The following is a 288,358-nucleotide window of genomic DNA, read 5'->3' on the forward strand; positions in this document are numbered from 1 at the left end:
GCAAAGCCAAGCAAAGCAGGCAGCAGAATTGCTCCACAAAGCATGTACATGAAATCTAGCCTTGAACTCTGCTCATACCTGGTGCTGTTGCTTTGGCAGGATTTCTAAGACTTCTGACCTCTCTTTTTTGTACAATAATAGATCAAGCCAGGAACACTTTTATAAGCCTAACCAAAACTTCCAAAATGGAGAGAAAAAAGGCTGGCATGGGGTGTATATTCAAAGCCTTTGAAATCAAAGGGTTATGCATCTAGCTGCTGACAAACCTCGGCAAACTGTTTTATGGTACAGCTATTAAAGCTTCATAGAAAGAAAAGACAAATCTGACGTGCTAAGATTTAAGACTTTGTTACCCTAACAGATTATATTTAAAGAAGAGCTTTAAAATTTTTAGGTAAATCTTTGATAGATTTATGGAGAGTTTCATGGAACATTAGTGTTTATAAGTGACCAGGAAAGGTAAATGACACATTCTTCTTGGTGCCACTGTCAGAAGCAACTGGCAGTGCTCCAAGTTCATTAGATGCTTGACATGTTAGTTGACAATGGATGTCCCTGGAGCCACACTAAAGCAGAAATTCATATTTTCATAAGGTGAGCACAGGTTTTTACTTTTTCTGATTAAATTATATTTCCACTTATAATGGAAAATTCAACTAAGTATTAAATGTGGTTCTCTGTTTAAATGTAAATATATTAACTAAACAGAAATTTTATCATAGTTCTTTCCTCTTAATTATCGACTGTTCTGACAATAGCTCACACCTACCTTTTAAATTCCTGAGGAATAGCCACCATAATCCATCACCCCCTCCTATCTCCTCCTCTTCTGTGTCTATCACCTCACCTGTCCATCCCACTCCTCTTTCCTCAATTCCTTTTATTTGGTATTAAAACCACAATTTCTCAGTTGTTTCAGAGCAGATATTTTTTCTTTGACTTTCTTTTTTGGTCTGATGCTATTTATCTTTATCTTGCGCCCTGCCAGTATTAGGGACAGAATATAAAAACTTTAAATTTCACCATTCCTTGGGAGACTTTTTCCTTGATTGCTGAGGTAGCTTTTTCTTGGAGAACAGTTTTCAGTGACTTTAGTTACTGATTTAACAGACTTGCCTTGTAGGTTACTCTGGCAACAAACTAAAAATATTGGTTTATGATGTTAGAAAATGCAAATTTTATAAAAACACAGAAAGTGAACCAACAACTTTCTTAATAGCAAATTAAAGAGAAAAATCAAGGACAATGTGAAACGAATAATATACAAACTTTTATTCAAAGTTAATTCAAGAAAGACATGTTTTGGTCATTTTTAAAGTGAGATTAATTGAAGATCTCAGAAAAATTGTATCTGATCAACACACATGGCTACTCACAGAAAGTTCTCTCTTCTGTTAATAGCAGCTAAATTTATACACACAGAAAAAATTCTTAAGACCATGCAAATTCAGTTGAATTCCATACATTCATTAAATTCATCAAAAACCTGCAGTAATGTTCATGCCAAAGTGTTACTTTAAGAAAAAAAATTAGAAATACACACCAAAACATGACCAAGATTAAACCAAGGAAAATAATAAATAAGCATAATTTATACTTTATTTTAAAAAGTTTGGCATCACACATTTATTCAAGTGTGTTACACCATGTTCATTCCTCAGAAGTGGCATTTTAAAGTGTTAAGCAATGTTAAATATCAAAAAATACAACTCTGTTTTACAATGTAGTACTGGCATAATTCAAAGTACTGTGCCAATTATAAATAGTATAATCAAGTTTCAAACATCTTTTCAAACATATTTAAAGGAAAGCATATAGACACACATTTATATGCACACAATTTATTATACTCATGTAATCAAACATATTTTATAAAAGCAGTTTTATCCCTCGACTAGTTTGTATACTTACATAGATTTTAATGCCTGTTCAAAGATTTTCAGTTCCTGTGTATACAGATTTTCAAGAGAAGGAATAAAGATGAAATTTAATTTTACAAGAACACATATTACTTTATCTCCCTTCACAAAATAACCCATGGTCACTCAAGGTTGGTAACTAGTCTTTATGGAAGCAACTGTTGTCCAGAAACCACAGAATAATACTGCAGTCCAAGTTTCTTATTAAAATTCAGTCAGCTGCTGCTCGTTGCAGAAAAAGCCTACACGGTGCATCTACCAAAAATAATCTTCAGTATGTGAGGCCTATAAAGGCAGATGATCTTATCTTCTGCTGAGACTTAAAGTGCAGCTACAAGTGGAGAAGTGCTAGACTCTCGGCAACTTCAGAAGTACTTGTTGAAGCCTGCTTCTCATGTGGAAATGTGCCGAAAATGTCCTTTAGGCTCATAATGGTTTATCAATAACTGTGACCCCTGAACAAAGAAAAGAAGAAATAAAACATAGTCCTGGGAAGCATTCTATATCTCTGAGAAAATACCGAGTCTTAAAGTAGTTTATTATTTAAGTAACAGGGACTAACAGATCATGATGTTTCAAAATCTCTTTCTTAGCAACTTCAGGACTACCATCATTTTAATCTAAATGACAATGAAATCTCTGTTCAAAAATTTGGACCAAAACTACATCTACTACTTGATACAGAACTAGTCTTATGCTCTTCACAGTTACAATTAAGGGGAAAAATTTTTACTCAGGGAATACTAAGATCCGCCTAATACTGAAAGGGGCACAAAGAAACTTTTGAGAGTGATGAATATTTGCATTATCTTGATTATGATGATCCTTTCATGATTATATACCTATGTCAAAACAAATAAAACTGTATACTTTAAATATATGATATTTATTCTATGTCAATTATAGCTCAATGAAGCTGTCTGCAACAAAGTTCACATAATTTTGAGGAACACTATCCTAGGATCCTACTGTATAGAGTTTTCTTAGGTGTTGTTCTGTATGACACATAAACAACAGTCATGGTTAATTAGTATAAAATTTTTTCCTCTATTGGATCAATATTAGGATATTGCTGAAATGTTCTAATGTTTAAAGCAATATAAATATCATCAGAATAATTAATATGCAACATATATAGTTTTAAAGGCTCATCTTTATATTTATTAAAGAGTATTACTATTTCTTTTACTAAGAGAATGGACCAAAATGGCATTTTATAATTCAATCAGTACTGTGCTTAAGTGAGAAAATTACTCTGTAGCCTCACTATAAAACTACCACATGGAGCCCTGCCAAGGGAGATGCTGCAGGGGGGTTCTATCTTTTGGATATCTGAGTAATTAAACCCTTGCCACAGTCATCAGATGACTGATGACACTGCATACAGGTGTTAGCCATATTAAATTTTATTGTATGATTCCACAGTGGAAAGATTTATAATTTTTTTTGTCTGTGTCTTTTCTGTCTTTTTAGGGCTGCACCTGCAGCATATGGAGGTTCCCAGGCTAGGGGTCTAATTGGAGCTACAGCTGCTGGCCTACACCACAGCCACAGCAACTCGGGATCTGAGCCGGGTCTGTGACCTACACCACAGCTCACGGCAATGCTGCTGTATCCTGAGCAGGGCCAGGGATCAAACCTGCGTCCTCATGGATGCTAGTCAGATTTGTTTCTGCTGAGCCATAATGGAAACTCCAAGATTTTGTAATTTTGAATTACAAATCAAATGACTACAGAATGACCAAAGAATACCAGTGCTTTATTTCAGAACGTACATATCCAATATGAATTATTTTGAGAGTAAGAAATAAAATATACTTTGAGAGAAGACTTTCTTCTTATATAGGAGAAAAACATTCCTTATGTAAAAACTGTAAGAAAAATGAACAATTATTACCTGCATAACTTCTTCCTGTGCTCATACAAGATGACACGACTGTCCATTTATCAGTTGTTGGATTATAATATTCTACTGATGCCAAATTACAGGAACCATCATCCCCTCCAACTACGTATAACAGACCGTTAACTGCACAAACACCTTTTAAAAAATTACACAAGATAAAACAATTATTTTAAAAAACTGGATGAATACAAGTACCTTTAACCTGTCTGGTGAGGTGATCCAGAGACATACTTCCTTGAAAGAGGCAAAAGGAGAAGATGCGGAGCCTAGAAAGAATTTCTTTATGTGAGACTAATACCGACTATAAGCTCCTACTCACGTTACTCATACAGCAGTTGCTTTATTATATGCATTGTTTCACTTAACCTTCACAATAACCTTAACTTCCAGGTTAGAAACTATTTTAATCCTTGTTTTTATTAGAAACAATAGAAAATTTAGAGTTAAAGAAATTTAGTAACTCTCCCAAAGTCAGCTTCTAAGGGAATCATAAGGAAAAAGAATATATATATATATATATATAAATAAAAGGTAAAAATGATTCTGAATTTCAATTATTATACTGACTGGCTAATTATCTCCAAAATGGGAGAATAGTATAATTTAATTTTATTATTAGGATAACATGGGTTTTTTTTGTGTGTGTGTGAAAATTCAAAACATCTAGAAAATTATGAAGAAAAAAAGACCATCACTAATCCTATACCACTTAGAATCCTGATCACTAAAATTATCATTATTATCTTTTGTCATTTTCGGGCTGCACCCATGGCATATGGAGGTTCCTGGGCTAGGGGTCGAATCAGAGCTGCTGCTGCTGGCCTATACCACAGCCACGGCAATGCCAGATCCAAGCCGTGTCTGTAACCTACACCACAGCTCACAGCAATGCCGGATCCTTAACCCAGTGAGCGAGGCCAGGGGCTGAACCTGTGTCCTCATGGTTCCTGGTCGGATTTGTTAACCACTGTGCCACGACGGGAACTCTACCCTCAGCTTTCTTAAACTTGTTGTTTTGGTGTTTCCATTTTCTAGAAATCCTGATCTGTATTAAACTGGAATTGCCATCTTTACGCTTCCCCTCCAGATTCGAATAAACAACTAGCTTTTTAATCTGGTATAAATATTTACTCAACCAGAGTAAATTCCCTGAGAACTGGACTCTAGAACATGATACACAGTAGGCAATCGAAAGTGTCTGTGGTAAGAATGGATGAATTCAAGTATTAGTTAAAGAGGGTTCTTCCTATAAAATAGTCTCTATATTTATTACCAAAAAGTAGCCTCTAATTGAAATATACATTAACAGAAGGATCACATTAACCTGCTATATTCCAGACACCATGCTAGGTATTTACTATATTGGATTATTAAAAAAGTTTCTGCTTTAAAGAGAAAGTCTATTAGGAACCCATATCAGTAAAAGAACAATGGAAATATACAGTTAAGCTAGTAAAACTATGAACACAATTCAATGTAAATTTCATAATCATAAACCAGACAGATACCTGCATTTCTTCTGCACATGTTCATATCTGCAACCTGTCTCCAAGTGTTGCTGGCAGGATCATACACTTCAACACTTTTTCGTACTAAAGGGCCATCATGACCTCCTACAGCATACAATAAGTTGTTTAACACACCAACACCTGTAAAACACAAAGAACCAAACTACAGTAGAGTAAAAGAGACAAGAAATCCGTAACATATTAGAGCAAGTCAATATTAAAGTATACAATCTAAGAGATGGAAATGAATACAATTATAAATGAGAATCTCAATAAGATCTATTGCTCTAAAAAAGCACACCAAATACAATAAAAATATGTAGGTAAAACACAGAGAGGGAAGTCCTTTAACACAATCCTTCTGGAAACACTTTCACAATAAAAGCAAATCAGTAGTAAAACACAAAATTTGTAACGAATGGATATGAAGAGAGTTGATTCTCCAATAAGCACTAAAAACAAAAACCTTAAAGTAATGCCAAACAATATAATTAAATGAAACAGAGAAGACGCCTTTAATACAGCACTTTAGGGATTTTACAAAGTGAAATTTAAGTGCAGCTACCTATCATTTTACCTACATAATTCAACACACATTTTAACAGTGTCACTAGAATCAGTATATATTTTCTGCTAATATAAAGAGGTGTCATCATTTCACTTGTTTAATTTTTTTCCATCCTTTTCGTGCTTCAATTGTGGAATGAGGTTCCTAGTCACCTGCTCCACTTCGCCTGGTGCTCATTTCCGCTATATAGGTCCACTCATTCGCTGTAGCATTGTAGCATTCTACTGTGCTGAGACACTGGCGTGAAGCTCCATCATAACCCCCTACAGCGTAGAGCAGACCTAAACATGGAATCACAAAGAGAACCGAATTCATAAAGTGCTATTTTTCAAGTCAGAAAATAATAAATTTTCCTCCATGGTAGCAGAGTTTCCCTTTAAAACATAAAGCAGGGCTTCCCTTTAAAGCATTACTGATTTTTATGAGTTTTACGAACTATTAAAATCTAATGGTGACAATGGGTGGAGTTACAAATCCTACTATAAAGATCTGCAGGATATATATGATCTTAATTTAACACTTTCATCAATAATCTGACTGACAGAACAGAAAGTACACTAATTATACCTTTGGATAACACTACTTCTTAGGTCAACAACATCCCGGAAAACCAAATTAAATATCAGTTGTCTTGGTAAATTGAAAAAAAAGTTAAATCAAGAGTTAGTACTAGTACACAATGGAATATGATTTGGCAATAAAAAGAAATTAGGTACTGGCAGATGGTACAACATGAGTGAACCTTGAAAACATTATACCAAGTCAAAGAAGCCAGTCACAAAGGACCACATACTGAGTGGTTTCATTAATATGAAATGTCCATAAGTGGAAAATTTATGTAGAGACAGAAAAGTGGAGTAGTGTTTGTCAAGGGCTGCAAGGATGGGGGTGATGGCTAGGAGAGTAGGGCTGCTTTCTGGTGTAATAAAAATGTCCTAAAATGAATTGTTGTGATACATGCACACTTTGAATGAGTGAATTGTATGATGTGTGAATTCCATCTCAATAAAGCTGTTTAAAAAAGCGCAGAGGATTATACCCACCATGGGGAAGGCAGTGGGAACCCAGAAATTTTCTCAAATAAGAAAAAAAAAAAAATCATACTTACAGCCTTCCTTAAACTCTGTTGGGGGACAAAGTAGGATATAAATAAATAACTATGGAAACTCATCCCTTAAATGTTAAACAACTGCTTCTCTACATGTAAAATTTCATGTTCATGCCATCTGGTTTGTTCCCCATAGGGCTGTATTAAGATCTGTTAATAGAGATGAAGGGCCGGAGGAAGGAGGAGAGAGGGAGAGAGGAGGGGGAGAAAGGGAGAGGGAGAGACAGAGGGGAAAGAGAGGGAGAGAGAGGGAGGGAGAGAGAGAGAGAGGGAGAGAAGGAGGTGGAAGAGAGAAAGAGAGGGAGGGAGAGGAAGAGAGGTGGGGAGAAGGAGGGAGGAGAGGAAGAAAGAGAGAGGCATGCCAGAGGGCAGGTGTTCCTTATATAGGTTAGTTTATATAGACAAACTGATTTTTTTTAAAAAAGGATAACTAACATTTTACGATAACCACTGTTTTCCCTTTTTAAATGATCATTTGCTTGCCCATTTAGAACACTGGTGTGTAGGTTACTGGAAGAACCATTCCTGGCCACCAGGAAGCCATGCGCACCTCCAACCACGCCAACACCCACGCTGCTCCTCCTTGTGTTCATGGGGGCCACGTGGAACCACTCGTTAGACTTGATGTTGTATGCTTCCACGGAGGACAGCCCTGTAAGGAAAAAGGCACAATGGGCTCCACCTCCTCCTCAGGCTCCTTATATGTATTATTAGGAGAAATACTTCAGCTACATTCAATTGGGCTAAAAATCCAACTGCCTGATAAAGAGGAAGAGCTCCTACCCTGGCTGCTGACATTTATTGGCTTTTTAAACTTGGGAAGATGACTGATACTGAAGCATGAGAGAAAATGTACATACTCAGCACTCTTAATGTCATTTAAAGGAATTCTGGATGGGAATTTTAAACTTATCTTCATAATGCCTGCTAGAATGCTCACACGTCTCCTAATTTTTACCATAAACATGATTGCTGTGCTTGTCCTCACAGTAGTGTAGAAAAGATAAAAGGAAATTGCCTGTACTCCCGTCGAAGCCTCCCACAGCATATAACAGTCCATTCAACACAGCGGCCCCCAGAGTGCTTCTTCGGTCCCGCATGTTAGCAACGCTGGTCCACTGATCTTTCACAGGGTCATAGGAATCCACAGTGCGGACCCTCAAGGAACCGTTAAAGCCACCAACAGCAAAAACAAGTCCAGCCATATAGACCATCCCTGAAAAGTAAATACAACCGTTAATGATGCATATGCAACCAACCACTACCACCTTCTCAAGACTGCACTCCAGTAAGTCTACAGCTGTTGCCAGAATATAAGTTCCCCTTGGGAGAAGCCAGGCTGAACAGGTCCTAAGTAATGCTATTAATTAGCAAGAATATATAATGACTAAACTGTGCTTTCTACTACTGAAAAATGCAGAGGCATGGGCTGAAGTACTATTTTGACTCTTGGCTTTTTCAAATACTTATTTACAGACTTAAACAAGAAGCCAGTATTTTCCAACTACCTGAACCTCTACATATCTCCCATGGCTTTCAATTCTGGACCTTCTACTCCATATGTTTATACTTAATTTGCATAATGTGCTCCCAGTTTATCATGTTAGTGGGCTAAATCAGGGGCTGGTAAGTTATAGCCTGCAGGCTATTTTCGTAGAACCTCATTGAGTTAAGAATGGTTTTTACACTTTTAAATGGTTGAAAAGCAATCAAGAGAAAAAGAATATTTCATGACACATAAAATTAAAATTTCAGTGTCCATAAATAGAAAGTTTTATTGGAACACAGTCCAAGCCATTCATAGTGTCTACAGCAGCTTTTGACTATAGCAGCCCTTGAGTAGTTGCGACAGAGACCACATATAACTTCCAAAGCCACAAATACTCTCTGGACCTTTAAGAAAAAGTCTGGTGGTCTCTATGCTAATAGATGCTAGGGGATCCCTGGACAGAGAAACTAGACTGCAGACTCTGGGTTTCTACCACCTTTTCACTTTCCTGAGCTTTTTCATGCTGCTGTCCTGCTGAGAAGCTCCTCTTAGAGTTGCAAGCCCCAGAGAAAATTCCACCTTCTTTATGAGCTTCCCAGAACCACTAATCCTGAAAGGATTACTGTTAACTTATGAACCCCTAAAGCAAATAACACCTATTTTAAGGTTAATAAATCTTATACAGTTTATAATATCATTGCTCTAAATTGTTTGCATTTTGTTGTTCTTCAGTTCTGTAATGTTGATGTCACTGCCCCAGCTGGAGGGCAGGTCCTGTGCCTCAGTTCTTTGAATCCCACTACGAGAACAGGAATTAACAGCTCTAAGTATTTGACTAGCTCAAATTTCATATGATGCTTTAAGGTAATTAAGTATGCACCACTACTCCCTAATGTCTTACCCTCTTTACCTCCCCCCACCCTGCCCTAGCCCCCCCAGAAACACATGGATGTGCAGTTCTCCACATGGCATGGAGATTGCAGTTCAAATGAAGTGGCCTGTGCTGGCAGCTCCCTGTCAGAGAGGAAGGATTTTTCAGCCCCTGGTTCAATCAGGACCTGAATATTCAAGTTACATCCTGGAAAACCCAGAGTATGCTAAGAGAACTGTGAGCAATGGGCAATTTAAGTGTGAACTAGCAAACGATTCAGGGTATCCATTAGATTTTCTGAGAACCCAAAACAGGAAGGAATGTGGCAGATCTCCTGGGAGGGCCTGGGGGCCAGTGAGCAGTGACACAGCAGGCAGCACAAGGAAGCACAGAAGAAAATGTTAGAAATCTACTGAAGGATATAAAAGAAGACATGAGTCCTATCAGTAGGAATAGTAATTAAAACTGTTCTGTTTTGATGCAGGAGGCAAAATAAATCAAGGGACCAGAACAGAAAATTTAGGATAAAACCCAGTAAATTTAGAAATTTACTATATGTTAAGGCAACATTTAAAATGATGGGAGAGGAGTTCCCATCGTGGTGCAGTGGTTAACGAATCTGACTAGGAATAAGGAGATTGCAGGTTCGACCCCTGACCTTGATCAGTGGGTTAAGGATCCGGCATTGCCGTGAGCTGTGGTGTAGGTCGAAGATGTGGCTCAGATCCTGCATTGCTGTTGCTCTGGTGTAGGCTTGTGGCTATGGCTCCAAATCGACCCCCTAGCCTGGGAACCTCCATGTGCCATGGGAGCGGCCCTAGAAAAGGCAAAAAGACAAAAAAAAATAATAATAATAATAATAATAATAATAATAAAAATAAAATGAGGGGAGAGAAGTTCCCGTTGTGGCTCAATGGAAATAAATCTGACTAGCATCCATGAAGACTTGAGTTCAATCCCTGGCCTCGCTCAGTGGATTAAGGATCTGGCATTGCCATGAGCTGTGGTATAGGTCGCAGACGTGGCTCGGATCTGACATTGCTGTGGCTGTGGTGTAGGCCAATGGCTACAGCTCTGATTGGACCCCTAGCCTGGGAACCTCCATATGCCATGGGGGCAGACCGAAAAGGCAGAATAAGTAAATAAGTAAAGTAAAATAAAATAAAATAAAACAAAATGAGGGGAGACAAGAGTTCCGGTGGTGGCTCAGTGGTAATGAATCCGACTAGGATCCATGAGGATGTGGGTTTAATTCCTGGCCTCATTCAGTGGGTTAATGATCCGGCATTGCCATGAGCTGTGGTGTAGGTTGCAGATGCAGCCTGGACCCCCTGTTGCTGTGACTGTGGTGTAGGCTGGCAGCTACAGCTCCAATTCAACCTCTAGCCTGGGAACTTCCATATGCTGTAGGTACAGCCTTAAAAGACCGAAAAAAAAAAAAAAAAAGGAAAGAAAAAAGAAAGAAAAACAAAAAACCCAGAAAAGAAAAATGAGGGGAGACAGATAGATTAGACAATAGAAGATGTTGGGACAATTGGCTAATCATTAAAAACAAAATTGACATCTTATTTCCTATATCAAAATGAAGTCCAGATGATTTTTTATATAAATATAAAAAATAAAAATGCAAAGTACTAAAAATGTCATATTATTAAAACCTAATTATTTTATAGGGGAGAAACCTAGCAGACACTACCTTAATCAAGTTACTAAGGTTAAAATCACCAGAAACAATCATAATTACACCAATCTAATCATGATGAAACATTAAACCCAAACTGAGAAACATTCTTCAAAATACCTGATCAAGTGCTCTTCAAAACAATCAAAGGCATGAAAAAAAGGAAAGACTATGGAACTGTCACAGAGCAGAAGAGACTAAGAAAACATGATCAGGATGGTAGAGTAGGGGACACGGCGCTCACCTTCCCCACAAATCCATCAGAAACACATTCACATGCAGAACAATTCTCACAGAAGACTAACCAGAAACTGGTAAAAGACCTCCTTACAGCCAAAGCTGCAACAAAGATCTCCACGTAATCAAGTAGGATGGGAAAAGAAAAGGCATTCAGGACGGGACCAGAGCCCCTGGGGGGGGATCTGTGAAGGAGAGACATGGGCAGGCCCTCACCCTGGGGAGCCCCTTGCCAGCTGGGAGGTCAGTTGGGACAGACAGAGGGGCTGGAGGTGTTACAAACCTGGGTTTTGGACTCTTTAGTTGAGAGAAAATGACAAGAGGCCAGATGAGGAATTCAGGCAAAGCTTTACTGGGACACCTGTGCACAAAGGAGTGAAAAAAAGTAACTGGTTCCCTTGCTTGCTCTCTGAGGAAGGGAGAGGTGGTCCCTTAAATGAAGCGAGTTCATGTGGGTTGGGCTTAAGGGGTGGCTCAGGTGGTGTGCCCATCCTCTTGGTGGTACTATGTGCAGGGATCATGTGCTTTTGCTCCAATCATCCCAGAAGCAGCAGTTGGGTTTGGGCCTTTTTGTATCCTATTGTTCATAACAGCCCATGTGTATAGTTATTTTTTGTCCATTACAGTTTCTTTGTATTCTGAGATGTTTGCCCACATGCAAGCACTCCAGTAGAGGGTCCCAGGTCCCAGCCTGTTTCAGAGGTGTCTAGACTCTATTCACAATGAGTATGCAGGTGCTCGCTTGCTAGCAATCAGGGCAAAGACTGACTGGAGTTGATGGCTGCAACCCTGCCACACTTCCCAGTCCAAAACGCATGCTGGGCTGGGATGCTAGTACGCACACAAACAGCTAGATGCTGAATCTTGGGCAGGTCAGCCCTAGGAGGGGACTTGATCTAGCTGCATGGAGACAGCTTGTAGGACCTGGTGTGGGGTCCTGGCTGAACCCTGGAGCCCACTATCAGGGTTCACACGCCAGGGGCAGGTCTGGCTGCTGCAGACTTTGTGGGCATGCACAGTGAGGGGAGGTCTGGTCTAGGAGCTCACTAGCAGCTCTGGCACCTCAGGGGCAAGTCAAGCCCCAGCTGACACTGTCAGCATACACACTCGGTACTGCCACAGAAATGTATGTCTTGTGGGGACAGTCTTTAGGGAGGAGTACACAGGGTTCCTCTTCCAGCTGGAGGGCTCTGGCTCTGCCCACCCCACAATGAAGCTTAGAGCCATATCGGATACAGATAGGTCCTGGGAGAGGAGTGCAGCAGGGGAAGCCCAGGTCCCGGGTGGCAGCACAACGACCTTGATTCCTACAGCCTCAGTGCCCCAGACCTCAGCATCAGCCCACTCCACATCACACATCAGAATCCAGCACTAGGTCTGGGATGAGCACAATGGAGGAAGGGACACAACCTTGGGCCACTTTTGGGCAAAACCATAGATGTCTGCCTGGGTAGCACATAGGTTCACCATGACCACATGGGCCTCCTTCATTTTAGTAGTCATCTCCTTTGGGATACAGCAAGGGCAATGAGGACATAACAAACCTGATCCTCAGTGCTTCTACTCCAAGAACTGGGGAGCAGACTCCACTCAGCAGGGCCATGACAATCACCAAGCAAAGAGGAGGTTTCCACCCACATCCAGTGTAGGCTCTGAACAATATACCAATCACCCCCTCTTAGCAAGGGGATAAGCGGGTAGCACAGTCTGAGGAAAGACGTGGCTGGCAACAAGACCAAAAACAGCCCTAGCACAAAAAATACTGGACTCATACAGTCTAAAGAAGGACAACTCCACATAAAAACAAACACTCCTTTAAGACCACATAGATAACTTAGGTCCTAAATTTACATAGAGTCAGAGAAAGTCAAGTAAAATGAGAAACCAAAGGAACTACAGTCAATTAAAATAACAAGAGAAATCCTCTGAGAGAACAATGAAGCAGACCTGAACAATGTACCAGACCCTGACTTGAAAAAGGAAATTAATATAAATGCTGAATTGAGAGATTGATAGAAATGCAGATCACTCTAACAAGGAAGAATTTACAAAGATAAAAACCAAGCAAAACTAAACAACTCAACTGCAGAGACAAAAAACAATCCAGGATAGCACACTAAATAATGAAGAAGAATGAATAAGTGATCTAGAAGACAGGATGATGGAAATCATCCACTCAGAACAAAAGACAGAAAAATTAAAGAAAAAAAAAAGAAACTTATAAGATCTACAGGATAATATAAAGCATGCTAACCAACACATAATAGAGGTTCCAGAAGGAGAAAAGAGAGAAGGGGATTGAAAAATGAATAAGATATGGCTGAAAACCTCCCAAATTTAAGAAAGAAATAGATATCCAGGTACAGGAAGGACAGAGGATCCCAAACAATATGAAATTAATCAGACACACACTAAGATATTTCATAATCAACATACTTGAAAACCAGTGTACCCACAAATAAAAAACATACAAAAGATTCTCAAAATCCAAACAGAAAGGAACTCAAGTATAATACAAAAGAAAATCAGCAAACCACAAAAGGAGAAACAAAAAGAAGAAATTAGAAAAGAAAGGAAGGAAGGAGAAATGAAAACCAATACCACAGAATTAAAAAAAAAAAAAATACCATAAATTGTTGTACGGCAACAAACTGGAAAACCTAAAAAAACAAAAAACAAAACAGATGTTTCTAGAAACATATAGCTAGCTAAAACTTAATCAAGAAGAAACAGATTATTTGAACAGACTGATCACTTAAAGTGAAATAGAATCTATAGTTTAAAACAAAACAAACTCCCTGCAAACAAAATGTCAGGATAGGCTTACCTGTACTTCTCAAAGTATTTCAAAAAATTGAAGAGCATTCCCAAATTTATCTCACAAGGCCACCATTACCCTGATACCAAAACTAGACAAAGACACTACAAAAAGAGAAAAGTATAGGCCAGTATCTCTGATAAATATAGATGCAAAATCCTCAACAAAGTATTAGCAAATCAAATTCAATAATACATAGGAAGGATCATACACTATGATCAAGCTAGATTCATTTTGGGGTCACAAGGATGGTGCAACCCATCAATAGGCAAATCCATCAATAAGCTATAACCACCACATTAACAAAAGGAAAGACAAAAACCACATGATCACCTCAATAGATGGAGAAAAGCTTTTTGTTTTGTTTTGTTTTTAGGGCCATACCCATGGCATATGGTGGTTCCCAGGCTAGGGGTCAAATCGGAGCTGTAGCTGCCAGCCTACACCACAGCCACAGCAACTTGGGATCCGAGCTGAATCTGCAACCTACACCACAGCTCATGGAAACACTGGATCCTTAACCCATTGAGCGAAGGCAGGGATCAAACCCGTATCTTTATGGATACTAGTTGAATTCATTTCTGCTGCACCACAACAGGAACTCTTAGAAAAAGCATTTGATAAAATCTAACATCCGTTCAAGACAAAAACTCTCACCAATGTGGGTCTATAGGAAACATATTTTAACGTAATTAAAACTTATGACAAACCCACAGCCAACATAATACTCAACAGTGAAAAGCTGAAAGTTTTCCCGCTAAAATTCTGGAACAGGGCAAGGATGCCCACTCTCGCCACTTCTACTCAACACTGTATTGGAAGTCCTAGCCACAGCAATCAGACAAGAAAAATAAATAAAACGTATCTAGATTGGAAGCAAAGAGGTAAAACTGTCTTTATCTGCAGATGACATGATATTGTATATAGAAAACCCTAAAGACTACATGAAAACTATTAGAACTAACCAAATTCAGCAAGGCAGCAGGATACAAGATTAATATAAAAGAAATATGTCCCATTTCTTTGCACAAACAATGAAAGAGAAAGTTAAAAAAAAAAAAAATCCCACTTAAAACTGCATCAGGGAGTTCCCATTATACTGCAGTGGAAATCAATCCGACTAGGAACCATGAGGTTTCGGGTTCAATCCCTGGCCTTGCTTAGTGGGTTAAGGATCCTGTGTTGCCATGAGCTCAGCAACACATAGGTCACCAATGTGGCTTGGATCTGGTATTGCTGTGGCTGTGGCATACACTGGGAGCCGTAGCTCCAATTCAACCCCTATCCTGGGAACCTCCATATGCAGTGAGTGTGGCCCTGAAAAGACAAAAGACAAAAAAAAAAAAAAAAAAAAAATTGTATCAGGAGTCCCACTATGGCTCACTGGTAATGAAGCTGACTAGTATCCATGAAAACACAGGTTCAATCCCTGGCCCACTCAACAGGTTAAGGATCTGGCATTGCCAAGAGATGTGGTATAGGTCGCAGACACAGCTCAGATTTGGCGTTGCTGTAGCTCTGGCTCTAATTTAACCCCTAGCCCAGGAACTTCCATATGCCACAGGCACAGTCCTAAAAAGACTAAATCCGTAAATAATAGTATTAAAGCCCTTCCCCAAACAAAAACAGAAACAACAAAACTAGGAATAAACTAAGGAGGTGAATGACTTATAGGCTGAAAACCATAAAACATGATAAAGGAAAATGAATATGATTCAAAGCAATGTAAAGATATCCCATGTTCTTGGAATGGAAGACTCAATATTGTTAAAATGGTCATAAGTCTACAGATTTAAAGCAATCCTTATCAGAACTCCCATGATATTTTTTCACAGAACTAGAACAAATAATACTAAAATTTATATAGAACTACAAAAGACTCAGAATTGCCAAAGTATGGGGGAAGGGGGAGGAAAGCTGAAGGCATAACTCTTCCAAACTTCAAACAATACTACGAAGCTATGGTAATCAAAACAGCATGATATCAAACAAAATCAGATATGCAGATCAATGGAAACAGAACAAAGTACCCAGAAATAAACCTACACAACTACGGTTGATTAATCTGTGACAAAGAAGGCAAGATAACACAATGAGGAAAAGACAGTCTCTTCAACAAGTGGTGTTGGGAAAGCTGGACAGCCACATATAAATCAATGAAATTAGAACACTCCCCCATACCATATACAAAAATAAACTCAAAATGGTTTAAAGACATAAATGTAAGACATGACACCATAAAACTCCTAAAAGAGAACATAAGCAAAACATTCTCAGACATAAACTGTAGCAGTATTTTGTAAGATCAATTGCCCAAGGGAAAAAAAAGCAAAAATAAACAAACGGAATCTAATCAAACTTATTAAAAGCTTTTTTGCACAGCTAAGGAAACTGTAAATAAAACAAAACAAAACCTACAGAATGGGAAAAAATATTTGCAATGGATGTGACTGACTAGATGTTAATATCCAAAATATACAAACAGCTCCCTTAATTCAGTATCAAAAAAAAAAAAAACCCTATCAAAAAATGAGCAGAAGACCTAAATAGACATTTCTCCAAAGATATACAGATGGCCAAAAAGGGCATGAAAAAATGTTCAACATTGTTAATTATTAGAGAAATGTAAAGCAAAACCACAATGAGATATCACATCAGTCAGAATGGCCATCATCAAAAAGTTTACAAACAATAAATGCTGGAAAGGGTGTGGAGAAAAGGGAACCCTCCCATAAAGTTGGTAGGAATGTAAATTGGTGGAGCTACTATGGACACCAGTATGAAGGGTTCCATAAAAAAGCTAAAAATATGGAGTTCCCATTGCGGCTCAGTAGGTTAAGAACCCTAATTTCTTAATTTTGCTAACGGCATAGCAGTTATATATGATATTAATATTAGGGAATTACACACACAAATATTATTATACACACAAATAATTTTTTTTTTTATGTCTTTTTGCCATTTCTTGGGCCGCTCCCGTGGCACATGAAGGTTCCCAAGCTAGGGGTCCAATCGGAGCTGTAGCTGTCAGCCTACGCCAGAGCCACGGCAACGCAGGATCTGAGCCGCGTCTGCGACCTACACCACAGCTCATGGCAACGCCGGATCCTTAACCCACTGAGCAAGGGCAGGGATCAAACCCGCAACCTCATGGTTCTCAGTCGGATTCGTTAACCACTGCGCCACGATGGGAACTCCACACAAATAATTTTTGAGTAAGGCATTTCTATACAAGAAACAAATTCTTAAATCCAAAGACAAAATTTGAGATAGAGAATTAATATTGTCACATGGCAAAAATTACACAAAAATAACACAAGTCAAAAAATAAAAAAATTAATACAAAGAAAACTTCACAGCACATGACAGACAAAAAAGCTACTTTCCATAACATATCAAATCAACAAAACAGTATAAAAAATGGCACAAAGCATGAACTGACAATTCAGAAACGTGTTTAATTTTCCTCAGAATACAAGTACAAAGTGGCTGAGACAGCATTTTTCACTCGCCAGATTGTAAAATTCTAAACATTTAATTACAAGGCATTGCAGGGTATGTTCTTCGTATTTTACTGTTAGTGGAAGTCATAATTGGTATATCCTCTGGTACCGTTTGAGTCATTAATTCCAGTTCTAGAGTCTTATCCCACTAAAATATACTAGCATGTCTACATAATGATGTATGAGGAATTCACTGTAGCACTGTTTATAAGATTAAAAACCATTTTAATGTTGAATTCAAAACTAGTAAAAATTATACTACATCCAGACCCCCCCTTCAAAATCCTACACAGCTCTAAGAGAATGAGGTAACTCTATGCTATTATGAAACAATCTCAAAGATATAGTGTTAAAATACTATCATGATAGAAATGTTCCATTAGTTACACAGAACTCATTTTGCCATGGGAACTATGAATTACAGATCCGTCCAGGGCTGAGTCCCAGGAAGAGTCCTTAGAGTGTGAAACTGCCTTTTCTGACTGCAGTTTTGGCTAAATAAGGTCTATTTCAATAAATGTTGAAAGAAGACAACATGGCTTGGAAGAAGGTAATATAGCTTGTTGCTAAGTCAGGAATCTCTTATAACTAAGGGTCTCAAGCTAAAGAATCCTTTTTCAACACTTCAGCAAAGGTAACTAGGAAGACATCTAGCAAATTACTAGCTACTCCACCTTATACTAGAGAATCAGAAAAATATGTGAAGTTGAAGACAGAGTAGCTCTCCCCATCAACGTCTCGTGAGTTATCAAGGTTCTCGAATCACTGTTTACCCATATAGCTACTTTAATCAAAGATTTTTGGAGTTCCCCTTGTGGCTCAGCAGAAACAAACCCAACTAATATTTATGAAGATAGGAGTTCGATCCCTGGCCCTGCTCAGTGGGTTAAGGATCCAGCACTGCCTTGAGCTGCGGTGTAGGTGCAGTTTGGATCCCAAGTTGCTGTGTCTGTGGTGTAGGCCAGCAGCTGTAGCTCCAATTCAACCCCTAGTCTAGGAGCTTCCATATGCTGCACTTTCAGCCCTTAACAAAAAAAAAAAAAAAAAAAAAAAAAAGCTTTTCTAATAAAGATTCTTCAAATTAATAAAATAACGCTTGAGAGAGAAGCTCCCAATGAATGACCCAGTGGTAGGGAAATGATCACAATGCCTCACGCTTACCTGCCCTACATCTTCTGGAAGGCAATTCTGCTACTTGGTGCCATCGCTCTTCTTTGAAGTCATAACATTCCACACTTCGGATAGCCTTTGGTGCTTGTCCCCCAACCACCACCATCAACTGGAAGGGCAGAAGTATAAGCACTTGAACAAACAACTATTGCATATTCAGGGATTTAAATTGTCTTACAAAGACAGTGATGTGAAGAGTGTTAGGATGAAAATGGCAGGCTAAGCTGGGGGAAAACAACCACCTAGTCGACATTTAATAAACATCAACAAAGGGGGCATAGGTTAGAACTACAATTCTAATATCTAGCACATTTAGTCAAAAATAAGGATATCAGAAACTAAAATAAGTTTCTGATCCTTCAAGCAAAAGCAGTATTTAAGCCAAAAACAGCAGGCAGTCGGCACTGGCAAGGCTGCATATGTCACAGGGCTTGCTGTAAACTAGATCCCAGCTTCTTAATGACCAGGGATTAGATCTCCACTGTCTAGGAGAGCAGACAGAAGTGAAATTGATGTTAGTGGGTAGGTGAGGTGGAAAGGACAGTAAGGCATTAAAAGAAAGATGAAAGAAGGAAAAACAAAAAACCTATTGAAAAAGGAGGACTAATTGAATTGGCTTTCACAAGAGAGCAGATTCCTGATCTCAAGTAAAGAGACCTCCCTGGATGCCCCACAAATACAACAACCAAGAGGACAGACAATGAGATACTAGAAGTCATGATGAATGAATGCACACTAGTCTAGTGCTAAGAATAAGTGAGGTCTATAAATTTCTTCAATTCAACTCAATCCAACAACTATTTATTAAGTGCTTACCATTTGTATTTGATCAGAATTATGCTAAGCTGTTCTATAGAGGAGCTGTAAGACACAGCCTCTACCCTCAAAAGCTCATCCATATCACAAAGGAGATAAGACTCTAAGGTAATTCAAGAACAATATACAATTACAAATGATCAGAAAGCTATGTGATTAGTTATAGACACTAACTGCTATTCCTGATCAGAAAATGAAACGTAGTCCTAATTTAGTGACAGCTTCCTGGAGAGGGTGGCATCTTGAGATAGATGGAATTTAGCAATGTATTTATTCATCTTTTAATGAGAACAAATGGCACACTGGGCACTCTGTGGCAACACTGAAAACACAGCTATCAATGCAGAATAACATAAAAGTTAATGATGTCATATATGGAACACGGTAAATAACGGCAAGCACCTTTCAAGAGAAAGGTGAGATGATAGGAAAAACAGATGTTCAAAAGAAACCAACAAAAAAACCCAAAACAAACAGAAGATGGTATGACTCATACACATAAAACAGGGAGGTTTGCAACCTTGACTGAGTAATCATCTGACTACGTGTACTTAAAACTACAGAAAGATGGGCACACAGAAATCAGAGTAAATCCTATTTCCACAAAGAAGCCAATTTTAGTAATTTATTAACTGGAGAGTAGAGTTTTAAAGGTCTTAAAAAGATGACTGAATATAAACCAATTACATGATTTTTTTCAGACCTGCATCTACTAGTGTTGAATGCAAATAAATAAAAGGTAGAAGTAATAAAGAAAACCTGCAATACCCCCTTCCCTCCCCAGAGGACAAAAGCGGAAGGGCAAAGTTGTGAAATCATAGAGGTGCAACAGACTGAAAGTCAAGGTGTATCTAGGGATCCATAGAAGATCTACCTGTGTATAAACTTTAAGATTCTGCCCACCAGGAAGACAATAGTTGAAAGAGGCTTGGTTAACACTGCTGATCAAGGCCAGTTAATAAAACTCTCTGAGGGGAATACTTTTCAAAAAATACTTGAGAAACAATATTGGTTTACTAGATTTCATGATTCTCAACTATGAATCTCATGATTTCCACATAATATTTGGCTTTTATATAAAGAGGGAAGTGAGGTGGAAGCAAAAATGTGCTACTGAATCTGTCCTTTACTCACCTAAGAGAGGTAAAATGGGGAGAGGATTTGGGATTCCAGGAATCCAAGATAATGGGAACAAGGAAGAATTATAATGGGAAGACAAGAATAGGGATATTTGCATGAGCTCAAAAGACAGAGCTAAAAACTACTGCTACTACTATAAAGAGGTACAATGACTCTGATATACCAATTATTTGTAAAAGACCCCTATCTCATTTGGGAAACAAGACACTAGTCATGCTAATGTAAGGAAGAGAAAACTGAGAAGATATTTGCATGGAAAAATTAAATGTGACATATTTAAAGAAGGCAAGGGGCAGGGAGTTAACCAAATTCAAGTGACAATCCTCAAATGTAAGTCAATAAAACTTTTGCTCTTTCATTTTCTTCACCTTTTAAATAGCAGTTTAAAATTTCCCTTTGAAATACCAAGTTTCATAATTTTCCAACTGGAAATCTCAATAGGTATCCTGGTATAGTAAAGAAAAATATACACATAGAAATCATATGATAGCATTTGTACAAATACAGTGCCCCACACAATCCCAAGATGGTTTATTGGAGACTAATGCTTGAGATATAAAAAGACCATTCGTGCAAGTTATTATGAGTCCATAGAATCAGAGCTACGGAGTCACTGTTGAAGTAGAAATATTATTATTCCAGCATTGCTACCATTTTTGGTCTGGTGTGTCTTATCATGACTGTGATAAAATACATTACTATGAAATATGTCAGCATGAGAAATTAATCTCTGCCTTATTCTTATCTAGAGTTAATCTTGACTATAACCACTCTAAAATAACAAATACTGCTGTTGAAAAAGCATCCAACACAAGTGCTTTTTCAAAACACATGCAGATAAATAAACTTTGAGGAGAGGCTACGCAAATGCAAAATCAACAGCAGTACAGCTCCCTACTACCTGCCAGGTATGCCAGCCTCCTCCCTGCCCACCCTGTGGGGATCAGCATGCCAGCCACATGGGTCAGCATGCCTGTCACTAAAGAACCGAGAAATCCAAAGTTTAATAGTTGGAAGAGTCATTCCAAAGCCACAGAGAAGCCCAGAAACAGTGTCAACTGATCACAACTCTACCACAGAGAAAATACTTGATAGGATCCTACCAAGAACTCTTAAAATGTTTTCAAAAGTGACATGCTTATTCCAGAATTAGAAGAGAATTAGCTTTCACTCTAAAGGTAAAGGCAGAGCTAAAGATAGCAAAGCTGAAGATGCTAGAAAGAGGGAATACATAAGTTGAGATCTTTTACAAATATGAAATATTTTAAAAATATTAAAGATAAAGCAAACTATTTAGAAGGAAGTTAAAAGACTAGCATAAAAGAATAATTCAAATGAACTAAGTCTATGAACAACTTTTATAAATTGATTTTTTTTGTAAGAACAAAAACTGACACCAAAATAATATGGACAAAGATGAAGTAATGAAGACTTATACAGATGGCTACTTATAAAAGGAGGTAAAAGGGTATTTGGAAAATGTAAACACTTAAAAATCAGCAGACCCAGATGGCATGCATACTAAGGTGTTAAGGGAACTAGCTAGTGTACTTACTGAGCCACTTACAATTATTTTTGAAAAATCTTGGAGAACTGAGGAGAGATCAGAAAATTTAAAAAAGGCAAATACCAATTTTCAAAATAGGGTAGGAAGTGAATGCCTTGTAAATGCTTTTTAAGTAATAATAAATCTCAGTAAAAATTTAGAATATTTTGAGAAAAGCATTCGAATTTCTAGGAGCCTTACGACATGATGATAACACGCAGAGGGATGTTAAAAAAATCATGCCAAATGTGAATCTATGTGATCCTGAATCTCATCAGATGTTATATGCCAAATTATTTATTTTTGGCTTAGATAATAAACAATCATGGACTATGTCAGTAAGTGGGTATTTCTAATGAGGTATCACCAGGGAGAATGCTGAAGTCCACTCTAAATTAAAATATTTACTAATGACCTAGAAAAAGGAGGGAGTAGCACACTGGCAAAATAAACAGTTAGTTCTAAACTGAGAACTCCTTTTAACAATGGGGCAAAGCAGAAAACACTACTAATATGGATATGAAGCAATTAAAAATGTAGATTCAAAAAATGCTTCAAAAAACATTAAAGTGAAAGAACATAAAAGATATAATTTAATGAAAAGAGAAGTTAACTAAAGATGATATAAGAAAAAAGTAGATAACAGATTAATTCTTATTTCTTAATCCATTGTCCCAAACACACATGAAGGCTTAAAATCAAACAATTAATCAATCAATCAAAGCACCACATTATGGATCACTCAGATTAGACCATATACAAAATGGTGCTTAAAGCGCTGGTCTCCTGGTACCATAAAGATGCAAACAGAGCAGAAGGAATTGCAAACAGAGACAAATGAATGGTGATTTGTAAGGAAAATTAAATCAGTAAAACATGAATGGCTTCAACTAAAAAGTAAAGAGGTAGAATATGACCTTTCACACAGGAACTACATGAAAACTGGAGATCTGGAAGGACAAATGGGAAGCCTACACTGAAATGGCTACATATGATGTGCGAGTGAACTATCAAACAGTACACAGCAGAGAACTGGAAGGAACGAACGGAACAAGTCAGCATCCTTAGTTCTTAGCAATTCTGTGAAACTACTTGATTTTCAATTATTGCATAAACATGTAGCTTATAAAGAAATCTTTCTACTTAGTCTGATTTTCCTTTCTGCTACAACTGGAGCTAAAAAACTTCAGAAGGGACAAACACCAGTGGCCTCTGTTCCAAAAGGAGTGACATTATAGAGTTTATAAGATCAAATGAATCAAACTCAACAGAGAAGTTGATCACACTACAGTGAATATACACTACAGTGAATTCCTGTGTACACGGAAATTCAGGTGAGTAAAAATATTAGCAGCCTCACTATGGCTCTTTCAGATGAGATAGTAACAAGAAGGAACAGCAAATCCTACTTTGGGAAGGTTCATGGGTGTCCTCAGACGGGTTCGGACACTCTTCATCAGTATTCGCTGCTCTGTTGGTAGTAGGTGATACTTCATAGCTTCAATGAGGTAATCTTTGCAAGCACTGCTGTTCTTGACCAGCGCTTCCTCCTCAACCCTCTGGAAGAAGAAATCAATGAGGGGATAGCTACTTCATGATAAAACTGCCAAACAACTGAAGAAGAAGATAACTGGTTCAGTCTAAAAGTTAAGGAGGAAAGTTAATAAGTATCACTAAGAGAGAAGTAAATAATGCCAAAAAATGCTCAAGTATCTGGTCTGCAGAGGGAAAAAAAAGATGTAAAAAAGAATTGCAATGAAAATTATATACTTCAATGTCAGCTACAGAATAATCTTTAGATAATATGATGTTCATCTATTTCCTAACTTTTTTTTTTTTGTCTTTTTAGGGCTGCACCTGCAGCATATAGAGGTTCCCAGACTAGGGATCGAATCAGAACTACAGCTGCTGGCCTACGCCACAACCACAGCCACACCAGATCTGAGCCGCATCTTTGACCTACAACACAGCTCACGGCAACAACCGGATCCTTAACCCACTGAGCGAGGCCAGGGATCAAACCTGCGTCCTCATGGATGCTAGTCAGATTCGTTTCCGCTGAGCCATGACAGGAACTTCATATTTCTTAACTTTAAAATCAAGCCAGGAGTTCCCGTCGTGGCGCAGTGGTTAACGAATCCGACTAGGAACCATGAGGTTGCGGGTTCGGTCCCTGCCCTTGCTCAGTGGGTTAACGATCCGGCGTTGCCGTGAGCTGTGGTGTAGGTTGCAGACGCGGCTCGGATCCCACGTTGCTGTGGCTCTGGCGTAGGCCGGTGGCTACAGCTCCGATTCAACCCCTAGCCTGGGAACCTCCATATGCCGCGGGAGCGGCCCAAGAAATAGCAACAACAACAACAATAATGCCGAGGGAGCGGCCCAAGAAATAGCAACAACAATAACAACAACAACAAAAGACAAAAAAAATAAAAAAAATAAAAAAAAAAAAAAAAAAAAAATAAAATAAAATAAAAAAAATAAAATCAAGCCAAATGATAAGAAAAATTAGAAAATTTAGGAGTTCTTGTTGTGGCTCAACAGCAGCGAACCCGACTAGTATCCAAGCGGACGTGGGTTCAATCCCTGGCCTTTCTTAGTGGGTTAAGGATCCAGTGTTGCCATGAGCTGTGGCGTAGGTTGCAGACATGGCTTGGATCTCATGTTGCTGTGGCTGTGGTGTAGACTGGCAGCTACAGCTCCAATTTGACCCCTAGCCTGAGAACTTCCATATGCCATGGGTGCAGCCCTAAAAAAAAAGAAAAGAAAATTTAGATAATGAATCCTTCAGATGAGGAAGGCAATATTTATAAATTAAAGACATCTTTAAAAAAAAAACAAATAAAAATCTATTTTGAAAAGGGATTCAAAACACTTAATAAAATGTGCGTACCCCACAAATAAATCTTGTCCTTGCTATCCTTGACCTCAAGTGCAGAACAGGTTTTTTCTGTTCATTTCCTTAAAGGCAGAGTACCAGTGATCATAGAGATTACAACAAACAATGAGGCTTTAAGAAATTATAAAATGCTCAGATCTAATCTCTCATAAATAAATATTTCATTAAATGGTTTTAATCATATACAAAAATGTTGAAATGTTTCTAGTAGAATGCTAATAATAAAGAGTAAATTTAAAATTGTTCAGAAGTTCCCGTTGTGGCTCAGTGGGTTAAGAACCCAACTAATATCCATGAGGATGTGGGTTCAATGCCTGGCCTTGCTCAGTGGGTTAAGGATTCAGTGTTTCTGCAAGCTGTGGTGTAGGTCACAGATGCAGCTTGGACCCCGCATTGCTGTGGCTGTGGTGTAGGCTGGCAGCTGTAGCTCCAATCTGACCCCTAGCTGGGGAAATTTCATATGCTGCAAATGTGACCCTAAAAAGAAAAAAGAAAAAACAAAAAAGAAAAAACAAAACACAGTAACATTGTTCATCGCCTACATAAGATCCATTTATTATTAATTTCAAACAACCTGGTTTTCCTGAGCTTAGAAATGAAGATCATGGGTCTGTATCTTGCAGCTCCTACCACATCGTGTCATGGGAACCTACATGCTGGCAGACCAGTGACATGGTGCCAGGCGTATTCATGTGTTCTGCAAGTGCTTTTACCTGAACTAAATATTCCCGAGGAAGCAAAGGTAACCGTACATGTTCCATCAGCCGAGCCATAAATTCTTGCCTTACATCCTTGTCATGATTCACCCAAGCTATAACTGCTTCAAATACCTTGCAGAAAACATGGGGAAAAGAAGAATAGGCAATGAGTTATGTACCAAGGCATATGAATAAAATAGGATGAGGTAACATTTTATATACAACTCTTCCTTGCTAAGACATTCAAGTTTAATCCATGGCTCAAATTTTTCAAACGACTTGCAATATACTTAAAAAGCCATCCATTCCATTTCTTTCTTTGTCTCTTTCTAAAAATTTGGCACTTAGTAAGTACTTTATTTTCTTCCAGTTTTATTAAGATATAATTGAGAAGCAACACTGTCAGTTTAAAGTGGAAAAACATACTGATTTGATATACTTACATATTGCAAAATGAGGACCACCGTATCTTCAGCTAACACCTCCATTATGTCACATAATTATCATTTCTTTTTTGAGTTGAAAACATTTAAGAGATACTCTAAGTAACTTTCAAGTATATAACAGTATTGTTAATTACAGTCACCATGATATACATTAGGTCTCTAAAGTTATTCATATTATAACTAGAAGTTTGTACCCTTGGACCAACATCTCCCCAATTCCCCTACTCCCAGCCCTTGGTAACCACCACTCAATTCTTTCTATGAGTTCAACTTATTTAGAGCCTGTACACAGCTGAGATCATACAGTATTTCTTTGCCTGACTTATTCACTTAGCATAATGCCCTCAAGATCCATCCACATTGTCACGAAAGGCAAGATTTCCTCATTTTTGTGATTGAATAATATTCCATTGTGTGTATACACCACTTCTCTGACCCCTCATCCACGGATGGACACACAGGCTGATTCCGTATCTTGGTTACTGTGGAAAATGCTGCAGCCAACATGACAGGTATCTCCTCAAGATGCTTTTTATTTCCTTTGGATAAATAGCCAAAAGTGGGATTGCTGGATCACAGGACAGATCTACTTTTAATTTAGTAGGTACTTTCAAAAGGACTTTTAGTTCTTTTATATATTTAGTGAGTACTTTTTCCTTGGTATTTCCTAAGTATCTCTCCAAGTGCCTTATTTAATTTTCTTGAACTTGAGTGGTAGCAGAGATAATTTGATAATATATGACCTAAATCACTGCTGACACCTTTCCAAATTGGATCTGGTTCTACTTAGATTTAAATCTCAAGTCCCATTTGAATAAAGCTCCCCAAATAATAAAGCAGTGATGTCTGGAATGAAAATCATGTACTCTTATCAGCAATTCATTTTTTGGCTTTTTCTTCTGGTTTACAAACAAATGTTGGACCATATACTTCTAAATCAAGGATCTTCAAAATAGACTGACTCTTTTGTCATAATAGTAGAATATACTTTTAATTAAGAAAATTAAAATAATAAAGGCATTACAACATATACCTATGAGAAAGCTAATAAGCTAATCTGAAGACAATATTTGACTATAGAATTTCCTTCCAGACTGATGAATATATTATAACCCAATTATTTTTAAAGGCTTGTAGAAAATGTCTGATGACTGGGAGTAAAAATAGGTTATTTTGATGTGGGAATAGGAGAAACTAAAAATAATCTACATTATAATTAACATGCCTCTTTAATTCATTCAGTCAACAAGTACCTCTTCGTGCTAGAAACTAGACATAAAGACCATGCTGTCAATTCTATCTGCTAACTAGTTCTCAGCTCTGCCCTCTCTTCTCCACCCGTTTCTACCATCTTATGTCACTTCTATTGCTCACTGGTAACTTCGACACCCTCTTATCTGACTCTCACCCCACTTTTTGTCTATTCTGCACAGCATCACTTGAGAGCTAGTCTCCAAAAATGGTCCCTATAAACCACTTCTCCAGTAACCACACTTTATGTGGTAACCACCCACAGTCATCCGAGTTGGCCTGTATAACCAGGAGAAGGTTGTGGAGGCAGCCTGCAGGGCTTCTGAAGCTGGGTCATAAGACACCTTCAGTTTCTGCTCTAATCTCTTGAAATATTCATTTGGAGGAAGTCTGACTACTGGACAGAGTATGTTATGAGAGACCCAAGCTGGTTACAGAGAGGAAAGTGAGAGGGGAGGGAGAGAAGAGATACCAATCATCTCATAGCCCAGGAGCCAGACAGGTGAGTAAGGAACCATCCTGGGTGTTTGGACCCACTAAATGCCATGAGCAGAAGGAATGAAGCCTCAGGTATATGGCTCCAGCAGGACCATGCCATCTGTCAAGCCAACCCCGTGAAGCCCCAGCCCTGCAGAGCAGAAACAAGCTGTCCCTATGTGCCCCACAGGAATTCTGCCCACAGAGTGTGAGCATAACAAAATGGTAATAGTTTTGCATCACTGTATTTTGGGGTGGTTGTTATGCAGCCATAGAAAACCAGAATAGCCTCTGTGACATTTCTACAGGGAAGGCATTATCAGGACATTCTTCTAGTGTTTACAACATTTCAGAGGCTCTTCATCACTAGGATAAAGTCAATTTTTTTCTTTAATATGGCTAAGAAGGTATTTTGAGTCATCTCCACATCTTATCTCCTACACTCTGCTAAATACACTTTAAACTCTAATTGTACTGAACCAAATGAATGCAATCATTCTTTCACACCTCTTGGCACTTATAACATCTCTTCCCTCTACCTGGACTGCTCTTCCCATTCCAACCCATCCCTATTTCCCTGGCAAACTCATACTCACTTTTAAAAATTTGGATCATACATCTGAGCCATGCTGAACTCCCATCTTTATGTAAAGAATGAACAGGTGTCCTGCTGGACCCTCTAAAGCATTATGTGTTCATTTACTATTCCACTGGTTGTCCCTCTAGCCATGGGTTAAGAATTTTATTTTCTCAACCTTATCTTTTCTAGGATCCCATGGCAGTCCCTGTTATCTAGCATGCACTCAACACATGTCTATTAAACATGAATAGTAGTGTCTTCTTCCTCTATATTTCTGGGGTACTAAGATTATACATCTCACAATTACTTTCACATATTTTTTCATATAATAAATATTACAGAAAATGAATCTTTTTGTCCCCAACCAGGATGAATATCCTTGAGGAAGAGAAATAAAGTTTAAACAACTTTAAATGCAAAGCGCACAGGAGTTCCATTGTGGCTGAGAGATTAAGAACCCAACTAGTATCCATGAGGATGCGAGTTTGATCCCTGGCCTTGCTCAGTGGGTTAAGGATCTGGTGTTGCCGTGAGCTGTAGTGCAGGCCTGCAGCTGCAGCTCTGATTCAACCTCTAGCCTGGGAACTTCCATATGCTGCAGGTGTGGACCTAAAAAACAAAATAAATAAATTAAAGCACACAAAGGAAAAGCTCAAGATTCACTTCCTCCAAATGCAGCATGTTCATAAGAGTTTGTGCCTTGATTCCCATGAGCTGAAAAATCCACCCAAAGAATAAAACCTTCTCCCTCCAGTAATATGTCAAGTGGCTGACACAGGCAACCCTAAATGTAGAGATGGAGGCTAGACACAGCTGCACAAGGCTCTGGAAGGGAACTAGGAAGCACGGGGAGGGTGTGGTAGGAGCTGCAGGGGCCAATCTAAAGGAAGAGGTTCAGTCTGGAACTAGCTAAACTTTGCCACCTGGGTGACTTCTTCCAACTCACGTGGTGGTGAAATTACTTTGGACTGAGAAAACTGTGTTTAGATCACAGTTCTTCCAGGTATCTAGAAGTGGGAAGAAACCCATTTCCCAAAAGGCCCTTTGTTTCAGATTGTTTAATATGTGCAAGTTCATACTCACAGGGTCAAGTACAAAATTCTGGTGTCTAACAATTTAGGAAAGCTTCTAAGGAGAGAGGATACAAAGTCACTTACACAATTAATAAGTGGACTAACTGAGTTTAACTTCCAGACCAAAGATCACTGGCTGTCACTACACACATAGGATCCCAAAGTTACAAAAACAAAGCAAAAGAAAGGAAAGAATACTGTATCACTATACACTGAGAAAAAGAAAATACACTTACTTTCTCTTCTGAGGAAATGGTGAGTTTGTCACTTGAGATTAAGCTGCACACCTGTTCAATGCCAAGGTTGAGAAATTCTTCACTAAGTACAACATCGGCAAAATGTTGCTCTGTTTGGAGGTCACAAAGAAAATCCATTAAGGCCAACATTCCATTATCACAGTTTCAAACTACTTCTAAAAGACGTTTTTCTTAGTTTAACCTATGCATGAGAAAATCAAGTGAGCTTCCTCATGGCAAGAACAAGACAAACCCAAGTAAATTCACCTGCAAAGTGAGGACTAGGCAGAAGCAAGGGTAGGAAGGTGACCTTAGTGTACACTCAGGTGAATCGCTTCTGTTTTATAAGGTGGTAATATTCAACTTCTACCTATTCCTTATCTGGTAAGACTATCGGCACTGAAATTCATAAAACCTTTTGATTACATAAATCAGATAAAGTACATTCACATACTTGAATGTATCACATAAAACATTAGAGGGCTTTAGAACGGAATGGGGTAAGGAGAAGAAGGGGCTTTATTTGAAAATTAAAGACCAAAGAAATCTTAGATGTTGGTCAGTCTGAATATATGACCACCATTTAAAAAAATTGTTTTATTATATAAATAAGTCTGAAGTCTATGAAAGCAGTTGACTTGGGGACTACCAGTGAAATTAGTAATTCTTAAAACACTTAAAGAAAGAAACCCTTTCTGTGATTTCACAAATATATCCACTCTCCCAAGGGGGTGGGACTATTAGTGTAATCAGTGACTTTAAAACTTAAAAAAAAAAACAAACAAACAACTTAATCATTCACCAAGTATCCTTTCTTCCAAATCCACCTCTCATTTCAAAGTGTGAGCTCATGAGGAAATGTGGCAGTCAAATCCCAGCTCTGTGTAAAACCTTGGGCAAGTTTGTAATTTCTCCAAGCCTTGGTTTCCTCATCTATAAAATGGGGATAATAAAAATACCTTATCTGACAAGATTGCTGTGAGGATTAAATCAATTAATGGTTTGTAAGCACCTAGAACCGTGTTTGGTAAAGAGTAAGGATTCAACAATTTAGCATTTATTGTATTGTGAGTCCTGTGTTCTAAAGTAAAAATCTGGCAGGAATCCTAGGTATTTTCTAGGTCTTTACACTTAACTGTATTCTAACAGTAATTTTTTTTTGGAAAAGGCTTTTCTATGGTGAAATAAGATTCATTTCAAATACGTGTTTCAATGTACCATAAAAAGGATTTGTTTGCTTCCCTTTGAGAGAACACAGGGCAATCAATGCTGCCAAGATTGAAGAGATCAACAGGACAAGCCAGGAGGCTGCAGCTTATTCAAGCCAAGCCTTACAAGTGGAACCAGTGCTAGGATAATAAAATCTCAGAGTAAGCGACTCTGAGAATTAAAAACCCCAGGGGGACCCAGTCACAGAGAGATCCCCACAATATCATGAGATTTACCTCCAGGAGCTGACCAGTTTCCACAGGAAATATCTGAGATAACGCCCCTCTGGCTTCTGGTGTGGGAAGGAAAAGTGAAATAATCTAAAACTCCTAAAGTAACCTGTTCTTAACCAGGCCTGTCCTCAGGAGAAACTGGTTAAGCAGAGCCTCATCAACCCTGAGGAAGGAGCACATCCAACCCTACCCTGCTCCAACCATCTTGTCCCATCTGAGGAAGGAGAAGGAAGCCGAGAAGCACTCATGAAGTTCCCATGCAGAGCCAGAGGATCATGAATACACTCAGCCCTACCCAAGCACTGGACAAGGCTTCTCTCCTCGCATCTCACCACCACGTCACCAGAGGCCTGTTCGCAATAGTTTCTTTCACTGGTACATTACGCCTGATTATCAGGAAGAAATTATAAGGCATTCCAAAAGGCCAAAAAGACAACCTGAAGAGACAGAGCAAGTGCCAGAACTGGATGTGGTAGCAATGTTAGGTTTATCAGACTGGAAGTTTAAAACCACTATGAGAAACACACTAAAGGTTCTAACAGGATGAAGCAGACAGCATGCAAAAGCAGATGATCAGTGTGAACAGAAGGAAATTCTGAGAAAAAAGCAAAAGGAAATGCTAGAGACTGAAGACACTCTAAGAAAAATCAAGAATCCCTTTGATGGCTTATTAGTACACTGGACACAGGTGAGGAAAGGGCTTCTGATCTTGAAGATAATGGTGGATACAGGTCATAATACACCGGTCAAAACCCATAGAATACACAGCCTAAACAAACTCTAACATATACTATGGTCTTCAGTTAATAATGTATCAGGAGTTCCCGTTGTGGCAAAGTGGAAACGAATCCGACTAGGAACCATGAGATTGTGGGTTTGATTCCTGACCTCGCTCAGTGGTTAAGGATCTGGCATTGCCGTGAGCTGTGGTGCAGGCCACAGATGCAGCTCAGATCTGGCAGTGCTGTGGTTGTGGTGTAGGCTGGTAGCTATAGCTCTGATTGGGCCCCTAGCCTGGGAACCTCCTTATGCCACGGGTGCGGCCCTAAAAAGCAAAACAACAACAACAACAACAAAAGGTATCAATATTGGCTGACTATCTGTAACAAATGTACCACACACCAATGCGAGATGCTAACAGCAGAAACCGTATGGAAAGGGAGGATACAGGAGGAACTCTCTGCACTGTCCACTCAATTTGCCTATAAACCTGCAGCTGCTCTAACAAATAAAGATTACTAGAAAAGAATGCACTAATAAAGAACAATATGAATGATTAACTTGTAATGAATCAAAAGTCAAACTGGAAAAACTGGTTTTGAAAAACTATAAACTGAGGATTAAAATTAAATACCCATTTCTAAGAAGTATCTAATCCTCATAACACAGTATTACTTCACAATAGTACTTCAAAACCTAGTGGGGGATTCTTTGATAAGGTTACAGATTTTTTTAATTGGTTTTTCATTTTTTAAATTTTATTATTGTTAATTTATAATATTCTGTCAATTTCTGCTGTATAGCAAATTGACCCAGCTATACATTTATATACATTCTTTATCTCATAAGATCTTCCATCATGTTCCATCACAAGTGACTGGATATAGTTCCCTGTGCTATACAGCAGGACTTCATTGCCTATTCACTCCAAATACAACAGTTTATATCTACTAACCCCAAACTCACTGTCCATTCCACTCCCCCCCCGCCACTTGGCAACCACAAGTCTGACTACCCTCCATGTCCATGAGTTTGTTTCTGTTCCGTAGATAGGTTCTTTTGTGCCATACTTTAGATTCCACATATAAGTGATACCACATGGTATTTTTCATTCTCTTTCAGACTTACTTCACTTAGTATGAGAATCTCTAGTTCCATCCATGTTACTGCAAATGACACTATTTTGTTCTTTTTATGGTTGAGCGGTATTCCATTGTGTATATATACCACATCTTCCTAATCTAATCATCTGTTGATGGACATTTGGGTTGTTTCCATGTCTTGGCTATTGTGAATAGTGCTACTATGAACATTGGCGTGCATGTATCTTTTTGAAGGAAAGTTTTATCCGGATATATGCCCAAGAATGGGATTGCTGGATAATATGGTAGGTTCTACATTTAGTTTTCTGAGGTACCTCCATACTGTTTTCCAGTAAATTGTAAATTTACATTCCCACCAACAGTGTAAGAGGGTTCCCTTTTCTCCACCCCCTCTCCAGCATTTGTTATTTGTAGACTTACTAATGATGGCCATTCTGACTGGTTTTAGGTGGTACCTCATTGTAGTTTTGATTTGCATTTCTCTAATAATTAGTGATGTAGAACATTTTTTCATGTGCCTGTTGGCCATCTATATGTCTTCTTTGGGGTTATAGATTTTAATAAACCATCATGATTAATTATAAAGGTCCCTTCCTTTCTACATCTGAAATATGATCCTACTATTTCCTGACCTCACAAGAAGTTTACATTAAAAATTATTTCAAAACTTTTTATACATAAGAAATAAGGCAAAATTTTTTCCAATTGTTGGACCTGCTTTTTATAGAATGAACATAAGAAAAGCATATATTCTTTGTATTTTAAGTTCCAAAATAGAGAAATAAATTCAATTTAGTGAAAATCTGGCAAACAGCATATAAATGTAAGGATATTTATGACAGTAACTTGGAAATTCAAATATAAGTACATAGTAGCTACTGAATAAAAGACATCAGTATAAACTTATTTTTTCTAGTCATAAAATAGTTTCACTTCCAAACATATGTCTCTAAGGGTTTTATACCATGTTTCTTTTATTTAAAACCTGAATCAAAGAAAGAGATTGCTGGCCTCCGTATACTTTCCATGGGGGAGAAAATCTCTAGTGATAAACACAACAGAGACAACATAACTTTTCTATATCATGACTATGCAAATTACCCAAGTCTCTGCATCATCAATTGGAAAAATGGACTTGCTAAAGATAGGGTCTTTTAAAAAATAATTACATAAATTTAGAAGTAATGGCATTAGTGAAGTCTATGCAAAGTCAAGTTTGGGTTCTAAATTCATTGTGTACTCTTTACTAGTGATCAAAGGAGGTTAAGAGAGCAAGGAAAGTGTTAACTACTACAACTGTATGGCTGGCTCTCCCATATCCTAGGCTGCAAAACCTGTGTTCATCATATGGCATGTTATACAGGGGACTGGAGCATAGAGGGATGTTAGTATCATCAGGGCTCCTGGAACCGGTCCCCCAAGGACACACAGGGATGACTCTATTGCCAAAACCACAGCATAGCTATTATTCAAACAAATGAACCCCACTCCCATCACTAAGCACCAAAACACTACCCTCAAACAAAAAGTAGAGAAAGAACATTTCCATATTTTTAAAGGGTTCCAACTTTCACACACATCTACTTTCTACCTGAATAACCTCTCCTTAGTAAAATCTCTTGGTATTGGTATCTAATGTTCACCCCTCCATATTTAGTTTTCTTTGGAAAGGGTTTGGAACTATGTGAGCATTACTGAACGTGGAGGGCAGTGGTGGGCAACATCAGGAGTAAATTATTTCACTGTAAAACCTGCCCTTCCTCTCTATATCAACAGTATGGATCTTCAAATATTCTGCTATATTAACAGACAAGCAGTTCAGTAAGACTTGCTCTAACAGACACCCAGATATCCCAGATGTCTGGCTCAGTCACTGGAAGACACTATCAGGCACCAATGACACTTTGAAATGCTTTGGTTACACAAGTTTGTCCTGTGAATAATATTCTTGATTTAATACCATCTAACTTGATTGAGCACTTACTGATCCTTCCCATGAAACCTGAAGATTTTACCCACTTACCTTAAACAACTCATACAATTTATGTGGCTTGACTTCATCCCACAGGTCAGCAAGGCTCATGAATATCCCAGGGCTACAATCCCTGGCCCAACTCTAATTCCAGAATGGCTTACACTCAACATTGCCCACTGTCTGCTATTTTGTATGTTCTGATGCCTCCACCTACAGTTCCTATTGCTTCTCATCAGCCCATGCTTGCTCTGCATGATCCTACCAACCTTAACGTTTTAACCAACTCACTCAGTATCACACTAAAAACATTCAAAGTAGCATCCATTCTTTTTGATGAGATGGAAAATGGGATTGCTTTCTTAATTATTCTTTCTGATACTTGGTTGTCAGTATACAGAAACAAAAGATTTCTCTGCATTAATTTTGTATTCTGCAACTTTACCAAGTTCATCCATGAGCTTGGGGTCTTAAGGATTTTCTATGTATAGTATTATGTCATCTGCAAACAGAGACATTTTTACCACTTTCTTTCCAATTTAGATTCCTTTTTATCTTTTTCTTCTCTGACTGATGTAAGCTAGGACTTCTAAAACTACGTTGAATAAAAGTGGTGTGTGTACATCCTTGTTCCTGATATTAGAGGAAATGTTTTCCAGCTTTTCAGTACTCAGTATAACATTATCTGTAGGTTTATCATATAGGGCCTTTATTACGTTGAGGTATGTTCCCGCTTTGCCCACATTTAGAGAGTTTTTATCACCAATGGATCTTAAACTTTATCAAAAGCTTTTTTTGCATCTATTGAGATGATCATATTGTTTTTATCCTTCAGTTTGTTAATGTGGTGTATCACATTAATTGCTTTGTGGATACTGAAAAATCCTTGGGATAAATCCTACTTGATCATGAACTATGATCCTTTTACTATATTATTGTATCTGACTTGCCAGTATTTTGTAAAGGATTTCTGCATCTATGTTCATCACTTACATAGGCCGATAATTTTCATTTCTGTGATATCTTTGGTTTTGGTATTAGGTGATGGTACTGGCCTCATAATCAGTTTGGAAGCATTCCTTCTTTTGCAGTTTTTTTGGGAACAGTTTTAGAAGGACAGGTGTTTGATGTAATTGACCTGTGAAGCCATCTGGACCTGGACTTTTTTTGGGGTGGGGGTTAAATTATCTGATTCAGTTTTATTATTGGTAATTAGTCTGTTAATATTTTCTATTTCTTTCTGGTTCAGTATTGGAGATACTACTTTCTAAGAACTTGTCCATTTCTTCTAGGTTGTCCATTTTATTGGTGTATAGTTGATCATGGTGTAATAGTTGCTCTTATGACCCTATGTATTTCTGTGGTGGTGATTTTAACTTTTTACATTCCTGATTTTATTGATTTGGGCCCTCTCTCTTTTTTTCTTGATGAGTCTGACTAAAGTTGTTTATCTTCACAAAGAACCAGCTTTTAGTTTCAAAGACCTTTCTTTTCCATTTTTTTTTAAAGCTTCAATTTCACTTCTACTTTGATATTTATCATTTCTTTCCTTCCACTAACTTTGGGTTTTGTTTCTTCTTCTTTATCTAGTTCCTTTAGGTGTAAGGTTAGGTTGTCTATTTGAGATTTTTCTTATTTGCTGAGGTAGGCTTGTATCACTATAAACTTCCCTCTTAGAGCAGCTTTTACTATGTCCCACAGGTTTTGGATTGTCATGTTTGCGTTTTCATTTGTCTCAAGGTATTTCTTGAGTTCCTCTTTGATTCCTTCAGTGATCCACTGATTGTCTGGTTTAATATTGTTTAGCCTCCAAATTTGTGTTTTTTTGCAATTTTCTTCTCGTAGATTTCTGGTCTTATAATATTATGTTTGGAAAAGACAAGGAGGTAAAAGACCTTGTACTTGGAAAAATGTAAGACACTGATGAAAAACATGAAAGATGATACAAATGGATGGAAAGATGTATCATGTTCTTGGATTGGAAGAATCTTTTTTTAATGTTTTACTCAAGTATAGTTGATTCAGAATGTTGTGTTAAGAGTCAATATTTCTTTAAGTGACCATATTACCTAAGGCAATCTACAGATTCAATGCAATCCCTGTCAAAATACCAAGGAAATTTTTCACACAACTAGAACAAATAATTTTAAAATTTATATGGAAACACAAAAGATCCTGAATAGCCAAAGCAGTGTGGAGAAAGAAGAACAGAGCTGGAGAAATCACTCTCCCTGACTTCAGACTATGCTATAAAGCTACAGTAATCAAAACAGCATGGTAGTGGCACAAAAACAGAAATAAAGATCAATGGAACAGGACAGAGAACCCAGAAGTAAACCCATGCACCCATGGTTAATTAATCTATGACAACAAATGCAAGAATAGGATTTTAAAATTATTTGTTCTAGTTGTGTGAAAAATCCCCTAAGTATTTTGATAGGGATTGCACTGAATCTGTAGATTGTCTTGGGTAGTATGGTCACTTAAAAGAAATACTGACTCAACACTTTTCTTTCTCACTGGGGACAGAAACTACTTAGGCTTATTTAGTTTGGGGATGTTTTGTTAATTTCTTTGTTTTAAAATTTTCAATTGCTAATGTTTTAACATGGTTAAAAACATGTTTTGGTCATGGGCCTAAGACATCTTGCATTCTTGCCTTCCCTCCTAATGCCACAAATATTCTCTATCCCTCCACAAATGAAAAGTGACTTTGTGGGAGCGGTGGGGTCCAGGAGCATACCCCAAAGGGGCCTAGAAGGTCTGTGTGTTCACATCAAGGCTTAGTTCCTGGATCTACAACCTTCTCTTCATCTTTACTACCCTAGTTTTCACTGTTACTAACTTCACCTACTCTTCCAGTCCTCTACCCCACATGCTGACAGATTACACTGTTTATACCACACAGCTTGCACTGTGGCATTAGTGATTTACCTCTACTGCTTTACTGTGCCACTGAGTAAATGGCATATTCATGACATAGTCCACACTACTGGGAATCATGCCCCATTGCAGTTATGGGGTTAGTTCAGAGAGAAAGAACAGATTATCAAGTGCTGGTGTAATTAGATTGGCTCTACTCAGGGAGTTAATGCATTTTATCATCTTGACTTCAGCAAACAAACATCTGCTATCCTCCCAAACTTGGGCCACTGCCCTACCTTGCTGGCCTTCATACCAAAGTTCTTTAGGGCAGATCTTAATACTCCACACAAATTGATGTACTCACATCACAGCCTCTGGCCCACTTTTAAACAGATTCGACCCCAACCCATGTACCAGCAACACATACCAGCAGTCCTCTAAAACTCACATTGGTTACTTACTTTGGCCTGTTCTGAGTTTTGTGGCTTGACTTTTCAATCATCATGCATCTTTTCATTGATGAGTTTGGTTCATCTCTTGGTCTGATGCTCAACAAAGATTCTCTGGCTGAGTCTGCTGATTAGCTCCTCAAAAAAATCAACATCTTCTGCTGGCTAAGCTGTCTTTAGCCACTGCTTAAATTTTGCCCGGTCTGAGATACTCTAAATTAGTACTGCACTCCACTGGTAGTCATCTCTTGAGCAATCAAGACTAATACCACCTACACCTTCCTCCTGGCACCTGCCTTACCTCCTGTGTTTCTTCTGGGCCTTTTTTTTTTTTTTCTTTTGTCTTTTTGCCTTTTCTAGAGCTGCTCCCGTGGCATATGGAGGTTCCCAGGCTAGGGGTCTAATTGGAGCTGTAGCTGCTGGCCTACGCCAGAGCCACAGCAACGCAGGATCTGAGCCGCGTCTGCAGCCTATACCACAGCTCATGGCAATGCCGGATCGTTAACCCACTGAGCAAGGCCAGGGATCGAACCCGCAACCTCATGGTTCCTAGTCAGATTCGTTAACCACTGAGCCATGATGGGAACTCATTTCTTCTGGGTCTTAATGGCTCTATTATCCACACTGACCCCAAGGCTAAATAAATTCTCAGTCACAGTTGATTCCTCACCCCCCCACACCTTTTTTTTTATTGTGGTAAAAACATAAAAAAATTTACCAATATAACCATTTTTAAGTATACAGTTCAGCAGTGTTAAGTATACTTACACTGTAAAATCTAAAACTTTATACTGAATAACAACTTCCCTTTTCCTCCTCCTCCTCTTTAACTCCTAAATTTAACTGTTTCCAAAATCCTCAGAATTGTTCTCAGTAGTGACACCGGAAATCATAAGATTTAACGGTGTAAGGCATCTGAAATGTAATTTGGCCACAACTTTTATATAGAAGAGTCACCTGGAGGTTCCTATTCAGTGGATACCTGGCTATGGTTTGCACACATCAGCAGAGAGCAAAGCAGACACATCATCCTTGAGTACTTACTGTAAGTGAAGGTTCTTCTCCATGCTGCACTAAAATCTTTCTCCTTATTTTGTTACACTGACGCTACTTATGCCCACCACAGAACACAATTAATCTCTTCCTCCCATGAAATTCCTTTACAGAGAGCATTATATTCTCCCAAATTTGCCTCCCATGGTTTATAAATTCCCACATCTTTCTCTATACTCCATATAGTGAAGAATTGCATCTGAGAAGTGAGGTTAAGTGCATGGATTAAAAACAGTATTTTAGATCCAAATACAGCTTACCTCTGAGAGGCAAAGTATTTGGGGGGGGAATATAAAGGTATCTCTACTCTTCATTTTCTTAATTAATAAAATGAAAGTGTTAGACTAGATAACTGCTAAGCTTCCCAACTAGTGCTAATACTTTGAATCTTTCATCTTGAATATTATTAGTCTCCAGGGAAAAAAAAATTCCCTGAAAACAGCTAATTTATCTCAGCTAGAAAAACTGTCAAACAAAGCAGAACAGAGAGACTGCACACAGTTTACCAGAACAAAAGTGAGGACCACAATGAGTGTAAGAATACAAAAATGACTAATTCTTTTAAGTGTCAGTTAAGTCAGCATGAATTCAATCAAGAAGTGGTGTACATCAAATACTTTCATTGTTCTCCACAAGATCTTCCATATCAGTAAATTAACATCACAATAGACACTTGAATAATCAGCATATATTATTCAGTATGCACAAAGTCAAGGTTGGTGATACCACCATTAAAACCACTGTCTCCAGTTTCTTTCAGGAGGTCAGCTTTCAAAATCATGATCTTATTTTATTTTGACAGATGTTTACCCCAAGCAGTGATTTCTAGCTAAAATTATAGAAGGGTGGGTAAATGATTGAAGTAAACTGAACGCAGAAGAAAATGTTATGGAACCAGCTTTCAGAGAATAAGGCGTAATCTCGATATACTAAGTCTGGGTTGAGTGGACGGACTATTATTGGTCTATAAGCTCCTTGTAAGCAAGGGTTAATCCATATTGAGCCTATAATCACCCACAGCAGTTTGGGCAATACCAAGCACATAAAGAGAATGGCTTTGCAAGGATTTATCACTGGGTTTAACCTAGGCAGCCAAGAGATGACTGGGAGAACTGGGACCAGACAGCACAGATTTACAAGGAAGTATAGGAGCACACAAAGGCATGAATATTGGTCAGTACAAAGGGTGAACCTTAACAGTTCCAAATACCAACAAGGTTCAGCAGTTGTGTTCTAAGGTAGCAAATGGGTTTACGGAGGGAAGAGAGTGGTCATAAGGAGGTAGGAAGAAGGAGTCTCAAGGGAGCCAACAGTATAGACTTTGAAGTTGCTGATAGCAAGAGAAACAAAGCACAGAGGGAAAAGGCAATCTAAGTGTCAGACGAATGCCTGGAGGCCTAGAGAGAGAATGGGCTGCAGAGAGAATACTTAAGACCGACAAGCAGCCAGGGCACAACAGCCTGGAAGTCAATCCTTCTACCCACCTCCCGGGTGAGTCAGGGGAAGTGTCCCTTAAAAAAGTTTGTCCCCAACATGCAAGTAAAGGAAAAGGCAAAGTTTCATTAATGACAAAGGGAGAGGGGACACACGTGAAAACAGCTGGGCATGTGAAAATGTTTGATCACTGTACAAACATACTGGAAAGGCTAAAAAAAGGGAAGGATGGGGTGACTGGATAGGCTAGGATGTATAAACCAATAGGGTTCAGAGCAAGAAGAGAATGGAAAATAAACAGAAAGCATGTCAGTGACTGAAGCAGAGGACTTCTTCATAGGCAGCCTGTTACTGAGGAATGCCAGGAGTTTACCAAGCCCAGAGCTTCAGCTAGCATACAGGCTTGAAAATGATATTAAGAATTTCCCCAAAGGTCAGTCAGAACCCATATTAAGTAGCTTCTCAAATTTTCAGTGTGGGGAGTGATGAAATGTAGGAATCACTAAGAATCTGAAACTTAAAATCTGTTGGCAATTCTTACAATCCAACCACTGGCAACTTTTGTTTATCAACAAGGAAGGTTAAATAAAATTCACATTTCCAGTTAAAATTAAAATCTAATGTCCAGAAGAATCTTTAACTGGGATTATAAAAACGCATCTAAATTGTTAAGTTCAGTTTTTATATCCTATCTTAGGTCCAGCAAAAATGCTCAAGACAAAGGCCTTAATGATTTGGGAAATGAGTATAGTATGGACACCACTCAAAACACATAAGAAATAGAGTCCACAAAACAGCCTTCTCCAAACAAGTCTGTACACTTGGAGTAGGTGTGAACATTTTCATTTTTATGTATAACACAAAAATAATTTCATACAGCTTTTTAGCTAAGAAAATAATCATTCCAGAGAATAACAAAGGCTGACTACAGTGCAGAACACCAGGCCTCAATACACAGGTCATTGTACCTGGCTGGACTGGTGGCCCTCTGCTGTCCACAGTTTGAGGCTGCTCACGACAAACCCAAGAGAAGCTGCGTGGGCTGGGGGACGGGCTGTGACTGAAGCCACAGGTGGGGGCACCAGGATGGGCAGCATGGACTCTGTGCCCCCTTGCTCAGACCTACCATCCCCACTTGGCTTCCCACATTTTTACTTTTTCTGAAGATGCTGATATTATGAAAAATAAACATGAGTTCATAGAAGAGATTTCTATGGAACATCTTAATTCTTTCATTACACTAATCCTAAAGAGCTCATTTCTAATCAGTAAGAGAAAGGAAAAAAGCAGATCTTATGCCTAGAATTTCTGGTGAATTTTTAGAGGATAAGGAGTGCTCTAGTCTCTGAAGCGCATTCACACAGTTGGATCAGAGTTTATGCAACTTTCTTCCCTTTCCATTCTCTCCCTTCCTCAGCCCCTCTTCTTCTGCTTCCTTCCCTGTACCTATGTCCCATGTCCCTGTGTATGTGTATTGTTCCTTATTTCCTCCTTTCCTTCTTCCTTGCCTAGACAGGCCTGTCACAGACCCTACTTAGCCCACTACCTAGGACAGGGGGGAAAAGTAAGATATTTACTTCCTCTACTGCCACTGTTCTGGGAACACTTTTACTCTACTAGGTCTATTCACATGCTCTAACTTGAACTTGAAAGTAACTTGGGAGTTTGGGTAGGGCTTCCAAACACATGAAGTGCTTGAAATGTAAAAATAAAGGAGGGAGGGACTGACAAGCAATTTGACTCCCCACCTTCTATTTCCTTAAGTTAGTTTAAGTTAGTTTCCTTAAGTTAGCCCCCCTCCTCCTGTTTCCTTAAGTTTTTGTTGTTTGGGTTTTTGTGTTTTTTTCCTGTCTTTTAGGGCCACACCCACAGCATATATAAATTCCCAAGTTTCCAGGCTAGGGATCAAATTGGAGCTGCAGTTGTCAGGCTACACCACAGCCACAGCAATGCCAGATCTAAGACGTCTGTGACCTACAACACAGCTCATGGCAACAAAGGATCCTTAACCCACCAAGCAAGGCCAGGGATCAAACCTGAGTCCTCACAGATACTAGTTGGGTTTGTCACCACTGAGCCACAATGGGAACTCTCCTGTTTCCTTGAGTTATAAACAACAATCTGATGTTTTCACTATGAAGAAGAGCTATTTTAGTTTAGTTTTATATTGGATTATTTATTTTAGAAAGTTTGTTGAGGAGTTCCCGTTGTGGCGCAGTGGTTAACGAATCCGACTAGGAACCACGAGGTTGCGGGTTCGGTCCCTGCCCTTGCTCAGTGGGTTAACGATCCGGCGTTGCCGTGAGCTGTGGTGCAGGTTGCAGACGCGGCTCGGATCCCGCGTTGCTGTGGCTCTGGCGTAGGCCGGTGGCTATAGCTCCGATTCAACCCCTAGCCTGGGAACCTCCATATGCCGCGGGAGTGGCCCAAGAAATAGCAACAACAACAGACAAAAAGACAAAAAGACAAAAAAAAAAAAAAAAAAAAAGAAAGTTTGTTGAAACTAATTATCAATACAACAAAATTATGGAAATAGCTTGATTATATGAAGTTGGTCACTGTAATATTTTATATTTAAAATTATAAAGATGAAATATGTAGCTGAAATAATAAAACTGAATTGCTTCAAAATAATACAAGAGGATACAAAAATTCATCAAGCTGTAGACTCAGGATGTGCATACTTTTTATATGTTCACAGACTTCACTAAACAGTTTACACATAAAAAATAATAACAGAAGAGGGAGATGTTAAGAGGGGATAGTTGAAACAAGATTATCCATGAATTGACAATTCTTGAAGTTGGGGGATGAGTACTATTTTCTTTTTATATATGTTGCAACTTTTCACAATGAAAGATGCTATAAAATGTTACTTATAAACTTAAGAAACTTGAGCAATTTTTTTTCTTTTTTAGCTGCACCCGTGGCATAGGGAAATTCCCTAGGCCAGGGATAGTATCTGAGCCAGAGTGGTCACGTACATCACATAAACGTTAGCAATTTTAAGATTCAGATGTATGGTATAAAAGCAGTACATTTTTAAAAACAAGATTCTGATTTAAAATGTACTGCATTGGGAGTTCCTGTTGTGGCTCAGTGGTAACAAACCCGACTAGTATCCATAAGGTCGCAGGTTCAATTCTTGGCCTCGCTCAGTGGGTTAAGGATCCGGCGTTGCCGTGAGCTGTGGTATAGGCTGCAGACGTGGCTCGGATCTGGTGTTGCTATGGCTGTGGTGTAGGCCAGCAGCTATAGCTCCAATTCAACCCCTAGTCTGGGAACTTCCATATGTCATACCTGCAGCCCTAAAAAGTAAATAAATAAAATATACTGCATTAAAAATGAAAAGCCAATTTTCTTTGTAATTCTGTTCAAAGTGACAAATTTTCCACAAAAAATTCTTGGCATAATTAAGAAGAAAGAAGACTCTGTAAACTAAGATGTAGAGGTGTTCTAATTCTGGTGGAAAATTGTTGACATTTTGTAGTATTTGACAATAAATTTAATATTATAAATATGAGAAAGAAATAATAAAATCTAATTCTCTCCTAAAAATAGTAAATGAGCTGGTTCTGATATGAGTAAAACTAAGAGTTCTAGTGTATCATGTGAACTACCTATGGACATCTTTCGCACCAATTCTGCTTTATTTCTTCTCTTCCCAGCCCCTCTTCCGTCTCTTTAAGATTTAGTTACATTTATGAGTACCATGAGACAACTAGAAGCCCGAGAAAAATATACTAAATAGTGATTGTCTTATGCAGAAAAAATTATGCAAAAAAATAAACGGGCCACCATGATTTTCCTTATATAAATCAGTTATAACAGGTGCATCATGTCTAGCAATGGATTTTACGCATTTAGAAGGAATATTTTCCATTTGGCTGAAGAACAAATTGGTTGCACTGGAACACATCAATGAATCCAAATTTGTCTTTGGTTTTTCTTAAAATACCTCATCCCACTCAAAAGGACTATGTGAATATCATTACATATTATAGGCATTCTCCAACTTAAAGAAGGGTTATGTTACTAAAGTTCATCTGTAAATAAGCATTCTGGAATTCAGACCGCCTTTTCCCACTGAAACAATTTTATAAAGGATAATGTAGCCAACCAGGCAGCCCCACAGAAATCTACAAAGCTCAAACTTATTGGACAGACCATGTTTTACTATAGCACCGTGTCTTTCTTTGCCCCAACTAATCACCTTGGACAACTATTTCTTTGATAAAGGCAATAGGGATTCCAGACACCCTTCTCCTGTTAGATGTCTGTGCACACATATATGCCCGTGCGTGCATACACACACACACATACACCCACACCCCGTACCTGCGTCTATGTGCCAAAATCTTCCTTCATCATCAGAGAAAGCACAGTGGAGCACATTTAGATGAGGGACTCTTGTACTGGAAGGCTGTAAGAAGTTGGGGTCCTACAGCTTATGAAGGGGCACTGGTCTTGGAAGGTTCTAAGTAACTGTTCATACTGGGCCTCACAGCTATGGGGCAGAGATGGCAGATTATAACTTCCACCAGGTTTTTCTTCTAGAAAAATGGTTTTAAAAAATTAGAAACTTCCTAATAAGCAATTTTTGGCCACACCCATTTTCCTGGGCCGTGGATAAAACTTGCGCCCTAGCAGCGACAGGAGCTACTGCATTGACCATGCCTTATCCTTACTTGACCTGCTGTGCCACAAGAAAACTCTAATCACTTTTAATATGAATTTTTAACTTTCATTACTATTTTTTTCTTTTTAGGGTCTCACCTACAGCACATGGAAGTTCCTGAGCTAGGGGCTGAACTGGAGCTGTAGCTGGCAGTCTACACCGCAGCTTGCAGCAACATCAGATCCTTAACACACTGAGCAAGGCCAGGGATCAAACACACATCATTATGGATACTATGTTGGGTTCTTAACCTGCTGAGCCACAACAGGAACTCCCTAATATGAATTTTTTAAATTCTTAAATACTCAGAGCAAAATAAATCATAGGTTACTTTTTTTGTACTTCAGCTACATCCAAATCTTTAACAAGAACCTCTTCTCCCCAAATGGATAGCCATAGCCCTCTGTTCACCACAGGGAGAAGATGCCAGCAGGAGGTCCCGGAAACCACTGTTTAATGCAAGGAGAGGCGCCTATATTTGCAATCAACTTTTCTACCCCACCCAAAGGCAGCGAGATTTCACTCCTTTGAAGATTTTAAAGCCACAAGATTGTATTCACGGACACAGGGTATAAATAGCCACAGAGATAAAATGACTGACTATCACATGCAAACACTTTCTCACATGTCTATTAATTTGACAATTTGAAAGAAAAATAGATAGGGATTCAGTATTTGCATGAAACTAGCTAACTATTATTTAGGCCTAATAACAGCTATAGTTTTTTTTTTCTTTTTAAATTTGGAATTCTATGAGCATGCTTCAATTACGTAGTACTATAAATTTAAATGCATTTTTATAAAGTCCAGATCCAGAAACCTGACACAACTTTCCAGGAATCACTACAGAATCATATCAGAACTCAGTATGATATGAGTTTCCCTCTTTCAAATTCAGCAGAGGTCTAGTCCACTTGCCTGCATAGGTGTTGGCCTTGTTGAGGAGATCCGTACATGCGTGCATATCAGCAAAAGCTCGGATCCCTAAGCAGTTGACAGGATGAAGCTGAGATTCCAAAAATTCACAGCAAGTCTTCTTCACATCCTGTAACTGTAACAGACCAGCTGCCGGGAGAAGTACCTGTTAACACGTAAGTAAGCATGGTTAGGCAACTGGCTAGAAAAAGTGGCACTGTTCACTGTGGTTAGGGGTCCAGCCACAGCTCAAAATTTGCATCCAGACCCCAGCATGCCACAGAAAAGTAATGTAATAATTATTTGCAAAAAGGATGACGTCTCCTTCCATTCCCCATAATTTCTATGGAATCTTTCAAAGGTTTCTTCTTAGTCACAAAAATATAGAGATAGTAGATCATATTAGATTATGATTTTTTTGAAAAGCATAAACAAAATGTTCCTTTGAATTTTAAAAACATAAATTATTAGGATGCTAGGGGGTGCTATGGTTCAGTGAAAATGGTTTTGTTCCCTTGGTTCCAGTAGTTACAAAAGCTTCAGTGATTTGTGGGGAAGGGGTGAGCACAGAGTGACATATGTCACAACAAAGCCTCAGCTTGTTTTTCCATTGTCTGAAAAACACCACAAACTGCTTTCCTTAGGAGGCTAGAACAATTTTAAACTCAACAGTCTCTAACTACAAGCAGACATTTTCTCTGAAATATAATATATGTACTAAAAAGGAAAACATAAAAATTGTCTAATAATAACTTTTTAATTTGTATTTTTAGTTTAAGAACACTGAGTTTTTTCATTTTTAAAAATTTTTATTGAAGTATAGTTAATTTACAATGTGATAATTTTTACAGTATAGCAAAGTGATTCAGTAATACATGTACACATATGTATAACTATTCTATTCAGATTATTTTTCAGATTCTTTCCCCATATAGATTATCACAGAATATTGGGTAGAGTTCTCTGTGCAGATCCTCGCTAGCCAGTCATTCCATATATCATAGTGTGTGTAAGAGATTTTGTATTAATTAGGATACTCTTTGAGATTTAACCAGTACCTTCACCATAAACACTATATCCAACATTACAATTGCTTTTCTAACAAGTCAATGATGGAAACATTTTTCCTTCTAAATTAATTTGTATGGTGCTATGTTATTTGAAATTCAAATTGGAAAACTTCGTAAAAAAGTAGTAGTCAAGTCCTTCTGTATAAGTCAAAAAGAAAAAAAACCTCTCAATTATCAGAACAACAGAACAATAGTCAATCTTAGAAAAGGTCATATTGGTATATTAGCATGAAAAATAAATAAGATATAAGTTCCTTCAGGAAATGATTTTCACCAAGCTGCAGCCCAAAGAGAAAAAGATAAAATAGTAGTTTTGAATATCCTTTACCATTTTCCTCAATGTACGTAGTTAAGCCCTAAATGTGGAAGGGAAAGAGTACATCTGCATTTTTCTGTAATATAAACTACTCTATTTTCTTAAAGAAAACACAACAGCTTTAACTCTCAGATCTGAAGGTTCTGTTTGTGCCCACACATACACAATCAAATAAATCGTCATGAAGCACAGACTAAGAGGACAACTTTTTGTGTTTTGAGTCCAATTTTACCAATACTAGTTTTCCACGAAAATATCAGAACAGTCTGATAATGCCTTTTCTTTATGAATTTAAGAAAAATGAAGTACAGAGTTCCCGTTGTGGCTCTGAGGGTTAAGAATGTGACTAATATCCATGAGGACAGGTATTCAATCACTGGCTTTGCTCAGTGGGTTACGGATCCAGTGTCGCCACAAGTTGTAGCTCCCTAGCCTGGGAACTTCTGTGTGCTGCAGCCGTGGCCCTGAAAAGACGAAAAAAAAAAAAAAAAAAAAGAGTGCAAATAATTCTGTTTATAGCCAAATCTTTTATATAATATGTACAGTGTTTCATTATCTTATAGGAATGAATCTCCATGGAAGGCTTTAGTTGCTGATAATTTTCAAATTGGAGTTTTTCTACACTGGTATAATTGTGCTCTGAAGTAACGTAGAGTACATTCTAAGATGCTTAACTGTGAAGCCATTTAATTCAGCAAATACACAGAGTTAACAAAGTGGTCTTTGGCGTAAGATTCAATCTCTGTGAAATCTGCACAAATAGTAAGGCTCACCCATCTAATTAGCATTTTTCCAAAGACAGCCAGAGTAGTATAATAGCATTCAAATTGCTTGGTAATGAAGACAGGGATCCTCTGCGGAAGAGGCGGGGAGAGGTCAAGTAGATGCAGGCTCACCCACTCATTGCTGGTTGGTGGATACCCTGGTTCAACCTCCATGAAGAGCAATTGGTCTATTTACAAATGCATACATCCAAAACTACAAATGCAAATATCCTCCAACCCAGTAATTTAACCTATAGGTATACTAACACATGCACAAATCTCATATGCCCAAGACATTCATTAGAGCGTTATTGTGGGTAATAGCAGCAATTAGAAAAAGGCCTAAATGTCCACCATAAGTAGACCGGTTAAACCCTGATAATCATCCATTTGATGGAACACTGTACAGCTATTCAAAACAATAAGGAGATTATATCAATGGGACAATTTCTGAGATATATTCTCAAGTGAAAAAAAAAATCAATGATCGGCTCATACCACCCTAACATATACACACACATCGGCATTTACATACACAAACAACTAAAGAAGCAGCTGTAACAAACTTTCAAAAAATTTTATTTTGCTTCCTTGATTTCAACTTCATCACTACAAAGTCTAGATCTACCTTATTAGGAGACCGAAATTCGGAAAATTATAGGATCTCAGATCTGGAAAGGATACCTATCACGTAGGCCAGGGATAAAAAGTTTATTTCAAATGTAGGCTATGTGGCTAAAATTCACAAAAATTCTTTTATTGATAGCAATAATAAGTCAAGTGGTTCCATCCTTATTTAGCAATTAAATACACCTTAAATGTTAGTAAAATTTATAAAAAGAATTTATTTATATTTTCCTTTTTTCAGTAAAATCCTTCAAAATCTTCAGTTTTATGACATAATCTTACTAGGGCTAAAGTTCAATAGCTCATAATTATTAATTATATACATACTTCAAAGACAATTAATAATTGGCCCAGGATTACTAACATGACCCCTGCTGACCATCAATCACTCATGATGAAAAAATAAATGGGGCCATACCAACTGTTCAGATTACCTGTGTTTATTAGAGTAAAAAAGCTAAAAAACCCAATCAAACAAAATATGCTCCACACTTCAGATGTACCATATTCTACAATCAGAACCAAAATGGCAGTCTATGAGCTGGATGTCTTGGGATCAAGCAAAATCAAACCTTCTAATTTGCCTGATGAAGAAACCAAATCCTACAGAGGCCAAAAGATCTGACCAAGTTACACAGCCTAGTAGAGAGCTAAGGATATAATCAAATTTGCTAACCCTTTGGGCTACCATTCTTTCCACTACCTGGAACCCTATCTATAGAGGCAGAAAGGAAGTACTTATCTAATTTCCAAATCTGCAGTATTGCTCTGTTGTCAGCAAAAGCAATAAAGACGACAATCATCCCAACAATGCATTCTTGCAGTTGCTTCCTTCTACTGATTACTATGTCAAGCACAGTGCTAAGCATTTGGCAGGCAACAACTGCTCATCACCCCATTAGACACAATGAATTCAGAGGCTGGGAGAAGCTGGTAACTTGCAGAAGGTCAGACACTTGGATGGGACAGGTCGAGTCTGCTAGGAGACTGCTATTAACCAAAGTGGGTATTACACTTTTAGAGGGTACAGATAAGCATTCTCATTTTAATAGTCAGGAATATGATTTTAAAGTTACTGTCTATTTATTTCAATAATATAAACTTTTAAGTAAACTCATGTAAGCAAAAATAGAGTCATACAGAGAAAAACATTAAGTATTTAATACTTTAAAACATTAACTACAGAATATAGCAAATCATGAAGATGGCACTGATTTGGGAGATCAGATTTAGTACTCTACCCTTTTAATCAATATCTGATTATCATTATGATTTCTGTGGTTTTTACATATCACTGAAAAGGAAGAATGTTCTTTTTAATCTGGGGCTGTCATAATCCCATGTCTTATTTTTTACCTGTACAGTTAGTAACAGATGTGGGAAACACCTATATTATAAAGAGATAGTTTCTTAATGTGCTATTCACGTCACAAAAATATCTGGGCATTGAAATTAAGAGGTCTGAAGAATAAATTTATGTTTTTTAAACTAAGTTTTCTGAGCTCTCAAGATTAAAGGAGCAACTGAATAGTGCTGCTTCTTACATGAAGTGGAAGTATATTGATACAATAAACCTCCAGCCACAAAGCACTATGATATCATGGAAACTTTTCATTTGCTTAATTCTCCATATGCTTCACTAATATTAACCCTAAAATTGATTTAAAATTGATTAAAAAAAAAAACCCAGGCACTCTAAGATCCTGAAGTGTATTCTAAATCATTAAAGAAAAAGCAATTATATTTGCAATATATTCTGAATGCTAATGATATATTCTAAGAATCTAAAAGTAATTAATTCCTATACAGTGTATATATTGAGGGAAGGCCACATTCCAAAAGCCAAACCATCTCTCTCAGGCACAAAAAATATAAAGTAGGCAGTGTGTCATGGGGCCGGCGCTCACTTCTCCTTTCTGCCGCCTCCTCGCTACGTGCCTCCCCATTAGCACTACTCCATCAATCCTGAGTCTCTCCACTCACTCTGGTGCTCTCACCAAAGTCTCAGTCCCTTCAGTTCACTACTAACAGCATCACTCTGCTTCATTTGCTCTGTTACAGTTAGTGCTGTCAGAGTCAATCTTACACATTTGCCTCCACATTTACTCTCTCTCTCTTCCTGCAAAAGCAAAAGAACATACACTGTAAGTTGGTAGAGTCACATTGGTTTTACCCCATTGTATGCTCAGGAGTGGCAGAATATGCAGATGCCTAATAAATAAATCAACCTGGATATAAATTAATTTGTTATTCTGGTATTGTTTTTTAAAAGGGATACTATTTTTGGAGTTCCCTTCATGGCTCAGTGGTCAATGAATCTGACTAGGATCCATGAGGATGTGGGTTCGATTTCTGGCCTCACTCAGTGGGTTAAGGATCCGGCATTGCCATAAGCTGTGGTGTAGGTCGCAGACGTGGCTTGGATCCCGCACTGCTGTGGCTGTGGTGTAGGCTGGTGGCTGTAGCTCCGAGTTGACCCTTAGCCTGGGAACCTCCATATGCCGTGGGTGCAGCCCTAAAATAGCAAATAAATAAATAAAAGAGATACAGTTTTTGATGTGCTTTGACCCAAGAATACAAATTCTATTTCTAAAATGTATGTGGGACACTTGTGTGGTATTGCAAATCTTCTCTGTCCTACCTCTTGCTCAAGCCACAACTAAAGCAACCAAGTCCAGGTGGGACTTGATTACCTTTGTAAAGATGTACCGTCGTAGTGCCTTATCCCAATGCCCACTGTACCTCTCACTAGCTGCCTACTGCAGGGTGCACTAAGGACCCACAGCTGCACAATCTGGAAGTATAGGGGAAATGATGCTTGTGCACAAGTCAGAAAGAGAAAGACAAATACCATGTGATACCACTTATATGTGGAATCTAAAATACGACACAAAGGAATTCTCGTCGTGGTGCAGTGGTTAACGAATCCGACTAGGAACCATGAGGTTGCAGGTTCGATCCCTGGCCTTGCTCAGTGGGCTAAGGATCTGACGTTGCCGTGAGCTGTGGTGTAGGTCGCAGATGCGGCTTAGATCCCACGTTGCTGTGGCTGTGGTGTAGGTCTGATTAGACCCCTAGCCTGGGAACTCCATATGTCCATATCCTGTGAGAACAACCCTAGAAAAGGCAAAAAGACAAAAAATAAAAAATAAATAAAATTAAAAAATAAAAAAATAAAATACGACACAAATGAACATCCTACAAAACAGACACTGACTCACGGTGACAGAGAACAGATTTGTGGTTGCCAATGCGGTGGGGGTGCGGAGGGAAGGAGATGAAGTTTGGAATTAGCAGAGATAAACTAGTATATATAGAATGGATAGACAACAAGGTCCTACTGCATAGCTCAGGGAACTATATTCAATAGCCTGTGATAAATTAACAGAAAAGAATATGAAAAAGAATGTATATATACACAGAACTGAATCATTTTGCTATAGAGCAGAAATAAACACAATATTGCTATTCAACTACATTTACAAAAAAAAAAAAGAAAGAAAAAGTCGGGGAGAAACAAGTAAAGAAATGACTCCTGGGGAGTTCCCATCGTGGCTCAGCAGAAATAAACCCGACTAGTATCCATGAGGACCCATGTTCAATCCCTGGCCTTGCTCAGTGGATTAAGGATCTGGCATTGCCGTGAGCTGTGGTGTAGGTCACAGATGTGACTTGGACCTAGCATTGTTGTTTCTGTGGTGTAGGCTGGCAGCTACAGCTCCAATTTGATCCCTAGCATGCGAGCTGCCATATGCTACAGGTATCCCCTACCCTCCCAACAAAAAGAAAGAAAAACAGAAAGACAGACAGATAGACATCCTGGACCTCTAGAATTCTAGCCAATATAGCAATGGTAAAGGCAGCTGTTTATTTAATGACTACCACCCACCACTCACCAGGGACTGCCTCAGTGTAGCCTGTCCCCTGAACACTGTGAGGCTGAAAGGCCTTTGTCATAAAGCCAGTGCTTCATAGAACACTGCATAGGTTCTACTCATTATCCATCTTGTTTATGTGAATAGCAATATCTTAAGTGCTCAGAGAAACATGAATTAAAAGAACATACCATCTGATTAAATAATTTCAAAGGCTATCATCCTGTTAAACAGAAAAAAATAAACTTCATTTAGATATGTTGATTTCCAAAATATGGAGACAAATAAAGCCTAAACATTTTGTACTGTGGAGATATTTTCTGCAATGAGCAAAGAGGTGGGGGGAAAGCTGCTCCTGATTCCTGAAGACAAGCAGAACACTAGACATGGAAGACACCCAAGCCAAACAACGAGCACCCAAAGACACTCTTAACCAGCTGCACATTTTAAAGGAAGATGCTTTCATCCTATTTCATGTTGTCTGACAAGCCAAATTACACAGAAGATGTTTCGTTTAGACAAGTACACTCCTTCTGCTTGGCTATCAGGATCTGTAGTTTATTTTCAGCTTGGGCACTTACTCCACAGGGGGAAACAATTTATGTAGTAAATCTTTTATTTTTATTTATTTATTGTCTTTTTGCTATTTCTTGGACGGCTTCCGCGGCATATGGAGTTTCCCAGGCTAGGGGTCTAATCGGAGCTGTAGCCACCGGCCTACGGCAGAGCCAGAGCAACGTGGGATCCAAGCCTTGTCTGCGACCTACACCACAGCTCACGGCAACGTCAGATCCTTACCCCACCGAGCAAGGCCAGGGACCGAACCCGCAACCTCATGGTTTTAGTCGGATTCGTTAACCACTGCGCCACAACGGGAACTCCGTAAATCTTTTAAATCCTGAACCATTAGCAGTGTGTTTATTAGAATACACTACCAAGAGATCTGATTATTCCATAGACGTAAGATTTCCAGATGTCTAGGAAAACATGCAAAGACGATGCTTACAGTTCAGTCACTGTTAATATTACAGTCAGTGTACACCTAAAAAGCAGATTTTTATTCATTTACCAGCCATTTTATATTTGTATCAGAAGCGCTTGTTTATTTAAAGTGCCAGGAATGACATAAAAACAAACAAGGAAACAGCTGTCCAAAGGGCATGAGCGGAGGGTAGAAATAACCCCCAAACTTAAAGTAGCTATACATTGTTCAGACTAAAAATGTCTCATTATGAAACTTAACCTGTAACTTTCATTAGCACACATCTTCTAAAATCTACATTTGGGAGTTCCCTGGTGGCTCAGTGGCTAAGAGGCCAGCATTGTCACTGCAGTGGCTCGAAATACTGCTGTGGCACAGGTTTGATCCCTGGCCTGGGAACTTCTGTGTGCCATGGGCACGGCCAAAACAAATAAATTTTTAAAAAACCAATCTACATTTAAGTCCCCAATTTACAAATAAATCATGTTCCACAGTTTATTTTTTCAACTGGCTGCATGACACCCACTGCACATTTACTCATAGAGATGGTATTAAAAATATTAATAAGCCACAAAAGCAATGAACACAATAATACTACTTGACTGCTTAACTTCAGGGGGCAGTGGGTACAGGGAAGGAAGAAGAGCGTTTCCTTCCTCTTTCTGGGATGCAGGCCTGACCGGAGACAGAATTTTGACATAGGAAGTGTTTGTAACTGGCATCCTGCCCTCTCTCTGCTGTGCACCCAGCTGTGATTCTCCACCCAGATCTGCCTTTCCGGCTAAGTGATTCATCATCTAAATACATCTACTCCCCTCCTCCTTCCAACACACTCCAACTCAAGCTCCACCCCTCAAGATAGGTACTGCCAGCAGGGTCAAAAGGAAAGCCATCTCGGGAGTTCCATTTGTGGCTTATCAGGTTAAGAACCTGACTAGGATCCATGAGGATTCAGGTTTGATACCTGGCCTTGCTCAGTGGGTTACAGGATCCAGCATCACACAGTGTAGGTTGCAGATGTGGCTTGGAACTGGTGTGGTTATGGCATAGGACCGCAGCTGCAGCTCTGATTTGACCACTAGCCTAGGAATTTCCATATACTGCAAGTTCAACCGCCCAAAAAAACCCATCTTATTAATTCATATTAATAATTAATAACACAACACTTATCCAGGACAAATCCCTTCCAGAAGTATTTAAAGTTTTAAGAAAGGCTTTTAAGCAGAATACATCTGTAACTGATGTCATTTCCAATGATATATAAATGCAGGGGAAAGGCGAAGGTGTCATGGAAAGAAGAAAATGAGGGTGTATGGTCTTCAGGCATACCTCCCCCATACCACCCTTTTTTACAGCTGTTTCTTCCATTATTTTTAACCCAAGATTTCTCTAAAATCTCCAACTCTGGATAGATGTCCAGGAGTGGGATTGCTGGATCAAATGGTCACTCTATTTTCAGTTTTCTGAGGAATCTCTATACTGTTTTCCACAGTGTTTGCACCAAGTTACATTCCCACCAACAGTGTAATAGGGTTCCCTCTTCACACCCTCTCTATGATTTACTGTTCACAGACTTTTTGATGATGGCCATTCTGGCTGGTGTAAGGTGGTAACTCAGAGTGGTTTTTATTTGCATTTCTCTAATGATTAGTGATGCTGAACATCTTTTCATGTGTTTTTTGGCCATCTGTATGTTCTTTGGAGATCTTCTGCCCATTTTTTTGATGGGGTTGTTTTTTTTGGTATTGAGCTGCAGGAGGTGTTTATAAATTTTGGAGATTAACCATGTGTCAGTCACTTCATTTGCAAATATTTTCTCCCATTCTGTGGGTTGTCTTTTTGTTTTGTTTAGGGTTTCCTCTGCTGTGTAGAAACTTTTAAGTTTAATTAAGTCCCATTTGTTTATTTTTGGTTTTATTGTCATTACTCAAGGAGGTAGATCTGAGAAGACATTGCTGTGGTTCATGTTGGAGAGTGTTTGGCCTACGTTTTCCTCTAAGAGTTTTATAGTATCTATCTGGTCTTATATTTAGGTCTTTAATCAATTTTGAGTTTATTTTTGTGTATGGTGTTAGGAAGTGTTCTAATTTCAGTCTTTTACATGTGGCTGTCCAGTTTTCCCAGCATCCAGCAATCCCACTCCTGGGCATCTATCCAGAGAAAACCATGACTCAAAAAGATATGTGTACTCTGATGTTCATTGCAGCACTATACACAATAGCCAAGACATGGAAACAACCGAAATGTCCATTGACAGAGGAATGGATAAAGAAGATGTGGTACATATATACAATGGGATATTACTTAGCCATAAAAAAGAATGAAATAATGGCATTTGCAGCAACATGGATAGACCTAGAAATTATTACGCTAAGTGAAGTTAATCAGAGAGTGAGACACCAACATCATATGTTATAACTTACATGGAATTTAAAAGAAGGATAGGAGTTCTGTCGTGGTTTAGCGGAAACAAATCTGACTAGCATCCATGAGGACGCAGGTCTGATCCCTGGCCTCGCTCGCTGGGTTAAGGATCCGGCATTGCCGTGAACTTTGGTGTAGGTTGCAGATGCGGCCTGGATCCCGCATTGCTGTGGCTGTGGTGAAGGCCAGAAGCTATAGCTCTGCTTTGACCCCTAGTCTGGGAACCTCCATATGCTGCTGGTACGGGCCTAAAAAGACAATCAATCAATTAATCAATAAAGGATACAATGAACTTCTTTGCAGAACAGATACTGACTCACCGACTGTGAAAAACTTATGATTTCCAAAGGAGATAGGTTGAGGGGTGGAGGGATGGGCTGAGGGTTTGGGATGGAAACGCTGTAATATTGGGCTGTGATGATCATTATATAACTATAAATGTAATAAAATTCATTAAGTAATTTAAAAAAATCTCCAACTCAGTCAACAGTGACTCAAATGTATCATGAGGATAGCACCTACCTTACAGAGTTATTGAAAAAATTAAATAAGTTCGTCAACCATTCAACACACAAGACCAGAGTAGCAATATTAGCTGAAATTCAAGGTCTTTTTTCTTAGTTTGAACATTCAATCCCACTACAATGAAACGCCCGGACTTCCTTTCTTCCTCACAAAATGATGTTCTATGCCAGATGATTCACAAGCAGCATAAAGTTGCCTCCTTTTTGCAGCAAATATTCCAGAAGTAAAAGATATAACCAGGGGCAATTTGGAAAAGAACAAACATGACATACAAAACTGGAAAATATATTTGATACTTCACTAGTCACCAAATAAATATAAATTAAAATGAGAGTATTTTGTGACTATTGATAAAAAAAAATTATCATACATTCAGGTCAAGGTATAGTAAGCCCTGGACCATAGCACATTTTTGCTGTCACTGGAAACTAGACAGTTCTCTCAGAAAGGAAACAGGCAACATTCTTCAAGATCCACCCAAAAATATAGAAGTTTAAAGCCTTTGACCCTGAAAGTATGTTCTGGGAATCTACCTAGAGAAGACAGTTCAAATAATGAAATAGGCTACATCCATGAACTCTATCCTAGCATTACTTAAAAGAGCAGGGAGGAGTTCCCACTGTGGCTCAGTGGTTTAAGGACCTGATGTTGTCTCTGTGAGGATGTGGGTTTGATCCCTGGCCTCGCTCAGTGGGTTAAAGATTTGGCACTGCCACAAGCTATGGTCTTGATGGCAAATGAAACTTGAATCTGGGGTGGCTGTAGTGTAGGCTGTAGCTGCAGCTACAATTCAACCCCCCTGGCTTGGGAACTTCATATGCTGCAAAGTGCGGCTGAAAAAAGAAAAAAAAAGAAGGGAAAAAAACAGAAACAACTCAAGATTTAAATATGACAAATAAATATGTTAAACTCACATAATAAAATACTATAATCAATGACAAAAAAGAACAATAATGGTTGAAAAAATAATATTTCTAAAATATTTGCAGTAATATAGCAGCATTATAAAATCAAATCTTTTTCCAAAAGAGTATTTTATTCTATTTCTCCTACTATTTATCTGAATTAATCCACTTTAATCTTCTCTCCTCTACTTCCTCCTGTCTAAAATCAGTACAAATCAAAAAACATGATTGCTGGTCTCAACATACCGAACATGTATTTTATTCCTAGGGGTCAACATTCCCTTCTGTATCTCCATCAGATCCTCAAAGATTCTTCCTTTCTACAAATTCAGAATTTCATAACTAAGGAACTGACCGTCAATGACTCCACATCCACCTTCCAAAACCGGAATATAAGCTGGTTAGATCAAGGTTGTGAGACTGAGGCATCTAACCACTGTCGAGAGAAGAAAACAAGGACTAACAAGAGCCATCAGTAGGCCTCAAAAATATTTTTAAAAAACTAAAATAAAAACAAGCACATTTAAGGGAACAAGATTATCAGTTAACTCAAAGAAGTAAGATATGTCTCTCAGACTCTGAATAGGGGATGAAGAACAGGGGATGAAGGACACCTCCGACTTTTCAAAGGTACTGTGTGGATATATTCACAACTGCAGACCATCACCAAATTAACTGCCATATAGACTTGTCAAAATAGTTCATATTTATTGCCTTTTTGTGTCAATCACTGGGTCTATGTACAAATAATCTTTCAAACCATTATGAATATAGGATTGGATTAAACTTTCATTTAAACATGTAGGGAAAACCAGAAATTTTTTAATGGAGGAAAAAAAATTCAATTTGAGACATCCTTTAGCAAGGGATTATTATTCTACCAACAAATAGCTCTTCCTTACTCCAAAATCTGTAATGTTGATAAAAATGGGAGGGTCTTTATCCAATCACCATTGTTCACTAGGTATCATAGAATAGTTAATGGGGAACAACTTCACATGTGTAATGAAATGAATAAGGCCTTAAGCAAGAGCTCTAGTTTTAAAAAAACCTGGGTCCTATGGGGGCACGATGTGACTCAGTGACACACGACACCCTTCTCTTCCTCTTCTGGTTCTGTCTTCTCCTCATCCTTACCCTCTTGTTCTTTTGTCCTTGAGTGCTCCTTTTCCATCTTCTTTCTGAATGGATTTATATTATTCAGAGGTCCCCACAAACTATCAAATTTATTCCAATGGGATATTTCATGGCTGAAGAGATTGCTAAATAATTTTTAAAGTGTTATTGTTTTTCTGTAACTGTAATGTTAAATCAAAACACAGACGTGTGCATGTGCATACTGCACATTCTCTCACACACAGACACACACACACACGTAACACACTTAGTCCACAGACAAATAGCTCTTTTCAGGTACGTGCTATTTTTTATCAGAAATTATTCTATATTCTCTCTTCTCAACCCTGTCTGCAATCAATATTCATAAATTATCTTTCAACTTAGTTCCTCAAAGCCCATGCCTAACATGAAAAAGACATTTTAATATAAAATCAAATTACTTCCAGAGAATGGAAAGTGAGTAAATACATGATAAGAAAGCACATGTTAAGCAAAAAAGAAAAAAATGAAATCATATTTAATAGGCAATTAAATAACCTCATCCATCTTATAAGTAGCCTCTTCCTGACCCCAACGAGAGCTTAATTCTAGAGTGTGTGTTACTCTTAATACTCCTCATTAAAGTGCTTTTAGTGTTATTCATAACTGCCAAAAACTTTAAACACATGTTCATCAACATGCTAAACTGCAGTAAATCCATACAGTGGAATACTTAACATATTTACAAAGACAAACAAACTACTGGAACATGCTAATATAGATAAACCTCACAAATGCTTAAGTGGTACCAAAAAAAGTCAGCCCCAAAAGAATACATTCTGTGTGATTCTATTTACCTGAAATCATATAGGTGGTTGCCTAGAGTCAGAGTGAGGGATTTATTAGGAAGAGCCTGAAGTTATAAATGTTCATTATCTTGATTTGGGTGGGGTTAATGAGTTTCCATATTTGTTAAAACTTAGTTAAAATTAATGGTATGGAAACTATAGCTCATGGGGAGATGGGGGGAAAGTAGAATGATTAAGCTCATACTGAGATTAACCAGAGGTCATTAGAAGGCATTTATAAATTACGAAACAAATGTCTTTTTTTTTTTAGGGCCGCACCCACGGTATATGGAGGTTCCTAGGCTAGGGGTCGAATCAGAGCTATAGCTGCTGGCCTATGCTACAGCCACAGCCACGACAGATCTGAGCCACATCTGCAACCTATATCATAGCTCATGGCAATGCCAGACCCTTAACCCACTGAGTGAGGCCAGGGATCAAACCTGCGTCTTCATGGATACTAGTCAGATTCGTTTACGCTGAGCCATGATGAGAACTCCCTGAAACAAATTTTTTAATGAAAAATAATCCTATCTGATGGAATCCGAAAAGAAAGGTAACCCCTCCAAAAAATCAAATATATTCACATGATGAAATTTCTACACTAGTAGTCATAAAGTTAATTTACAAAAGCAGCTATGAATACATGTTAGTGATATATCTATATTTTCATAAAAAGTAAAGTTTTCATAAATTATATGTCCTGGGAAAAGACATAAGTACATTTACACCAGATGATCAGAAGAACACTAATTTTACTAGACTGACAATGGGATTAAGACATTAAGGTCCAAAAGGTAATAATTTTAAAAACTGTATGTCAATAATGCTAGGGTTTATAAAATCCTTGGCTTATGCCAAACCACAGATAAATTTAACAATTCAAGACTCTCACCACCTAAAATGGTTTGGAGAGAGAGATGTTAACACTGGCCACATGCCTGATGCAAACGTGCTATCCCCCACATTGGTTCCACACCTAAGCATGAGGCAAAGACCAAAGATCAAGAAGAAAAAAAAAAAAATCCACCTGATAAGGACTTTGATTTTTTTCTAACTTTTTTCATCCCCAATCAAATTATTTCAATATTGCTTAAGATGCTAAGTCATAATCAGGACAAAATGATTTTTTGTTCATCAAGATAAATACCTTATACATAGCACATGAAGTCCCTTAAAATATGAACTACAAAATGATTCAACCATCTGGACATCTTCAACGATTATATATTTTTAATGACATGAAGCCACAAAAAATAACATAATTACTAATGCCTCTGGAGTAACTAGCTTTTCTCCAAATAAGAACTTGAAAAATGGAGTTCCCATTGTGGCTCAGCAATAACAAACCCAACTAGTATCCATGAGGACACGGGTTTGATTCCCTGGCCCTGCTCAGTGGGTTAAGGATCTGGCACTGCCATGAGCTGTGATCTAGGTTGCAGATGTGGCCTGATCCCCCATTGTTGTAGCTGTGGCATAGTCCAGCAGCTGCAGCTCCTATTCGACCCCTAGCCTGGGAACTTTCACATGCTATAGGTGTGGCCCTAAATAGACCACAAAAAAAAAAGAACTTTAAAAACCACTTCAAGAGTTCCCCTGTGGCTCAGCGGGTTAAAGATCTGGCATTGTCACTGCTGTCGCTCTTGCTACAGCTGATGCTCAGTTCAGTCCCTGGCCCAGGAATTTCTACATGTTTCAGGCATGGCAAAAAACAAAAAACAAAAAAACAAAATCAAAAGCAACCATTTCAAATGTGATGTCCTTCTAGTTCTATTAGATGGTCTTACAATAAAGCTTCTAGATTTTCTCAAACTAGCTGACCTCAACGGCTTCTTTCATATTCAGATTTAAACAGGTTTTTCTTCTGTTATGTACTCTTAATTTATATAGAGTAAAATATGATTTAACTGGCAAGACTGAAAACTGGATGTTCTATGTGGTCAAATATTTTGGTTAAAAATTATAAGTATTACCAAATTTCAACTTACAGCATAATAAAATACAATTAAGATCAACAAAATTCAAGGGGAGTTCCCATTGTGGCCCAGTGAAAACAAATCTAATATCCATGAGGATGCAGGTTCTCTCAGTGGATAAGAATCCAGCATTTGCTCTGAGCTGTGGTATAGGCCGGCAGCATTGCTCCAATTCGACCCCTAGCCTGGGAACTTGCATATGCCATGGATGCAGTCCTAAAAAGACAAAAAAAAAAAAAAAAAAGATCAAAACTCAATTGCAAATACTTTTAAATTTTATGATAATTATTAATATAAAAAACATCATTTTGTGCCTCTGGATGATAATAATAATAAACTAAAATTATCACTACTCTGGTAAAGTGATAAAATTTTAATAAATACCCAGATTTCTGGGTATTATATTATCAGATAAATTCATTCCCATGATAGGACTTCCATTGCTATACCATTAACAACCACTAATCCTGAAGGTTTGACTCAAGACTTCAAGACATTTTTTTTTCTAAGTTTTAACCCGTGTATTGCAAGCACATCAACTGCCAAAACCCTTACAGACACAAAGAACTTAATCTCTATCTCCTTAGAGAAGCAGAACTCAAAGAGAAAATAGTAATAAGCCTTCTGCAGACTCTGCTAGGAGAAATACCTCTGGCCACCACACATTAAACCAACAGAAAAGCCTGTGATATGTTACAGGTAGAAAACTAATGCATCACCCCAGAATGCTGTCTCCACACTAATTCTAATATTAAGGCTTGGTGAGTGGAGAGAAAATTCAGCAAATTAAGAATCTTTTTTTTTTTTTTTGTCACAAATATACATTCTGGTTATGAAGAGTGAGAGTATGAAGAGCAAGGAAAGACTACATGAGCACTTTTTTTACCCAGTGATCCCAAACAATGTCAAATGAGTTCTTCTTCCTCATGGCCTCATGTTTTTTATTGCTGCCCCATTTCTTATTTCTAACATTCATAGAACACTTTAATATTTTTAGAAGCTTTAACTGGTATATTTCACAGCATCTCTATGAGGTGTCAAGGAATTATTAGCTCATTTAATAGCTGTAAAAGAGACAGAAAGGTTAATGTCTTACTCAAAGCCATTCCAGAAGTCAATGGTAAATTCAAGATTTGAGCTCTGAATTCTAATAGGACAACAAGCCAGAGTCCACTGGTCCATGAAGTTTTCTAGCAGAGAGCCAACTTAAGACTCCTTATTATGTTCTGAGCTGTTCATTGATAATTTATTTATTCATTTATTTATTTGGTCTTTTTATCTTTTTAGGGCTGTACTGGTGGCATATGGAGGTTCCCAGGCTAGGGGTCCAATCAGAGCTGTAGCCGCTGGCCTACACCACAGCCACAGCAAGACGGGATCCAAGCTGCATCTGTGACCTACACCGAAGCTCATGTCAACACCGGGTCCTTAACCTACTGAGCAAGGCCAGAGATTGAACCCACATCCTCATGGATGCTAGTTGGGTTCGATAACTGCTGAGCCATGACGGGAACTCCTGTTCACTTACAATTTAAATATGCAGTATTATTCACTCACGTAATTTTATGCTAAGATGCCACTGTAAACATTTGTAAAACTGCTCAGTAGGTGTTTTCATCTTCACCTTGAAGATGAACCTTCTTCCTTACTGAACTTCTTCGGTACTTAGGCAACTTCTAAATGTGTGGCTGAGGTTGGAAAATGGTCGTCAATTCAAGATAATTAAAGGGCAAATCTAGAATATGACTATAACCAAGCTTAAACCATAATCAACTGTATAGTCACAATCTCTGTCAGAAGAAATTATTTTTAACGCAAAGTGCAAAACGGTCCTTGTTATTCAATTTCCATGTGAAGACAGAAGGGAGTTCAAAACTACTACAGTCCTCTGCCCTCTAGTTGGAATTCTGGCCTCATTAAGCCACTGTGGTTGGTAGACTGTCACATCCTCAAGTGCCTGAGGGGAGAAAAGACACCTACCAGAATATAAAATGTTCATAAATGGGTTATCTGAAGAACAGTTATTTGTCAGAGTTTTTCTGGGCACCACACAGGGTGGAGAGATATCGGACTTGAGGGCACTCAGTCAATATTCTAGTCACTAGAAGTGTGTGTTTGACAGAGGGATTAGAGCCCTCCCTTACCCATTTGAAGTAAACCCTCCCTCTCCATGATTCCAGCTAACCACAAATCCTTTGATTGATAAATCTATCACTTAGGTACCTAGACCCTTAGGTACCTAGACCCTAGGAATGATGCACACTGAATAATGTAACCTCTATACAGTCAGTAGAAACACCAATTATTTGTAAAGTAATAGGCTGTAAAGGTTCTCAGGACAGGGGCCTTGTCTGTCTTGCTTGATACTGCATTGCCAATGGCATTGTCTGGCATAAAAAAGATGTTCCATAAGTTTTTAGTGAACTATTATTGAAAACTGGAATTTATCTGGATCAATAGCTGCAGTTAAAAAAAAAAGGGGGGGAAAGCTAAATAGCTTAGAAGTATGAAAATGAAAGAATGAACCATGTATAAAAAGCAGAAAAATGGTTATTAATCTTTATCTGAACTTGCTTGGTATAGCTGTACACCTTAAAAGCCTTCGATCTTCAAGTTCAGAACTATTTAGTCCTAAACTAATCCTGATTGGAAAGTTTATTAGAAGGCTAATCAGTGATTATGGTCATTAATCTTGCTGCCACATAAACCAGTTACCTAATCATGACATCCCAAAAGCTCTTACATAAGAAAGTACAGAATCATCCCCGTTTTTTAGACAAGAAAATCAGGCTCTGAGAAGTTAAGAAATTTGGACGAGGTCACATGGCATTTAAATAACAAAGGCAAGATTTAAATCTAGTTTAAGTCTATACTCTATTCATTATATTTTGTTTCTTGTTCATTTTTTGGAGCATCAAGACCATCAGGCCAGGCCTGAATACTCAGCAGATATTCTGTCAGTGTCTGTCTAACTGATAACTGTCTTCAACATCTATTTTAAAAATAAATAGCTATCAACGGGAATCTCATTTCAATGTCTATCTACACAATGCAGAAATACAGCAAAAGCATCTCTCACCAACCTCCGCTTAACCTACTCATCTGACTAACCACGTCTCCCAGGCCCCCTGTACACTTTAAAGATTGCACCTCTCCAGCTGAGTTGCAACTTACCAACCCACACATGTTAGATTTGCTCCCAAATCTGTTTATGACACTTGTACTTGTTACTGAGATTACATAATTTAAATAAATATATGTTATCCAATGAGATGTGAGTATAAAGAGTTTTTTCTAGGAAAACTAAGTTGATTGCTTCAGAATGATTTGTTCAATGTGTTACCACAAAAAAGTTTTTTAAATCAAATTACACGTGTGAGGAATGACAGGAAAAGGATATAGTCCAAAGACAGCTCTGCACGGAGATTTCTTTTCAAGAGTCTCAGTCAGTTCTTGTCACATTTTAGAAACACTGGGAGATTACGACTGATGCATCATTATGATGTGGCACATGCAAGAACAAATGTTGGCTCTCCAAGCAGCTGGCCATACTGTTTTACAACAAAACACTGGCTTACAATTGTACATTATGTGTTTTGGGTTAAAATAAAATATTTAGGGCATACAAGTACTCTTTTAATGGTTCCTCCACTTCAACAGCCTTTTTAAAAATTTATTATTTTTAAAATTTTATTGAATTATAGTTGACCTACAATGTTGTGTTAATTACTACCCTACAGCAAAGTGATTCAGTTATACATACATATACATTCCTTTTCATAATTTTTTCCATTATGGTTTATCACAGGGTATTAAATATGGTTCCTTGTGCTGTACAGTAGGACTTTGTTGTTTATTCATCCTACACATAATAGTTTATAGCTACTAAACCCAAATGCTCTCTCTATACCTCCCCACATCTTCCTCCCCCACCTGCCAGCAATCACAAGTCTGTTCTCTGAGTCTCAACAGTCTTTTCTTGATTAAGTGATTAACATCAACAGGGCTCCTCCTGTGGAAGCCTCTCCTGGGATGCACTCCTATCAGGGGCCCTTATGGGTAAAAGCTTCACGATAACACACCCTGGCACTTTCGCTCTCAAACAACAAACACCCTGCCCTATACCACCATGGAAATGGACACACTACACTGAATGGTCTACTGGACTGAGGGTATGTTAAACATTCTGGTGTGTTATTATCAATCATTAATTTCAACCGTCTCTTCAAAGACTCTCGTTTAAATTCTGTTCCTTTTTTAAAGGGATGAGATTTTTATCTCAAAGCCATCCCTTCAAAATTATCAGATGCTTCTTAAAATCTGCTGAGGTGATGAAAGTTCTAATGTAGACACAACTTGTAGATGAATTCTCATAATATTACTTTGGGAATAACATCATTTACTTACATTGGCACTGTCTACTAACAGCCTTACCTTAGTTTTTCACATACATCAAGTGAAAAACACTCATCTACATTTAGCAATCTAAAATAAATAGCAAAAAGTTGAAAAGTAAAAATGTATGTATCAAAACCACAAATTTAGCAATAGTAATTATTTTTAAAAATTCAAGATCCTTTAGGAGTCTCCAAAATGTTAATCAACACATCAAATGAAGAATAATAAGCCTTCAATAATATCTGGATACTGAAGTTTTTTTTTTCAGTCATAAATGTATTTTAATTTTTGTATTTACAAATTCTCTTTTTAAGCAAACTAGTAGTTAAGGACAACTTAAGTGTTCCTATATGATGCTGAACTTATTACTTAACCTTCCTGAGCTTCCTCATTTTCAAAATTGAGTAACACCTATCTAATATGCTGGTGAGTATCAACTGAGACACATGGAAAATGCCTAGCACACAACCGAAAGTAGACCCAGGTGAAAACTCTTCACACACACATGAAACCCAGATATATATATATATAAATATATATGTGTGTTTATTAAAAGCATTAAGAGTACATGACCTGTCTGAAAGTATACACAAAATTTCATGCTTACATGCTTTTTGTGCACTTTATTTGGAAAAGGCTCCAGAGTTTTTCATTAGCGTCTCAAACGAGTCCATGTCCCCAAAGAAGTTTAAAAGCCTACTTTTATAGTAGCCTTTGGCTTTATTTCCTCTATTCCCAGATTTATAAAGTTTATTAAATTTGACTGGAAAATGTGGACAAGTAATTTAAATTTTTCAACAGCAGAAATAGCAAAAAAGTAGAATTAAAAGTGTAGTAATGGCAAGGTATGTATTCTCCTTTAATTTTTCTTAAAAAAGAAAACAAATTCATTTGGCTCTCCAACTATTCCCCAACTTTCCCATAATTAAAAGCAAATATCTAGAAGAAAACTGGATTAAGATGGTGGAGTAGGGCTGGAGTTCACCTTCTCTCATGAAAACAACAAAATTACAACAAACTGCTGGAGTCATCAACAAAACAGACTGGAAACTACCAAAAAAGATACCCTACACCAAAAGACAATGGTAGGAAGGGTGATTACACAATATCGGCAACCCCATACCTGCTGGGTTGGCGGGCCACAGACTGGAAGGTAGCTATATCAAAGAGGCTCACCTACAGGAGTGAGAGATCCAAGGCCCATAACAGGCTCCCAGGCCTGGGGGTCTGGCATTGGGAGGAGGAGCCCCCAGAGCATTTGGCATTGAGAGCCAGCAGGGCTTGTGCACAGGAGCTCCAAGGGATAGGGGGAAATGAAGATCCCATTCTTGAAAAGTGCACACAGGCTTTCATGTACACTGAGTCTGAGAGCAAAGAGACTCCATAGGAATCTGGGTCAGACCTGACTGTGGATTTTGGAAGATCTCCTGGGAAAACGGGATGACTGTGAGTCCTTGTGGGGGAAGGATACTGGAGGCAAAGGTCTCCGGAATAATCATCAGCATGTGCTCCCCTACAGGTGGCCCCATTTTGGAAAAATCTGGCCTCAGCCATTAGGGCTGAGAAGCTCCAGGCCAAACAACAAACCAGGTAGGAACACAGCCCCACCCATCAGCAAACAGGCTGCCAAAGACAACCCAGCCACACAGCCCACAGCTACCTCTAATCACACCCAGAGACAAAGTGCACCCACCAGAGGGATGAGAATCAGCTCCACCTATTAGTGGGCAGGCAGCAGTCCCTCCCATCAGGAAGCCTACAGTAAGCCCCCATAGCAACATCATCCACAAGGGGGGCGAATATCAGAAGCAAGAGAGGCTACAACCCTACTGTATGCAAAAAGGAGACCACATTAAAACTATATATGAAAGGAAAAGGCAGAGAATTATGACTCGAATAAGGTAACAGAAAAACCTCCAGAAAAACAGCTAAGTGATCTGGAGATTACCAGTCTCCACAGAAAAAGATTTTAAATTAATGCTAGTAATCTTGTAACTAATGAAGCAATCTTATTAAGATAATAATCTTATTAAGATCTTAGATTCAAGATCTTAGATATAAACTGATGTCAAAGACTGATAAATTTACAAGACAGTGAACAAAGGATAAAAGATTTAAAGCTGAGGCAAGAAGAGATACAAAATACAATAACTGAAATTAAAAAATTCACTAGAAGCAACCAAAAACAGATTACACGGGGCAGAAGAATGAATAAGCGAAGTCAAAGAGAGATGTGGAAATCATTGATGCAGAAGAGAAAAGAGACTGAAAACAAATGAAGACAGCCTAAGAAAACTCTGGGACAATGTTAAACACACCAACATCCATATTATAGAAGTGCCAGAGGAGAAGAGAGAGAGAAAGGGCCAGAGAAAATAATCTGAAGAGATAAGAGCCGAAAAATTTCCTAACATGGGAGAGGAATCACTCACTCAGATGCAGGAAGCACAACAAATAACATCTGAGGAGCAACACCTTAAGACATATATTAACCAAACTGACCAAAATTAAACACAAAGAGAAAATACTGAAAGCTGCTAGGGGAAAGAAACAAATAACATACAAGGAAACCCCAACAAGATCACTGGCTGATTTTTCACCAGAAACTCTTCAGGACAGAAGGGAGTGGCACAACATACTTAAGAGTGATGAAAGGAAAAAAATGTGCAACCTAGATTACTCTACCCAGCAAGGCTCTCATTCAGATTTGAATGAGATTTATAGACAAGCAAAAGCTAAGAGAATTCAGCACCACTAAACCAGTTTTACAACAAACACTGAAGGAAATTTTCCTAGGTCGAAAACTACAGGCCACAACCAGAAACAAAAATATTACAAATGACAGGGCTCACCAGTAAAGGCAGGAAATCATCCACAATCAAATATGATACCAAAAGCATAAATTGTGAGAAGAGGAGGGTACAAGTGCAGGATACTGGAGATGCATTTGCAATTCAGAGACCAACAATTTAAAACAATCATGTATATAGACTCCTATATCAAAACTTTATACTAACCGCAAACCAAAAATCTACAATAGATACACATAAGAAAAAGCAATCCCGAAAGGGTGGGGGAAAAAACTGTAACTGCAATGTATACATCTAAGGATAACCTGACCCCCTTGCTGTACAGTGGGAAAATAAAAAAATAAATAAATAAATTAAAAAAAAAAAAAAAGCAATCCAAACATAACAATAAAGATAGTCATCAAACTGCAAGAGAAGAGAACAAGAGAAGGGAAGGAAAAAGACCATCAGAAACAGAGAGCTCCCATTGTGGCTCAGCAGAAACGAATCTGACTAGTATCCATGATGAAGGGGTTTGATCCCTGGATTTTCTCAGTGCGATAAGGATCTGGCATTGCTGTAAGCTATGTGTGGTGTTAAGTCACAGACATGGCACAGATCTGGCATTGCTGTGGCTCCAATTTGACCCTTAGCCTAGGAACTTCCAATATGCAGTGGGTGTGTCCTTAAAAAAAAAAAAAAAAAGGACCAACAAAAACAAATCCAGAACAATTAGTAAAATGGCAATAAGAACATACATATCAATAATTACCTTAAAAGTAAATGGATTAAATGCCCCAACCAAAAGGCACAGACTGGCTGGATGGATACAAAAACAAGATCCATATATATGCTGTCTTTTGTTTTGTTTTGTTTTGTTTTGCTTATTAGGGCTGCACTCACGGCGTATGGAGATTCCTGGGCTGGGGTCGAATCAGAGCAGTAGTGGCCAGCCACAGCCACAGCAACACAGGATCCAAGATGTGTCTGCAACCTACACCACAGCTCTTGGCAATGCTGGATCCTTAGCCCACTGAGCAAGGCCAGGGATTGAACCTGCTTCCTCAGGGATGCTAGTCAGATTTGTTAACTGCTGAGCTATGACAGGAACTCCTAAATGCTGTCTTCAAGAGACCCACTTCAGTTCTAGGGACACATACAAATTGAAAGTGAGAGTATGGAAGAAAATATTCCATGCAAATGAGAATCAAAAGAAAGCTAGCATAGCAATACTCATATCAGACAAAATAGATCTTAAGGAATATTGTAAAAGACAAAGAAGACATTACATAATGATCAAAGGCTCAATCCAAGAAGATATAACAATGGTAAATATATATATGCACCCAACACCAGATAACCTCAATATGTAAGGAAAATGCTAACAGCCATAAAAGGAGAAATTGACAATAAACAATTAAGAGTGGGGGACTTTGACACACTATTTACAGCAATAGACAGATCATCCAGACAGAAAGTCAACAAGGCCTTAATGATGCATTAAACCAGATGGACTTAGTAGATATTTATAGAAGACTCCATTCAAAAGCAGCAGAATACACATTCTTCTCACACAAGAACATTCTTTAGGACCAATCACATTCTGGGCCATCATGTATCAAGCCTTGGTAAATTTAAGAAAACTGAAATCATATTAAGCATCTTTTCTGACCACAATGCTGTAAGACTAGAAATCAATGACAAGAAAAAAGACTGCAAAAAAAAACCACTAACACGTGGAGACTAAACAAGATGCTACTAAACAAACTAGAAACCAAAGAGGAAATTAAAAAATACCTAGAAACAGATGACAACAAAGACAGAACACTCCAAAACCTATGGGATGTAGCAAAAGCAGTTCTAAGAGGGAAGTTAACAGCAATACAAGCCTACCTCAGGAAACAAGAAAAAGCTCAAATAAACAACCTAACTTTACACCTAAAGCAACCAGATAAAGAAGAACAGACAAAACCCAAAGTTGGCAGAAGGAAAGAAATTATAAAGATCATAGCAGAAATCAATGAACTAGAAAACCAAGAAAACCACAGAAAAGTTCAATGAAAGTAAAAGCTGATTCTTTGAAAAGATCAACAAAATTGATAAGCCCTCAACCAGACTCATCAAGAAAAAAGAGAGGACTCAAATCAATAAAATTATAAATGAAAAAGGATAAGTTATAACTCACATCACAGAAACACAAAGGATCATAAGAGACCACTACAAGCAACTATATGCCAATAAAACAGAAAACTTAGAGGAAATGGACAAAGTCTTAGAAAAGTACAGTCTTCCAAGACTAAACAACGAAGAAATCGAAAAGATGAATGGACCAATCACAAGTACTGAAACTGAAACTGTGATTACAAAACTTCCAACACACAAAAGTTCAGGACCAGATGGCTTCACAGGTGATTCTATCAAACATTTAGAGAAGAGCTAACACCAATCCTTCTGAAACTATTCCAGAAAATTGCAGAAGGAGAAACATTCCCAAACTCATCTTATGAAGCCACCATCACCCTGACAAAACCAGACAAAGATACAACAAAAAAAGAAAATTATAGGCCAATATCACTGATGAACATAGAGTCAAAAATCCAAAACAAAATACTAGCAAACTGAATCCAGCAATACATTAAAAGAATCCCCCATGCATCACAGGGATGCATGGATTCTTCAATATCCGCAAATCAATCAGTGTGATCCACCACATTAACAAACTAAAGACTAAAAATCATATGATCCCTCTCAATACAGAAAAAGCTTTTGACAAAATCCAATACTCATTTTGGGTACCAACCCTTCAGAAAGTGGGCATTGAGGGAATCTACCTCAACATAATAAAGGCCAAAAACAACAAACCCACAGCTAACAACATTCTCAATGGTGAAAACCTGAAAGAATTCCTGTTAACATTAGAAATGAGACAAGGATATCCACTCTCACCACTACTATTCAACATAGTTGTGGAAGTCCTAGCCATGGCAATCAGAATAAAAAGAAATAAAAGGAATCTAAATTGGAAAGGAAGAAGTAAAATTATCATTGTTTGCAGAGGACATGATATAATACCTAGAAAATCCTAAAGACACTACCATCAATGAATTTGGTAAAGTTGCAGGATGCAAAAGTAATACACAGAAATCAATTGCATTTCTATACATTAACAATGAAAGATCAGAAAGAGAAATTAGGGAAATAATCCCATTTACCATCACATCAAAAAGAATAAAATACCTAGGAATAAATCTACCTAAAGAGACAAAAGATCTGTACTCTGAAAACTCTAATAAGACACTGATGAAAGAAATCAAGATGATACAAACAGATTGAAAAGGTATACAATTCTCATGGATCAGCAGAATCAATATCATCAAAATGACTATAGCTACCCAAGGCAATCTATAGATTCAATGCAATCTCTACCAAATTACCAATGGCATTTTTCACAGAACTAGAACAACATACTTTAAAGTTTGTTTAGAAGCACAAAAGACCCAAAATAGGCAAAGCAATCCTGAGAAAGAAAAATGGAGCTGGAGGAATCAGACTCCCTGACTTCACAGTATACTGCAAAGCTAGAGTCCTCAAAACAGTATGGTACTGGCACAAAAACACATATCAGTGGAACAGGATAGAAAGCCCAGAATTAAATCCACACACCTACGGTCAACTAATACATGATAAAGGAGGCAAGAAAAGACAGTGGAGAAAAGACAGTCCCTTCAATAAGTGGTGCTAGGAAAACTGGAGAGCTAAATGTAAAAGAATGAAATTAGAACACTTCCCAATACCATAGACAAAAATAAATTCAAAATGGATTAAAGACCTAGATATAAGACCAGACACTACAAAACTCTTAGAGGAAAACATAGGCCAAACTCTGACATAAACCAGAACATTTTCTCTGATCCACCTCCTAGAGTAATGACAATAAAAACAAAAGGGACCTAATTAAACTGAAAAGTTTCTGCACAGCAAAGGAAACCCTAAACAAAATGAAAAGACAACCCACAGAATGGGAGAAAATCTTTGCAAATGAAGCTAATAAGAGATTAATCACCAAAATATACAAACACCTCCTGCAGCTCAATTTCAAGAAAACAAACAACTGCATCAAAAAATGAGCATTAGATCTAAACAGACATTTCTGCAAAGAAGACATACAGATGGCCAAAAAACACATGAAAAGATGTTCAACATCACTCATTATTAAGAGAAATGCAAATCAAAACAACAATGAGGCACCACCTTATACCAGACAGAGTGGCCATCATCGAAATGTCTATGAACAATAAATGCCAGAGAGGGTGTGGAGAAAATGGCACCCTCTTACAGTGTTGATGGGAATGTAAACTGTTGCAACCACTATGGACAACAGTATGAAGGTTCCTCAAAAAACTAAAGGTAGAATTACCTTATGATCCATCAATCCCACTGCTGGGCATCTATCCAGAGAAAACCATGACTCAAAAAGATACATGTACCCCTATGTTCATTGCAGCACTATATATGATAGCCAAGACATGAAAGCAACCTAAATGTCCATCGACAGAGGAGTAGATAAAGATGTTGTGTATATATACACAATGGAATATTACTCAGCCACAAAAAGGAATGAAATAATGCCATTTGCAGCAGCATGGATGGACCTAGAAATTACCATGCTAAGTGAAGTTAGTCAGACAGGGAGACACAAACATCATATTCTATTACTTATAGGTGGAATTTTAAAAAGGGATACAATGATCTCATTTGCAGAAAAGAAACAGAAACAGACTCACAGACCTTGAAATTCTTATGGTTACTACAGGAAACACGTTGGTGGCGGGAAGGTTGGAATGGGAGTTTGGGATGGAAATGTTCTAAAATTAGGTTGTGACAGTGACATCAGTCAGACAATGAGACACTAACATCAAATGCTATCACTTACATGTGGAATCTAAAAAAAAAAAAGACACAATGAACTTCTTTGCAGAACAGATACTGACTCACAGACTTTGAAAAACTTATGGTTTCCAAATGAGACAGGGTGGGGGATGGGGGAATGTCAGGAGACATGTTTCTACAATATTTTCTTAGCCTCTTTGCTTCTATTTTCTATGCTGAAAACTCCATCTTGTCCTGCTTTACTTTACCCGATATTCCTGCTTGAAAAACAGTCCCAGTGCTGGTAAATGCCTTAAGCTTAAGAACAAAGACCTAAAGGCCTAAGTTATTCATGTGGTCAGCTGAATGAGGACATAATGCGTTGGTCTAGGCACGCCGGACCTGTGCAGATTGGCACACTGTTTGCACAGCAAGATATGTCCTGTTAAAATAAGAGAAAGAAACCTCATGACCCCAAGTGGTTTATGAGCAGTCGTTAGCAGAATATGCATCAGCAGAGAGAACCGATGGTACAAACCTAGGCACACCAGGTTGCCACAGATAGGCTTGCCATTTGCAAAAGCACAATGATGGTTCTCTAGATGCTATGCATAGATAGCTGATGCCAAGCTTCCTCAATGCTAATGACTGTTAAATGCCTAAAGGTCAGAGTAAAAGCTTAACCATCTACTAGCTATGTGACTTTTAAAATAATAAAAGAACTTTTTAAATAATAAAAAAAAAACTATATCCTGCACCTGCAACCCCCTCCTCACTTGACCTAATCTTAAAGAGCACAATAAAAGCAGTGTGGTATCTTGAGGTGGGGCTCTTGGTCCCTGAGACCTTGAGTCCCCTGGTTCCCACCTTTAATTAAGATAAATGTCTCTGTGTCTTGCTTTATGTTAACTTTTTCCATAAGTTTCACAGCACCCGTTCTCCAGCCCTCACCTGCTGAGCTGGTCTCAGCAGGGGGATGCACTGAGGGTTTGGGATGGAAATGCTATAAAATTTGGTTGTGATGATTGTTGCACACCTATGAATGTAATAAAATTCATTAAGTGATTAAAAAAATAAACTGTATCATAAAGTAATCTAAAAAAAGATAAAATTAGGTTGGGATGATGCTTATACAACTATAAATATAATGTTCATCGCAGCACTATGCACAATATCCAAGACATGGAAACAACCTAAATGTGGATTAACAAGATGTGGTACGTATACACAATGGAATACTACTCAGCCATAACAAAGAACAGAATAATGTCATTTGTGGCAATATGGATGGAACTAGAGATTCTCACAGTAAGTGAAGTAAGTCAGAAAGAGAATGACAAGTACCATATAATATCATTTATATGTGGAATCTAAAATATGGCCACAGATGATACTATCTACAAAACAGAAACATGGACATGGAGAGCAGAAGTGTGGTTGCCAGGGGAGGGAGTGGGATGGTAGGGGATTTGGGGGCTGGTGGATAAAAACTAATATTCGGAATGGATGGGCAATGGGCTTCCCCTGTACAGCACAGGGAACTACGTGTGACTGGGTCATTCTGCTGTACAACAAAAATTGAAGAAACATTGTAAATCAACTATTCTTTAATAAAATAATAATAATAAAATTCATTGAATTAACAAAAAAGAAAATATCTAAACTTAAAATCAAAGTTTGAAAACCCTGAACAAAAAAATAACAGCAACACCAAAGGGGGTAAAAATATCAGGAAACCCTAAACAGCCAAGAATTAAAGCCCTATTACTTACACAATACAGTGACAACTGTTCCCTATTTAGAGTTAATCTTTCAAATTACTTCATTCCCCATTCAGACTCAAAGTTAACAAGCCTCACCTCAAACAGCTATTATATGTATTTTAAATCTATGTAATAAGGAGATTGCAGAGTATCACAGAAGGAACCAAAAACTAGCAATCAAGGAAACCAGGGTTATAGTTCTGTTACCAATGTCCTCTCAGACAGCTGGACCTCAGCATTCTATGGTACTGTGATTCTACACAAAAACATGCAATCTCAAAGTAGACAACTAAGATACCAGCTATCCTAAGATTATACTTGATTAATAAAATGGAAGAATACAAAATCGAGATTACCTGACAAGAGATCTGATTCTAGATCTAATGAGAAAATCCACCCACATTGATAAACTTCTGATTCAGAGAAAGTTATGCCCCCACTGTCCACATTCTCCCAGCAGATAGACTCAGAGCAGGGCTTCTAGCTGGGGCTATTTAAAACTTCAGCTTCACATTAATAAGAATACCAGATACCTCCCCCAAAGATACCCCCCCTTTCCTAAGGTGAACAGCACTTAGAAGAAAGTTTTAATGAAGTACAAAGAAAAAAAAAAAAAAAAAAAGACAAAGTACAGAAAACAAAAAATAAGAGAGGAAGAAAAGAGCAGTTTGGTGTATCTTGATAGGTAAACCCTTGTATTTCATTAAAAAATACTTGTTATGGAAAAGGTAGCTGATTTCAATCAATTTTATTTCCAAACTGACTTTTCCAAAACAAGTATTTTTCAATGGAGTATAAAATAAGGCTTTACACACCAAGACATTCCTATGCTGAAGAAACACCCCTCTTCCAAAAAACTACAAAAAACCCCAATGTGACTGTTAAACATTTAATGAGTCTGCCAAATACAACTCCTTGAATGTATTTCCTATAAGAGCTAGCAATATACACAAAAGGCAAATTAGCAGGGAGGTTTCCTGAGGGTTGTGATGACTAACACCTCAAGATTGGAACGTGATAGTTATTAAAAGATACATGAGAGGCGTTATCCCAGCTCCTCATAGGCCAATATCTCCGCCCCCAAGAACTACTACAAACAGCGTTCAGGGCTGAATTCACAGTCTAGTCTCTCAGGCCTAAACCACTTTTTGCAATTTTCTCCCATGTGATGCATTATGTTAGTCAAAGAAACCAAATTAATAATTCATTTACTAAAGGTCAGATAACAGCACAATGAGACTCATGCACTCAAATGAATAAAAAGAAGGAAAAGAAACCCAAGATAAGGGTCTTGTTGAAAACAATGCCCCCGAATCCAGCAAATAGCATAACTGTACAGAAAAGACCAGAATGAGATGACATATACCAAATATTTTATTCCGTGATAAAAATATGTTCACCTAGCATCTGATTCATACCTTTGAACCACAACTTCAGTATCAAACAAGATCTTTCAAATGCTTTACCCCATGAATAGCACTTCCAAGCAGAGGCTAATTGAGGCCATTGAGGACAAATCTCCAGGAGGCCTTACCACTGCCAAGATTTAAGATTTAATAACAGCATGTCCTAACAAGTTAAAATACAATGATTTCCATCTTCAAACACAAATATTCTGTAGAATAGTTCAACTAATCACAAGGGACAAAAAATTAACTCACAATGTCCTATTTGTGCAAATAGAATTTAGAGATTATTTAAGAAGTTAGTCCTAGTTCGTTCTGCTATCCTCCAAACAGTCTACCTATTCAAAAGAGCAGAAATAAATACTATCTTTTAGATGCTAATTTGGTATAATGATCAAAAGTTAAAAAAGGCATGTACCTTTTGACCTACCAATTACATTTTGAGAAATCTATCCCATGAAATTTTTGAATGCAAATTTTTATGTTCATTCACTGCAACATTTTTGTAAAGGTGAAAAATTATGTATGCTGATTAACATATAGGACACTATACAAAAGAATGAACTGACTCACATTACTGACTTGTAAAGAACTCCAAGACACTTTGTTCAGTGAAAAAAGCAAGTTATAGAACAAGCACAGTAAAATTATATTTATGTCCAGCAAATGGCACGAGTGTGTGTGTGTGTGTGTGTGTGTGTGTGTACGCATCACCATATAGAAAATGGTCTGAAAAGATTAACACCAAACAGATAACATGCTACGCACTGGGGAAAGAGAGTAGATCACTGGGTGAGATGGGTGGGCGGGAAGAGAAGAACACTTTTAAAGAGGGACTTTCAACTCACCTGTATTATTTAAACATTTAACATCATATATAAAAAACATCAGTTCTCTTAGAAGAGAGATGCAATGTCAAACTGTAGCTAAAATCTAGAATCACTAACAGAGGATGCTGAGACAGTCAAAGAAGTAAAGGCTGTCAGCCACCAAAAACACCCTCTACAGACTTAACCTATCAAGGAATAAAGGAAAATGTGGGCAGCACTGACCAGTAGTTAAAAATGAACATGACCATGTAAGAACAAGCATCATTCACAGAACTAAAGGTTCCGTATCTTAGAACTTTAAGAATATAAGAAATACCGAAATCAGGAACATTATTAAAAAGGTATACTAATTTTATTTTATTTTTAATTTTTTTTTTATTTTTTTGGCAAGGTATACTAATTTTAAATATGTCTTAGAAATACAGTTTGAACAACAAAGTCTATCACCTTGGTATAAAGTGTCTATGTATGGGTGTGCTCTTTTGCATTAGAACACCGGCATATGTAAACAACCATGTGGTATGAGGTGTCACCTTTACCTGCACATTCTCTTCCGTCACCTGAATCTCCGCCGTGTAAACATAGTCAATCAGCATCCTCAGGGTCCAGCCGTCCACCTCCTTGATTCGCACCCTCTTTGCTCGGCTCTCACTCATCTCACCTGAAACACAAGGAGCAAGGCTGACACTGCAGCAGACACCCAGTGGGAAGACCATGGACTAGCAGAGGTTTACTTTATTCAGTCAGCAACATGGTCAGCTGCTTCAGCAGACCTGTACATTCCCACACCTCTCCTAGCTCACCTGAACAAACCATACAAGGTACTTCTGCTACCTTGTATGGTAATCACTATGCCTAGAAATCACATCATGATGATGAATGGCCACGTGTCCAACTGCTTAACACCCAGGACCTTACACTGTCCATGCCTTTTTTTGATCCATGCTGTGGACAAAGGTCACCTGCCACATGAGTAAACAAACAATATTGCAGCCATCAAGCAATCAGCTACTACGGACAACCAGAACTGTGCACTATGAGGGAATTCAGGATGGGGAAAAAAAGAAAAAGAAAAAGAAAAAAAAAAACCAGACTACTGACTCTAGACAGTTAAGATGCACATCAAAAGAATGATTTCAATGAGTCTAGACTCTTGCACCTCCCCATAATAGAAAAGCACCAAATTTAGGAGTTCCTGCCATGGCTAAGTGGTTAAAGAACAAAATGAGTATCCATGAAGATGCGGGTTGGATCCCTGGCCTCGCTCAGTGGGTAAGGATCCAGCGTTGCCATGAACTGTGGTGTAGGACACAGATGCGGCTCAGATTTGGCATTGCTGTGGCTGTGGTGTAGGCTATCAGCTACAGCTCTGATTCAACCCCTAGCCTGGGAACTTCCATATGACAAGGGATAATAACATAACATAACATAAACATAACATAACATAATATAACATAACATAACATAAATTAAATTAAATTAAATTAAAATTTTAAAAAAGCACTACATTTATTCACTTGAGATACCGATTTTTTTCTTTAACAGTCATCTTCTGATGTTTCAACTTTGTTTTCGTTTTCGCAAAAACTCCAAAACATCTTAGCTCCTTTCCTAACCTCTTCCAAGAAGTCCCTCAGAACTATCTGTGAGGCTGTCTCCTGGGCTTAAGTCCTTAGCAACTCCACCAAATAAAACATAATTCCCAACTTTGGAGTTATGCATTTTTTCAGTGGTCAGTGCTTTTGGGCAGTTTATTTTCCTTTTGGATTTTTACTCAAGACTAGAATGCAGGGTTACCCACTTCAGCTGACAGCAAGGAGCACATGCTGAGGAGAAGAGCCAGGTTCGAAGCACATACTCAAAAGCAGGCCAGTGCTCACTCCTGCCCTTGGGGTGGACACACCTTTCAGGCAGGAAACATCAGAACACAATTACAGAAGACACAGAGGGACTTTAAGTCAAAAGATGGATCATAAAGAGGTGAGTCAATGGCCAAGACAAATGGCAATGAGCCTTCTAGACCGAGTTCTGCCTCTGTTTGTCATTTCTATGGCAACTTCATCATGAAGTCATCTCCATACCAGCATTTATTACTAAAGCCAGATGCCCTTCTACATCACTGCCTGCTACTAAGTGCTATATGACCTCCCTCCTAATCCCCACTGAACTAGTTAAGGATCACAAAGACGATCCTCTCCTGTGGAAACAAACAGGGAAGCAGAAAAGAGAAAGGATGGCCCCTGAACTCAGGGGATTTGGGGAGTAAGAAGGTTTGGATACACCGGTGCAGACAACATGAAATGATCCAAAAATAGGGAGATATAAGCAGCAACTGATCAGGAAAGAAAACTTCAGCTGGAAACAAGACAGTCTAAAAATAATGTTGAGCCCTAGGTGACACCTTAGCAAAAGGTTTGGTTTCTACATTCATCAGGTTTCAAAGATAAAAGCAGCAGCATGAAAAACAATGCAGCTGTATCACCTCACCTTCACCTCCATCAGCATTTCCTGTTAGAAAAACAATATAAAGGCCTCAAAGATTTCTTGAAAGCTCAATTCCTTTTCAGGTACTTGACCATAAACTATCAGAAAAGCCTAGATGAATCCATAATTACACAGAATTCCTTTGCAAACACAAACCCTGGGAAGAGAGAAATAATAGGGATAAGATATACTTAATTCCCTGCCTTCCTGGAGATTGTCTCTGAAAGGATCTCAGAAAAAATGCTGCTCCCCTGGAGTTCCCGTCGTGGCGCAGTGGATAACCAATCCAACTAGGAGCCATGAGGTTGCGGGTTTGATCCCTGCCCTTGCTCAGTGGGTTAACGATCCGACGTTGCCGTGAGCTGTGGTGTAGGTTGCAGACTCGGCTTGGATCCAGCGTTGCTGTGGCTGTGATGTAAGCCGGTGGCTACAGCTCCGACTGGACCCCTAGCCTGGGAACCTCCATATGCCGCTGGAGCGGCCCAAGAAATAGCAAAAAAAAGACAAAAAAAAAAAAAAAGCTGCTCCCCTAAGAGCTAAAATAACCTAAAAAACTTCCCAGGTGGAACATCCCCAGTACTACAGGGGAAGAGCAGAAGTTCATGATACAGTCCTACTATAAGCCTATACAGCAGAAAGACAAGGGGTTGAGTTATGCGTCTGCTACCTCAGCTCATTTCTTTTTTCCTTTTCAAGAAAAGGGGAAAGCCCATTTTCCCCCTTAAAGAAACGGGAAAAAAGCAGGATGGAGGAATATAGAAAGATAATTCTTCATCTGAATCTAAGGCATCTTTCTCTGCCCTCCTCTCACTAGATCTTGTAGTTGATGGAACTTGCGTCCCCTGAAAGTTCTTCTGTGCCTAAAATAAAGGAACCTTGGTAATTTCCACCTGGATTTAGCTAAGGACCACTCTAACTCATCTCTAGGGCTCTAGTGATGTGCAAAGCCCCATAGGGCCTGGGACCACACAAGTGTAAAACCACATAATTAGTTTTCAAGGAATACTTGATGGTGGAGCTCCTGCTGTGGCACAATGGGATTGTCCATCTCTGCAGCACCAGGATGCATGTTTGAAGGCCTGGCATAGTGGGTTAAGGATCCAGCATTGCCCCAGCTGTGGCATAGGTGACAACTGTGGCTCAGATCTGATCCCTGGCCTAGGAACTTCATATGCTGTGGGGCAGCCAAAAAAAAAAAGGCCTGATTTTAACTTACCTATATGACTGAAAAATTATCAGTCCTTCGTTAAGCAGTTTTTGATATTATAGTTTTAAGGTATTGCCATATGATGCATTGTGTTGATTCAGACATTCCTTGTGTATTATTTTTAATAATTACCTCTCTCTGAAAAACAGTTATCTACTTTCAACAAATTCAATCTCTAACACATATGCTTTAGAAATGTTCTCATCTTTATTTTCCATATTAATTTACAAAAAGTTATAAAAACAAATAGCATGCCACAGACTGTGTTAATAGTTTAAACATTCCAGTAACTACTAAGAATCAAAACACATACTAGAATTGTAAAAGCTATTTAGAGCTAATTCTAGTTGTTACATATTACTTACTGCCTTTTACCTGTTTATAGAGGACATTTATTTTTGATTATGAATGTCTTAAAAGATACCCACCAATAGGGTAAAGAGTTTGTGTTTAAAACACTTAAAATTAGTCTTGATTGTGGGTATTCTAGCTCTGAAGGATTTCAGTCAACAAACGTTTCCTGAACATTCACTACACAGGCTGAGCTAAATAGTGAACACTGAACCATCTCTACTTTTTTAGGGAAAAGAGATAAAAGTCCTCCAAACTGTAAAACTTTATGGACATATATGTATGGAAACATTTCCATCTCAAGGATTCCTGAAGCCCAGAACAAACTGCTAACTATTTACCCATCCTGAAGTTCTAAGTGACTAAGTTTAAGAGGGCAAACCGTAAGATCCATTTCAATAATAGGCTCATATGATTCTAATTTTAGTTACTGTTTAGCACATAAAAACATCTGAAAAATAATAAAAGCTTAACAAAGTAGACTCTATACTAGCTGAAACCCTAAGAAATGAATGATAAATTTAAAGCCACATTTCATAAATAAATTTTATTCTATCACTCTTCAGGTTCCACTTGTCACCTACTCTAATCACTATAGCACTTTTGTTCGTTATTAGTCTTAGGTTACAAAGATACCGAGACACTGGTGTCTTCATTCCGGCAAGTTGACCCTAATGCCCCAGCCAGCCACTGGCTAATAGTGGCATGGTACACAGTCTCCCAATTCCACAACTAATACAAAGCGAACGTGGTAATCGCATTACCCTGCCAATTTGAGTAACTTCTGGAAGAAGTCTCCTAGCTCCTAAAAGAAAACAAGAAAGAGACAATCCCTGTCCTTCATGGAGATTTTGAATCCACTCTGGGAGGCATATTGCACTCAGGAGGGGAAGTAAGCACAGGATATAACTTGTATTGGGGACAGCAGGGTGGGTGGCAAGACAGAAGGAAGTGGATCCCTGATGATCCGACCACGCCTGGTGCCTATTTGCCAGTTCGGAGAGAATATATTTCCTTGCTATTTAAACGAGTTTAAGGAGATTCTTCTGTTATATTCAGACTTATGCATTCTAACTTAGGCACCTTATGGGCGACACCCTATTTAATATTCTTCACAGTAGTCAGTGATGTGAGAAACTATCTTTCTCCAGGTTTCCTCTGTCTAACCTTTCCTTCTCTCCCCAAACCCTAGGATAATGCCTATCACACAGACGCTGCTCAATAACTACTCCTTGATGAATGGAAGCATGAATCTTAGAGAAATACAACATTAACACAACTTCAAAAAAAAAAAAACTCACATCTTAATCATTCAAATGATAATTTATCTTCTTCTATTCTAATTTACCTTATACTAAATCATGTTCAATAAAAAGAAATAATCAAAAAGCCTCCTCAAAAAAAAAAAAGAGTAAAAATAAAAATTCAACATTTCCCACTAGATTTCAGATATGTTAGCCTGTGGCAACAAAGAAGCCTCAGATACACTTGTTAAGGAAAAAGCCATTTTCAATGCCACATTTGTAAACAAACAAGTAATTTAAAAACACAAGAACCAATCTGATATATTCTTTCTCAAGTAACAGTTAAACAACTTGATCGTGATTTAAATAGGCCCCTACTTCACAAAGGAAAAGCTTGTGACTAAATCACAGAATTACTTCTCACCTCCCTTCTCTACCCAAATACTTGGAACAACAATGAGTAAAAGAATTCTTTTTTTAGGTGATAATCTGAATGAAAAATTCACCTACAGTTTATGAGAGATAAAAAACAAGGGCCAAAAAGGACATGTGTAGTGTCCCCATTTCCTAACAGGTGAGTCCCAAGGAATAAGAAGGATGCAGGGGAGCAGGCTGAGCCACTGCAAGCACCTCCACTTACTGCTCATCACTGAGCCAGAGAACACATCACCATGGGTCACGGACGGTAACCATGCCAAGGTCTACTTGTGGGCCTCACCTTACTGTTCATGACAAATATAAATATAACAGGGCTTCAAATCGGGAAAACAGATAAACAATGGGCTCATAGTCTAGCAAATCTTTTTTTTTTTGTCTTTTTTTTGTTGTTGTTGTTGCTATTTCTTGGGCCGCTCCCGCGGCATATGGAGGTTCCCAGGCTAGGGGTTGAATCGGAGCTGTAGCCACCGGCCTACGCCAGAGCCACAGCAACGCGGGATCCGAGCCGCGTCTGCAACCTACACCACAGCTCACGGCAACGCCGGATCGTTAACCCACTGAGCAAGGGCAGGGACCGAACCCGCAACCTCATGGTTCCTAGTCGGATTCGTTAACCACTGCGCCACGACGGGAACTCCAAGTCTAGCAAATCTTAAATATACATATGTACACTAAACAACCTAGACCAAACCTTAATAACCTAATCTCTGCTGAACTGTTGACTATTTAGTGGATTCAAAAGAAGAAAATGAACAGTGATTGCCAGAAAGATAAAGAACATCTAATGCTGAAGAACCATAAGTCTAGCCTAACGAGCACAGGAAAAGACGCTCAACTACATTAGTTATTAGGGAAATGCAAAGTAATACTTTATAAGAGAAGCAATTTCACACCCATTAGAATGACTACAATTGAAAAAAAAAAAAAAAGAGTAACAAGTGTTGGCAAGGATGGGGATAAATGGGAACACTCATACATCACTGTAGAAATGTAAAATAATCCATGCTTGGGAAAAAAGCATATCAAGTTTTTTACGTTAAATATAAATTCATCACATGACCCAGCAATTCCACTCGTAGGTATCTACCACCAAGAGAAATAAAAATATTTGTCCACACAAAGAACTGCAAATGAATGTTCATAGCAACATTATTCATAATAGCCAAAAATTGGAAAACAACCCAACTGCTGGTATATGGATTGTCCAAATGTGCCATTTTCATACAATGAAATCAATTTAGCAATAAAAAGGAACAAACTGATGATACATATTATGACGTGGATGAACCTCAAAAATACTATGTGGGAATAAAAATGTTCTAAAGTTGATTTATGGTGATGGCAGTACTACGCAGGAAATTTACTAAAAATCACTGAATTCTACAATGGGTAGAGTTTATGTAAAATCTGCCTCAATAAAATTGTAAAAAAAAGTCATAATCGAAGTACTTAATTCACATTTTTTAATGTTTCAGAAATTAACACAGTATCCCTATTTTGCATCTACCTCAGAATAGAGCAATCTAAGATCTGACCAGGAATTCTCAGGCAGAAACAGGCTGAACTGCAAGAAGTACCCATCCACCAGGCAACTAAGATACATTAAGAGTACCTAGAGTCAAAATGTCTTCAGGGCCTCATTCCCATCATTAGGCAAAGCTCACTTATCCATAAATTGCATGTCAGCTAAAACACAAAGAGGTAAGAGCCACTGCGCCCCCAAGAAAGCTGGGGGAGAAGCTGAAATATAGTTTAATTATAAAGTAAACAGAGAAGAAAAACAGAGACCTAATAATACCTCCCTTCTCTGGCATCCATGACTCTGGATGTCTAAGGCTCAGGGAGTCTGGGACTTCAAGTGCCACCCTTTGAAGGGAAATGAAACTAAACTTCATCTTGTAATTTTAGGTTAATCATGACATTCTATAACTGGAAGGTAAAATATTATCAAAAAAAAAAATTCTAGTTTAAAGACGTTTCAATCTCTTATTCTTATAAAGACATTTAGGAATTGGGGGTAAAAATAATAATGATGATCACAATTATTGCCATCATTAATTGAACATTTTCTATGTGCCAAATAAAAAGGTAAAAATGTACATATATGATCTCATTTAAACTTTACAAAGATCCTAGGAAGTAATATTATCATCTTCATTTCCAAGATGGGGAAACTGAAGCGCAGGCTGATGAGTGATAAACAATCCAAAGAGGAAGTAGCCATAACAGTGTCACCTGAAGGAACTCCATCACGAGGACAGCACTTTACTCAGGAACTCCTATGTTAGGCCAACACAGTCCAGATCAAACACTCCTTTTTGCAAACCTAGAGATTCTGTTTAGAAAAGTGTTCAGGAATAATAAAGATGGTACGAACCAAGAGACTGAAGTAACCCAGGACATAAAAATCCCACTTCATTCATACTGACTCTTCAAACCAGCCGCAGCTAAAGGCACCCTGCCCAAACCATTTGCCCAACTTGGCTCACGGCTTACAGACCCTCTATTTTTTCCCTACATTCTTGACTATTTCAGTTCAGGAACAGTGAGACAGCAACAGGGTGAAAAGTGAGGTGTCCTCCAGACTCCTCTCTACTCCCAAAACACTGAGCTTACTCTCTCCACATTGCCTTCTGCACTTTTCTTCACCTGTGTAAACACTTTATATCCCTTATGTTTCAGGAAACGTCAGATCCCCTTTTCTCAATGCCACCCATCACATTCCTCGCCATCTGTATTACTGCTTCGGGCACACAGATCTTCTGCCCACTATTCTGTACTTAAAGTGTGCACATCTCATTTCCTCAATGACATAATAGACTACTGAGTCAGGAAGTACACTAATATTGTTTTATATTCCTTGAAGTAAAACAAAATATAAGTCACAGGAAATATTTAATAGTTTCTAGAGTATGAACAGATTGTACTTGTGCTTTTTTCTGTCGATATATATGTTTATGAGAATTTTGTTTGTGCAACTGTTAGGTAGCTAGTCGGACAGAATCGAGTCCTGTCCCATCCATCCCTGATGGAGTCATCCTCCTCCCCCTCACTGGGACACTGACCAAAACATGCCCAGAGATTTTCCCTTTTGTGATTAAGGACCACCAAGTTCCCAGCCTTATCAGGCCCAAGTATAAGGTTAAAAACACAGCTGGGCTTTCCAAACTGCTAACACTACCTGGCACATGAGTGTCAAGACCTAAGAGGTGAACCAAAATGACCTAGGTTCATTACACCATATTTATAAAATATAATAAAGTGGTATTCTGGGTTTTGCCTCCTACCCATGGGTTTTGCTTGGGTGCTTATAGGTAGGTGCCTGTGCACAAAAAGAAAAGTTAGATAACCTAAAGCTGTCAATCACCTTGTCAATCAAATGATGCAGGACACAGGGAGGGACCCCCCCCTCACTGTGGGGCTGCTTCTGTTTTCCAGCCAGATAGCCCAGTCTATTCTTTTCAGGAGTGTACTTTAACTTGCTTTGTTTGATAAAACTCTGGCTGCTTGAAGCTGCTCTGTCTCTTGTTTGAATTCTTTCCTTCGGGGGACAAAAGGACCAAGGAATTGCAACACTACCAATAATCTAAGACTATAAGCTCATTCTTGGAATAGATAATAACTGTACAGTATGCTTAAATTTTGTCTTTTTAAGAATAAGATTAAGGGAGGGTGTGGCCAGGTGGCGGAGTAGAAATATCCTGAGTTCATCCCTTCCTACAGACACAGCAAAATTACAACTACTCACAGAGCAACTATATGAGAATGTCCCAAACACTCTCAGATAAGATTTTACACATCTAAAGACATAGAGAAGGAACCACAGTTAAGATGGGTAGAACGGGAAATGACATGACCTAGTCAAGACCCACTCACTCAAGTCAGTGACCCACAAATAGGAGGATAATCACAACTGAAGAGCTTCTCCCCAAGAAGTGAGGAGTTCAAGCCCCATGCCAGGATCCCCAGCCCAGGGGTCCTACACCAAGAAACCCTTAAATATCTGGCTCTGAAGGCCAGAAGGGTTTGGGTACAGGAGAGTTAAGAGGGCTGCAGGAAACAGAGACTCAACTGGGAAGAGTGTGTGCAAAAGCTCACACACTCTGAGATCCAGGGCAGAGGCCACAGTTTGAAAGTAGCCTGGATCAGACCTATTTTCTGATCTTGGAGAGGCTCCCAGAGAGACAGGAAAGCTGGCCCTGGGGACACAGGTGCTGGTGGCAGCAATCTGGGGGAGCTCACTCTACCACAAGGACAATGGTGCTGGCAAGCATCATTTTGGTCTACCCTCTAGATTATTAGCGCCAAGGGCTTACCTGCCAACCAGTGGCCCAGCAGCAGCCCTGTGCTCCACCTGGGCCACACAGACAGCCATGTGGGAAACCTATCCCAACCTCCAGCCCGACCACAGCCCCTGTGCAAGGCACAGCTATTCAGCCAAACAGGCCAGGAGCCAGCCCTGCCTACCAGACTGCCTACAGTTCTCTGGCCACCACAACAGACAGGGGTCACAGCCCATATTGGGGCTATATGGGCCCACTGAGCATATAGCTGTGATAACAGGAGTGGAGTGAACTACTGGGCCCCATAGGATGTCAACTGCATAAAGCCACTTCTCCAAGATCCAGAAACATAACCAACCTACGTTAAATACATAGAACTAACTACAGAAAATTGAGCAAAATCAGGAAACAAAGAAATATGTTCCAAACAAAACAAGACAAAATACCTCAGAAAAGAACTAAATGAAGTGCAAATTAAGCTACCCGATAAAGAGTTCAAGGTAATGATCATTAAGATTCTCAACAAGCTTGGGAGAAAAATTAGCTGAACATTGTGAGAATTTTAACAAAGAGTTAAACAAACCATAAACAAACAAACAAAAGACAGTGAACCAGGCAAGGCAAACAAAAGCAAAAATTAATAAATGGGATACATCAACTAAAAAGCTTTTACACAGTGAAGGACACCATCAACAAAGGAGGCCTACCAAGTGGGGGAAGGTATTTGCAAATGAACTACCCAGTGAAGGGCTAATATGTAAAATATACAAAGAACTCACACAACTCAACATCAAAAAAACCAAATGACTCCATTAAAAAAGTGGGCAGAGTACCTGTACAGACATTGTTTCAAAGTCATACAGATGGTCAACGGATACATGAAAAGATACTCAAAATCACTAATCATCAGGGAAATGCAAATCAAAACCACAATGAGCGACTACCTCATATCTGTCAGAACAGCTATTTTCAAAAAGATAACAAATAGGGAGTTCCTAATAGGCTCAGGGGTTAACGAATCCGACTAGGAACCATGAGGTTGAGGGTTCAATCCCTGCCCTTGCTCAGTGGGTTAAGGATCCGGCGTTGCAGTGAGCTGTGGTGTAGGTTGCAGATGTGGCTCAGATCCCGCATTGCTGTGGCTCTGGCGTAGGCCGGCGGCTACAGCTCTGATTAGACCCCTAGCCTGGGAACCTCCATATGCCGCAGGAGTAGCCCTACAAAAGGCAAAAAAAAAAAAAAAGATAACAAATAAATACTGATGAGGATGTAAAGAAAGGAAACCCTTGTGTACTGTTTCTGGGATTGTAAACTGGGTGCAACCACTATGGAAAACAGTATGGAGACGCCTCCAAAAATTAAAAATAGAACTACCGTGTGATCCAGCAATTCCACTTTGAGGTATTCACCTGAAGAAAACAAAAATAGTAAGTAACTGGAAAGATATATATGCACCCTTATGTTCACTGCAGCATTATTTACAACAACCAACATATGGAAGAAACCTGTGTCCACCAATAGATGAATAGATAAAGAAGATGTGGTGTGTATATATATATATATATGTACACACAATGGAACATTACTAGGCATAAAAAAGAATGAAATCTTGCCATTTGCAACAACATAGATGGACCTAGAGGGTATCATGCTAACTAAAACAAGTTAGAGAATACAAATACCATATGATTCATATGTAAAATCCAAAGAAACAAAACAAAATGAAAACAGAGATACACAGAACAAACAGGAGGTTGACAGGGGGGTAAGGGGTGAAGATGGACAAATCAGGTGAATAGTTAAGTGGTACAAATCTCTAGTTAAAATAAATAAGCCATGGGGATATAACATACAGCACAAAGCCAATATTGTAGTAAGTTTGTATGGAGACAGGCGGTTAAAGGACTTTTTGTGGTATTCATTTTATAAAGAATGCAAACCTCAAACCATTACACAGAGCTCCTGAAACATAATACTATACATCAACTATATTTCAATTAAAAAGGGAGAGAAGTGAATTTAAAAGTTTCCAGTGTGGCACGCATAAATTACGGTTTTATCAGAAATACTAAAATCATTCCATGTATTTTTACAGTTGCCTAAATATCCACTCTACTTTCTTATATTTCTGAATCAAAAGGCATTAAATAAACATTTCTTTGTTCACAATAAACACTGGATGAGGCAAAAGTGAAAATAACTTGAAAAAATGTAAAATAATAAAAATATTTTCTTTTGGTAAAATAAGAAAAGTGTCAAAAGCTATTATAACTGGCAAGAAGGTAAACTTAGCCAACACATGTAAGTATAAATGTAAAGGAGGGAAACTGAGCATAAAATTGTATTTTTATGTAATAGACACATATACACAACATGATCACAATAATGAAAAACAAAGATGACTAATTTGAAATAAAGCAAGAGTATTTTCTTCTATAATAATGCTCAATTTCATTTCAGTAAAATGTTAGTAAGAAAATATGGAAAGAATAGCCCAGATCTGCATACATTTTTAAAAACCTCCCTACCGGAGTTCCCACTGTGGCTCAGTGGTAATGAACCTGACTAGAATCCACGAGGACATGGGTTCAATGCCTGGCCCCACTCAGTGGGTTAAGGGTCCGCCAGCATTGCTGTGAGCTGTGGTGTAAGTCACAGATGCGGTGCAGATCCCATGCTGCCGTTGTTGTGGCTGCAGCTCCAATTTGACCTCTAGCCTGGGAACTTCCATATGCCACAGGTGAGCCCTAAAAACACAAAAAGCCTCCATACCTAAATTAACATACCTGTAAACATGGCGTGAAAGTAAGGACTACAGGCAGCCAGCACCACTCTATGAGCAGAGATTTCCATGTCTTCAGCTACAATTGTGACATCACACAGCAAATTCTGACTGTTTACAAGACAAAGAGAAAAAATTTTAATAACAGTAAATGTATTGAACATCTTGAACATCCTATGCAAAAATTTTACAATTTTTGCCCAATTTTCCAAAGTTGAAACTAACTAAAAGCTGCCATTCTTTTTTTTTTTTCCTTTCGCCATGCTTATGCATGCAGATGTTCCTGGGATCAAACCCAAGCCATAGCAGTGACAATGTTGAGTTCTTTCTTAACCACTACATCACCAAGGAACTCCCAAAACTGCCATTCTTAAGAATGGCATGAAGCACATGGTAAGGAGTTTTGACATAAGCCAGGATGCCTTGGCCCTCACTAGAATCTTGCCTTTGTTTAAGAGAAATCTTTCCAAACTTGATTTCTGATTTCTCAATCTAATGAAAATTACTGACAAAACCATCAATGGAGTGTAAGAGCAGAAGTTGTTTGCATCAGCAGAAAGGGCAGATGGCAGTAGATGCTAACACAAAGACAAAATAAAATATATGTAGAAAACTAAACTGAGTCAAAGTGTCCAAAATACATGCACACAGAAAATACCCTAAGTCACCAAAGATAAAATTACATTCAATTACAATTGCTGCTTAAAAGGCACTTGAGCACTTGAAGTATAACTTAGAACATTTTTCCAGTGTAAAATATCTAATTCATCAGAGCCAAAAATACTACCATATATAAAATTTAAAAGCATTGTGTTACCTGAAAACAATTATTTAGCAAACATAATTATACCTCCAGTTCTAAAATATCCATTTTAATCCATTAAAAACATGCAGTGAATACTTTTCTCATGCTATATAAGCTGCTAGATGACTCTCCAGCTAAATAAGAATGTCACAGTGTATCTTTTTTGGTGAAAAAGGTTGCTGATGCTAATTCCAGAAACAAGAAGGGGCTGGTTTGAAATCCTAACTCCAGCCTTACTTACCATTAATCACGTCATTAAAGACTGAAAAAGGTGTGATGAACCCAAGGGCCTTTCCAACCTACAAAGTCTTTGCACTGAATGTGTACAGTGTACACAGGTCTTGATGGACCTCCTCCTCCACCATTCTGCCTATTTCCTAAAATGGTGCCTGCTGGCTTCCGTAACTTCTAGAAGCTTCTGAGCAACATTTTCGCATTTAACCCAGTCCTTGAGTGTTTCACTGTTCACAAACTTATTTCTGTGGAGTTCATACCAAAACTTCTGTTGATCCTATTGGTACTACTGTCCCTCCAGTCTAGGAGAAACTGTGAGAAAAGGGGCCAGCTCAGCCCTGGTGATGAGCTCACTGTGCTCTGCAAATTGAAGCACGGGTCACAATTGCCATATGAGACATCAACCAGGTCATGTAGACTTTCTGAGTAGACTCGTAAGGAGGCGGCACATCACTCATCTGTAATTCCTCCAGATCAGTGGGGAAAACTGACAAAGTCCATCGTCTACTCTGAGCATATCCAACCACTCTGTAATTCTATGACTTCCACAGGTTGATAAATAACTCAGGGGAGTCAGCAGTATTTTCAGGAAGGTGTTATGCAGGAGCTCCACTAGCATATATTATTTCACTTAGACCCTGCCAAATTCTTATGAAGTACATGTTCTTGTGATTTTCACCCTTAAAATTTATAGCTGGGAAACCAGGGGATAGACGAATGAGCAGTCTGATGTCACAACTAGTGGCAATGTCAGGATTCAAATCCGTGGAGGCTAGCTCCAGAGCCTCTTACACTACACAAGACAACCTAAAGCTGTGCCTTTTAAGACCTGTTAAAACCTGAACAAATCAGGGAATAGAAAGTATAAATAATAAACATCACCCATTCATTATTTGACATATTGTATACTGAAACTACTTTTTAAAGTTCTGTATATAGTTTATAGAAGGCCCAGTTTTAGTGGGTTTTTAGCACTCCCTCTACGAGAACAGATATCAAATTCAATAAAGCCTGCAAGATTACCTCTGCCCTTAAGGAGACTAGCAGAAAGGACTGCCAATGCAAGGATTATGGGACAAAGTGGAAAGTGCCAGAGTAAAGATGCTAGGGGAACAGGAGAGTATCTAAACCAGACTAGGGGTCAGAAAAGGCTTCCTGCAGCTACTGACCTTAGTTGAGTTCTGAACACAAGCGTTAGCTGGATGGAGAAGGAGCAAGAGGAGCCCACACAGAGAGAGCAGCTAGTGCTGCTGGGAAGAGACCTGAAGCAGCAAAGCATGATTGGGCCTGTGGACCAGGAAGCATGTGCAAGAAGGAGAGAGGAGTGCTGGGGTCAGTAGGGCCATCCATGTGTCCCATGGTGACCAGGGTATTGAGACACAGCTCAAACATGAGACAAGTGCATCTTTATGTCCATTTTCCTTTTGTCAGTAATCTTTCCTAGTTTCAAGATGGAACTTGAGTGGAATTACACTTAACATCTCAAAATTACAGAATTACATTCAGCTTCAATTACAATTACTCATTGACCCAAACCTCCTATCAGAAAACCTGCTGGCTGTCACACACTTACTTTGGCCTTACTGGCATATTAGTTGTTGTCTGTTATGAGTAAGGTAAAAACACTGCCAAACCGGTTTTCAGCCACACCCAATGGTTTGGTTACATGGAGCCCAAAGGCATGCAAGCCGCCTCACAGATCAAGGACATAGTTTCAGTGTTCAATTTGTTATCTCTTTGTCTCCAGCAATAACATATTTTTAAAACAGATCCCCTTACAGATGGGAGAGATCTGACCAAACTTCTTATCTGTCAGCCAGTGTGTTTATGTGCCGACCTTGGCCCTTACCTCGTCTTTCCAAGTACGCATGCTCACAAGGTGAGTGACTCTAGGTGAGAAGAGGGCCACAAATAAAATCCAGCAGTTAAAATAACAAATTTCTTTGAGCAGCCCATACCCAAAGTCTACATATGTCCTTACTATGTAAAAATCTAATGAGGGAATGGACTACAGAAGGAAAAGGCTTTCAAAATAATAGAATAAAGTTGTTAGCAAAATCTGCATTTATTCACTGAAACATCTAAAGTGCCTACTGGGCACCAAAGACTCTGTCAGCTTACCAAAACAAACAAGATAAAGTCTGTGATAACACAGAGTTTACAGTGGAGCCAGGGAGAGAGGCAAGCTAAGGAGTGCTTAGGAAATGAACCGACGACTATTAGGGCAAGCCCAACCTTACAGGAAAGGTCTGTAAAGGAAACTGCTCCTAAGAGGGGAATGGGAGTTACATGGGTTTTGGGTAAAACTCAGACGGTGAAGAAAAAAAAGATAGGCACTTGTCTCTTGAGTGAAATGTCATGAAAACTTGTCCTTATCAGGAAAAAAAAAAATGCCTGAAAATGAATCATGCCTAAGTACACCAAGGTATTCTTTGGTTTTCTGCTGTCAAATGTGTGTGAATTCCTAAGACTAGAAAACCCTATCACTGCTGTATATACAGAAGTTTCCCTTGTCCACAGGGATGGGTTCCAAGACCTCCATGGATCCCTGAAAACCACAGAAACAAACAGGTACTGTGTTATTTCCTATACAAACACACCCACAATGAAGTTTGATTTACAAATTAGGCACAGTAAGAGATTAACTGTAACTAATAACACAACAGAACAATTACAACTATACTGTAGTAAAAGTTAGGTGAATGTGGCCGTGCTCTCTCTCAAAATCTCTTATTTTACAAATCTAATTCCTTTTTCACCTTAACCAGGCAATTATCGTGCCCTGTGGATGTAACTTTCACAGTTTGAGGTGTGACAGTAGAACTAGCGCAATTTTTTTTTCCGTTTTCACAATTTTACAGAGAGAAGAATCGCTTTTACTGAAAATCTTAGCAACCTCAATATAACAATTTTTTTTTCTCTTTTACTAAGTCAAGAACATTCACCCTTTTCACTTGAAGGAAGCACTTTACAGCTTCTTTTTGGTATGTCTGAATTGTAAGCATTATTTCTGAGCACTGATGAAGTAAAATAAGGGTCACTTGAATATCAGCAACTGTGATACTACAAGAGCTGACCTGATACTGGAGAAGGCTACTCAGGGACTAAGGGCCAGGACATGCTGGACAGGTGATTCACATCCCAAGCAGGACAGAGCAGGACGGTGGGATTTCATCACACTACTCAAAATGGTGCTTAATTTAAAACTTGTGAATTGCTTTATTTCTGGAATTTTCCATTTAATATCTTCAGACCGTGGTTGACCACAGTAACTGAAACCTCAGATAAGGGGGAACTAATGTAAGTATACCTTCTTAAAGTAAAATGTACCATCAGGCTCTGAAATATCAAAAATAATTGGTAGTTCATGAAACAAAAATTTACTTTCTGGAGTTCCCACTGTGGCACAGTAGGTCAAGGATCCAATTGCAGAGGCTCAGGATTTTGTTTGTTTGTTTGTTTTGTTTTTTTAGGGCCACACCCATGGCATATGGAGGTTCCCAGGCTAGGGGTCGAATCGGAGCTATTGCTGCCGGCCTACACCAGAGCCACAGCAACACCAGATCCAAGCCGTGTCTGCAACCTACACCACAGCTCACAGCAACGCCGGATCCCCAACCCTCTGAGCGAGGCCAGGGATCCAACCTGCAACCTCATGGTTTCTAGTCAGATTCGCTTCTGCTGTGCCACGATGGGAACTCCCAGAGGCTCAGGTTTGATCCCTGACTTGGGAATATCCATATGCCACAGGTGCAGCTAAAAAAATAAGAAAGGATTTACTTTCTACTGATGTGGGGGTGGTGGAAAGATACACAGCATCTGTCCATCTTTGTCCCTCAGTGCCAGGCTGAGATCTGGACACACTCCTGCCACACGGAGCAGAGTCTGAATAATAGCCAAGGTGCCAGGCTGGTGAGATGCACTCCAGCCAGAGACCACAGGGCAAACACATGCCACAGCCTAGGAATGTGCCCAAAGGCATCTTTGGGATAGCATCAGGTGTTAGGATAAAGAAACAAGAGTGGGTAGAGGGAGTAGGATGGACAGAGAGTTTGGGGTTTGTAGATGCAAACTATTACATTTAGAATGGATAGGCAATGAGGTCCTACTGTACAGCACAGGGAACTATGTCCAGTCTCTTGGGATGAAGCATGATGGAGGATGGTACGAAAGAATGTGTATATTCATATGACTGGGTCACTGTGCTGTGTAACAGGGAGTGGCACAGCACTATAAATCAACTATAATTTTTAAAAAATGTTAAGTAGCAGCACACAAAAAAACTGACGTGTGGTTGGTTTACAGCATTGTGCCAATTTTGGCTGTGCGGCAGTGAACCAGCCACACGTATACATGCATTCTTTCTCTCATGTTATCTTGAGTCTTGTTCTGTCCAGGAGGTTGGCTATGGGTCCCCTGTACAGTGGGACCTCATTGCTTATCCGTTTCATACTTTTAATAGAAGTGAAAAGTTGGCATTCAGTCCTTTATTTGAAAAAACATATGGTAATTATAAAAGATGCATTTAGATATTTTAATGTACCATGGGCTGAATTTAGACACTTAAATGCATTGTCCCATTTTCTTTTTTTTTTGCAGAAGTTCATCCTATAAGGTCTGTACAATTATAAGACACATTTTTATTTTTTAATTTGAAAATTTTTTTATTAAAGTATAGTTGATTTACAAAAAATAAAAAGGAAAAAAGAAACAAAAGGAAGTTCCTATTGCGGCACAGCAGAAAATGAATTCAACTAGTATCCATGAGGATGCAGGTTTGATCCCTGGCCTCGCTCAGTGGGTTGGGGATCCAGCATTGCCATGAGCTGTGGTGTAGGTCAGACATGGCTCCGAGCTCCCATTGCTGTGGCTGTGGTGTAGGCCGGCAGGTGTAGCTGCTATTCAACCCCTAGCCTGGCAACTTCCATATGCCACGGATGAGGCCCTAAAAAGCAAAATAAATAAATAAATAGATAGATAGATAGATAGATAAAAGAGTGAGACATAAAAAGAAGTTAGGCGAAAGGTTAGAAGCCAAGGAAGTTGAAAACTAGTGAGGAAGCAGACGGGGAGGCAGATACAGAGTTGTGTGCAGCTGCTTCATGGGGTGCTGGCTGCTGGCATGAAGGGAGGTGAGGGACAAGCTGTTTTAACGGCAAAAGGCTTCCTGACTGCTGATTTCAATCAGTCATATTTAACCAAATCTCCTATAACTGATAATGTCATTTAACAGACAAGGGAGATGAAACTTAGTTAAAAATGTCAATAACCTTGAAGAGCAACACAACTCCATGACAAATGCCACAACTGTCTTTCTTTTCTTCTTAAAACTATGATGGTTTGAATTTGAATTTCTGTGGCAGTTAAGCACTGGGAAAACCTAGCATCTGGGTTTACTAATAAGTAATAAGTAATAACACCTGAGAGGAGATGAAAAGAATAAATAGAAATAAAGCAAAAGAAGATATTAGCAACAAGGAAAAGATGACAGGGAGGAGGTAAAGTGGAGAGATGAGGATTTCAGAGAAGGAAGAAAACAGTAATAGCAGTGAGTTTCTGAAGGTGTGACAAAGGCTTGACTACATGGAGAAAATGTAGAGTATGTACAAAGAAAACTTCCTCATTAAAAGTTATTAAAAAAAAAAAACTTGGTGAAACAAAATATGAGCTAGATACTCTTAGCTACAATAATTTAAAATAAAAGCAGCAAAGCACCCTGAACAGGCTAGGCACCCAGCAACCCAGGCAAAGTGAAAAAACTGAAACAAATTCATTCACTGCTATCCACTCCTCACATCTTTGAAATGTTTAATAATGCTATCCAAACTCAATAAACATTCTAATAAGAAATATACCACGAGTGCTTAAGATACACTACAAAAGATTACCAGTTAAACTGAGACTGTGAGCTTCAAAATGTCTCAAATGTTCTTAAATAAACAGGCTTGCTTGATTTGAGGACTCTTCCCAACTGCTCTGTCCTTCAAGGAATATTTTATATTCTACTTTAGTACAACACAAAAACAAAATAAATACATTTTATTTCTATAACATATGTAATGTATATTATACATATGTGATTAAAAAAATTCACACCCTGTGTAGATTCCTAACATCGATTTTAAAAACCGTGATAAAGCTATGGAGAAAAAGGCAGTCTCACTTCAGTTAGTTGTTTAATTCTCTTGCCACCTAAACAATGAAGTACAAATAACCAAAGAAGAGCCACAGCTCAAAGTTTTCATAGATGCAGAATCCTAGCAGTGATCTGAGGCCACAGTACCTCAAAGTCCTGGGGGAAAAATACAGTAAGCATTTCCTTGAGACAGATCTTCAGGCTCTTTCTTTAGACTATCTTCTGGAATGTAAGAACTGCTGTTATAACTGAACTTAATATTTACAACTTCTGTAGGATATATAGGCAAACATTCTAATCACTTCACAGGATTTATCCTTACTAACAACTTTCAACTCCTAAATGTAACTTAAGGATCAAACTTGTCTTCCTTGTAAACAAATAATACTCTACCCCCACTGATGCTTATTGAAGTTTTTAAAACTCAGGTCTGGTCTTATCCCATATGCTAGAAAACAGATGTCTTGCGGTTTTTGGTGTTTCTTTTTTTTTTTGGTCTTTTGTCTGTTTCAGGGCCGCTCCCATGGCATATGGAAGTTCCCAGGCTACGGGTCTAATTTGAGCTGTAGCCACCAGCCTACACCAGAGCCACAGCAACGCCAGTTCCGAGACGCATCTGCGACCTACACCACAGCTCACGGCAACGCCAGATCCTTAATCCACTGAGCGAGGCCAGGGATCAAACCTGCAACCTCATGGTTTCTAGTTGGATTCATTTCCGCTGCGCCACAACAGGGAACTCCAGGTTTTTTTGTTGTTTTTTTTTTTTAATTTATTTTAAAGGCAAAATGTTATATTTGACAGTTCCTTTTTGGTCATCTCAAAAAGCTCACTGTGTAATGTCCTCAAGCAAATGTGTGTCAGGGAACAGCCTACTTCTGTCTCCTCCACAGGCTCAATACAGTGTGCTGCACATAATGAGCACTCTGTAAAGGCCTGGTTTTGAAAATGTTAGTTTGCTAGTGCTTTAAAACCTTCTTCCCCTGCCGAGCCATGCCTAAGAAATGTAAAGAGTTGAATCCCTGCCAGAGCTGTGCTGCTGCACTAGACTCGCCTCTCATTACACTGCTGGCTGCTCTTCTGACATCATTAGTCTTAAATGCTACTCCCTTTCTCAAAAACCTTTGCTGATTCCCACTGCCCATGGAGTTATCACACTGTTTTAGCCTGCTGGAATTCTGACCTTTTCTACAGACTCCTCAGTGTGAACTCTTGATTCACTTGACCAATAAGTTACATTTCTCCTGTTCCTCGCTTGTGCAATTATCCAGCCCAGAAACTGCCTTTCCTTTCTAGCCTTTTTTTGTTTCTTTTTGTCTTTTAGGGCTGCAACCTAAAGCATATGGAAGTTCCCAGGCTACAGGCCGGCCTACACCACAGCCACAGTAAGGCAGGATCTGAGCCATGTCTGCCACCTACACCATAGCTCACGGCAATGCCAGATCCTTAACCCACTGAGCAAGGCCAGTAATTGAACCTGCATCCGTGCTTATGGACATTAGTCTGGTTCGTTACCACTGAGCCACGATGGTACCTCCCTCTCCAGTCCTTTGTGTGAACCCTACTCCACCCCTATCGGGCCCTCCTGGAACCACCTCTGTGAATCCTCCTGTGAGAATTCCTTCAGCCCCCAGTTTGCACGCAAGCTCCACCACTTCATCCTCTTCTCTGCACTTCTGTGCAATCGGTCACTCGAAGGGAAGGGGCCAAGTCAGCACCAGTTCTGGCTCCTAACCAGCCTTCTGGGCATCCTAGCTGACTTCAAAGGAGAAACAGGTCCTTACAAATACTTAATGGATACACTGTTTAGAAGTGACTGCTGGAGTTCCCGTCGTGGCGCAGTGGTTAACGAATCCGACTAGGAACCATGAGGTTGCAGGTTCGGTCCCTGGCCTTGCTCAGTGGGTTAAGGATCTGGCGTTGCCGTGAGCTGTGGTGTAGGTTACAGACGCGGCTCGGATCCTGCGTTGCTGTGGCTCTGGCGTAGGCCAGTGGCTGCAGCTCCAATTGGACCCCTAGCCTGGGAACCTCCATATGCCGCGGGAGCGGCCCAAGAAATAGCAAAAAGGCAAAAAAAAAAAAAAAAAAAAAAAAAAAAGAAGTGCCTGCGGGGGTTTTTAAACCAAATAATTTCAAGTTATTCATGCTCATATTGGGCTGGGACATAGAGCTACACCTCGGTCTCCTGTTTGAAAGAAATAAAAAACTAGTTTAAAGAAAATGCCACATTTCTTTTCTATAAACCAAACCAACTCTAAAACTTAAATTTTAAGAAACTGTTGTCCTCCTAGTCCCACAATCACAACTTACACTAACTATACTGGAAGAAGAATGACTTTTACTCCTAAAATTTCACTTTCATCAGCCAAAAATTCTTAAAAACACTCTCCGTGTGTACAGCTGTTATTCTACCTACTAGAGGTGCAGCCCAAGAGCAGAATGGACATGACCAGGATGTTCTCCCTTCCCCGAAGTCAGGAAACCACTCTCAGCTACCCATTTCTGGCAGCAGGAAGCTGATGCAAGGACAGGAAATAATAAAGAACTTTCAGTTGTACAAGAGGTAGGCCTCCTCAGAGAGGTCTTTTTTTTTAAAGAATTATTCAAATTATCAATAAGGGGTAAAAGAGAATGACATCAAACACAAACAAAAAAGGAATCCTAATGAGCCCCAAAGAGAGTTCATCTTTTTAAAAGCACTGGTAGTCAGTAACTTTATTAGAACAATTCTTGTGGACTTGGCAGACAACACTGTCAGCTCTTCAAAGGTCATCCTTCATCAACTATTGGCCGGGTTACACATGCTTGCTACTAAAACGGTGCAACACAAACAACAAAAACATACTGTTTGACAGCCTTACAGTTCACCCCCAAAAATGGGACAAACTGTTGAATGAAGGATAAAGCTAAGTAATCTGAGGATGAGACAAGGGCACCACGTGACCTGCAGGTGCGCAGGAAAGCCTGCACAGATTAAGAGAAAGCCAGGGCAGCCATGAACCTTACTATGCATTCTGTTCATGCCCTTCATTTTATAGTTAAGGCTCAAAAAGGAAAATGACTGGCCCAAAGCCAAAGACTTTGTCCTAAACTTTAGGTCATTCACCCCAGGGGAAGAAGAGCTAGCTAGGTGTGGCCTTCCAGGCAATTAGTGAGTCAGGCCTGGGCCAACAGGGGCCCGCTCAGCGGAAGGCATGGCTACCAGCACCACAGGAGTGGGGGAAAAGGCAACAAGAAGAGACCTATTAAAAGTCAGTCTTTCTAGACTTTTCAAAAAAAAAGTAAACCATTAAAGATTTCAGTCTCAAAATAACCAGACTATTTTTCTTACCTTTCTCTCAGTGTCACTTAACAATCACTGCATTTTATATCCTAATAAATACTTTTGCAATGAGATTAACAAACTGAAACAGCATAACAGGACTTGCTGTATTTCACAGCTACATTTTCTCCCCCAAAATAAATGAAAACATTCTTACTAAAAATGTTGTCAGAGAGGCACCAAGAAACAAATTAAATATCCACTATTAAGTTTAACATTTTCTTTTTTGTGTGAGCCTTTATTTTACTTTATATAACACTTAAGTATGTAAAGATGTAAAGCCGTCCACCCTACTGCCCCATACCTCACCCCACACCTCATACCCCAACACCTGCTTCCCACCATCTGATCCCAATCCCACCCCTTCTAGTTAATACCCTGTTTGCTAAATGTCTTTTCAGACTTTTTTTTTCTTATTCAAATATAAATCTATAATACACACAGCATACATATACACTTACAGAACCTTTGGAGGTTTTGTTTCAAAAAAACACAACTGGCTACCATATTTTTTTTTCATTGAACAGTCTTCACCAGATACCAGTAGCATACCCTACCCTAAAAGACTGTGACAACCACAAATGTCTTTACGCATTGCCACATGTCCACTGGGTGACAAATATGCCCCTGGTTGGGAACCATGGAGGCAGTGAGGTACTTAGGAGTAGTCAGAACAAGGGTAAGAGAGTTGCAAGTTTAATATTTTCTTGTTTCTCTCTCTCCAGTCCACTCTCCACACAGCAGCCAGAGTGTTCTTTTCAAAACACAAATTTAATCAAGCCAGCTCCCACTGGCTTCTCCCATGGCAACTCCCGATGAAGACCAAAACGTAGAAGGCCCTAAGAATGCTGGCTCTCACCCAGCCACTCAGCCTCCTCTTGCCATGACCCTCTGGCCACCACTCAGCTCCTCCAGGAGGCTAGCTCCTACCCACCACAAGACTTAGGCACTGCCATTTCCTATGATTCACTTCACTTCCTTATTTCTGTTTTCCTTTTGATCTCAGCACAATTATCCTTCTCAGGGAAGCTTTCCCTCACCATTGTTTTATTTTTCTTTGTGTTTGTTTTGGCCACGCCCATAGCAAGTGGGAACTCCCAAGCCATGGATCAAAGCCATGCCACAGGAGCAACCCAAGCCATTGCAGTGACAAAGTCAGATCCTAAACCTACTGCACTCTAAGGTAACTCCTCCCTGACCACTGTTATCAATCTCCACAGCCTCTATGTGGCAGTTACTCCCATTAAAATTTACAGTAAATTATCTGTGTGATTCTTTGATTAATACCTGCTTCTTGTAAGCAACCATAAGCCCCGTGAGGGCAGCAACCATGTCCTTTTTGGCTCACTACTGTATCTCCAGCACCTAGCCTATAAACACTTATTGAATCTTTAATTAAAGAAGAAACAAACAAACAATGGAACAAAAAAGGGGACATAGCACAAAAAATTTAATCCATTCCTTTCATAGTTTTAAATTCATGTACTTTCACAAAAGTAATGATGGGAAAATATGTCTTACAACAAGTGCTAAGAAAGCAAAATCATGAATGTTAATACATACGGTTTTTTAATTTAAAAAAGCTACCCATGGAGTTCTCATTGTGGCTCAGTGGAAATGAATCTGACTAGCATCTGTGAGGATGCAGGTTGGATCACTGGCCTCACTCAGTGGGTTAAGGACCTAGCATTGCTGTGAGCTGTGGTATAGGTTGCAGATGTGGCTCGGATCCAGTGTTGCTGTGGCTGGGGTGTAGGTAAGCAGATACAGCTCCAATTAGACCCCTGGCCTGGGAACCTCCATATGCCGCAAGTGCAGCCCTAAAAAGACAAAATAAATAAATAAACAAATAAATAAGCTGCCCAGATGGGATTTAAGATGGCAGAACAGAAGGACTGGAATTCGCTTTCTCTCATAAAAGCAACAAAATTACAATCAACTGCTGAACAACTTTCAACTAAATAGACTGAAAACATTCAAAAAAGTTATCCTACTCCAGAAGACAAAGAGAAGGCCACAATGAAATGGTAAGAAGGGTGATTACACGATATAAGCAACCACATGCACACCGGGTGGGCAGCCCATAGACTGGAAAATAATCACACCTACAGGAGTGAGAGTTCTGAGCCCCATGTCAGGTCCCCATGCCTGGGGATCTGGCACTGAGAAGAGGAATGCTGGAGCATTTGGGGTTGAGGGTAAGCAAGGCTTGTGCACAGGAGCTCCACAGGACTGGGGGAAATGGAGACTCCACTCTCAAAAGGCACACACAGGCTATCACGTGCACTGGGTCCCAGAGCAAAGAGGAGACTCCGTAAGAATCTGGGTCAGACCTGCCATGGTTCTTGAAGGGTCTCCTGGGAAAACAGGAGGAGACTGTGGCTTGTTGTGGGGGGAAACATTGGAGGCAAAGGTCTCAGGAATAATCATCAGTGTGAACTCCTCCAGAGGTGGCCATTTTGGAAAACTCTGGGCCCATCCATCAGGGCTGAAAAGCTCCAGGCCAAACGATAATCCTGATGGGACCATAGCCCTACCCATCACAAAACAGGCTGCCTAAAGACCCCCTAGCACAGAGCCACCTCTATTCTTACCCAGAGACAAAGCCCCACCCACAAGAGTGATAAGAATCAGCTTCACCTACCAATGGGCAGGCACCAGTCCCTCCCATCAGGAAGCCTACAGCAAGCCCCTGTACCAACACCAGCCACAAGGGGGGCCAACATCAGAAGCAAGAGAGGCTACAAAACTATTGTCTGAAAAAAAGAGATCACACAAAAAATCTATACAAAAGGAAAAGGCAGAGAATTAAGATTCAAATAGGAAACAAGAAAAAATCTCCAGAAAAATAGCTAAGTGATCTGGAGACTATCAACCTCCATGAAAAAGACTTTAGACTGGTGATAGCAAAGATGATTCAAGATCTTGGAAATAAACTGAAGGCAAAAGATTGACAAATTATAAGAAATACTGAGCAAAGAAAAAGATTTAAACTTCAAGCAAGCAGAGATGCAAAATACAATCATTGAAATAAAAAAATTCACTAGAAGCAACCAACAACAGAATACAGGAGGTAGAAGAACAAATAAGTGAGGAGGAAATCACTGATTTGGAAAAGAGAAGAGAAAAAAGATTGAAAAGAAATGAAGAGTCCAAGAGAACTCTGGGACAATGTTAAACTAACCAACATCCATATTATAGGAGGGCCAGGAGGAGAAGAGAGAGAGAAAGGGCCAGAGAAAATAGTTGATGAGGTATTAGCCAAAAACTTCTGTAACATGGGGAAGGAATCACTCACTCAAATCCAGGAAGCACAAGTACCATATAAAATAAACCCAAGGAGGAACGCCTCGAGACACATATTAATCAAAGTGAACAAAATTAAAGACAAAGAGAAAACACTGAAAAGCAGCTATGGAAAAGAAACAAATAATATACAAGGGAACCCCAATATGGTCATCAGCTGATTTTTCAGCAGAAATTCTGCAGGCCAGAAGGGAATGGCATGATATCCTTAAAGTCATAATAAGAAAAATCCTCCAACCAAGATTACTCTACAAAGAAAGGCTCTCATTCAGATTTGAAGGAGAAATCAAAGGCTTTGCAGACAAAAAAAAGCTAAGAGAATTCATCACCACTAAACCAGCTTTACAACAAATACTAAAGGAACTTCTTTAAATGGAAAAGAAAGGCCACAACTAGGAACAAAAATATCAAAAATGAAAAGGCCCATCAGTAAAGGCATACATATAGCAAAGGTAGGAAATCATCCACACACAAATATGATACCAAAATCAGATATCGTGAGAAGAGGGTACAAATACAGGATACTGGCGATGCATTTAATGAGAGAAGGGAAGAAAAAAGACCAACAAAAACAAATCCAAAACAATTAACAAAATGGCAGTAAGAACATACATATCGATAATTACGTTAAATGTAAATGGACTAAATGCCCCAACCAAAAGAAACAGACTGGCTGAAAAGATGCAAAAACAAGACCCATATATATGCTATCTTCAAGAGACCCACTCCAGTTCTAGGAACGCAAAAAAATTGAAAATGAGAGGATGGAAGAAAATATTCCATGCAAATGGAAATCAAAAGAAAGCTGGAGTAGCAATACTCAGAGCAGACAAAATAGACCTTGAAATAAAGATGCTATAAAATAAAGAATATTGTAAGAGAGACTCTGTAACATAAACCAAAGTAACATCTCAAATCCACATCCTAGAGTAATGACAATAAAAACAAAAATAAACAAATTGGGAGCTAATTAAACTTCAGTTTCTGCACAGCAAAGGAAACCCTAAACAAAACAAAAAGACAACCCACAGAATAAGAGAAAATATTTGCAAATGAAGTGACTGACAAGAGAGAAAGCTCCAAAATATATAAACACCTCCTACAGCTCAATACCAAAAAACAACCCCATTAAAAAAATGGGCAGTAGATCTAAACAGACAACTCTCCAAAGGAGATAAACACATGGACAAAAAACACATGAAAGAAGTTCAACAACACTAATTATTAGAGAAATGCAAATCAAAACTACTATGAGGTATCACCTTACACAGGCCAGCATGGCCATCATCAAAAAGTCTACAAACAATAAATGCTGGAAAGGGTGTGGAGAAAAGAGTACCCTCTTATACTATTGGTGGGAATGTACATTGGTGCAACCACTAAGGAAAACACTATGGAGATTCCTCAAAAAACTAAAAATAGAATTATCATTTGATCTAGCAATCCCACTCCTGGGCATCTATGCAGGAAAAACCATGACTCAAAAAGATACATGTACCTCAATGTTCACTGCAGCACTATATACAATAGCCAAGACATGAAAGCAACCTAAATATCCATCGACAGAGGAGTGGCTAAAGAAGATGTGGTACATATGCTCAATGGAATATTATTTAGCCATAAAAAGGAATGAAATAATGGCATTTGCAGCAACATGAATGGACTTAGAAATTATCTTGCTAAGCGAAGTCAATGAGAGAGCAAGACACAAATGACCTAATCTATCACTTATGGGTGGAATCTAAAAAAAGGATACAATGAACTTCTTTTTCAAACCCACAGACTTTGAAAAACTTATAGTTATCAAAGGACACAGGTTGTGGGGGGAGGGTTGGGCTGGAGGTTTGGGATGGAAATGTTGTAAAATTGGGTTGTGATGATGGTTGTACAACTATAAATATAATAAAACTCACTGAGTTTAAAAACACAAAAAAAATAAGTAAATAAAAATAAAAAGGTGGATTTCCCCTCATGACCCTGACCAGTATCCATGAGGACAAGAGTTCAATCCCTGGCCTCAGTGGGTTAAGGATCTGGTATTGCCATGAGCTATGGTGTAGGATGCAGATGTGGCTTGAATCAAGCATTGCTGTGGCTGTGGTAAGCCAGCAGCTGCAGCTCTGATTCGATCCCTAGCCTGGGAATCTCCACATGCTGTGGGAGTGGCCCTAAAAAAAAAAAAAAAAAAAGAATAAAAAAGCTACCCATTTTTCAATCAAATTTTAAAATCGCTCTTTTCATTTCAGTGACTCTTAACATATTTGAGAACTGTGGGCAGGTCACTACTTCCCCAAATAATTAATACTACCACTACCACTACCAAAGACAGAGTTAGATTTTTCTCTAAAAGTTTTCTTATATTTCACACAAATGGAAATGACAAGAAAGCAACAGCAGCAATACTCATCAGACAAGATAGATTTTAAAACAAAATCTATGACAAAAGACAAAGAAGGGCATTATATAATAACGAAGGGAACAATACAAGGGGATGTAATGCTCATTAACATACATATGCCTAATATAGGAACACCTAAATATATAAAGGAAAAGGAAACATTAACAGACATAAAGGGAAATACTGACAATAATACAATAATAACAGACTTTAACACCCCACTGACATCAATGGAAAGATTATCCAGACCAAAAAAATAAATAAATAAGGAAATAGTGGCCTTAAGTGGCACAATGGACCAATTGGACTTACTAGATATCCACAGGACAGTCAATCTAAAACAGCAGAATACACATTCTTTTCAAGTGCATAAAGAACATTCACCAGGACAGATCAAATGCTGGGCCACAAAACAAAGTCTCAACAAATTTGAGAAGATATGGATTACATCACTTTTCCAACTATAACTGTATGAAATAAGAAATCAAATACAAAAAGAAAAATGGGAAAAGTACAAACATATGGAGACTAAACAACATACCAATGGGTCAATGAAAAAACAAATGAAGAACTCAGAAAATATCTCAGGACAAAGGAAAATGGGAACACAACTTCCAAAATCCATGGAATGTTGCAAAAGCAGTTCTAAGAGGGAAGTTAAGAGCAATACATGACTTCTTTCAGAAAAAAGAAAAACATCAAATAAAAAACCTAATCTACATCTAAAAAGGAATTAGAAAAAGAACACAACAAAAAAAAAAAAAAAAAAAAAAAAAGGGAGTTCCCGTCGTGGCACAGTGGTTAACAAATCCGACTAGGAACCATGAGGTTGCGGGTTCAGTCCCTGCCCTTGCTCAGTGGGTTAATGATCCGGCGTTGCTGTGAGCTGTGGTGTAGGTTGCAGACGCGGCTGGGATCCCACGTTGCTGTGGCTCTGGCGTAGGCCAGTGGCTACAGCTCCGATTCAACCCCTAGCCTGGGAACCTCCATATGCCGCGGGAGCGGCCCAAGAAATAGCAAAAGGACAAAAAAAATAAATAAATAAAATAAAAAATAAAAATAGGGGGAAGACCTGAATAGACATCTTTCCAAAGAAGACAGGTGGCCAACAGGCACATGAAAAAATGCTCAACATTGGTAACTTTCATAGAAAAGCAAATCAAAACCATAAGATTATCACCTCGCATCTGTCAGAATGGCTATCATCAAAAAGTCTACAAATAACAAATGTTTGCAAAGATGTGGAGAAAAGGAACATTCCTACACTATGTACAGAATGGATGGATTTCAGGGATATATTGTACAGCACAGGGAAATACAGCCATTATTTTATGGTGACTTTAAATGGAGTATAATCTATAAAAATGTTGAGTCTCTTTATTGCATACCTGAAACTATTATGATATTGTAAATCAACTACCCAATTAAAAAAAAACTTTTAGGAGTTCCCATCATGGCTCAGCAGTAAAATGAACTCGACTAGTATCTGCTCAGTGGGTTAAGGATCTGGTGTTGCCATGAGCTGTTGCATAGGACACAGATGCAGCTCGGATCCCATGTTGCTGTGGCTGTGGCATAAGCCAGCAGCTAACGCTCCAATTGTACCCCTAGCCTGAGAACTTCCAAAAAAAAAAAAATGTAATAAGTTTTCTTTTCCTATTCCTTGCAATAAGTTAGAAACCCTAAAACAGCCAGTCCAACAGAAATACAATGCAAATCAGAATTTTTTAGTAATCCCATTTAGAAATAAAAAGAAACAAGTGAAATTAACTTCAGTGATAATTTTATTTGCCCTAAAATATCCAATATTATAAATGTATTTCAAAATGTAATTAATATTTTTAAAACCTATTAATAAATATTTTACCTTTTTTTTGTACTAAGTCTTGAAAACCTATTACGTATTTTCCAATTAAGATCAGCCACACGTGGCCAGTGGCTATGGTGTTGGACAGAGCAGCATTACAGCAGTCACACGTCTGAAAAATTATCTGTTCTCTTCCTTCTTTTAAAAAAGAAGAAAAAAGCATGCAGAAAAAAGCTTTACATGTTCTCTGTGTCAAACAAAGCAACAATGAGGGGTGCGGAATATATTCATTATAAACAACTTAGAAATAAAGGAAGGAGACCCATGGTTATATGTATTTAATGTAAAGATACCTTCTTAATTCATTCATGACTTTAAAAGCTTTCTTCATATGCCAAGGATTCACTGTCACTGGGCAGTGTTTTTCGGTATTATCATCTTTTGAATCGAGAGGCTTCTGATGACCCTGTTTTGTGCATCTGTACATGAAAGAAAATAACAAAACACAGAAAAAGACCTTATTAAAGACAGTTTAGTTAAGACTTAACAGGCTACAAGAGATACAATGAATGCTCATCTCTCAAACTTACTTACAAAGTCTCACAGTATATCCCAACATAAGACTAAAACACCATTCAGAACACTTTCTGATGGTCACTGTGATTTTAACCAAAAAAGTAGATAATTAGCCCCCTGGTGTCAAAGCTCTCTCAAAGATGAGCACTAAAAATTCAGTACAAATGGTTTAACAGATACCTTCAAAAGAAATGCTGAGAAATTATCTTCTCTGTTGGAAGTTAACCTCTTACATTCTGCAACAGACATACATATTTACAAACCAAGGCAGGAACTGGCTATTTTAGACGTACTTCAGAAACTTAGAACCTGATTGTGAATTTTGCTGCAAGGTTATTTACCCCATATATTTTGGACCTACTCTGTCTATTGAATATTAGCTATGAGGCAGCCACTGCAGTAAATTTTCTTTCATTGTTTGTTTAACCCTCACAACAACTCTGTGAGCTAATTACTATTATTATCCTTATATAACAGATAAAGAGATTGAGGCAGAAAATAATTTGAGTAACTTGTTGAATGGCAGAGCTGGATAACAGTGGAGCCAGTCTGACTCTCAAGCCCATTCTTTTCGCTAATGTTCAATCCATTTCCTACATTAAGCAATGGATAATTTCACATTTAAATGTGTAATTTTTAAAAGTACAAAGCTATATTAGTATTGCATAAATTTTTCTTCCAAGACCCGGGAGACAAAAAATTAATAAAATTAGGGTGCCATTGTGAAGAAGGTTAACTGTAAATGGATGGATACAGGAATTTTTTGAGATGGTTACATTATTCTAGAAATTTACGAAAATCACTGACTTGCACAAATATAATGGGTGATTTTTATGGCATGGAAATTATACCTTATTAAAGGCATTAAATTTAAAAAATCAGGATAACAAATTAAGCCTAAAAAATCATATCTGTATATATATCATGCAAAGAACAGGTAAACACCATTATTTATTGCACATTTCTCTTCACGCCTCTTCCTTTCTTGACCCATTTCTGAAAGGATGATTCGTTTTCAAAATATTTTTATTAATTCATTCATCAAATAATTTTTGAGTGTCAACTTGTACCAAGCACTATTCTAGGTATTTAGACTATATAAATAAACAAAATAAAAACTCCTGTCCTCATTGAGCTTGGAGTCTAGTTGGGAGAAGGAGGAGACAATACACACACAGAGAAATAAGGTAGGAAATAAGAACTACATTAGAAAAAAAGAACTACAAGGGAGTTCCCTGGTGACCTACTGGGTTAAGTATCCAGAATTGTCACTGCTGTGGCTCAGGTCGCTGCTATGGCATGGATTTGATCCCTGGCCAGGGAACTTACATATGTTGCGGGCATGGCCAAAAGGAAAAAGAGAAAAGAACTAGGGAAAAAAGAAAAGGTAAAGAGAATCAGCAGTATGCGGTGAAGGTGCTGGAGTGATGGGACCTACAGTGTTAACAGGGTGATCAGGGCAGGCCAAATTGAGAACTGAGAGGAGATACTAGGCCAGGAGGTGAGAGAAGGCCCAGAAGGAAGGAAAAACTACAATCAAGGCCAGTATGCGCCTCATGTGTTTCAGGACACAAGAGCAGGGCTTCAGGGAGAGGGGAGTGCAGCTCCCGCAGGGCCATGATGGACACTAACACTGACCCTGAATGAAATGGGGCGCTACTGCAGGAGAGCAACACAATCCAACTTAACGTTTTCAAAGGATTTCTCTGGCTGCTGGTTGAGACTGATATATATTGGTCAAAGATGAAAGGAGGTAAGCTACTGAGCAGAAAAATGCAGGAGGGGACGACAATAGCTTAGAGCAGGGCAGCAGCAGTGTAGGTGGGGGCAGTGATGAGAAGTGGCTGAGTTCTGGATATACTTTAAAGGCAGTGCTAACAAGATTTGTTGACAGAATATATGTGGCATGTTAGTGAATGTCCAAATATCTCCAAGGTTTCTGGCCATTAACTAAATGGGGGAGGCTGCAGATAGAACCAGTTTGGAGGCAGGAAGACCAAGAGTTCAGTTTTCACACATGTTGGTTTTAAGATATCAGACTTGTAAGTGAATATGTCATCAAACTGGCAGATGACTATAAGAGTCCAGAGGTGGAGAGAAAAAAATCTAGCTGGAGAAAGAAACATAAATGAAGCTATGAAATTTGGGCACTCACTCACTCAGATAACCCAGCATTAACCACAGCAGTTATCCTTGCTCATTCCCCCATCCCCCAGAATCGGCCCTCACTGAGACACCTGATCTGAGGGCTTGCGCAGCAGAAGTGGACATCAACCCTACTTCCCCACCTCTTGAGTTTTTAAGGGGCACTTAGAAATAAATTAGGGCAAGATACTACCTCCAGTGGACGAGTCCCTGTGGCCTTGTGTGTGTGTTTGTGTGTGTCCATGCACCCACACACACATGTGCACAGAGGGGTGAGCTACACCTGGCCTAACTAAGAAAAAGAGTTAGTGAAGTCTAGAAGCCAAAGCTGAAAGAACATTTTGTTCTGGCAGAGGGAGCCAGGGAAACACTTTACAGCAAAAGATATATTCTCATAATGCCATTTCCCTCCACCCTTTCATAAAGAAAACAATGGGAAAAGGGGAAATTATATAGATATATGCAACCTACATAAATTTTCTGATCATGTAACACTGAATATCCACATTTGCAAGTTAATGATATTTACATCTGCTTTAAGTCTAATAACTTTAAGTTTACAACAAGGGGAAAATATAATATTGAGGACCGGCAAAACTATCACACAAGGCCTTTCAATGCTCAGAATGGAAGCAAAAGCAACTCTGCCTTACAAGGAATATCATCAAGAATCAAGTGTGTTTGCATTTGCTTAACAAAATAGAAATGAAAACCTCCTGCTTTAAAGAATTAACTTTAAGACAGATACCAAACAACAACAAACGTCTATATTGGTGCTTTCTTAAAGCTATTTTTAGCTCCTGCTTTTCTGATGTACTCCAGAAACTTTGCAAAGAAAAGATTCTATTCAAAGGCTAAAAGGAAAAAATAAGAAATAACACTGCATTCTTTTAAGTGTTTTTTGTACTGAGAGCCACTTACAAATGCAGCACTGCCACAGGTCTACATTTTTAACACTAAAATCCTTTCCACAGTTTTCCAGTTCCCATGTGGTTATGTCAGAAGCAGAACTGAGGAATAGAAAATATCTAAAATTACAGATGTGGAAGATCTAGAAAGCAGCCAAGTGGCAGGGAAAGGTTTACCTTTCAAGTCACACCCTAAGTGCAGTTAACCTTCCCCCTGCTTGCCTTGTGAAGCAAAGAGCTAGCCTTTTCCAGAAAAGCTCTTCATTCTAAGAACTATCACTTTTAACATATCTGGAGAAGAGGAGTTCCCACTGTGGTGCAGTGGAAACAAATCTGACTAGGAACCATGAGGTTGCAGGTTCGATCCCTAGCCTCATCAGTGGGTTAAGGATCTGGCGTTGCCGTGAGCTGTGGTGTAGGTTGCAGACATGGCTCGGATCCTGCATTGCTGTGGTTGTGGTGTAGGCTGGCAGCTATAGCTCCAATTCGACCCCTAGCCTGGGAACCTCCATATGCCATGGATGTGGCCCTAACAAAAAAAAAAATGGGGGGAGAGATACTTTTCAAATTCTCTCACTTTTAAGTCTTTCCCCAACTCTACATCCCATTATCAGTTTTAAAATTAATCAACAGCCTTTTGTTACAAAACATACTAACAGCTGAGGTTTCCCAGGGTTTGGATCCCAGAACACTGGTAACAGATAAATCCTACCTTCCTCCTGTGACAGATTCTCCTACAAATTCCCAGCAGTGGGCAAGTCAGTTTCTTAGACCAGGTAACTTTCTAACTCTGCCTCAGAACACACTACTGCCAATAACTAAATTCTCAGAGAGGAAGCAAATGAATAAAGACTCTATTAAGGGCTGTCTTCAAATAGTTAAGATTCTATAACTAAGCAAAGGTTTAAACCTACTACAAAAATGCTGAGGATATCTTAAGAGTTCCCGTTGCCACACTGGAAATGAATCTGACAAGCATCCAGTGGATGAAGGTTGGATCACTGGTCTTGCTGAGTGGATTAAAGATACAGCATTGTGGTGAGCTGTGGTGTAGGTCGAAGATGAGGCTCAAATCCTGAGTTGCTCTAACTGTGGTGTAGGCCGACAGCTGCAGCTCCTAGCCTGCAGAATTCAACCCCTAGCCTGGGAACTGCCATATGCCTCTAGTGTGGCCCTAAAGAGCAAAAAAAAAAAAAAAAACAAAAACAAAAAACTCTGAGTATATATTAGAAATAACATACAGTTTCTTTAGATGCGTATTATTTGCTCTGGAATAGTGATTTCCAGTAGAGAGGACAGAAGGACCATGTGACCCAAGCAATTTTTTGAAACTATACATACCTATCCCTCTTCATGTGAAGACTCGGGCAAGCCCTTTTTACAGGTCTGGGTATATCAGAATGACAGCATCTCCAGGAGGAGGGGTGAAAGCCGGCTGTGTATACTTTTTCTTAAAGGGGGGGTGATATAATATGCCCCACTACCCACTTGCCTCCCACCACAGTATGATCATCTCAGATGGAAAACAAACACCTTAGGAAATAGAAATAGAGGTTTTCTTTTCAAGGCTTTCTGGTAGAAACAATGTTGTAAGTCATGTGAAAAATGCAGCTGCAAAACTTAACAGGGGACCAGACATTTTCATATTTAGGACAAAAACTCCAGCCCCTGGGTGGCCACCATCTCTGCTTTCCCCTTTGCCTGTTCACCTCAAAAGCTGCAAGACTCCCCTGCTTGCAATGAGTCACTAGCCATTACAAATTTCTGCCAAGTTCACATCAGCAGCTGTTGTTTTCAAAGTCACCATCCATGCTGTACTGCTCTGAAGTTTTCCCTTTACATTTCTATTCTCTCTGCTGTCTCCCTAGCTAAACTTGTATTCAGAAGCTCATTACCATATTAACATTGCTCCCACAACAAAATCCAAATCCAAGATGTCAGAAGCAGAAATTCAACCATAACTTTTTTTTTTTTTTTGCTTTTTAGGGCCAAACCCGAGGCATACGGCAGTTGCCAGACTAGGGGTTGAATTGGAGCTGCAGCTGCCAGCCTACACCACAGCTCACCGAAAAGCCAGATCCTAAACCCACTGAGCGAGGCTAGGGATCGAATCCGCATCCTTATGGATCCTAGTCGGGATCATTAACCACTGAGCCACGAAGACAACTCCCCATAACTAATACTTTAAACTAGTATCTGTTACGCCACTCTAGTTTCCCAACAAGATGCTCTCATGCTTCATCTCACCCAAACAACCGCCAAGTAACTTGGAGGTTGTAAAAGCAGAGGGCTTTCTCCATTGGAAACATTTTGGTTTGTGGTAAGAGTTGTGCTTTCAGTTTTTGCAATTAGCTACAGGCAGACATATTTTGTAATTTTTTTCTTCCAGCGTTTGGAATTTAAACTTTTATTAGGTACGGAGCCAGTGGACCAACTGTAATCTATGAATATATGGTCATATTACCAAATAATGTTAATGTCTCCCCTACGGACATACAAGAACTTGAATTAGACTTTCAGTATACAGACCTCCAGGATTGAATATGAAGCATCTTATGAGATAAAAAAAACTTCCTAGCCAGTCACAGAACACCTTACAGATATAACAATGCCAGTGAATACATTTGTATAGCACATGTATTGCTAAAAGTTATGCTTCTGATTTCCCAGAACCGGAAAGAAAAAGTCTAGAAAAGATGGAAATGCCCAATTTTACTAAACCAGCTTAGCAGTTAAAGCAGAGTGCTGAGGGATGGAGTGGGGCATTACACACAGCCCTGTCCTCCCCCAGGACAAGGCGTGTGGGGATGGACTACAGGAGGAGGTGGCTAGGACTCTGAGGTGGAACAGTGCTGGAAGCCGTAAAGTATTGTGCTCAGATCACAGAACAATAGAGCTGTAAAAAGCTCTGCTTCAGTTCAACCCCCTCCCTCTCCTGCTTTCCCTCCCACCTACGTGACAGAGCACAATCAGGCACTTTTTGTCCCTGACAGTGACTACTAACAGGAAAGCGACCAGGGTAAAAGCATGTCTTATGCAAGATCAGTCTTATTTTAAAGAATATGTTATAAACAATTAACACAGCACTGTCAGAGTGGGAAATGTGTGAGGTGCTAAAGGAGGAGGAGGCTGATGATCCATTGCCAACATTTCCGTGTCTTTTATCACTTCTATTTCTGACCTGTCTTTTGCCCCTTTTCCGAATATTGCCATCACCTGGCTAGTAAGGGGGCAGCAAAATGACTTAGCAATTCAGTGGAGGGGGCTACATTTTCCCACACTTGAATGAAAAGGCGCTAGAAGAGGAGCAAAATCAGCTGGAAGATGTGAACTGGAATCCCGGCTTGTGCCAAAATGCTAACCAAGTGATCTTGGATTAGTCACTTAGCCTCTCTGGGCTTCAGACTGTGTATTTACAAAATAAGGTTTTGTTATTCTACAAATAATGTCTAATATGAAATATAACACGAAAGTCAAAGATAGTAACACCTCACATACCTCAGGGAGCTGTACAAGCACTGAACACTACGTGAATGTAAACACAGAGCTAAGAAAAATGCTGAGGTCAGGGAACTATACTGAACATGGAGAGATATTTTTATGGGTTTTCTTAGCCTTCCTCATTTTTTTTTTTTTTTTTTATGGCCACACCTGCAGCATATGGAAGTTCCCAGGCTAAGGACTGAATTGGAGCTGCAGCTGAGGCCTACACCACAGCCACAGCAACACCAAATCCAAGCCACAACTGCGAACTACACCATAGCTTGAGGTAACTCCAGATCCTTAACCACCTGAGAGAGGCCAGGGATCAAACTCACACCCTCATGGACACTATGTCCCACTGAGCCACAATGGGAACTCCAAGCCTTCCTCTTTTTTTTTTTTTTTTTTTTTTTGTCTTTTTGGCATTTCTTGGGCTGCTCCCGTGGCACATGGGAGGTTCCCATGCTAGTGGTCTAATCGGAGCTGTAGCTGCCAGCCTACGCCAGAGCCACAGCAACTTGGGATCCGAGCCGCGTCTGCAACCTACACCACAGCTCACGGCATCGCCGATCGTGAACCCACTGAGCAAGGGCAGGGACCGAACCCGCAACCTCATGGTTCCTAGTTGGATTTGTTAACCACTGCACCACGACAGGAACTCCCACCTTCCTCATTTTTAACTGCAACACTGAACTAAAGTTACAAGCAATATTCCACCACCACTGTTAATAAAAAAAGTAAATAAATCCACAGTGCCTAGATATCCAGTGCTGTCCTCTACTAAGCAGGTGAGGGATATAAAGGATGCTGAGCATAGGAGCCTTCTCCAGTTACCAGCTAAGTGAGGAGGCACATCAGAATCAACTGGAGAACGGCACAAAGTCAGGACACAAATTCAAGGTTCTGAGCTACCAGTTATAAATAGTATAGGAATACAAAGAGGAGCTAAATGAACTGGAGTAAGGGGAAGACTTTGTGAAGGAGATGGGGCTCCAATGGGGGCATTGGAGGAATTCTAAGTTGTTTTAACTGCAGACAGGATATGAAAAGGCTGGAGACTTCTGGCCCGTGATAAGATGGAGTTTACCCTAGGAGGTTAAGGCCTTATAATTTTGATTTTGAACATATAAGACCAAAATGATAGAGGGCTAAGACCTCCTGGCTGAGATATCTGGTTTTGGTAATTCTTTGACTTGACTCTAGATGTTGGGGAAGTCAAAACAGTAGGTAGACTGAAAGGTGAGGAGAGAATACCTAAGAGTTCAAAAGGAGAAAAAAATTCAGGTTATCAAGGGAGGAAACTTATCCATAGGAGCAGCAGCAATCAGAACAGACTCCTGAAACCAAGAATGGATGGTTCCTGGGAACTGATAAAATGTGGCAGATGATGAAAGAGAGAGAAACCAAAGGCCATTTCAAGGATGTGTGTACCCAGGACCAGAAGAATGATTACTCCATTGAGCAAGTACAGATGTTATAAAAGGGAAGTCAGCTTGAGAACAAAGATCACGAACTCAGCTTTAGACAAGCTGAATCTGATGTGAGTAGGTGTTCTGTAAGAACCTAAAAATTCAAAACTGAAGCACAGGTCTAGAGCCCAGGCCTAAGATACAGATGGAGGCACAACCTAATGATTAATAGTTGATTGAAAAGAACTGGCCAAGGCCTGCATCTATCTGCGAGAAAACAGCTACTGCCCACAAACAGAAGTCATGTAAGCCAAAAAAGTGATCAACAGAGAGAGATTAGAGTCCCAATTTCTCCTCTATTTAATAAGCTTGGGAATGTAACTTAACCTCTGAAAACTGGTAACAATAAGAGACCTGAACAAGATCTGTTGAACCTACTGAATAAGGTAGGTTGTTGACAAAATTAAATGAGATAAAGTAATAAAATTAACAAAGTAAATCACACCTAACAACCTAAACACTAGAGAAGGAAACGGAAAAAAAAAAAAAAAAAAGTGTCATAGAAGCAAGGGCTTATTTTTCAAGGAAAGATCAGTGAAAAGAAATGGTCAAAAAAAATACTTTAGCAAATGCCCATAGCCTGAAATGTGAGAGAGAAAAGCACATAACACAGAGTACATAGATCCACTCACTAAAGTAACTATATCATATATTTGTTTACTGTCAGTTTCAACCATGAGGAAAAGGACTTTGTTTTGTTTTCTGAGATACTCTCAAAGCCTGGTCACAGCAGGCACCCAATATCAATAGAAAACCTAAATTCTCTTATTATAAACAGTAAATACATTTGGAATTTGGTAGAATTCCATAGAAGAGCATCTGAAAGGCAATTTTCAATCTCTGTATCAACTTGAAAGAAACTTCCACCTGATCTGAAGAAAGAAACTCACTTATTTTCATGAACACTCCTGGTACAGTTCAGTAAGAGCCACAGCTGAGTGAACTGACAGTCACCTTCACAAATGCACATTCACTAATATTCACTGCAAGCCTACTATCTGCATGAGAAAATGTACATTAGGAAAAAGAGTTTAGGACTATATGGTGGGAGGGGAAGGAGTGATTTCCCAGCATCAGAAAGTTTTAAGACTGTAACACAAATGCTACCTATTTTCAGAATCCACTTCTCACCCAAATGCATCTCAAAATTTTCCTTACACATGGCACTTGTTCAACACATGTTCGTCCATGTGTCTTCTTTTAACATTACCTTATGGGTCATTATTATCCCTAAATATTTTAAACATCTCTGTTTATCATTAAGGAAACTGGTCTATAATCTGAGAGATGCCCAATTTACACTGATGACTAGTTAAAACAGGAATACATTCCAATGGGCTATAAAAGACAAACATATGAATATTGGGGTAACTCGTGGCAAGATTCCATATTCATGGTCATTAAATCTTAGAGTGAACATGAAGGTCATCTGCTCCAGTAGACTGCAGATGTCTGTCTTCAATGAACTTTTTATTCATATTTCAAAATGAGGACAATGTAGTATATTTTCATAAAACTAAATGTATTCAATTTAAGAAATATCCTTTAGCGGGGGATTATGTCCTTCTTTGTATTTGGGGAGGGGCACTAAGATGTCCTTTCTTTTACAAAAAGATGATAGTTGATAAGTATTATTTTATCTTTTTGTTAAAACTTGGCAAAACAAAAAACCTAGAAATTCTATGTTGGACTTCAATTTTTGTTTGTTTGTTTTTTAATTTTACAGTCAGTGAAACCCAAAAATATAAGAATGTCTACTCTAATTCAACTATTTTTCTGCTGCCTAAATCCCTTAGAACATGGTCAACAAGATATGTGTCTGCCTATGCTGAATATCTCTAATGTTCAAGAGCTTCCAGTGATGTGAAATCGACTGAAAAAAGACATGGCTGTATATCTGAGGCATGAGTGCTTAGTTTCATGAAGAGCAAAAAAAGCAAGGCCTGTAGGGAGCAAGCCAACTTGTAAAAGAGGGCCAACAGGAAAACAAAAGCCAAGAAAACTCTTCAGAGACGGGACATCAAAGGGATGCACTCTGTCCTACACTCATAGCTTTCCCTCAACTTAGTAATTATGAAAATCCTTTACAAAAATAACTGTAAAAGCTAGAATGTATAAAACAATCCTGAGGTCAGCATTGATCAGTTCGCATTTCCTTGCATACAACAAGTACCTGAGATTCCTCCTTTACTAACCTAGAAATAATTTTAGTTGCATACCTTTTTTCTTTCTTTCTTTCTTTTTTTTTTTTTTAAAGGGCTGCACTTGCGGTATATGGAAGTTCCCAGGCTAGGGACTGAATCAGAGCTATAGCTGCCGGCCTCACCACAACCACAGCAACAAAGAATCTGAGCCATGTCAACGACCTACATCACATCTCATAGCAACAGCGGATCCTTAACCCACTGAGTGAAGTCAGGGATAGAAACTGCATCTTCACGCATACTAGTCAGGTTCCTTAACTCTGAGCCACCACAGGAACTCCCTAGTTGAATACTTTTCAGATTCAATCTGGCAAATGTCCCAGGATCTTAAAATCACCCAGACCCCAAAATGCAACAGAATCTAAAAGCCACATAGACTCAAGGATGCAAAAAAACAATAAACAGATATAAAGCCCATGACAATCAACCTGAGAACCAAAAGGGATGAGAACTTGAAGAGCATCTGAAGTAGTTAAGCAATGAGATCCTGCTGTATAGCACAGAGAAGTATATCCAATCACTTGTGATGGAACATGATGGAGGATAATGTGAGAGGAAGAGTATATATATATGTATGTGTAGCTGGGTCACTTTGCTGTACAGCAGAAATTGACAGAACATTATAAATCAACTATAATAAAAAATAATTTTTTTAAAAAAGAGAGAAGCACTTGAAGGAAAGCAGTAGAAAGAGCAGATGAGATCAAAGTACCTAATCTCAACATGGCCATCTGAAGGAACTAAGGATACTGGGCAACGTCACCTCTATCCCTCCAAGACAGTTTAACAGGCTGAAAGGGAGCAAGGTGGGACTTGAAAATGATGCAAAACTGGCTGTTAAAAGAGAAGCAGGAGCAGAAGTATCACACTCAGGGCCAGGAAGAGACAGGCATTCAAATATTTGCAGGACAAATGAATTAATGAACCAACATTCACACAGAGAGGATTTGATTCTGTGCTTCCAACATCATCCAAGGCACTTGAAGTCCACGTCAAACAACTTTTGTTGCCTTAAAGCTCAGGCTAAAAATCTAACCTTATGAAAAGCTGAGCCGTCCCAATAAACTTCACTGGCCTCTGTCCTGGCCCAGTTCTAGCACAGTGAGGCCTGACAAAGCTCCTTCCCCAAGAGCTCTCGTTTCTCAAATCTAGCACCCAGCATTCAGTGTGGAAGGAAAAAACAAGTTATTGAGAGTGGAGGCACACAGGCCAAGGGGTGGGAAGAATAATTATTTCTGATATACAGAATAGAAAAAATACTACAGTTCTGAAATTAGGGCTATTCCAAACAGAGCAAACGAAAACAAAACTTTCGTATTTATTATTAAATGAACAGAAACAAAAGTCTCACCAACTTGAGCCACCCATGACTGAAAGGAGTGTTTGGTTTTTGTTTTTATATTTTAAACCGATCTTTCATCCCTTATGGCATTCAGGCTTTCCATTATATCTCAGCCTCTCACTGTTCCAGCACCACTGATGAAGTCTCAATAGCAAAGAATGGCGCTGGACACCAAAATTATGATTAGTTTATCTGTCTTTGATTCAGTGTATCAACACTTGCATTTATTTCATTTTTCATCATTTCTATTTAAATCATTTTTTTGTCTCTATCTCCCTTCAGAGCCTGCTTTCCCCACCCTTTTCTTACCTGCACTCTAAGGTCCCTATTCTCTTTCCTTTAGTTCCCTGGTTCCAGAATCAAAAAGAGACTGCAGGGAACTGAGATAAAGGGGGCAGGTCTACAAAAGCTAACATACTATGTGGGATATTCTCTATATTACCTGTTGTCTATAGACAGGTAGCATTTCCTGCCTTGCCTACCTCGGAGCCTGGACAGAACACACATGATTGTGCATTCATGATGCTGATGCTAACAATCCCGCATCATGTTTCCTAGAAGTTCAGGAGCCTTCCTGAACCCACTGAAGAGCACGACCAGATCACAAAGCCCTTGAAGCCACTGCCACCAGGAAGCAACTGATCTCTTGTTCCTACCAACCCAGGAGGAATTCAAGAGAGGAATGTATTCCCTAGATCCCGCATGACTTGTTCCACTCAAGCTAAAATTTCTGTAAGGTACTTTTAAGAAACTGTAGTTCCAGAATCCTATCAGCTCTCCTAAAAGGGCTAAACACCAAAAAATTATTCAGTCCAAATCAAATATTTCTATTCTGGTTGGCATTCTGCCAAATAACCACCAAAGGCTGGAGTGGTACAACCGCCTTGGAGGGAAGCTAGCCAAATCTAAATGAAAAATGATAAAGCTCCAAAAACAAGCTGTCATGAAAAGGTACACGATTCTTCAAAATAAGATCTGCTTGCGCTTGAAAAGTCAGATTCAAAAGGCTCTTGTTCTTTCATAAAGGTTAAACTAAGACAGCAAATCAAAATTGAAGTGTTCAAAATTCCTGGGGATTTATAGTTCACTTTTAACAAAATGTTCAGAAAAATCTTGTACTGAATAATGCAGTATCTTCTATGTCTACCACATTAATTGTTCGGCTGTTATTTCTGGAAGCAATTCTGTTGCAGGTGGTCTTGACTGTACTTGGGTACCAAGGAAAAAGACACCTGTGCCTGGCAGGTCGCACACTACTCATTCGCACAGGGTGCCAGGCAAACAGAAGATGCTGTGATTTCTGGATACGATTTTCTGCAGTACCAGGTAAAAGAGGTCACATGCCCTTAACAGCCGCGGCTCGGCTCGCACAGAGTGATGTGCAACCTCCTCAGAGAGAATTTTGCTAGAAATTGGGAGAATAAGGCGAGCTGAGGGGAATTCCTCGCCGCACCGGCATCGATACTTTACAGCTTCCCTTTCCGACGGCCTCGCGCGCATACAGGGTCTACATCCCGCGTAGGCTCGGCCTCCCGGGGCTCCCGCACGCCGCGGAGGACCCTCCCCATACCCCGCGCGGCGACGCCCCGCCCGCGGGCCAGGCTGGGTTCCGCCCGCCGCCCGGCCCGCCGCCCGGCCCGGCCCGGCCCCGCCCGCTGCCCGTCCGCTCACTCACGCGGGAGGCCGCGGCGGCGTCTCCATGGCGGCTCCTCTCGGGCTTCAGCTCGCGGGCGCCCGCCGCCGCCTGCACCATTCCAGCTGCGGACGCCGGCCCCGCCCGCCCGCCGAGCCGCGTCCCATCCGCCCGGGCGCCCGCCCGCCGCCGCCGCCCGCCGCCGCCGCCGCCCCACGCCCGCGCCCGCACCCGCACCCGCTGCGGCCCCACTCGGCGGCCCCAGTCGGCGGGCGCGCTCCGCCTGCCAGCGCTGCTGGGGGCGGGGCAGAGGGCGGGCACTTCCGGGTGTGACGCGCCCGCGAGGCTCCGCCCCGCCCCTTCCTGCAGCCGCCGGCCGCTTCCCCGGTGGGTCCTCCAGCCCCTACGCTGGAGGTGGAGGGGTGAGGGCGCGGTCCGACCGGAAAGCGCGGCACCCCGGCGCTCGGCGCTCACTGACTGCCCAACTCCACGGAGGCGCTTGCTCTATTCTCTCCCCACCTGCGCCCGGGACCTGGGAGGGATGGGCGTGGCCGACCTTTCCTGTATGGACGGTGAAAAGGCCAGAAGTGACTCTCCTGTCCAGGGTCTCAAGCTGGAACTGGATCCTCCCTGCTCAGGCTGCGATCCGCTCGTCGCATCTGCTGGGCAAGGTCTCGGCGCTGGGATGGGACGCAGAGCAAAACCAGGTCTCCGTGGCCACGCACCTGTCCATGTGGACGTGACAAGGGAAACTGAGCCAACGAACGGTGCCCACCGTGAGGATACCAAATAATCAGGGCGAGGAGACCGGATGCTAAATGATGGTCAAGGAAGGCCTGTCAAAACATGTCCTTTGAACAGAGATGGAAGAAAGCGAATCTTGAGTAATGCAAAGAGTGCTCAGGGCAGAGGGAAGAGCAGTTCAGAGACTCCTGGCATAGAGGGCTGGGAAGAATACAACTACAGTGTAGCTGATGGTTCTGGATGTATGCATTTTGGGGTGGGGGGTGGTTAGAAATGCGAGTTCTCCAGGCCCACTTCAGATCTACTGAATCAGAATCAAGGGGTGAGGCCCAGCAGTCTGTGCCTAACAAGCCCTCCAGAGGATGCTGATTCCCTCTAGGGTTTAGGAACCACTCTAGTAACTGAAGCATGAAGACTGGAGAGAGTGAGAGAAGATGGTGTGTGTGTTGCAGGGGGAGGGTGGGGGGTGGGTAGTGACAGATCTCATAAGCCTGTTAGACCATCAAAAAGGATTTGAATTTTACTGAGAAAAGAAACAAGAAAAACTTGTGAGCAAGTTGATCTGGTCGTTAAAGGGATGACTTTGCTGGAATTTGTTTTAAAATCCTCCGCCAAAAAAGGGAGGGTAGGTAATAAAAGAAAGAAGATGAGCAAGATGTTAGTTGTTGATGCTGAGTGATGAGTGCATGAGAGTAGTCATGTATGTGTATTTATGTTCATGTTTTAAAAGGTTCGTAATAAAAACTGAAATTTTTAAAAAGATGAGTGGTTGCTATATGAGCCATGGGTGTAGAGAAGCAAGAATGCAAGCAAAGAAGCTACCTGACTGGGATTCCCAGAGTGATGGAGAATATGGTCAGGCACTGATTTTACTGAGAAGATAAAGCAGAAGGGTATTGCCAATAGCTTAGATATAAGAGAGCAGAGTGGAAGATGATCCCAAGGGTTTTGGTCTGGACTCTTAGGGGAGTGGAGTTGATATTTACTCAGATTGGGAAAATAGAGAAGAAACGAATTTGTGGGTTGCTGGGGGGAGTATTTGTAAACTCTGATTTATACATGCTAAGTCTGAGGTATTTGTTAAACATCTATATGAAGACAGGTGTAAACATCTATGTGAAGACAGGTATCTGGTGCGGACATAAATGTGGAGGTTGTCAGCACAGGGATGATGTTTGAAGACTTGTTGAGGAGTTCCCATTGTGGCTCACTGGGTTACAAACCTGACTAGTATCCATGAGGATGCAGGTTTGATCCCTGGCCTTTCTCAGTGGGTTAAGGATCCAGCATTGCTGAGAGCTGTGGAGTAGGTTGCAGATCAGCTCAGATCCTGCACTGCTGTGGCTGTAGCGTGGGCCGGCAGCTGCTGCTTCAACTCAGTTCCTAGCCTGGTAATTTCCATATGCTGCAAGTGCAGCCCTAAAAAAAATTAATTTTAAAAATAAAGACTTGTTGAGATTAACTAGAAAATGTAACTAGAGAAAGCAAAGGACAAAGAAGTAAACTCCGGGGCACTCCAACACTAAGAAAGATAAGGAGGACTCAGCAAAGGAGAGAGAGAAGGAGTGAGGTAGGAGAAATGTCTTGGTAGCCTACTGAACATGTTCCAGGAAAGGGCTGTATCTAGTATGCCTTAGCATGAGCTCACCCCTCTATAACCTGGTGGTGTTTACTGACCCACCATGAGGAGGGCATACACGATGGATTATTTCTCCAGTGTTAGTGATGATTGTGTTCAGGCCAAAATAAAACTTCCTAAAATAAAAATAAAACTTCCTTGAGTTCCTGTTGTGGCTCAGTGGGTTAAGAACCCAACTAGTATCCATGAGGACACAGGTTCCATCCCTGGCCTCGCTCAGTGGGTTAAGGCTCTGGCGTTGCCATAAGCTGCACCCTTAAGTGACAGATGCAGCTGGGATCTGGCATGACTGTGGTGTAGGCTGGTACCTGCAGCTCTGATTCACACCTTAGCCTGAGAACTTCCTATGCTGCAGGTGTGGCCCTAAAAATAAAAAATAAAATAAAAAATATAAGTAAATAAAACTTCCTCGTTGTGTTAATTGAATAAAATAATCTTTTTAAGGCATATAGCACCAAGAGTATAATGGAAACACTTGATAAATGTTCACTGCTATTATTATTTCTGCACATTTCATGACCATGAGTTATACTTGGCTCAGCTAGGGATTGAGGTTAAGGGCTAGACCTGAGACATACACACTAACTTAGGTTTGATCAAACTTTTGGCCTGACTTCCTTATGCATGCAAGCAGAGTGAACAGGACTATTTGACCAGCCACTTCAGGAGCTTTTTCAGGACAAAAAAAAATTCTTCCAATGCTTTTGTATCTTCCCACCCCAAATGTTATGGGTAAAAGTAAATGCTGCAAAGTGAGGAATGTCTATCTGACAAGGAGGCACACATCTTCAAACTATAGCCCATTTCACAGCCTCCCCTGTATTAATTTTGTTTGTTACACTTCTCTGCTTCTTAAGGGATCCAGGGCAGCCAGCATGCTAAGTGTCTACACAAACCTTTTCTTTTTCACACCATCCTTAAATGTGTAGGCCTAGGAATGAGCGCTTTGCTACCCTCAAACTTGCTAAGAGTTCAATGATAGCCCACAAGCTCGAGTGTCCCTAGATGACCACCAGGTAGATCTCAAGACAGTCTATGTTCCTAATCCACTTCTCTGTTCTGATCACACTCCCTGCAGAAAGCAGGAAGAACTGGGTCCATAGCTCAACATATCTGTGAATCTTGAAGCAATTTGAAAATGAAATTTTGAAAGTCCACATTGAAACTTTGTTGTTTTCAAATGTAAGCAGACCTTTGGCTTTCAGACCTGCTTAAGAGCAGCAGCGATTTATGAGGCCAAAGTTTCCATTTTCATGTTTTTTTGGGCCAAGTAACGCTACAAAACTGGTCCTTGGCCAGACTTAACCATGTATCACCAAACGCAAGAAAAATAAAGAAAAATCCTTGACAGGATGAACACAAATCCATGTGTAGGGAAAAAACTTTTAATATGTCTTCCTTTGTAAGTCAGTTTCATTATTTTTTTCAAATGAAGGATTAGGAGTAGCTATCCAAGGCCACCACGGAGGTCCCATTTCCATTTCCTTTGGCACAAGAAACGAACTGAACGTCCTAAGTCTTTTGACCTCTCCCCGCTCAGATTATTAGCTCTGACCACCTGCCAATTATACTTGAGATGAGTCTTTCACTCCCCTCAGAAGGATAAGATCTTATGAAGTCCACTCATTTGTTATACAGTTGAAATATAACAAGTCCTTAGCTATATTGGTAACCATAACCTAAAGTTAATGTAATTAACCAGAATATATCACTGGTAAAGAAGATGGTCCAGCAATCCCACCCCCAGGCATCTATCTCAAGAAAACCATAATTGGAAAAGATACATGCACCCCAATGTTCATTGCAGCACTATTTACAATAGCCAAAATATGGAAGCAACCTAAATGTCCATTGACAGAAGAATGGATCAAGAAGATGTGGCACATTATATACAATGAAATATTAGCCATAAAAAGAATAAAAATACATCATTTGCAGCAACATGGATGGATCAAGAAATGATCATACTAAGTAAGGTTAGACAGTGAAAGACAAACATCATATGCTATCTCCTATATGCGGAATCTTTAAAAAAGATACAAATGAACTTATTTGCAGAACAGAAACTGACTCACAGACTTTGAAAAACTTATAGTTACCAAAGGGGACAGATGGGGTAAGGGGAGGGATGGACTGGGGGTTTGGGACTGGCATATGCACACTGAGGTATATGGAATGAATGGCCAACAGGGACCTGCTGTATAGCACAGAGAACTCTGCCCAATATTCTGTGATATTCTATGTGGGTAAAGAATCTGAAAGAGAATGGAGGTATGTACATGTATAACTGAATCACTTTGTTGTACAGCAGAAATTATCACAACTTTGTAAATCAAATCTACTTCAATAAAACTTAAAAAAAAAGCGGATGGAACCATGCAGAGGAACAAGTCTGGGAGAGTAGCTGGTAGTAAAAATTACTTAGATTGAATTGAAATCGGGGGTGCAGTGGAACAAATGACATGACATGGCAGATGCAAACACATCGTGTAGCAAGAATCTGAGAACTGAGAATTTCTCCCATAAAGAAAAGACTTAATTTCACCAAAGAATGTATAACTATAAGATTCTGTTTCTGTGATTCCTTCCAATATAAAGGTAACAACAATAAAAGGCCTCACTTGTTCAAAAATGGGGTATTAAAGAAGATGGAGACCTTCAAAAACTCTTATTTCCTATCCTGAAGGGTTACTCTAAAATGCATTTGTTGGGAGTTCCCTGGTGGTCTAGTGCTTAGGACTTGGCAATTTTACCCTTTCACCGCTGTCGTCCACGTTCAATCCCTGGCCTAGGAACTGAGATTCCACATCAAGCCACTGCGTGCAGAACCCTCCCACCCCCCAAAAAAGTAAAATACAATGAAATGCACTACTTGAGTTGTTTTACTAATTTTAAATTAGGGTTTTTTCTTTTATTATTTTGATTTGGGAGCAGTTTTAGTGTACATAATGTATTTCGAAGCATTTCAGATTATTCTTGTGGAGACCGCTATTTAGCAAACAGATTCGTCAATAGTAAAGGTATTTATTATAGGCTTCATGGTGTTAAATGGGGTGATGTGGGTCTTCTGCTTCAGGCCAATAGAAAATGTTAAATTGAAAGAATCCTTCATTTCTATGAGTCCAGTTTATTCTACAAATGTTTTTCTTGTTTTCATAGTCTTGAAAACGCAAACCTGCTTCCAGCACAATGCACCTGCCCATCATCCTATATCCTGTATCAGAGGTTCCTGGAGAAATGAAAGCAAATTGTTTACTGCAAAGTTTAATTGGAAATCTATTGGAATTGATACAGGAAATACCCAAAAATAGACTTCTCATTAATGTATAACAGGTAAGCAGTTTCTCTGTGCTTTTTAAAGAAAAGGACATTTACATAATCTATTTTTACTTGTATATAGCTATATGGTATCTATTTATGTAGTCTGGTGAGGTAATACCTCATTATAGAATTATCTAGGACTAAACATCTTTCTACACAGGCAATAATGCTAGGAGAAAAAATAGCAGGTAAAAATTCTTGATAAATTATGGGGATTATTATGAGCTTGGTGTCATTTATCTCAGGTTACACACACACACACACACACACACACACACACACACACACTTCTACCCACAGTTTCTGTTTGTCTATCAACAATGACTGTTAATAGCATAGACTCTAAGCTAAATTGTGAAATAGGGCTCTTTTTTTTGCCATTCATTCTCCTTTTTACCAGTGTTCTCTTTTTTCCTTTCAGTGTCTGTATATCTATGACCTCTGAGCCTCACCATCGGTAGGAATCCACTGTCCTCTCTTCATCCCTAATCAAACTTAGAAATTACCTAATATCAGCATGCTTTGTAGATTATACTATAATATAATGGGGCATTTTCATATTGGTATTATATTCCCCAAATGATATCCTCATACCCTATCCCCATTCTCCTTCCTCCTGGAATGCATTCCAATCCCTTCTATATTTTTTCAACTACACATTTTTTGCCTTTTTTTTTTTTAAGGGCCACACCCAAGGCATATAGAAGTTCCCAGGCGAGGAGTTGAATCAGAGCTACAGCTGACAGCCTATACCACAGCCACAGCAATGCCAGATCTGAACTGTATCTGCGACCTACACCACAGCTCCTGGCAACTCCAGATCCCCAACTCACTGAACAAGGCCAGGGATGGAACCCACATCCTCATGGATACAGGTTGGATTCGTTTCTGCTGAGCCACGATGGGAACTCCCCAATCACATTTTTTACCACAAAATATGATGTTGAGATGTGTCTTTTTCCATATCCACCCGCATGTTCATTGCAGCACTATTCCCAATAGCTGAGACATGGAAACAACCTAATTGCCCATCAACAGACAATTGGGTTAAGAAGATGTGGTATATATACACAATGGAATACTACTCATCCATAAAAAAGAACAAAATAATGCCGTTTGCAGCAACACGGATGGAACTAGAGACTCTCATATCAAGTGAAGTAAATCAGAAAGAGAAAGACAAATACCATATGATTTCACTTATATCTGGAATCTAATATAGGGCACAAATGAACTTTTCCACAGAAAAGAAAATCATGGACATGGAGAACAGACTTGTGGTTGCCAAGAGGGAGGGGAAGGGAGTAGGTGGGACTGGGAATTTAGGGTTAATAGATGCAAACTATAGCCTTTGGAATGGATAAGCAATGGGATCCTGCTGTATAGCCCTGGGAACTATGTCTGGTCACTTGTGATGGAGCATGATGATGTGAGAAAAAAGAATGTATATGTATGTGTGACTGGGTAACCTTGCTGTGCAGCAGAAAATTGATAGAGCACTGTAAATCAGCTATAATGGAAAAAATAAAAATCATTACAAAAAATGTGTCTTTTTAATTAATAGAGGTATGTCTGTATAACACTGTCAAAGGAATACTTTAATAAAGGTCCATGCTGAGATCGACGAAAAATATTTTTCTTAAGCTCTAGACCTTTTAAGACCAAACCTCTTAAGAGTTTGTATTATTTGTTCAAATTGTTCACATGGTAATGTGAAAAGATAAGTCTTGAATGTTCCACATAAATCCTAAAATTTGAGCTCAGCCCAAGTCTTGGAATTATTTTTGTGAGTAGGGGGTCCTTTGCCAAGAAATCCTTTCTCGTTCTTAATCTGGTACTAGTCAGCTTCTGAATGCAGAGAAGCACGTTTAATGCAGGATATAAGTGGTTAGTCAATTCTTGAGGCATCCATACTTCTTCATTTTCCTTGTTAAGATCTTGGTAATAATCCAGCCCAAAAAATAGAATTGAATCCCAGCTGCATATGTATGAGAACTATTCTTCATTGAACTAAAAATGAAAGTAAGCTGCCATTTTGAAGTCCTTGTTAAAAGCTAAAATTAAATCATAAGAAAAATATTCATAGTCATATTTTCTGAGGCAAGCTGACAAGCCATTCTTAATTATATTACACTTAGATTGGGGGGGTTGTTTGGTTTTGGTTTTGGTTATGGTTTTTTAGGCCTACACCTGTGACATGTGGAAGTTAGAGGTCAAATCGGAGCTACAGCTGTGGCCTACGCCACAGCCATGGTAACATCAGATCCAAAACGCATCTGTGACCTGTGCTGCAGCTTGCGGCAACACCGGAGCCTTAACCCACTGAGCAAGGCCAGGAAATAAACCCTCATCCTCAGGGAAACAATGTTGGGTCCTTAACCCAATATTCCACAACAGGAACTCCTGTACTTAAGTTTTAGAGCAACTTTTTTCCCATGCAAGATGGGGAAAATACTGATAGCCCTATTTTAAGTTGCAGCTACCCTCTGCACCCTCAGCACTCCCTCAACTCCTTTCCTGATATATGTTTCTCTGAAACTCTTATCACAATTTGACAAACTACGTGTTTTACTTATATTTTCATTTATTGTCTATCTTCTCCCTTGGGATGTGAGCTTTATGACAGCACGGATTTTGTCTCTTTAGTCATCACTATACCCTCAAGGCTTAGAAAGGTACTGTGAATAATAAGCCCTCAGAAATACTGTTGGATGAACAACCTGCGTGATTCACTATGTACCAACCAAAATGTTTAACCCCAGAAATATACATTTTAACTCAAGTTGATAAAATGTGCATTTTAATAGCAAAACTACATCTACATATTAATTTCCATTCTTTTTAACTTTGGGGAGTATAAAATCAATGTTCCCCATAAATAAGGAAGGCACAGAGAAACTATCTTTGATTTCAGGTAGTCAACTTTTATTTTATTTCGTTTTATTTTGCTTTTTTTTTTTTAGGGCCACACCAGTAGCATATGGAAGGGGTTAAATTGAAGCTACAGCTGCTGGCCTACATCACAGCCATAGCAACGCCAGATCTGATCTACATCTGCAACCTACACCACAGCTTGCAGCAATGCCAGATCCTCAACCCACTGAACGAGGCCAGGGATTGAACCCTCATCCTCATGGATTGAGCCCACATCCTCATTGATCAAAGCTACATCCTCATGGATGCTAGTTGGATTTGTTTCTGCTCTGCCACAATGGGAATTCCCGATGTTATTTTTAAAAATGTAAACAAGACTACATTATTCTCAGCTTAAAATCATCCAGGGAATTCCTATATTAAAAAAAAGAAGAAGAAAGAAAGAGAAAAGCACTTAGTGGGAAAAGAGAACATGTTCAGTGGACAGTAAAGGGGATTTTTAAGACAAACTATTCCAAGGTAATAAGAAAAACCTGAGATGTTAATGTTAAGGTAAGCTCCTAAGTCTAATTGGATAGAGAGGTTAGGCTTTATGTGGAGTAAGAGTCAAGTATTGGAGGAGTATGTCTGCGTGTGTGTGTGGAGCGGGGGGGTAGTGTGGTGAAGGAGAATAAACAAACTCTGCTGTTAAGACTTCTAATCCGGCATTAAATTTGAAAAATTAATGATGGGTGAAAGAAATTAGTTGGAAAACTATTGTAAGGGTTCATATGTGAGATGCTAGAACTTGAAGTAGCATGCTATAAATCAAAAATAAAGGCCAAATGGAGGAGTTCCTGTTGTGGCTCAGTGGTAATGAACCCAACTAGTGTCTATGAGGATGCGAGTTCAATCCCTGGCCCTGCTCAGTGGGTTAAGGATCTGGCATTGCTGTGGCTGTGGTGTAGGCCGGCAGCTGCAGCTCTGTTTGTACCCCTAGCCTGGGAACTTCCAAATGCCATGGATGTGGCCCTAAAATAAAATAAATAAAGGCCAAAGGGCAAAGATGAACTAAGCATGACTTGATGAACTAATTTGATATGGGGGTAATTTGATTTTCAGCCTAAGACCATGGAGATAGAATTGATAAAAAGAAGAAAGCCACATGAGCTAGATGATGATGTGCGTGGTTTTAGGCCCACCAAGCTTTCAGTAATAGCAAGATAGCCAAGCAAAATGTACAGCAGGAAATTGTAGTTAAGCAAGGACAAGGACCCTTGGTACAAAGACAGAATCACTCATAAAATTACTGGACCCTAAAGAAACTGGTAATGCAACTTTCTGTGGAGAGGTACTTTGTTACAAGACATATATTAAAAAGAAAAAAGATAGATGTAAACTCTCTGGTATTCTCCACATTTCTCTCTGCAAAGGCTGGCATCTCAGTGTTGCTCTCTTAATTTTCCAAGTTCTAAAACTGTGCAGCTAATACCTGATTACATTCTTACAGTGAAAATTCAAATCATAAGGTGAAGGTTTCCACTGACCTCCAACCCCCTCTGTTGGAGGGGGGGGTTAATGGTTTCATGTGTGTCTTTTCAAACATTTTTCTACACAATTACATACATGTGTGATACATGTAGAAATACACAGGGTTTTTGTTTGTTTTACATAAAGGGGATCATGCTGTGTGGTACCATCAGTCCATTAGCAGCTGCTAAAGAAACCGTACTGCCAATTTGCTGTAGCTATGGGGACCCAGGCGGGAGGAGCTGAGCTGCCAGCTGCCAGTGCATCCAGGACGTTAACAGATACTAATTTCAGGGAAGATTCTGAACATCGGAAGGTTGGCTGATGCATTAGGTAAATAGAACCCTGCCAGATAAATACTCCATTGAATCCTAGTACCAAGATAGTCCCCCCACCCTCACCAAAACACACATACTCTTTTGGAAATCTCGTTTTCACACTAATCCTTAGGGAACAAGATTCAAAGTCACTACTATCCCAGTAAAAATTCGTTTTTTTTAAATTGGATTTATATTTCCAGAAATCTTAGTACTTCTAGATTCTCTATTCCTGTTTTTTCTTATCATTTTTTTAAATCTGTACTTTTTCTTTCCATAATTTTTCATTCCAGTTACTTTATCTAAGAAGAAGTCTTTCTCTTTTTTTAATTTTTAATTTTTATTTTTTATTTTTTGCCTTTTAGGGCCGCACTCATGGCTTATGGAGATTCCCAGACCAGGGGTCAAATCAGAGCTGAAGTATCCTCATGGATACTAGTCAGATTCATTACCACTGAGCCACAATGAGAACTCTTAAATATATTTCTTTCTTTCTTTCTTTCTTTCATTATTATTATTATTATTATTATTATTATTATTTTGCTTTTTAGGGTGCAGCATATGGAGATTCGCAGGGTAGGGTCTAGGGTCTAATTGGAGCTATGGCTGCCAGCTTATACCACAGCCACAGCAACAGGGGATCCTTAACCCATTGAGCGAGGCTAGGATTCAAAGCTGCAACCTTGTGGTTCCTAGTCGGATTCCTTTCCACTGAGCCACGATGGGAACTCCAAGAAGGCTTTCTCTTTAAAACTCAGGGTATGAAGAAGATCTTGAAGAGCTGAGTTATGGTGGATGTCTGTTCATTTTACGTTGGTCAAGAGCTGCTAAAATTTTATTCTTTCGTGTTTTAGTTTTTTATTAAACTTTCGTAAAACTGTAGTAATTACATGCCTACTTATAATGATTTACTTTAAAGCATGTTTAAATATTGCAGTAATATGCATTTTATTTAGTACAATCCACTTTTAAAGTTCCAACTGTGAGAAGCTATATATGTTCATAATTACAGTTTATTTGAATGTGTAGTATTTTTGGAACAGTGAAGTACCATACTTTAGGGGGGTGGAATGAAAATAATTTATGTATTTTTAAATGAACTCATGTTTTTTTTTTTTTTTTAGTGTTCAGCGTCTAGTGTATTTTTAAAATGCATTGGTTCTATTTTATATCAGAATCTATGAATAAAAACATCTTTACACAATGGAATCTCACTAATGTAGTTTTCAAAATCCATGTCATATGGCTACCACTAACTACTTTGTAATTGTGGTGATTAAATCATCTTTGAGAGATTTTTTTTTCTCTGATACTGAATTTCATACCAAATAATTTTTGCAAGTAAGTGGAAGTGTCTTTCAAATGATAAGCTAAAAATTATTGATGTTTCATTAACAACTTATTTATAGTCATGTTATTAGAAAAGGATAGCTGAAAGCCACTTTGAAAACTCATCTGGTTTATTCACCCAGTTTCACTGGGAGTATGGTTATTCCAAAGTCATCCAGGGAGTATTTCAGAAATTTCTCCAGTAACTCATTCCACACTTTTACAGTCTTTTTTTAAGATTCAGCACCTAGGAAGTTCCTGTTGTGGCTCAGTGGAAACGAATCTGACTAGTATCCATGAGGATGTGGGTTCGATTCCTGGCCTCGTTCAGGGGGGTTAAGGATCCAGTGTTGCCGTGAGCTGTGGTGTAGATTGCAGACTCAGCTTTGATCCCACGTAACTGTGGGGTAGGCTGGCAGCTGTAGCTCTGATTCGACCCCTAGCCTGGGAACTTTCATATGTCTCAAATGCGGCCCTAAAAAACCAAAAAAAAAAAAAAAATCAGCACCCAGATCTGCATTTGCTTTGGAGACAGATTAAAAAATAACCTGCCCTGAGGAAATGAGATATACATACCTAAAATCATAGGAGAATATGGCTCATGAGTGAAAAGATAATTTGGGATCAGATTATCCCAGAAACACTTTCTGGAAGAGGTATAATTTGATCTGGGCTTTGGGAGACATATAGGATTTAGATTAATGGAGAAGAAAGGGAGCAGTTATGTCACACAGGGAAGAAAATAACAAATGGTTGACCTGGCAGAAATTATAGGTCTGTCCTAATTGGAGTTGAAAAGTGGTAGCTGAAGTTGGACAGGTATGGCAAGGTGTTTTCCCAGGAGACTCCCAAAACCTGAGTGAAGGGTGGTTTGAAATTGATCTGCTGAGCTAGAAGACACTGAGGCTCTTTAACAAGGGATTCAAATACACAAGTGTTACTTTAGCAAAATTTATCTGGTGAAGGGGACTGACTGGCTGGGAGTTTTTGGAAGGAAGGGCATTGCCTGAGGAGACATTACACGTGCATCAAAAGTTTAAACAGTAGATGTGTCCTGTGACAGCAATTCCACTTCCAGGAATTTATAAAGTAACCATAGATGCACATAATAAGTCAGCTACCAGCTTATTAAATCAGTACACTCATACAATAATAAATTGGAAATTTAAATTAATGAAAAGGCGACTGGCCAAACATTATACAATACAGTGGACTATTATGGGACTATTAAATTTTGTACATGAGGGAGTTTCTGTTGTGGCACAGTGGAAACAAATCCTACTGGTATCCATGAGGATATGGGTTCGATCCCTGGCCTTGCTCAGTGGGTCAGGGATCTCGCATTGCCATGAGCTGTGGTGTGGGTTGCAGATGTGGCTCAGATCCTGTTTTGCTGTGGCTACCTATGGTGTAGGCCAGCAACTGGAGCTCGCATTGGACCCCTAACCTGCGAACTTCTATATGCCACAGGTGCAGCCCTAAAAAAAAAAAAAAAAAAAAAAATTGATAGATGATGACTACTCAATGTCATAAAAATGACGCTTCCTTTTTGAAAGGGAAAAAGTTAGTCACAAAATATTCTATATAGTATGATCCTAAGCCTGTATGAGAAGAAAAGTGTGTGTGTGTGTGTGTTTGTGTGTGTGTATGCATCTGTGAGTATAATGGATAAAAGTTGAACAAATATGACACAGTTTAATTGCATGGAAAATGCACTTTTTGTTCTTTGCAACATACATCCATTGATGTTCTCTTTTCCTGCCCTAGGATGAAATGACAAACAGACCCTTAGATACAGGCCCTTAGAACAGGCTCTTAGATAATTAAAAAGTCCTTCAGCCAATTATAGTTCTAAAAAGCCAGAACTCAGTCTTAAATAATAATCAAAATTCCAAACTTTGTGTTAATTTTGCTCCCCTACTCAATCTTGAGGTAGTTAGTTACAGTCTGAAGTCTTGTAGGGAAGAAAGTTGAGGAGGTAAGAGCTCTGTAATACTCTTCAGACTTAAGATAACTTGGCAGGAAATTTGACTTCTAGAACCACCTCTACAGCCCAGGCTGGTAAATTAACCTCTCCAATTTTTTATTACTTCTGGTGAAAAATTAATTGAATAATACTTGGCTTACCTACCTCTTAGCTTTATTATGAATATCAAATTATATCATGAAAGCTGAATTATTTTGCAGAGTTAAACAGTGCGTTGGTTGTTTATTATCAAATATACCCCACTAATCTAGGGATCCAAAACCCAAATGCCCACAGGTGACCAGGAAGGCAATCTAAATGATGAGATCAAGCCAGGTGTAAGATGACAGATAGTAACTGGCATCTGACCTTGAGGTTGGGAAGACTGACATGGGTAGGGAAGACTGGAAACTGGATACAGAGCATTCATGCCCAGTGAGTGGCTCCCTCCTTGAATCTGAGTGGCTAGTGCCACGTAGAAATGTAGGCCATGGTGCTAGACCTTCCTATATTTCAAGGGAAACCAAAAATTCTGATACTTAGGTGAAATCTTCTGATTTTCCAACGTTAACAACTGATTTAAATATCAAATACCACATGGACCAACAAGGGAGGTGTTGAACCAGTAATGTTCCAGGATATCACTTCATCTTTCTGGGCTAGGCCATAAACACCTGGAAGGCAGAGACCTTGACTTTCCTCTCTGTGGTCTCAATATTTTATACAATGTCTGACATATTTGGTGCTCGATAAATGCTGGTAAAACTATGGATGCATGGTGTTCACTTGAAATACTATTTCTGCAGGTAAAGCTGTCCACCAACTCAACACTACCTTTGGCTTTGTGCCTAGGGTTCTTTATATATGCACATTTTTTTTTTTTTTTTTGGTCTTCTTAGGGCTGCACCTACAGCATATGGAATTCCCAGGCAAGGGGTCCAATTGGAGCTGTAGCTGCCAGCCTACATCACAGCCACAGCAACATGGGATCCAAGCCTCGTGTGTGACCTACACCACAGCTCACAGCAACGCTGGATCCTTAACCCACTGAGTGAGGCCAGGGATCGAATCCAAGTCCTCATGGATACTAGTCCAGTTTGTTACCACTGAGCCAGGATGGGAACTCTTATATATGTACATATAATTGTAACAATTCTACCTTTTATTTTTCCCAGCCCATCAAGGGGAAAGAAGTAGAAGAAAGCTAAAGGAATAGATGCAAAATAAGAGACAAATGTGAGCAAAACAATAAATTAAAAAAATAAAATCAGGAGTTCCTGCTGTAGTGCAATAGGTTAAGGATCCAGCATTGCTGCAGCTGTGGCATGGCTCGAAGCTGTGGCTTGGATTCGATCCCTGGCCTGGGAATGTCCATAGGCCACAGTATGGCCAAAATAAATGAATGAATGAATAAATAAATAAAATCACAAGATATTTTGTTGCTTCTGGTGCTCTATCCCGTAAGGAAGTTAGATCAGTCTGATTGAAGTGGGTGGGTTTAACTAACTAGGTAATGAGAAGAGCATCACCTAATTTAGGGAATGTGGGTACTTCTTGCAGGACAGTGATGTTATTTCATTCAACGAGTACCTATTGAATGTTTACTATGGAATACATCAACAAGCAAAATAAAGAACCTTGATCTTCATGGAACTTATATTTTAGTAGAGGAGACAAATCAGAAAATTATATCAAGTGTTAGAAGGTTATAGTTTAGTTTGTTTTTGTTTTTATTAGGGTTCCCATGGAATATGTAAGTTCCCAGGCTAGGGGTTGATCCGGAGCTACAGCTGCCAGCCTACGCCACAGCTTTCGGCCTACGCCACAGCTCATGACAATGCGGGATCCTTAATCCACTGAGCGAGGCCAGGGTATAGTCCTTGGTTATACAATCAAACACTTATCCAGGTGTTGCTGTGAACATTATCTAGATAATCTGGGTTGACCTGATTCCATCAATTGAAAGACCATGGGAACAGAACTGAGGTTTTCCAAAGAACAAGAAATTCCCCTATGGACTGCAGTTTTGACTCATGCAGACAGGTTCTAGCCTGCCCTGTGGATTTTGGACCTGCCTAGCCCATCCCATAGTTGCGGCAGCCACCTATCTAGGTATACATGTTGTTCTGGTTCTGTTTCTCCAGTGGATCCCTGACTGATACAGAAGGCGATAGGTTATAGGAGGCATGGGAGTGTAACATAACAGAAAGGAGCAAGTTGCAGTATTAAGTGGGAGAGTCAGCTTAGGTTTCATTGGGAAAGTGAGATTTGAGTAGACTTGGCAGAGGTGAGAAAGTGAGGCAAGTCTATCTCTGGGGTTGTCGTTCCAGGCAGAAAGACCTGCTAGAACAAAGTCCGTAAGGTAGGAGGCAATGAAGAAGACAGTCAGTTTGGCTATTGCAGAGTGTGTGAAGGGAGAGCAAAGGAGAGGAGATCAGAGAGGAGGGATGGGAACAGACGCCTCAGTCCACTGTAAGGCTCTTAGATTATACTTCGAGTGAAACTGAGAACAACTGCACAGTTTTAAGAGAGGGATACATAATTCGACTTAAGTTTTTCAAGGATCATTTACATTGAAAAAATCACTATGTTGAGAACAAATTATGGGATGGAGGACATAAGAGCAGAAGCAGGGAATTCTGATAATGATAATTCAGGCAGCATGATGCTTGAACTGAGTCTCACAGACAGCCTTGACATTCAGGTGGTTCACATTGGATTGCTTGCTGCCCATGCCATACCAGCTGGTAAACATTTTTAATATCTCCCTTCTCAAGGCACAAGTAGGAGGTAGGCAGTCAATGAATGCTGACATGAATGTTTTAGTCATGTTCAAAGGCATAGGAGTATAAGAGGGCTTTGTGTATTCACTAGTATCCAGGGTCACCAGTATGGCTGGAACAATTGATAAAGAATAATAACTGCTGACACGAGTGTATGCCTTGTGCCAGACATTGTTCTAAATACTTCTCACATACCACAGAAGAACTCATTTGTCTTTGTATCAGCTAACTATTGCTACATAACAAATCCTTCCAAAATTTAATGACACCATTATCACTTAATTACTCAAAGTTCTGTGGGTTGGCTATTTGGGTTTGATTGGTAAGGTTCATCTCTGTTCTGTGTAGTGTCAACTGGAATCATTCCTGTGTTTGCAATCACTTGTGTTGGCTAGTTCCAAATGACTTCATTCACATGTCTAGTGGTTGGGGGGGGGATCCAGATGGACAGCTGTCACTCATCATTTAACAGGCCAATGAAGGCTTCTTCAGGTTGTGGCTGGATTCCAAAAAGTAGCAAGTATAAGAGTCTAAAAAGCTATATTAAAGAATATACATACACCTCATTTCATAGCACTATTTACAATAGCTGATACATGGAAACAACTTAAATGTCCATCAATAGATAAGGAAGAGATAAAGATGTGGTGTGTGTGTGTGTGTGTTCTATACACACAGATACATAATATAATATTACTCAACCATAAAAAAAGAACAAAATGACACCATTTGCAGCAACATGGATGGACCTAGACATTATCATACTAAGCAAAGTAAGTCAGAAAGACAAAGATAATTACCATATGATATCACTTACATCTGGAATCTAAAATACAAAACAAATGAACACACCTATGAAAGAGAAATAGACTTGTATACGAAGAGAACACACTTGTGGTTGCCAAGGGGGAGGGAGCTGAGGGAAGGAAGGATTGGGAATTTGGGAATAGCAGATATAAACCAGTATACATAGAATGGATAAACAACAAGGTCCTACTGTATAACACAGGGAACTCTTTTCAATGTCCTGTGATAAACCATAATGGAAAAGAATATATATATGATTTATGTGTAAAACTGATCACTTTTCTGTGCAGTAGAAATGAATGCAACATTGTAAATCAACTATAATTCAATAAAAATTAAAAAAAACCCTCAGTACTCATGCACTGATCAAGTCTCTGCTTCCGCCATTGGCCCAAGCAGACCACGTAGCCAAACCAAAGATCAGTGTTGGAGGGGATCTCCCCAGGGCTTGGCTTCAAGGAGGCATGACTCACTGGGTTTGCCATGACCTCAGCAATCAACCACAGTCTTTATAAAACCATCGAGAGGAAGGTCTTGTTAATATCCCACTTTTTAGATGAGGAAAGAGAGGCTGACAGGGGTTGAGGAGCTCTTGACCAGCAAGGCCTAGGTCTGGTCCGAGCCTGGCTCCAGAGACTGAGCAGAAGCTGGGCAGAGGGTCCAGAGGTGAGAAGAGGCAGAGGAAAATGGGCCTGTTCAGGTCAGTGTGGACTGTGATGGCAGGTCTGGGGCAGCGGGGTAGCAGGGCAGAAGACTTGTGGATGGGATTCCTAGGGGAAAGGAGAGAATAAAGCTTTAGCCAAGAAATGGAGTCAGCATCACGGGCGGGGAGAAAAATACCCTGAACCAAACCACAGAGGCAGGTGGAGGCATAAACAGAAGCCAGCACTGAAGAAGGAGGGAGCAGAGTGAAAACAGAATGCTCTCTACGGGGCTGCAGACCCACGAGGTATACTTAAAAACAATATCTGGTTTTATAGCACTTTGTCTTGAATCCTGGTCATCACAGCAGAAATAAAATTCTGTTTCACTCCTTTTTGTGAGGGTGCTGGTGTATGTAAAAACAGGGAAGAGTGAGTGTGCTGAAATACCAGTGAGCGGCTCTGAGCAGCTCTGAGTGTATTTATAGATGTCAAGCACACGAAGCACGCCCACACCATACACCCGCGCCCGGGAGCCCGGAAGGTGGGGTGATGAGCACAAGGTATACATGGGCAGGCTCTACCCCACATGGGGTGAGCTGGGCATCATCTTAAAAAGCCTCCAGGGTTTCCAGCCAGGGTTTAGCAAAGTTGGAAGGCTTATAGACAGCATTATTATTGTTATTGTTATTTTTAGGGCCACACCTGTGGCATATGTAATTTCCCAGGCTAAGGGTCAAATAGGAGCTTTAGCTGCCGCTGCCGGCCTACACCACAGCGCTAGCAGTGCGGGAACAGAGTCATGTCTGCAAACTACACCGCAGCTCATGGCAATGCCAGATCCTCAACCTACTGAGCAAGGCCAGGAATTGAACCTGCATCCTCATGGATACTTGTCAGGTTTGTTACCACTGAGCCATGACAGGAACTCCTAGACAGCATTCAAACACAGGCCATGACATAATCTGTCTGAATCTCTCAGGGTCAAGATCTTGTGATCTCAGGCCAGTGGATTGATGAGAGGATGGCAAAGGGTTGGAACGCTTTCTTTTTAATCCACGCAGTTCTCTGCCATCACTTTTAACAATAAAATATATTGATTTTATGATCATGAATACTTTATTTTTTTTTAAGTAATAGGCTCATTAGACATAGTTGTCTGATTCTGTTGGTATAAAATGCAGAGGAGACCACAGCAGGAACAGAATGGGTTAGTATGGAGGTTAGGGGGTACTCTCCTGACACCTGGTGCCCCAAGTATTGAGAACACAGCCCTTAAATGCTAGGACCACATTCCTACCAATAATAGACTTTAGGCATGAAAAATAGGGTCCTGCCGGCATTTTGATCATTAGTGGCAATGGAGACATATGTCATTTACCAGGGGAGTCACCAATTTTTAGCTCAGCAGAAAAAAGCGGAAAGAAATTACTGTGAGTCTCAGGCTTAGAACAGATAGTACCCAAGTTGAGGGCATTGGCTTTCCTGTCGCCAAATGGCAAGTGCAGAGAGCTGAAAAGACTGGCAGAAACTCAGAAATGCTCACTATGGGAGAGAACACAGGCACGTGCTGGCCTTTTCTAGACCAAATGTGCCTCAGGATTTTTATCGCACCAGACATCTACAGAACACCTCCTCTGTGCTTAGGAAATTTACCGGTGAACAAAACACAGCCTCTTCCCCAAGGAGTTGATAATTTGGCTTTCTCTCTGCTTTGCTTTCCAGGACTTTGCAGCAACTAAATCATGCTCTCTCTATTTCTTGGACTTGGATCTGCTGATTTGTTTTGTTTTGGTTTGGTTTATCACCGTTCTGTCCCTAGTTTCTTCAGATATTTGAGGGGTGGTGGACTTTATGTTTTATTTCAAGTCTCTCACCTCTGATTCCTCAGGAAAAGAAAAGATAACAATGCTATCTGTTGATGACTTACTTATCAGGGTTTCTAAAGTCACAAGAACTCACTGGGATTCCTAGGGGAAAGGAGAGAATAAAGCTTTAGCCAAGAAATGGAGTCAGCATCACGGGCGGGGAGAAAAATACCCTGAACCAAACCACAGAGGCAGGTGGAGGCATAAACAGAAGCCAGCACTGAAGAAGGAGGGAGCAGAGTGAAAACAGAATGCTCTCTACGGGGCTGCAGACCCACGAGGTATACTTAAAAACAATATCTGGTTTTATAGCACTTTGTCTTGAATCCTGGTCATCACAGCAGAAATAAAATTCTGAGCTCTGTGGGCAAGAGCTCTTCAACCCCTGTCAGCTTCTCTTTCCTTATCTAAAAAGTGGGATATTAACAAGACCTACCTCTCGATGGTTTTATCTATCTGGTTTTCTCTATCTGTTGGTGACTCACTTTTCAAGATTTCTAAAGTCACAAGAACTCACTGACAAGAGAAGACATCTCTCTTCACTATTAATTCCTCCTTTAGGTATAAACGATCTTTTCTCTAAACATGATCTTGTAATGTACTCTCCTTTAGCATGATAATAATAGCAAAAGTTATAGATGCTTCTTTCTTACTTTTAATTCCCCGTCAGTCACTGCACATACTTCTGCGGCTCTGTGATACCAGCGTCACTCCATGTGTGTTGCTACCTGTCACTCAAAGGGGAAACAGAAGAGCTGAAATCACCTGGCTTCTGGTCTCCCAAGTGTTTTGGAATTTCTTTCTTTCTTTCTTTCCTTCTTTCCCTTTCTTCCTTCCTGCCTTCCCTCCCTCCCTCCTTTCTTCCTCTTTCTTTCTTTCTTCCTTTCTTCCTCTCTTCCTTTCTTTCTTTCCCTTCCTTCTTCCTTTCCACTGTTGCTGCAGCTGTGGCATAGGTCCTAGCTGTGGCTTGTATTCGATCCCTGGCCTGGGAACTTCCATGTGCCATAGATGTGTTTCCCCCACCACCTGCCAAAAAAAAAAGGTAATTCTACAAAGGCAAGATCACAATCTTTGTACTTTTTCTGAAGAAATTGTTTGCTAAGTAAATTACTAATTTAAAAAATCCAGTGAGAACTATTAGCACTCCTCAGGGAGACTTTTCAAGCACTCTTGAAATTCCATTGCTGCATTTATTTGCATGTAAATGACAACAAATTAAAAATGATCTTTGGAGTTCCCGTCGTGGCACAGGGGAAATGAATCCGACTAGGAACCATGAGGATTCGGGTTTGATCCCTGGCCTTGCTCAGTGAATTAATGATCGGGCATTGCCATGTGCTGTGGTGTAGGTCGCAGATGCAGCCTGGACCCTGTGTTGCTGTGGCTGTGGCGTAGGCTGGGAACCTCCAAATGCTGAGGGTGCGGCACTAAAAAGCAAAGCAAAACAAAACAAAACAAAAAAGATTTTTATCTCTCTACTAAAATGGTCCCAAAGAAGCTATCCTTGGAAGCTTTGTGCCAATTAGCTCATATTCCAGGGGACCTTTAAAATACAAACCTATAGATCTCAATCAGAACTTTCTAAATCAGACTTTGATTCATTTGAGTCTTCCAGACAGTTATTCTGAATAATTGTGGTAAGTGGCTTTACCCACCTACTGATGACTTTTACTTCAGCAAAGTTTAACCCAGATAAGTCAACTCTGACAGGCGTTACTGCCCAATGACCCACCTATACCACACTGCCTGCAGAGAAAGGTCACAAGAAACCCCGAAGGACTGTTGCGTTCCCCTTCCAGAATAGACTCTTAAAATAAGTCTTCCTCCCGGGGTTCAGGTGGAATGTTCCTGTTGGTTCTCCAGGGAATGTATTTCTCTAACAGTTCAGAGTAATTACTGCACAGCAAATTGTTAGTATATGAAAATGTGTGTGTGTGCTATGTAACTTGCCTCCAAATAATATATGCTTTTTTGGGAATTCCTGTTTAGTTCAGTGGTAACAAACCCAATTAGGATCCATGAGGTCATGAGTTGGATCCCTGGCCTCCCTCAGTGGGTTAAGGATCCCACATTGCTGTGGCTGTGGTGTAGGCCAGCAGCTACAGCTCCGATTCAACTCCTAGTCTGGGAACTTCCATATGCCATGGCTGCCACCCTAAAAAGACAAACAAATAAACAAACTATACACTTTTGAACACTATTTGTCATTCTAGTTTCTGTCAGCAACAGACTTGTGACCTTATTTTTTATTTTTTTGTCTTTTTTTTTTTTTGTAGGGCTGCACCCGTGGCATATGGAGGTTCCCAGGCTAGGGGTTGGAGCAGTAGCCGCCAGCCTATGCCATAGCCAGAGCCATAGCAACGCCAGATCCGAGCGTGTATGAGAACTACACCACAGCTCACAGCAATGCTGGATCCTTAACCCACTGAGCGAGGCCGGGGATCAAACCCCAAAACCTCATAGTTTGACTTGTGACTTTAAAATGCTAAGTCCCTATGCATTGCAGTAAATAGCATTTTTTATTACTATACACTAACTGTATGATGAGCTATTGTTAGAGATTCTGTGTTTCTTCATAAATTCAAAGTTTTTTTTTTTTTAATTTTCTCTCACCTCTTCTTCTAGAGCTTGCTGTCTCTTTCTCATCAACTGTCCCCCAACAACCCCCATCTCTCTCTCCCCATCTGTCTCTGTGTCTTTCTCCTTCCCCCTCATCCTTTTTTTTTGTTGTTGTTCTTTTTACTTTTCCAATCGCCTTTAGGCCCAAACCCTTGATCTTTTGGAATTGCCACGTGGCAAAGGTTATTTTTCTCTGTTTTGGTTCTGAAATGCGGTGCCTACAATTTCTACTGAACTTGGCCTTTAATGAAGCTAAATCTCAGATCCCGCTTTCCAGATTCACAGCTTGCTGGGGAACAGACAGGCGTGGGAGGGAGGAAACTGGAACATTGGGTACTGGTGAAATCCACCCCATTCCTCTGTCACCTCAGAAAATGTTCTTAAGATCCCAGCTAAATGACCAGCTCTTTTTAACCCTCTTTCTTTTATAATAATGTTCAATATATATCAATGCTTATCAAGCTTTCTTAACCTATATGCTGATTTTTTCCCCAGAGTTTTGCCTTCTGTAGTTTTATTACAAAAGTAAGAGCATTTCCACCCAAATATAAAATTATAATTTGAATGTTTTCTCACTGACATACCCCTGGAGATTCTGAGCCAGCCCTAGTGAAGGGAAAGGGGACTGTCTACCCTCCCCCACGGCCCTCTTTGAGAATCATTGGTCCAACTATACTGCTCTCTGGGGCTTGGTTAGTAAATCTGCCCAAATTGAAAAAGAAATTCTAAAGAATAAGTTGTTGTAGAAATCCCAAACTTTGGTAAACCAAGAGCTTGGCTATAAAGTAGGGACTTAATTGGTCCTTGGGGAAAACATTCAGATTTCCAAAAGGTTTTACAGTTGGTAGTAGAACTTTGCAGAAATGTCTTATGATTTTGCAACTAATAAAAACTAGCAGCCCACGATAATCCTTGCATTTCCAGTTGTGAAATGGATTTAGAGAGCTGTTGGACTAGTCTAAATTTGATTTTTCTATTTTCAATCCTTTATCCAAAATATGTGGTTCTGCATTTCAGTGTTTAAATTAAAGTGGCTTATGTTCCTCAAAAAACCGAGGCAGAGGTCAAAGGACAAGGCTGAGCAACATTGGAACAATATGGTAAGCCTGCCTTTTGTTAGCCTTTCTCTGACCTTGGGAACTTTAGTGTTTCTAAAGCTGAGGGGTTTTTTTTTTTTTTTTTTTTACTTTGTTTTTTAATTTAACCTTCCTTAGCAAGGACTAGAGGTTGAATTTGTTTATGAATTTGGAACATTGAAAATACTAACTCTTACACCTGCTTTTTCTTTGTGGGACTATATGTTTCCTGTTAAGTTATCAGTATGCGGTAAGCATATGTCTGACATTTCCCCCCCTTTCCTAAATATGGTTATCAATATTATCTCATTAACCCTTACTGCCCCCCTGTGGAGTAAGGCAATGCTCTCACTCTCTTTTTTTTTTTAAAATTGGGCTGACCAAATCTTAAAAATAAAGCAGTTTGTGCAAATGAAACAGTGAAACAGTGCTGGAATTGGAAATAGAATTCAAGACAACAGAACCTGAAACTGCTCAAGGTTGTGGTAGAAAATAAAGTTTGACTCAATCTACAGAGTGTCAAGAAAGATTATTTAAGACCACATTTTCTTTAGAGGATACCTATTGACATCGGTACATGAAAAAAAAAAAAAACCTCCTAAATAAATGTGTGAAAATTTATAATAATTATAAAGCACACATTTATTACTTCCAATATTATGGCAATCTTGCCTAATAGTTGCTGGTGTTCAGGTCAGGGAAGGGAAGATACATCTATTTCTTTTTATTTATTTATTTATTTATACTTTTTTTTTTTTTGTCTTTTGTTGTTGTTGTTGTTGTTGTTGCTATTTCTTGGGCCGCTCCCGCGGCATATGGAGGTTCCCAGGCTAGGGGTTGAATGGGAGCTGCAGCCACCGGCCTACGCCAGAGCCACAGCAACGCGGGATCCAAGCCGCGTCTGCAACCTACACCACAGCTCATGGCAACGCCGGATCGTTAACCCACTGAGCAAGGGCAGGGACCGAACCCTCAACCTCATGGTTCCTAGTCGGATTCGTTAACCACTGCGCCACGAGGGGAACTCCTACATCTATTTCTAAATCTATTCCGTTTCCTCTGGAACATAATACCTCTTGAAATACATTTGATAGTTCAATTACCAACCCTTGTTTCTGGCAATGATGTGCAATGTATTTGGCTTTGCCCCGATACTGCCTTTTGTCCTCTGACTGCAAATGTAAATTTCCTTCGTGCGAGTCAGTGATGGTTTTCCTGACCTTGTGATATGTCCTTTTTAGTTGTTTCACCATAGGAATTTGTATAAATTCAAGAGTTAATTTGAACAATGAATGTCACTTTTGAGTATGAATGTGGAGTTTTGGTAGTGTTAAAAGGACTGTTTTAAAGGGATGAGAGGATGCTATACGAAACTCTTTGAGGCCACGGTTTCTGTTGTTGTTTTTTCATTTTAAGGCTGCAGCTGGGGCATATGGAAGTTCTTGGGTTAGGGGTCGAATCAGAGCTGCAGCTGAAACCTATGCCATAGCCATGGCAGCGCCAGATCTGAGCCACATCTGTGAACTACAATGCAGCTTGTGGCAATGCTGGATCCTTAACCCATAGAGTGAGGCCGAGGATCGGACTATGTCAGGTTCTTAACCTGATGAGCCACAGCAGGAACTCCTGAGGCCACACTTTGGGTTTGAGTTATCTGACTCTGTATGAACCGCCTTGTTTCTGGTGTATCAAATCCCTCCCTGTGTCTGCTCTACCCTCTGAGCTTTTTTACATCCTTCTTTAGATGGAGGATGTTTAAAAGGAGAAATGTACTTGACATCATCCTGCTCCCATATTTGTGCCAGACCACTACCACACGTATTGCCATACCAAAGGAGCTGCATTTACAGTCAATATATGAAAACTAGCTTATTGTTTTTAAAATATGATATCTACTCAGTATGAACAAAATTCTAACATGACAGAAAAGTCAAAGAAGAAAGTAAAAGTATACACCCAAATTCCCAAAGAAGTGCCTGACAGTGTGGTGACACCTGCCATATGTTTCTCAATGCACATCTACACATTTGTAGACACATACAATCTTGCATAAATGAAATCACACTGTTCACACTGCTCTGAGGCACATTTCCTTCAGTCAGTCATTGGTCCCAGACATCCTTCCATACCCATCACTACAGAGCTAATTTCTTGTCTGATAGACTGCAGGATATCCCTTTGAGTCCATGTACCATAATTTACTTAATTATCTAGGCTGTTTCTGAATTTCTACTACTGTAAACAAAGCTGCAATGAGTATCCTTTGGTGATATCTCTTCTCATGTATTCATTTATTTTTTTGAATAAATTCTTACATATGAGGCTTTTGTCATTTTTATACATATTGCCAAACTATCCTCTAGAAATATTGTATAAACTTACATTCCCAGCAATAGGAAAGGAGAGTGTCCATTTCCTGAAACCATCTCCAATACCATCAACCTTTGAATACTAATAATGGAACTTCCCAGGCAAGGGGTCGAAGTGGAGCTGTAGCTGCCAGCCTACACCACAGCCACAGCAAGGCCATATCTGAGCTGTGTCTGCAACCTACATCGCAGCTCATGGCAATGCTGGATCCTTTAACCCACTGAGCGAGGCCAGGGATCAAACCTGTGTCCTCGTGGATACTAGTTGGGTTCATTACCACTGAGCCACGACAAGATCTCCTTAACTTTTAATATTTCTCAATTGGACTAGAAAGCGATAGTTCGTTGATAATTTATTTGGCTAGTTTTTTTTTTTTTTTTTTTTTTTGGCCACACCCACCACATGTGGAAGTTCCTGGGCCAGGGATCAAGCCTGTGCCACAGCAGTGACCCAAGCTGCTGCAGTAACAACACCAGATCCTTAACCTGCTGTACCACAATGGAAATCCTATTTGGTTAGTTTTGATCCTTCCTAATAATGTTAAAAATCTCATTGCTTTATTGGTCATTTGGATTTCTTCTTTTTGTTAATTTTCTTGCTCATTTATTTTTTCTTTTGTTTTGTCCCTCTTACACGTGCGTAATAGATTTTGCAATTTTGAAATGTTGCAAAACATTTTCCTAATTTTTCATCTATATTTCTCCCTTCTTTATACTATAAGTTATGATTTGATTTTTGTTTGGTTATTTGCAACACAGAACTTTAAAAAGTCAAAGTTATCAATCTTAGCCTTTTTGGTTCCTGGTTTTTCATGGCATAGTTTCAAAAGGGGCTGCCATATTCCAAAGTGAGAAATAGTTATCCATTTTTTGTTCTAATATTTCTAACATTCCATCTGTCACACTTAGAACTGTGATCCATCTGGAACATATTTACATGTAAAGAGTTGAAATCTTGATCTCTATTTTGTTTTTTGCAGATGACTGACCTGCTGTCCCAAATCCTGAATGGTCATCTTTTTCTTTTCTTTTCTTTTTTTTAACCACTTATTTGAAAGGCTAAACTTTATCATGTAAGTTAATATATATGGGTATATTTAGCATAGTGATTAAAGCATTGTTTTCGGAGTCAAACAAACCTCAATAAAGTCAGATCATTTTCTTTATTTAGCACTTATTGTTAAGGTTTATTTTTTCTTTTTTGGCCATGCATGTGGGACATTCCTTGGCCAGGAATTGAACCTGTGCCACAGCAGTAACCAGAGCCAAAGCATTGACAATGCCAGATCCTTAACCAGCTAAGCTGACAGGGAACTCCATGTTTTTTAAAAAATATACCTTACATTTTTGTTGCTATTGAACAATATATTTTCCCACTAGGTGTTTTTTAAAATATAAGCCAACTATTAAAAAGTAATAATAAAAATATAAGCCAACTATTAATTTTATATATGTAATTTAAAATAATCTACAAAAATGATAGTTTTGCTTCTTCTGTTCTAGCTCTTATTTGATTCCTTGGCTTGATATATAAACAATACCTCTATTTTATTCCTGATTTTAATGAATTAAAATATTCATCTACTTCTACTAAGCATTCATTAGAAATAGATGTTAAATTTTATTAAATGTATTTAATGCAGTCAAGATGATCTTACAGTTTCTCTTCTTTGACTTATTAATATATATACAGTGAATTATTTTAATAATTTTTTAAAAAGTTATATACCACATTTGTGCTTCTGAAATAAATCCCACTTGATCATGAAGTATAAGTCTTCTACTGTATTTCTGGATTCTGTTCAAGAAATGCAAGATTATTTTGGCATTTATAATTTGATTGTAAACAATGCATCTTAACAGTTCCATCATTTTGGGGGTCCTACTTCAAGTAAATTCAAAGTCAATTCATTTAAAATAATGTATGTGTTATAAAATGGAACTATTATCACATATGAATATACTCCTAGGAGTGAAGCAATATGAAGCTGCTTAAACAATAGTTATTACGTTAAAATTTTGAAGTCAAAGGTATATACCCAAAAGAATTTAAGCATATGGCCACACAAAAAAATGTGTACACTTTTTTTTTTCAACTGCTGTACCTGTGACATATGGAAGTTCCTAGGCTAGGGGTCAAATTGGAGCTGCAGCTGCAGGCCTATGTCACAGCCAGATCTGAGCTGCATCTGTGACCTACACTGCAGCTTACAGCAATGCTGGAAACTTAACCCACTGACTGAGGCTAGGGATTGAACCTATATCCTCATAGACACTGTATTGGGTTCTTAACCCACTGAGCCACAATGAGAACTCCTACACAAATATTCATAGCGTTATTCATAATAGCACCTCATAGCCCAAATGTATACCAATTGATGGCTGAATAAACAAAAGATGGTATATCCATACAATGGAATATTACTCAATAAAAAAAGGAATAAAGTACTGAAACATGCTACAAGATGGATGAAAATTTTAAAAACATTTTGGTACGTGAAAGAAGCCAGTTTGAGAAGGCTACATATTGCATGATTCCATTTATATGAAATGTCCAGAATTGGCAGCTCCTTAGAGCTGGAAGGTAGATTAGTGGTTGACAGGGGCTGGCAAGAGTGGGAGATGGGATGGAGTTCCAGTCGCAGCTCAGTAGTTAACGAATCTGTGGAACCATGAGGAACCATGAGGTTGTGGGTTCGATCCCTGGCCTCACTCAGTGGGTTAAGGATCCGGCGTTGCCATGAGCTGTGGTGTAGGCCACAGACTCGGCTTGGATCCTGTGTTGCTGTGGCTGTGGCGTAGGCTGGTGGCTACAGCTCCAATTCCAGCCCTAGCCTGGGAACCTCCACATGCCGTGGGTGTGGCCCTAGAAAAGACAGGGAAAAAAAAAAAAAAAAGTGGGAGATGGGGAGTGACTGCTAATAGGTGCAAGGTTTCTTTTTTAGGGTGATGAAAATGTTCTGAAATTAAATATTGGTGATAGTTGCATAAGCCTGAATATGCCAAATACCACCTACTTGTAAATTTCTTTTTCTTTTTAGGGCCACACTTGCAGTATATGGAAGTTCCCAGGCTAGGGGTTGAATCAGAGCTGCGGCTGCTAGCCTACTCCTGACTGTATGCTTTAAAAGACTAAATTTCATTATATGTGAATTACATTGCCAAAGAATTTCTTTCCCTTCTTGTTATGGCTGCAGTGCAGCATATGGAAGTTCTCAGGCTAGGGTCAAATTGGAGCTGCAACTGCAGGCCTATGCTACAGCCACAGCAACATCTGTGATCTACAATGCAGCTTGTGGCAACACCAGACCTTTAACCCACTGAGCGAGAACAGGGATTGAACTTGCATCCTCATGGAGACTACATTAAGTTCTTAACCTGCTGAGCCACAATGGGAACTCCCTAAAATTGTTGTTTTTAAAAAAAGAATTATATGAGGGGAAGTATTGAAATGAAACCACAGATGGGAAGCGATTGTTTACTCCATTTTCCCCCTCTTTCCGAAGGCTAGGCAGGAATCTTGAAGACCCCTGTTAAAAACTGAAGCTTTGAGGCAAGAGGAACGAAGAATACTCCAAATGTCTTGACTAACACAGACTGAGAAATGTATGAGGTTCTCAGCCACCAACCTTAGACCTGCACTATTGAACTACAGTTTAATTTTCCTGGATCTATAAAATTTTGCTAACATAGGGCTTTATATTTTAGAAGATATAAACTTAAAATACATTTGCCCAAATCCAGATGACTTTCGGAGTTTCTGTCGTGGCTCAGCAGTAACTAACCCGAGTAGTATCCACAAGGTCACTCAGTGGGTTAAGGATCCAGCATTGCCATGAGCTGTGGTGTAGGTTGCAGATGTGGCTCAGATCTGGAATTGCTGTGGCTGTGGTGTAGGCCAGCAGCTACAGCCCGGATTTGACCCCTAGCCTGGGAACTCCCATATGCTGCACATGTGGTCCTTAAAGTCCAAAAACAAACAAACAAACAAACAAACAAAGTTCCAGCTGACTTTCTGTGTCATACTGCTACTATGACACAGGTAAAGCAAATCTGCAGGGACTCGGACGGCAGATGGAGGAATGGGGAAGGGTCTGCAGAGGGTGAAAAGGAAGTTGTGGGCCGGGACAGGAGAATCAGATGTGTTTGTAGAGAATGATGTTTTGATCCATGAACATTTTCTCCAGTCTCCGTACCCTTCTTGGGAAGGCTATAGTCATGGGACCTCAGAACTGTCCTGAGGCATCTGGTCCTCCCCACCATCCTTGGAAGATGGTATCAACTCATAAGAGTCACCCGTCAAGACCCAAATTATCCTTCTGTTACTTATTATCCTTACTGTCCCTAAAGGGTCTGGGTGCTTTACACAATCAGCCAGCCAAAGTCTGGCCTAGGGAACTTTTAGGAAAATGTAATCAAGTCTGTATTTAATACTAACTCTGAATTTAGTGGGGTATATTAATGAACACTAACCTAATTTGGAAATTATAGTACTGTAGGGTGCTGTTGCACTGATTTCACCTCTCACGCAGAAAAATTCTACCTCTGTGTTTGCCCTCACATGCAATCAGTGTTGATTCAATCTTTCAGAAACTTGGATTTAATTTTTTAAATACTCTTTTAAAGGGTCGTATTACCCAATAGTTGTTAGGGCTGGGTACCTGCCTTGTGGGTCTGCTTTAAGAAACAGAAACACATGAAAAGTGTTTTTTTTTTTTTTTTTTTTTTTTTTACAAACAGTAAGTATACTATGCTACTAATATTCAACTACTAGTAGCAGTGCTTTAATAATAATTATGTCGGGCTCAACATGTCCTCATCCAGTAAAAACTAGGATGTATTATTTAAAGAAAAAAGAGAGGGAGGGTTCTGGTAATCAATTTAATAAAGGGTTGCTGGAGCATTTATTGTGATAACAAATCTCCTAGAAGGGAAAAATATTCTAAAATATGTCTTCAAGGATGAAGATGTCTGTACTGACCTATTACTACCTTCTTGCCAAGAGTTTCTCATAAAAGCATTATTTGTGTGACAGATTTGACAGCTGAAATATCATATCTCAATAGCTGGAAGTGGGTTCCCCGGAAGCTCTACCTGGAGGGTCAACGGGGAAGAGTAGGGCTGGGATTCAGGTTGGGTCAACCAACAGCATCAGCACCATTATCCCTCCCCTCACTGCTTCCAAATCCCACTGAACCAGTGAAGCTCAGTGATGGTGAGAGGCACAGAGATGTTTGGAGGCTCGTAGAAAGGGAAGAGTGCCTATTTCACAAATTACATAATAATCAGTTTTTATGTACAAAAACTTAATGGTTTGAAGAACAGAGTTAAGGGAATTCCTGCTGTGGTGCAATGAGAGCAATGGTGTCTCTGCAGTGCTGGAAGGCAGGTTTGATTCCTGGCCCAGAGCAGTGGGTTATGGGATCTAGTCCCTGGCATGGGAACTTTATATGCTGAAGGGTTGTGAAAAAAGAAAAAAGAAAGAAAGAAAAGCTTAACATTATTTTCAACAACAATGAAATATAAAATGCAAATATGCCTCTGGGGAAAATTTAATAAAATAGAAAACTTAAAAAAAAAACAAAGTTAGGGATTTACACTACCTGAATTCAAGACTTACTATAATGCTACATAATCAAAAGAGTATGGTATTGAAATAAGGCAACACATAGATATAGATTAATGGAACGGAATAGAAAGCCTAGAAATAGACACACACAGCTATGATCAAGTGATGTCAACAAAGATGCCAAGGCCAATTAATGGAGAAAGGATTGTCTTTTCAACAAACATTAATGGAACTGGATTTCTGTATGAGAAAAAAATGAACTATATACACATAGACAAATATTAATTTGAATTAATGTAAATGCTAAAACTTCTGGAAGAAAACAGGAGAAAATCTTAGTGATCTTGGGTTAAACAAGGTCAAAGCACAAACCACAAAAGAAAAAAATTTATAAATTGGACTTCATAACTGAAAACTTTTGATCATTAAAAAAACACAGTTAAGGGAGTTCCCGTTGTGGCCCACCAGAAACTAATTCGACTAGTATCCATGAGGATGCAGGTTTGATCCCTGGCCCTGCTCAGTGAGTTAAGGATCTGGCATTGCCATGAGCTGTGGTTTAGGTCGGCAGACATGGCTCAGATCCCACATTGCTGTGGTTCTGGTATAGGCCGGCAGCTGCAGCTCTGATTCAACCCCTAGCCTAGGAACCTTCATAAACCTCAGGTGTGGCCCTAAAAAGCAAACAAAAACAAAACCAAAAAAACACCAATGACAACAAACACCACACAGTTAAGAAAATTAAAAAGCAAGACACTGACATTCTGGGTTTCCTGTCTTGCTGGTGGTCTGAGAACAGGGATGAGAAGAGGTTGTAGGACTAGAGAAGCTCTCACTTGTACACGGTGGCTGGGAGGGAGATTTGCACAAGTCCTAAAGAGCCATCTAAAAGTACCTGGTTAACCTAAGTACATTTATAATTGGTGGCCCAATCTTCAAATCAGAAAACAACTCAGTCTGGTAGATTCCATTTTCTTTATTTTACAAAAAAGAAACAACCACTTTGCACCCATTATGATGGGCATTATGTTTTTTTCAAAAGAGGGAAAATAAGTGTTGGTGAGGATGCGGAGAAAATGGAAATCTTGTGCCTTGCTGGTGAGAAGGTAAAATGTTATCACCGTGATGGCAAACAGTTTGGCAGTTCCTTAAAAAGTTAAATGTAGAAATATGTTATGACTCAGCAATTCCACTCCTAGGTGTGTCTACAAAAGAATTGAAAACAGGAACTCAAACGTATACTTGTATGTGAATGTTCATGGTAGTGTTTATCACAATATGTGAAAGATAGAAATAGCTCAATGTCCATGTGGATGGATAAACAAGATGTGGTAATATGTGCGATGGAATATTCCTCATCTGTAAGGAGAAATGAAATTCTGATACACACTACAACAAGGATGAAATTTGGAAAAAAATATGCAAAATGAAGTAAGCCAGACACAGAAGGACAACTGTTTTATAATTTTACTTATATAAGTTTCCTAGAATAGGCAAATTCACAGAGACAGATAGTAGAATAGAAGTTACCAGGGGCTGGGGGCCAAAGAAGATGGGCCATAACAGAGCTTCTGTTTGGGATAATGAAAAAGTTCTGGAAATGGATGGCCATCATGGTGGTTAGGGTTAGGGTTAGGGTACATCATTGTAAATGTACTTAATATCACAGAATTATATACTTTAAAATGATTAAAATGGTAAATTTGATGTTATATCTATTTTCAAACAATTAAAAAAGAAACCAAGACTGGTAGCCGCAGCTTCAATTTGACCCGTGGCCTGGAAACTTCCACATGCCGCAGGTGCAGCCATAAAAAGAAAAAAAAAAATCAAGAGACAGAGACACACAGAGAGACAAGAGACACAGAGAGAGAACAGGAGGTTCAGAAGCCTCAGGTGACTTGCCTGATGCTGCCGCATCAACAGAGGCCAGAGAGGGAATTCCAGTTCCCTCCAACTTTGGTCCTCTCACCATGAGAGGTGGAACAAGGTAGGAGGCATGTTCTGCCTCAGCTGGGAAGTTAAGCATCCTCCACTCAGACTTTTCAAGAGTCCGCACATGTCCTCGAATGACCTCAAAGGGCCACAAGTAAGGATTTGGGGGTTATAAACAAATTTTAGCAAGTAGGGAATTCACAGATATGGAATCTGCAAATTACGAGGATTGAATGCATTTACAAAACTGTGTTTTTAAGCTTGTGAGGCTTTGGAAGTGCCCTCCCAAGGAGAGGTACTGGTGTGGGTGAGGTGCACGGTCCTCTGCTGGCTTTTTCTGGATGGACATTGTTCAGCACACCCACATATCAAGCTGTTTATACTCTTTCACGCATGTAAGAATCACCTGGGGAGCATGTGAAAATGCAGATCCTGGGCCTCAGCTGAGGCTCAGGTGATCTGGGATTAAGCCTGGGAATCTTCATTTTTAGAAAAGGCACAGATGATCCTGACATTTTGAAAAGAAAATATGTAGAAATTCTAAATCTGAGCCTGTCTCTTGTTGATGCAATGTGGCCAAAACCCACCAGTAATACACCCGTATTCACACAAATTTGGGTTTATTAGCTGACATCATGGCAACCATAGAGACCACATAGCATGGAGGACCTATGGGGTCTCTCATCAAGAAAGTTGGAAGGGAGTTCTCGTCATGGCTAGTGGTAACGAATCCAACTAGTATCCATGAGGAGGCAGGTTTGATCCCTGGTCTTGCTTAGTGGGTTAAGGATCCGGTGTTGCCGTGAGATGTGGTGTAGATCGCAGATGCAGTTCAGATCCTGCGTTGCTGTCACTGTAGTGTAGGCTGGCAGCTACAGCTCTGATTTGACCCCTAGCCTGGGAACTTTCATATGCCTTGGGTGTGGCCCTAAAAAGCAAAAAGAAAATAAAAAAAGAAAAGAAAAGAAAGAAAGATTTGGAAGGGACTTTCTATGGGAATTTGGCTTGTTACATGTTTTGGGGAGATGGCTCAAAAAAGCAGGCATTTGCCATGGATTGGGTGCTGTCAGGAATCAGTGTTGTCTAGAAGGCAGGAGAAATGAAGAGGGGCTTTACTCTGCTGGGAGAAGGGGCAGACACTTGACCATTTTTATGATTTCCATGACCTTTCGTGCTCTCAAGCTCAGTGATACATTGGTCTTGCTTCTGTCTCCTTCCGTCCCTGACACATAGTGACCTCACCAGTATTGATGGCCTGGGAGCCTAGCCTGTGCTCAATGGAACAGCAGAGCCAGTGGCACCGGCCATCAGCCCCAACCAAGGTGGTTGGTAGGATCAGGCCCAAACCAGCTGTGAAGTGTTGCTTTTTGCCTTTCTCACTTGTGGATGTCCTGTTTTTGTCCTTTCCCCTCCTTCTTCCACGGCCCTTTCACGTTCCTTTGTCTTATTTTTGCTGATGTCTTACCGGACCCAAATCTATCACTGCAGACACTGGAGGAACTGCCATGTTCATCATCCCTTTTACCATTAGCTTGTCTAATATACTCATAAAGTTGTCCATGTTCAAATGGATACCAGCTCCTGTATTTCTAATATGTAAATAGTTGTTAGAGAAAAATGCTCCCCAAATACCCACAAGAAAATAAAAGTAATGTGATTCTTTTTTTATGTACTTATTTTTTAAATTACAGTTTATTTACAATGTGTCAATTTCTGCTGTACAGCAAAGTGACCCAGTCATACATATACGCATTATTTTTCTCATATTCCATCATGTTCTGTCCCAAGAGATTGGACATAGTTCCCTGTGCTGTATAGAAGGAACTCATTGCTTATCCATTTTTAAATGTAATGGTTTGCATCTACCAACCCCAAACTCTCCTTCTTCCCTCTTCCCTTTGGCAACCACAAGTCTTCTCTCTATGGCTATGAGTCTGTTTCTGTTTTGTAGATAGGTTAAAAATATGGAATGCTCCATGAATTTGCGTGTCATCCTTGAGCAGGGGCCATGCTAATCTTTTCCTTATGTTCCAATTTTAATAAATGTGCTGCCAGAATGAGCACTAATGTGCTTCTTTAAGTTGTTATCTCAAGGAAAGATATTTCATCTTTCATATGTTTCTTGGCATATCATAAACGTTAAGCAAGTATTAAATGGGGTATGATGGTTTTCTTGGGAGACAAAGAAGAAGCAGTGACATTAAATGGAGTCTGAGGTCTTTAATCTCATTTTAAACCCTTCAAAAAACTCTAGCCACCTCTAACAAACAGCTTTAAATATGTTGGAGTAAAAAGACGTGGATTTAATGATCACAAGGTCATTAAGGAAACCAAAACAGGAGCTCCTGTTATGGCACAGTGGTAGCGAACCTGACTAGTATCTGTGAGGATGTGGGTTTGATCCCTGGCCCCGCTCAGTGGGTTAAGGACCCAGAGTTTCTGTGAGCTGTGGTGTAGGTCACAGACACAGCTCGGATCCCACGTTGCTGTGGCTGTGGCTGGAAGCTGTAACTCCAATTCAAACCCTAGCCTGGGAACTTCCATATGCCACAAGTGTGGCCCTAAAAAAAAGAAAGAAAGAAAGAAACTAAGAGAAATATAAAATGTGTGTACACCTGAAGCATATGATGTTATAAATCAATGTTATTTCAGTTTTTAAAAAAATAGTAAAATCTCTGCTGTGTTTACACGGTGAATAGCAACCAAGAATAATACAAAAGGGAAAAGTACCTTAATTAGAAGAAGAATGAAAAAGTGCCTCAATTACATGTCTGTAGTCTTGAAATTTATATATACATAGATAGCTTATGGATGTTTATGAAACTAAACCAGTTTTTCTGCAAGACACACATCCGCAAAGCTTTTTGAGAGCAGACATGTTACAAAATAGCATAATCACAAGAATGGCATTTAGGTGTTCTCTTTCAGAGTTAACAAACTACAATTTTCCTTAGTCTGTTCATGTGTTTAATTGCCTTCTGTTATTATTTTTTATGCAAGAAATCCAGCCAGAGATCAGTGAATTGGAGCAATGATGTTTGGCTTGTACTCCTTGAATGAGAACAGAAACTACTAATTGAAATGAAGTTGACCTTCACCTGTGCTTTCAGAAATCTGCCTCAGACCACCTACACAGGCAGGATGGAGGCTTAGAACATTGTGCAGGTAAATCAAGCCCCTGAAAATAACTGGGAGGAAAAAAGTATTTCTAAAATAAAATATGGTTACTGATTTACACTGATTGATTTTCTTTTATTTATTTATTTATTTTTTGCTATTTCTTGGGCCGCTCCCGCGGCATATGGAGGTTCCCAGGCTAGGGGTCTAATCGGAGCTGTAGCCACCAGCCTACGCCAGAGCCACAGCAACGTGGGATCCGAGCCACGTCTGCAATCTACACCACAGCTCACGGCAACGCCGGATCGTTAACCCACTGAGCAAGGGCAGGGACCGAACCCGAAACCTCATGGTTCCTAGTTGGATTCGCTAACCACTGCGCCACGGTGGGAACTCCGATTTTCTTTTATTTTTTTAATGTTAAGGCTGATTTTATTCAAGACGGTCATGATAGGTATAGGTACTGTTACTGAATCAAGCTTGGGTCCACTTGTCCACATGCAGTAAAGCCAACCTATTGACACTGGTTAAGGTGAAGGAAAGTGCAGTATTTATTTTTATTTTTTATTTTTACTTTTTCTTAGGGCTGCACCTGAAGCATGTGTTAAGTTCCCTGGCTAGGGGTCAAATCAGCACTGCAGCTGCCTGCCTATGCCATAGCCACAGCAACACTAGGTCTGAGCGGCATTTGTGACCTATGCCAAAGCTTGTGGCAATGCCAGATCCTTAACCCACTGAGAGAGGCCAGGGATTGAACAGTCATCCTCATGGATACTAGTCAGGTTCTCAACCCACTGAGCCACAATGGCAACTCTGAAAGTGCAGTATTTATTGCAGGCACCAAACAAGGAATCCAAGGCAGTTAATGCTTGAAAGACCCAAACTCCCTGAAGGCTTTCAGGGAAAGGTTTTTAAATACAGGGTGAGGGGTGGGGGTAGTGGGGTGTGTGATCAACTCATGGACATCCTTCTGACCGGTTTGTGGTTAAGGTAACCAGGAGTCAACATCATCAACATTCTGGTTCCAACAGGTCTGTGGTCTACAGGCTTGTGAGCAGCATACAGTTAACTTCTTCCACCTGGTGGAGGTTTCAGTTATCTGCAAAATAACTCAGAGGACATGGCTCAGAATATTACCTATAGTCCTTGAGGAGGAACTAAAGGACCTTGACTTCATTTAATGGCTAAAGTGTTATTTTTGTCTTGCTTGACTATTTTCCTTTCTCTGCATTTTCTCACTTCTCTGATTAAAGGTATTCTTTCACTAAAATTTTCCTACAGTCAGAAAGCAGGTAGAGGACATAGTAGGGGGAGGGGTCTGTTCGGGGAATGCCCCCTAGGGATTACTCAGTTACAAAACAACTGCAATGGGATTTCACAGTGAGGGAGAAAGATGGGAACTCAACTCAAAATACAGTGTGGACAAATGGGACTTTGTTGCCAAGGAGTTGGGGAAATGGTGTCATACACTGATTGATTTTAAATGTGCATTTTATCAACCAACTGTCCATAAAAAATTACTTTTCTTAGGTATATATTTTTTGTGTGATAATGTGTACGATACTAATTATAAAAATGAAAAGAGGGAGTTCCCGTCATGGTGAAGCATAAATAAATCTGACTAGGAACCATGAGATTGTGGGTTCGATCCCTAGCCTTGCTCAGTGGGTTAAGGATCTGGCGTTGCCGTGAGCTATGGTGTAGGTTGAAGACGAGGCTTGGATCTGGCATTACTGTGACTGTGGTGTAGGCTGGCAGCTACAGCTCCAATTAGACCCCTAGCCTGGGAACCTCCATATGCCTCGGGCACGGCCCTAAAAAGACAAAAGACAAAAGAAAAGAAAAGAAAAGAAAAGAAAAGAAAAGAAAAGAAAAGAAAAGAAAAGAATGGTTAGAATCATGGGGAAAAGAATAAATCAAGATGAACCCAGTCTTAATACTTGGAGAATCATTGTCACATTCCACACATTACATGGAATGGAGGTGGTGACATACTCGGCCAGACTTCAAAATGAACATTTTCGTGTTTCTGATTTTTATCATGTTCACATGTTCAGGATTAGATCTTTTCTTTTCTTTCTTTCTTTGGATTTTAACTCTGGCAGTTACGAAGTACTAGCAACTTCCCCTCCTCCTCTCCACACAAAGGCCCCTGTTGTCGGCTCACTGGGCCCCTGTTGTCGGCTCCCAGACTAGCTCATGGGAGGCTTCAGGAATGTGGTTCTAGGTGGGCTTAGAAAGCTCAGAGTGCATTTTTGTTTTCTCACTGTTTTTTTCCTCAGTAAAGTACATTTATTTCTAAAATACTACTTAATATTGTCACCAAAGGTGGGGTCTGGCAGCTTGCCGCTCTAAAGCCAATAAAGAGGCAAGATTGGTGGAAGGAAAGTTCGCCTTATTTCGGATGCCACGACCAAGGGAGAGGGCAGACTCCTGCCCAAATGTCCAAAGGCCAGTTTCCACCCCTACCCTGACAATCAGTGGGCAAGAACATTTATAGGAGGAGGGAGGGGGCCACATCAGAAATAGCACAATCAGCTCTGACAGTCATCTTGAAATTGGTTATTGGTTAATAGGTGGTTTGACCAGCATCATCTTGATTGTTTTAAGTACAGTTAGTCTTCAATTCCAGGGTCAGTTTGTTCCCATTTCTCTGAGGCCATTTCTCAGAATTGTGGCTGATTATGTCATGGCTACAGTCTGGTCATCATGCAATTAACTTCTTCCACCTGGTGAGGGTTTTAGCATCTATAAAATAGATCACAGGATATGGCTCAGAATATTATCTATAGCCCTTGAGAAGGAATTAAAGGTCCTTGATTTTGCTTAATAACCAAACTATTATTATTTGGTCTCATTTGACTGTTTTCCTTTGCTTCTGCATTTTCTCACCTTTCCGATTAAATCTATTCTTTGATTAAAGTTTTTGTACAGACAAAAGGCAGGTGGAAGACTTGAGGAGGGGGAAGGACCATAGGGTTCTGCTCCATCTTGGTGTGTTTTACTATCAGTTTTACTCCTATCAGTTAACTTGTTCTACCGCCAATTCCGAAATTTATTTATTTGACATAATTGCTAAATTTTCTCTCTTTGTAGAAAAGGATGAACATTTTGGATTTTATTTTGGATTTACATTATATTTCAATATAGTTTTTCTCCTTATTTTTATTTCAGTTTACTTTTCTATTCTCTAGTACATTTGCTCAGTTTAATAATGTCTTAGTTTTCTGACCAGGAACTACCTTGAGTTCGGTGTTATTAGAGCTAGGGTCAATCTTTGACTTATCTATAATATAATTTAAACTAATACATATGTATATATATGTTTATACACACACATACACACATATATATATACTGTGTCTTAGCTAATTTCCTCTTTGGCTCCATCCATTTAGCATTGTCCCTCTTTCTATAGCATATTCTCACATTTTACATACATTCTTATACATTTTTATCCCTTTAGGAAAAGAAACTCAGGTGTCCCCTGATGACTCGGCAGGTTAAGGATCCAGTGTTGGCATTATAGTGGCTCTGATTACTGCTGTGGTGTGGGTTCAAACACTGACCTGGGAACTTCCACATTCCATGGGTGCTGCCAAAAAAAAAAAAAAAAAAAAAAAAGGAAAGAAGCTCACATCTGTAGTTTTAACCTAGAAGTTTAAAAAACTCACATTTTTTGGATTGTTCAATTTTCAATATTTTTTGTAGACAATATTGGAAATATGACTGTATTGCCATGACCTGTGGCATGCTGTGTTTTACCTTAATCTTTTGACCTATCAACAGAGATTCAAGGTTCTTCTACTAATCTTAGCTTATGGAATTAGTATTCTGCCCTAAAACTGGCTTAAAGTAGATGAATACGCTAATAGTAGCATGTATATAAAGAAAAAATCAGAAGGCTACAGAAGGTCTTTAAAAGAAAAAACTTGGGGAGTTGCCATCGTGGCTCAGTGGTTAACAAATCCAACTAGGAACCATGAGGTTTCGAGTTCGATCCCTGGCCTTGCTCAGGGATCCAGCATTGCCATGAGCTGTGGTGTAGGCTGCAGATGTGGCTCAGATCCCGTGTTGCTGTGGCTCTGGCATAGGCCAGAGCTACGGCTCCGATTGGACCCCTAGCCTGGGAACCTCCATATGCTGTGGGAGCGGCCCAAGAAATGGCAAAAAAAAAAAAAAAGAAAAAAGAAATAACTTGGGGAACCAATAATTTGCTTATATGATGTTAGTATCTGCAAGTAGGTATCTATTGATCATAGCTGCTCATCATACTGGCTGCCTTTGTTAAATTTATGTTCTTGTTCCTGAGGAAGGTTCTTCTGGACCTGCATATGTTGGAAGCAATTCTAGAATGCCTGGGCCAATGATCAAAAAATAAATTGAAATGATTGTAGGAATTCAGAATCCTAGGGAACAACATGGTAATTAGGATGCATGGTAACTGACAGTGCTTGTTGCTTCCCTCTCTGCTGCTGGCCTCCTTCCCCACCTAACAGCGAGGGCATCTGGAAGTGTCTTTGCATTTTGAAAGAAAAAGTTCTAGGTTCAACTTGACTTTTCCTGCTTCAAGACAGAGGATCAGATATTTTAAAAAGCTATGGTTCTTTCTAAAAGAGAACAAGGAGTTCCTGTGGTGGCTCAGCCTTGATGAAACCAGCTAGTATCCATGAGGATGCAGATTTGATTCCTGGCCTCTCTCAGTGGGTTAAGGATCAGGTGTTGCCATGAGCTGTGGTGTAGGTGGAAGATGAGGCTCAGATCTGGCATTGCTGTGGCTGTGGTGTAGGCCTGCAGCTGTGGCTCTGATTCGACCCCTAGCCTGGGAATTTCCATGTTGTGGGTGCAGCCCTAAAAAACAATAGATAGATAGATAGATAAAGAAATAAAGAAATAAATAAAATAAAAGAGAATGACAGTAGAGAAAAAAGAAAAAACAGGAGTTCCCTAGTGGCTCAGCAGGTGAAGGATCTGGTATTGTCACTGCTGTGGCTTAAGTCTATGCTGTTGTGTGGGCTGGATCCCTGGCCAGGGAACTTCCATATGCCACAAGCGCAGTTAAAAAAAAAAAAAAAATAGGACACTGGAACTATTTAATGCACTGTTTAACATGACTGCCAGAAGGAGGTGGGGTGACAGAGAAGACACTTCTCTAGTTACTGTGCTAACAGCAATCATCTAAAAAGAACAGATGATGAGTTCATGTTAATGGTTTCAATTTATCTCCACTTAAAGTCCCTTTTGTCTTCTGTTAAAGGAGGTTATTTTTCAACTTTATATAATAGAATTATTCTGTTTTACATTCACTTTAAGATGCCCTACTATTCATACCAAACCATGTGTCTTAATTATTGTGTTGTTCTCTAAAGTGTCAGATTCTTAGAATTCTTCTAATTATTGTTGTTTTTGTATTTATTTATTTATTTATTGGTCTTTTTACCTTTTCTAGGGCCGCTTCCTGTGGCATATGGAGGTTCCCAGGCTAGGGATCTAATTGGAGCTGTAGCCACCGGCCTACACCGGTGGGATCCGAGCTGCGTCTGCGACCTACACCACAGCTCATGGCAACGCCGGATCCTTAATCCACTGAGCAAGGCCAGGGATTGAACCCACAACCTCATGGTTCCTAGTCAGATTCGTTAACCACTGCGCCACAATGGGAACTCCTTATTTATGTTTTTAAAGTTTTATTGAGATATAGTTAATTTGCAGGGCTGTGATAATTTCTGCTGTACAACAAAGTGACCCAGTCATACACATATACTTATCCATGTGTCTTAATTTTTGTGTTGTCCCCTAAAATATCAAATTCTTAGAATTCTTCTAAATTTTGGAGAGGGGGATCATCAACCCAGGTATACTGGAATTGTTGCCAACACATGCAAGTCCACAGAGCTCTCTCTGCCTATTATCAGCACCATCAGAAATGCCCACTATCCTAGAAACATAAAGGACCTCCCTCCCCTATCTCAGGAACACAGCCACACATCCAACCTAGCCCAGTGGGTAGAACAGACACTTAACTGAAGATGATGATAACCGATACCCAATGGGCAAATCATTGGTCCTCTAAGTTTTGTTGTTAACAGTACTTCTCTAGACTTCTCCTTTTGAGCAGATTTTTCCCTTGTTTTTTTTCCTCATAGTTGAGCCATTTTTCGTCTGCATATTTGCTTATTTTAAGGCTGTCTTAGGGCTGAATTCAGGTGTTAGAAGTTCTCAAATACCATTATCTCGGTGTTGCACAATGCCCATGATCCAAACAAGGCAAAAGAATCTGATAGCCTGAAAATAAAATTAAATTACAGATGGAATCATTGGGAAAGCATATTAAATGGAATAAAAAGAATTCTCTCCTTAGAATTTACGTTTGAGTTCCCGTTGTGGCTCAACGATAACAAACCCAACTAGTATCCAAGAGGATGCAGGTTCAATCCCTGGCCTCGCTCAGTGGGTTAAGGATCTGGCATTGCCATGAGCGGTGGTTTGGGTCAAAGACTCGGCTCAGATCTGGCATTTCTGTATCTGTGGTGTAGGCTGGCAGCTTCACCTCTGATTTCATGTCTAGCCTGGGAAATTCCATTTCCCTTGGGTGCAGCCCCAAAAAGACAAAAAAAAAAAAAAAAAAAAAAAAAGGAATGTTTTCTTTGAACAACTTCTGTTTTATTTATCGTTGACTCTGATGAACTCCCTAAGAACAATTTCATGAAGGACAAAAGCTCAAATGAATCACATTATTTCATGTTCAAAGAACTTTTAGCTATTCTGCTAATAACATGATTTCACCTACATGTGGAATCTAAAAAGAAAAACAAAACCAAACCCCTGAAATCTCATAGATTCAGAGAACAGACTGGAGGACTGGTGGTTGCCAGATATGTGGGGGGTGAGAGGTGGGCAAGATGGGTGAAAATGGTCCAAGGGTACCAATTTCCAATTATAAAATAAGTAATGAGGCTTTAATGTACAATGTGGTGACTATAGTTAAGAATAGTCATATTTAACATTTGCATGCATATTTGACAGTTGCTAAGAGTAATTTTTTAAAAATTGAAGTATAGTTGATTTTCATTGTTGCGTTAGTTTCAGGTGTACCGAAGTATATATATACACATACATATATATACAATTTTCCATTGTAGACTATTCCAGATTATTGAATATAGTTCCCCTGCTGTAAGAGTATTTCTTTAAAAGTTTTTTTTTGTTTTTTTTGTTTGTTCGTTTTTTTCTTTTTAGTGCCATACTCATGGCACACGGAGGTCTGTCCCAGGCTAGGGGTCGAATCAGAGCTACAGCTGCCAGCCTACACCACAGCCAGAGCAACAGGGGATCCGAGCTGCGTCTGCAACCTACACCACAGCTCATGGCAACGCAGGATACTTAACCCACTGAGCAAGGCCAGGGATCAAACCCGCAACCTCATGGTTACCAGTCGGATTCATTTCTGCCGCGCCACAACAGGAATTCCTGAAAAGTCTTCATCACAAGAAAAAACATTTTTTATAACTCTGTAGTGTAATGTAACTATCATGTTAACTGCATTTATTGTAGTGATCATTTCAGGATATATACAAATATGGAATCATTAAACTGTACATTAAACTAATATAATGTTACATATCTATTATGCCTCATTAAAAAGAAAAAAAGAAGACCACCTTTGAGTTCCCTGGTAGCCTAGCAGTTAAGGATCCAGCTTTTCACTGCTGTGGTTTAGGTTACTGCTGTGGCACAGGTTTAAGCCCTACTTTGGAACTTCCACATGCCATGGACATGCCCCCCTCATGGGGGGAACCCAGATTTGAATGTTTAATAAAATTAACTAAATTTTTAAAAAATTAAAATTTCAGATTTAATTAAATAACAGATTTAAAATGTGGATAGTATAGATAATTTGAATTTTTGTAATATAAATAGATTATTTCTTTTTTTTCTTTTTATGACCGCACCTATGGCATATAGAAATTCCCAGGCTGAGGATCGAATCAGAGCTGCAGCTGCCAGCCTATGCCACAGCAACACTGGATCCGAGATCTACCCTTCTGCTTACAGTGATGCCAGATCCTTAATCCACTGAGTGAGGCCAGAGATTGAACCTGTATCCTCATGGATACTATGTCAGGTTCTTAACCCAGTGAGTCACAATAGGAACTCCAGATTATTTCAATTATTTTAGAGACAAGAAACTTAAAAAAAAATAAGACGCTAAGTACTGTGTGGATCTAGAGACTTCTTAAAGAGATTGTGACAATCATGACATAACATAGTGGTTTATGTCATTAAATTAAAATATTTTTCTTTTCTTTGATAAAATTAATTCATGATCTGCAATCATGTTGTAGAGTTTGATGTGACATGAAAAATTCATGGTTTGTTTCCAATTTAAATACTGCTTGAAGCATCTTTTTTTTTTTTTTTGGAAAATGCCAGTTATTACTGCATTAGCAAAGTGTATTTTGTAAAATTGAAAATATTAAAGCAAAAAAGCTTTGAGAACAAACATCTAAAAAAACTTGTTAAGGAGTTCCCATTGTGGCCCAGAGGTAATGAATACAACTATATCCATAAGATGTGGGTTTGATCTCTTGGCCTCCATCAGTGGGTTAAGGATCTGGCATTGCTATGAACTGTGACATAGGCCTGCAGCTGCAGCTCCAATTCGACCCCTGGCCTGGAAATTTCCATATGCCATGGGTGAGGCCCTAAAAAGACAAAAACAAAACAAAACAAAACAAAACAAAACTTGTTAAAGAGTTCCTTGGTGGCTTAGGTTGGATTCTTGGCCCAGGAACTTCTGCATGCCATGGGCAATCAAAAAAAGAAAAGAAAAGAAAAAAAGAAGACTTGTTCAAATGATGTTACTGTTGGTAGAAGGTATATTTTGTGAATGTCTTACAACAGCATAATTTTCCCTGAAATTAGGGCAAGAGAAAAAATATAAAACAGGAGTTCCCATCGTGGCTCAGTGGTTAACGAATCCAACTACAAACCATGAGGTTGCAGGTTTGATCTCACGTTGCTGTGTCTGTGGCATAGGCCAGCAAAACTCCGATTGGATCCCTAGCCTGGGAACCTACATATGCTGTGGGTGTGGCCCTAAAAGGACAATAGACTATATATGTATATAACATAAAATAATTAATGGATTATATAAGACTTTTTTATTACTCATACAAGCCCATAAACAGAACACCAAAAAATGTGCAACAACAATTGTATACAGTTACATTTACTTGCATATATTTAAAATGTGGCACTTGATAAGATTTGCCTATCACTGTAATCATACTAATAGTCATCTTCTATATCCCCAAATTCTTCCTCATGTTTGTGTGTGATCTCTTCCTTCTGTTCCTCTCCTTTTATCATCAGGAAACCACTGATCTTTCTGTCACTATAGGTGAATTTGTATATTCTAGAATTTTATATAAATAAAATCATACTGTATACATTGTCTTTGGTCTGGCTTCTTTTGTTCAGAATAATACTGAACCAATAGTTCATTCTTTTTATTTCCAAGTAGTATTCTACTGAATAGCTATAACACTATTTGATTATTCATTCACCTATTGATAAACATTTGGGCCCCAAAACATCCCTCCATGGGGAATAAGAGTTGATTTTTTATTCATCTCCTTTCTTATTAGCAATGACTTCATAGATCAGTTAAACTCCTTTATTAGCTTGGAAATGGAATATAGACTAGCCTTAGACTACACTGAGAAAAGCTCATCAAGCCCCAATAAAATTTGTGCAAAGATAGCAACATAATTCACATACACATACAAAAAGTATACAGATAGCCCTTCAACAAATTTTAAATTTCATTTACCATGTATTCTTTGTAAGTATGTATGCTTAACCTGAAACAAACCTTTAGCAGTTGTTTTCAGTTTACCGTTTCTATGGACTAAATGTGTGCCCCCAGAATTCTTATGTTGAAGCCATAATCCTCAATGTGGTGATATGTGAAGGTGGAGATTTTGGGACATCTTTAGGTCATGAGGTCAGAGGCTTCAGAAAAAGGATAAGTGCACTTAAAAGAAGCAACAAGAAAGATATGACCTCTTTTTACCACGAGAGGACAAGCAGAAGGTGACCATCTGCAAGCAGAAGGGGGTTTTCCCCAGGAATCAAATTGACCAGCATCCGGGTCTTGGACTTCCCAGCCTCTTCCCAGAAATGTCAGAAATAATAATTTTTTTCTCTTTCGAAGCTGGTGTATTTTTATGTATGCACAGCTACATGTAAAAGAGTGAACTTAGAACATTTTCTCACACCACATAGAAAAATATATTATAAAAATAAACTCAAGATTAAGATGGAAAAATAGAAGGACTGGAACTCAACTGCTCTCCTAAAAACAATAAAAATTACAACCAAATACTGAGCAATCTTCAACCAAATGGGCCAGAAACTTTCAAAAAGATATCTTACTCCAGAAGACAAAGAGAAGGCCACATCAAGAGGTAGGAGGGGTGATTAGGTGATATAAGCAACCCCATACCTCCTGGGTGGGAAGCCCCACAGACTGGAAAGTAACTGTATCACAGAGGCTCACCTACAGAAGTGAGAGTTCTGAGCCCCACATCAAACTCCCATGTCTGAGGATATGGCACTAGGAGAAAGAGCCCCCAGAGCATCTGGAATGGAAGGCCAGTGAGGCTTGCATGCAGGAGTTTCACGGGGGTAGGGGAAATGGATACCTCATTCTTAAAAGGTGCACACAGACTTTCACATGCATTGGGTCCCAGGGCAAAGCAGTCTCCATAGGAATCTGGGCCAGACCTGACTGCAGTTCTTGGAGGACATTCTGGGAAAACAAGGGTGAATGTGGCTTGTTGTGGGGAAAGGACATTGGAAGCAGAGCTCTTGGGAATATTCAGCAGCAGGCCTTTCTCTGGAGGGGGCCATTTTGGGAAAATCTGGCCCCACCCATCAGTCAGTGCTGAGCAGCCCCAGGGCAAACAACAATCCAGGTGGGATTACAGCTCTGCCAATCAGTAAACAGGCTGCCTAAAGACCCCCCAGGCACACAGCCACCTATAATCGCACCCAGAGACAAAGCCCCACTCCCCAGAGGGATAGAAATCAGCCCCTCCTACCAGTGGGCAGGCATCAGTTCCTCCCATCAGGAAGCCTATAGCAAGCCCCTGTACCAACTTCAGCCACAAGGGGGGAAGACACCAGAAATAAGAGAGGCTACCACTCTATTATCTGTAAAAAGATCACCATACCAAAAACCTATAAAAATGAAAAAACAGAGGACTATAACTCAGATGAGGGAGAAAGAAAAAAACCCAGAAAAACAGCTAAGTGATGAGATTCTCAGCATCCAGGAAAAAGACTTTAGGTTGCTGATGCTGAAGATGATGCAAGACATTGGAAATAAACTGGAGGCAAAGATGGATAACTCACAGGAAACACTGAGCAAAGAGATACAAGATATAAAACTTAAGCAAGAAGAGATGCAAAATACAATAACTGAAATAGAAAAATTCATTAGAAGCAGCCAACAGCAGAATACGGGAGGCAGAAGAACGAATAAGCGAGGTGGAGGACAGATTAGTGGAAATTACGGATGCAGAACAGAAAAGAGAGAAAAGATTGAAAGCAAATGAAGAGAGTCTCAGAGAACTCTGGGACATTAAATGAACCAACATCCATATTATAGGGGTGCCAGAAGGAGAAGAGAGAGAGAGAAAGGGACAGAAAAAATATTCCAAGAGATAATAGCCGAAAACTTCCCTAACATGGGAAAGGAACCACTCACTCAAATCCAGGAAGCACAAGTACCATATAAAATAAACCCAAGGAGGAATACCCAGAGACACATATTAGTCAAACCGACCAAAATTAAAGACAAAGAAAATCTTGAAAGCAGCTAGGGAAAAGAAACAAATAAGATACAAGGGAACCCCGATAAGGTCATTGGCAGTGTTTTCAGCAGAAACTCTGCAGGCCAGAAGGGAGTGGCATGATATACTTAATGTGATGAAAGGAAAAAACCTCCAACCAGGATTACTTTACCCAGGAAGGCTCTCATTCAGATTTGAAGGAGAAATCAAAACCTTCTCAGATAAGCAAAAGCTAAGAGAATTCAGCAACACTAAACCAGCTTTACAATAAATACTAAAGGAATTTCTCTAGGCAGAAAAGAAAAGGCCTCAATCAGAAACAAAAATACCACAAATGACAAGGCTCACCAGTAAAGGTATATATACAGTAAAGATACAAAATCATCCATGCACAATTATGCCACCAAAATCAGAAATTATGAGAAGAGGAGGGTACATATGCACGACACTGGAGATGCACTTGCAATTAAGAGACCAACAACTTAAAATAATCTCATGTATATATATATATATATATATATATATATATATATATATATACTCATATCAAAACTTCAGAAGAACTGCAAAACAAAAATCTACAATAAATAAACAAACAAATAAGGAGTTCCCATTGTGGCTCAGTGGTTAACAAATCCAACTAGGAGGTTATGGCTTCAATCCCTGGCCTTGCTCAGTGGGTTAAGGATCAGGCATTGCCATGAGCTGTGGTGTAGTTCATAGATGTGGCTCGGATCCCACACTGTTGTGTCACTGGCATAGGCCAGCAGCTATAGCTCCGACTAGACCCCTAGCCTGGGAACCTCCATGTGCCATGGGTGTAGCCCTAAAAGGACAAAAGACAAAAGACAAGAAAAAGAAAAGAAAAATCAACTCAAATACAATGCTGAACATAGTCATCAAACCACAAGAGGAGAGAACAAGAGAAGAAGGGAAGAAAAAAGACCAACAAAAACAAATCCAGGGAGTTCCCGTCGTGGCGCAGTGGTTAACGAATCCGACTAGGAACCATGAGGTTGCGGGTTCGGTCCCTGCCCTTGCTCAGTGGGTTAACGATCCGGCGTTGCCGTGAGCTGTGGTGTAGATTGCAGACGCGGCTGGGATCCCGCGTTGCTGTGGCTCTGGCGTAGGCCGGTGGCTACAGCTCCGATTCAACCCCTAGCCTGGGAACCTCCATATGCCGCGGGAGCGGCCCGGGAAATAGCAACAACAACAACAAAAAAAGACAAAAGACAAAAAACAAAACAAAACAAAACAAAAAACAAAAAAAAAAAAACAAATCCAAGGCAATTGATAAAATGGCAATAAGAACATACATTTCAATAATTACCTTAAATGTTAATGGACTAAATGCCCCAACCAAAAGACATAGACTGGCTGAATGGATACAAAAGCAAGACCCATATATATGCTGTCTTCAAGAGACCAATTTCACTTCTAGGGACGCATACAAATTGAAAGTGAGAGGATGGAAGAAAATACTCCATGCAAATAGGACTCAAAAGAAAGCAGGAGCAGCAATACTCATATCAGACAAAATATCTTTAAACTGAAGAATATTTTAAGGGACAACAAAGGTCACTACATAATGATCAAAGGATCAATCCAAGAGGAAGATATAACAATTTTAAATATCTATGCACCCAACATAGGTTCACTATAACATATAAAGCAACTGCTAACAACCTTAAAAGGATGAATTGATGATAACACAATAATAGTGGGGCACTTTAGCACCCTACTTACAGCAATGGACCGACCATCCAGACAGAAAATCAATAAGGAAACACAGGCCCTGAATGAAGCATTAGACCAGATGGATTCATAGATATTTATAGGACATTCCATCTAAAAGCAACAGAATACACATTCTTCTCAAGTGCACATGGAACATTCTCTAAGATTGATCATATCCTGGGCTACAAATCCAACCTCGGTAACTTTAAGAAAATTGAAATCATATCAAGCATCTTCTCCAACCACAACACTATACGACTGGAAATCAACAAGTAAAGAACTGCAAAAAACACAAACATGTGGAGATTAAACAACATGCTACTAAACAACCAATGTATCACTGAAGAAATCAAAGAGGAAATTAAAAAATACCCAGAAGCAAATGACAACAAAGATATGACACTCCAAAACCTATGGGATGCAGCAAAAGCCATTCTAAGAGGAAAGTTTATAGCAATACAAGCCCACCTCAGGAAACAAGAAAAAGCTCAAATAATCAAGCTAACTTTACATCTAAATCAGCTAGAGAGGGAACAGACAAGACCTAAAGTTAGTAGAAGGAAAGGAATCATAAAGATCAGAGCAGAAATCAATGTAATAGAAACAAAGAAAACCATAGAAAAGATCAATGAAATGAAAAGCTGGCTCTTTGAAAAAGATCAACAAAATTGATAAACCTTTAACCAGACTTATCAAGGAAAAAGAGAGAGGACTCAAATCAATAAAATGAAATGAAAAAGGAGAAGGAACAATGGACATCACAGAAATACAAAGGATCATAAAAGACTACTATATACAACTATATGCCAATAAAATGGAAAACCTAGAAGAAATGGACAAATTCTTAGAAAAGTACAATCTTCCAAGACTAAACCAAGATTAAATATAAAAGATGAATGAACAAATCACAAGTACTGAAATTGAAACTATGATTAAAAAACTTCCAACACGCAAAAGTCCAGGACCAGATGGCTTCACAGGCGAATTCTACCAAACATTTAGAGAAGAGCTAACACCTATCCTTCTGAAACTATTCCAAAAAATTACAGAGGAAGGAACACTCCCAAACTCATTCCATGAGGCAACCATCACCCTGATACCAAAACCAGACAAAGATACCACAAAAAAAGAAAACTACAGGCCAATTTCACTGATGAACATCTATGCAAAAATCCTAAACAAAATACCAGCAAACCAAATCCACAATACATTAAAGGGATTGTACATCATGATCAAGTGGGATTTATCCCAGGGATGCAAGGATACTTCAATATCCCCAAATCAATCAGTGTTATACACCACATTAACATTGTTGGTGGGATTGTAAATTGGTGCAACCACTGTGGAAAACTGTATGTCATTTGCAGACTTTTTGATGATGGCCATTCTGGCTTGTTTAAGGTGGTACCTCATATAGTTTTGATTTGCATTTCTCTGATTCCTGCCTTTGATTCTTGGGCTTTTGCACTCAGATTTTAATTTATACCATCATCCCCCAATCCCTATTCTCAGGCCTTTAGCCTTGGACTAAATGACACCACCAGCTTTCCTGGTTCTCTATATTGCAGATGGCAGATTGTGGGACATCTTGACCTTCACAACATGTGAGCCAATTCTGATAATAAATCTCTTCTATCTATAACTATAGTTATATCTTTATATAACTTATTAGTTCTGTTTCTCAGATACCCATCAAACTGTAAGAGTGGAGTTACCTCTGCAGAAGGAATTAGGAATGAAAGTGGAGTGAATAGGAACCCAAATTGTTACTCTGTAAACTTCTGCATTGTTTGAACCATTTGCAATGAGAATTTTTTTGTGTACTATCTGAGCAATTTTAAAAATGGAGGGAAAAAAACCAAAGCATGCAACTGCTGCGAAACCAGAAAAAATTTGACAGATGGTCTGTCAGAACTACCAGGAAAAAAACTGCAAGCACTGGGAAAATAACAGAGAAAAAATTTCAGGGAAAGGTTCTCCGTTAATTAACATTAAGAAAGAAAAGGAAGAGAGAGGTCATAAAATAATCTAAATAATTGGGATCTAAAACAAAAGCAGAAGATCTGAGAAATCTCGAAGAGCTGTTGACCTGACCACAGCCCATTACATCTGTGATTGATGAAAATCATTTTATCAAAATGAGAACATCACGAGTCTTTCTCACAGCTCTATTTCAGAAAGGCTGGAAGGCATCATTTCATTTTAACACCCAAGAGGAAGTGATCATGAGCCAAGAAAGATTTAAATATCCTCAGAGACAGGAGTTTTTCTTGCCAACGTTTAAGGAGCCAAGATTTACTTGTCGTGATGAACCAAGATGCTGAGCAGAAAACAGATTCTCAAGAAAAAGACAGGGACCAAGCAGAATGACATCTGCAAGTCGGATGTTTTTACTGAGGAGTTGGGTTTTTTACATTTTTAATATTTTTAAATTTAAAAATTAACTGACAGAGAACTCGACCCAATATTCTGTGATAATCTATGTAGGAAAATAATCTGAAAGAGAATGGATGTGTACATGTATAATGAAACTGGTTTGTTGCATAGCAGAAATTATCACAACCTGGTAAATTAACTGTATTTCAATAAAACTTTAAAAAAGTGAAAAAATATTTAATACTTGCTTCTGTAGTAGAAATCAGATCACATCAAAGGGGAGATGCAGCATCTTCCTGGAAGTTTAGCTGTCCCTGTCCCTGTCACCCTTGTTCTTGCATGTTGCCCAGTGGTTTATAAAATATTTTCTCATGCATTATCTCAGGGAGTTCTCACAACAAGTGTAGAGCTGGTCCTTTTGATCTTATCTCATATGTGGGAAACAGCTCAAGGGCATTGCTTCAAAGGTCACATGAGTGAATGGCATAGCTGGGACCCAAATCTAGGACTGCTGACCCCAGTGTGCCCACAAGGATCTCTCAGACAGATAATGAATGCATCTGACCTTTTCTTGAACAATATTTGTATATTAGTTCAAAAGAAGGAAAGCAGATAGTCTTGGATAGAGCAAAAGAACTAGGACAGAAAATAACATAAAATAAGCTTGGGAAGCATGGAAGGAGCAGTATTGATTTTGCTGGAGGGTTTTTTTAATCTGTTATGATGAGGCATTCCAAATGCCACTACAGAACTTTGAAAAGGGAAACACCACTATGAAAACTGTGTTTAAGGGAAATTATTTGAAGAATTCAGCTTCAGAGGAAATGAGAAAATGGTATATTAGAAACAAGGAGAAGTGGGGTGATATGGCAAACTATGATAAGAATCAGACCTTATCAAGAACAGGAAGGTTCTTAAGACCCTGGAAGAACTATTCAGACTGTGAGTGAAGAAGCAGTAAAAAATATAGCCTGAGATTTGATACCAAGTATGCCGGACTGGTGGGCATGCTAGGAACCAGTGGGAACGTTGACAAGGTGGGTAAAGCTGACCCAGCAATTACCAATATGTAAAGCTTCAGGTGTCAATAATCAGGTGAAACCATTATAAGGAGTGGAGAGTGTAAATCTGGAGAAAGATGAAAAATGAGTGCTAGTCTTTTATATATGAAAGCTATTTATTTAGATAGGTGACCATGACAACTAGGAGAATAGAGAATTGCCCAGGCATCAGAAACATTGGAGAAGCCCACTCACTGCAGCCAGAAGGGGAATTCCAGCCAGGCAGAAAAAATGGAGAAGATAGTGATGGTTCTTCACTAAGGCAAACAGAGCATTAGCCAAAGTTGAAAGAACCAAATGAACTTATTTATAAAACAGAAATAGGCTCACAGATACAGAAAACAAACTTATGGTTACTGAAGGGGAAAGGTGGGGGACGGATAAATTGGGAATTTGGCATTCTAAAGGTGACTGTAAAGGCAGAAAAACCAAATCCAAAGATCAAGTTTAAGAGATAGCCCACAATTGAAGAACAGGAAAAAGGTTGGAGAAGGAGAAAGAGGGAGCGAACAGGAGAAGGAAAGAAGAGAATAATTGTAGCCATGATCTCAGACTAAAGTAAAGCAGAGATAGCAATGCTGTTAATCTAATTTGAAAAGATCCATGCACCCCAATGTTCATTGCAGCACTATTCGCAATAGCTAAGACAAGGACACAACCTAAATGCCCATCAACAGATGAATGGATAAAGACGTGGTCCGTATGTACAGTGGAATAATGCTCAGCCATAAAAAGAATGAAATCATGCCATATGTAGCAACTTGGATGGACCAAGAAATTATCATATTAGGTGAAGTAAGTCAGAAAGACAGAAACAAATACCATATGCGTTAGGACAGAAACATGGGTGTGGGGGTAGAGGGCTGGACTTCATCCGAGTCTCTAAGGCACTGTGGTTCTGAGGAAACAGGGTAAGAGAAGCAGGAATGAAGAAAACTTAGAACTCAACAGTCAGGCAGAAGAGCCCCAGGAAGATAGATAGCCATGGATACTTTCCAGAATGTACCATCACTAGTGCTATCAAAGAGGACCCTTGGAGTACAGCTGAATAGCATTTCAATTTTAATATATTTATAAGATATATTGTATAAATGTATCACATAATGTATTTATTAAAAATTCAATATATTTATAATACATTTATTAAAAATACATATGATTTATATACAAAATTAGAAAATCCAAAAAATATAATGAATTTTAAAAACTTACATAATTCCATAAATGGGAGATAGCCACTATTAAAACAGCAGAGTAGCAGTTCCATTGTTGCTCAGTAGGTAATGAACCCAAATAATATCCATGAGGATGCGGGTTTGATCCCTGGCCTCTCTCAGTGGGTTAAGGATCCGACATTGCTATGAGCTGTGGTGCAGGTTGCAGACACGCCTGGGATCTGGAATTGCCATAGCTGTGGTGTAGGCCAGCAGCTGCAGCTCGGATTCAAACCCTAGACTAGGAACTTTCATATGCTGAGGCTGAGGGTTTGGCCCTAAAAAGACAAACCAAACCAAACCGAAAAACAGTGGCATAATTCCTTAGTTTTGTTTTCTGTATACATGTGTATATGGAAGTAAGAAACATTTTTTTCACTTATTACATCATAGCTTTTGTCTAGATGCCAACTTATGGACATACTATCCTTTATTTACCAAATAGCTACATTTATCAAATAGTATATTTATCAAATGTGCTATTGAACATTTAAGAATTTTCAATTTTCTCTGATATAGGTATTGAGTAATATTAATATCAGTGCATCATTTACAGCCCTTGCACAGTGACCCATTGCATTGCTAAACCTTAATTTACTTAGTCATGTGATCCTCTTATATTTGATATTTTAATTTTGTTCTTTTTCTTTGATCTTTGTTATTGAAACAATGTTATAACAAACATATGTATTTTGTGTGTTGGGGATAAATTCCTTTTTTAAGAAATAATCAGGTGTTCCCATTGTGGCTCAGTAGAAACAAACCTAACTAATATCCATGAGGATGCGGTTCAATCCCTGGCCCTGCTTTGTGGGCTAAAGATGCAGCATTGCCGTGAGCTGTGGTGTAGGTCTCCGATGTGGCTCTAGATCTGGTGTTGCTGTGGCTGTGGTATAGACTGGTAGCTGCAGCTCCAATTTAGTCCCTCGCCTGGGAATGTCCATATGCTGCACCTGCGGCCCTAAAGAAGAAAAAAAAAAGAAATAATCAATAATGAACAATGATCATTTTCTCAAATTCATTGCCAAATTGCTGACCAAACTAGTAGTTTTTGCTCTACATTTTATTTTATTATTGGGAGTTTCCACACATAAATTCTTTATTGGCTTTTTTTTTTTCTTTTTTCTTTTTCTTTTTAGGCCCAATCTGAGCTATGGTTGCGACCTACACCACAGCTTTAGCAATGCAGGATCCTTAACCCGCTGTACCCGTCTGGGAATCAAAACTATGTGTGTCCCAGTGCTCCAGAGATGCTGCTGATCCCCTTGTGCCACAGTGGGAAGATCAACACAGGATGCTTTTAAACCCTCTTTAAGGCAAAACGACAATCACAGAAACCTATTTTTTTTGGGGGGGTGGCACACCTGCAGCATGTGAAAGTTTCTGGGCCAGGGATCAAAACTATACCACAGCAGTGACCCAAGCTGCCGTAGTGACAACACTGGATCCTTAACCCACTGTGCTGCAAGAAAACTCCACAGCAGCTTGTTTTCTTTTTTAGCACTTTTTTTTCCCCTTGGGCAGAGCCCTTTGCTAACTGCTTTTTTTTTTTTTTTTTGCTTTTTAGGGCCGTACTCTCAGCATATGAAGGTCCCAGGCTAGGGGTCGAAATGGAACTGCAGCTGCTGGCCTACATTACAGCCACAGAAACGCCAGATCCGAGCCACATCTTCGATCTACACCAAAGCTCACAGCAAGGCTGAATCCTCAGCCCACTGAGCAAGGCTAGAGATTGAACCTCAACCTCATGGTTCCTAGGTGGATTCGTTTCTGCTCTGCCACGACGGGAACTCCACATACATTTTTTTTTCTTTTTTTGTCTTTTTAGGGCCACACCCATGGCACATGAAGGTTCCCAGACTAAGGGTCGAATTGGAGCTGTAGCTGCCAGCCTAAGCCATAGCCGCAGCAACACAGGATCCAAGCTATGTCTGAGACCTACACCACAGTTCATGCCAACTTTAGATCCTTAACCCACTGAGTGAGGCCAGGATTGAACCTACGTCCTCATGGACACTAGTCAGATTTCTTTCCACAGAGCCACAATGGAAACTCCCAAGCCTGTTTTCAATTATTATTACCAAAACCCCAGAAATAATGCTTTCTGCAAAATCTTAAGAGGTCCTTGTTCTGTCTCCTTTCAAGCTATAGCTGGGTAACAGGAGCATTTGGTTCCAACTGCCAACAGCTCTTCATTATTTAAATGCTGGGTTGGACACACTTGTGCATATATGAGAGTATTTGGTAACACGGCCTTTCTTACCTTCTCCTGAATGCTATTTTCTAGTCAGTCTTCATTGCAGTTCACTGAAAGGCCAGGTTGATAGACTCTACATTTTTCTACCATCTATGACTAAGTGCCCCCTCTTGCTTCAAGCGGGAAATAGACATGGGACACTGAAAGTACTGACTATAATTAATTTTCAAACAAGGCAGTGGGTATATTTCTTTCTTGTGGCTGGAGGCAGTAAGGGTAGGGAACCATAGAAATTTCAAACAGAAACAATCTTATATAGATAGATGAGACCATAAAGATCACTACAGTGAAAACCTATTTAGGAGTTCCTGTCATGGCGCTGCAGAAATGAATCTGACTAGGAACCATGAGGTTGCGGGTTCGATTCCTGACCTTGCTCAGTGGGTTGAGGATCTGGCATTGCTGTGAGCTGTGGTGTAGGTCACAGATGCAGATCATATCTGGTGTTGATGTGGCTGTGGTATAGGCTGGCAGCTGTAGCTCTGATTGGACCCCTAGCCTGGGAACTTCCATACGCCTCGGGTGCAGCCCTAAAAAGACAAAAAACAAACAAACACACAAAATCTATTTGACTGCCAAATTTCTCTTTTTATGGGAACTCTTTCCTTTTCTTCTTACCCCTGAAGTCTATCTAAATCATCGCTAATAAGATTGGTTCTCCTGAGGACAACTTTCCAAGCCTTGGGAATCAGAAATTTCTTTCACCAGGTGGCTGGACTTGCAGGCTAATAAAAACTTGGGGTGTTTTGGCAGCCAAGTTTTCTGCCATGTGGCCTGGGAAACAGAGAAAGTTGGTCATCGAGTAGAGAAAAATGGTGCCAAATATTTCCTTAGGATTTTGTAGACTTCTGAGAGGGGCATGTGCCCCTGCTTCTTTATAGTAAATTTTCTCAGGTTTACCATCTCTCTCTTTCTCTCCCTTTCTTCCTTTCCCCAACCCTCTCTCTGCCCTCTCTCTCCTTCCCCTCCCCTCTCTCTCCCCATCTCCATCTCTCTTCTTAGTGCTGGCTACGGTTGATTTCTACTGTTTGCAGACAAGACAATTTTAAATCATACAACTACCCACATCTCCCTTTTTAAACCACACTACCTGGGAATAAAGAGCATGCTAATTATTTTAAACTGGTGAGGAAAGGATATATTTTCTCCCCTACTGCCCTCATTCCATCTGTTCTCTTTTTCTTTAGAAAAACACTCATAGGCCATTTATTATCACAGTGTTCTTATAAATGTAATCAATTTAACTGTACATGTAATCTATTCAATTAGCAAATGAAATAATTTCATTTTTATTTTTTCTAGTATTGATAAGTTTATTTCCATGTATTCAGCAACAGAAAACTTTTCTTCAGGAAATAATTTTAATTGTAGGAAGATGTTATTATATGATTGCCTTGGCTATTCCTCTTACTCAAAAGAATCCTAAATCTTCTAAAGGGCATTCCAGTTAATCGTTTTTCTAGGCAGAGTCTTACAAAGTAGGCATGTTTTGAGACATACTGTTGAAAGAGTTTCCTGTTCAAAAATATTTCCCCCTTTGGAGTGATGAAAACATTCTGGAGGAGTTCTCTGGTAGCTTAGTGGGGTAAAGATCTAGCGGAGTTCCTGTCGCAGTGCGGCTGAAATGAATCCGACTAGGAACCACGAGATTGCAGGCCTTGCTCAGTGGGTTAAGGATCCAGCATTGTGGTGAGCTGTGGTGTAGGTCACAGACGTGGCTCAGATGCTGAGTTGCTGTGGCTGTGGTGTAGGCTGGCAGCTGTAGCTCTGATTAGACCCCTAGCCTGGAAACCTCCATATGCTGTGAGTGCGGCCCTAAAAAGCAAAAATAAATAAATAAATAAATAAATAAATAAATAAATAAATCCAGTGTTGTCACTGCTTGGCTCTGGTCACTGCTGTGGTAACGGTTTGCTCCATTGCTCAGGAACTTCTGCCTGCCTCAGGCATGGCAAAAACAAACAAACAAACCAAACAAACAAAAAAACATTACAGACTTAGATAGTGGTAACCTTGAAAAAAAATATATTTTTGGCCACCCCCACAGCATATAGAGTTTCCAGGCCAGGGATCAGATTAGTCTCTACCTATGCCACAACTTTGGTAATGCTGGATCCTTAACCCACTGTGCCAGCTGGGGATCAAACCTGTGCCCTAGTGCTGCAAAGATGCTGCCAATCCCCTTGCCCCACATCGGCAACTCCCAAAGATATATTTTTATTTTTTTAATTTTTTAATTTTTTTGTCTTTTTTTTTTTTTTTTTTTTTGTATTTTTAAGGCCGCACCGTGTCATATGGAGGTTACCAGGCTAGGGGTCTAACTGGAGCTACAGCTGCTGGCCTACACCACAGCCACAGCAATGCCAGGTCTGAGCTGCATCTGCAACCTACACCACTGCTTAACAGCAATGCCGGATCCTTAATTCACTGAGCAAGGCCAGGGATTGAACCTGCAACCTCATGGTTCCTAGTCAGATTCATTTCTGCTGAGCCATGACGGGAATTCCGGATATGTTTTTAAATCACTGAATTATTCACTTTAAGTGATGATTTTATGTAAATTAAATATCAGTAAAAGTTAATAAAAGCAAAACCAAACAACAAAAAAACTTGGTCACAGTGGGTAATACATGTTTAAATTAGAACATGATGTAATAAAATTAAGTTTGTTGATGATATAATACAGAAATTAAAAAAAAAAAACCTCTCCCCAAGTACCATTCTAAAATGCCTCTAATTCTATTAGTGGAGAAATCAGTCCTTTAGCTGAAACATTGTCACTTCTGGAAACTCCTATTTGTAAGCAATACATTTTGTAGGGTTACATAAAAAACAAAAAACCAAACCAAAACAAAACCAATGCTATTGGCTGTTTATTCCTTTAGTTAACCTCTCAGGTGAGCAGTTGCCGCTTATCAGGACCTCGAGGGGAAGACATGTGATGAAAAAATATTAAGTTATTTTCAATGTGGACAGTTGATGGGGAAAGCACAGTGGTGAGAATGTGGGCAATGGTCAAAGAATGAACTATGTCCTGCTGGTCCTGACCACTAGAAAGTAGCATTGATGTTTGGAGTCTAAGGTGAGTAGTAGGGAGAAGAAAGAAGATGAAGGAGGTTCTGGTGTCCGGGAAAGAGGACGCTGTGCCCTTTGCTGAGTGTTCCAGCGTTGCCCGGGATCACAGCCCAGCCCAGCCCAGCCCTACCGCTCTGCTTCCTAGTTTGAAATCCAGGGGTTTAAAAGTAGATGGGAAAGATCACTTGTTTCAGCTGGAAGAATCCAGAAAACTCTGTTGAACGAAAAAAAAAAAAAAAAATCTACTTGACCCTCTTTTAGTTTTCCCCCAAATGCAGAGTGATTCTTGAAAACCAGTGTTGTTACGTCTCTGATGCAAAATACGTGGTTGAAAGAACCCATTTGTCAGGGCCCTCATGGACCATCTGAGTTGAGAGAGCTGGTCTTTGCTGAGAAAGAGAATCCTACAAGTCTGGAAGCTTCGTCATGGCAGTGGAAAATGCTACATGGCCCATTTGTTGGGCCGTTGGGATTTATCAGGCGGCAGCCTAAAGCCTCCCCTCTCCCCGCCCCCTGGCTCGCTAAAAAGACATAGTCACATAGACTTTTAAAGTGAGTTTCCTTATCTATAAAATCAGGATGATTTTGTTATTCCTCTTGAGAATTGTAAGGATTTTAAAGTAAGACACATCCTGTTATAATGACACCAGTTTGTAAAGGTTAAAAAAAAAAAAAAAGATGAAGGAGTATAAAAAAGGACAGAAATCGTAGGAAAGTATTAAGCCGCACCCTTATAACTGTCCCAGAGTGGATCCAGTCTGTTATCCTTTCTAGAATCCTATGCTTTCCATGGAAATTGTGTCAAAAACAAATCTTGGAACAAAACTAAATTATTAATGGGCCCCTGAAGCAAAATGGACTTATTATCTCTGACAACACACTTGTTCTCCCTTGCTTGGAAACTGCTGATCACACAGCTTACATGTCCCTTTGTTCTCCCCGTGACACATGCACTTTTGGAATTCTTGCCATATGACAGAGTGACAGGATGGGTTTTCTATATGAAGTGTGAAAGTCAGTCAGGTACACAGGCAGCCAGCACTAATCTTTCCCCTAAGTCAGACCCTATTCCAAACCCTCTTTTTAAAAAAGCAATTAAAAAAATCAATTCTTTAGAAATAGTGTTGACTAATCTCTAAAAAAAATACTTAAAATGGCCTCAATGTTCCCCATTCAAAACTAAAGTGAATTTATAGGTGGAGGATTAGGCGATGACTTTGTAATTCAGTACATTCACAGAGAGTTTAAATAATGTTACTTTCTCATCAAAATGCCCTGATCCCCCTTTACCCATGTGAATAACTGCCTATGAGCCATGATAAGTACAGGGAATTCACGACAGCTCCAGAGAAGACCAATCATGTTACATGAATGCAACAGTTATGGTTAGGTACTAAGATGGAATTGTTCTAACAATAGTAGCCACACTTTATGGAGAACTTATTGTGTAATAGGATCTGTTTTAAGCATTTTACCCATCTAACTCACTGAATTTTACCACAACCCACGTATACAACGATGAGGCTGATGTACCAGGCTGGTAGGGTCAATAGGAAAACAAATTACAGAAAGATCCCAAACTGAGATTAAAATTCAAGAAGCCAAGAGGGTTTGGTTAGTTACTCCCCTCTCTCTGGAAATTCTTCTTGCAATGTTAAAACCTGGAGGTTCTAGGTTTTGTCTTAGTATATTAATTCTAAGGTATGGTGCTCTGTATGACTTGTCTAAATCCCTTAGGACCTCTGTGATTCTCTAAAAATTCTGTGCACATGGATCCAGAGCTCCCAGATGAAAGTGGGTGCTGAGGCTTTGCTCTGCTCACCTAAAAGCCACATTAAGGGCTTCTGACTTTATTCAAGAGGGAGGTGGCAAGCCATTTGAGCATTTTGGGCAGAGAACCATTTGAGCATTTGGGGCAGAGCCTTTCACAGATTATTCTGGCTGATATGTAGAAAATAGATTGGGATGAGCATAAGGATGGAAACAAACTATTGAAAGCCATTGAAATTGTCCAAGTGAGCAGCAATGAGGGTCTAGATCAGGAGGTGGTAGAGGAGGTAACGGGAGATAGATCTTGAAAATATATATTGTAACTAAAGCTGGTAGGATTTGCTGATGGCTTGACTGTGGGCTAGCTGCAAGTTTCTCACTCTTAGAAACTGGCTGAATGGAAGTATTTCTATTCAATAATATGGAGAAGACCATGGAGGAGAAGAGAAGAAAAATAAGAATTCTTTTTTGGATATTTCAAGTTTGAGATGCCCTTTAGATATTCAAGTGGCAATATGCAGTAGGTATTTAATATGTGTGTCTGGAATTTAGAAGAGAGGTACCTTCATTTTTTCCTCTCCTTCTACCATGTTCTCAGGCAAAGACTTAATCCACATCAAGCTGCACATTTTGATGGAAAGTTTACACAGTCTCCTTTTAGACATTAATTTTTTTTTTTGTCTTTTGTTGTTGTTGTTGTTGCTATTTCTTGGGCCGCTCCTGCGGCATATGGAGGTTCCCAGGCTAGGGGTTGAATCGGAGCTGTAGCCACCGGCCTACGCCAGAGCCACAGCAACGCGGGATCCGAGCCGTGTCTGCAACCTACACCACAGCTCACGGTAACGCCGCCGGATCGTTAACCCACTGAGCAAGGGCAGGGACCGAACCCTCAACCTCATGGTTCCTAGTCGGATTCGTTAACCACTGCGCCACGACGGGAACTCCCAGACATTAATTTCAATACGGGACAGTGTTATGTCGTTTTCTGGTGGCAAAATTTCAGACATTCATATTACTCCAATTTGGGGTGCTCTTGATTTGTATTCCATAAGTTAGTATTTACAATAATTTATAGTCAGTCCTTATGAAAATCTTGATAAAGAATCAGATGTCCTTATAGAAATGCAATGAGTATTGTGACATTTTACTACTTTGCAAAGGAAATGTCTAGGATTAAATATGTTCTTAGATTAAACAGTTGCTAAAACTGTGCTTAAAATAAACTGACTTTGGAGTTCCCACTGTGGCTCAGAGTGTTAAGAACCAACATTGTGGAGTTCCCGTGTTGGCACAGTGGTAATGAACCCAACTAGCATCTGTGAGGATGTGGGTTCGATCCCTGGCCTTGCTCAGTGGGTTAAGGATCCAGCGTTGCCGTGAGCTGTGGTGTAAGTCGCAGATGAGGCTTAGATCCTGCATTGCTATAGCTGTGGTGTAGACCTGCAGCTATAGCTCTGATTCAACCCCTAGCCTGGGAACTTCCATATGCCATAGGTATAGCCATAAAAAGCAAAAAAGAGAAAAAAAAAAATAAAGTAAAACAACTGACTTCATTTTGCTCAATAAATGACACCAGTTTTTTTAATATGTCAGGAAATACATAAAGACATAATCATAGCACCATATCAGGATGTGTAAGAAAAATACAATATATTAAAAATGTTTTAAAGTTAGTCTTTTTCCATGCAAAACCCACAAATTTTCTTTGTAAAGTACACTTAAAATTAACTCTATAGCTCAATATATAAATTAAATTTTTTAATTTGATGTGCAGCTGGAAAAAAGATAATTTTTCCTAATATGTTCCAACAGAAAACATTGCTGAAATCACGTTATTTTATTTTTATGTTGTTGCTATTCTCAGATATCCTTCAAAATAAAGGCCTTCATCTTGCAAATTCCCATTGTGGCTTAGTTGTAATGAGCCCTACTAGTATCCATAAGGACGTGGGTTCAATCCCCTAAGAGGCTCGGATCCTACTTTGCTGTTGCGGTAGTGTAGGTCGGCAGCTGTAGCTCCAATTGGACCCCTAGTCTGGGAAATTCCATATACCACAGTGCAGCCCTAACAAGCAAAGGGAAAAAAAAAGGACCTTTATCTTATTATGTTTTGCCCTAAATTGAGAGTGTTGTGTTTAACTAACATATCTAAGACATAATACTTTACAAAATGTATTTACATGTGTTATCTAGTTGATCTCTACAACAATATTTTGGAGCAAATATTATTAATACCCCCATTTTGCAAGGGAGAATATTCGAGTCTCAAAAGTGTAAATGATATACCTAAGATAATATAATCAATTGATGGCTATAGTCTGTTCTTTTTAGACTCCATGTCATGCTGTTTCTTTGCAATTTTCCTCCCCCCAACCCACAGTACTGACTCAACTTTAACTGGTTTTTCTCTGACTTGAAACAGTAACTTTTCTATCCATAGTTTTTTTCAAGAAAATACATACTGTCCTTGCCGAGATACTTACCTTTGTCAAGGGTGAAAAGATAATCAAATGCCTGACAGAGACAGGGAAAAACTTGACAGTGTATATCATTTGTCCCTCTTTCTCCCCTATTTCTGTCTTCTACCTACAAATCCTATTCCCAGTCTCTGTTCTGAGCATATTTCCAATTACCTAATTGAACATAATTATAATATCTGCTTTAAAGTCCTCTAAATTCGAACATCTGGGTCATCATATAGTTGACCTCTGTTTATTGTCTTTCCCTTGAGAGTAACTCAGATTTTCCTAGTTCTTTATATGTCAAGTAAGTTTGGATCATATCCTAGCACTATGGATGTTATATTGTAGAGACCCTGGATTCTACTATATTTCTCTGAAGAATGTTGACAGTTTTATCTTCATGGAGAGTCAACTCAATTAAAAGCAATGCAAACTTTATCTCACCTGTGGTGGGTAGCAGCTCAAATCTCAGTTCTGTTCTTTTATTTTTAGTTTTACTGCTTGCAGTCTGACACCATGCATAATTCAGAAGTCAACCAAAATCTTGGGCAAAGTTTACACACAAAATTTTTGGCTCCTTCTCCAGCTCTTTCCTTTCTGAGATTCCTCTCTCAGGTTCTGACTGCCCTTATTTGCCTAGATCAGAAAAGTAGTTAGCTTTCTATTGGAGTTTTAGTTTCTCTGTACCCTGCTCTGACTGTGACCTGCATTCAGGGGAAAAGATGCAAATAAATGGTAAACTCATGTATAGTCCATTTTTACAAGTTTCAACTCTTCTCAAAAAACTTCCTGCTTTATCCAGACTTCATAGCTCTTGGGTAGTTGTGTTTTTTTTTTATATTGTTTTCTCAGAGTTTATAATTGTTATCTGCAGGTGGTTTGATCTGCTAGCTTCTCCTACCATACCAGAAGTATATATCCCCATATAGATGTGTGTTTTGGTTATTTGTTGCTATTGTAACTAACCACTCCGAACTTTGGGGATTAAAATAACAACTATTTATTTGCTCACAAAACTACAATTTGGGCTGGATTTAATGGGAGGTTCTTCCCCATGCAATATTGGATTTAGCCATCTGGGAGCTTGAATGGGACTGCAAATCCAGAAGAGCTTTGCTGGTATGCCTGACATCATTTCTCTCATCTCTTTTCCTCCATCCCACATCATTCTTTCTTTCTTTTTTTCCTTTGTGGTCTTTTTGTCTTTTTCTAGGGCTGAACCTGTGGCATATGGAGATTCCCAGGCTAGGGGTCCAATTGGAGCTGTAGCCACCGGCCTATGCCAGAGCCACAGCAATGAGGGATCCAAGCCATGTCTGTGACTTACAGCACAGCTCATGGCAACACAGGATCCTTAACCCACTGAGCAAGGCCAGGGATTGAACCCACAACCTCATCGTTCCCAGTCAGATTTGTTAACCACTGAGCCACAATGGGAACTCCCACATCATTCCTTCTAATGCACATTTTTTTTTTTTTTTTTTTGGCCATTTCTGGGCCATTCCCGCAGCACATGGAGATTCCCAGGCTAGGGGTCTAATCAGAGCTGTAGCTGCCGGCCTACACCATAGCCGCAGCAACTCGGGATCCGAGCTGCGTCTGCAACCTACACCACAGCTCACGGCAATGTGGGATCGTTAACCCACTGAGCAAGGGCAAGGATCGAACCTACAACCTCATGGTTCCTAGTCGGATTCGTTAACCACTGAGCCACAACGGGAACTCCTTCTAATGTACCTTCTTGATCATATTTATCCCACTGCTCACCTTCCACTGGTATCCTATTTTTACACTTTCCCTCTTGTCTCTTTGACTGAGTTCAATTCAACCACCGTATGTTTCATGTTCAGTTATAGGCTGTCTAGAGTTTAGCTGAGGGATTAAGGACATAACCGTGAAACTCCTCCTGAAACAAAAGAGAATGTTTACAATACCTATATTCCAGTCAGCTTTGCTTCTGATTGATTTAATCACTGTTATTTAGTTAATGAGTGTGTATGTACTTGAAATAGTCAACAAGATTGCTAGGGATGGGAGTTCCCATTGTGGCTGAGTGGGTTAAGAACACTGAACTTCAATATGCTGCGGGTGTGGCCCTAAAAAAAAAAAGTAATAAAAAAAAAAGGGAGTTCCTGTTGTGGCGCAGTGGTTAACGAATCCGACTAGGAACCATGAGGTTGTGGGTTCGGTCCCTGCCCTTGCTCAGTGGGTTAACGATCCGGCGTTGCCGTGAGCTGTGGTGTAGGTTGCAGACGAGGCTGGGATCCAGCATTGCTGTGGCTCTGATGTAGGCCGGTGACTGCAGCTCCGATTCAACCCCTAGCCTGGGAACCTCCATATGCCGCGGGAGCGGCCGAAGAAATAGCAAAAAGACACACACACACACACACACACACACAAAAGATGGCTAGGGGTGTCTGTAACAGGCTTCAGATAGCCACAAGTCCTTCAGTGGCCCAGATGTAGCATGAAAATAGTGAGGAAGAAAAAAATATCCCATAGTCAGTCAGATTTTCTTGCTAGGAAAAAATTTTCATTCTCTCATTAACCTTCTCTTAAAAGGCTGAAGACAACCTGAAATGAAGAACCAAACATATTATTGCTATGTTAGCATGTAAATTTCCTGTAGTCTCTGACTAGAGCAAAAAAGGAATCTCCATAAAATGTAGTCCATTTGAATATAATATCTGCTGAGGGAATTTCTACTGTGGCAAAGCAGGTTAAGGATCTGTTGTTGTTTCTGCCGAGATGTGGGTCTGGGGCCTGGTGTAGTGGATTAAGAATTCTGTGTTGCCACAACTGTGGTGTAGTTTGAACCTGGATTTGTTCCCTGGTCCGGGAACTTCCACAGGCAGATGCAGCTGAAAAAGAAAAAAAAAAAAAAATCTGCTGAAAAGTCTGCAATAAAGCAGTTTTATACTGCTTTGTATTTAGTTCAAGAAACTCAGTCTGTTTCCTGTGCTACACTATATCCAGTCTCTTGGGATAGACCACGATGGAAGATAGCATAAGAAAGGGAATGTATATATATGTATGGCTGGGTCACTTTGCAGTGCAGCAGAAATTGGTGCAACATTATAAATCAACTATACTTTAATAAAGAAAAAAGAAAAAGAGAAGAGAATCTTCAATCATCTAAGACATCTATAAAAGCAGTCAATATTGAAAATAGCTTAAAAAAGAGAATGAATGTACAGCATTGATTTCTAGAAAACATAGCAACCTTATTAAAGTTTTCTAATCTTGCAATTTTAAAATAATTTCAGAAAACTGAAAACATTCTCTCCTATGGGAAACATCTGCCTTCCCTTTGTTGTTGTAATGTGTATGTCTAGGGTGGAAAACTACTACTTTGGTGTCATATATACTTGGGTTCACACTTTGGAGTCACTGTACAAGTTTGGCCAAGTCATCTGGCTTTTCTAAGCCTTAGTTTCCTTTTCTGTAAAAGGCGCATAATATCACTTACCTCATAAAGCTATGAGGTTTAATAAGATAGTAAACAACATCATATCTATTGTATAGTGAGCATTTAACAAATAATCTCCTTTCCTTGCTCCCCTTCTCAAGAAAGAAAAAATAAAGACACCCAGAATGCCTCTTCTCAAACTCACAGGTAAAGAATTTTTTTTCTGTTATCTGGTTTCACATTCCTACCACCAGTGTATCTGGGTACACAGCAACAGCTTAATACTGAAATAAAAACTCCAGCCTGGAGTCTCTATTGTGGCTCAGCAGTAGCGAACCTGAGTAGTATCCTTGAGGATGAAGGTTCAATCCCTGGCCTTGATCAGTGGGTTAAGTATCTGGGGTTGCTGTGAGTTGTAGTGTAGCTGGAAGATGTGGCTAGAATCCTGTGTTGCTGTGGCTGTGGCGGTGGCTGACAGCTGTGGCCGGCAGCTGCCACTCCAATTTGACCCCTAGCCTGGGAACTTCCATGTGCCGCATGTGCAGCCCTAAAAACAAAACAAAACCAAAAACTCCATCCTTAGTGATGATGAAAATTATAATCACTGATTGACGATGATCACTAATTAATGTCTCATATTTTAAAAGTCTGTCTTTTGTGGAATGGACTGGGAGTTTGGGGTTAGTACATGCAAACTCTTTCATTTGGAGTAGATAAGCAGTGAGGTCCTGCTGTATAGCACAAGGAACTATATCCAGTCACTTGTGATGGAACATGGTGGAAGATAATATGAGAAAAAATGTATATACATGTATAACCAGGTCACTTTGCTGTACAGCAGATATTGACAGAATATTGTAAATCAACTATAATAAAATTTTTTAAAAACTAAAAAAGAAAACAAACAAACAAAAAAACCTCTGTCTTTAGATATTCTGGTATGTTGGCTTCCTAGCACAATGCCTGATGCATACTGAGAGCTATTAAATCACAGCTTACTTTACTTATTTTGTGTCCACTAAAGAGCCCCTTCATACACATTCTGAAAAGGAAACAAATATCAATCTTTAAGCACTTAGCCAGAAACACCAAATATTTTATCTATTTGATGAGAAAGATTTCATTTCTGAGGCCATTGGCCATCTTACTAGTGGAGAAGCAGCACAGTTCAGCAGGCGGGGTGAGAGCTGCACCTATAAGTGCAGGTGTGGTCCAGGGAACTTACAGACACATTGTTCAGCTTTTGTGAAGCAAGTCAGTTCTGAAAAGTTGCCAGCTAGGTTGCCATCCTGAATTCAGTGAGATGAGTGGTCCATCCTGCCTAAACTTTATGGCTTGCTCCTAGGGGGCAGTGACCAGAGCAGTGGAGGGGAAGGGTGAGAGTTGAAGAGGAGGAGGAGGGGTGATGAGGTAGAGAAGATTCTATACTACAGAGTTTCTCCTTGGGAGAGCTCTGAGTTTGTTTGGAAGCTGCTAGAGGAGGAGGGCAGGGCATCAAGAGCCTCACCAGACAACAAAAGATGGAAGCAAAGAGGAGGGCAAAGGACTGAGCCAGTAGGATGGCAGAAAAGGCAGAAAAACCTTTCCCAGATCCTCAGAAAATTTTACAATCCACAAATACCTGGTGTAAATTGGTTTCTTGAAGAAATCAGTGAAGGGAGGGAGTTCCTCTTATGGCTCAGTGGGTTAAGAATCCGACTAGTATCCATGAGGATGTGGGTTTAATCCCTGCTCATTCAGTGGGTTAAGGATCTGGTGTTGCCGTGAGCTGTGGTATAGGTCACAGACAAAGCTCGGATCCCTAGTTGCTGTGGCTGTGGTATAGGAAAGCCAGCTGTAGCTCTGATTCAACCCCTAGCCTGGGAACTTCCATATGCTACAGGTGTGGCCTGAAAAAGAATAAAAGAAAGAAATCAGTGAAGGGAGAAGGGCCAGGAGACCCCAGCTCAGACCTAGGTTCCTACTGAAAGCCTCATCTCCCATAGCTGACCATCTTTTTCTGACCTTTGAAGAGATGGTGACAGTGAAATTGACAAAGTACTTCATCAGTCTATCTGACCAGCCTGCAGCTTAAAACTCTTGCTTCTGTCTTCAAATCCTAGACATCTGACTGCCCAATGGGATAGAAGCGAAGTTGTGAGACAGGTGTGAGAAGTAGCATCCCATCTTGGGGAGAAATGAATTCAGGTGTCATTCTGTGATTTGCCAAAACAACACTCTGAATTTAGCATTGGTGCCATGTGATTTTCTGCCAAGGAAAAAAACATCTAATCAGAGTGATTGAGCAGAGTGCTTTTCGCCTGCTATGATGATGTTGAACTTAATCAAAAAGCATTTGTGAAGTACTTAATTATGGGTGTCGCTCCGCTGGATACCCACAGAGAGAACTACGGGGCCCGCTCCAGCAGTTTACACGACAGAGAAGTGGGGAGGCAGGAAGGAAGCTAACATGACACGAGTTCCTCATTTGTGCCAAGTCCCAGGAAGGAATTCAACATGTGACTCAATCATTATGACACCTATGAGACAAGTGTTATTTTGTCCATGTTGTAGATGAGGAAAAGGAGCCACCAAGCAAAGTTGAAGAACTGGAATTCAAGCTGAATTTGCTGACTCCCAGGCTTTTTCCTGGACGCTATAGTGTCTGAGAATAGGACAGCTGACATGGGAAGTGTGTTTAGAGTAGAAGCAATTAAACAAAAGGCCGCTTCCAAGGGAGTTCCCATAGTGGCTCAGTGGGTTAAGAAACCCGCCAGTATCTATGAGGATGCAGGCTTTGCTGGCCTTGCTCAGTGAGTTAAGAATCCAGCGTTGCTGCAAGCTGTGGGGTAGGTAGCTGATGCAGCTCAGATCCCAGGTTGCTGTGGCTGAGGCAAAGGCTGGCAGCTACAGCTCTGATTTGACCCCTAGCCACCAATGGGACCCAAATCCAAAAAAAAAAAAAAAAAAAAAAAGACTGCGTCCTAACAGTGGGGAATGGAAGACAGAGATGATGGATGAGATATAATTGGAGATCAAATAAAGTATATCCTCAGACAGTCTGAAAAAGATTTCTTTATTCAGACACAAAAACTTAAGGCAGAAACAATTTACTGATTCTGTCAGGCTTGGGGTGCAGCACAGTTGGGGGGACCTGAGAGGTGGCCTTCCCTCCCTTGATCTTCCAGGCTTCCAGGAGATTCTGAGATTGCCCTTGGGATTTAATGCTTCTGGGGGGTGAATCTTCTACACTCCCAGGGGCATTCTGAGAGTAAGGCTGCTAGGCCAAGGCAGGATCCACAGAAAAATGCCCAAGGGAGGAGCCTGCTTCTGTGGGTGGCCCAGCAAGGTGCCAGGAGGCCAGGAGGACCCGGTCATCATGGAACCATTGGCTTGCCGACTGACATCAGTCTGCCACTCACCGTCAGCTTGAGGGTCTGTGGGTTTGGTGCCTCCACTCCCCTACCTCAGGCACCTACATGATCCATCTTCCATGCCTCTAGCAGCCCGTGGTGTTTCACATAGTTCTTATTCTCCACATCCTGCACTAATTAACGCTGGGCGTGATGACTCTGGCGTCAGTGCCCTCCGGCCTCTTTCTGTCCTTCTGCTCAACTGCCACAAGTGTTCTTTTCTGTTCTTCCACTGTCCCCTTCCCTCCTCCTCCTTCCCACATCTCTCCTTCGAACCCATCCTTCTCCATCATATTTATCCCACCCCCCACCTTCCACTACCATCTTATTTTTACACCTTTTGTGTCATTTCTCTTTCAGTTCAGTTCAGCCACACATTGCCTGCTCAGTTCTGGGCTCCGTGTGGGGAGCACACTTTAGAACATTTGATGTTTGGGGCAGGTCGTGGTGGGGGCGGGCACAACCATGAAATCCTTGGCAACCACAGGGAATTATTATTATCAGAAGCCATAGGAAAAAAAATGGTGTTAGCTGGGATCTAAAGAAATGAGAAAGGGCTTGGTCGTGTTTTTTTGTTTGTTTGTTTTATTTTGTTTTTAACCTTCTAAACTCTACATTACCTGCCTTAAATTTTGCTAATTTCTCACTCACTGAAGGCCAAGTAAAATGTATGTGCAAAAATAGGAAAAAAGGACAACTTTAAGGAAGAAATTCAGGTTTGTTACCTTCAAGCGGCTGGAGAAAAGCTGCTGTTAGGTTGGGAAGAGGAGCGGCTGATCAAGGACTATAAAGGAGTGCAAGGGCCTCAGCAAGGCTCTCTCCCTGAGTCTGGCCTGATCCTGCTCAGGAAACACTTTTTCTCCCCTTGTTTGCAGTCACTGAAACTCCTCCCCACATTCCTGGTGATATTTGTTTTCCTTATTTCTTCATTTTTCTTAAATTCTTCAGTTACAACTTCTCATCTTTGGAGTTTCCATCATGGCTCAGTGGTAACAAACCTGATTAGCATCCATGAGGATGCGGGTTTGATCCCTGGCCTCGCTCATTGGGTTAAGGATCTGAGGTTGCCATGAGCTGTGGTGTAGGCTAACAGCTGCAGCTCCCACTTGCCCCCTAGCCTGGGAACGTCCATATGCCGAGGGTGTAGCCCCCCCCCCCCAAAAAAGAGACAAGTTCTCATTTTTGATTCAAGATATGATGTAATTCAAACCATGTTTCAGGCAGGTAGATGATGAAGTAGCTTTTTAAGTCATTTTCCCCCATTGTATTTCTCTTGGCTGCTTTCCAATGACACATAGACATCTTTATCTTTTAAATATACATTCTAGAATTCCCTGGTGGCCTAGTGGTTAAGAATTTGGCATTATAACTGCTGAGGCAAGAGTTTGATCCCTGGCCTGGGAACTTCCTCATGCCGGCGGTGAGGCCAAATATATTTGCATTGTTAGATATTTATATCTAAAACTTTTCAAATTTATGTCTACCAGCTTTCCAAAGCATGATTCTTTTACAAACTATTTTTAATTGTAAAAAATAACATACTGGCACCAGAAAATGCACTAAGAGGCACAGGTTTACTTAAAGAAGGAAGTAGAAAAATATTCATTTATTGTATTGCTTGAAATACCAAAAAAATGAAAACAAGTGAAATATCCATTATTTGAGGATATTAATATGTGAGGATATAGTCACTTGATTTTAAATAAATTATGGTATTCTTAATCAGAATACTATTCAGCATTTTCTTAAAAAATAAAGAGGATCTATATACATTACCAAAAAACTTAGCTGGGGGTTCCCGTCATGGCACAGCGGAAATGAATCCGACTAGGAACCATGAAGTTGTAAGTTCGATCCCTAGCCTCACTCAGTAGGTTAAGAATCCGGTGTTGCCATGAGCTGTGTGTAGGTCTCAGACGTGGCTCGGGTCCTGTGTTGCTGTGGCTGTGGTGTAGGCCAGCGGCTGTAGCTCCAATTAGACCCCTAGCCTGGGAAACTCCATACGCCCCAGGTGCAGCCCTAAAAAGCAAAAAAACAAAATTCAGCTGTACAGTGTAGAAAAAATTACTTACAATGTAATTTTATTCGTGAAAAAATATATACATAGTAGAAAAACCAAATGCAAAAATATGCTATTAAAGTATACAGAAAACTGTCTACAGGTATACACACGTCAAACTGCTTATGGTATAGTCATGAATTACCTGTTTAATTAAATATTTAAAATTGAGTTCTCTTGTGGCACAGTGGGTTTAGGATCCAGTGTTGTCACTGGAGTAGCTCTGGTTGAATCCTTGATCTGAGAACTTCAACATGCCACAGGTGCAGCCAAAAGAAAGAAAGAAAAAGAAAAGAAAAGAAAAGAAAAGAAAGAAAGAAGGAAAGCACAAAGAAAAATTAAGTGTAAAAAGTCGTAGATAGAAAACATTCCTAGGAGTTCCCATTGTGGCTCAGTGGGTTAAGAACACGATGTAGTCTCTGTGAGGATGAGGGTTTGATCCCTGGCCTTGCTCAGTGGGTTAAGGATCTGGCATGGCTGTGAGCTGTGTCACAGGTCTCAGAGGCAGCTCAGATCCAGTGTTGCTGTGGCTGTGGTGTAGGCAGCAGCTGTGGCTCTGATTTGACCCCTAGCCAGAGAACTTCCACACGCCGCAGGTGTGGCCGTAAAAAGAAAAAAAAAAAAAAAAAACCAGAAAACACTTCTAAGTATGGAAAAATTTAACCTGGAAAGATAATATTCAACACCCTCAGTCCTACTCAGCAGAGGTAACCATGATAGAAATATATATACACATATGGTTGCAAATTGGAATTTTTTTACTTATTTACATCATTCTGTAGCAGGTGTAGATTAGCACATGTAGATCTACACCTATACTTTTTAATGGTAAATTTCATTGGTGCATTTGTGCGTGCATTCCAGAATTTTTTTAAAGCTATATTTTTATTGTGGTAAAATATTCATAATATATCATTTGCCAGGTTCCCCATTTTTAAGTTTACAATTCAGTGGCATTAATTACATTTAGGTAACCATCATCACTATTTAATTCCAAAGATTTTCATTTCCCCAAACAGAAATCCTTACCCATTAAGCAATAATTCCCCACTTTCTCCTTTCTCCAGACCCCTGGTAACTTCTAGTTTCTGTCTCTATGAACTTGCCTATTCTAGATATTTCATATATGTGGAACCATATAATACTTGTCCTTTTGTGTCTGGCTTATTTCACTTAGCATAATATTTTCAAGGTTCATCCATGTCATAGCATGTATCAGAACTTCATTCCTTTTGATGGGTGGATAATATTCCATTGTATGTATAACTCAAATTTTATTTATCCAGTCATCTGTTGATGGACACTTGGGTTGTGTGGGAGGGGAGGTGTTGGAAGGGAGAGGCCTTCATACCTCTGCGGTTATGCTAGCGTCACTGAGAACCCAGAGTTCAGGCCAGGTTCCGGGGTGTGACAGCCCTGTGTGTCTCGCCATGCTCCTGTGAAGAACAGCTCAGCTCTGAAGCTGTAGCTATGATTTGACCCCTAGTCTGGGAACTTCCATATGCCCTGGGTGCAGCCCCCCCCCCCAAAAAAAAACAAAAGAAAAAAAGAATACTCTATCCAGCAAAGCTCTCATTCAGATTTGAAGGAGAAATCAAAAGCTTTATAGACAAGCAAAGGCTGAGAATTCAGCACCACTAAGCCAGCTTTATAGCAAATACTAAAGGAACTTCTCTAGGTAGAAAAGAAAAGGCCACAACTATAAACAAAATATCACAAATGACAAGGCCCACCAGTAAAGGCATACATATAGTAAAGGTAGGAAATCATCCATACACAAATGTGCTACCAAAACCATAAGTCATGAGAAGAGGAGGGTACAAATGCAGGACACTGGAGATGCACTTGCACTGAAGAGACCAACAACTTAAAACAATCTTGTGTATATATAGACTCCTATATCAAAATTTCATGGTAACTGTAAACAAAAAATCTACAATAGATACACACACAATTAAGAAAAATCAATCCAAACACAATGCTAAAGACAGTCATCAAACCACAAGAGACCAAGAGAAAGAAAGAAAAAAGACCATCAAAACCATATCCAAAACAGTTAACAAAATAGCAATAAGAGCATACATATCAGAGTTCCCGTCGTGGCGCAGTGGTTAACGAATCTGACTAGGAACCAGGAGGTTGCAGGTTCGGTCCCTGGCCTTGCTCAGTGGGTTAACGATCCGGCGTTGCCATGAGCTGTGGTGTAGGTTGCAGACGCGGCTGGGATCCCGCGTTGCTGTGGCTCTGGCGTAGGCCGGTGGCTACAGCTCCGATTCAACCCCTAGCCTGGGAACCTCCATATGCCGCGGGAGCGGCCCAAGAAATAGCAACAACATGGAGTTCCCGTCGTGGCGCAGTGGTTACCGAATCCGACTAGGAACCATGAGGTTGCGGGTTCCGTCCCTGCCCTTGCTCAGTGGGTTAACGATCCGGCGTTGCCGTGAGCTCTGGTGTAGGTTGCAGGCGCGGCTCGGATCCTGCGTTGCTGTGGCTCTGGCGTAGGCCGGTGGCTGCAGCTCCGATTCAACCCCTAGCCTGGGAACCTCCATATGCCGCGGGAGCGGCCCAAGAAATACCAACAACGACAAAAAGACAGAAAAAAAAAAAAAATAGCAACAACAACAACAAAAGAAAAAAAAAAACATACATATCAATAATTATCTTAAATGTAAATGAACTAAATGCCCCAACCAAAAAACACAGACTGGATGAATGGATACAAAAACAAGACCCGTATGTATGCTGTGTTCAGGAGACCCACTTCGGTTCTAGGGACACATAGAAATTGAAAGTGAAAGGATGGGAGTTCCTGTTATGGTACAGGAAAAAGAATCTGACTAGTATCCATGAGGATGCGGGTTCAATCCCTGGGTCAGGAATCTGGCATTGCTGTGATCTGTGGTGTAGGTTGCAGACGCGGCTCGGATTCCAAGGTGCTATTGCTGTGTCTGTGCTGTCGGCTGGCAGCTATAGCTTCAATTGGACCCCTAGCCTGTGATTCCATATGCCACAGGTGCAGCACTAAAAAGCAAAAAAAAAAAAAAAAAAAAAGAGGATGGAAGAAAATATTCCATGTAAACGGAAAATCAAAAGAAAACTGGAGTATCAATACTCATATCAGACAAAATAGACCTTAAAATAAAGAATATTATAAGAGAAAAGAAGGACATTACATAATGATCATAAAATCAATCCAAGAAGAAGCTATAAAAATTGTAAATATGGACTTCCCGTCGTGGCGCAGTGGTTAACGAATCTGACTAGGAATCATGAGGTTGAGGGTTTGGTCCCTAGCCTTGCTCAGTGGGTTAATGATCCGGCGTTACCATGAGCTGTGGTGTAGGTTACAGACGCGGCTCGGATCCTGCGTTGCTGTGGCTCTGGTGTAGGCGGGTGGCTACAGCTCCAATTCGACCCCTAGCCTGGGAACCTCCATGTGCTGTGAGAGCGGCCCAAGAAATGGCAAAAAGACAAAAATAAAAATAAAAATAAATAAAAAAATAAAAATTGTGAATACATATGTACTCAACATAGGATCACCTTAGTACATAAGGCAACTGTTAACAACCTTAAAAGGAGAATTGACAATAACACAATAATTGTGGGGGATTTTAACACCACACTTACAGCAATGGACAGATCATCTAGTCAGAAAATCAGCAAGGAAACACAGGCCCAAAAGATGCATTAGATCAGATGGACTTAATAGCTATTTATAGAATATGCCATTCAAGGAGTTGGCTTAACAGAAACAAATCTGACTAGTATCCATGAAGGTTCAGGTTCAATCCCTGGCCCTGCTCAGTGGGTTAAGGATCTCCCACTGCTGTGAGCTCTGGTGTAGGTCGCAGACTCGCTAGGATCTGGCATTGCTGTGGCTATGGTATAGGCCAGTGGCTACAGCTCTGATTTGACCCCTAGCCTGGGAACATCCATATGCTGCAGCTGCATCCCTACAAAGACTATATATATATATATATATATATATTCCATCCAGAAGCAACAGAATACACATTCTTCTCAAGTGCACATGAAACATTCTCTAGAATAGAATGCGTTCTGGGCCACAAATCAAACCTTGGTAAATTTAAGAAAATTGAAATCATATCAAGTATCTTTTCTGACAACAACACTGTAAGAATAGAAATCAGCAACAAGAAAAGAACTGCAAAAAAACACCTACATGTGAAGACCAAACAACCTGCTATTAAACAACCAATGGATCACTCAAGAAATCAAAGAGGAAATTAAAAAATACCAAGGAGCAGGAGTTCCCATCACGGCGCAATGGAAACGAATCCAACTAGGAACCATGAGGTTGTGGGTTTGATCCCTGGCATTGCTCAGTGGGTTAAGGATTCCAGAGTTGCCATGAGCTGTGGTGTAGATCACAGATATGGCTTGGATCTGGTTTTGCTATGGCTGTGGTGTAGGCTGGCAGCTGTATCTCCTATTTGACTCAGCCTGGGACCCTCCAAATACTGCAGGTGCAGCCCTAAAAAACAAACAACAACAAAAAAGAGAGGGAGATGCAAATCAAAACTATTACGAGGTACCACCTTACACCAGCCAGAATGGCCATCATCAAAAAGTATGTAAATAATAAATGCTGGAGAGGGTGTGGAGAAAAGGGAACCCTCATCCACTGATGGTGGGACTGTAAATTGGTGCAACTACTATGAAAACAGTATGGAGATTTCCCAAAAAAACAAAAATAGAATTACCATGTGATCCAGAAATGCCACTCCTGGGCACCTATCTGGAGAAAACCAAGACTTGAAAAAATACATTCACCCCAGCATTCATTGCACCACTATATACAATAGCCAAGACAAGCAAGCAACCTAAATGCCCATTGACGAAGGAGTGGATAAAGTAGATGTGGGATAGATACACAATGGAATATTAATCAGCCATAAAAAGGAAAAATAAATAGCATTTGTAGCAACATGGAAGGACCTAGAAATTATCATGCTAAGTGAAGTTAGTCAATGAGACACAGACATCATATTCTATCACCTATACATGGAATCTGAAAAAAGGATACAAAGAACTTATTTGCAGAAGAGAAACTGACTCACAAACTTTGAAAAACTTAGGGTTACCTAAGGAAACAGGTTGGGGTGGGATGGGCTGGGGGTTTGGGCTGGAAATGTAAAATTAAGTTGATTATGGTTGTAAAACTATAAATATAATGAAATACATTGAATTCCAAAATAAACAATTTTTTTGGATTCCCTAAGTTTTTCTAGATGTAATATCATGTCTCCTGTGAATAGAGATAATTTTCTTTCTTTCTTTCTGATTGAATGCCTTTTATTTCTTTTCTGTTACCTAATTTCTCTAGCTCTGAATACTTTCTTTCTTTCTTTTTTTATGGGCCATACCTGCAGCATATGAAAGTTCCCAAGCTAGGGGTCAAATGGGTCAAATTGGAGCTGGGTTAGGGGTTAGCATGGAAGGTCTCCCTTTACTGTAAGACTACTTTAAAAATGTTCTTTTGGGAGTTCCCATTGTGGTGCAGTGGAAACGGAAACGAATCTGACTAGTAACTATGAGGTTGTGGGTTTGTTCCCTGGCCTCGCTCAGTGGGTTAAGGATCTGGCGTTGCTGTGAGCTGTGGTGTAGGTTATAGACGTGGCTTGGATTCTGCATTGCTGTGGCTGTGGTGTAGGCTGGCAGTTGTAGCTCCAATTAGACCCCTAGCCTGGGAACTTCCACATGCCTCAGGTGTGGCCCTAAAAAGCAAAATAAATAAATATAAATCTTTATACTTTAAGGAATTTATTTTGGCTTAAAGAAAGTGGGAGTGATCAAGTTTCCTTTTCTTCTAAATGGCTGTTTGATTTTCCCAACATCATTCACTAAATAATCCGTCAGTTGGGGTTAGTACTTAGAAATATAAAGTTCTTATATTTATAAATATATTTATAAAGAGCTTTGTGTTAATAGAAGTTCTTATATGGTACTTAGAAATAGAAAGTTCAAGTTGAAAAAGGACTGGGACATTTTGACTCCTAGAAGAGTTTGACAGAGGAAGGAAGACTCACACGCAGGATCATGTGTCTCTTGAAAGAAAGTGAGCACTACTCATTATTGGGAACTGAACTGGAGCCAGATTAGGGAACTACTTCTCAGCCCAGTGTGTGAGACAAGAGCTTCTAATTTGGGTTCTTTGCTCATTGCCTTTAAACCCAATACCTTTCCCCCCACTCCCTTTTTTTCCTTTCCATGTGCTACACCTGTGGCTTATGGACGTTCACCAGCCAGGTAGGGTTCCAATCTGAGCCGCAGCCCCTGGCCTATACCACAGCCACAGCAACCAGATTCTTAACCCACTGAGCAGGGCCAGGGATCGAACCCACATCCTCAGGGACACTATGTTGAGTTCTTAACCTGCTGAGCAATGGGAACCTGAAAGTGATTAGTTTTTTGTTGTTCTTTGTTTCTTTTTGGCTGCCCTTGGCACATGGAGTTCCTGGGCTGGGGATCAGATCCAAGCCACAGTTGTAGCCCTATATCCTTAAACCACTGTGCCACCAATCCCATGGCACCACAGTGAGATCTCCCTGACCCTTTCTATTTTTCTGTGTGAAATCCAACTCAGTTGCCAATTCATCTATAATGAAATATTTTTTCATTCTCCAAAAATTTCTATTTTTCCTCCTGCTCTACTTCCAACACATCTCAGAATATCCAAGAATTCTTTTTAACTGTCAGCTGGGAATAGGAAGCTGAAAATGGGAAAGGGTTGACAGGAGATATCAGAGAACTGGGCTGAGGCTGGAGACCAGACACTGTATAAGGGCAGAAGTTGGAGAGAGGTGGGGTCTGATGGGCATTTGTGAGCAGAGTGTGCTCAGTCCATGTAGAAATTCAGCCTAAAGACCAGTCTAAGGGCAAATCTAAGAGCATCATTTGCAAAGACTCACCAGGGGCTAAGGACTCGAGACAAGGAAAAACATAAGACTTAGTAATTTTTTTAGTTTCCCACAGTGCCTATCAGAGTCCCACACTGCAGGATTTTAGTAAATATTTATTGATGAATGAATGAGTGAGGGAGTGCTGAACATGACACCACACCCCAGTTTCCCTGTGACTAACAGGTGATCATGGGCACGTCATTTAAGCATTCTTACTAACTTTTCTCAACTGTAAAATGCAAGCAATAGTATTGTAAAATCCCATCTCTGAGGATTGTTGTCAGGACCAAAATAAAATATTTAAAAATGTGGGAGTTCTGGTTGTGGTGCTGCAGAAATGAATCTAGTATCCATGAGGACTTGGGTTCAGTCCCTGGCCTTGCTTGATGGGTTAAAGATCAGGCATTGCTGTGAGCTGGGGTTTACATCACAGGCACGCTCCAGATCCTGAGTTGCTGTAGCTGTGGTATAGGCCCGCAGCTGCAGCTCTGATTTGAACCCTAACCTGGGAACTCCCATATCCCGTGGGTGTGGCCCTAAAAAACAAACAAACAAAAGTCTAAGGCTTTTTAAATTGTCATGCCCACATAAATGCTATACCTAGGATCCTTCCTAAAGGCAGGATATACACATGCCTATCTTCAAATTTATATATTATATCCCTTAATCTTCTGTTTTTTTAAATCCTTTTTAACACTCTTAAATAACTTAATTTTCACTAAAAAATTTTTTTAATCAAAATGTTTATTTAGGAGTTCCCCTTGTGGCTCAGTGGTTAATAAATCTGACTAGGAACCATGAGGTTGTGGGTTCTATCCCTGGCCTTGCTCAGTGGGTTGGGGATCCAGCAATGCTGTGAGCTCTGGCGTAGGTCGCAGACATGGTTCGGATCCTGTGTTGCTGTGGCTCTGGCGTAGGTTGGCGGCTACAGCTCTGATTAGACCCCTAGCCTGGGAACCTCCATATGCCGTGGGCGTAGCCCTAAAAAAAGACCAAAAAAAAAAAAAGTTTATTTAAACAATGTAGAACAAATAAAATCACAGGATACACAATAGCATTTTAAACTGAAAAGCAAAAGATTGAAAAATATCAAATACGTAAAATTCTTGGGAGTTCCATCGTGGCTCAATGGTTAATGAACCCGACTAGCATCCATGAGGATATGGGTTCAATCCCTGGCTTTGCTCAGTGGGTTAAGGATCTGGTGTTACCATGAGTTCTGGTGTAGGTCGAAGATGCAGCTGAGATCCCACATTGCTGTGGCTCTGGCGTAGGCCAGCAGCTATGGCTCCCATTGGACCCCTAGCCTGGGAGCTTCCATATGCTGTGGATGCAGCCCTAAAAAGACAAAAACATTTTAAAAAATTTAAAAAAAATCAAATACATAAAATTCTTGAGTTCAAATGATAATACTAATAACAAAGCCTATGTATCGTTACTAGGTCACCAATATAATTTTTTTTTTCCTGTGGTGTGCAGTGATCTGATGTGGGGTCTCAGTTCCCGGACCAGGGATTGAGCCCAGGCCACAGCAGTGAAAGCACAGGGTCCTAACCACTACCCCACCAATACACTTTTTTTTCCCCTTTCTTTCTTTTTAGGGCCACACTCAGTGGCATTTGGAAGTTCCCAGGCTAGGGATTTAATTGGAGCTGTAGCTGACGGCCAGATCTGAGCTGCGTTTGTGACTTACACCATACCTCATTGTGGCGTCAGATCCTTCACCCACTGAACTGGGCCAGGGATTGAACCTGTGTCCTTATGGATACTAGTTGGGTTCTTTACTGCTGATCCACAATGGTAACTCCCCAAAAACATACTTTTAGTGATTTGGATTAAATGAGCCAGGCTTTCTACCATTTGCCACTGTGATATTTCTTCTATGTGCCAGGTTCAGGCTATGTCCAGGAGGTTCACAGTGAATAAAGCATATCCACTTTCTTAAGTTAGCTCACCTGAGCAGCCTGCTTAATATTTAGCTTTGGAGATCTAAATGTCTTGAAGGCAACAGTTTTTTGGCTGGTGCTTCACCTCTTTAACTCTTCATTTAGGATTGCTTTTTTTTTTTTTTTTTTTTCTTTTGTGCCTGTGCATGTGGCATATGGAAGTTCCAGGCCAGGGACAAACCCAAGCAACAGGGGTACCCACTGTGGTGCAGTAGGAATGGTGGCATCTTGGGAGCACTGGGGCACAGGTTCAATCCCCAGCCCAGCACAATGAGTTAAGGATCTGGCATTGCTGCACTTGTGGCTTAGGTCACAACGGTAGCTCAGATCTGATCCCTGGCCCAGGAACTCCATATGCCCGGGGAGGAAGGGCAAAACAACAACAACAAACAAACAAACAGACAAACAAACAAACAAACAAACAAAAACCCCCATGCCACAGCAGCAACCCAAGCCACTGCAGTGACAATGCCAAGTCCTTAACCACTAAGCCACCAGGGAACTCTTGATTTTCACTTTTTTTAAAAAAGAATAAATTCGTCTCTACCTTATATATATTAACAAAGGTGCTTGAACAACAAACCATCACCCGTCCTGGTTTATATTGCTGCTGCCCAAATAACTTCAGAGACTCTGAAATTACAAGCTTTTCTAAATATTGGAAAATCAAAATAATTATTTTATTAGTTATTGGAAGACACCGTCAAATGTATTTTAAACCTCAGTATACAGAATTGTAAATTGTATTTTAAAAGAAATAATTTACGGAGTTCCCCTCGCGGCACAGTGGAAACGAATCCGACTAGGAACCATGAGGTTGAGGGTTCGATCCCTGGCCTCTCTCAGTGGGTTAAGGATCCGGCGTTGCCATGAGCTGTGGTGTAAGTCACAGATACGTCTTGAATCTGGCGTTGCTGTGGTTGTGGCTGTGGCATAGGCTGGCGGCTACAGCTCTGATTAGACCCCTAGTCTGGGAAACTCCATATGCCAGGGTGTGGCCCTAAAAGGAGAAAAAGACAAAAAAAAAAAAAAAAAAGAAAGAAAGAAAGAAAGAATCTACTTCAAAGATGTCTAGAACTTGATTAAATGAGATATCACTGCAGAAAGTGGAAAGCCCCATCCTCTGGTTATTTCTGAAATAAGGAAATCCTCCATGAAATGCTAAGAACCAATCTGGCTGGATTGCAGTGCCTGGGACCAAGCACCAGAGTAGGATCAGGAAGGAGCAGAGATCAGATGAGACAGCTCTAGAATTACTAAGTAATAGCCTTGATTTCCATGAAGGTTACAGAATTCATTCTGAGTTCCTATAAATGCTTTTTTCTAAACTTTCTGAGAAATTTTGGCTTTGATCTAAAACTTCACATATTTGGTGTCTATCCAAGGACAGATTATTTTTGGAAGTTTTAGCAAATTTGTTCTCCCACTCCCGAATTAGTCAGTGAAACCAAAATAAAATTTTTCTGCATTCAAAAAAAAAGTGTGTTTTTAAATGTCAGGCACAAGAACTCCTGGAGAACACCAACTAATAACGTGGGAGGAAGTGTTGGATAATAAGTTTGAAATCTCATAGGTTCTAGGACCTCTAATAGACCCTTATCATCTGAATTTGAAATGTTTGGTTACAGTTGGATTCTATTTGTGGTACATATGTGCTTTGAAAGACACAAACATTTATGGAACAAATATGGAAACTGGAATATTTCCAATTGTTCACAGTATCCTTAAATTTCTTTCTAGAAAAAAATTTTCTAGAAAAAGTACGTAAGCCAAAAATAATTTAATACTCTAAAATAACTGTTGACTTTTTTTTTTTTTTTGTCTTTTTAGGGCCACACTAGCAGCATATGGAGGTTCCCAGGCTAGGGGTCAAATCAGAGCTGCTGGCCTATGTCACAGCCACAGCAATGCCAGATCAAATCTGTGTCTGCAACTTACACCACACCTCACGGCAATGGCGGATCATTAACTCACTAAGCAAGGCCAGGGATCAAACCTGTATCCTTATGGATGCTAGTCAGATTCGTTCCCACTGATCCACTAGGAGAACTCCACTGTTGACTTACTTTTTATGAGTGTTCATTGAAAGGGAAATTTTCAGTGCTACATCTCTGGGTATCTAAGAGAGCCTTAGCTACAAAGCATTGTCCAAAACTGGAAGTTGGAATATATGCATTCCAGATAGAGGTACAGGAACACTTTTTTGGTCTTTCTTTCTTTTTTTTTTTTTTAAAGGGCTGCATCCACAGCATATGGAGGTTCCCAGGGTAGGGAGGGGTCGAATCAGAGCTGTAATCCTGGCCTGTGCCACAGCCACAGCCACAGCCACGCCAGATCCTTAACCCACTGAGTGAGGCCAGGGATCAAACCTTTGTCCTCATGGATACGAGTCAGATTCATTTCTGCTAGCCGCAACAGGAACTCCGAGGTACAGGAAAACTTAAGAGAATTGTGAAAAGATATAGCTTGGACCGATTCAGTCTAAAATTTGACTAAGAGTTCCTGTTGCGGCTCAGGTGGATAAGAACTTGACACAGTCTCCATGAGGATGCGAGGTCAATCCCTGGCCTTGCTCAGTGGTTTAAGGATCCAGCAGTGTTCCCACATGCTGAGGCTTAGACTCCACATTGCTGTGACTGTGGCATAGGCTTCAGCTGCAACTTTGATTCAATCCCTAGCCTAGGAACTTGCATATGCTGCAGGTGTGGCCATAAAAAGAAAAAAAAATTTAAATCAGTATCAGTAGAAAAAGAGATCCTACTTAAAAATCAACAGTAAATATTAATTAGGCACTTATTATTTGCATGATTCATGATACTAGGTATGTTAGGCTGAATAATGTGTGAAATAAAACTTGTATTTGATGGTGAGACAAGAAAAATTTAAACATAAGGAGTTCCCTTTATGGTGCGACAGGATCAGCAGCATCTCTACAGTGCCGGGATGCAGGTTTGATCCCTGGCCAGGCACAGTGGGTTAAGAATTTTGGATTGCCAGAGCTGGGGCATAGGTTGCAACTGCAGCTTGGATCTGATCTCTGGCCTGGGAACCAAAAAAGAAAAAAAAAATTTTTTTCTCTGCCCTAGGGCCTCTTCTCTCTTCTTCTCTGTGCTTTACCTGTATTATGCATTGACCAAACATCCCCATTGGAGAAACACCTGTTCAACCATAAAGAGCAACATTCTCCTAATACCAACAAGGCAGCTCCTTAAAAGATAACATTCCTTTTTAATCTTGTAAGTGGCTACAGTGTCCCATGACCCACTGCTCACTTTGTACGTATAGACATGGATTGTGTAACTGGCAATAATATGTACATCAGTTAATGTACAGACCTCTGTCTCAAAAAAAATATGTGTATATATATGTGTGTGTGTGTGTATATATATATATATATATATATATATATATATATTGGTCTTTTTAGGGCTGCACTCACAGACTCTGTCTCAAAAAAAATATGTGTATATATATATGTGTGTGTGTATATATATATATGTGTTTGGTCTTTTTAGGGCTGCACTCACAGCATATGGAGGTTCCCAGGCTAGGGGTCAAATTGGAGCTGCAGTTCTCAGCCTATTCCAGAGCCACAACAACGCAGGATCTGAGAGGCATCTTTGACCTACACCACAGCTCATGGCAATGCTGGAAACTTAAACCACTGAGTGAGCCAAGGATCAAACCCGCATTCTCATGGATGCTAGTTGGTTCACTAACCTCTGAGCCACGATGGAAACTCCCTGTCTCAAAATCTTATATAACTCTGTTTGACCTCTAACAGATGGAACAGTTCTCAAAGCTTTCTGAAAGGCCATTCCTGGGTTATAATACTCAATTTTTTATTTATTTATTTATTTATTTTTTTAGTTTTTTAGGGTTGCACTTGTGGCATATGGAAGTTCCCAGGCTAGGGATCAAATAGGATCTACAGCTACTGGCCTATGCCACAGCCACAGCAATGCAGGGTCTGAGCCATGTCTACAACCTACACCACAGCTCACAGCAACACCGGATCCCCGATGCACTGAGTGAGGCCAGGGATCAAGCCCGCATCCTCATGGATACTAGTTGGATTTTTTTCCTGCTGTGCCACAACAGGAACTCACCTTCAATTTTGCTTGAATAAAATTTTCCAGTTCTTTCTTAGATCGACTGATTAATTTTTCATTGACAAATGGAAGTTCTGGTGAATTAAGGACACATTTAATTTTGACATTGGAAAAAATGAGATACTATTAACACTTAAATATCTGTGATGGGGCTAAATGCTGTGTTTGGAACTTTGTTGATGGTGACAACACTCAGAAAAGACAGTGTTTCATACCTGAATCTTCACCAGGTGAGCTGTTTGGCAGAAAGACAAATTTTCTGCTCTCCTCTCACTCCTCATAGATAAACAAGTGCAAGGATCTTCCCCCAAAATATTTTAATCATGCAAAAATGAAGTGTCAAGGAATTCCGACTGGTATTCATGAGGTTGCAGGTTCAATCCCTGGCATCACTCAGTTGGTCTGGGATCCAGCATTGCTGTGAGCTGCAGTGTAGGTGGTAGGTCACAGATGTGGCTCAGATCCTGTGTTGCTGTGGCTGTGGCAAAGGTCAGCAGCTATATCTCTGATTTGATCCCTAGACTAGGAACTTCCATATGTTGCAGGTATGGCCCTAAAAAGAAAAATAATAATAATTTATTTATAGCCACAGGGAGGACTGTAAAAAGAAGGAGGAGGGGGAGGGCTATGATTATTTCTACCCTAAAGTATAATAAGCAAGCCCTTTAGCCTACCAAGTACACATCATCTTTGTCCCCCTGTAATAGGGCAGAAACTGTATTCTGTTACAAATTAATGACTAAAGGGATGCCCCCTATAAGCTTAAATTATAATCATGTCCCATCTCCTCTGCCTTCCAGGGAATGCGCATTAAGCTAAAATACCTTTGTTTGGCTCACAGGAAACATCCTGAACTGGGCCCATCTGTGAATGGCTACTAGAAAGAAGAAATTAACACATCCCCTCCAGAAGCTGATGGGAAACAGCAAATGTTTGACTTCACTCCCTTCCCGTAAAAGAAGCCTGAATTCTAACCCAGGCAAAGTGGTTCTTTGAGTCCACCATCTTCTCAGTCTGCTGGCTTTCTGAATAAAGTTGCTATTTCTTGCCCTAACAACTTGTTCCTCAATTTATTGTCCTGTTGTGTGGTGAGCATTATGAGCTTGGACTCAGTAAAATCCTCGACTTTTTTATTTAGAAAAAATATTGGGAGTTCCAATTGTGGCTCAGTGGGTTAAGAACCTGACTAGTCTCTGTGAGGATGCAGGTTCGATCCCTGGCATTGCTCAGTGGGTTAAAGATCTGGCATTGCCATAAGCTGCAGCATAGGTATGTCACAGATGCAGCTTGGATCCAGCATTGCTGTGGCTGTGATGTTGGCCTGCAGCTGCAGCTCTGATTCAAACTCTAGCCTGGGAACTTCCATGTGCCACAGGTGCAGCCCTAAAAAGAAAAAGAAAGAAAACACTGACTATATATGTAAATAATTCTTAAATAATGCTAAATTAGGAAAATAATGTGACATATTGGACTGGGTGCTTTATAGAGACCACACTGCATCAAGAGCATTACATACTCATTTAGTCAAATATCCTGCTAAATTGGAAGTAGTAACATTCCATTTTTAAAAATCAGGAAACTGAGCCCTAGAGAACTTAAGTGCCCAAGATGCTGAATTCAAACCTCCATGACTAATTCCAGAAACCTGGCTTAACCAGTGTGTTTTACCTGTAAAAATACATGCCTTGACATGATAGCTAAATGCAATGTGTCAACCTTGACTGGATCCTGAATTGTGGGGTATGGGGAGGAAGCAGCAAAAAAGACATTTGGGGAGTTCCCGTCGTGGTGCAGTGGTTAACGAATCCGACTAGGAACCATGAAGTTGCGGGTTCGATCCCTGCCCTTGCTCAGTGGGTCAAGGTTCCGGCGTTGCCGTGAGCTGTGGTGTAGGTCGCAGACGCGGCTCAGATCCTGCGTTGCTGTGGCTCTGGCGTAGGCTGGCAGCTACAGCTCCGATTCGACCCCTAGCCCGGGAACCTCCATATGCCGTAGGAGCGGCCCAAGAAATGGCAAAAAGACAAAAAAAAAAAAAAAAAAAAAGACATTTGGGGGATATTTTGGAAATTTTTTTACCATGGATTTGCAAACATGGAATTACTATTAGTTTTCTTAGGTATAATGCTAATACTGTGGGGAATTTCCTGGTGGTCTAGTGATTAGGATTCAGCACTCTTACCTCTCGGCCCTAGTTCAATCCCAGGTCTGGGAATTTAGGTTCCACATCAAGCTGCTGCATTCTGCAGCCAAATAACGATGATGATGATGATATTGTAGGAAAATGTCCTTATTTTTAGGCCTTGAAGTAGCTAGGAATAAAGTTTCATTATGTCCTCAGCCTACTTTGAAAGAGTTCAGTTAAAAAATGCACACAGAGCAAGCACCTTCGCACAGAGCGACTGTTAGTGTAATGAGTTTGTGTAATGTAACTGTTGAATCCATGTGGGGGTACATGGATGTTCACTGTACTAGTCTTTCAACATTTCCATAGGTTTTAACATTTTAGAAATAAAACATCAAGGGGAAAAACATATACAGATAAGGCTCTTAGGAAATAATTCATGGAAACTCAGGAGATTTTAAAAATTTTTAAATTTTGTGAGATTTTCAAAGAGCAAGTGGAGAATTAGACTATCTTTTTCTTTGCTGATATTTAAATGATTTTATTTCACCAATGGTGTAAACAAGATTACACCAAAAACAATGTGCAAATAAGCATTAAAAAGTATGATAGTATTTGCTACTCTAGTATCAGCATTATCTGTGGGGACTGGTTATAAACAGAAAATTTTACTTTCCTTGTTGCTTAAGAATACTAGTGAATTTTCAGAAAATGTAATCGTTTCATTTTCAGTTCCGCTTAAAAACCCATAGATGAGTTATCCATGTGGCTCAGCTGCTTGAGAACCCGACTAGTATCCATGAGGATGTGGGTTCAATCCCTGGCTTCACTCAGCTGTGGCTTGGTTCTGGCATTGCTGTGGCTGTAGTGTAGGCTGGCAGCTGCTGCTCTGATTCAACCTCTAGCCTGGGAACTTACACCTGCTGCAGCTGCGGCCCTAAAAACAAACAAGCAAGCAAGCAAGCAAACAAACAAACAAACAAACCTGGAGAATTCCTTGGTGGCCTAGAGGGTTAAGGATCCACACTATCACTGCTATGGCTTGGGTGGCAACTGCAGCTCAGGATCAGTTCCTGACCCCGCCCCCCCAACTTCTGCAGACCAGTGGGCTACGCCAAAAATAACAAAAGCAAAACAAAAAAACACCCTCCCAAACCCATGACAGCCCTAAAAATTCCTTACTGCCTCATGTACTGGTGAAATCTGTTAAATGTATCACAGAAATCAGTCTTTATTCGCTTTGGCTCCCTCTGCTGGTGGAGTTCTGATCTATAAATGCGAACCTGGGATTCTACCGCTGGTTCTATGCACAGAGGTGTGCTGCAAGCGAAAATTAAGGAACACCAAGAAAACTTAATGTTCAAAGAAATGAGTGGTGGCCGAAAGTAGTTCAAACTCTGGGACTTGGAACGCATGCTTTAGTGCCCAATTCTCCTGCCAACCACGCACTGGACAAGAGATCGCAACCAAGGCACTCTCAGGCACCCAAGACCTCTCACCTGCACCAGCCTCCCTGGGCGGGTCTTCGGCGAGAGTCACGCCCCCTTCCGCCTCTGCCAATTGAAATCGAGGTGTCTGTGTCGCTGTCTCTGCATCTGCCAATTGGAAGCGAGGGGCGTGGCCAGTCATTCCGCTCCCTCTGCCAATAGAGAGTGAGGGGGCGGGTCCTGGAACGCTTCTGGAAGTGGGCCCTTGAGCGAAGCGCTGGAGCCCGCCCTCTGCGCCTCTGCCAATCGGGAGCGAGGTGCCGGTCCAGGGGCGGGTCCCGGAAGCAGGCACCGAGAGCAGGTTTGGAGGCCAGGCGGCGGGGCTGCGGCCTCCGGCGGCGGGCAGTATGGAGGATGTGAGTGTGCAGATGCAGGTGGCCGGCGGCCAGCCTGGAGCCTCTCTTTCGGTGCTGGGCGCGCTGGGCGGAGATGGGGGTGGGCGCAACATTGACTGGAGGGGCGTCTCCTGCGCGGGGCTGCCTGGGCCTGGGACCCTGGCAGGAGGCAAGCGGGAGTCCGCGGAGTACGCCTCGCGCCAGGCCGGCTTATTTAATGGGGGGAGGCTGGACGCTTAGCCCCGTACGGGTGCATCTTGGGTCCCAGAGCTGGAGCAGCCCGCGGTGCAGGTGTGGACCCGGGCGCAGAGCCGAGTTCTGCTCCTCGAGGCCCCAGGCCTTGGCCTGGAAGGCTGTGACCTGGACCGGCTTCGGCGTCCCACGGGCAGACCTGTCGCTGTCATCGCCCGGAAACCCACATTGGAGAAAAACAATGTCGAGATGTTTTGAATCATGGCATGGTAGGAATGAAGGGATTTTTAAATTTCTAAGTAGATGGATCCAAACCGGATTACTAAAAAAGCAGTGCCCTAGTTATAAGCAAAAATCTTTGCTTGAATGTATTAAAACATTTTTAGGGGAAGCGTGTATTTGTGTCCACAATTCCCTAGGTTGCCCATTGGCACAAAATAAATTATTGCCTAAGAGAAACGAAAAGTTGGCAGTTATATTAAAGCACTAATTTGGGTTAATAAATTAATAGAAATATTACTGTGATCCTACTACTGAATGAGGTGACTCCAGCAGGACACATGAAACACAGTTCCGGCCTCACAGGCCCCACAAGGCCTTAGATTCTTATGCAAATAATGACTGAAGTTCAGTTATCTTGACTGAATAAAAACCAGTTTCTCGTAATAAGACTTAAAAATTCAGTTTCAGTTGAGAAAATGAATGCTTACTGTAATTCCTGGAAATAGATTTGAGACATATATTTAAAGAAAAGTTCTTTGTTTCTAAATTTTTTAAGGATGAAATTCATGAACTGACAATGTATGGAGAATATGAGTTTCTGAGAGGAAAAGGAGAGACTCTTAGAAAAATATGTGCAGTAAATGCCTCTTGGTTGGTGCTAGGCTGCCCTAGGATTCTTGAATCTATAGCTTTTAGTTTTAGGATGCATGCAATCCTAGAAATTTGTTTCACCAAACATTGGAGAGTAATGTTTCACCAACAGCTATATAGCTAAATCACTTTAGATCTGAGAAGGTTGTCTGCTTTTGGTATTTTATGGATATGATTTCTACCACTCAGTAAAAAGCTAAAAACTGTGCTTTATCTTAGGCCCAGACACCTCAAAGCGGCAAAAGCTTTTTAGTTAGGATTCATTGTTTATAAGCAAGCACACCCATTCTGGTTGCTTATTTTTTCATTTTTTTGGTCTTTTTCTAAGCCCGCACCCGCTGCACATGGAGGTTCCTAGGCTAGGGGTCTAATCGGAGCTGTAGCCGCTGGTGTATACCACACACAGCAACACTGGATCCTTAACCCACTGAGCTAGGCCAGGGATCTAACCCGCAACCTCATGGTTCCTAGTTGGATTTGTTAACCACTGAGCCAGATGGGAACTCCCATTATGGCTGCTTTAAGGAAGAAAGTGAGAGTTCTCTTGTGGTACAGTGGGCTGAGGAGCCTGTGTTGTCACTGCAGTGGCTTGGGTCGCTGCTCTGATGCAGGTTTGATCCCTGACCTGGAAACTTCTACATGCCATGGGTTTGGCCAAAATAAAAGGGATTTATTTGTAAGGATATAGGGAGATGAACACCTTGGCCTCTGAAAGTACCAGACAAGGGCAGCTCAAGGGATCCAATTACTGGAGTCCTTTCAGAATCTGTCCTGGGATGGATGTGCCTTAACCATGGCTTCCCTTTGCTTAGCTGCTCAGAGAGAGTTGAATTGGCCCAGCCCTCTTTGGTGCATTACTAGCCCTTGGCTAAGGAGGGTGAGGAACATTGAAGGATGTTCCCCTTGAGAGTGCAGAGTTAGACATTGATTCCCAAAGGAAGCAGTTATTGTCACAAAAGAAGTGGGAAGAGATGGTATGGGCAAGACAACAGACATCTTCTCCAGGACGCAGTATAGTTGTTAATTGTGGAAATGAAGAGAAGGTTTGGATCAGGGTTGTCCGCCCTTTACCTTTCACTTGCAGATGGTGAGTTACGGAGACTGACAGCTTGCTGCTTGTATGGTTTTCCTACATTTCCTATAGGATCCAGAGGACAGTGTATTTGATATAGCCACCATACACATTGTATTTCATGAACATAGACATAATGTAGAGGAGAGACCATATTGCCCCCAACCCCTTCAGTGTAGTCAGGAAAAACCGAGGGCATACACATGAAGGAAACAACACAAGGCAGCATAAGAAATATTCCAGGAGTTCCCATCGTGGTGCAGCGGAAACAATCCAACCTGTATCCATGAGGATGCAGGTTCAAACCCTGGCTTCACTCAGTGGGTTGGGGATCTGGCATTGCCATGAGCTGTGGTGAAGGTTGCACACACAACTTGGATCCAATGTTGCTGTGGCTGTTATGTAGACCAACAGCTGTAGCTCCGATTTGACCCCTAGCCTGGGAATTTCCATATGCTGCTGGTTTGGCCCTAAAAAGCAAACGGCAAAAAAAATCCAAATTAATATTATGGGCAGTATGTTTTTGTTTTGGGTTTTTTTTTTGTTTTTTTTTTTTTTTTTTTCCAGGGCCACACCTGCAGCATATGGAGGTTCCAGGCTAGGGGTCAAATGGGAGCTACAGCTGCCAGTCTATGCCACAGCCACACCAGATCCGAGCTGCATCTGTGGTCTATACCACAGCTCATGGCAACACTGGATCCTTAACCCACTGATTGAAGTCAGGGATCAAACCCTCAGTGGTTCCTAGTCGGATTCATTTCCACTGCACCACGATAGGAACTCCATGGGCAGTATGTTTTATAGGAGTTTTAAAGTAGAAAGGCAACACTTGGCAGGACACGTTTTATAGGAACATAAGTCTTGGTTGGATCTTGAAAGATGAGTTAGATTCTGAAAATGATAAGAGAGGGGAAGTTCCTTGGTGGTCTAGCATTCAAGGATCCAGCTGTGTCACTGCTGTGGCTCAGGCTCCTGCTGTGGCTTGGTTTGATCCCTAGCCTGGGAACTTCCGCATATCTTAGATATGGCCAAAAGATAAATGAAAAGTTAAGAGAGCATCTGTGGGCCGTTCCAGGAAGCCCATGCAGCCAGGAGAAGATGCATGAAGGGGATCTAGTGGGAGATAAAGTAGACTCTTGTCTTAACAGTCAAGGTTTCAGTGCTGCCTTTTTTCCCAGATCCCAACTGTTGAAGAAGGTGAGCCATCTTTCATTCATTCAACACACATATTGAGTGTTTGCTGTGAATCAAGTACTAAAGGTACAAAGACCATAATATAATGCAGAGTTCTGCCCTTGTGAAGTGCACCTTATTCCACCCACTTTCTGCTTGTTTTTGCCTTTTAGGGCCGCATGTGGAAGTTCCCAGGCTCGGGGTCGAATTGGAGCAGCAGCTGCTAGCCTACACCACAGTCACAGCCACGTGGGATCCAAGCCTCGTCTGCAACCTACACCACAGCTCACAGCAACACCAGATCCTTAACTCACTGAGGGAGGCCAGGGATCCAGCCAGAATCCTTATGGATACTAGTTGGGTTCCTTACTGCTGAGCCATGATGGCAACTCTGCCACCCACCTTGATAGCTTGTGCTTCTGCCTGAAAGAACCAAAAACCTGTATATAATATATGAAATTCTTTTTGAAATAATGACATCAGGCAGTGAAGGACAGTGATCTTGAGAGATGGGAAACAAATGATGTGAGACCTATGATTGCCTCAGCCCACCACCTCGACAGAGTCTGTGGGATAGGGCAGAGGAAGGGGGCCCAATGGAGTTCCCGTTGTGGCGCAGCAGAAATGAGTCCAACTATTATCCATGAGGATGCGGGTTCGATCCCTGGACTTGCTCATGGGTTAAGGATCTGGTGTTGCCGTGGGCTGTGGTTTAGGTTAGGGACATGGCTTGGATTCTGTGTTGGTGTGGCTATGGTGTAGGCCAGCAGCTGTAGCTCCGATTCCACCCCTAGCCTGGAAATTTTCATATGCCACGGGCGCAGCCCTAAAAAACAAAACAAAACGAAACAAAAGAAAAAAGAAAAAAAAAGAGGAATGGGGCCCGAGTTGAGGAGGAGCTGAATTTGGGGAGACTCAGTAGCTGGAGTTCACAGGACAGAACCCAAAGAGGAGAACACTGCAGAGGGAGAGCCTGGAAGAGGTGCAGAGTCCCCTTGGGTATTCTGCTGAGTCCTGCTGTGCGTGCCTCTGAGGAAACTCCCTGATAACTGGGAAAGAACCACTCAGAAGGATTAGAAGGAGCAGTACTCTCACACAGGGCCAGGAATAGTGCCTGTTCCTAAGAAGCACCTTGAAAGAAAAATCAAGTGTTCCCTTGTGGTACAGCAGGTTAAGAATTGGGTGTCCTCACTGGCTTGGGTCCCTGCTGTGGCATAGGTTCACTCCCTGGCCTGGGAACTTCCACATGTCATGAGGGTGCCCCCCCCCCCAAAAGAGAGAGGGAATATAGGATTACAAAAATGTCCAGCACCCAAAGAGGTAAATTTTGCAATGTCTGACATCCAATCCAAAATTACCAGGGATTGGAAGTTAGTTTTATTTGTTTGTTTTTTCTTTTTTGGCCACCCCAAGGCATATGGAGTTCCCAGGCCAGTGATTAGGTCCAAGCCGCAGTTGTGACCTACACCTGTTAAGCACTGGATCCTCAACCCACTGTGCCGTACCAGGGATCTAACCTGTGTCCCAGAACTCCAGAGTTACCTCTGATCCTGTTGTGCCACAGCAGGAACTTCACAGGCATTGGTAACTAGTGATGTGGTAGAGGTGTTAGCTGATGCTAGGTTGGTAATCACTTTGTAACATGTAAGTGTATCAAATCAACTTACTGTACTCTACACTTAGACAATGTGCCATATCAATTATATCTCAATAAAGTGAGAAAAATGACCAATATGACATATAATGAGTCATTTAAAAGTGATTCAAAGATGACACTTCTAGAAATAGCAAACAAGGACATTAAAAAATTATTGTAGCTTTTCCAAACTCTTTTTAGACACGTAGGAGATATAAAATAGACCCACTCAAACTTGTAGAAATGAAATCTGCAATGTCAGGTGAAAAGGGCAGTAGGAAGAGCGTTGAGGCATCAGAAAAGGCAGCTTTTTTCTCAGGCATTTGTCAAATGGGGAGGATGAAGAGGCACAGAGACCGAAAGGGTCCGAGAGAGACTGATGAGCAGTCGACATCAGGAGGAGGAGAAGCCAATCCTGAAAAGTTGCTTGGGAATAGATTGTAAAGATAGACTAAGACTTTGGACTCAAGAGTTCTCTATTGTGGCTCAGTGGGTTAAGAACCCACTAGTATCCTTGAGGATGTGGGTTCAATCCCTAGCCTCGCTCGGTGGGTTGAGAAACTGGCGTTGCTGCAAGCTGCAGTGTAGGTCACAGATGCAGCCAATGGCATTGCTGTGGCTGTGGCATAGGCTGGCAGCTGCAACTCTGATTCATCCCCTAGCCTGGGAACTTCTATATGCCGCAGGTGTGGCCCTAAAAAGAAAGAAAAAAAAAAAAAAGAATTTGTCCTCAGGGTAATGGGGATGTCCCCAAGGTTTTGGGGGAAAGAAACTTGAGTGTTGGTTTTGGAAGAGCTCTAGCTTGAGTGAAAAAGGTCAGTAGGGTCTGGAGATTGGAAGGCATTAGGAAAGGCCACTGAAAGTCCCAAGGACCTGGACTGGTATAGTGAGAATAGAAAGGAAAGGAATAGAATAGATCTGGGAGTGAGAAAGTCATTTAGGGAGCAAGGGAAAGCAGAAGTTAGAGGATCATAGCAGCTGATTCAGGGATCCTTAGTCTGTGCCATGTCGTAAGCACTTTTATGGTCAGTAAGTCATTTCATCTTCCCAGCAGAGCTGTCCAGCGATTGTTATTCTCTTAAAGGTGGGGGACTTGAAGCAGAGAGATGAAGTTGCTTGCCCACAGCCAGGAAGCCGTGGAAGTTATATTTGCACTTGGGCAGTTTGAGGAGACTTCTCTTAACTATAGCACTTACTGCCTCGGGTCAGAGCTGATTTTCCCCACAGCTCTTGCTAATCTCTCTGATTAGCCTGGATCTATGATGGTGCTGTAGCTGAGTCAGGAGACAGGCAGGGACAGTTTTGGAACATCATTTGTTCATCTTGTGTTGGCTGAGTGCTGATCATGAGTCACTGTTGGGTGCAAGGATTACAGGGAGGTAAGAAATGGTGAGCGGGTCACGTGGGGGAAGACAGATAAGTAAGACAGTGTGAGAGGGGAGATGGGCATAGAATGCTTGGGATCGGGCTTGGGGGAGTGGTGTGGGTGCTGGTGGGGGATGCTTAGAGGGTGGAGATCCAGATGTCCGGATGCCCAGAAGGGATCCTGTGGGAATTGTCCTAGTCTGGAAGGAGGGCCCGGAGGGCATGAACGTTAACTAAGGGAGGGGCTGTGGAAGTGCCACAGCTGCTAACCGGGAAAGCTAGAAGCAGTGGAGTCTTGAAGGCAACAGAAATCCTTAGATTTGCTCTGTGAGTTATGGCAAACTAAACAGGAAGCTCTCCAGGCATTGAATCAAAAAGTTGCAGCAGCACTGAATGTTTGTGAGTGGAAATTGAGAAGCCTGCCACAGGTCTGGTCACTCCTCAGATTGCTGTGTTATCCTGGTGCACAGTGACCCAGCCTTACACTGTTGGTCCCCTTCCCTACCCCTTCCAAAGTGAAGAGCCCTTATGCTCTGTCTCCATGTCCTATTCTCAGGCTTCCCCTTTCCCCACTGTATTCATTTCCCACTTGTTCTAGTGCAGTTATCTAACCTCAATTTGTTGCATCATCTGTGCTATTCATTTGCTAATTTATTATGTAATGCCCTATAGTATGGCGTGCACTGTATTCTATTTCTTTCTTTCTTTCTTTCTTTCTTCCTTCCTTCCTTCCTTCCTTCCGTCCGTCCGTCCGTCCGTCCTTCCTTTCTTTCTTTCTTTCTTTCTTTCTTTCTTTCTTTCTTTCTTTCTTTCTTTCTTTTTCCCTTTTACAGCTGCACCCACCAGCATATGAGGTTCCAGGTCAGGGATCAGTTCCCAGCCACAGCTGCGATCTGTGCTGCAGCTGCCCCAAAACTGGATCTTATCACAGGCTGGGGATCGAACCTGCAGAGATGCTGCAGATCCTGTTGTGCCACAGCAGGAACTCCTATTTTTTTTGTCTTCTCCCACAGCATGAGGAAGTTCCCAGGCCAGGGGTCAAACGCGCACCATAGCAGCAACCTGAACCATGTTATATATTGTTTAGTCCTGCATGCCTTTGTTCCTAAACTCCTGGATGAAAATGTAATCTCGTTTTGGGCAGGGACTGTGTCTTATATTCTTTTATCTCAGGAACATTACCTTATATGTTATAGTGTTCAGTAAGACTCTGAGACCCAGAGATTGTTATATGCATCCAGTATTGTTACTATCCAGACAGTACATGGCCAAGTAGATTTTGAGGTTGCAGCTCAGCCTTTGCTGGCTACTTCAGTGACATTGCACCTAGTTGTTTTTATTAAGAATATGGTATTGGAGTTTCCATCGTGGCTCAGTGGTTAATGAATCTGACTAGGAACCATGAGGTTGCGGGTTTGATCCCTGGCCTTGCTCAGTGGGTTAAGGATCTGGCGTTGCTGTGAGCTATGGTGTAGGTTGCAGACGTGGCTTATATCCCGTGTTGCTGTGGCTCTGGTGTAGGCTGGTGGCTACAGCTCTGATTTGACCCCTAGCCTGGGAACCTCCATATGCCCTAGGAAAGGCAAAAAGACAAAAAAAAAAAAAAAAGACTATGGTATTGGGAGTTCCCATTGTGGTGCAGTGGAAACAAATCCTTCCTGCTAGTATCCATGAGAATGCTGGTTCAATCCCTGGCCTCGATTAGTGGGTTAGGGATCTGGCATTGCCATGAGCCGTGGTATAGGTCGCAGATCTGGCTTGGATCCCAAGTTGCTGTGGTGTAGGCTGGGAATTGCAGCTCTGATTTGACCCCTAGCCTAGGAACTTTTTGTATATGCCACTGGTGCAGTCATAAAAAGCAAAAGAAAAAAGAATATGGTATCTACAAACTATCATTTCCTTGAAGGTCTGTCAAGGTGATCTGTTTTCATTAGCACTTTAAAACATTTCTATCATAACTGAAAGTTTGTTTTGAAACCTCTTAATAAAGCCTCCACAAACTTTATGGAATTTTGTAAAACACTGAGATATAGTTTAAGAATTGCAATCATATGTAATTATTTTATAAATAATGTTAAATCAACATCTTAAGTTTTGAGGGCTTGAAGATAATTATTTGCTTTAATTTCATATGTATTACCTCATTTGAAGATAAATGAATTAAGGTTACCTCTACCTGTTTTAATAATTATTTTCACCAATTTATTTACAGTAGTCATCAAGAGATTTATGGTATTTTTTCAAAATTGGCTTTAGGTAGGGAGTGTGATTTGTTGCCTGTAATTTGTGTAATGGATTTTGAAGCTTTATAGTTTAGTAGAAACACAGTCCAGAAAGTGGTGATTATAGCTTGCTTCCTTTTTTCTGCATCCCAGGGTTCCTTGGATCTCATCCAAAGTGTTGAAGATGACCCCCTTCTGGACACCCAGCATCTCCCACGCCACTCATTACATGCTCATTTCAGGCCTAGATTCCACCCACTTCCCACAGTCATCATCGCAAATCTTCTCATACTGATCCATGTAAGTTGCCTGGAAGAAGGTGATCCATCCAGAGGTGATGTTTTTAAAAAATGTGTAAGCTCTTCAGAGGGCAGTTTGGCTCTATCTGTCAACACTGAAAATGTGCATGCATTTTTACTCGTATTTCTACTTCATAGAATTTATTGTAGACATATTTGCACACATGTAAGGAGGTTGTTTATGATAGCAATGTTGTCTGTAATGAGGAAACTGCAAACCACCACCATCTAGAGGGTGCTTTGTATATCTGGTCCATATGAAGGAAGGCTTATGCAATGTTAGAAGAGAAACTTGGTGTTCCATGACAGGAACTCCCACCTGTATCGTCTTTTGTAATAAATTTGTAACCTAGTGAGTAAATAGGTCTCCTGAGTTCTGTGATCTGCTTTAAGCAAATTAAACCCAGAAAGATTAGGACCCCCTGATTTCTAACCAGTTGGTAAGAAGCACAGGTGACAACCTGAATTTGCAGCTGGTGTCTAAAGTCCAAGGAAGGGATTGTGGGAACCCCTGATTTATAGCTAGTTGGTAAGAAACACTGGTAGGGAGATCCTATTGTGACTCAGCAGGTTATGAACCCGACTAGTATCCATGAGGATGCGGGTTGGATTCCTGGCCCCACTCACTGGGTTAAGGATTTGGCGTTGCCGTGAGCTATGGCATGGGTCACAGACGAGGCTTGGATGGATCCATAGTTGTGGCTGTGGTGTAGGCCTACAGCTGCAACTCCAATTTGACCCCTAGCCTGGGAACTTCCATATGCTGCAGGTGTGGCCCCCCAAAAAAAAGAAGAAAGAAAAGAAGTACTGGTAACAACTTGAACTTACAGACTTGCAGTTGGCATCTGAAGGGGGGCAGTCTTGTGGAATTGAGCCTTTAAACCATGAGATCTGATGCTCTCTCCAGGTAGTGTCAGAATTGAGTTGAATTGTAGGCAACCCAACTGGTATCAGAGAATTGCAACCTACCCCCACCAACACACACGCATTGGGATTAGCACTGGAACTATTAATGTGTGTTCCTGTATTCTATAACAGAATGTTTTCAGAAGCATAGACAAGACTCTTTTAATACTAGTTGTATTGAGGGTCTCAGTGAAAGGGACATCTCATATATTTTACTGTTTACTTTTTGTACTATTTGAATTTTTTTTTTAACCATATACATTTACAACCTTTTCAGTTATAAAAACAAAGATATTTGGAGTTCCCATTGTGGTGCAGCAGAAATGAATCCGACTAGTAGCCATGAGGATGCAGGTTTGATTCCTGGCCTCACTCAGTGGGTTAAGGATCTAGCATTGCTGTGAGCTGTAGTGTAGGTTGCAGGCACAGCTCAGATCCCGAGTTGCTATGGCTGTGGTGTAGGCCGGCAGCTGCAGCTGTGATTCAACCTAGTCTGGGACTTCCATATGCTGCACATGCAGCCCTAAAAAGGAAAAAAAAAAGAAGTACTCCTTTTGGTTAGATGGGATTTGGGGTGATTTTTTTATTCTCTTATTTGTGATTTTATCTGCTTTCTAAATTTTCTGCAAATTTTTCTTCAGATTATCTGTTTAAAAAGATTATAAAACTGGCCAAAAAAAGTAATTTTAGTTATAAGAATAGGATAGTGAAAGTCATAGGTATAAGAGTATGTGCTAGGGTGATGATTATTGTGTTTTAAATCTAAGTATTGAATATTAATATTAATATTAATATCTAAGTATTAAATATTAATATATTTTCTTTCCACCAGGTTGTGTTTGTTGTTTTGGCCTTTTTAACAGGTGTACTTTGTTCTTACCCCAATCCAATTGAGGACAAGTGCCCAGGGAACTACACCAACCCCTTGAAAGTCCAGACAGTCATCATCCTTGGCAAAGTTATTTTGTGGATTCTACATTTCCTTCTTGAACGATACATCCAATATCACCACAGCAAAGTAAGGAACCGAGGCTATAATAAGATCTACCGGTCGACCAGGCATCTTAAAAGCCTTGTGCTGATGATACATTCCACTGGTAAGCCAACTTGTTTCATCAGCTGTCTGGCACCTTGCTTGAGTGGAAAAAAATGACAGCAGAAAGAAAGTGTTAAGTTTTTGTTTGCTCGTTTGTTTGTTGTCTCTTGAAGGTCACACCCTGGGCATGTGGAAGTTCCCAGGCCAGGGGTCCAATCTCGGAGCTGCAGCTGCTGGCCTACACCACAGCCACAGCAAAGCCAGATCTGAGCTGCTTCTGTGATCAACACCACAGCTCACGACAATGCTGGATCCTTAACACACTGAGCAAGGCCAGGGATTGAACCTGTGTCCTCATGGGTCCTAGTCCAGTTCGTTACCGCTAAGCCACCATGGGAACTCCTGTTAAGTTTTATTTTATAATCAAATATATTCTCTCATTTTTGTGAGAGTGATTGCCACTGAAACTCGAATCCCCTTAGTGTCTTGAAGCTTTTCTTCTATTTTCCTTTGAAATCTCTGTCCATTATTGTGGGGGAGGAAAAATAATATTCCTGCTACCTTTCTGTGTTCTTGGCTGAGGTTCCACTCTAATAAAAGACAGGTAAACAGGAGAAAAGCAAACAGAAGTTTAATAATGTGTATACCTCCTGTGTACATGGGAGATAGTAGACCACCAGGGAAAGAAAGACAGTTGACCTGAGCAGTGAGAACTCAAGCAAGATTTATTGACAGGCAGGGTGGCTGGGAGCCCTGAGCAAGAACTCAGAGCCCCCCTCTGATGGGAGAGAATCAGGTTTTATAGGCAGAAGGTCATGTGCTGAGTTCTGTAGGTCCGGGATGGCAGTTGAGATCATGGTATAAAATTTAACTTTCTCCTAGAGGCTGTCTTTATTCTTGGGAAGTCAACTGCTTCATGGGGTTGGTTGTTCCGCCTATGGAGGTCCGATAAAGTGGAGACTGCAGATCTGGGTCTGGGTGGGTCCCTGAGTCATGTGGACTTACTCTTTTTTAGGCCTTCATTTTAGTTTCCACCTAAGATTTCTCCCTGTTTTTAATAGGAAAAGGGGCAAAGTTCTCTTCTTCTGTAGCTTCTTCCTGCTGAATAGGGGTGTCGATTGGGGGTGGGGGAGGTGGGAGGAATCTGGTGGTATCTGTAGGTCTGTAAGGCCAGAATGGAGTTGACCTGTTTGTCTGTGATTGATTGGATGGTTTTGAGTCAGGTCCAGCATCCTGGGCCAGCTGTCTACTTCTGATGTCTTCTCGTCCTGGTAAGAGGTTTTTTTTTGTTTGTTTGTTTTGTTTTTTTTTTTTTGTCTTTTTGCCTTTTCTAGGGCTGCTCCCGTGGCATATGGAGGTTCCCAGGCTAGGGGTTGAATTGGAGGTGTAGCCACCGGCCTACACCAGAGCCACAGCAATGCAGGATCCAAGCCATGTCTGCAACCTACACCACAGCTCACGGCAATGCCAGATCCTTCACCCACTGAGCAAGGCCAGGGACCGAACCCACAACCTCATGGTTCCTAGTCGGATTCGTTAACCACTGCGCCACAACGGGAACTCCCTGGTAAGAGTTTTTTAGATCTACTTGAAGGAGAAGCATTTTTTATAGAGACATTAGAGTTAAAGCCATTAACTGCCTATAATGACAAAAGACTTAAGGTACATTTAAGATCTGATTCAATGCACTTGGCAAAGAAACTTGGTTACTGTTGAGACATCATACTGTATAATCTGAGGAGGCTTATCACTCATTTATATTCTCTCCATGTATTTTCCTAGTTCATTTCACTCCCCCCCTCCCCCACCTCTGGGAATCCTTGGGGCCTCTGAGCCATCATAAAGTTAGCTGAAGTCAAAAAAACTCAATTAGAATTTGATAGGAAGTTCATTATAAACATTTGGACAAATAGAATTATAAGTCAGTGGATACTTTTCCCAAAGTTGCAAGAGATCTCGAAAGCAAATACAGATTGCTTAAAGGCAAAGGATTTCACATAATCTGTTATTTTAAGAAGACCTTCTTCTCTTAGCAGAGCGAGAAAAGCCAAATTCAAGTCTTGGACCAGCTTACTTTTAAAATTAATTTACTCAATTAAGTTGATTCTAAACTTAGTTCTGACCATGCACAAAATTCTTTCCTCAGTGTCCACTTTCCACACTCCTTGCATCACTTTCTGTATCCTTACTAGTCTGTCCCTTTTGTTTTTCCATTCAGAACAACAAGCTACAAGACAGACTGTCTTTCTTTTCCCATAATAAAATGCAATTCCATTCCTCATTCTTCTTTTACCGAAAATATACAGCACACATCCTACTTTTTTTAAAGCAACCACAGACTGTCTTTTAAAATTTCTAAAAACATGTTTTTCTTATAGAGATCTTCTCAAGGTGGCACCGAACATATTAATAGATCTAAATACCTTTAGTTTCTGTTTAGTAATTGATATCTTTGTATTTCATTTGACTTCTATTAAGTCTAGGTACAATAAATTTTTATACTTAATTGATAACTATAAAGGCATGTCTGTATTAATTAGATAAACTTTAGCTTTAATGCTAGATATTAATGTAATACTGAATATTTCCCAGTTCACGTGAACCTGAAATTCTGGCCAGTTACCTTCTGTATTTTTGAGAATTTGTGTAAGTGCTTATTTTCCTTTAAGCCAATTAAGTAGGTCCCGTTTACCTTTATATTTTTGATAATACCATCCCAAAGTTAAGACATATATGATGCACATATACATAGACACAGAGATCTCACAGCTTCATTTTCTAAGCTTAGTCATAAATCAGATATTAAAACTCAATAGTTTTCTAAATAAGTTTGTTTTTGTTTTTTTTTTGTCTTTTTGCTATTTCTTGGGCCGTTCCCGCGGCATATGGAAGTTCCCAGGCTAGAGGTTGAATCGGAGCTGTAGCCGCCAGTCTACACCAGAGCCACAGCAACGCTGGATCCGAGCCTCGTCTGCAACCTACACCAGAGCTCACGGCAACACCGGATCGATAACCCACTGAGAAAGGGCAGGGATCGAACCCGCAACCTCATGGTTCCTAGTCAGATTCATTAACCACTGTGCCACTGACGGGAACTCTTATAAATAAGTTTTGAAAAGACTTCTTTGCCCATTTTTTTTCTCAGCCTCAGGAAATTAGAGATGGTCTGGATAAGATAGTGTTCCCGAGAGCCCAGGTCTCAAGGCCCAGGGTAAGAAAAGCAAGTTCTCCTAGAAGGACTTATTCCCTCAAGGTCAGAAATCTGAAAAGATGTTTTCTCACACTTGCTTTTTTAAATTATATATGCAAAAAGAGTAAACAGAAATGTCTTGGGTCTTCAAAGGTTTCAAAAGGAGAAAAAAAGAGGCCAGCTTGAGTTTGAAAAGAGAAAAGGGAGAGGGAAGGGGAAAAAGTCAACAAAGTGTCTTGTTCCCTTATGGTCGGCACTCTGGCCAGTCGTCCACATCAGGAGGAGACCAGGGACTAAAGGGTCCCAGTTGTGGCTGCTGGGTCTGATCTGTTGTTGGGCGGGTTTGTCCTTAAGTACTTGAGTGGTTAGTATCTGTGGCTAAGGCTTGGCCAAAGAAATGTGAGCTGTCTCTAAAACCCTGAGGAAGGACTGTCCAGGTTAACGAGAGGCTGAAACAATATTGGGGTCCATCCTTGTGAAAGCAAAGGAGTCCTGGCATGTAGGGTCTAGAAGAATTGTAAAAAAAAAAAAAAAAAAAAAAAGTCGTCTTTTAAGTCAAGAGCTGAGAAATGAGAAGTGTTAGGAGGTAGATGAGAAAGAAGAGTATAGGGATTTGGGACCACTGGGTTAATGGGAAGGACTTTCTGACTCATGAAGCGAAGATCCTGAACTAATTGGAAAGATCCATCTGGTTTTTTTACAGGAAGAATAGGAGTGTTGAATGGAGAGTGAGAAGGTTTGAGGATACTGGCCTTAAGGAGGCACTGAATTACAGGCTTTAGTCCTCTCTGAGCGTTTGGGCTATTAGGATATTGAGATTGGTTAGGAAATTTAGTAGGATCCTTTAGTCTTATGAGAATGGGAGAATGATGTCTAGCAGTGGAGTGCGTGCTGGTGTCCCAAACACTGGGATTTACATCAGAGGCGAGGTGGAAAGGACTGGGAGCAGTGGACCCCAGATCTGGCTGGCACAGGAATAGGAACTTTGCGATGCTTATGTAGGAAATTGAATGTATGCCTGGCACTTAGTTAAAATATCCCTCCCCATTATAGGGATTGGACATGTGGGAATAACTAGGAATGAGTGGCAAAAAGTGGTGTTAAAAAGTGTGCAAACTAAAGGTCTGGTCTGTTGGGGTGTAGTGGGCACCCCATTTACCCCCACTGTAGAAGTGGGGGAGGTTAGGTAACCCTAGAAACTAGGTAATATGATACCCCCATGTCCAGTAAGAACAAAACGGTCTTACCTGCTACCTCCATAGATACCCGAGGCTCCAGAGAGATGGTGGGAAGGTGGCGGCCTGGTGGCCTCAGGCCCCGTCAGTCTTCCACGGCCAGGCCTAACAGGTTGTGCATGTTGAGTCTCCGAGGTGGGTTTTGTGGGGAGATGGTGGGCTGCCCTGGCTTCCCACAGTCCACTTTCTAGTGTCTGGTTTGACCACTTTTGCAGCAAGGGCCTGGGGGCTTTTGCCTAATGCACCTCTAAGCTCCCAGAGGGAAGGTTGTTCTATAAGTTTGTATGCCTTAGGAGAAGCGGGGGGTCCTTGGTTTTGTTTTTGAGGATTTCCTGTATAGCAAAAGCAAGAAACTGATATTTGGTCATGAACTCCTTTAGTTTCTGGGCCTTTTTTTCTTCCTCTCTATTGTTAAAAACTTAAAGGCAGCTTTAATGAGGTCCCTTTTGTGGGGTCAAAGGACTGTCCTCTGACCTCAAGTTTTTGTAATTTTTTATATCTGGTGCTGATTGGGAAATGGTATATGACGATAAGTTTTTCCTTCTTCACTCTCTAGATTTAGGGTAGTATACTTAAGAATAGGCTCTGTAAGCCTGAACATAAAAGGGGCTGGATTTTCTTGGGGTTCTTATATTACTTCTCTAATTTTATCATAATTAACTTTTTTTTTTGGTCTTAGGGCTACATATGTGGCATATGGAGTTTCCTAGGCTCGGGGTCAAATCAGAGCTGCAGCTGCTGGCCTATGCCACAGCCACAGCAACGCCAGATCCGAGCCTCCTCTTCGACCTATGCCACAGCTCACTGCAACGCTGGATCCTTAACCCACCGGTTGAGACCAGGAATCATCATGGATGCTAGTCAGATTCATTTCCTCTGAGCCACAACAGGAGCTCTCATAATTAACTACTTGTACTGAGGATTTCTTCATTCCTTCTATTAAGCAAGAGATAGGATGGCATCTCTTGCATCTGTCCGATAGTCTACCTGATAGTTCCAATTAGGGTCCACATGAGGGACAGCTAGAGTTCCAACGGGATTGTTAGTGGGGTCTTGAGTACATAAGGTGTCCGCATGGGCTTGGGCTGCCAGCCAAATTCATTCCCTTTCTTCGGGGGAGAGAATAGAGCTAAGGATGACATAGATATCTTGCCAAGTTAAGTCATAGGAGTAAATAATATATTGGAACTCTTTTGTGTAGGTAGTTGGGTCTGAGGTGAAGGCACCTAAACAGTTTTTCTGTTTGGGATAAGTCTCCCAAAGAAAAAGGTACATAAACTCTGACTGTTCCTTCAACTCTTACAACCTCTCTTGAAGGATTGCTGGGAGTTTCTGTTGTGGCGCAGCGGAGACAAATCCTACTGGGAACCATGAGATTGCTGGTTTGGTCTCTGGCCTCGATCAGCAGGTCAAGGATCTGGCGTTGCTGTGAGCTGTGGTGTAGGTCACAGAAGAGGCTCGGATCTGGCGTTGCTGTGGCTGTGGCATAGGCCAGAGACTATAGTTCTGATTCGACCCCTAGCCTGGGAACCTCCATATGCCAATGGTGTGGCCCTAAGAAGACAAAAATAAATAAATAAATGAAGGATTGGGGCCTTGGAGTATTGCTAATAGAAATCTTGTTAAGGGGGGAATAAAAGGGTTTGTTATTTGGAGAGGTGGCATTTTGGGAGTGGGAATTAGGATTCTGGGGGCAGGGAGGAGAGGAGGAAGAACAGTGGCAGGAGCGGGGAGAAGAAGGTATAGGAGCTACAGGAGTTGGAGGCGTAGATATGATGAGAGGAGCCATAGGGGCTGTAGGAGGTGAAAGTACAGAAACGGCAGGCGGGGGTGGCAGGGGGGTGTGGTGGGGGTTGGGGGAGCGGGTGGGGTGGGGTGGGGGTCGGGGGAGCGGATGGGAAACATACAGGCTGCAGGAGCGAGGGACACAGGAGCGGCAAGAGGGGAATTGGATTATGGCTGTGAGGGATTAAAGGGGTGCTGAGGCATCAATAGGATCAAAGTCAGAGATGAAAGAAGGATAAGGAGGGAAGGAGGTTTAGTTTCTGCCTGTGAGGGAGGTAAAGTGGGAGGAGGGTGTTCATTTAACAGAAGAACCTGGTATGAGTTACACTTAGAGCAAAGAGAAGGTCAAGATCTTAAATAGCTGAAAACTTGAATGTGGGAACCTCTGACCATTTTCCATTGCATTGGAAAAAATTCTCAAGATAGCATTGAATTTGGAAATTGAATGGGCTTTCTTGGGCCATTGGGTCCCTTTATCTAATTCATATTGGGGCCAGGCCACCTTGCAGAAGAAAATGAGATGCTTGGGCTGGATATCTGGGTAGAGTCCCAGAGGTGAAAGGTTGCAAGGAAGTTACCCTAAAGGTGTATCTCATGGAGGCTGAGAGAAGGAGGCGCCCATAGTGTTAATTTGGGAGAGAAATTTTGAAATAAGGAGTCTAAAAGCCCACCCAGGCGCTCTGAGAGGTGTCCCCCTGAGAGGGCCTCGAATCTGAATGAGATAACCATTTGGATATTCAGAGGGTCACCCCCTGTGAAGACTAGGGTCTGAATGAGGCTGGCTTCTGATCAGGAAACATCTTTCCTGAGAAGGGGGAGCACCCGGTCCCTGGGACCAGATAGAAACTTGGCTGACTGGATGTCCAGATTTTATTTTATTTATTTATTTATTTATTTTGGTCTTTTTTTGTCTTTTCTAGGGCCGCACCCATGGCACGGAGGTGCCCAGGCTAGGGGTCTAATCGGAGCTGTTGCTGCTGGCCTATGCCAGAGCCGCAGCAACGAGGGATCCAAGCCACATCTGTGACCAATACCACAGCTCACGGCAATGCCAGATCCTTAACCCACTGAGAGAGGCCAGGGATCAAATCTGCAACCTCATGGTTCCTAGTCGGATTCGTTAACCACTGAGCCACGACAGGAACTCCTGGATGTCCAGATTTTAATGAGGAAATGAAAAGTGGCGATGAGATCAGGAGTTCCCCTAGCCTGGGAACCTCCATATGCCGCAGGAGCGGCCCAAGAAATAGCAACAACAACAACAACAACAAAAAGACAAAAGACAAAAAAAATTAAAAAAATAAATTAAAAAAAATATATTAAAAAAAAAAAGAAAGAAAAGTGGCGATCAGACCAATTTTGGGAAGAGAGTAGGGGAGGGGACTCTAGGATTTACTCACCTTCCACTGATCTTGAAGTGGAGGCTGGTGTGGGGTGTGCTATGGTGGGAATCGTCAGAGGGCGCTTGAGATCTTAGAGCTTGACAGTCACAGGAAGAGAAGGAGACTTTCAGTCTTCCCACAAACCGTAGTTGCTGGGATAGAGAGCTAGAGAAACATTCAGAGCTTACCAGGGAGTAGCCCTGGCCTGAGTCTTCAGCTGTTCCAATAGTCTCACTCTGTCCACTAAAAGTCTCTTAGGCTTAGGAGGAAGAGTTTAGGAACAGAGGAGTCTTCCGCTCTTTTGGGCCAAAACTACTTGCCCCTAGACCCTAGAGGGACATTCAGAACACCCCAGGGAGTAGCCCTGACTGTCTGTCCAAGCCTTGGAGAATTCGTGGAAGCTTGGAAATTGGAAACGTCACTCTCCTAGGTTTCAGCACCAAAATCTTGGAGCACTAGGGAAGGAAAGTTGACTGGAAAAGTGAGAACTCAAGCAAGATTTATTGACCAGCAGAGTGGCAGGAGCCCTGAGCAAGAAGAACTCAGAGCCCCCCCTCTGATGGGAGAAAATCAGGTTTTATAGGCAGAGGGGTCATGTGCTGAGTTCTATAGCTCCGGGATGGTGGTTGAGATCATGGTATAAAAATTTAATTTTCTTCTTGGGACTGTCTTTATCCTTAGGAAGTCAACCGCTTCATGGGCTTGCTTGTTCCACCTGTGCAGGTCTGATAAAGTGGGGACTGCAGGTCTGGGTCTGGGTAGGTCACTGAGTCATGTGGACTTACTCTTTTTTTAGGTCTTCATTTTAGTTTCCACCTAAGAAGAGAGACTGGGGAAAACTGGGTAACTCTGAAGTAGCCTATGCTGCCCCCTTAAATAACCTCTCTAGCTAAAGATCAGGATGAAGGGGGCTGTTAGTTATGGGAGGTTTTCAGGAAAGGCACAGTAAATAAGAGTCAGGTTGTTGTTGGAGTTTACGTTGTGGCTTAGCGGAAATTAATCTGCATAGTATCCATGAGGACGCAGGTTCGATACCTAGCCTCACTCAGTGTGTTAAGAATCCGACGTTGCTGTGAGGTGGCTTGAGCTGTGGCATAGGCTGGCGGCTACAGCTCCAATTTAACCCCTAACTTGGGAACCTCCATATGCCTCGGATATGGCCTTAGAAAGACTAAATAAATAAATAAGTTTGTTGGAGTTGCCATTGTGGCTCAGTGGGTTAAGAACCCAGCACAGTATCTGTGAGAATGCAGATTCAATCCCTGGCCTTGTTCAGTGGGTTGAGGATTCGCTGTTGCCACGCTGTGGTCTTGTTAACAGATGTGGCTCAGATCCTGCATTGCTATGGCTGTGGTATAGCCTCACCTGCGGCTCTGATTTGATTCCAGGTCTAGGAACTTGCAAATGCCGAAGGTGTGGACGTAAAAAGAAAAAGAGTAAGATTGTTATGTGGATGAAAGGGCTTGACTTTTCTAGTGATAAGAGTTTCTAGAAATTTAGAGTCATCCTTCTCTTCCTAGTACAGCAAGGGACACACCCTAACACAGAGAGATTTCCCTTATAAACATCAATGTCTTTCACAAAATGTAACTCCTACTTGTTTTTCAGAGCTTCATTTGTGTGTACCGACACAGGCATTCTAAAGGCTTAATGAAATTGAATTGAACTTGTTTAGGTGTTTTTGCCTTATTGTCAAAGTTTCTACCTTAAAAAAAAAAAAAAAAATTTCAATTTGAGTTTAGAATAATTTTTTTTTTTTTTTTTAGGGCAGCACATGTGGCATATGGAAGTTCCCAGGCCAGGGGTTGAATCAGAGCTTCAGGTGCCAGCTTACACAACTGTAGCAACATAGGATCTAAGCCACGTCTGCAACCTACACCACAGCTCATAGCAACACCAGATCCTTATCCCACTGAGCAAGGCCAGGGATTGAACTCGCATCCTCATGGATCCTAGTCAGGTTCATTAACTGCTGGAGCCACGAAAGGAACTCCCCAGAATAAATCTTTGAACATTTTGAAACCAAATTAGAAATAAATTTTTCACTACAAAAACAGCTCCATAGAATTGAATTTTTTCTGTGGTGTGGTAGAGTATATTCTTAAAGGGTAGGCTTCGAGTTCATCTGATCAGTGAGGTTCTCATGGGGCAAGAGGGCCTGGTGGAGAGCAAGAAAGAAGCACTGCAGTGGGATGGCTGGTCTTGATGCACCTCCAGGAGCAGTGTTTTTTTGCTCCCAGAGACATCTTATGTTCTCCTGCTATTGTGCAGTACTTGGTTTTGGCCAGAAGGTGGCTGTAAAACCTCTCCTATCCCCCGACATCCAAAAAAAGCAGAAACCTATTTGTAAACTGACCAAAATAATGTTTGGTTTCTCCAGTGGTGGTCTGGAATAGTTTTTTTTTTTTTTTTCATTTTCTCCTTCTTACAGCCACACCTGAGGATATGGAAGTTTCCAGGCCACGGGTTGAATGGGACTGGCAACTGCAGACCTACATCAGCCAGGGAAGCCCCAGATCCAAGCCAGATCTGTGACTTACACACAGCTTTCAGCAATGCCAGATCCTTAACCCTTTGAGCAAGGCTAGGGATTGAAGCTGTAACCTCATGAGGGCAACTTTGGGTCCTTAACCCACTGAGCCACAACAGGAACTCATGGAAATAGTATTTTTGAGGCCCACCAGGAGATTGTCTGATCTTTATTTAAATTCTGACTTACAGATCCTTTCTAAGTATGTGACCCTTAATCACAGTCTGTTTCTAAACAGCCGAACCCTTAGTTTTATCACAGATGGCATCACATTTATGTTGCTCATGTAAAGGTTGGGGGCAGGTGTTTACTCTGTTTCCATTTTTTTAATTTTTTAATTTTTATTTTATTTATTTTTTTTTATTTTTCTTATTTGAAGAAAAAGATCAATCTTTGAGACCATAGAACTTCCAAGGAGTTCCCGTTGTGGCTTAGTGGTTAACGAGTCCGACTAAGAACCATGAGCTTGAGGGTTCGGTCCCTGGCCTTGCTCAGTGGGTTAAGGATCCGGCGTTGCCGTGAGCTGTGGTGTAGGTCGCAGACACGGCTTGGATCCCACGTTGCTGTGGTTCTGGCGTAGGCTTGGCAGCTACAGCTCTGATTTGACCTGTGGCCTGGGAACCTCCATATGCCAAGGGAGCAGCCCAAGAAAAGGCAAAAAGACAAAAAGAAAAAGAAAAAAAAGAACATAGAACTTCCAGCTAATCTGAATGGTGTCCCCTTTCTTTTTCTGCTTGTGCTAGTATTGCTGAGTATTGTTTAGCTTCATCCTGATCCTTGATATTCTTTGCAGAGAGAAAAATAAATCAATTTTGCCTTGTTTCATGGAGATGGGAGAGGGGGGCTTTGCTTTCCTTCCACATAAGTGGAAAATATGTATATATGTGTTCTCTTTCCTTAGATTGAAATATTATTACCTACATAGCAAGTGGCATTTGCAGTTGTTCTTTTCATTAAAATGAAAACTTGGCCCTTCACTGAAAAGCAGGGAGGAAGACTCCTCCCTGGGTCTGAAAGGGTGAGCCCAGAGGCAGAGGATGGGCCAGGGGCAGTGTGAAGGAATTACTAGAAAGTCAGCTCTGGAAGATTGCTTGCAAGAGCGGGTCCTTGGAGGAGTTGCAGGGCCCCAAGGTCAGGGAGATGGAGACCTACAGACCCCTCAGCAGAAACACTGCTCAAGTCCTGCTGTGGCTGTGCCCTTGCTCCTGGGCTCAGTGGGTGGAGCAGAGCCTGGGTAGTGACTGTAAGTCTGCCCTGGGGCCTGCTTGGAGAAGTTGTGATGGATTCCGTAAAACCATTGTTATTGTAATAATGTTGATACTTGCTACCATTCATTGAACACCTACTTAGGAATTGTTCATTTTCTCCTCCAACAGGGCTTGTTTGGGTTTATTTCTGCAGTTTTACAGAGGAGGAGTGTCTGGGGCTGGGGTGAGGCAAAGTTTTAGTTATGGACCTTGTGTTGCTGGAACTCAGCCTTAGAAACGTGGAGACAGAGTTTTGGGTGTAGGAGGAAAAAAACAGCTTTATTGCTTTGTCAGGCAAAGGAAGCCACAGCAGGCTAATACCCTAAAGACTGTGCCCTCTCTTGGGAGAGAATAGGAGGTAGTTTCATAGTTTAGGAGTAGAAAATACGGCCACGGATAAGGATCAGGGTAGGCACAAGCTTGTATTCTTCAAGGTTGGTGTTTCGTGGCCCCAGTTCTGGTGGTCCTCTTCTCTGGCTTCCATTTGGTGGGGGTTTCGTTTTGCAGTAGAGCTCAAAGGTACTGTTGTGTGTGTTCCTTAAGGAGGAACTAGGACCCTGCCTCTGGGATGCCTTGTCTCTGCATCCCCTCCCTGTCCTGATTAGCAACTGGCTAAACCTGCCCTTTGGAACTCAGGGAAAGCTGTGGAAGCTGAAGCTTCTTCCCTAAAATAATCAGTGGGGGACACAGAAAGGCTTTTGTGCCCAGGAGCCCCACTGGGTCCTGCTGGGTTTCACTTACAAGAGGTGGCAGGTCCTGCCCTGGAGCCTAGCCTCTCAGAGCCCCTGCACCTCACACTGTACTATCTCCCCCACCCACAGGAACTGGTTTCTTCCTAGGATTTTTATGGATAGTAAGTATCCCATTAACTCTGAGAACCTTTTTTACATGGCAAATGGAATAGTACACAAAACAGCTTATGTCTTTGGTTATAAAACAATTTGAGGGAGTTCCCGTTGTGGCTCAGAGGTTAACCGACTAGGAACCATGAGGTTGTGGGTTCCATCCCTGGCCTTGCTCAGTGGGTTAAGGATCCCGCGTTGCCGTGAGCTGTGGTGTAGGTTGCAGACACGGCTTGGATTTGGCATTGCTGTGTCTGTGTCTTAGGCCAGCAGCTATAGCTCCAATTCAACCCCCAGCCTGGGAACCTCCATATGCCACAGGTGCAGCCCTAAAGACAAAAGACCAAAAAAAAAAAAAAAAAAAAAAATCATCTGGAAACTGTGTTTCACTTTCCAAGCAAGGGAGTATTTCCCCTAGCTTCTTCCTCTCCCTCAATGTTGTCAGTTATATTTGTCTTGTACACAAAAGTAATTCAAAAATTGAGCCGTCAGTTAACATGGTAAGACACTGTGACATTTGTGAGTTTAAGGGGAGGACTTAGGGCTTTGTGTAGGACTTCTTATTTATTTATTTATTTTGTCTTTTTAGGGCTACACCTTCTTCATATGGAGGTTCCCAGGCTAGGGGTTGAATCAGAGCTGCAGCTACCAGCCTATGCCACAGCCACAGCAATTCATGATCAGAGCTGCCCAGAACTTCTGCATGCCACAGGTGTGTCCAGGGGAAAAAAAAAAAAAAGTGCAGAATGAGGTTAGATGGTCTTCAACGGTGAATAATGGCTATGCTGAGCAGGGGGTGACAGCTCATAATTACTGAATACTTACAAACCAGGCACCATTCTGAGTATTTTGCATACACTACCTCATTTACTCCTCACAGCAGTCCTGTGGGAAGGTGCTGTCACACCATCTTTCAGAGGAGGAGCAGAGGTGTTTGATCAGCAGCCCAAGGTCAGCAGCGAGTCCTGGGTTCTTCTGGATCCTCCCTGAGTCCTCGATGGCACTGCACCAGCAGAGAGGGCCACTGGGTCCTCCTAGAAACTCACTGCTTGGTTTTTAAGCCCAGATTCTTACCTATTTGTGTTATGGGGTATCATTTGCTCTTAGCCATGTTGTTGGTTTGTGTTTGATCTTCATTCTCAGCCTTTGCCCTTTTGGTGGTGGTGCCCCTGCTGCGGGAGTGTGGGCCCCCTGACACCCACTGGTGCACCCCCTCCCCCTGCAGGCAGCACTGCTCTCCTCCTCCTGCTCTGCCTCCAGCACTCCTTCCCGGAGCCCAGCACACTGTACCTGGACCTCATTCTGGCCACCCTGGCCCTGGAGCTGCTCTGTTCCCTGACGTGCCTGCTTGTGTACACAGGTGAGAGTCACAGAGCCTTTTCATTTTTTAATTGAAGTCGAGTTGCCTCTCCCTGTGCCGTCTTGTGGCCTTTGCTTTGTGCAGGCATATTTCTGGTGTCTCTTCCATCAGATCAACACCCCCTGCCCCCAATACTTTGTTTTTGCTGTAATGTCTTCACCAGTGGTCCTGTCTCCAAGGATAGTCATGTTGGGTTTGGGGCTTCAAGTTCATTTGTGGCCTTCAGGTCACCAAAGTCCCAGCTACTCCAGGTGTCTTTTCTTCTGGGCAGGGAGCATTGCCGGTTCTTCCTTGATTCTCCAGCCTCTCCACACCAGAATTTCCATTTCCTTTCAGCACATTTTGCCTACTTTTTTTTTTAATCCCCTTTATGAAGCCATTTTTTTTTTTTTTGCGTGTTCACTTATTTGAAAAGAATGGCTAATTACTAATGTAATTGGCAAAAATGGAAAAACTCTATCATGATTGAATAACCTGACAATAATGACCTTATTATTTCAGTGAAAATTCGAAAATTTAATAAAGCCAAACCACAGCCTGATGTACTAGAGGAAGAAAAAATCTATGCTTACCCCATCAATATGACCTCAGAGACGGGATTCAGGTAAGTGCCTAACAAATGATTAGAGAAAGAATTAAAAGTCTTTCCTTCTGGAACTCTAGAGACAATTCTCATGGTTAGAGTCGAGGACTCTGCATAGGGTAGAATTTGTTTTGAATTATGTTTGATTTGTTTACTGTCTCTTGGCTGTGCTGAAACCACCTCTGTTGAAAGAATCTCATTTGGAGATATTGCCTTGGCTTAGAACATATGAAGTGTTCCTGTTGTGGCGAAGTGGAAACAAATCTGACTAGTATCCATGAGGGTGCTGGTCCAATCTCTGGCCTCACTCAGTGGGTTAAGGATCCGGCACTGTGGTGAGCTGTGGTGTCGGTCACAGATGCAGGTCATATCTGGCATTGCTGCGGCTATGGTGTAGGCGAGCAGCTACAGCTCTGATTTGACCCCAGGCCTGGGAACCTCCATATGCTGCAGGTTCTGCCCTAAAAATAAAATTTTTAAAAATCTAAGAAAAAAACCACAGGCATTCACTCATGGCTCGGTGGGTTAAAGATTCAGCATTGTCACTGCTCTGTCTTGGGTCGCTATTGTAGTTTGGGTTTGATCCCAGGCCCAGGAACTTCTACATGCCATAGGAATGACAAAAAAAAAAAAAAAAAAAGTGACAAACAGTACAACATTGCTGTATTGAAAACTAGTAGGAATACATTTGGGAAGAGACTATTGAACATGTGTAAGCCATGGCCAATTTGCTTCTGTGCAGGACTCTCTCAAGCCTGGAGGAGATTGTGGAGAAGCAGGGGGACATCATCCTGTACCTGAAGCGCCACAATGCACTGCTCAGCAGGCGGCTATTGGCCCTCACGACTTCTGACCTCAGCTCTCAGCCAAGTGGGATTTGACAGCAACTCTAGAGGAGCCCGAGTAGTTTAAGACTGACTGCCTGCTCTTAAGACTGAATGCCTGCCTGACAAGCTGTCCCAGCGAACTGCAGCTTTGCCAAGTAACAGTCTACAATTGTTGTTGGAAACCTGAACTTGGTTCTCACCTGCTTGGACGTTTAATAAGCAGGACCCGTGGAGTGTTTAAAGGGCACTTTGTAGAGCCTTTCTAACTCAAGGGGAAGGTCTGTTTGCACATTTGAAATTATTGCACTGCTTGGTTTATTCCAGGATCAAAGGTACAGTTTAAATATCTCTGAGCAACTCTCCTTGCATCCTCCTTAGCAGCCAGTAATCATTTGGTGTTTTAGAGAGGAAGTCTGACCTGACAAGCTATTTAAAGTGGGGCTTTGATCAAATGAGGTTTTCCCACTTTATCCTGGTGAGTGAAGACATTCTTTCTCCTGGTTAGTGTTTTCTCCACTGAGGCCAGGTGGATCTTATATGTGTGTGTGGTACCGAGTGACCTTGGCCCTTGGAGCCTTTCTAGTGAATTTCCTCACTATAGGACCAAGGTCCCCATAGGGGATTTTCTTTGCACCTCCTGTGGGTTTCCATTCTCCAGAAATAAGACTTGAGGATCACTTGCACCAGTGTTAGGCCGACCAGTGCTGCTGTGACAGCAGCAGCGCCTGCCACTGGCAGCAGCTGAAATACTTAGGGAAGACTTCAGGCTTTAACTTTCCTTTGGCCCTTTTTCAAGACATTGCCGTGTATTTCATATTGACTGGACTGTCATTGGATCAATAAGTTCAGGGATAGGAAAGGAGTCTTTAGTGGCTTTAAGTTTGTCTGAAAGATAAAAGAACAACAGTATTTAGTCCTGGAGTACCCCCCTTCCCCCCAAAAAAACAAGGAATTCCTGTTGTGGGTCAGTGGTAAGGAACCTGACCAGTATCCATGAGGACGTGGGTTCAATCCCTGGCCATGCTCAGTGGGTTAAGGATCCTAAGCTCCCGGGTTGCTGTGAGCTGTGGTGTAGGTTGCAGATGTGTCTCAGATCTGGTGTTGTTGTGGCTTTGGTGTAGGCCAGCAGCTGCAGCTCTTATTTGACCCCTAGCCTGGGAACTTCTGTATGCTATAGGTGCAGCCCTAAAAAAAGACCAAAAAAAAAAAAAAATTCCTGCATTATTCTTAAAAATTATGATGGAAAAAATGTCCTATCAACTTATATATGGCTATTAAACATATTATAATTTCCCAGATAAAAAGAAGCATTTTTATGAGTAAATGGAATTTTTTCTACAGTTCTTCTACTGTGCCCTTTTAATCTATCAGTTTGCTTTTGGCACCTTTACATGCTGCCTTAGAAAGACTCTGGTTGAAAGCGTAAAATGAGGGAGGGAATATTTGTGATTAAGTATGCTGCTAATTTTTTTTTTTAATTTAGCCAATTAATCAATATTTGATATAAAAATCCTTGAGCTTCACCTAACCATTTGCCAAGGGATGTATTTATTGATCATATCACACTTATGAAGGGTAAACATTGGTTTCCTTCAGATATGGCCACTGCAGAGCATTTTGAAGGTTTCCTGCTGAGGACAAGGTGACTGTCTTGTCACCTGAAGCCAATACCATTGAATCCCCAAAATGACAACATTGACAAACTAGAGCCAAAATGTATTTTTAAAGTTCAGACTGTATCCAAGTTTCCTGACTTTTCCTCCCTCCCTTCTTTCCTGTCTTTTTATTTTGTATTTATTTTTTCTTCCTTTTCAATAAGTATAACTCAAGGCCGTTGCCTTCTATGGAGATCCGTCTCTATGTTCTGGAACAACTTTTGTGTTTACCTGTTTTACTTGAGGAAAACACTGGTGGTAGATAGTTAATTCTCCTTTATTATTATTATTTTTTTGATCTTTTTTTAAGGGCCTCACCCACAGCATATGGAGGTTCCCAGGCTAGGGGTCCAATCAGAGCTGTAGCTGCTAGCCTACATCACAGCCGCAGCAAATGCCAGATCCAAGCCGTGTCTGCGACCTGCACCACAGCTCACAGCAATGCTGGATCCTTAACCCACTGAGTAAGGCCAGGGATAGAACCTGCGTCCTCATGGATTCTAGTCAGATTCGTTTCCACTGAGCCACAGTGGGACCTCCAATTCTACTTTATTTTTAAATTCATTTTGGATCCATGGTCAGTTTCTAAGGTATATGAATAAACTCTGGTTTACAGAGAAAGGAATAGTTAGAATGCTGGAATATTCAGGTTCTGATGGGATGTTTGTAGGATCACCAACACTCTTTTCTAAACTCTATAATGAACAGTTCAAACAGTAAAAGAAAGTGAAACTATCAGAATTAGCAGAAAGGAATGAAGAAAACTATTTATTATTTATTTTTTAATTTTTATCTTATGAAGGCTGCACCCTGGCCTATGGAGCTTACCAGGCTAGGGATCAAATCAGAGCTGTAGCGGCTGGCCTATGCCACAGCCACAGCAAGTTGGGATCTGAGCTTCATCTGCAACCTACACCACAGCTCATGGCAACCCTGGGTCCTTAACCCACTGAGAGAAGCCAGGGATTGAACCTCTCTCCTGGTGTATACTAGGATACAGATTGAGAAGAAAACAATTTAAATCATTCCGTACACCAGGCGGATACTGGGCTAGCACCTTGGATACAAAACTCAGTAAGACCGCCCTAGTTTGCGCTCACATTCTAAGGAGAAGACAAGGACTTCCAGGCTCTGCATCATCCAGAAATGATGGCAGAAAAGCCCAAGGTACCTCAGGGACTGCAGATAAGAGAGTTCCCTGGGGAAGGGCTTTAGGATCCCAGGAAAATTCGCAAGTAAACAAGAAGAGTGACCACTGCAGATGAGCATGAGCCCCATGTACAGCTCGAGCCCAAAGTGTGAGGCAAGACTTTGGAGGAGGGACGACCAGCAGCAGTTTCTGGGACCCCTGATGCTCTTTAGGCCGAGGGGCCTGCACTGGAATGGAGTCCACTGAAGGGGTGGTTGTTTTTCACCTCAGGGGAATCAGAGTGTGCAATGTGGGAAAGTGTGTGGCAGAGTACATGGTGCTGAACTAGGGTGTGTGTGGTAACATTTTATTAAGCATAGATCTGTATCTGATGTATTTCTGTACTGCTAATTTGGAGATTTTACTTGAAATGATAATAGCATCATGACTTAATTGCATTTTTTTTCTTTTTTCTTTTCTTTTTTTTTTTTTTTTTTTTTGCTTTTTAGGGCTATACTCATGGCATATGGAAGTTTCCAGGCTGGGGTTGAATTGGAGCTACCGCTGCGGCCTATACCACAGCCACAGCAACATGGGATCTGAGCCTTGTCTGTGACCTACACCACAGCTCACAGCAATACCAGATCCCCAACCCACTGAGCAAGGCCAGGGATTGAACCCCCACCCTTATGGATACTAGTTGAATTCCTTTCCGCTGCACATAACAGGAACTCCTTAATTGCATTTCTGTGATTACTAATAAATTTGAGCTTTCGTTCCTATTCTTTGGCCTTTCATAAATCTTCTGTGATGTACGTGTGTAAGTCTTTTGCTCATTATCCTCCTAGGATATTCTTTTTCTTAACAAACATGGTCTTCCTTCATTTTATATTTGTTGGAAAAATTTCCTAATTTGTTTTGAGTTCTTTTGCCTTGTACTCTTCAAACCCTGCAGATTGGATTCTGTCCCTTGCGTCCTGGTGGAAAGTTTACCCAAGTGGATCCCTAAAGCCACACTGGGTGGGAGCCAGCATTGGCTTGAGGGAAGTTTATTTATTTATTTATTTATTTGGTTTTTTTGCCTTTTTTTCTAGGGCTGCTCCTGAGGCATATGGAGGTTCCCAGGCTAGGGGTCAAATTAGAGCTGTAGCCACTGGCCTACACCAGAGCCACAGCAACACAGGATCTGAGCCGCTTCTGCAACCTACACCACAGGTCATGGCAACGCTGATCCTTAACCCACTGAGCAAGGCCAGGGTTCGAACCCCCAACATCATGGTTCTTAGTCAGATTCGTTAACCACTGAACCACGATGGGAACTCCTTGGCTTAAGGGAAGTTTAATACATCCAGGCTTCTGCTGGAGGCCCCATAGCTCCTTCTTTTTCCTTTGAAACCAAAGTCTTATATGAATTATTTTCCTATTTACTCTAAGCAGGGTTCTCCAACCTTGGCACTATTGACATTTTGGGGTGGATAATCTTTGTTGTGGAGGCTGTCCTGTGTGTCGTAGGATGTTTATCATTTTTCTTGGCTACTAGGATACCAGGAGCAACCTCCAGTTCTGACAACCAAAAATGTCTCCATGCACAGGCCTTTCAGTTCACACTTCGCATTTAACTGAGAGCTGCCACCCACCAGAGAGGGAACCAGGGTCATTCAGACAGAGAAGGTTTCTGTTCTCACAGAGTCTACACAGGGGTTGGGGAGAAGGTGGGGGAGGGGTAGAGGGAAGGTGGAAATGAACACAGTAAAGATATCAGCCACCTAACCTATCAGGTTTGATGAGCATGATTCTTCTGTAGATTAGCCCTCATGGAGATTCAGACACTAATGCGACTTGTGGAGAGAATTTAGCTTACATGTTCTGTGAGCATTTAGAAAACTGAATGACAAACAAAATGAACCGTAAGTCCCCTCCCCATCCTTTTACAGAAGACATAGTTATTTAATGATCTCACAACCTGATCAGAGATGCTCTTATGCATCTTGAATACAAAACTCAGGTGGGAGTCTCTTGAATTCTTGAAGAAACAAAGCTCAAATATATGAGAATATAAATCACAAAAATCTTGAAACATTTCCTGTAATAGTTTATTTGTAAACCAAGTAAGCCTGTCTGTCTCTAATTCTTCCCCTCCCTTTCTCTCTAAACCAGTCTATCTTTTCACCTGGCTGCTCCACTGGAACCTTTTCTTTTTTTTTTTTTTTGGTCTTTTTAGGGCGACACCCATGGAATATGGAGGTTCCCAGGCCAGGGGTTGAATTGGAGTTGTAGCCTCCAGCCTGCACCACAGCCACAGCAACGCCAGATCTGAGCCACATCTGCAACCTACACCACAGCTCACGGCAATGCCAGATCCTTACCTGCTGAGCAAGGCCAGAGATCAGACTCCCGTCCTCATAGATACTAGTTGGCCGTCCTCATAGATACTAGTCAGATTCTTAACTTGCTGAGCCACAATGGGAAATCCCCTAAGAGTTTTTAAGATGGGCATACACATTCCCTGGTGGTTCAGCGTCTTAAGTACCCAGCATTGCCAAAGCCTCATGTATTTAACTATATAAAAACTAACATTTCCCCTTGGGAAAGACTCTTTTAACATGAACAAGACAAGATTATAGGACAAAAAAAGAAACTGGATAAAAATATTTATAAGTCACAGATTAAGAGTGTGATTTATGATAAGAGGGAAATACATGGCACACCCTTGGAATTCCCTATGTGATAAGAGCAATAGGAGCACCTTTGGTCATAATATTTGGTCTGCTGTCATCATTCTTGAATAGCTGCACATCCATAGAACTGAGAAGATAACAAGCCCTTTCAACCCCAGCTGAGCTGAAGTTCATGAGGTGACGTGAGGCCCTAAGGATGGGGTTTTGCTGCCTGAGAAGCCAGCCAAGTGATTAGAGGGCTGGACCCTACCATCCCTTCCCTAGCAGCCTCCAAGAAGGGAGGGGGAGAGGCTGGAGGCTGATTCAGTTACCAGTGGCCCACGATGTCACCCCTTGAGCCTATGGAATGATGCCTCCATAAAACCCCCAAAGGATGGAGCCCAGGTGTTCTTGGTGAGCACTTGGAGATGGGGGGAGTGTGCTGTGCCAGAGGGGCTGGCAGTTCTATGCTAGCTAGTCCCACTCACCTTGTCTTCTGCCCCCTTTCCAGCTCACCATTCCTGGGTTATTTCCTTTTAGAATAAACCAGTAAAGGTGTTCCCATTGTGGTGCATCAGAAACAAATCCAGCTATCATCCATGAGGATTCAGGTTTGATCCCTAACCTCGCTCATTGGGTAAAGGATCCGGTATTGCTGTGAGCTGTGGTGTAGGTCGCAGACACAGCTCAGATCCTGGGTTGCTGTGGCTGTAGTGTAGGCCAGCAGCTATATCTCCGGTTTGACCCCTAGCCTCGGAACTTCCATATGCCACAGGTGTGGCTGCAAAAAAAAAAAAAAAAAAAGAAAGAAAGAAAGAAAGAAAACAAAACAAAAGAAAAAGAGAGAATAAACCAGTAAAGTAGTAATTAAAATGTTTTCTGAGCTCTGTGAGCTGTTCTTGGAAATTAAAGGAACCCAAGGTGGGTTAGGGGTTGGTTGTGAGCAACATCCTAAATTTGTGGTAACTCCAGAAGTGTAGGTGGGGTGTGGGGGGCAGATTGGGGGACTGAGCCCCTGTAGGAGCTGATGGTATCTCCAGGCATGTGGTTTCTCAGGCCTTCCAGACACTTGGCTTCTGCCTGGAGTTCAGCCAGGGCTGGGGCCACTGCCACTGGGGCTGCACTGAGCTGAGTTTCTCAGGGGGCCAGGCTGCAGGGTCTCTGCCCTGAGCTGCAGGTGTACCCTGGGATCTCAGTCCTCATATAATCCTATCGAGTCTTCAGAACTTTTAATTGCAGCTGCCAAGAGGAGCCCTTCTCATGGTCTGCACTCAATGGTTTGCAGCTCAGCTGGTTAACTGCTCTTCCAGCATCTGGAAGCTCAGGGAAAATGAAGCCAAGATAAGCAGGTTTCTTGGTCAGGAGAACAGTTGTTGCCTCAAATCATTAGTTGCTATGGATGAGAAGATATTTCTTCCTAGAAAACCTCTGGGTTTAGTTCAGGTGGTCCTACCCACTGCTGCAGGCCAGCTGAACACAGAATATCCTCTCTTAACCCCATTCTTTTATTTCTCTACCTTTCCTACTAGCCCATCTACACCCACATCCCATCTATTTAGTATCTATCCTAACTCTCTGTGGAAAGAGCACAGGCTATGGGACAGATAGATGTACCACATGCAAATTAGAACACAGCCTTGGTCATCTGTCCAAGTAGTTTGGGGGGATTTATTTTATATCCTGAAGGGGTCAGAACATGTCACCCCCAAATATGCCTTCTTAGCATATGAGGTATTTGAGATGAAGGCAGTCAAGATACAGCAGGCTCATTTGTGGGGGAAATCTACAATTATAAATTATATCATATAAATTGTAAATCATATCAGAAAGGGTGTCTGAGCAGGAAGAGAGCAATTGCCAGATGTGACATAAAATTCATATTTTATGGCAAGACATGAAAACTTAAACATTAAACATTTTCTCTGCCCTTTGGCCTCCTTTCTCCCCTCTACTGTGCATTATGTATCTGTATTATGCATCAATTGGACCTCCCCATTGGCAGAAATACCTGATCAACCATAAAGAGCACCATTCTCCCAGCACCAATAAGACAAATCTTTAAAAGATAACATTCCTTCTTGATCTTGGAAGGGGCCACAATGGCCCATCACTTTGTACTTACAGATCTGGATTGTGTAGAATGACAGTAAGACATTCATTTAATATACATAAGACCATCATTTAATATACAGTCCTTTGTCTCAAAAACTTATGTAACTGTGCTTGGACTTCTAACTATCAGAGCCCTGCTTGGGCCTTTCTGAGATGCTGTTCCTGGATTATAATCCTCAATTTGGTTTGAATAAAATTTTCCATTTCTTTCTTAGATCTACTGATCCTTTTTTTTTTTTTTTTGGTGACACACAGAGATCACTTTTTTACCTGACTCATCTGCATCGCAGGGCAAACTTTGTTTACCAAACATTTCTTCTTCTTATCTTCCAGGAAAATGGCTCCCTACCCTCAGCAGCCCTAAGGGCCCTGATCCCTTAGCTTAGCTCAGGATGGGAGAGTGTCTTCCTCACTGGGCCACTCTGTAGGGGCTTCCACACTTGACTTCAAGACCAGCACCTGTGGCTTTGTCTCACAGATGTTCCCCTTTAGGACAGGTTCAGATCCTGTGTTTCTAGTAAACATTCCAGGTGATTCTGGACAAGGTTCTTGAAGGGCCTCGGAACTACAGTATATGGTCTGAAATAAGCCAAATATGATGCGTTTAGATTCACTGGCAGGGAACCAGATATCAACTCAGAGGACCTGGCTTGTTCCTGTGCCCACAGCCCCCATCTCCGCTTACCTGCAGTGGAGGCTCAGTGATGCAGTTCAATTGAACACACCCTTGTGGGAAGGGGAGGCCAAGGGGACCCTGCCTAGCAAAGACTTGCACCTCCTGGAAGTGGGATGGGCTCTGGGGCCAGAGGAGGATGGGGTTTCCTGTAATTACAATTAGCACTTAAGTGGCTTTGGCCTTGATCTAAGAAATCAATCTTCCTTAATAATCTTGTAGGACAGGGAGTTCCCACTGTGGCTCAGTGGGTTAAGAACCGGACTAGTATCCATGAGGAGGACTCATATCCATGTAACCGAGCAGGGCCCTGTGAGGCTCCTGAGCACCCAAGCCTTTCTGTGTCTTCTATTTCTTGTTTTTAGGGAATAAGCCTCAGCTTCATGACCTTCCCTGAGTTCCAAAGGGCAGTTGCTAATCAGGGAAGGGAGGGGATGCACAGACCAGGGAGAAGTCCAGAGACAATAGTGCAGCCTTGGGGCAGAGTCCTGGTTCCTCCTCAAGGAATATGCATAACAATGTCTTTGAGGAGTTCCCACCATGGCACAGGGGTTAACGAATCCGACTAGGAACCATGAGGTTGCGGGTTCGATCCCTGGCCTTGCTCAGTGGGTTAAGGATCTGGTGATGCCATGAGCTGTGGTGTAGGTCGCAGACGTGGCTCGGATCCCACGTGGCTGTAGCTCTGGTGTAGGCTGATGGCTGCAGCTCCGATTAGACCCCCAGCCTGGGAACCTCCATATGCCATGGGAGCAGCCCTAGAAAAAAGGCAAAAAGACCAAAAAAAAAAAAAAAAAAGAAAAGAAAAAGAAAAAAAAAAAAGCAATGTCTTTGAGCCTTTCTGCAGACCTAAAACCCCCAACAAAAAGGAAGAACTACTTGATGAAGCCTTCTTCAGTTCCTGGAAGGAGGAGGCCCACCAGAACCAGTCCTAAGGCCACTAAACACCAGCTTTGAGAAACAATGCAAGCTTGCTTCTACCATGATCCTTATCTTTGGCCCTATTCTCCCCAAATTATAAAACCATCTTCTAATCCTTTCCTAGGAGGGGCACAGTCTTTAAGGCATTAGCTTGGTTTGGCTCCCTTGCCTGGCAAAGCACTAAAGCTATCTTTTTCTCCTTCATCCAAAACTGTCTCCACATTTCTATTCAGCAACTCTGGACAGGGGCTGTTTCAGCAACATCCATGAGGATTTGGCTTCTATCCCTGGCCTCACTCGGTGTATTAAGGATCTGGTGTTGCTGCTAGGTGCAGCATAGGTCTCAGATGTGGCTCGGATCTGGCGTTGCTGTGGCTGTGGTGTAGGCTGGCATCTGGAGCTCCAATTCAACCTGCAGCCTCGGAACTTCCAGATGCCTCGGCTGCAGCCCCAAAGAAAAAAAATAAAAACCTTGTAGGACAGTTTCTGTTATTTGCATTTTCTTTTCCATGAGCAAGCTAAGTACCTGAAAATTTGAGAAGTCAAGAAGAGATTTCCACCCAGAGCCTGCCAGTTGGGTTTACTGATGAAAGAACTTTTTCCTTATAGAAGGTAAACAGTAAGTGGGCATATGTGAAACAAGTGTCCACTGAAATAAAAACACACAACATGAGAGCTTTGTTTATTTTTTTTTAATTTATTTTTATTTTATTCTCTTTTTAGGGCTGCACCTGCAACCGGCAACACAGCTCACAAGTGAGGCAGAATAATCACTCAGGTAGTCAGTGTAGGAGCATGGGCTTCAGTGCATTCTTTGATATGGCTATTGATTAACATTTGTGGCTTAAGGGCTCCAGAGAGTAACATCCCCACAGGCCTTGTTTACTATAGGGAGTGTACCTACACCCAGATGGATATTAATCCCTAACCCGCTGTGATTCAATCTCTGAGAGGAGAAGGGAAATGAAACCATGAGACTTAAGGGGCATTTCCACCCTAAGACCCCTATTGGACAAGGACTGAACTGGGCAAGGCCAATAGGAAAAAAACCCACATCTTTCTGGACCCCACGTTGGTAACCCCCATCTTTAAGGTATAAAAACCCCTATAGGACAATAGGAGCTGGGACTCTTCTTCCCCCTCCCAGCTGTCCTGGGAGCTGTTTGCTTTCCTGCAATAAAGGCTTTGCTTGCTTGCTCCCTGTGTGTTTGTGAAGTTCATTCTTCAGCTCCATGAACAAGAACCCAGATTCCAGTAATAACTTTCTGGTATCAACAGCAATGCTGGATCTTTAACCCACTTAGCAAGGCCAGGGATGAAACCTGTGTCCTTATGTATACTAGTTGGGTTCATTACTGTAAGGTGAGTGTGGAGAAAAAGAGAATGACTCTAGTGGTCAGGCGAAAAAACAAAATTTATTAAAGGGAAATGAGAGGGTGATTGACCCTTGAGAAGAGCCAGCCCCCTGCCCTTCTGGCAGGTCCTTTTTATACCCCTTGGATGGAAAATTGGATCCCCTGAAGGGGAGGTTATCTTTTTTTTTTTTTTGCTTTTTTAGGGCCACACTGGTGGCATATGGAGGTTCCCAGGCTAGGGGTGTAATTGGAGCTGTAGCTGCCAGCCACAGCCATAGAAACGCGAGATACGAGCTTCGTCTATGACCTACACCACAGCTCACAGCAACACTGGATCTTTAATCCACTGAGCGAGGCCAGGGATCCAACCTGCAACCTCATGGTTCCTAGTCGGATTCATTTCCTCTGAACCACAATGGGAACTCCTGGTTAGTTTATCTTTAGCCTGTGGCTGGACTCTGGTGGTTGTAGTCTTAAGAAAGCTGGAGATATGTGGTGTCCCATGGTAGGGTGGTCACATAGTCTTGGGAAAGTAGGCACAAGTGGTGAAAAAAGGATGTTGCTTGAGCAAGGTGGTCAGTCTTGTGGGTCACTGTGACCTCATATTTTGATTGCAAGGTCAGCACAATGAGCCATTTTAACAATGAGCCCCAATGTAGCCCCTAATAGCTACAATGGGAACTCCCAACTTGAGAGTTTTGGCCTTCAGTTTTATTCTCGGCCTATAGCATTTTATTGAGGTCTAGAGCTCAGGAGACAGCCACTCAGCAGCTCCAAGGAGCTGCCAGAAAGGTAGGGGAGGAGCTGGGGTATATATGAACTTTTTGGCCAGGGAATATGTGCAGTCAAGCATTCATCCTGGTAAAATATTAGTTATGTGAAACACCTCTTGGTGGATGTTGAGCCAAAAGATACTACCAAGTCAAAGATATGGAGAAGGCAGGATTTACTACTTGAAACAGGTAATGTTGCTGAAACTCAGTTTCTGTCCTCCTGTGTCGAATAGACAAGAGTTTTGGGCAAAGAAGCTCACAGCAGGCTAATGATTTAGAGGTTTCCACCCACCCCCCTTTGGGAGAGATTAGGAGATGATTTTATAGTTTGGGGAGTGGAAAATAGGGCAAGGATCGATATAGATGCAAGTTTTCATTCTTCTTCAAGGTTGATATTTAGAGGCTCTGGGATTTGTTCTGGTTGTCCTGAAATGAAGAAGACTTCATCAAGGAATTAGCATCTTCTATGTCTTGGTAGTTTTAGGTCTGCAGAAGTGCTCAAAGATATTGTTTGGTGTATCCCTTGAGGAGGAACCAGGACCCTGCTCCCAGGCTGCACTACTGTGTCTGGACTGCTCCTCCCTGGTCTCTTCATCCCCTCCCTTCTCGGATCAGCAACTGCCCTTTGGAACTCAGGGAAAGTCATGGATGCTGAAGGAGGCCTATTTCCTACAAACAAGTAATGGGAGACACAGAAAAGCTTCCATGCCCAGGATACCCATAGAGTCCTTCTTGGTTTCCTTAAGGAGACAAGTGGCAATCCTTCCTAAAGTAGTGCCCCCCCCCCAACAGCAAAATTGGGGATGTTTTAGGCTAAGGACCCATTCATATTTATGAAGGGGCTTGAGGGGAGAGAATTCAGCTTAGAATTGAGGCCAAGGTCAACAGAGTCCAAGCTTTAGTTGATGGAAGTCAAGAGAGTCAACAGCCTGTCTCTGGAATATCAGTTATTTTAAGCTGGTTATTTTCTAAGCAAATGCAGACAAGTCGAAAAACTCTGAACACTGTTGCATGGAAGAGAGAAGAAAAGCCAGTCAGCTGGGAAGAGTGAGGTCCCAAGTAGGTTTTACTGACCAGAGAGATAGCCGGGAGCACTGAGAAAGGAAAACTCAGGGCCCCCGCCCTTTAGGGATAGTTAAGTTTTATAGGGCAGGGGTCGTGTGTTGAGTCACGTAGTCATGGGATGGTGGTTGGTGTCTGGTCCAGGTGAGACTTTTAATCTTTAGTTGGCCAAATTTAAACAGACACAGAAATGTCTGACAATGTTCTGAGGTGGTGACTGGTCTGGGCTGGAGCTGATCTATAGCTTGTGGTGACACTTTTATGGCTGCTTTGCTGTAAACTTTCCACCTATGCTTCAGACCTATATCTCACGATGATACTTTTATGGCTGCTTTTTTGTTGAATATTTCCACCTAAGAAACACCAAAGAGGAGTTCCCCTTTTATAGGAAGCAGTCATATTTATAAGCAAAAATCTCCATCTGTGAGGGTGTTTCCCTTGCTGGGCCAGAAGCAGGAGGGTCCTGCTCTAGAAACTCTCATCAGTGAAAGAGACAAGAACTTAAATCTGCTTAAATAACCTTGTTCACTGTGCTTTTCCTGCTCACCCTTCCATACCTGACCTTTCACCCTCAGCCTCCTCTTTTGTCTTCAGCTGAAGATGTATTTGAGGTGAGCTGTGGGCATTTTGGTGGGTTATTCAGTTTTCCTGGGTCTCTCCCCCATATGCATGCTATGAGACTTTGATTTTCTTCTGTTAATCTGTCTCAAGTCAATTTAATTGTTTGACCAGCTGGAAGAGCCTAGAAGGGTAGAGGAAAACTTCTTTTTCCCCAACACTAAGAACGTTGTTTTGTGTTCATATGAATTCAGTATAATGCATAAAGGAATCCTGTAGGAAATCATACCAGAGATGTGTGGTATTCTTCAGCTAGCTGGCTAAAATATAAATCATTAAAAGGAAATATATTATTATTGGTGAGGAGTTCTCTCATAGCACAGCAGGTTAAGGATCTGGCATTGTTACTGCAGTGGTTTGGGTTCCTGATGTGGCATGGCTTTGATCCCTGGCCCGGGAATTTCCACATGCCAAGGGCTTAGAAAAAAAAAATCATAATTTTTTTCTTTTTTTAAATTACTCGTGGGATTTATTACATTTATAGTTGTAAAATAATCATCACAATCCAATTTTATAGGATTTCCATCCTACAACTCTGGCACATCCCTCTACCCCCCAAACTGTCTCCTTTGGAAACTGTAAGTTTTTCAGTCTGTGAGTCAGTATCTGTTCTGCGAAGAAGTTCATTGTGTCCTTTTTTTCAGACTGCACATGTCAGTGAAAGCATTTGATGTTGGTGTCTCATTGTCTGACTGACTTCACTTAGCATGATAGTTTCTGGGTCCATCCATGTTGCTAAAAATGCCAGTATTTTGTTCCTTTTAATGGCTGAGTAATATTCCATTGTCTATGTGTACCACATCTTTTTGATCCCCTCCTCTATTGATGGACATTTAGGTTGTTTCCATGTCTTGGCTATTGGAAATAGTGCTGCAATGAACATTGGAGTACACGTGTCTTTGCGAGTCAAGGTTTTCTCTGGATAGATGCCTGATGTCATGAGACCTGTTTCTACAACATTTTCTTAGCCTCTTTGCTTCTATTTTCTGTGCTGAAAACTCCATCTTATCCTGCTTTACTTTACCCCATCTTCCTGCTTGGAAAACAGTCTCAGTGCTGGTAAATGCCTTAAGTTTAAGAATAAAGACCTAAAGGCATAAGTTATTCATGTGGTCAGATGAATGAGAACATAATGCATTGGTCTAGGCACGCTGGACCTGTGCAGATAGACACGCTGTCACAGAAGCACAATGGTGATTCTCTAGAATGCTATGCATAAATAACTGACTTTGCCAAGCTTTCTTAATGCTAATGATCGTTAAATGCCTAAAGATCAAAATAAAAGCTTAATCAGCAACTGGCTATGTGACTTTTAAAATAATTAAAAAAAAAAAGCAACCCTATATCCTGCACCTACAACCCCCTCCTCACTTGATGTAATCCTAGAGAGCACAATAAAAGCAGTGTGGTTTCTTGAGGTGGTGCTCTTGGTCCCTGAGACCTTAAGTCCCCCGATTCCCACCTTTAATTAAGATAAATGTCTCTGTGTCTTGTTTTATGTTAACTTTTTCCTTAAGTTTCACAGCACCCATTCTTCAGCCCCAACTTGCTGAGCTGGTTTCGGCAGCCCAGGAGTGGGAATAATAATAATTTTTGGAGTTCCCATCATGGCACAGCAGAAATGAATCCGACTAGGAACCATGAGGTTGCAGGTTCGATCCCTGGTCTCGCTCAGTGGGCTGATGATCTGGCATTGCTGTGAGCTGTGTTTTAGGTTGCAGATGTGGCTCGGGTCTGGTGTCGCTGTGGCTATTGCGTAGGCTGGCAGCTCTAGCTCTGACTAGACCCCTAGCCTGCGAACCTCCATATGCTGAGGGTGTGGGCCTAAAAAGCAATAATAGTAATAATAATAATTTTTTAAAATCTGATCTCTTTAAAAGATACAGTAATGTCTACTTGCTCCCCCCCCAAAAAATATTATTAGTGAATACAGCAGATTAGAAGCAAAGAAACCACCGTTTCTGAAAAATAATATATTAATGTCATTCATATAGTGGTATAAAAGAAAAGACAAATACTGCTTTTAAGTGAATAGCAGAAATTCCAAAGCAAAGCCCAACATGTATATGTATTTGTATATATATATATGAGTGTGTGTGTATAATATATATTTTTTTCTTCTTAGGCTGCACCTGCAACATATGTAAATTTTCAGGCTGGGGTGCAATCTGAGCTACAGCTTCAGGCCTATGCTTCAGGACCTCCCTCCAACTCTATAGCCATGGCAATGCTGATTCTGAGTGAGATCTGTGACCTAAGTTGGCAACACTGGATCCTTAACCCACTGAGCAAAGCCAGGGTTCACATGCAAATCGTCACTGACACTCTGTTGTGTTCTCAACCTGCTGAGCCACAACTGGAACTCTAGGCCCAATGTAATGTAAATGAATTCCTATACAGCATGTACATAAAAATGAACTTAGTAAATTAAGCAGAATTATACACACAAAACAGTACTACATTTTTAGAATAAGAATCCTTTTTTTTTTTCTTCTTCTTCTTCTTCTTTTTTTTTTTTTTGCATTTTAGGGCTGCACATGCAGCATAGTGAAGTTGCCTGGCCAGGGGTCAAATTGGAGTTATGTCTGCCAACCTATTCGACAGCCACAGCAACTCCAGATCCAAGCCGTATCTGCGAACTACACTGCAGTTTACAGCCACGCTGGATCTTTAACCCACTGAGGGAGACCAGTGATCAAATCCACATCCTCATGGATAGATAATAGTCTGGTTATTAACCAGCTGAGCCACAGTGGGAACTCCTAAATAATCCATTCTTAAGGACACTTGAGGTGCAATTACATGGGTGTTCAGTGGAGGAAGAGGATGGGAGCGGAAATCAAGAATAAGGCGGAGTTCCCGTCGTGGCGCAGTGGTTAACGAATCCGACTAGGAACCATGAGGTTGCGGGTTCGGTCCCTGCCCTTGCTCAGTGGGTTAACGATCTGGCGTTGCCGTGAGCTGTGGTGTAGGTTGCAGATGCGGCTCGGATCCCGAGTTGCTGTGGCTCTGGCGTAGGCTGGCGGCTACAGCTCCGATTCGACCCCTAGCCTGGGAACCTCCATATGCTGCGGGAGCGGCCCAAGAAATAGCAACAACAACAAAAGACAAAAAGACAAAAAAAAAAAAAAAAAAATAAGGGGGCATTTTTTTTTTTGTCTTTTTAGGGATGCACCTCCCCCACCCCCTGCATATGGAAGTTCACAGACTAGGGGATGAATCAGAGCTGTAGCTGTTGGCCTACACTACAGCCATAGCAATGCAGGAATCAAGCCATGTCTGCAACCTACACCATGGCTCATGGCAACACTGGATCCTTAACCCACTGATTGAAGCCAGGGATCAAATCTGAGTCCTCATGGATACTAGTCGTGTTCGTTAACCACCGAGCCATGATAGGAATTCCTAAAGGGGTATTTTTTTGGATGCCAGTCAGGTTCGTTAACTGCTGAGCCATGACAGGAACTCCCTAAGAGGGTATTTTTTATAAGACTGACACCTTACCACTGGGCAACCCAGCCTGCTTGGGGACATTTGTTAAACAAGGGCAAAGTGCTGCATGAAATGATGATGTGCCCTCACTGAGGAGCAAGATGAAGGCACTTCTCAGGGAGACTTGTAATAGCCCACATGAACCCAAAATTATATTCCTGAATGAGGGTTATTTATATTTAAAACACACTAAAAAAAAAATCAAATCCAGGAGCTACCTCATGGCTCAGAAGATTAAGGATCTGGCATTGTCACTGCTGTGGCTCTGGTTGCTTCTGTGACAAGGGTTCATTCCCCAGCCCAGGAACTTCCACATGCCCTAGGTGGGCTCAAAAAAGAAAAAAAAAAGAAAAAAAAGAAAAAAAAGAAGAAGTCTATTTTGTCCTACTCTGCCGCAATTTTTTTCAGTATGTAAAGAAAATCTGTACCTTTTAACATTTCCACTGATAGTATATGATTTCCCTCATAGTCTTTGCCAACTGGTTACTAAGTGTCATTTTAACTTTCATTCATCTATTGGGGAAAATATATCTCAATTTAACATTCTTTTCTGTGATTACTCACATGTTTAAGAATTTGTCCAAATGTTGGAATTCCCATCGTAACTCAGTGGTAACAATCCCAACTAATGCCCATATTAGACACTGGTTCAATCCCTGACCTCCGCTCCTTGCTCAGTGGGTTGAAGATCCAGCCTTTCCACAAAGTGTGGTGTAGGTTGCAAACAAGACTCAGATCCTGCATTGCTGTGGCTGTGGTGTAGGCTGGCAGCTAGAGTTCTGATTTGACCCCTAGCCTGAGAACTTCCATATGCCATGTGTGTGGCCCTAAAAGAGAGAGAGAGAGAAAAAAAAAAGGAATTTGTCCAATTGTGAATTTGTGTTTATTTTAGGAGTTTTCTAAAGGGTGGGTGCTGTTTTTTCTCATTAACGTTTCTGCCCAAGTACTAGCATACCTCCTTAGCACTATTTAAGACACATCTGTGTCCAGGGCTGTGATTTTCTCCATCCTGGCCTCTTTCTGGGCCATCAGTCTTCTGCATGCAATTGCCTAGTAGAGGTGCCCACCTGGACTCCAATTGCATCTCCAGACTCAGTGGTCCCAAACCAAAATTTTGACTTCTCTCCAACCCTGACTGCCAGGAAATTGCCCCTCCCCAAATCTCTCCATCGCAATGCAGGGAACCTCCGTGCTCCTAGTAGCTAAGGCAAAACCTGGGGGCAGCTGTGATTTCTCTCTACTCCCCTTCCAACCTATCAGCATAAGTAAACAGCAAAAGAAGATTGGTCACCTGTGCATGATATTGACAATGAGTGATTTATTTTCCTATTATTATCCTATTCCCTTAAACATAAAATAAAATAAAATTCAGATTTTATAACAAGACAATTTTTTTTTCCTGTAATGGCTGCACCTGGGGCACATGCACATTCCCAGGACCAGGGCTCAGATCCAAGCCCTAGGCTATGACAATGCCAGATACCTAACCTACTGTGTCAGGCTGGGATTGAAACTGTGTCCCAGCACTCCCAAGACGCTGGCCATCTTGTTGAGCCACAATGGGGAACTCCTGATATCTTTTTTTGGTCTTTTTTATTAGGGCTGTACCTGTAGCATGTGGAAGTTCCCCGGGTAGTGGTTTAATCCGAGCTAGAGCTACCTACTGGTCTACACTACACCCACAAGGTGGGATCTGAGCCATATTTGAGACCTACACCACAGCTCATAGCAATGCTGGATCCTTAACCCACTGAGTGAGGCCAGGGATCAAAGCTACTTCCTCATGGCAACTAGTCATAGTTGTTACTGCTGAGCCACAATGGGTACTCCTGGGCTCTGGCTTTTTAGAATATACTTTTGCTTTATTGGTTGTGAAGATATGCATAGGTGGGAAAACTATCGAGAAAAGCAAAGGTATTGTTAGTATCAATCAAGATACTGGATGCCACAGGCTGAAAAAAAACCACTGGTGATGAAACTGACAACACTTTGGACTTGAACCTAGCCAGAACCAGATGGGGACTTGAAACCACAGTTTTTAAATTAGACTCACTCACCTGGTGTCTGGACTTACTGAAGTTCAGGTTCATTGTGCCTCAGCACAGAAGCAATTCAGCGAGAGACAAAGTATAGGCAAGAAATAGCTTTATTATAATAGAATGCATCTAAAAGAAGCAAACAGGGAGGCAAGGAGGCTCTGCCCCAAGGGCTAGGTGGGCTACGGTTTTATAATCCAAGGAAAGTGGGGAATGGCAAAAGACCACCTTCTTCCTTTTCAAGTAGAAACCAGGAAGAGAATATGTGACCCTGAGGTTAAACTGGGACTATGATGGGGCTTAATCAAATTAGCAGAAGGGGGGTAACAGAGGCCAAAATATGTTGAATCATCTCAGGTTTCCATATGAGGGTCTCCTGCTTTTTTTTTTTTTTTTTTTTTTTCTTTTTGGTCTTTTTTTAGGGCTGTACCTGTGGCACATGGAGGTTCCCAGGATAGGGGAGCTACAGCTGCTGGCCTAGGCCACAGACACAGTTAATGCCAGATCGGAGCCATGTTTTCAACCTACACCAAAGCCCGTGGCAACGCCAGATCCTAAACCCACTGAGCGAGGCCAGGGATCAAACCCGAAACCTCATGTTTCCTAGTCAGACTCATTTCCGCTATGCCACTATGGGAACTCCAAAGGTCTCCTAATTTGGAATGTCATCTTTGCCTTAAATTCCTGTCTTTGGTCTTAAGGATTTTTTCCTTGCTGAACTTAAATTCAGGCCTCATTTTATTTTTCACTTAATGAATGGAGGCAAATCTCCATTTTTTTTTTTTTTTTTTTTTTTTGTGGTTTGATAGTTAAGCAAGCCTGCTTCGTTCTCTTGGTTTTCTCAAGCCATTATTAACAGTGGTATCCCCCAATTTCCTCTCTACCTATGGTCCCCTACTGGGATTTCTACAACTATCTGTATAACTGTCCTACTCCATCCCTTTCAGTGACAGTGTGGGAGAGTCTCTGGGACCTTGGAGTTAGGCTGTCATGTTTGAGTGCATCACCTAGGTGTTCTATACATGGATACTCATTTTACTGTTCTCCTTTAAATTGTATTTATATGTTTTAATCCAATCTTTTATGCATGAGTTTCATAATAGAACTGAAAAAGATCAGCCACACTGAAAGATGAAATAAAAAAATGTGAAAATAAGAAATGGAATAGGAGTTCTCGTGTGGCTCAGTGGAAATGAATCTGATTTGCATCCATGAGGACGGAGGTTTGATCCCTGGCCACAGAGTGTTAAGGATCCGGTGTTGCTGTGAGCTGTGGTGGTGTAGGTCACAGATTCAGCTCAGATACCGCATTGCTGTGGCTGTGGGGTAGGCCGGCAGATACAACTCCGATTTGACCCCCTAGCCTGGGAAAGTACATATGCCACTTGTGCATCCTTAAAATGACAAAAAAATAAAAATAAAAATAAATGGAATGGAAATGTTGGACCGAGGAAAAGTAACCAATTTAACTTGTGGAGCCATGGACACAACGGTCCAAGCATAGGTAGGAGTGGGGACAACCTGCTGTTTTACACTGTTGAAAATTAAAACACAAACATTAGGGCCGCAGAATTAAAGTACCAAGGAAAAATATTCTTTTCTAACAGATGCAAAATAAGACTGACCTTTTTCTGTGTCAAATATCTGCCAGGCAGATGCTCCTAAATTCTGGACATGATAGACCTCAAATTTCAGGTCAGAGTTTAATTTAGATGCACCACTGGTGATGAGCAAAACCCAACTCCTACATAAAGGGCAGTAAATCTGCCTGACATTTGCCCTGGAGGGATACTGGGCGGTATCCAAACCTGCCGTGAACTGGATGGAGACACCACCTCCATCTTGTGAGGCAGTTTCACATAAAAAGGGCCTGGGAGGAGTTCCCATTGTGGCTCAGTGGTAAAAAACCAGACTAGTATCCATAAGGATTCTGGTTCAATCCCTGACCTTCTTCAGACAGATAAGGATCCAGCGTAGCCTCGAGCTGTGGTGTAGGTCGGAAGACATAGCTCAGATCCCATGAGGGTGTCATGCAGGCCCCCAGTCACAGCTTAGATTCCACCCCTAGCCTGGAAACTTCCCTATGTGGTGGGTGTGGCCCTAAAAAGACCAAAAATAAAAAACAAAAAACATCCTGGGAAACAGTCTAAGCAGTCAGTTCCTTGCTCTGGGCACATCTGGAAAAGCAGGAGGCCCACAAAGAATTGTCCCCTCCCTCAGAGATGTCTTCCCTCCCACTTAGAACATAGAAGGTGCAGCAAAAGTATAGGTATAGGAAAATGCAGGTGTACACACCTTTATTGAAGCGGTGAAATGACAGTTTTATAGGGTGCAATGTGAGAATTCCAGAAACACTTCACAGTTTATCCACTTTCCTCTGAGTTCCCACAACATCTCTATTGCTACTGAAACACCATCACCAACACCATCAACAAAATAGGAAAAAAAAAATTTCTTAATGGCTTTAAGTCAAATGAGAATTAAAAAATAAATTGTCGGTGCCAGATGTACTGACATCGGTACATAGTCTTCCTACTGTCCATAAACTTCAGGAAGGAAGGAAGGAAGGCAAAGTCTCTGATGTCTCTCCGTAATCTCTTACTGCGCAGATGGTAAGAGGTTGAGAAGAGCACCCGATAGAGAAGTAGGGCTTCAGCACCTCGGAAAAGGTATCGCTGAAAGAGTAGATGTGGGACCTGTCCTTGAAACTGTAGAAGGAAATCACTCCCAGTTCATAATCCAGATAGACGCCAATCCCGCCGGGATCCTCCTTCAGCTCCAGAGGGACAGTGCCCGCGGGGCCGCGGGCCTCGTAGGCCCCCTCGCGCCGGCCCACCGTCCAGGAGCCTCTCGGGTCCTCCAAGAGCCAGGCTCTGGGCCTGGGGGCGGAGTCCGTGCAGAGGCCCACGGCCCACGTGGCCCCGCCCACCCGCACCTCCCAGTACCGCCGGCCCCGCCCAAAGCCCCCCAGGCCCAGCACTGCGGGCTCCGCCCCGGACCTCCCAGCTCTGGGAACCCCCTGCCTCTTCCTCGCTAAGGTCGCAGACTTTCTATCCTCTGACACCAGCAGGTCGGGATGCGCGCTTTCGGGGTCCAGGATCACGTCCTCGGTGAACTTCTGAATGATCTTCTGCAGAGCTGAGTGCTGCGCGGGGAGGCTGCAGCCTTCCCGCCGCAGCTGGAAGGAGTAGACCTCAGGGCACTTGAGGCTCTCGCACCTGCCCAGGACGGGCCCGATGCCTCTCAGCAGCTGGGCCCCTGGCAGCACGCTCCGCTCTGTCACCTCCTGCAGGAGGCCGCGGAGCTCCCAGATGTGGTCTGAGAAGGCCGCGATGTTGGCGCCCAGCTGCTCGTGGATGGTGTGCTCCTCCTGGACCAGCCTGGCCAGGGCGGCCTCCTGCTCGCGGTCCACAGCCCGGTTGAGCTGCGCGAAATCCGAGGCCAGCTCCAGCCGCTGACGCTGCACGTGCTCCCGCAGCTCCAGCACCTTTCTGTCCTGGGCTACCAGCAGACCCTGGGCTTCCGCCACCTGCCTCTTCAGAGGCCCCACGTAACCGCCCAGCCTCTGGCGGTGGTCAGCGGCGGCCTCGGCCAGGGGCCTCAGCACATGGCTCCGGTGCTTAGGGGTCTGCGCGCACAGGGCACACAGCACCTCCAGGTCATCCTCACAGAAGAGGCTCAGGACCTGGTCGTGCCGCTCGCACGGGGGACACTGCTGGCTCCTCCTGCTGCTGCTCCTGCTGCTGTGGAGCAGCCTGGCCACCTCGATCATCCTGCCCAGCTGGGTGTTGCTCCTCACGTGCGGCTCCTGGCACGAGTGGCGGCACACAGGACAAGGGAACGTGTCCTCCAGCTCAGCCCAGGACCGCTGGATGCAGCGGCGGCAGAAGTTGTGCCCGCATTCGATGGTGACAGGGTCGTGCAGGCCGTCCAGGCAGACGGGACACTTGGCTTCTGCCTGGAGGCCAGCCAGGGCTGCGGCCACTGCCATTGGGGCTGCACTGAGCTGGGTTTCTCACGAGGCTGGGCTGCAGGGTCTCTGTCCTGGGCTGAGGGTGCGCACCTTTGGGGTCCTTCCTGCTGGGAAGCTGAGGGGCTCCTGTTGCAGGCAGGTGTCCAGAGGGGCTTCCTTCACTCCTTCAGGCGATCGCAGAGCAGCTGGGTGACTAGTACCCTCAGTAGCTCCAAGGCTGAAGCCAAGGTCAGCAACTCTCTTGGTCAGTAAGCAGACACCACTCCAACGTGGTTTTTCCTTCCTGGGGATGGGAAAAAATAATCCTTCTTGTGAAAAGGCTGCTCTGTGTCTTGTGGGCCTATTCACTGCCACTTCCAGGCATCCCCAGATCCTCAGCCCCTCCACCCACCCCCCCAGCCACATGGACCACAGGCTGATGGACCAGGTCTGGGACTGTGTGAATCTGTGGGCTTGGGGACAAGAGCCTGGGTGGTAGGACCCCTTAGTCACCTGCTATCTGGGGAGCAGGGGAAAATTACATTGACATCCCTGATTCTAAGAGAATCTGATTAAAGGATAAAAATCCCAACTGCAGTGATTTCAATCTTGTTGAAAATCTCACGAAGCTAGTACTTTTGAATCTGGTGCTTTTTATTTATTTATTTTATTATTATTATTATTATTATTATTATTATTATTATTTGTCTTTTCTGGGGCCACTCCCCTGGCATAAGGAGGTTCCCAGGCTAGGGGTTTAATCGGAGCTGTAGCCACGGGCCTAAGCCTGAGCCACAGCAACGCGCAACGCGGGATCTGAGGCGCAACGCGGGATCTGAGCTCATCTGCAACCTACACCACAGCTCACCGAAACGCCAGATCCTTAACCCACTGAGCTAGGCTAAGAATCAAACTGCAACCTCATGGTTCCTAGTCAGATTCGTTAACCACTGAGTCACGATGGGAACTCCGAACCTGGTATTTTTTTTTTTTTTTTTTTGACGTTTTGCCATTTCTTGGGCCACTCCCACGGCATATAGAGGTTCCCAGGCTAGGGGTCTAATCGGAGCTGTAGCCGCTGGCCTACACCAGAGCAACAGCAACGCGGGATCCGAGCTGCGTCTGCGATCTACACCACGGCTCATGGCAACGCCCGATCATTAATCCACTGAGCAAGGGCAGGGATTGAACCCTCAACCTGGTGATTCCTAGTCGGATTCGTTAACCACTGTGCCACTACGGGAACTCCGAACCTGGTACTTTTTCAACCAGATATTTCTGACATTGCTGAATTCATAGTACATCAAGATGTACTTGTCACTTAAGCTTCTCAACTACAGGATCTATCAGCCTGTGTGCCTGAATATGTGGATGGGTTCTATCTGGACTAGAGGAAAAGGACTCTGGGCACCCCCTGCCGAAAACCACTTTTCACAGCAAGCACAGAATGAGACTGAGACCAGAATTGCCATGTGAGTTGAAACTGAGAAATACAGACATACACACACATACGTCTCCCTCCCTGATGATTTGGATTTGTGTGGTCAAGATTCTGGAGAAGACGTGGAAGTTCCCATTAGTAAAGAGGCTTAGAGGGCAACACTCAGGGCTGAGAACTCAAAGAGTCAGACACCACAGAGTGTATCTTATAAACACTCAAACTTTCCCACTGGAATCAGAGAAGTGATCCCAAAGATAGAAGTGAGCATCCCCCCTGCCTGGGGGGGTGGGGGGGCAGAGTCAAGAGATTTAATCACCCCATCCCTGTATGTTCAAGACACTCTCTGAACCCAAAAGTATTAGGACATAATAACACTTTGGAGGGAACATGGGCAAGGTTCTGGGGATGCTGGGAAAAACTTATTTCTTAATCTGGGAGTCAGTTGTAGGGTTACAGGCTCATGAAATTTTCTGTGTGCATGTCCAATAAAAGCAAAACACCACTGAGTATAAAAATAAATTACAGAAAAATTGAATTATAAATTCAGTCTCTTTGGCTGAGGAAACCAATTGTGGTGTCTAGGGACAAGGCCCCTCATGGACTGAGCACCCTAATAAAGAACACTGTCTTTACATGAGCCAAACCCCAGCCTGAATTCCCTCTGAGCTGAACCCCTAGGCTGAGCTCATAGCAGGGACTCAGGAAGCCCAGCCTCTTGCCTCCTCCAGGATCCCTGCTTACCTGATTCTGAGGCTCTGACTGGGTTCGATGGTCCAGGTCCTCACACTGCTCTCCCACCAAACTGTGTGGTCTTGGTTGGGACCTGGGCAATTACATACCCCAGGAGGGCGGGGCTCTTGGGGTCCCACCCTAAAGCCTGAGGCTCCTCCCCCCAGGCAGGGCTGGCACATAGGGCTGGGAGGGTTTTGGGGGAGGGGAGAGACAGACAAGACCCCGCCTAGATTAGATCAGGCAGGGTGGGCCCCTCCCCCCAGGTGGTAACAGGATTGGTGCTGCACCTTGGTGATCAGCCCCTGATCCTCTCAATGCCACTTAACCTCATCTTCCCTGATGAGGCCCTGAGACCTGAAAGGCTCCTTGAGGCTGTCCATTTCCTCCCTGGGGAGGGGAGGTGTGGCTCTAGTGTGATTCCCTGAGCACAAGTTGGGGAAGGTGGTGGGAGCCTGGGGAACAGAGGAATATGAAGGAAAAGGAAAGTGACTGATGGGGGAATAGTGATGTTCTGAGGACTATGGGGCTGAGATAATTGATTGAGAGAGAATATTTACTATGATGGTTTCCTGTGCATAACTGGACACCCATCAGACTTGGCTGCCTTACGTTCCAGAGGAGAGGGCAGGTTAGCTTCCACTCCCCTGACCCCCTTTTTTTTGGCTTCCCTGCAGTACATGGACATATTGAGTTCCAGGCCAGGGATCAGATCCAAGCCCCAGCTGTGACTTAAATTGCAGCTGCAGCCACTCCGGCTCCTTGATCTACTGTGCAGGGCTGGGAGCAAACCTGTCCTAGTGCTCCAGAGATTCTGTTGGTCTTCTTGTGCCACAGAAGGCATTCCTGATTCAATACTTATATATTATAGAAGAATTTAGTGCTACAGATAAATTTGAGGTACCCAGAACCATTCTTATTCCTTAATCAGTTGTTTTGGTTTTTTTTTTTTTGGTCTTTTTAGGGCTCCATCTAGGGTATGTGGAGGTTCCCAGGCTAGGAGTGGAATCAAAGCTGCAGCTGCTGGCCTACACCACAGCAACACAGGATCTGAGCGTTGTTGTCTGTGACCTACACCACAGCTCAGTGCATCACAGGTTCCTTAACCCACTGAGCAGGGCCAGGGATCAAACTGGCACCCTGATGATTACTAGTCAGGTTCATAACCCACTGATCCATGAAGAGAACTCCTTTGATTCCCTTGATCACCTTTTATTAATTCATCTTCCTTTTCACCCTTTTTGGTTGCTGTCATTTCACTCTTATATAACTCATATTCAACCAAAAATATGGGCACATTTTACTAAAACCTAGAAAACAAACAAACTCCTTGGTATCATGTAATACTTAATATATAGTCAAAATTCCCAAATAGGCTTATAAATATCTTTTTTAAGTTGGTTTATTCACATACAGATATCAAGAATTTTCATATTTCACATTTAGGAATTTTTTTCATTTCCAAATCTCTCTCTTTTTTTAAATCCCAGCATTGATTGGTTGAAGAGATTAGGTCACTGTCCTGTATAATTTCCCACATGTATGTATTGTTTCCTTTAGGGTGATTAAAGTATGCCTCCTCTACTCCTTATATTTTCATAAAGTAAAAGGCTGCTATAAATGCCTTTTCAATTCAGATTCACTGTTTTGTGGGTAGATAATTCACATGTGATGTGGTGTAGCTCAGAAGACATCAAACAAGTGTCCAAATAACATGCGTTTCTCCCATTCAGTGATTGATCAGTGGGTTAGGGCAGTGAAGCCTGAGTGCTCTGCGCAAAGTTCCTACCAGAGGGTCTGCCAGCTGAGTAAGGAGATGCTGAAAAAAGTCCTAGGCATTGAAAGAAATAAATAAAATGTTATTATTATCAAGATATATGATTGTCTTTTAGAAAACTCGGGAAGAATCTAAAGAGAACTTATAAAGCATTAAGGGAATTTTAGCAAGATTATTGTAGAAAATATCAATACATATTTTAAGAATATCCACATGTGAGCAACAAACAGAAATCTGTGGTGTTTAAAGTGAATCTTGAGTTCGAGCGGAGAGCGGACCCCAGAGAGCCCTGAGCGGTTCCACCGCCGCCGCAGGCCTAGTTACGGTCACACTCCTGGAAGATCCGCAGCTGTCGCAGGCGGCCCGAGTCATCATCGCCGCAACCCGGTGCAGCGAGGCCGAGACCCAGCAGCCGCCTGCCGCCCCCGCCCTCAGCGCTGCCGACACCAAGCCCGGCAGGTCCCGCAGTAGCGCAGGGAGTGGCTGCCCCCGGCGGCCTCACATCAGCGGCGCCTGCCGGCGGGGACAAGAAAGTCTTTGCAGCGAAGGTTTTGGGAACAGTAAAATGGTTCAATGTAAGAAACGGATATGGTTTCATCAACAGGAATGACACCAAGGAAGATGTATTTGTACACCAGACTGCCATAAAGAAGAATAACCCCAGGAAGTACCTTCGCAGTGTAGGAGATGGAGAGATTGTGGAGTTTGATGTTGTTGAAGGAGAAGAGAGTGCGGAGGCAGCAAACTTTACAGGCCCTGGTGGAGTTGGAGTGCAAGGCAGTAAATACGCAGCAGACTATAACTATTATAGATACTCTCCACGTCGCAGGGGTCCTCCACGCAATTACCAGCAGAATTACCAGAATAGGGAGAGTGGGAAAAAGAATGTGGGATCAGAGAGTGCTCCCGAAAGCCGGGCCCAACAGCGTCGGCCCTCCGCGGGCGAAGGTTCCCCCCTTACTACATTCGGCGATCCTATGGGCGTGGACCACAGTATTCCAACCCTCCTGTGCAGGGAGGAGTGATGGAGGGTGCTGACAACCAGGGTGCAGGAGAATAAGGTAGACCAGTGAGACAGAATATGTATCGGGCCTACAGACCACGCCTCCGCAGGGGCCCTGCTCGCCAAAGACAACCCAGAGAGGACAGCAAAGAAGAAGATAAGGAAAATCAAGGAGATGAGACCCAGGGGCAGCAACTACCTCAACGTCGGTACCGCCGCAACTTCAGTTACCCGCGCAGACGCCCAGAAAACCCTAAACCACAAGATGGCAAAGAGACAAAGCAGCGGATCCATCAGCTGAGAGAATTCGTCCGCTCGCCAGGCTGAGCAGGGCGGGGCTGAGTAAATGCTGGTTTACCATCTCTACAATCATCCAGTTTAGTCATCCAACAAGAAGAAATGAATACGAAATTTCAGCAATAAGAAATGAACAAAAGATTGGAGCTGAAGACCTTAAGTGCTTGCTTTTTGCCTGTTGACCAGATAACTAGAACTATCTGCATTATCTATGCAGCACGGGGTTTTTATTATTTTTACCTAAAGATGTCTCTTTTTGGGAATGACAAACTTGGTTTGTTTTTGTTTTTTGATTTTGTTTTGTTTTGTTTTGTTTTGTTTTTAAAGCCTGGGAGTTCCCGTCGTGGCACAGTGGTTAACAAATCCGACTAGGAACCATGAGATTGAGGGTTTGATCCCTGGCCTTGCTCAGTGGGTTAAGGCTCTGGCATTGCCATGAGCTGTGGTGTGGGTCGCAGATGCGGCTGGGATCCCGCGTTGCTGTGACTCTGGCGTAGGCCGGCGGCTACAGCTCCGATTGGACCCCTAGCCTGGGAATCTCCATATGCCGCGGGAGCGGCCCTAGAAAAGGCGAAAAGGCAAAAAGTCGAAATAAAATAAAATAAAATAGAGCGTTGCTGTGACTCTGGCGTAGGCCGGCGGCTACAGCTCCGATTGGACCCCTAGCCTGGGAATCTCCATATGCCGCGGGAGTGGCCCTAGAAAAGGCGAAAAGGCAAAAAGTCAAAATAAAATAAAATAGAATAGAATAGAATAGAATAGAATAAAATAAAATAAAATAAAAAAATAGAAATAGAAATAAATAAAAGGCCTGGTTTTTCTCAATACACCTTTAAAGGTTTTTAAATTGTTTCATATCTGGTCAAGTTGAGATTTTTAAGAACCTTATTTTTAATTTGTAATAAAAGTTTACAACTTGATTTTTTCAAAAAAATAAGTCAACAAACTTCAAGTACCTGTCAATAAAGGTCTTAATTGTCAATAAAGTAAAATAAAATAAAGTGAATCTTTTACCTTTACATCAACAATTTTCATGAAACTAAACATAAAATGCAAAAATTTGGGAAATCCTGTGAAATCAGATTGTTATGATCATTATACAACTACAGATGTGATAAATTCATTTGAGTAATAAAAAAATTTGATGAACAAGGTTACAAATTAGCAAAAGAGATTAAAGAAGACCTTTAGAAGTATAAGAGTATATCACCCACCTCTGTGGACTGGATGACCCATATACCCAAATGTTTCACAGTTATCTCCAATGGGGATTATAGCGTCAATGAAATAGCGAAAAAGATCCACAAGGACATAATTTTAAAAATCTGATATGATTTTACTTATTCTTTAGGTACATTCAGGAGTAAACTAGAGAGGAAAATCACTGTCAGAAAACTTATTTTAGAAGCATGGATAGGAGTTCCCATCATGGCTCAGCAGTAGCAGACGCAACTAGTATCCATGAGGGTGAGGTTCAATCCTTGGCTTTGCTCAGTGGGTTAAACCATACCATGAGCTGTGGTGTAACTTGCAGACTTGGCTCGGATCCAGAGTTGCTGTGGCTGTGGTGCGGGCTGGCAACTGTAGCTTTGATTCCACCCTAGCCTTGGAACCTCCACACTCCCAGAGTAGACAACAACAATGCAAAAAAATGAACTGCATAAGGAATAAGAATGAAGAATTGTTCTGAGTTACCTAAAATTTATCTGTAGCACTAAATTCTTCCATAATATACAAGTATTGAATTAGGAGTTCCTGCTGTGGCACTCAAGATCAATGGCATCTCTGGAGCATGGGTGCAACCCTAAAAAAAAAAAAAAAAAAAAAAAAAGCATGGGTAGCTAATAAGTGCTTCAAAAAACACTGCTTCTTTTTTTAAAATTTTTATTTTTTATTTATTTATTTTTGTCTTTTTGCCTTTTCTAGGGCGACTCCTGCAGCATATGGAGGTTCCCAGGCTAGGGGTCAAGCCACAGCTGCCAGCCTACACCACAACCACAGCAATGTGGGATCCAAGCCACATCTTTGACCTACAACACAGCTCACAGCAATGCCTGATACTCACCCACTGAGCGAGGCCATGGATTGAATTGCATCCTCATGGATCCTATTTAGGTTTGTTAACTGCTGAGCTAAGAAGGGAACCCCTGATTAAATATTGTATTTATATTTATTTTGAATTAATTAATTTTCTTTTTAAGGCCACGCTTGTGGCATATGGAAGTTCCAGTGCCTACACCACAACCATAGCAATACCAGATCCAATCTGCATCTGCAACCTACACTGCAGCTTACAGCAATGCCAGACTCTTAACCCACTGAGAGAGGCTAGATATTGAACCTGCATTTTCATTTTAGCTCATTTAGACAATCCTTTTTTAATCTTATTCAATGAATTTATTACATTTATAGTTGTACAATGATATAGCATTTCCATCCCAAACCCCCAGCATCCTCCCACCCCCCCAACCTCTCTCCTTTGGAAACCATAAGTTTTTCAAAGTTTGTAAGTCAGTAGCTGTTCTGCAAATAAGTTCACCATGTGCTTTTTTCAGATTCCACATGTCAGTGATGGCATTTGATGTTGCTGTCTCATTGTCTGACTGACTTCACTTAGCATGATAATTTCTAGGTCCATCCATGTTGCTAAAAATGCTGGTATTTCTTTCCTTTTAATGGCTGAGTAATATTCCACTGTGTATATGTACCACATCTTCTTGATCCACTCCTCTGCCAATGGACATTTAGGTTGTTTCCATGTCCTGGCTATTGAAAATAGTGCTGCAATGAACATCGGAGTACATGTGTCTTTTTGATTCATGATTTTCTCTGGTTAGATGCCCAGGAGGGGGATTGCTGGGTCAAATAGTCATTCTATTTTTAGTTTTCTAAGGAATCTCCATCCTGTTTTCCACAGTGGTTGCACCAATTTACAATCCCACCAACAGTGTAATAGGGTTCCTTTTTCTCCACATGCTGTCCAGCACTTACTGTTTGTAGACTTTTTGATGATGGCCATTCTGGCTGGTGTAAGGTGGTACCTCCTAGTGGTTTTGATTTGCATTTCTCTAATAGTGATTGATGTTGAACATCTTTTCATGTGTTTTTTAGCCATCGTATGTTTTCTTTGGAGAATTGTCTACTTAGATCTTCTGCCATTTTTTTGATGGTTTTTTTTTTTTTTTTGGTATGGAGCTGCAGAAGGTGTTTATAAATTTTGCAGATTAATCCCTTGTCAGTTGCTTCATTTGCAAAGATTTTCTCCCATTCTGTGGGTTGTCTTTTTGTTTTATTTAGGGTTTCCTTTTTTGTGCAGAAACTTTTCAGTTTAATTAGGTCCCATTTGTTTATTTTTGTTTTTACTGTCATTACTCTAAGAGGTGGATCTGAGAAGATGTTGCTGTGGTTTATGTCAGAGGGTGTTTGGCCTATTTTCCTCTAAGAGTTTTATAGTATCTGGTCTTGTATCTAGGTCTTTAATCCATTTTGAATTTATTTTTGTGTATAGTGTTAGGGAGTGTTCTAATTTCATTCTTTTCCATGTGGATATTCAGTTTTCCCAGCACCATTTATTGAGCAGGCTGTATTTTCTCCATTGTATATTCTTGCCTCCTTTGTCATAGATTAGTTGTCTGTAGGTGTGTGGGTGTAATTCTGGGCTTTCTATCCTTTTCCACTGATCTCTATTTCTGTCTTTGTGCCAGTACCATATGGTTTTGATGACTGTTGCTTTGTAGTATAGTCTGAAGACAGGGAGCCTGATTCCTCCAGCTCCATTTTTCTTTTTCAGGATGTCTTTGGCGATTCTGGGTCTTTTGTGCTTCTAAACAAAGTTTAAAATATTTTGTTTGAGTTGTGTGAAAAATGTCCTTGATAATTTGATAGGGATTGCATTGAATCTGTAGATTGCCTTAAGTAATATAGTCATTTTATAATATTGACTCTTCCAATCCAAGAGCATGGTATGTCTTTCCATGTATTTGTGTTGTCTTTGGTTTCTTTCATCAGTGTCTTATAGTTTTCAGAGTATAGGTCTTTTGTCTCTTTAGGTAGGTTTACTTCTAGGTATTTTATTCTTTTGGATGCAATGGTAAACGGATTGCTTCCCTAATTTCTCTTTCTGATCTTTCACTTTTCATTTCTTTCATAGAAATGCAGTAGTGGCTCTGGCGTAGGCTGGCGGCTACAGCTCCGATTGGACCCCTAGCCTGGGAACCTCCATATGCCCTGGGAGTGGCCCTAGAAATGGCAAAAAGACAAAAAAAAAAAAAAAAAAAAAAAAAAAGGAAAAAGAAAAAGAAAAAAATTCAGTTGATTTCTGTGTATTAATTTTGTATCCCATGACTTTCCAAATTCATTGATAAGCTCTATCAGTTTTCTGGTAGAGTCTTTAGGGTTGTCTAGGTATAGTGTCATGTCATCTGCAAATAGTGATAGTTTTACTTCTTCCTTTCCAATTTGGACTCCTTTTATTTCTTTTACTTCTCTGATTGCTATGGCTAGATTTCTAAAATTATGTTGAATAGTAATGGTGAGAGCGGACATCCTTGTCTTTTTCCTGATCTCAGTGGGAATTCTTTCAGCTTTTCACCATTGAGAATGATATTTGCTGTGGATTTGTCATAGATGTTTGCTGTATTAGGTTGAGGTATGTTCCCTCTATGCCCACTTTCTGAAGGGTTTTTATCAGAAATGGGTGTTGGATTTTGTCAAAGGCTTTTTCTGTGTCTATTGAGAGGATCACATGGTTTTTATTCTTCAGTTTGTTAATGTGGTGTATCACACTGATTGATTTGTGGATATTGAAGAAACCTTGCATTCCTGGGATAAATCCCACTTGATCATGATGTACAATCCTTTTAATGTATTGTTGGAGACAATCCTTGAGCCTGCTGCTGTGTAAGCCACTCAGAAGTTTGCCTGAACACGTGAAGACATTATCAGAGACATTCAAACTACAAATGAGGAATATCTATCAGATGGTCACCCCCTGCCCTCACTTGATCTGACGAATCTTGACATCTAGAAATCTTCCCAAATGTAAGCACTTAGGGCTCAGCTACTAGATTTAAAATTTGCTGGAGTTCCAGTTGTGGCCCATTGGAAATGAATCTGACCAGGAACCATGAGGTTTTCAGTTCGATCCCTGGCCTTGCTCAGTGGGTTAAGGATCCTGCGTTGCTGTGAGCTATGGTATAGGTCACAGACAGAGCTTGGATCTGGCCTTGCTGTGGCTCTGCGGTAGGCTGACGGCAACAGCTCCTATTAGACCCCTAGCCTGGGAACCTCCATATGCCGCAAGTGTGTCCCTAAAAAACAAAAGACAAAAAAAAAAAAAAAATGCCTCAACCATTACCCTTTATTTTTATTTTGTCTCTAGAGAAATGCCTTTTAATAAGAATATTTAATAAATACTTGTTTTCTAGCACTTTAAAGGCCCAACTTTGAGAGCCTACCTCTGCCACCACATCCTGAAATGAATTTAACAGGACTGATCTACTGTCAGGATTAAGAGACTGGCTCAGAACTAAGAGACTGGGTCATGCAGCAGCTCAGCTTCTGGACCCTGAGACTGCTTGGAGAACTTCCAAATGTGGAAACAAAAGGTAGCTCAATTTGCCACCGAAAATATATCTTAATCTTAAAAGGATTAATTTAGGCCAATTTTTTTTTCCCCTTTTTAGGGCCATACCCATGCTATATGGAAATTCCCAGGCTAGGGACCTAATTGGAGCTATAGTTGCCGGCCACAGCCACAGCAATGTGGAATCTGAGCTGTACCTGTGATCTATACCAGAGCTCACAGCAACACCAGATCCCCGACCCACTGAGCGAGGCCAGGGACTGAACCCACAACCTCATGGCTACTAGTCAGATTCATTTCTGTTGTACCACAAGGGGAACTCCCTAGGCTGATATTCTTGAGAAATAGGAGACTCAGAAAGATTTTCTTGGTACTTCCCTCCTGGCTGTCTAAAGAATTTAGATAAAGGTCTTGTTCCCAGGATAGAACTATGTGAACCAGAGATACCTGCAAAGAACATGGCCTAAGTGTGTGTGGTAACAGGGTCACCAGAGTTCACTTTGTGTCCCTTTGTGGTGATCTCCATATCCCAGCAAATATTTATTTACTAAACATTTGCTTTTCCATCTCCACGTGAATTGCCTTCCTCCCATTTGAAATTCCAAACCACAAATCCCAACATCCTCTTTAGCTTTGAGCTGAAGATGGTAATTAAGTTGAGGCTTTGGCCATTTTGGTGAGTTACTATGTTTTTCTGGGTCCCTTTCATTTATCTCTTATTAAAATTTTGTTTGATTTTCTCCTGTTTATTTGACTTATGTCAACTGAATTCTTAGACCAGGCAGAGAAGAAAATTTCTTCCTCCCCAACCAAAGAATTTCTACCCCAACAACAACATAAAAAGGAGCACTGAGAAGAAACTATACATCAGTTTTGAAAGGGGGGGGCATTGATTGGCTTTTGTTCCTCTGCAACCTAGATTCAGTATAACTTTAGCATAAGCTAAAATACATCAATTGGAAAGTGGTCATGAACTTAATTAGTACAAGGTCTCATATGCATATATGTGGAGCTCCCATTAAATTTAAACAAGATATCATTACAATTGTTGGGTGCAAGGGCAGACTGCCCCCAGATATGCTGCAATGGCATATCGATTAGTTCGAATGAAAGTTACTTAAGAAACAGTAGTTACAAGAGGGTCACTCTGACTCTTCTTTCTTTCTCCCTGAAATCAAGAAATCTATCTCCCATGAGAAAGTTGCACCCCCTGCATATGGAAGAAGAAAGACATGCTTTTTTCTCTCTTTTTTTGTCTTTTTAGGACCATACCTGTGGCATATGGAGGTTCCAAGGCTAGGGGTTGAAATTGGAGCTGTAGCTGCTGGCCTACACCACAGCCACAGCAACACCAGATCCGAGCTGAGTATGCTATATACACCACACCTCATGGCAACACTGGATCCTTAACCCACTGATCCTACATCCTCATGGATCCTAGTCATATTGGTTTCCACTCTGCCTTGATAGGAACTCCCCATGCCAATTTTGTTATTAGTCCAGCCATGAGAACTCAAGATGGGTAGAGGGGGAAATTTCCCTGTCTGGGGACCATCTTAGTGATGTTAATGAAGATAAAATACAGGTCAAAGAGGTTTGCTTGATCTTGACCATCAGCACAATTACCTTGTCAGAATTCCCAACAGCATAGGCTACATTGCCCTAAATATCACACAGAATGTATGGTTACTGTGCCTGATGTCACAAATTAAAATTAAATTGATTCTTTGGAACTTACTAATTGGCTTCACTAATGGGGTTCCGTGGATGATCTGACACCCAAAGTAGATAATGTCACTAAATGTTCATTAAAACAGGGCATTGGGGTTTGAAATTCATAATGTAAGACTTATTTGGAGTAGGGGTGACTAGCCTGACTTCTCTGCATAACCCCAATTTGATCTGTTCTTAAACTTGAAGAGCAAATGGTATCTCACAGTGAATTACCACAACCCAAATGCTGTGTTCTCACCCAATGTTGTCATAGTTACTGCTTCCATTCAATCAGCAACTGGTACATAGCTGACTATTATAAATTTAGACAAAACCTTCTGTTCAGGGCTTATTTTCACAGCTACCCTGCCATGAATTTCTTCCACCTCCAAAGGTAAAACCTGCACCTCTTGCATTATGCATTGCCTTGACTTATGGGCCCAGAACCCCACTAGGTCAACACAGGTACTTAGACCTGCTACCAGATGGAGCCAACACGGACCTTATGGAACAATACTGCCACAGGAGGGATGGACTTTCCTCTTCTCAATCAATACTTTGCAACATGCCATGGTATAAAGGAAGTCATTACCCTTCCAGACAACTTTGCTACCAGTGGCTAGGGCCACATGGGTAAATAGCACTAAGAATTACTATAATGTACAGATGGCGTAACCACTGCCACATGTAAAGAACTCAGTGTAGCTTGGTTGCTTTTCATTCTTTTACAGGGATGTTTCTGATAAATGGTGTAAACCAAGGATCGGTATAATTAGCTGAACCTCAGGTAATCATTTGAGCAAACATCTGGCCAACATCCATCCCAATACTCATGCTTTTTACAGACTCTGGGGTCATTGCCTGAAAATCCCCTCCTCAGGGTCAACTCTAGCTGCACAGATATCAGCCAAGGGCACACACTCCTCTATAGGTACCACAGCCAGAATACAAGGCCTCACCAAGATGCCCCTCATTCCCTCTGGACTATGAGATATGCCTGATGGTAACCAATGACATAATTCGTTTTTCAGTGTACACAATGTCAGGCCCCTGAGAAAGGCATTCAAAGGAACTTTCATCTCCCTACCAGATCCATCTCCTGGAATTTGTTTGAAAAGCAGATTACCAGACCTCATTGCAGACTTGATGAATCCAGAACCTCTGGGCTTGACCAATAATCTGTGTTGTCAGTAGCCTCCAGAGAATTGGAACTCACGCTTAACTTGATCAGGAGAATCATTTTCAGGGCTGAATAGCAGACCATTGTATGTCCAAAATACGTCTACTCGATCCATTTTATCGTTAATGCAAGTGTCTCTATGACATCTGTTAAAAGAACAAAATCCAAGTATGTGAAGACCTAATTGGTTTTAGTCACTAATACATGAACCAGGTGATATTCCATCCAGAAACTAGCTGGGTGCCAAGGGCTTGTACAAAATGGAAAGTTTTTATGAAAAGAAGAGTGGGACAAGGGAGATATAAGAAAAGATAAGATTGTTTTTGGACGAAGTCATCATCTTTTGGGGAGAACGGATCAGGAAGTGTGTTATCATGAAGATGGACTGCTCTTACTCTGAAAGGATAAGAGGGTAGGCCCATATGACACATGACCTCATTTTTGCTGATCAGAATATTCCAGATTTGTCAATTAAGGTCAGGTTTCTGGGGGAGATCAAAACTAGAATTGGGTGAGGTAGTAAATTTAGGTTTGGTGTCATGGGTTTTTAGAACAAATGATACCATTTGGGTCTGTAGTTTTCTTTTTCTGCTTTTTTTCTTTTTTTGCTTTTTAGGGCTGCACCTGCAGCATATGGAAGTTCCTAGGCTAGGGGTTGAATCAGAGCTACCGCTGCCAGCCTACACCATAGCCATAGCAATGAGGGATCCAAGCCACATCTATGACCTACACCACAGCTCAGGGCAACACCAGATGCTTAACCCACTGAGCAAGAGGCCAGGGATTGAACCCGCATCCTCATGGATAATAGATTTGTTTCTGCTGAGCCACATGGGAACTCCCTGTAGTTTTCTTTTTATCACACCTTACCTGGTCCTGTGTCTTTCATTCACTGTCCCAGATGGAATGCTCATCCTTAAGTATCCTATAATTAGAAATCTTGGCTGGAGGCAACACTTTATTTGCATTTCAAAGAACCATACAGATCAAACTTGTTAGAAAGGATAAATAAGACCGAAAATTAGAAAGAGGTGTTGAAGTAGGAGTGGACTGCAACAATTTTAAATGAAATCTTCATCGGCCTCCTCTTTGTATAACTGACATTAGATCCAAACCCTGAAGACAATGTAGGAGGAAGGCATACAAATGATGGAGAGGAGCTTGGTCCAGGAGGAGGGAACTATAGCAGGAAATGCCCTGAGGCAGGACCATGTTGCACTTACCAGGTCAGGAAGGAGTGTAACCAAGTAGGACCCTATGGGACCTTCCCGGTGAGGCAGAATAATCACTCAGGTAGTCAGGTAGGAGTGGGGCTTCAGTGCATTCTTTGATAAGGCCATTGATTAACATTTGTGGCTTCAGGGCTCCAGGGAGTAACATCCCCACAGGCCTTGTTTACTATAGGGAGTGTAGCTAGGCCCAGATGGACACTAATCCCTAACCCCCTGTGACTCAGTTTATGGGAAGAAAAGGGCTAAGAAACCATGAGACTTACAGGACATTTCCATCCCTAAGACCCCTATTGGATAAGGACTGGTATAGGTAACTGGGCAAGGTCAATGGGAGAAAAAAACCACATCTTTCTGGACCCCACATTGGTACCTCTCCCATCTTAAAGGGTTAAAAACCCCTATAAGACAGCAGAGAGGGGAGGCTCTTCTCCCTCTCTCCCAGCTGTTCCTGGAGATATTTGTTTTTCTGTAGTAAAGACTTTGCTTGCTTGCTGCCTGTGTGTTTGTGAAGTTCATTCTACAGCTGTGTAAACAAGAACCCGGATTCCAGTAACATCTTTCTGGCATCATATTTTGGGGACTTGTCTGGGATCCTGTCCAATACACCAGTACTCGAGGTAAGCAGCAGCAAGCTTGCTCTTTATACTTTATTCAGCTATTTTTTTGTCTTTTCTAGGGCTGCACCCACGGCATATGGAGGTTCTCAGGCTAAGGGTCGAATTGGAGCTGTAGCCACTGGCCTACGTCAGAGACACAGCAACTCGGGATCCAAGCCACACCTGCAACCTACACCACAACTCACGGCAACACCGGATCCTTAACCTACTGAGCAAGGCCAGGAATCGAACCCTAAACCTCATGGTTCCTAGTTGAATTCATTAACTACTGAGCCACGACAGGAACTCCTGAAGGCTAGCAATTTTTGAAAGACATATGAGGAACAAAAATGTTGAATTCTTGAAGGATAATGAAGGGTTTAAATTTTATTTATTTATTTATTTTTTGTCTTTTTGCTATTTCTTGGGCCGCTCCCACGGTATATGGAGGTTCCCAGGCTAGGGGTCGAATCGGAGCTGTAGCCACTGGCCTACGCCAGAGCCACAGCAATGCAGGATCCGAGCCGCGTCTGCAACCTACACCACAGCTCACGGCAACGCCGGATCGTTAACCCACTGAGCAAGGGCAGGGACCGAACCCGCGACCTCATGGTTCCTAGTCGGATTCGTTAACCACTGCGCCACGACGGGAACTCCAGAAGGGTTTAAATTATCCATCCCTGACCTCTTACAAGACTCTCGTCTTCACCTTCCCTGCTTCCTACAGTATGTTAGGAGCCAGCATTTTTCAGTAAATGATATTAGTCAATTGGTGGGAGTCCAGGTTTTGATGGAAATCCATCTTTTAGTGGCATCCCTAAGAGGACAAGATGCAAAGAGACCCCTTGCACTGTGGAAAAAAACATTAAGGGCTATATGGACAAAGGTCCTCATAAGCCAGTTCTGTAAGCTTAGAGAGTTCCCCTTAAATTATAAGTCCATCCAATTATATCGTACTTCTGGTCTTCTATGCCTCACTATTTTTAGCCAGTTCAGCACCCCTTGGGTTTTAGGCCAATTGATACCACCTCTTAATATGAATTCAGCCTTGTCCCGTAGTCTGGGATAGGTCATTGCTATATTCTTCTCATGGAGTAATGTCCAGTCTCCTTAGGAGTCCTTTAAAGGTCTCAAATAATCCTCTCGTTTATCACTTCCTTTACTATTACCTCTAATGGAGCTGTGGGGGCAAAAGGAAACAGAACTCTAGATGTTAAGACCATGCTGAATTGTTGCCATGCCTGTGAAGAAGAAGGAGTTCATAATTAGCATACATCCAACTTGGGTCAAGTTCCCAGTCTTAGGGCCCAGGCACAGTCAGTTTTGCTTTTTGCTATTTACTTTCACCCCAGTTAGAGAAACTGGCAATGGGTTCATCCAACTTATCTGTTAACTGTGGCTTAGGAACTTTCTAAAATTAATAGAGGGCATGTCAGAGCAAGCATCTCAGGACTCTGAAACTCAGGACTGTGCCTGTATGCCTGGGTTTTCTTCACTTCTGTCCAGAAAAAGGCAATGGGCAGGAACAATGGGAGAAGACTCTATGCTGGTAAGGAAGTAGTTAATTCCAGTCAGCCTAAGGTCGGATGGGAATTTTACCACGAATGTCTAGCTGCCCCGTATAAGAGAGGGGACGCTCTCACATAACTGAGAAAGAACAATAGGCACTGGATGCTGGTCTTTTCTCTCTCTCTCTTTTTTAATGGGATCCACATCCTCCAGCCTGGTGCACAGCTCAGTAGCAACTCTTCTGACATGTGCCTTGAAGAACTGGGAACAATATGACCCTCAGACTCTGAGAAAGAAATGTTTAATTTTCTTCTGCATGAAAGCCTGGCCACTGTATAACCTGTCAGATGGAGAGCCATGGCCATCTGAAGGCTCTCTACATTATAATACTATTCTTCAATTAGACCTATTTTGTAGATGAGAAGGGAAGTGGTCAGAAGTGCCTTATGTTCAGATTTTCTTTACAGTGAGGGAAGACACTAAACTGGGGAAGGCTTGTGGACTTCCCCAGTGTGTTACACCAACTCTCTCAGAACCTAGATGCCTGCCATATCCTAGGGCAATTGGGTCAGGCCCTCCTGAAGTTAATTGTCCTTCTCCAATACTGCCCAAGTCTCCTCCTCTCCCCACTCCAGTGCCAAAGTTATAACCCTCTTTACTCCCTTTGCAAGAGGTAGCAAACAGAGAATGGGGACCAATACTGGCCTATGTGCCTTTTTTGCTTCAAGACTTAAGGCAAATAAAAACAGATTTGGGAAAATTTGCTGATGACCCAGGTAGATATAGTGAGTTATTTCAGAGTCTCAAGCAGTCCTCTGAGTTAGCCTGGAAGGATGTCATGTTATTACTAAACCAGACATTGACAATAAGTGAAAAAAATTTTCTTCTCTCATGCTTTTCCGATTGTTCTGGAGAGTCCAACTCCTCTTTTAGGAAGAGATATTTTATCTCTTAGAAAATGCTCAAGGCTGGGTATGCTATAAATGCCAGAGGCAGATCAGGAGAGGAATAAGCTGGATTCCCCACAGGATGTCAGGCAGTTCCTATGAGTGATCCTAACTGGTTTGCTGATAAGGGGGATAAAGACAATTGGCATAGGAATCATTTTATTACTTGAATAGTTGAGGGACTAAAATCCCTGAGTAAAGCCTGTTAACTACTCCAAACCATTGGAGGTTTGTCAAGGGGAATGAGAGTCCATCGGCTTTCTTAGAAAGACTCAGGAGGCATTAAGGAGGCATACACCAATGGACCCAGAGTCAACGGAGGGCCAAATAACTCTTAAAGACAAACTTGTAACTCTATTGGCAGCAGGTATATGGAGAAAGCTCCAAAAATTGGCCTTTGGCCCTGATCAGGACCTGGAGCACCTCCTTAGAGTAGCAGCGCAAGTATATTATAATTGGGACGAGGAAGAATGAAAGAACAAGAAGAGAGACAGAGAAAAGGCTGAGGCTCTAGTTATGGCACTACATGAAGTCAATCTGGGAGCTTCCAAGGCAAGAGGACTAGGTCAGAGACCTAAGCCCGGAGCCTGTTTCCTCTGTGGAAAAGAACGACACTTTAAATGGGAATGCCCCAAGGTTCAGACCCCAGCACCTAGGCCATGTCCCATATGTCAGGGAGAGGGACTGCCCCCAAAGATGAAGGTCCCTGGGGTTTACCCCACAGGGCCAGGATCAAGACTGATGGGACTGGGGCTTTCCATATTGGCTCCTGTCCTTATCACCACTCAGGAGCCCTGGGTGACTCTAAATGTAGGGCAGCCTATATAGACTTCCTCCTGGATATGGGAGCCACCTTTTCAGTCCTCCTCTCCAACCCTGGGCGCCCCTCAAATAAATCTGCCACTATTCATGGTATTTCTGGCAAGTTGGTTACAAAATTCTTTACACGGCCTTTGAGGTGTGACTGGGAGTCCATTTTCTTCTCTCATGCTTTTCTGATTGTTCCGGAGAGCCCAACTCCTCTTTTAGGAAGAGATATTTTATCAAAGGTTAAAGCATCAATTTACAGGGCAGTGGAACCTCTTCAAGGTTTATGCCTGCCATTGATGAAGGAGATATTGACCCAGAAGTCTGGGTCATAGGCAGAAAGATAGGAAGAGGAAAAAAATGCTCAACTGGTGGAAATAACTCTTAAAGATTAAAATTTATTTTTCTTGCCAAAAGCAATATCCTCTGAGACCCAAGGCATGGCAGGGACTTATCTCAATTATGGGAAACCTAAAGGAACAGGGATTATTAATCAAATGCAAAAGCCTTTGTAACACCCCTACACTGGGAGCACAAAAACCTAACGAGGATTGGTGCCTAGTTCAAGACCTTCGTCTAGTAAATGAGGCAGTGGTCCCATTACGTCCACTGATGCCTAACACCTATACTCTCCTCTTGCAAATTCCAGAAACAGTAGCCTGTTTACTGTGTTAGATTTAAAGGGTGCCTTTTTCTGCATTCCCTTGGCTAAGGCTTCACAATTTTTAGTTGCCTTTGAGGACCCCTCAGACTTGTCCATGCAACTACCTTGGACTGTCTGGCCTCAAGGGTTTAAAGACAGTCCTCATTTATTTGGACAGGCATTAGCCAGAGATTTGGCAAACTTTAAGGCTTCTAAGCCATTAAAGTTATTCACTACATGGGCAACATTCTTTTCTGTGCTGATACTGAGGAAAAATGTAAGGTAACTTTCAGTTATACACTGAATGGGAGTTCCTGTCCTGGCGCAGCAGAAATGAATCTGACTAGGAACTGTGAGGTGGCAGGTTTGATCCCTAGCCTCGCTCACTGGGTTAAGGATCTTGTGTTGCTGTGAGTTGTGGTGTAGGTCACAGATGCAGCTTGGATCTGGCATTGCTGTGGCTCTGGTGTAGGCCAGCAGCAACAGCTCTGATTTACTCCCTAGCCTAGGGACCTCCATATGCTATGGGTGCTACCCTAAAAAAGACAAAAGACCCCCCCCCCAAAAAAATTATGTGCTGACCAGGGAGACAGCATACAAATACTTCATGACCATCCAGAGAAATCAGAAAAATCATAAAGATTATAGGTATTTTAATCAATTTTATCAAATATGGGATCAATATATGTGGATCACTTCTGAGAAGGGTTATTTAACCCAACCTGCATCTATTTGCTGAAAGCAAAACAAATTATGTTGATTTTGAGGGGTGACTCCTACCCTCTCATGAGCTAAAATCTTTAGGATATTTAGCAACTGAACATTGTTTACAAATCATCCACGTCACATACAATCCAGATAAGACTCCTGTATGGCCTGCAACGGACTGGGAATCTAATCCTGATGTACATTGGCTAGCCCCAAATGGAACTTATTGGATTTTTTTTTCCTTTATTACTCAAATGAATTTATCACATCTGTAGTTGTATAATGATCATAACAATCTGATTTCACAGGATTTCCATCCCACAGCCCAAGCACATCCCCCCTTCCCCCAAACTGTCTCCTCCTGAGACCATAGGAACTTATTGGATCTTAACCCACTGAGCCACAATAGGAATTCCTCTTCTGCATCTTTCTGGGAACATACTATTCATGAACAAACATAGAAAAAAATTCCATTATTTTATTATATGAACATGTCACATCCTTAGTGTCTTTTCCTTTAAATATATCTTGAGAGATTTTAGGGCACAGAATGTGTAGTATGAAACTTTTTTTTTTTTTTTTTTTTTTGCTTTTCAGGGCCATGCCTGAAGCATATGGAAGTCCCCAGGCTAGGGGTCAAATCAGAGCTGCAGTGCCAGCCTAGGTCACAGCCAAAACAACACCAAGATCTGAGCTACGTGTGTGGCCTACCCCACAGCTCAGGGCAAAGCTGGATCCTTAACCTACTGAGTGAGGCCAGGGACTGTACTCATGAATACTAGTTCGTAACCCTCTGAGCCACAAGGAGAACTCCCTTCTTCTTTTTTTTTTCTCTTTTTTTGGCTTTTTGGATATGTGAAAATTTCCTATGAACAATGCAAGATCAGAAAGAGAAATTAAAGAAACCATTCAATTTACCAATCACTTTAAAAAGAATAAGATAGCTAGGTATAAACCTACCTAAGCAGCCAAAAGACCTGTATTTTCTTAACTCTAAGATGCTGATGAGTGAAATTGAAGACAACAAAAACAGGTAGAAAGCTATACTGTTGTTCTTGGATTGTTTAAAATTCAACCTAAAGATTCAGTAAAACCCTGTCAAATTACCATTGGCATTTTCATAGAGCTAGAACAGAGAAAATTTAAATTTATGTGAGGCACAAGGGACCCAAAGAGCCAACACAATCCTAAGAAATAAAAATGGAGGAGTTCCCACTGTGGCTCTGCAGGTTAAGAACCCGACTAGTATTCATGAGGATGCAGGTTCAACCTCTGGCCTTGCTCAGTGGGTTAAGGATCTGGTGTTGCATTGAGCTGCAGTGTAGGTCACAGATGAGGCTCATATCTGGCATTGTTGTGGCTGTGGCAGGCAGATGCAGCTCAGATTTGACCCCTAGCTTGAGAATTTCCATGTGACCCACATTCAGGAAAAAAAAAAAAAAAAAGGCAGATGTATAGATCAATGGAACAGAACAGAAAGCCCAGAAAAAAAACCCACACACCTCTGGTCAAACAGTCAACCACAAAGGATGAAAGAACATGCAATTAAAAGACATAGTCTTTTTTTTTTGGCTTTTGTCTTTTTGGTTGTTGTTGTTGTTATTGTTGCTATTTCTTGGGCCGCTCCCGCGGCATATGGAGGTTCCCAGGCTAGGGGTTGAATCGGAGCTGTAGCCACCGGCCTACGCCAGAGCCACAGCAACTCGGGATCCGAGCCATGTCTGCAACCTACACCACAGCTCACGGCAACGCCGGATCGTTAACCCACTGAGCAAGGGCAGGGACTGAACCCGCAACCTCATGGTTCCTAGTCGGATTCGTTAACCACTGCGCCACGACGGGAACTCCAAGACACAGTCTTAAAGTTCCCATTGTGGCACAGCGGAAACAAATCTGACCAGGAACTATGAAGTTGTGGGTTCGATTCCTGGCCATGTTCAGTGAGTTAAGGATCTGTCATTGCCGTGAGCTGTGGTGTAAGTTGCAGATGTGGCTCGGGTCTGGGGTTGTTGTGGCTGTGGTGTAAGCCGGCAGCTATAGCTCAGATTTGACCCCTAGCCTGGGAACCTCCATATGGCATGAGTGCGGCCTTAAAAACAAAACAAAACAAAATAAAAAAAAACACACAGTTTCTTCAATAAGAGGTGCTGGGAAAACTGGATAGCTACCTGTAAAAGAGTGGAATTAGAACACTCTTTAATGCCATACATAAAAATAAACTCAAAATGATTAAAGACCTAAATATCAACCCAAGTACTATAAAATTCCTTTAGGAAAACATAGGCAGAACAAACACTGTTTAACATAAACTGCAGTATTATCTTTTCAGATACACCTCCTAATGTAATAAAAATAAAAACAAAAATAGGACCTAATTGAACTTAAAAGCCTTTGTGCAACAAAGGAAATAATAGAGAAAACTAAAGCCAACCAACAGAACGGGAGAAAATACATAAAATGACTCAACCAAAAACAAGGGGTTAATTCCTAAAATATACAACTAGCTCATACTGTTGCGGAAACCGCAAAAACCGTGGCAATGGAAGGAGACAAACAGCACTCGGAGATATGGAAAAGCAAGGTTTATTCAGCACCAGTACAGGCTCAGAGGAGTCACCTCCAGAGTCTGAGCACCAGGTCTTTGTTCTCAGTAACTTTTATACACTACAAGGTCTTGATTTTCCCATGTAAGCATCCTGGACCTCCCCCATCCCCAAGCAGACAGTGTTCCTCCCTAAGAAACTGAGCAAGCAAGGTTACAGAAGCAGAACTGATAAGCAATGCTGGGTACCTGATTAGCAGGGCTGCTGGCTTGGACAGAGAGCACACAGTTGTTACATTATTATAAGAAGGGTGGCATAGTGATTAGCACAGCTGGAAAGGCTTGCAGCTGCCTTCTTAGCCAAGGGGGGGGGGTGTTCTTTAGTTAAAACTCCATTTCAATACAGCTCAATATCACAAAAGCAAACAACCCAATCAAATAATGGGAGGAATACCGAAATAGACATTTTTCCAAAGGAGACATTTAGATGGTCAACAGGCACATGAAAAAAATGCTCAAAATTGGTAATTATGGAGAAATACAAATCAAAATTGTGAGTTATCACTTAACCCATTAAAATGCCCATCACCAAGAAGTCTGCAAATAATAAATACTGAAGAGGGTGAGGAGAAAAAGCCACACCTACATGGTTCGTGGGAATGTAAATTGGAATGGTCATTATAAGAAGAGTATGGAGGGTCCTTAAAAAAATAAAAATAGAGTTACCAAATGATCCTGCAATCCCATCCTGGGCATATATCCAGAGAAAATCACAATTTGAAAAGACACATGCTCCCCAGTGTTGCAGCAACACTATTTCCAAAAACCAAGACAGTGTTGTAAAATAAAAATCCATCAACAAATATAAGGATATAGAAGATGTGGCACACACACACACAGGAGCAATATTCAGCCATAAAAAATAATGAAATGATGTCATTTGCAACAACATGGATAAAGAGATTTTCATAGTATATAAAGTAATCCAGACAGAGAAAGGCTAATATCATATTGTACAGTTTATATTTTGAAATTTTAAAGAAAAGGAAAATTTCTTAAAATTTTTAATGGATTCCTTTACATTCCTCAGGAGAAACTGGAATCACAAATATATTTTAATTTTATAAAACAGAGGCTTAAACTATCTTTTTATGGTGGTGGAAAAACAAAAAATGATGTCTCCTTGGATCAGAATATCTGAAAAAGGAATTTTCTGTTGTGGCTCAGTGGGTACGAACCCGGCTAGTATCTATGAGGACGATGGTTCCATCCCTGGCCTCTCGCAGTGGGTTAAGGATCCGGCATTGCCATGAGCTGTGGTGTGGGTTGCAGACATGGCTAGATCTGGTGTTGCCGTGGCTGTGGTGTAGGCTGGCAGCTGTAGCTCTAATTCACCCCTTGCCTGGCAACATCCATATGCTGCACCTGTGACCATAAAAAGCAAGCAAACAAACAAACAAAAATTCTGAAAAATAAACTAGGATAATGCAATATTCTAAACATGATTGCGGTCAAACCACAGAGGCAAAACCCACACTATTCAAAATTTGGTTCTGGTACCAAGACTGCTAATGCAGTGGGTAAGATATGGTTTACTTTCAATTATGATGGATTTTGAGGAGTCAGGATGGCCAGTGGTCCAAAATGACCTGAAAGGAGAAAAGCCACTAACTTGGGGAGGATTTCCTGGTTGGGAAGGTTGCCTCTGCAGGAAGGGACATCTTGGGTTAGAACCCCCTCCTAAGCCCAGAGAAGGGGCACCAAGCTGTCCTGAGAGCTTGCCCAGATGTGGGGCAGAGATTAAGACAGAGGGTGAGGATTAAAAAAATCAATCAGACATCAAAGGTGGCTTCAGACTCGTTATTACAAAGATTCCTGAACACAAAAAGAACACTATTATAAGGACTTTCCCCAACACAGGAAGAAAGTAGAACACACAGAATGTCTTCCCAGGGAGCTCATTCCTCATCAACTATTCTTAGTTTAAGTGATGTGGAAGAAGGTCTAACAGAGAAGTAGGGCATAAGTTTTCCTGTAAAAATGGCACTGAATGTATATAAATTAGATCTATCATACAAGTTGTAAAAAGAAACTTCTCCCAACTCATAGTCCAGAAAAACACCAATGTGACAGGAGTTGCCTGAAACCCCTGTGTCAGGTGTAGTGGCCCAGACCTGAATTTGCCAGCAGCCATTGTCTGGGGTTGGTGGTTTAGGAACATTTCTGGGGAAAGATTCTTTACACACACCTAAGGACCATTCACCCAGGCCTCTTCCTTCAACCTGCCAAAAATGCCTGCCAGCATCAAATCCCTCAGAACCCAAGATAGATGGGTGAGAAGTAAAGGCCTTGGATTTCCGAGCACGGTTTGGTCCCCTCGTTTGAAATGTTGCTGTTTTCCCATCTTGTGAAATGACGAGACTGCGGTGAGCAGTTTCAGCATCAAGTGTCAGATGGTCCTGAAATGTACTGATCATTTTGTGCAGGCCAAAATATTGTGGGGGGAGAGTGAAAATCTCCTTGTTTAATTCATAGGAAAAGCCTGCTGGGCTCTCCAGGTTTTCAAATGTGCTGTGGATCTTTTCAATGCCCATCAGTAAATTTGTGTCAGGCTGCACACATTTATCGTTTATGTCATCAAGCAGAGTTTTCAACATGGATATGTGATCTGATAGTTGGTTATTTTTCTCAATCATTTTATCTTGAACATCCTTCTCTTCCTTTAGTAACCTGAAATGAATGTCATCATGCATCTTACCCAAGAAATGCTTCATATGTTCAACTTCCAACTGCAGTTTGCTCTTTTGATTCTCTACCTCCCACATCAACTCATATGATTTTGAGACTTGCATTTCTAATGCCTTATAGGCCTCTTCAAGGTGCTTTGTAAGGCGCTCAATGGAGTCTTTGAGCCTCTTCCTATGACAGGCTGCAGCCTGTTCCATGGGCACCAAGGGGTGATCACAGTGGTCAGAGGAGACCCGGCACTGGGGACACAGCAGCTCCAGGTCCTCCTCACAAAACAGGCTGAGAACCTGATGGTGCTTCTCACACAGCGGTTTCTCTTCCTGCCGCTTCCTCTTGCGCCTTGTGTTGGGAAGCTGCTTCACAACATCAACCATACGACAGAGCTGGGTGTTCCTCCTGAGGCTCCTGTCAGGGCAGTGCTGGAGGCACACAGGACAGGGGAAGTCGCCCTGCAGGTCCTCCCAGCGCTGGAGGATGCACGAGTGACAGAAGTTGTGCCCACAGTCAGTGGTCACGGGGTCTTGCAGGTAATCCAGGCAGATGGGGCAGCTGGCTTCTGCTTGGAGCTGTGCCAGAGAGGCTGCCTGGGCCATTGTCCAAGGAGGGTTTCTTTGTGAGGACATTCCTTCAGAGAGACCTGGCTCTCCTGGGACATGGACAAGGGAGAAGCGTCTCATCTTCAGCCTTCTCTGTTCCTTCCTGGCTGCCAGGAGGTTGGCCGGGATCTGCAGGGAGCTGTGCTTCCTCAAGACTATTTCTATCCCTGCCCTTCCACTCCACACAAGCAGCCAGGAGGACTTAGAGTCCCCGTCACTCTCTGCTTCCTTTGTCACTTTGGTCCCCTTTTACTCAAGGGGCTGAAATGGAAGTTTGCTAGGTAGTCCTCATCCTCAGAGAGAGCTCCAGGGAGGCATGCACATCAATAGCATGGAGACAGGATCAGCACAATCCAGCCGTGGGCGGCTCTATGGCACAGCTCACCTGGTGCCTGCAAAAAAAGGATGAGGGGAGAAGAGATAAAGATAATATAATTAAGAATATTTGACCAAAGTATTTGTCTGGATTCAAATGTGTGCATTTCCAAACTAGGTATAATTATTTATTTATTTATTTTGGGCCACTCCTGCAGCATATGGAGGTTACCAGGCTAGGGGTTGAATCGGAGCTACAGCTGTTGGCCTATACCACAGCCACAGCAACACGGGGTCTGGGCTGCATCTGCGACCTACGCCACAGCTCATGGCAACACCAGATACTTAATCCACTGAGCGAGGCCAGGGATTGAACCTGCATCCTCATGGATGCTGGTTGGATTCGTTTCAGCTGAGCCATGATGGGAACTCCCAAACAAAGGCTTAATTTTATCTAGCTAAGATAATGAGTATCTGGTGATTTTTTTTAAAGTTTAATTAATATATTTTTGGTAGGAGTTCCTGTTGTGGCGCAGTGGAAACGAATCCACCTAGGAATCATGAGGTTGTGGATTCGATCCCTGGCCTGGCTCAGTGGGTTAAAGATCTGGTGTTACTGTGAGCTGTGGTGTAGGTTGTAGATGCGGCTCAGCTCTGGCGTTGCTGTGGCTGTGGTGTAGGCCAGCAGCTACAGCTCCGGTTAGACCCTTATCCTGGGAACCTCCATATGCTTCGGGTGTGGCCCTAAAAAGTAAAAAAAATAAAATAAAAGTGTGTTTTTTTTTAAATATATATATAGGGTACTTATAAGTGTTCCTATGCTTACACATACTCTTATACTCTGCTACAGATAAAAACCTTTATACATCTGAGTCACTTCACAGTGATAAGGATCAATAAGAAGTGGGGCACCCCTCCCTGGATGGACACATGTGATGTTGGGGGCTGATTTGTGTCTCCTCCACAGTTCATATGCTGAAGCTGTAACTCCCAAAAGACAGGACAGGATCCTATGTGGTGATGAGATCTGTAAGTGCTGATTAGGTTAAAATGGGACTGCTATGGAAAAGCCCTTAGGAAACCTTGATGGGTGTCCTTAGAAGGGAAAGGACATCAGGGATGGACAC

At 41.0% G+C, this 288,358-nt stretch overlaps 3 protein-coding genes, 1 non-coding gene and 2 pseudogenes across 16 annotated transcripts in view; 2 read left to right on the forward strand and 4 right to left on the reverse strand.

Annotated features, from left to right (window-relative positions):
• Positions 1–1,248: 1,248 nt before the first annotated feature.
• KLHL2 (kelch like family member 2) lies at positions 1,249–122,874 on the reverse strand. Of its 4 annotated transcripts, none has more exons than XM_084973894.1 (15): positions 122,811–122,874; positions 109,187–109,312; positions 90,830–90,936; positions 78,576–78,697; positions 46,572–46,734; positions 29,938–30,047; positions 25,890–26,006; positions 23,690–23,839; positions 18,770–18,887; positions 8,028–8,225; positions 7,560–7,661; positions 6,054–6,182; positions 5,334–5,474; positions 3,817–3,960; positions 1,249–2,374 (listed from the first exon to the last, which is right to left on the reverse strand). In XM_084973894.1, the coding sequence occupies exons 2-15, from the start codon at positions 109,222–109,224 to the stop codon at positions 2,346–2,348; spliced, it is 1,668 nt and encodes a 555-aa protein (XP_084830020.1). In that variant the 5' UTR covers positions 109,225–109,312; positions 122,811–122,874; the 3' UTR covers positions 1,249–2,345. The 4 variants fall into 4 exon arrangements, with proteins under 4 accessions (XP_084830020.1, XP_005666707.1, XP_084830022.1 ...); XM_005666650.4 differs by having other exon boundaries at positions 122,636–122,874; XM_084973896.1 differs by lacking the exon at positions 90,830–90,936.
• Positions 122,875–157,917: 35,043 nt separating this feature from the next.
• Positions 157,918–158,023, reverse strand: LOC146400457 (U6 spliceosomal RNA). Its single transcript, XR_014813907.1, has one exon. It is a non-coding gene; the product is annotated as a U6 spliceosomal RNA (small nuclear RNA).
• A 54,602-nt stretch (positions 158,024–212,625) lies between these two features.
• Positions 212,626–246,196, forward strand: TMEM192 (transmembrane protein 192). Of its 9 annotated transcripts, none has more exons than XR_014813758.1 (7): positions 212,626–212,695; positions 221,361–221,507; positions 223,245–223,509; positions 236,885–237,019; positions 237,521–237,623; positions 238,345–239,474; positions 243,556–246,196. XR_014813758.1 is itself a non-coding variant. In XM_005666651.4 (6 exons), the coding sequence occupies exons 1-6, from the start codon at positions 213,133–213,135 to the stop codon at positions 238,481–238,483; spliced, it is 792 nt and encodes a 263-aa protein (XP_005666708.1). In that variant the 5' UTR covers positions 212,626–213,132; the 3' UTR covers positions 238,484–241,995. The 9 variants fall into 9 exon arrangements, 2 of the variants coding, with proteins under 2 accessions (XP_005666708.1, XP_003129041.1); XR_014813760.1 differs by lacking the exon at positions 243,556–246,196 and adding an exon at positions 240,517–241,995 and having other exon boundaries at positions 212,626–213,135; XR_014813762.1 differs by lacking the exon at positions 243,556–246,196 and adding an exon at positions 241,842–241,995 and having other exon boundaries at positions 212,626–213,135.
• Positions 246,197–259,347: 13,151 nt separating this feature from the next.
• LOC102163398 (tripartite motif-containing protein 75 pseudogene) lies at positions 259,348–263,113 on the reverse strand (annotated as a pseudogene). The gene is made up of 2 exons (XR_014813558.1): positions 263,047–263,113; positions 259,348–261,168 (listed from the first exon to the last, which is right to left on the reverse strand). The product of XR_014813558.1 is annotated as a tripartite motif-containing protein 75 pseudogene (transcript).
• Positions 263,114–264,748: 1,635 nt separating this feature from the next.
• Positions 264,749–266,160, forward strand: LOC102163521 (Y-box-binding protein 1 pseudogene; annotated as a pseudogene).
• A 17,437-nt stretch (positions 266,161–283,597) lies between these two features.
• LOC102163658 (tripartite motif-containing protein 75-like) overlaps positions 283,598–288,358 on the reverse strand; it is a 5,677-nt gene continuing 916 nt past the window's right edge. The window contains exon 2 of the mRNA XM_084973758.1: positions 283,598–287,308. Coding sequence (XP_084829884.1) covers positions 285,531–286,997 — 1,467 coding nt within the window. The 5' untranslated portion in view covers positions 286,998–287,308 and the 3' untranslated portion in view covers positions 283,598–285,530. The remainder of the gene's footprint in view (positions 287,309–288,358) is intronic.

This window comes from Sus scrofa, chromosome 8 (assembly GCF_054392235.1).
Source record: "Sus scrofa isolate SSC_HxYL_T2T_F1_AM1 chromosome 8, Sscrofa_HxYL_maternal_Yorkshire_Landrace_v2.0, whole genome shotgun sequence".
Taxonomy (NCBI): Eukaryota; Metazoa; Chordata; class Mammalia; order Artiodactyla; family Suidae; genus Sus; species Sus scrofa.

Coding starts and splice junctions, on each gene's coding strand:
- KLHL2 (XM_005666650.4), bottom strand. CDS start 122,661: ATGGAGACGCCGCCGCGGCCTCCCGC. Junction 18,888..23,689: donor CACCCATGAACCTTCCCAAA/GTAGGATTTGCT, acceptor CTGCCCTTCCAG/TTGATGGTGGTGGTTGGGGG. Junction 2,375..3,816: donor CACAGGAAGAAGTTATGCAG/GTAATAATTGTT, acceptor TTCTTTGTTCAG/GGGTCACAGTTATTGATAAA.
- TMEM192 (XM_003128993.6), top strand. Junction 221,508..223,244: donor ATCTTCTCATACTGATCCAT/GTAAGTTGCCTG, acceptor TCTTTCCACCAG/GTTGTGTTTGTTGTTTTGGC. Junction 237,624..238,344: donor ACCTCAGAGACGGGATTCAG/GTAAGTGCCTAA, acceptor GCTTCTGTGCAG/GACTCTCTCAAGCCTGGAGG.